This window comes from Bubalus bubalis, chromosome 12, assembly GCF_019923935.1.
Source record: "Bubalus bubalis isolate 160015118507 breed Murrah chromosome 12, NDDB_SH_1, whole genome shotgun sequence".
Classification (NCBI taxonomy): Eukaryota; Metazoa; Chordata; class Mammalia; order Artiodactyla; family Bovidae; genus Bubalus; species Bubalus bubalis.
Genome location: NC_059168.1, coordinates 60,459,031 through 60,747,388, shown reverse-complemented (window position 1 = coordinate 60,747,388; position 288,358 = coordinate 60,459,031). Strand labels below are relative to the sequence as shown.

General features: G+C 40.4%; 2 protein-coding genes and 2 long non-coding RNA genes across 16 annotated transcripts in view; 2 read left to right on the top strand and 2 right to left on the bottom strand.

Moving 5' to 3' along the window:
* The window catches only part of EHBP1 (EH domain binding protein 1), a 345,461-nt gene extending 318,653 nt beyond the window's left edge, over window positions 1-26,808 (bottom strand). For 2 of the 12 annotated variants that reach the window (XM_025261232.3, XM_044926040.2), the window contains exons 1-2: window positions 26,465-26,754; window positions 25,222-25,618 (exon numbers count right to left, since the gene is read on the bottom strand). In XM_025261232.3, the coding sequence (XP_025117017.1) occupies window positions 25,222-25,325 (104 nt within the window). In that variant the 5' untranslated portion in view covers window positions 25,326-25,618; window positions 26,465-26,754. Of the gene's footprint in view, window positions 1-18,317; window positions 18,405-18,432; window positions 19,796-20,029; window positions 21,038-25,221; window positions 25,619-26,464; window positions 26,755-26,784 lie in introns of those variants that run through there. The other 10 variants (XM_025261229.3, XM_044926044.2, XM_025261234.3 and 7 more) reach the window with 7 other exon arrangements.
* Window positions 26,809-140,354: 113,546 nt separating this feature from the next.
* On the bottom strand, window positions 140,355-264,003 carry LOC123328541. Its single transcript, XR_006639802.1, has 6 exons — window positions 263,824-264,003; window positions 210,893-210,988; window positions 191,843-191,919; window positions 185,621-185,710; window positions 156,978-157,116; window positions 140,355-141,241 (listed from the first exon to the last, which is right to left on the bottom strand). It is a non-coding gene; the product is annotated as an uncharacterized LOC123328541 (long non-coding RNA).
* TMEM17 (transmembrane protein 17) lies at window positions 203,957-212,128 on the top strand. Its single transcript, XM_006049392.3, has 4 exons — window positions 203,957-204,146; window positions 209,156-209,259; window positions 209,391-209,504; window positions 210,729-212,128. The coding sequence occupies exons 1-4, from the start codon at window positions 204,047-204,049 to the stop codon at window positions 211,005-211,007; spliced, it is 597 nt and encodes a 198-aa protein (XP_006049454.1). The 5' UTR covers window positions 203,957-204,046; the 3' UTR covers window positions 211,008-212,128.
* Window positions 245,696-251,873, top strand: LOC112578083. 2 transcript variants are annotated; one of them, XR_003102308.2, is made up of 6 exons: window positions 245,696-245,865; window positions 245,964-246,040; window positions 248,048-248,426; window positions 249,301-249,480; window positions 251,121-251,228; window positions 251,648-251,873. It is a non-coding gene; the product is annotated as an uncharacterized LOC112578083 (long non-coding RNA). The 2 variants fall into 2 exon arrangements; XR_003102307.2 differs by lacking the exon at window positions 251,648-251,873 and having other exon boundaries at window positions 251,121-251,507.
* Window positions 264,004-288,358: the final 24,355 nt, after the last annotated feature.

Genomic DNA, 288,358 nt, shown 5'->3' with positions numbered 1-288,358 from the left:
TACAGTATCTTAAACAATACTATATAAAAACACTTTTACCAAACAGTAATTAACACATTTTCTAAAGTCTGCCAAGAAAAAGAATATCTGAAATAACCAATAGATATTAAATAAACATTCATGTACACTGGAAGAAAAGAGGGAAAGGAATAAAATAAAATTTTTAAAAAATTTAAAAAAAATAAAACAAAAAAAAGAAAAGAGGGAAAGGGGTAAAAATACAAAATAAAAACTGGAAGTATTTTTATACAACTAAGAAATTACATGTATGAGAAAAATAAGATAAAGATGGTATTTAAGAAGGATGTACAAATAATATTTCCTTAAATGTGTATGCATATAATCTTATTATTATAACTGTTCTTACCTGTTACCTATATTCAATAAACTTGAAATGAGAAAAATCATTTCAAAAATAATTCTAAATTAATGAAATGGCAGATTTCTTTGATTTACAGAAATTCATATTTTCTAGACAACTTACTGAGAATCATCTAGTCAAGGGTATGGTTTTTCCAGTGGTCATATATGGATGTGAGAGTTGGACTGTGAAGAAAGCTGAGCGCCGAAGAATTGATGCTTTTAAACTGTGGTGCTGGAGAAGACTCTTGAGAATCCCTTGAACTGCAAGGAGGTTCAACCAGTCCATCCTAAAGGAGATCAGTCCTGGGTGTTCATTGGAAGGACTGATGCTGAAGCTCAAACTCCAATACTTTGGCCACCTCATGTGAAGAGTTGACTCAATGGAAAAGACCCTGATGCTCGGAGGGATTGGGGGCAGGAGGAGAAGGGGACAACAGAGGATGAGATGGCTGGATGGCGTCACCGACTCAATGGACGTGGGTTTGGGTAAACTCCGGGAGTTGGTGATCAACAGGGAGGCCTGACGTGCTGCGATTCATGGGGTCGCAAAGAGTCGGACCCGACTGAGCATCTGAACTGAACTATTGAGAATCTATTTATCAATCCTAATTTAGTAGAATTAATGTATTTTAATTATTATGGTGAACTTTTTTAATTATCTTTTTTGCAAAATGAACTATACGCCATTTTCTCTTATTATCAATAGTAAACTCCTATTGCTCTACTGGAAATACAGGACATATTATTAACCATTAAAAGTAAGCTATTGGGAATTCCCTGGCAGTTCCATGGTTAGAAGTTGGCACTTTCACTGCTGGGCTCTGGGTTCAACCCATCATGCAGGAGCTAAGATTCCGCAAGCCTTGTGTTGCTTAATATTGGACTTAATATTGGACATAATGATAAACTTAATATTATAAATAATATTAACTAAATATTATAATATAACTTAATATTACAAATAATATTAACTAAATAATAAACTTAATATTGGACTTAATAATAAACTATTAAGCCCAATACTATGTCCTTGACATTTATTAAATATTTCCTGAAAAAATTAAAATAAGACAAACCAATTCATTTAAGAACTCAGAAAACTTTAGTAAGCTCATTACACACAAACATAGCAGGCTCTAAAGTCAGGCTGCTTTATGGGTCTGAGATTTATAAATTTAAATCTCAATTCTAAGCCCCATTAATAAGCTGCATATGTTGAGAAAACTACTTAATCTTCCTATGCCTAAATTTCTTCCTCTAGAAATAATGAGAACAGTAAGTAACTGTGCCTTCCCTCATAAAGTCACTGTAAGGATTAAATGGCAAAACACACATCATAGTATCTAAGCTAATACACAGTAAGTGCTAGATACATAGAAATTATCATTAAGATAATCATCATTTGTGTTTCTTAAATACATAGTGTTTAAATATTTAGGAAATCCCAAGACAAAATTTTTTATATTCTGTCCCAAGACAGAATATTTTAAAAAAAAGGTACACAGAGGAAATTTTAGCTACAACAAACAGTAAACACAACCTCAAGTGAAAGTGACGTGAAAGTCACTCAGTTGTGTCTGACTCTGTACGGCCCCATGCACTGTAGCCTACCAGGCTCGTCTGTCCACGGAATTCTCCAGGCAAGAATACTGGAGTGGGTAGCCATCCCCTTCTCCAGGGGATCTTCCCGACCCAGGGATCAAACTCATAACTTCTGTATTGCAGGCAGATTCTTTATCATCTGAGCCACTAGGGAAGCCCACTCCTATCCAAATAAATCCTTACACTAAAGGCTTATTTACCTTGGTTCCATTCATTCAGTACATCATGTCCAGCTCTAAACAATAAAATTACAAAGCATGCTAAATCAAAAAAAGCACAATAAGAAGAGACAAAGCAAGCAGTAGAACCAGGCTCAGATAGGGCAGAAATGTTGGAATTATCAGACCAGGAATTTAAAACAATTACAACGAATATGCTAAGGTGTCTAATGGAAAAAGCAGCAATATACAACAACAGATGTGTAATAAAGCAGAAAGATGGAAGTTCTAAGAATCAAAAGGAAACACTAGACATCAAAATACTGTAACAGAGATGAAGAATGGTTTTGACAGGCTCATCAGTAGATTGGACACAGCCAAGGGAACAATCAGTGAACCTGAAGAAATGTCAGTAGAGACTTCCAAAACTAAAATGGAAATAAAAAATTTAAAAAAAGCACAAGAAAGAACAAAATATCCAAGAACTGTGGGTCAATTACAAAGGGTATAATGGAAAAGAAAAAGATAAACAGAAGGAATATTTGATGCAGTATGACAGAGAATTTCACAAAATACCAAGATAGATACCAAGCCCCAGATCCAGAAGCTCAGAGAACACCAACCAAAATGATATTTCAAAGTCTACATTTAAGCATATCATATTTCCACTGCAGATAATCAAAGACAAAGTTTTAAAGAAAGCCAGAGGAAAAAACACTTTTCTATAGAGGAAGGATAGGATTACATTGAACTTCTTTTCAGAAATCATGCAAGCAAGAGAGTGGAATAAAGTCAAGTGCTGAGTGTTTGTGTATGGTGGGGTGGAATACAACCTGGAATTCTGTATCTAATCGAATTATCCTTTAAAAGTGAAGGAGAAATAAAGACTCTCAGACTAACAAAAGCGGAGTGCATCCATCACCAGTAGATATCTCTTGAAAAGAAATGGTTAAAAAGTCTTCAGAGAGAAGGAAAATTATATAAGTCAAAAGTCAGAAACCCATATCTACATAAAGAAAGGAGACGAGGATATATATACACACACATATACACACACATACATAATTATGGCTGATTAGAATTGTTGTACAGCAGAAACGAACACAACATTGTAAAGCAAATGTCCTCCAATTAAAACAAACTTTTTTAAGAAATAAAAAAGGAAAAGCACCAGAGAAAGAAAAATGAAGGCAAAGTAAAATTTTTCATTTTTCTTAATAATTCTTAATTGATCTAGCATAGAACAGTTTATTCAAAATAATAATACCAATGATGCATTTTATGATTAGAGCCTATAGATAAGTGAAATGAATGATAGCAACATTAGAAGGACAGGAGGGAGGAACTAGGAATATTCTGTTAAAAGATACTTGTAATATCAGTGAAATAGTGTAGTGTTATTTGAAAGAGGACCTGGATTAGTTGTAAATGTATACTGCATCCTCAAGGGCAATGGCTAAAAAAAAATTTTTTTTAAATAGAACTGAGGACTTTCCTGGTGGTGCGGTGGATAAGAATCCGCCTGCCAATGTAAGGGACACACTTTTGATCGGTGGTCTGTGTAGATTCCACACAATGTGGAGCAACTAAGCCCATGAACCACATCTAATGAAGCTCAAGCACTAGAGCCTGTGATCTGCAACAAGAGAAGCCACCTCAATGAGAAGTCCGAGCACAGCAATGAAGAGTAGCCCGGGCTGGCCACTAGAGAAAGCCTGCATGCAACAACAAAGACCCAGTGCAACCAAAAATAAATAAAAAATAAGTAAAATCATTTTTAAAAAGAAATAAAATGTATATGCTAGGAGAGGACAAATAGTAGAATCATATAAAATGGTCAGTTACAACTAAAGAAGGAAAAGAAGTAAACAAACAGAGGCAGAAAAAGAGTGGAAGACAAAATGGAAACAAAGAATAGAGCATAGACTAGAAAACAGTAACAAATATGCTAAGTCAATTCAGTCGTGTCCGACTCTGTGCGACCGCATAGACGGCAGCCCACCAGGTTCCCCCGTCCCTGGGATTCTCCAGGCAAGAACACTGGAGTGGGTTGCCATTTCCTTCTCCAATGCATGAAAGTGAAAAGTGAAAGTGAAGTCGCTCAGTCATGTTCGACTCTTAGCGACCCCATGGATTGCAGCCTAACAGGCTCCTCCGTCCATGGGATTTTCCAAGCAAGAGTACTGGAGTGGGGTGCCACTGCCTTCTCCGAGTAACAAATATGGTAGATACTAATCCAACTGTATCAGTAATCATTTTCACATGGTTTAAATAAACTAATTAAACAGCCTTTTAGAATGGATTAAAAAATGATACAACTAGAGTCTACTACATAAATATTTAAAATAAACCAACTTTTAATATAAAGACACACACAGATTAAAAGTGAAGGAATGGAAAAGATATGCCACTAACACTAATCAAAAAAAGCTGGACTAGCTATAGTAATTTCAGACAAAGCAGACTTTACAGCAAGGAATATTAAGAGATAAAGATGGACATTACATAATGATAAAGAGGTCAGTTCTCTAAGAAGACATAACATTCCCTACTTCGTATGAGCCTAACAGCAGAACATCAAAATATATGAGACAAAAACTGATAGAACTGAAAAGAGAACTGGATGAATTTACTATTGTAGCTAAAGACTTCCATACCCCTCTATCAGGAATTAAAAGACCCAGCTGGCAAAAAATCCAGTAAGGACATAGTTGAATTGAAGAGCACCATCTATAGAGTACTTCATCCAACCAGAGTAGAAACACACATTCTTCTCAAACTCACATGTAACATTCACCAAGATGGAACAAATTCTGGGCCATAAAATACATCTTAACAAAGTTTTTAAAATTTAAATTACACAAAGTATGCTCTCTTACACAATGGAATGGAATTAGAAATCAATAACAGATAGCTAGAAATACTGGGAGATCTAATAATGAACTTCTAAACAACACATGGGTCAAAGGAGTCTCAAGAGAAATTTTAAAACGCTGAACAAATGAAAATGAAAATACAGCTTAGCAAAAATTGTGGGAACCAGAAAAACAGTGCTTAAAAGGAAAAAACTCAAGAAATCTTCAAAAATCTACATAAATGGAGAAATACCTTGTACATAGATAAAAAGATGCAATATTAACAAGTTATTGGTTCTTCCTTACTTGATCTATAGGTTTAATGCAATCCCAAGCAGAATATATATCTCTATGTGTGTGTATGTAACTGAATCACTGTTATATCACCTGAAACATAATATTGTAAATCAACTATACCACAATTTTAAAAAAGAAAGTGAAGACTACTCACTGAATGAGAGAAAATATTTGCAAATTACATATCTGACAAGTGTCTAATATCTAAAATATATACTCCTACATTACACTGCTAAAAAGATTTTAAAAATCCAATTAAAAATGGGCAAAGGATCAGAAGACACATTTTTCCAAACATATATATGTAAATAGCCAATAAATACATGAAAAGATCATGGTAAAACATCAGTTAAAGTTACCACATGATTTACGAGTTCCATTTCTAGGCATAAACTCTGGACAAAAATGTTCATATCAACATTACAAATAATAGCCCCAAAGTGTAAAAACCCAATGCCCACTTAGAATAAATAAAATGCAGTATACTCATACAATAGAATATGATTCAGTAATGCCATGTATTGATACACACTACACATGGGTGAATCCTGAAATCATTATGTTAACTGAAAGAAAGACCATAAAGTATGATTCTATTTACATAAATGTCTGGAGCAGGCCAATTAGGAGGAACAGAAAGTAGAGTAATGGCTGCTGAGTGCAGGGATAGGGCCTTAGCAGGTGTAAGAGGAAGAGGGGAGGGGATGAATTCCAGAGGAATAGGGAGTGATTGCTACTGAGTTCGAGTTTCTTTTGGAAGTGATGAAAAGGTTCTAAAATTAGATTGTGATGATGGCTGTACAACTCTAGGAATACACTAAACCCATTGAATTGAGTACTTCAGAAGGGTGAATTGTACAATATGTGAATTATCTCTCAATAAATCTGTTTTTAAAAATAAGAAGAAAGCCAGAAAAATGAAACTAGCTACATTCAGGGGTTGGGTGGAACAAGGGGAAAAGGACAAGGCAGTGGGAACAGAATAGATGGGACGAGGGAGAGATATACTCTTTTAAAAACAGCTCTTACTTGGGGAAACACATTTAAATTCCCTTAGTTAATACATTAATTAATTCAGTAAGAATGGGGGAAGCTTTTCTAAAGTCGGGATGCAAATAAAAACAAATACACCTGTGTTTTGAATTAAAAACATAATCACACTGAACACTAAAAATAGTGGATAAAAGTCTGATTAGGAATAGGATATTTATGCAGTCTCAAAGTATCTTCCTACAAAGAAAAAACAGTAACTTTATAATGGAGAAACTTGGCAGACAACTCTTTAAGCAAGTGATCAAAGTTAACATCACCAATAATGGGACCAATCAACATCTTGTGACTTTTTAAAAGTTCTTATTTGAGGAACCACTTAAAAATTTCATTAATTAGGGGCTTCTCTCATGGTCCAATGGTTAAGAATCTGCTTTGCAATGCAAGTGACACCAATTCAATCCCTTTTCCAGGAAGATCCCACATACTTCAGAGCAACTAAGCCTGTTTGTCACAGTTACTGAGCTCACGTACTGCAACTACTGAAGCCAGAGTTCCTAGAGCCGGTGCTTCACAACAAGGGAAGCCACCACAGTGAGAAGCCCTTGCACCGCAACGAGAGAGTAATCCCCTGATCACCGCAACTAGAGAAAGTCTGAGTGCAGCAATGAAGACCCATCACAGCCAAGAAATAAATCTTTTTTTTTTAATCTCATTAATTAATCAACTAATAACTTTAATAAGGATAGAGGGATTTTCTAAAGTGAAATACAAATAAAAACAGATGAACTTATTTGCATCTCAAACTAAAATATAATCATGTGTGTGTGTGCGTGCTAAGTCGCTTCAGTCATGTCCGACTCTTTTTTGACCTTATGGACCACAGTCCTCTAGGTTCCTCTGTCCATGGGCTTCTCCAGGCAAGAATACTGGAGTGGGTTGCTATGCCCCCCTCCAGGGGATCTTTCTGACCCAGGGATCAAACCCAAGTCTCTTACATCTCCTGCATTAGCAGGTCGGTTTTTTACCACTAGGAAGCCCCAAATGTAATCACACTGAATGCTAAAACTAAAAATTAGATAAAGAACAGAATATTTATACACACAATCACACGCTGATATGATGCAATGAGTATGCAGCATAACTTTGGTACTCTTGCCAAATATTCATAGTCGGAACCTAATCATGGGAAACAACAGACAAAACCAAATTTAGCAAAATCTTCAAAAGTATCAAGATCATGAAAAACAAAAAACTAAAGAATGCTATCAGATTAGAGGAAAGTAAAGAGATATGACAACTAAATGTAATGTACAGACCTTAAAAATTCTTCTTTCGCTGTAACAGAATTATGGAGATAATTGGAGAAAATTGAATTAGGTCCATAAATTAAGTAATAGTATTTTATCAATGTTTGATTTCCTGATTTGGTAAACTGAACCTTGGCTAGGCAAGAAAATATTCTTGTTTTTAAGAAACACACACTTCAGCACTTATAAGTAAAGTGCTATCAAGGTTAATGTTAAGGAGAATAAATGACATAGAGAGCAAGAGAGAATGATAAAGCACTATATAAAATGTTGCCATCTGGGGAATATGGGTGAAAGGCATATAGGAATTAATTCTTTGCACTATTTTTGCAACTTTACTGTTACTCTGAAATTGTTTAAAAATAAAGATTTCTTTAAAAAATAAAAAAAGCTCCAACAATATACCCCCTACCAGAACCTTAGTACCAAAGGCAGTTACAATATCAAAAGGTTATTTTATAAATATCTACAAGTCCAAACTGATATAAATACTAAACAACAGAAAAGGTCAACTCTGTTCTACAAAAGAACTCCAAATAATAAAAGAAAAATAAGGGAAATAGAAAATCATCATTAGAACACTAAATAAGTACCACAGGCAAAACCGACTAATGAACTGAAAATTAGTGACTGAAATTTTAAAGAGAAACAGGATATTTACATAACCTCAAAGTAGCTCTCTTCTAAACTTTATTAATTTGGGGGTGGTTTTAACATATGTCCTCCAAGTTTTTGACACCCCTCCTTCCAAGAACTAGAACCTAACTCTCCAGCCCATGTGTATGCTGGACTCCGTGACTGGTAGCTAGTAAGCAGAGTACGGAGAGTATGGAGTAATGAGTCTGGAGAACGGAGAGGGACAGTAACAACCATGGAGAAATCTGGCTGACCCCACCTTAACCAAGTCATCAGGGGAACATCAGCAGTCATAAGCCATGCTGACATCTATCATGTGCTCTCTGATATGATGTGATGAGGGCACTTCGCCTTGGTCACATCTTCCCCAAATCCATAGCCCCAGTCTAATCATTAGAGAAACATCAAACTCAACTTGAGAAACATTCTACAAAATCAGCAGCACTCATCAAAATCATCGAGGAAAGCTTGGTAGACTTTCAAAGACTGGAGAAAACTAAGGGCATGGGACAACAAAATGCAGTGTGGTGACCTAGAGTGTGCCCTCAAACAGAAAATGCTGTCAGCGGAAAAACCAGTGAAGTCCAAATGAGTGCAGTTTGGCCTATTAGTACTATACTAATGTTAATCTCTTAGTTTTGATAAATGGCCGTGGTAAGTTTATTTACCCTATTTTCACTCAAAGGAATCTGAGTTAAAAAGTATACAAGTACTCTTTATATTATCTTTGAAACTCTTCTGTAAACCTAAAATAATTTCAACAAAAAGTGTAAAAATGAAGTAACCAATTTTTAAAAGATTATTTTGCAAATTAGAGTACACTTCAAATTAAAGCTGAACCATTAAACTCAATTTCTAAACCCACTTATTGCATGAATAAACTCAATTTCAATTAAGTTAGTTTGTGATAAGAGTGTATTACTACTTGCTCTTTGCATTTAATGATTTTTGGAGGGGAATAGCAAAGAATGGAAGTAACATTTGAGGGAAACCATTTGCATTTGGTAAACAAGCTTGTAGAAGCTTAAGGGACATAACTGAAAAAGACTAGTAAAACAGAACGAAGATAAATTTAAAAGATTAAAGTTATCATACTAACAGTATCCTAGAAACAAAAGGGGAAATCTAGAAGATTCCTTTTAGAAGGATAACAACAGCAACAATACAAAGGACCAAAAGGGGCAAGGAAAGAGTTAAGGGCTATCACAAGAGTTAAGGGCCATCTACCTATACTAGAGGTTCCCAAGTTTTCTGGGTTTACAAAGTCCTTACTGTATCAGTAATGTTTTCACAGGCCAAAAGAAATACCTAACCATTCTGCTTAAACAGTCAGGTCCAAACAGCTTAAGAAAGATACATGTCCTAACAACTTGTGTTGAGCACAGCAAACAATATTAGAATCAGGTTGGACACTACCTTCTTCCTGTTTCACATAAATTTTCACATGGTACTTGCTTTTTGTCACAACAAAACTCAAAAACTCAGCTTCGTAAAAATATGGTAACACTGAAAGGAATATATAAATCTAATTTCCAAAATGAACTACCTCAAGCTTGTACTTTGTGTGGTTTCCAACAGCTGTTGCTGTATTTCCCTCAACATTCTTAAGCATCTCTTGGCAATACCTGTTAGTTCTCTGCTGTGCTTTCAAGGCTCCTCAATGCACAGTTTGAGAACCATGCACCCTGGTACAAGATGATAAAGGATGTTACCAAGGCAGTGGCAATAGAAAAACTGAAGTGAGAATTAAGGAATACTACAGAGGGAAAACAAAGAAAACGGCAGCAGCTCTAGGTACGGCACCTCCAAGTATAACAGTTCGAGTACTTCAGAAGCATCAAACTTTTCTTCAACAGAAAAAAAAATCATTCTGGGATTTCCCTGGTGGTCCAGTGGCTAAGACTCCAGGATCCCAATGCAGAGGGCCCAAGCTTCTATCCCACATGCCTCAACTAGAGATCCCATATGCTACAACTAAGACCCAGTGTGTCCGTGTGTTAGTCGCTCAGTTGTGTCTGACTCTTTGCGACCCCATGGACTGTAGTCCACCAGGCTCTTCTGTCCATGGGATTTCCCAGGCTAGAATACTGGAGTGGGTTGCCATTTCCTTCTCCAAAGACCCAGTACAGTCAAATAAATAAATAAATATATCCTACCTTTAGCTATCCCCAGCAGTCCTTGTTTCTACAGAAGAGAACAAACTATGCGGTCTTTTTTTTTTTTTTTAATGAATCAATGAACTTGTTCAAATGTTTATATTAATCTGAGAGCTTTGTATGTGGCACAACTAAAGTACATTGCTCTCATTATTAACACACACATGCACATATTATAAAACAGCTGAATCAAAGGATCAGATCAGTCGCTCAGTCGTGTCCGAATCTTCGCGACCCCATGAATCGCAGCACGCCAGGCCTCCCTGTCCATCACCAACTCCCGGAGTTCACTCAGACTCATGTCCATCGAGTCAGTGATGCCATCCAGCCATCTCATCTTCTGTCATCCCCTTCTCCTCCTGCCCCCAATCCCTCCCAGCATCAGAGTCTTTTCCAATGAGTCAACTCTTTGCATGAGGTGGCCAAAGCACTGGAGTTTCAAAGGAAAAAAATCCAATTCAAATTTTCAACTTAATAACTTCTGGAGTACCAGTAAGAACTGCCACCAAACATCTGCCAAATACCTGAGGAAAAATCAAATGCAATAGTTCTATAACCTGACTTGTTGATCTTAGGCAATTGAGGAACTTCTAAAATGACAGACTTGCCAGCACTCTTCCAGACCTACAGAATTAGAGGACTGTCAGGACCAGTGGTCATGTATGGATGTGAGAGTTGGACTGTGAAGAAAGCTAAGCGCCAAAGAATTGATGCTTTTGAACTGTGGTGTTGGAGAAGACTCTTGAGAGTCCCTTGGACTGCAAGGAGACCCAACCAGTCCATCCTAAAGGAGATCAGTCCTGGGTGTTCACTGGAAGGACTGATCCTAAAGCTGAAACTCCAATACTTTGGCCACTTCATGTGAAGAGTTGACTCATTAGAAAAGACCCTGATGCTGGGAGGGATTGGGGGCAGAAGGAGAAAGGGATGACAGAGGATGAGATGACTGGATGGCATCACCAAGCTGATGGACATGAGTTTGAGTGAACTCCAGGAGTTGGTTATGGACAGGAAGGCCTGGCGTGCTGCAGTTCATGGGGTAGCAAAGAGTCAGACACGACTGAGCGACTGAACTGAACTGAAGACCACAGAAATCTCTGTATTTGTAGAGTGCGCTTACTCCTTGCAAGGAAAGTTATGACCAACCTAGATAGCATATTCAAAAGCAGAGACATTACTTTGCCAACAAAGGTCCATCTAGTCAAGGCTATGGTTTTTCCTGTGGTCATGTATGGATGTAAGAGTTGGACTGTGAAGAAGGCTGAGCGCTGAAGAATTGATGCTTTTGAACTGTGGTGTTGGAGAAGACTCTTCAGAGTCCCTTGGACTGCAAGGAGATCCAACCAGTCCATTCTGAAGGAGATCAGCCCTGGGATTTCTTTGGAAGGAATGATGCTGAAGCTGAAACTCCAGTACTTTGGCCACCTCATGCGAAGAGTTGACTCATTGGAAAAGACTCGGATGCTGGGAGGGATTGGGGGCAAGAGGAGAAGGGGACGACAGAGGATAATATGGCTGGATGGCATCACTGACTCGATGGACGTGAGTCTGAGTGAACTCCAGGAGTTGGTGATGGACAGGGAGGCCTGGCGTGCTGCGATTCATGGGGTAGCAAAGAGTCAGACACGACTGAGCGACTGATCTGATCTGATCTGATCTAATCCAGTAATTCTGAAATTAGTCAATTTTGAGAGGAAACGGCTAAAACAGTCCTGTCCAACAAAACTTTTTTTGATGATGGAAATTTTCCATATTTGCACTATCCAATATAGGAGCCCATAGCCACATGTGGCCAGTGAGCACTTGAACTGTGGCTAATGTGACTGAGGAGTTGAATTTTTAATTTAAATTTAGATGGAAGTAGCCACAGGGGTTTAGCAGCTTATGAACGGCAGGGCATAGAACTTGATTATTTCTCTTAAATATTCATTCTTCTAAATTTTCTGAGGTTCATCCTTGATTTCAACTAGATGATCAGAAAACAAGGCTGCTCAGCCATACTCTCTTAAAGGGTCTTACAAAGGATCCTTATAAACATTATCCAATTTAATAGTCTGAGACTTTATATTGTAGTTTGAGACTTAATTCAATATCATACCTTTTTTTCATAATAAAAATTCTGCTTTAAGTTCTAAGAAACATCTTCACTGATCATAGAGAAAGCAAGGAAATTTTAAAAAAAATCTACTTCTGCTTCACTGACTATGCGAAACTATGGAAAATTCTTAAAGAAATGGGAATACCAGACCACTTTATCTGTGTCCTGAGAAACCTGTATGCACATCAAGAAGCAACAGTTAGAACCTTACATAGAACAACTGACTGGTTCAAAATTGGGAAAGGAATATGTCAAAGTTGTATATTGCCACCCTGTTTATTCAACTTTCATGCAGAATTCTGGGCTGGACGAACCACAAGCTGGAATCAAGATTGCTGGGAGAAATACCAACAATCTCAGATATGCAGATAATACCACTCTAAGGGCAGAAAGTGAAAGCGAACTAAACAGCTTCTTGATGAGGTTGAAAGAGGACAGTGAAAAGCTGGCTTGAATCTCAACATTCAAAAAAGGAAGATTATGGCATCTGGTCCCATACTTCATGGCAAAAAGTTGGGAAAAATTAGAAGCAATGATAGATTTTCTTGGGGCTCCAAAATCACTGCAGATGGTAACTGCAGCCATGAAATTAAAAGACACTTGCTCCTTGGAAGGAAAGCTAGGACAAACCTAGACAGCATACTAAAAAGCAGAGACGACATTTTGCTGACACAGGTCTGTATGGTCAAAGCCATGATTTTTTTTGTAGACATGTATGGATATGAGCGCTGGACCATAAAGGCTGAGCAAGGAAGAACTGATGCTTTTGAACTGTGGTGTTGGAGAAGACTCTTGAGAGTGCCTTGGACTGCAAGGAGATTAAGCCAGTCAATCCTAAAGGAAATCAACCCTGAATATTCACTGGAAGGACTGATGCTGAAGCTGAAACTCCAATATTTTGGCCACCTGATACAAAGAGCCAACTCGTTGGAAAAGACCCCAATGTTGGGAAAGACTGAAGGCAAAAGGAGAAGAGAGCAGCATAGGGTGAGATGGTTAGATAGCATCACCGACTCAATGGGCAATGTGAGCAAACTCCGGGAGACAGTGAAGGACAAGGAAGCCTGGTGTACTGCAGTCCATGGGGTTGCAAAGAGTTGGATACAATGTAGTGACTGAACAACAACAAAAACAAAAGTCTCTACAAATGATTTTGAGTATCTTCTCTAGCCAGAAGCAATACTCAGTGAGCCAATGTGCTTCCCTTTTTGCCACGGCTGACAGTAAACTCAGAACCAAGTCCAGGGTCCAGTGGTAACTCATCCTAAGTAACATGTACTCTCTGCTCCTCTAAGACTATCTCTGTTCTAACTATAACCCTAAATTACTCAACAAACTCTTTAGGATATTGTCAAGAGTATCCATTTTTAAGTGATAAAACTCTTTGTATTAAAGTCAATCTTTCTTTGTTGTTGTTATTGAGGCAATAAAGCCAATTTTTAGGAGTGTTTTTTAAGAAGCATTTCAATAATAACACCATCAGGATTAATAACATCAGAAAACTTTTTAATAGATCAAAGTTACCAAAGAAATTTTTTAGGTGTCTATTATCAAGGCTGCCTAAAAATATCACTTTAAGAGTAAAAAATAAGACACACATGTATGGCATTCTGCAGTAATTTTACTGTCCCCATTTCACAAACTCAGTTCCACTCCTTTTAAAAAATAAGCAGAATATGAACATCTCTACTGAACATTCAGTTAAAAATGCTTGTACATTTTTTCCTTTAGCACACTGGACTATTTTTACAACATGCAGTGAACTACTTCAGTGACTCTTTTGTTGAAATTTTCCACAAAATTAGAACACATTGATGCACCAATAGCACATTTCTAGAAATGCCTAATTTTAAGTTCCCTGAGCATCCAATTACAAAACTAGTGTGAAACTAAACTAAATCATAAGTGCAGAATATCTTCACATAATCCCTTAAAATTCATTTTAAAAACATACTACCAAAAGACACAATTTATTTCATGGGGTCATTATAAAAGTGATGGTAGAGAAAAAAATTTTTTTAAGAAAATTGTCATCAAGAAATATATCCTAAATATTGTGAATAGTCACTATCATGGACAGACAGACAGACACACACACACACACACACATATGCTGGCAAGTTAATTCTACTCTGAAAGAACTAAGATCCCTTAGCCATGTTCTTTAGCCAAAAATCACTTACTTTAAGTGATTATCAAAAAAAAAAAAATAAAACTATATGAACCCATTTTGCTCCAGAAGCAAAAATACATAGTTCCTTTCCCCTAAAAGCCAAATACTGTCAGCACATAGTTCATTTCAGCACAGTGCTTCTGCTCTCATGCCCCTTGGTTTACACCTCTCAGGTCACTCTAGCTTCTGTGCTAGTTCATCTTCCTCAAACACTCTTAAATCTTCAAGTCATACTTTCAGTTTTCTTCTGGATTACCCTACTCCTTTTCTCTAGATGGTTCTTTTCACCATGTATTGCTTAAATAATTGGATAAAGACAATAGGCAACATTTACTGAGTGCTTTGGAGAAGGAAATGGCAATCCACTCCAGCACTCTTGCCTGGAAAATCCCATGGACGGAGGAACCTGATAGGCTACAGTCCATGGGGTCACAAAGAGTCGGACTTCACTTAAGTGAGCAACTTCATTTTCTTTCTTTCTTTACAGTATGTCAGGCACTGTTCTAACCACTTTACAAGTATTATCTCATTTAATCATCAAAACAACTCTATGCTGGAAGCACTGTTATTACCATGTTACAGATGACTTACTAAGAGATTGAGTAATTTGTCCAAGTAATTTGTCCAGCACAGCCAGAAAACACATGTTTTTTATCCATACATAGATCTGAATGCTCCTCAAAGCTATTCTGAAGTTTCTTCCATAGGGCTGGAGAGCAGGCACAATGGGCTCTCCTCTACTGCTTATGCAGTCAAGACTATAGTAAGATTAAATTAATAGTTTAGAGGTTGGGCAGAGAGAAAATGAAAAGGTACTAGACTCTAGATTCCACAAACATTAGCTGTAACTAATGATTAGGAGTAACTCCAATGATTTAGAGCAGAAGTTAATAAGCTTTCTTAAAGGACCAGATAATAAATATTTCCAACTGCAGTGAACCAGTCTATGTAACAACTACTCAACTCTGCCATTTAGTATGACAGCAGCCATAGATAATAAACAAATGGACATGGCCATATTCTAATAAAACTTTATTTACAGAAGAGGCAACTTGGATGAGGCCAAAGTAGCCAATGACTTAGAGGCATACGAGTCTGGTGTAAAGACAACTGTGATATAAGCACTACAATATCCAACTATGGCATAAAGACAATCCACTATTTTCCTTAAACCATCACAACTGAGTTTTGTACAACTGAACTTCACATAAAATAAGCATTTAAAATCTCAATAAAATACTACACATAACGATTCCAATTAAAAAAAAAAATCAGTCCATGAAACACTAAAATAAAATTACTAACAAAGTAACAATTCAACTTATTCTCTATTAAAATTACATCTGGGTTTCCCAGGTTGCTCAGTAGTAAAGAATCCACTTGCCAATGCAGGAGAAGCGGGTTTTAATTCCTGGGTTGAGAATATCCCCTGGAGAAGGGAATGGCAACCCACTGCAGCATTCTAGCCTAGAGAATCCCTTGGACAAGGAACCTGGAGGGGCTACAGTCCATGGGGTCTCAAAAGAGTCAAACACAACTTAGTGACTAAACAAAACAAAAACTAAACAAAAAACTTAGTGACTAAACAAAATTACATCTACTGACAATTCATCAAGTGGAAAAGAAGACTTATTTTGTTTCAAAGAATAAGGTTTAAAATTCACATAAACTTGTCATAGAAAGTTTCAAAAAGTAAAACTTTTTGCTCCACCCCTCCCCTCATTCACTAAGATTTCAGCACTTGACTCCCTGTCTTAACCATTTCTCTTCCAATTATTCTCAGTGTCTCAGCAATTTCAAGAGCCACATAGATAATTTGTCCCTTAACCTTTCAATTCCCTAATTGCCCTCTTCACTGCTAAACTTCTTTTCCTCCATTCCATCTCAACTATCAACTGCTGTGGTCACACCCTAACAGCTACAAGTCTTTAAAGAGGAATGAAAGCCCCCCAAGGTATTGATACAAAAAGAAGATGACCTATTTTACTTAAATTTATTTTAAAGAAAGAAAGAGAAATTAAAGTATATTCATATTTAACATACAAAGCATATTAATTAAAAACACACAAGTTGTGTGCTTATTTTTTTAACTAATACGCAAAGGAGACCACCACCTATATATTGTCATTACTACTAACCACATCCTCCAAAATCAAGCATCTCACTCTCCTACCTCCCAGTTTTCCAGCTCATTCACTCGGGTATCCCAATCCCAACAACTACTGAATCTTTGTAACATCTCACAGTTCTTATCCTCTTCACTTTTCTACTGACCAGCCCATCTCTTATGTCCTTATTTTCCTCCTCTTCTATGCTATACTTGATGGTTCATCACTATAACCACTCCTCATGCATTCACTCCCAATTTCCTTGCCCTTCTTTTCCTCTGTTATATATTCCTGATATAACCCATCCCTGGTTAAATCCAAGTCTGCCTATTCCATGCCTGCACCCAAGTACTGGACATAACGTAACTGAATTAAAATATGCAAACTTGCTGGTGCATTCACTTTAAATTAATGACCACAATGTTAAGAACATCCTCAGCACTACCCAGTAATCCTTCAACATTTCCCTACTCAATTCATTCCTGTTTTAACAATTTCAGACCTCCTCTTCTGTTAATCCTTCAATAACTTTCTGCTACCTCCCCCTTGGATGATGACCCCTAATATTATTTTGCTAAGAAAACAGAAGCCAACAGAACATCTACATCCTCCCCCACCAAATCTACCAACCTAAATGCTTCTCATCCGTGTACTCTGCTTCCCTCCTTGTAACAATGAACTGTCCCTGATTCTATTTAAGTTCAGGGCTTCTCTGTAGCTCAGACTATAAAGGATCTGCCTGCAATGCAGGAGACCCCGGTTCAATCCCTGGGTCGGGAAGATCCCCTGGAGATGGAAATGGCAACCCTCTTGAGTATTCTTGCCTGGAGAATTCTATGGACAGAGGAGCCTGGCAGGCTACAGTCCATGGGGTCACTAAGAGTCAGACACGACTGAGCAACTGACACACACAGTACTTAAGTTCAGCCTTTCCATTTGCATGCTGGATCCTGTTCCCTTTCTCTCTTTCTCCGAAGTTACTTCCTCTTCCAGCACATCATCAGTTTTTCCTTCTTTACCAACCATTTCCATCAGCACTAAAACATGCTGCAACATCTTTCCATGTGAAAGGTACACCCTGACCTCTTGTCCCTCTCCAGGTACTCCAGTTCTCCATTTTGTAGCAAAATTTTCCAACAAAATTATCTATACTGACTCTGTATCCACCTCCTTTCCTCTAACTCAATTTAATTATGCTTTCATCCCCATCATTCCACCCAAAGTGAAGTGAAAGTCGCTCAGTTGTGTCCGATTCTTTGCAACCCCATGGACTAGACAGTCCATGGAATTCTCCAGGCCAGGGCATTGGAGTAGGTAGCCTTTCCCTTCTCCAGGGGATCTTCCCAACCCAGGGATCACACCCAGGTCTCACACATTGCAAGTGGATTCTTTACCAGCTGAACCACAAGGGAAGCCCAAGAATACTGGAATGGGTAGCCTATCCCTTCTCTAGTGGATCTTCCTGACCCAGGAATCAAACTGGGGTCTCCTGCATTGCAGGCGGATTCTTCACCAACTGAGCTACCAGGGAAGACCCAAATCGCTCCTCAATGTCATCAACTCTTTCCAACCTGCAAATCCAGTGGTAATCTTGCTCTCAGAAGTATTTGACACGGTGAACCACTCTTCTCCTGATACATTTTGCACTTCATTCCTTGGAAAGCACACACTCCTAATCTCTCCTACCTCATTACTGATTGTTTTCAGTCTCCTTTGCTGGTTCTTCCTCTTCCTCCCCTCCTCTATATGTTGAAATGTCCCAAGGCTCAGACCTCAGTTCTCTTAATCTCTATGAGCACCACAGAAAATTGCCTATAGCCTTTTAGTTATAAATTCTATCTGTAAACTATGAGACGCTGACCTCTTCTCTCCCCTGAGCTCAAGATTCTTAAATTAACTGCCTAATTAAAATCTCCAGCTGGATGTCCCAAGCTTTAAGAAAGCAAAACCAATTCTTGATTTCTCCTTCACAACAAACTTTCTCCTCCCGGGTGTTCCCCATTCCTGTAATTAGTATTACATTCACCTGGTTGCTCAGGCCAAAACCCTAGTCATTAACGATCTCTCACTTTACATATCTAATCCATCATTAACTCCTGTCAACTACACCTTCAAGAAATCTATTTCTAGTCACATGGGTTTATACTGTTGTCAAAACTTATTGCACTATATACTTTAAATGGATGCATCTTATTTATGTAAAAGTGTAAGTTATACCTCAATAAAGTGTGGTAGGAGCATGTGTATGTGTTACCAACATACAGCCAATCATTTCTCACCACCTCCACCATGACCTCTGCTACTTGGACTACTACAACAGCATCTTAGCTTCTATTTTTACTCAGAACAGTTCACATTTCACAAAGTATCCAGAATAATCTTTTAAAAATGTAAATCATATACTTTCCCACTCAAACCTCTCCAATGGCTTCCTATCACACTAAAAATCCAAAAGCCTTACCGTGACCTCAACACCATATGTGACCTAACCCCTACCTACTCAAACCTCACCTGTTACCATTTTACACCTTGTTCTACTGTGCTGCAGACACACCCACCTTCCAGATACTCTTAAAACACACCAAGCTTATTTTCAATTATTATTATTTTTTAATGTATTTCAAAAGTATGTTCTTTATATCAAGGCAGATGTTCCTCTAATTCATTCCATTAAAGCAGTAGAGAAAAGCTTGCTTAAGTCACCCAAAGAAGTGGATTTGAATAAGTACTTATTAATGTAACTTGGCCTTCATAAACTCAAGTTAATAGTCACAGTGTATGTAGCATTCTAATGTCCAACTGGAAAACTAACTTGGGATCAGTTACAAAGGGCCTGGAACATCAGATTAAGGAGTTCATATTTTATCCAACAGGCTAGCATCACACGCTTAAGCTCTGGAAAAAGCTACTTTTTCACTTTTCAAATCCTGAGGTTTCAGCTGTGCAAAAACTTGTGGAATAACAGAGAAAATGAGGGGTTACTTTCAGGGATATAAACCCCTTTTTGTACCTCTAGAATTCTGAACCATGTGACTGTGTCACCTATCTTAAAAATAAATTATAATTAAAACTACATTTAAAAATAAGAAAAAGGAATTCTTACATGACAGAAGAACCAGAAACCAATATATGTATTCCTTTTGGGGAAAAGTTTACGGTACTTTAAATACTTTTTAAAAACTCACATAGAAGAAATATAAAAAACAGATAAAACATGTTCACATATGTAGATGATACAGAGATATACACAGAAAATATAATACATGCTCATAATAGTTCTCACCATGTATTAGGGAGCTCCCATCGGAACTGAGTTCTGTGAACTAAATGATCATACCCACAACTTGCCAACTTTTGAGTAGTTTCCTTAAACAGCTGAAGAGCCATTGAGAGCTCATACAAGACTTCTCTCAGAAATCTAAAGACCTGCAGGTGATATTTTTTAAAAAGAAGAACAGGAGAAGAAACAAACCAAGAGAGGAAAAACAGCTAGTCTCTTTGTCACAGAGTCATCTCTAGTGGCCAGTCTCACCACTTGCCAACAGCTACATCAGTTAAGTGAGATTAATAATTAAATGATTTGGGGACAACAATAAGAGAAGGGGAATATAAACACTTAACATCTTCAAATTTACTGGAGCCTCTACCTGGTTATGGAGTGATGAGGAACAGGACTTAACAGTATAGTATCCTCTCAGATGAATAAAAGTCTTTCTGGTTTTTGTTCCTGACATAACTTCTAGAGCCACATCAAGAAAGAATTATAAGTTAAACAGTGCTGAGCTAAGGAAACATACTATGTTGGGCAAATGCAAAATACTATAAGACAGCAACAAAGAAAAGTGTAAGAAAGCAGAAACCCCAAACCCCTTAAATAGAATCCATCCTTTGATCAAGGGTAAAACGCTGTGAGTTTGCTCATGGCCTAGATCTTAAAGATGGCTTCCTGAAACCCCTACCTTCATCCTGTTACCTGTCACACCCAGGTTCATAACCTACAGCCATAACAAGAGAACATGGAAAACATTTCTCCTCTCCTTAATCACAGAAATAACACGTTCTTCCTAGGAAAACATATCCTGATTTCCATTAACCTCTTCCATCAACACACTATGCCCTTCTTGAATCCTGAAGTTTCATCTTCATTCCCTTGAGTTTCAAATTCATGCAGAAATCAGTATACTTTATCCTGAAGTCATGAATGGGCAGTTAGGCTGAAAACATTATTTTAAAATACTGTTTCTTAAACCTTAATATGCATGGAATAAGGAAAGTGAAAGTTGCTCAATCATGTCCGACTCTTTGCAACTAGAGAGTCCATGGAATTCTCCAGGCCAGAATACTGGAGTGGGTAGCCTTTTCCTTCTCCAGGGGATCTTCCCAACCCAGGGATCAAACCCAGGTCTCTCACATTGCAGGCGGATTCTTTACCAGCTGAACCACAAGGGAAGCCCAAGAATACTGGAGTGGATAGCCTATCCCTTCTCCAGGGGATCTTCCCAACTCAAGAATCAAATCGGGATCTCCTGCATTGCAGGCAGATTCTTTACCAACTGAGGTATCAGGGAAGCCACGGTATAGATCTCATTAAAATGCAGATCCTGATTCAGTAAGTCTAGGGCAGGGCCTGAGGGAAGTAGTTCTAACAGATTCATTCCCAGGCTTTGCAAATTCTCCTGTTGCTCAGAAAACACTTGGAGTAGCACAGTTCTAAAAGGTATGGCACATGTATACACAGTTTACTTACAAAGGCACAATCCTAATGGAATGTTGGCTGTTCTTTCTATAGTTTATTCCTTCTTCTCTAATGTATATTAAATCTATTTTCTTATCCTCTCAACACCTGCAATTATCTTCAAAGCCTCTTTCCCTGCCTGTACTCAATTGGCATCTATAAATTTCCTTCCTCTCCTTTTATTTTTCCATACCCTCAAAACAATACCTAAAATGTATATGTAACTGAAAAAAATGTATGTTCTTACTATGTGTACAAGTCTATTTTTATTATTATGTCCTTTAAATAGATTCTAAGTCAGCATACATATTCAGTCATTTAAAAATTCTTGCAAGCATGAGGCATGAAAAATTCTTGCAAAATGAGGCATGAAAAATAAAAAAATAGAGCTACAGGATTTAAGCATAGAAATTTGGCCTAACCTGTATTTATCACAAGGACCTTATGCAAAGTAAAGCAAAAAGAATATTAACTAAAACTTATTACAACAAATTTTTATATAATGAAAAGATTTTAAAGCTCTATTTAAGGATCCACTTATAAATAAAATTCCAGTACATCAAACAAATATATTATTCTTTGGGCACTGTCACCTTGTTAACTTTAAACTGTATTTTTAAATGAGATGGGGGAAAATGCAAAATATTTAGAACTACATGTCTAAAAATTCTACAGTATCCAAATGCTTCTTGTGTTAAGGCCAGACCTTATCATAAAGATCTAATTTAATAGGTATACCATAATGTCCAACCCTAAAAGTAATTGAGCCATCTATTCATCAATAATCAAGTTAAATTTCATTCTTGGCTTTTACCTTGCGACACATTAACAGTAACATACATATTTCTCAAGGAAAAATAAAATCCAGGAATGATGCCAACTATGGGGAAGAAACTCATGTTGTGAATAAAGAATCACCTGATATGTTCTATTTTCCTTAATAAAAGAGATTCAAATTTAACCATCTTATAGTTGATGCCCCCAGTATAAGACCAAGTTGAGAATAACTTGTAATCAGGAACTTCCTCATGTATTCCCTAGCTGAGTCAGTAGTACACTAGTCCTCCAAGCCCGGAGAAGGCAATGGCACCCCACTCCAGTACTCTTGCCTAGAAAATCCCATGGACGGAGGAGCCTGGTAGGCTGCAGTCCATGGGGTCGCAAAGAGTCGGACACGACTGAATGACTTCACTTTCACTTTTCACTTTCATGCACTGGAGAAGGAAATGGCAACCCACTCCAGTGTCTTGCCTGGAGAATCCCAGGGACGGGGAGCCTGGTGGGCTGCCGTCTATGGGGTCGCACAGAGTCGGACACGACTGAAGCAACTTAGCAGCAGCAGCAGCAGTCCTCCAAGCCAGAAACTTGGGTGTCAATCCAGACCTTTCCCTCTCCCTCATCCTCATCCTTTTCAGACCCATACTGAAATGACCACTAAGTATTATCCATTTTGTGTCCTAAGTGTCCCTCTACTCTATTCTCCCCACTTTTCTGCCACTGCCTTAGTCTAAGCCTCTTCTCTCACCTTACCTATTGCAATAGCTACCCTACCGTCACAGCCTCCAATTATCCTTTCCACTATGATCCTTACTTCACACTGTCATCCAAATCATTTTCCAGAATGAAAATCTAAAGTCAGGATTCCCTGGTGACTCAGATGGTAAAGAATCCACCTGCAACGCAGAGACCCGGGTTCGACCCCTGGGTTGGGAATATCCTCTGGAGAAGGGACTGGCTACCCACTCCAGTATTCTTGCCTGGAGAATTCCATGGACAGAGGAGCCTGGCGGGCTACACTCCATTGGTTCGCAAAGAGATGGACAGGACCGAGTGACTAACACTTTCACTTTTCTTCAAACCTAAAGTCTCTTCTGCTCAAAACCTTTTAGTATCTCTCCATCACCCACAGAATAAAGTCCAAGGCATGTATAACAGCACTTAACCACTGCCTGCCTCTAAAACATCATAGCCCACTGCATTCCTCCCACTTTAAGGCCCATCATAATCCAGTTACACTGCATGAACTTCCGGCATACCACTCACCTCCATGCTTTTGCATAAGCAGTTGCTTCATCTAGAATATCCTTCATTTCTTCCCCTTTAGCCTCCTGGCCAATTATTATGAACCTTTCAAAACTCAGCTCAGCTCCCAGAAAGTCATCCTATACCCTACCCTACCCTTAAAGAGTTATTTCCTTCTCTGCTAACTTTGTAAGTAAAAATGGCATTTGTTGAGCATTTACTATGTGCTTGACATTGTTCCAAGCATTTTACATGTCCTAACTCATTTAATCTTCACAATAACCCTTTCTGTGAAGTGATACCATTATTACCTTTCTCAATATGAAAATTATCTCAGAGGAGTAAATACCCTGTCCCCAAGATTATCTAACTGTTAGGGGATGGAGATAGATTAAGATCCCTACATCATACATATTTATATTATTGCACCTATCACAGAGACTTCATTTACATGACCTGTCATTGCCCTAGACTCCTTGAGGGTGGGTATTATTTCATATTCAACTCTAAAGCTACAGAGCCTGGTATAAAGTAGGTTATCAGTACATGCACTTCTTGAGTTGCACATAAAATAACATTCTAACAAGTTTAAGAGAAAAGCATTCGGAAACTAGTTTCCAAATAAATATTCAGATATGCTTTAAGAGTTCTAGAGTACAACAAGTTGTTTTTCATCTTATAAAAAGAGAGATTAATACAGACATGCAATTACAGTCTGTGTGAACAATGAAATGGACTTATTTTTGCAGTAATACTGCTTAATCACTACAATAAATCAAAACCCAAAGTACCATTTTCTTAAGATTAACTTTTTTCCTCTAATAAGAATAGTAGTAGTTTAATTGCTAAGTCGTGTCCGACTCTTGCAACCCCATGGACTATAGCCTGCCAGGCTTCTCTGTCCATGGGATTCTCCAGGCAAGAATACTGGAGTAGGTTGCCATTTCCTTCTCGAGGGGATCTTTCTGACCCAGGGATCAAACCCAGGTGTCCTGCATTGTAGGCAGATTCTTTACCAGCTGAGCTACAAGGGAAGCCCAATAAGAATTCGTCTTGCTTATCATTCAGGGCAGTGAAAAGAAAGCCCTAAATTTACTTTGCCCAAGTGAAAGCAAAAAATCATAGACCAGCACTACTAATTGCTTCCTTAAGTCTGGCCAAGAAATGTATCTCATGAGGCAATTAAAATAAAATACAGCTGCCTGACTAAGCATATAACAAAAGAATTTCTAAGGTTGTATGGACTGGCATTCTATTAATCAGATAATGAAAAATTCTTTATTTTAAGCAAAAGGAAAAAAAAACAGATCAGCACCACCCTACAAGAATAGATTTCTGTATTAAAACTCTATTGAAACATAGACATATGTGTTAAAATATATGCATATGTTTCCAATATTTCAATAGCCATTTTTACATCTCCTTAAAATTATAAAAATCAAAGTTATCCTAACACTAATGATGCAAGACCTCAAGACCAAGTCTGCTGTACTTAGTGTGCTCTCATAGTGACAGTCCTCTGAGCCACACTGAAGTGCAGTAATTAAAACCCACAGGAATGGTACCAGGAGCAACAGTGCACACCACAGTACTTGTGAGAGTCATCTGCACCCCGCCCAGCTTTCACATACTTGTGCACTGCAGAAAGGTAAATCTGCTGTCAGAAGCAGCAGAGTTTAGGCCACAGCACAGCAAACTCTACACCCAGGCACTCTTACCATTTCTTGGTACATTCAACCATCAGTTCCTGGTAGGAGGCCACAAACTGGAACTTGGATGCGTGTTTTCCCACACGCTGTAGTCTCTTCCAAACTGAAGCCATGATGATCAGTCAAAACAGTGGAGCAGTTCTGGGTTAGCAACACAGCAGCTTTAACAAAGCAGAAGGTCCAAAGCAAAGGAGCTTTGCATGTGTGTCTGTACTTTACAAAACTCAACTACAACTTGAAATGATGTTTGGGGTCCATAAAGTCTTCTCCCTGTTTCACAGGGTAAATCCCATCCTAGATGAATGGTCCAGTCAAGAAGAGGATGACACACGTGACAGGATGAGTGAGAGGAGGTTCCCTCATGGAGACATCACCATTCCACTTCGGGGGCTATGTGATATGTATTCTGGAGGACAGAAAAGCAAAACAAAGAGAAAAAATATGAGAAGAGAAGCCTAAGAAGTGACTAACCACCCACGTCAGATAACACTGCAACAGACAAGCCCAGTTCTCCAGCATGTTTTTCAAACAATGAAACAAAACACTAACCTCAAAAGCCAGTAACGTCAAGGATGCAAGACACCAAGGAAGAAATTACAACTCACACCACAGACGTGGAGCAACACGTCAGGTACTCGGCATCAACAACAACTGAGAGGCGAAAGCCGGGCCCTACCTCCTCCTCCTAGCATCACAGAAGGGCGAGCAGAGCGGGAAAGTCTAGAGATGCTTCTTAATGTCCAACGCCAGTCAGAGGAAGGAGTGGAGTATTTTAAAATAAACTTTATTTTTCAGGTGATAATTAATAGCTCTGAGTCCTAAAATAAGTGCCTGGAGCAAATTAAGGAGCGGGGAAGAATGCTGCTGCTGAGTCGGAGGGGGAAACGGATGGGAAAAGAGGAGTGGAGGGAAATCTCAAGACAGAGAGAGGGCAGTGTCCCGGCTCCAGGCCACTTGGGCTCTCATTCACCTTCGCTGCCAACCGGAGGGAAATGGTAACTCCTGCCTGGGCGTGAAGCAATGACCAAAGGGGCAAGTGCACGGTGCGGGGTGCGGTGCTTCCCTCCCCCATCCTCAGGGAATAGTCCGCCGGAGCCTCCTCTCCTCCCGCACACAGCCCAGACCCCTGCCCCCAGCGGAGGCAGGCGGTGGCTCGCCCGCAGTCCCTGTCACCCAGGCGATGCCAGAAGACCCCAGCCCGGTACCCGAGCCCCGGCCCCGCAGCACGTCCACTCCCGCCCCCTCCTCACACCTCTAATCCCGCTGTCGGGCTGAGTCTGGCCCGGTTCCCTCCTCAGCGCCGCTCCTCCGTCGCCGCCGCAGCAGAAGCCGCCGCCGCCGCCACCGAGTCCTCCATCCCCGCCGGAGCCACATGGAACAGCCGAGCCAGCCGCGGCGCTCCCGGGAGCCGGGGTCTGCAGCCCCTCAGGCGGACAGCGCGCCTCACGCCCGCCCCCTCCCGGACGCAGTAGCCCCGCGACCGTCCCCCACCCTACAAAACCCTGCCAGAGCCGCCGCTCAGCGCCCAGCACCCCCTCCCCCGCCTTTCTCCTCCGCCACCATCATCATTACCTCCCCCGCCGCACCTCTCACACTAACCCTACCCACGGCGGCTCAACCTCCGTCCGCCCCGCCGCCATTGGCTGGGCCCTGCGCTTGCCCCGCCCACCTCGGCGACCGGGCCTTTGAGGGGCAGGGGCCACTCATTGGCCGAGCCGGGTGCCCATCACAGAGCTCCACCCCCTAGTTCTGGAGGTGTTTTTCCGCCAGGCGGAACGCTGCGTACGATCTACCCTTCTTTAAAAAAAAAAAAGAAAAGAAAAAAAAATTGGAACCCTCTACGGACAATCCCTCCCATTCCTCTGATTGGCTTCAAGAGGGAAGAGCTAGGTTGGAGGAGTAAAGAGTGTTTATAGTGATCTGGAAGGTGGTTGCTGAAGGTGGATGTCGGTCAAAGGTGCTGGGCGGGGTTTATAGCTGGAGTCAGAGCAGAGCCCGGGACTGGCTTCTCTGCAGCTGTGAGCTGTGAAGCTGCTGTGGTTTTCTCTCCTGTTCTCTCCTATCCCCACCCTAGGAGTTGGGTGTGCCCTCTCTGCCACTAGTTGCTAGGGTGTTTGCGCACACAGCCTTGGTTTAACCTCCTGGGATTTTTCCTCTGACCAACTGTAATGACCTGGCCAAGCCCCTACCAAACATTCGATCTGCTGGTCCTTAATGAACCAGATCAATAACCAAAAGTGAAGTAGCTCAGTCGTGTCCGACTCTTTGCGACCCCGTAGACTGCAGCCTGCCAGGCTCCTCCGTCCATGGGATTCTCCAGGCAAGAATACTGGAGTGGGTTGCCATTTCCTTCTCCAGGGGATCTTCCCGACCCAGGGATCAAACCCGGGTCTCCCGCATTGCAGGGAGACGCTTTACCCTCTGAGCCATCAGGGACACAAAATGTTCATAATGCGATTTCTTCTTGTTATAATTCTTAAACGTTTCTATGAATCCTAGTTTCTCCTCTTCGCTATCGATCTTTTTCTCTCTGGTAGGAATTATAGATGAGTTTCGGAGGGTTAGCATATAAAAAGAGTGGTTATGGGCAAAGGAGAGGATGAAACAAACTAAGAAGAGTGTGAGGGCAGGGGCATTTAACCTTGTAAAAGGAGCCAAGGACCCTTTTGAGAACGATGATGAAAGGTATAGATATTTTACCGAGGAGAAATAGGTCCTGTCCTAAGACAAAAATTTGCTTTCAATTTTAGGTAGTCCACAGACCTCTGGTTTAGAGAAAGAAGACAAAGAATGAACTTTGGGGGGAATCTCAACATTTGACAAAGAAGTAAAGTGGGAAGGAGACAGGAGGGAATGGTCAGAGAAGTAGCAGCACCCTACAAGCAATGAGTCAATTGAGAAAAAGAGAGGGAAACTAACATGAAAAGAAAACAAGCAAGATGAGTCCTGGAAATAGAGCACATTCTTAATCTTACTAAGGATAGAGAGCAGGATGTGTGGACAAAATAACTTGAAAGGTGTTACCATCTAGGGAAGGATTCTTTAAGGTCAGGAAGGAGGGCAGTGATGGGTGAGAGCTGAGCTCATCTGTAGCCTTGGGGAGGCAAGAGAAAGCAGAAACTGAACAATCAGCATAGATTGGGAGACATAGAAGGCTTGAATCCAGTATCTAATTCCATTTCCATTTGCAATAAAGAAAGTGATCTAATAATACTACAAGAACACAGTGTACATTTTACAGAAAAGGGCATAGATATCACTTATTTCGCTATAGTCTTAATTTTAAAATATGAAAGATAACCATAATAATTATATTGATTTTGATTTTGGGTACATCTTAAAGTTCTCTCATGTCCTTCCTGAGTGGCTTACTAAATCACTGTAACCTACATCTATTATGATCTCATATAGTGATATATTCTGCATCATTAACAGACTCTAAGTGTATGGATTTTTTAATGGCTAATTTATAGAAATGGTCATAACCTATTTTAATCTGTGGTGTCCTTCAGAACAACCCACATGATAATCAAGAGGGGTTTGCATCCTATCTTTTATTATTATTCTTCAGAAATTCTCAGACTTTCTTATGTGGTTATTCTGGTTTCTTTTAATACTCTTTCCCTTCCTAAAAAGGAAGAGGGGACTTCCCTGGTGGTCCAGTGGTTAAGACTCCATGCTGCCAATGCAAGAGGCACAGGTTTGATCCGGAAGAAAAAAAAGCGCACACACAAACTATTTTTAAAAAAAGAAGGAGAAGGAGTGTGTAGGACCCTAGGGAATCTTTCTCAAGTTGTGGAAAACTTCAAGAAACTAAGAAAGAGTTTCTTGTATGATAGTTCTTCTTTTTAGGGGAAGTTTTTCTCTTGGATATAAACTCTTCTTTTTCATCCTAGCTGCAAAAGTAGCTAAGAAGAGCCCAAGTTTAGAAATGGAGGAATTAAAAACAGACCTTAACCCTGTTGCTAAGTTCAAGATAAGTTCATAGGCTCCTGGAGACCCCACGGAGTAGCTACTTCTTCCCCTCATGACTTTTTTTTTTAATAACCTGTCTGCTAACTAAATTTATTGGAGAACCTTAAATATAGAATATTTTAAGATCTTTCTATCCACTTAGCTGATAGGGAATACCAACTGAGTATTGATCACATGAAATGTTATTAATGGCACATAAAAGGTACAGTCCCTGCTCTCAAAGAATTTTCAGAAACAGATATTGAATATACATGCAGGAAATTAACACAAATCACTTCACCTCTCTGGGTCCCAGTTTCTTATTCTGTCAAACAAATCATCACGCTTCCTTTCTGGGATGTTGAGATAAGTATGTAATGGAAGATGGAAGATATGTAAAGTGCCTGACATACAGTAAACAGTCAACAAATAGCAATTAATAATGTACATCATTGTGTTTGTTAGCAAACAGTCAAAAATAATACATAATAAACATCAAAAATTGACCTTCAAGAATAACTTGGGCAATACTTAGTTGTTACCAAACATCGCTACCTCAAGGAATAACAAATCTCAAAATAAACTACTTTCAACATTATTTGTCTTCCATTAAACTCAGTGATTACCTAGAGTGGAACACCAATAACCTATGTATACTCAGAACTTTTCAATAATTACTAAGAATTCACTTAGCCCCAGTCCCCATGACCACCTTCCATGCCATATATCATGTGAGATCTTTTGGCATTCTAGAAATTACCTTTTTCTTAAGGTTCCCATTTCTCCTCCCTACCGGTATGTACCAATAAGTACAGCCTACTGACCCTTCCCCCTTCCAAACTGTGTTTCTGCTTCTTTCTAAACCCCGGTTCACTCAGGTCTTGATTTATCATCTCCTTCCATCCCAGGCTTAATCTGCATGTAATACACCTGTGGATATAAGTAACTTTAATTGTCCTGTCCATTTGACCCAGATGTTGACTGCAAAATATTATAGCTGTTTTACTTAAAAGATTCAACATTTAAACTATTAGCAAGGTGAAAAGACAGCCTTCAGAATGGGAGAAGATAATAGCAAATGAAGCAACTGACAAACAACTAATCTCGAGAATATACAAGCAACTCCTACAGCTCAACTCCAGAAAAATAAATGACCCAATCAAAAAATGGGCCAAAGAACTAAATAGACATTTCTCCAAAGAAGACATACAGATGGCTCACAAACACATGAAAAGATGCTCAACATCACTCATTATCAGAGAAATGCAAATCAAAACCACTATGAGGTACCATTTCACACCAGTCAGAATGGCTGCGATCCAAAAGTCTACAAGTAATAAATGCTGGAGAGGGTGTGGAGAAAAGGGAACCCTCTTACACTGTTGGTGGGAATGCAAACTAGTACAGCCACTATGGAGAACAGTGTGGAGATTCCTTAAAAAACTGGAAATAGAACTGCCTTATGATCCAGCAGTCCCACTGCTGGGCATACACACTGAGGAAACCAGAAGGGAAAGAGACACATGTACCCCAATGTTCATCGCAGCACTGTTTATAATAGCCAGGACATGGAAGCAACCTAGATGTCCATCAGCAGATGAATGGATAAGAAAGCTGTGGTACATATACACAATGGAGTATTACTCAGCCATTAAAAAGAATACATTTGAATCAGTTCTAATGAGGTGGATGAAACTGGAGCCTATTATACAGAGTGAAGTAAGCCAGAAAGAAAAACACCAATACAGTATACTAATGCATATATATAGAATTTAGAAAGATGGTAACAATAACCCTGTGTACGAGACAGCAAAAGAGACACTGATGTATAGAACAGTCTTATGGACTCTGTGAGAGAGGGAGAGGGTGGGGAGATTTGGGAGAATGGCATTGAAACATGTAAAATATCATGTATGAAACGAGTTGCCAGTCCAGGTTTGATGCACGATACTGGATGCTTGGGGCTGGTGCACTGGGACGACCCAGAGGGATGGAATGGGGAGGGAGGAGGGAGGAGGGTTCAGGATGGGGAACACATGTATACCTGTGGCGGATTCATTTTGATATTTGGCAAAACTAATACAATTATGTAAAGTTTAAAAATAAAATAAAATTAAAAAAAATAATTTCTATATTGCCTTTAAATGTCACCAATCTTACAGTGAAAATAGAATATAAAAAAATGGAAAATGCCACCCCAAAATTTCAAATCCTCTGTGCCATGACAGTTTTGAAATGATAGAAATTATTTTCATTGAAGCAGCTTTGCCAGTTAACCACCTAAATGGAGATTCTAGTCTATGAAGTGCAACCGTAGGCTTGAATTATCATCTCTGGTAATAAAATTCTTATCCTTGGGTTTTACAGTTTTTGCAGTAAAAAATTGTCAGAGGTATTATTGCAGGATTGAACTACTAATAGAACTTATCTGTGCCTTAGTCATAGTAATAAGATTTACCTGCAACAATAGCACTGCACTGCAGATTTTTGCATTGTGTTTTCCAGTTACCATAGCAGCTATACAATACACAACAATATTACTGCAATTTTTAACTGCTAATAAAATTACTATTTCTTTTATGCCCATAACAAACAAACTTCTGACAATCCTACAGCAATATTTATATCCTTAAAAAGCTCACTGTGGCAGGCTAATACTTTTGAAATATTAACTGAGGTTTTTGTAGTAGTTGTTTGTCCAAGTATTCCTTTTATCCCATGGCCTTTCTCCTCCCATACCCCACCCAAAGACACCTTCAGCATCATATTAATGTTAGTTGCTCAGTTGTGTCCAACTGTTGTGATCCCATGGACTATAGCCTGCCACGCTCCTCTGTCCATGGGATTCTCCAGGCAAGAATACTAGAGTGGGTAGCCATTCCTTTCTCCAGGGGGATCTTCCCAACCCAGGGATCAAACCTGGATCTCCCGCATTGCAGGCAGATTCTTTACTGTCTGAGCCGGAAGCCCCATATCCACCCTCAGATAGACTGGGTTTTGCTTATTGTTTCAGAAAAGTAATATAACAGGATGTAAAGAAAGAGGGAATTTCTCCTTGTTCTTGAGTTTCGGAACCCAAGCCCTTTAGGGGGTAACAAAATATATCCAGTTAGAGACCTGTACTGTTCAATATGTTAACCTATAGCTATATGTGACTACTGAACATTTGAAATATGGCTAGTTGAAATTGAGATGTGCTGTGGGTATAAAATACAAACCAATTTCAAAGACTTAGTATGTACAAATGAAGAGGATATATCTTATTTAAAAGTTTTCTATTGACTGCCTGTTGAAATGATAATATTTTAAATGTATTGGATTAAAAAAGACATTAAAAATTAATTTCATTCATTACTTTACTCTTTTAATGTGGCTACTGGAAAAATTTTAATTATACATGTGGCTTGCCTTATTTTCCTGTTGGACAGTGCTGGTATATACAATAGTATAACTTCCTTGCCTAGAGATAAGAAATGGATTTCCGACTGGAATGGGATTAAGAAGTTGGCTGGAAAGTAATGAGAGGCTACATGCTGGTGGGTCCCAGAGAGCAGGACTCACTGCTCTCTTCTCACCCTATTCTGGCAGAAGCGTTTGGCAGGATCTATCTACAGGAACTGAGAGCCAAGAGAGATAATTTCCATTCATTTTATTTGTTAGAGCCCAGGGGTGTGGCAAGACCCTAAGATAAGAAAAGGCTGGGTTGTGTGTCCAGTCCAGCCAAGACCAATTCAATAGCATTTTTTGTGCTGAATGAAATATTCTGTACATGGGTGTCCAATACAGTAGCTTCTAGCCACTAGGACTATTGAGGGAAACCACTAGGGCTCAGAAAGGTGGCTAGCCTAACTAAGGAGCTAAAGTTTTATTGAGTTTTAATTAATTTAGATTTCAACAGCTGCATGTGACTGGTAGCTACCATAATGGACAGTGAAATCTTGCATAGTACCATGGAGGTTCTAGAAGCCCAACATGATGAGCCCCAGATACCCAAAAGGGTGCAGAGACAGCAGAAGCAGCAGACCTAAAGGAACTTTGCTGATTGGCCGAGGTCAATCCAGCAGCCATCTGTGGGGCCAGCTGCCTTTGAGGAAAGATACAGAGTGGAAATCTTAGGGGAGCCAGCATGGCAGAGGAGGAGCAAAGATCAAATGTTTCATCCTCTTTCTCTGACATGCTAATCCTAGAGAAGTCTCCTCAGTTTAGATGCAACCTCTGCCAAATTGACTATGATTAAGTATCTGCCACCCCTCATGAAATCAGAGCTTGAACTAGAAATTGGCTTGAGTTATGGAAAAATGAAATTATATTTCTTGCAAACCTGAATTTTGTAAAACTTGAGGTCTGTACCTGATATACAACTGAAAGTAATAATTCTAACAAAATGCTTGGAAACCTATGTTTATCTTCTTAAAAGGAAGCTCTTCTTTTCTCTATCATTAAAGGACCCAAGTTCTTTGGTGGACATGAAAGCTGCATCAGAAAACCATCTTTCAACTAAAAACAGAATATCCTTTTATGAAATTGTTTCTGTTCCAATTACCCATGAATGAATCCTTGCAGTTAGCCATAATGAACCTTTGCACATTGAACCTAAGATGGCACTAAACTCCAGGACCTTGATTATGTTCTAAATGCCCAATTTTATCCAGTTCCACAATATCTAGGAAAGGCAACCTGGGCCTAGTTGGAGGAGACACAGGAGCATCCTTGGCTGCCTTGAGACTCAAATAGAGACAGAAACAAGTCTACAGATACCATCCACTGGTAATTCAGTATGCCTGATACCTGCTGTTTATGCATGCATGCATGCTAAATTGTTTTAGTCGTGTCTGACTCTTTGCAACCCCATGGATGGCAGCCCACCAGGCTCCTCTGTCTATGGAATTCTCCAGGCAAGAATACTGGAGGGGTTGCCATGTCCTCCTCCAGGGGATCTTCCCAGCTCAGGAATCAAATCCACATCTTCTGCTACTCCTGCATTGCACGAGGACTCTTTACCACTGAGCCACCTCTGTTGTACAGAGCAACATATATTCGAATGATTAGAAGGCTCAGAAATCTTCAAAATGTGGATACTCAAAATGTTAGCAACAAAGACATCAATCAGCTAGAATGGATGACAGCCATGAACCACTGGCCCAGCTCTCTTATTGAGGACCAACTAAATATCAGTTCTTGACTCTAGAGTACCTTTGCAGGTCTGATCTTTCACATTACTCAAGATAATTTAATGTTGGTAAAATCCCAGCCCAGAAATGGTGTATATGCCAAGATAAATGCAGTTATCAGAGAGAATTTACATTTTGCCAGTAAGTCAACCATTACTGGGATTATTGCAAAAAAAGTTTGAGTTGAAATTAGGTGGGCTTGAGCCCTTTCTGAGAAAATGTTAGCTAAATTTAATAAATGTACATCCTATAAAATCAGTAGGGATTCTTGGCCAAGGTTTATTGGTCATTTCCCATTAAATGTTAAGAGCTTTTGATGACTTATAAAGAGTGGACTGATCTCTGCTTTTTTTTTTTTTTTCTGTGTTTTCAATAATTGAAATAAATTGCAAGTAACCGGACATAGCATGATGCCAGTGTTTTCTTCTGAATAATTCCTGGATGACTATATTTAGTATGAACAAGATAATATAATTAACATCTTCTGAAATAATGAGGCTAGACAGGGAAGGCAAAGAAAAACCAGTAGGAATTCACAGTCTTGGAGGGCACTGAATACCCACCATGTGGTGTTGAATCAAAGCATCTCCATCTCAAACAGTGCAAAACGCAGCAAGCTGAAATCAGGCAGAACCTCACTTACCAGCGCACTGGACATGAGCCAAGGGAAACTAGCCCTGTTGCAGAAACTTGCCCCAAATGAGTAGAGCTGGAAAACAAACCCAACACTCAGTGGGTAGGATTAACTCAGGCATAGTTTGGGCAATCTGCTAGGCAGGGCAAAATGGAGAACAGTTCCAGGACAAGGGAAGTAACATGGAAGCTAGAGAGAGCTGCAATATCATCCCAGATCTCTCTTTTTAGAGTAAATCAACCAGTGATTGGGCTTCCAGAGAGTAGAACATAACCTGTTAAGTAGAGACAACTTCATGAGAGCAGCTGGTTATTTCTTCATATTTTGTTGCAACTTCTGTTGCTATTTTTAAATAGTCCCAATAACGAATCATTGATATTTTTCTCCAAGGAAATCAAGTTAACTGTTGAGCAAGAGTTGTTTTTTGTGCCATAGGTTAGTCTTCTAAGGAAATCCTGATATCCTCAACATTAAAAACCGTGATATTTTGTCCCAAAATGACAAATTTGTTCCATTTTAGATACTGAATATATAGTGCTAAGCTGCACTTGTTGAGAAGTAGTTATCTGGCATTATTGGTGTCCCATATCTTATTTCAAAAACTTACGCAAGCACCTTTCCCCTGTGAACTAGTATGTTTCAGTGGAAAAGGGGAGTATTGTACATATGCATCTTTCTTTACACAACCCATGCTAAAAAGATGTATATTTATTTGACCATATTTTAAATATTCACTCTTTCTTTGAACTTTTTCCAAATAAAAGCAGGCGGACTGTTGTTGATTGCTCATCTTCTTTCATTCTTGTAATAACACACTTCCTAGCTACTCACAAAGCTACCTCGTGCGTGCCTCTTCCCCAGCTTACCTCACAACTGACAAAATAATAATTACTAAAATCCTACAGTCAGTTCTTAGTGATAAACAGAGAAACTTGTTGAGTACTTCTTCATACGTGTCATGCTGGAAAGTGAAACCATTACACTGCTACATGATATTAACTGCCCTTCAACACTGTGCGTGCATGCTAAGTTGCTTTAGCCGTGTCCAATTCTGTGTGACCCTATGGACTGCAGCCTGCCAGGCTCTTCAGTCCATGGGATTCTCCAGGCAAGAATACTGGAGTGGGTTGCCACGTCCTCCTCCAGGGGATCTTCCTGACCCAGGGATCGAACCTGTATCTGTTACGTCTCTTGCACTGGCAGACGAATTCTTTACCACTAGCGCCACCTGGGAAGCCCTTCAACACTATGTGGTATGGCTATTTACAATGCCCAGGAATGATATTTGGTCAGTTTTGCCAATAGTTCATTCTGCTTTCTCTTATTAAAATCTTAATAATTTTTAGCTGATTTTGCAACAACATAACCTGTACCTAGTTTTGCTACAAGTATAAAAGAATAAAACTTGAGTGATAGTTTTGTGATTTTGATTTCCTTTGATGATATTTTTAGCTAAAAATCCATTCATTTGTTAACAAGTAATTTATTAACTTGTTATAAGTAGTATTTATTAATTTACTAGCTAAGTTTTTAATAATTGAATGACTACTAAGCTTAAAGCATTGAGCTAAGTATTGGAGATGCAGCACAACAAAAGGGACAAAATTCCTGCCCTTATGGGGCTCACATTCCTCATCAGTTAGAAACTATTATTTAGTGTTTGCCTTAGAAAATCTCAATTGATGAGAGACGACTGTGTGTTGTTTAACAATGACACAAAATCTAATTAAGAGAAGTGTTATAAAAGCCAATGCACTGGGGACTAATATTAACAGATTGCTCCCTCAATGAAATCCAGTTTTCAGATATTTATTGTTGTATTTATAATTTACACCTTTATTTCTTTGTGGTTGCTTGTGAAAAATCGCAAATAGACTTTGTCACACTTCACACAGGTTTATAATCTGTACTTGCACTATGCAATTGTGAAGATACTGTTTACAGTTTGCTTTTAATTCACTTGAATTGTAGTAATATTTACCTTACTTTTTTACTCTTTTTATGCTTCACTGAACCACTTTAGAGATATTGATCCATATTTTAAAAATTATGAATATAAGACACTATTGTAACTGTAAAAATGCAAAATTAACACATACCAAAACTGAAATTACATTGTCTGAGACAGATTATCTAAAATCTGTTAAATGTTAGCCAAAACAATTCGATCAATGCATTCCTTGGTGTTCCCATGAAACTTTTAAGAATGAAATGTTATTAAGAATGATAGTATTTTAAGAAACACACCCATCCTATTTAATATCCCTTTTGACTCCTTTATAAAATAATAAAAGCTTATTTTCAATGCCCTTTATTCAGAAATATTTTAACTACCTTCCTAGATGTTCTAAGGGGTAAAATAAAAGTTGGCATTTATCTTGTAAGAGTTCTATGGCCTTTTTAAATGTAAAAATAGATATATAAGAGAATACTCAGTACACAAATATATGTTAGAATGTAAAGATTATGAATGATACCATTTTCTTAAATTCTCCTTTAATGTTTTTAGATTGATTTTTACAGTAAAAATAAGGATTAAAATTGCATAACTGTAGTCTTTGATTGAAAGTATTGTATAAATCATTACGTACTCTTTAAAATGTTCTCTCACTATATAAAAGCTGCCATCTATACTTTCTGCTTATGTTAAGTTGCTTCAGTCGTGTCCAGCTCTGTGCGACCCCATAGAAGGCAGCCCACCAGGCTCCGCTGTCCCTGGGATTCTCCAGGCAAGAACACTGGAGTGGGTTGCCATTTCCTTCTCCAACGCATGAAAGTGAAAGTGAAGCCACTCAGTTGTGTCCAACTCTAAGCGACCCCATGGACTGCAGCCTACCAGGCTCCTCCATCCATGGGATTTTCCAGGCAAGAGTACTGGAGTGGGGTGCCATTGCTTTCTGCTTATAAATCATATCTAATTGATAAAAATAAAAATGCTCCCCAGAAAAAATCCATTCCTAGTACATCTAATGTGTCCTGATTCTGAATCTATTTTGCCTATCTACACACTTCAGTCTGGGAGTGAGTGAAGACTCTTCTTCCACAAAATGTTCTATTCCTACTGATATCTTCTGTATTTTATATCATAAAAAGGATAGTTTTCACTGGTACTTTTTATAGGCTTAAACTGTTTTATTCAGATTTAGAACCATGAATGTCATGGTCATGCTGGGTATTTTCCCCATGACCCTCTAATTTGGGGCTGACATTTGATTCCCTTTTTGTCATCATATTCTGTATGGAGGATTCTGTTCTCTGCTTCAGTGTCAAGTCAGGTGGGCCAAATAAGCAAATATTTACCAAGTGCCTAATATGAGCAAGTGGAGAAGGAAACGGCAACCCACTCCAGTACTCTTGCCTGGAGAATCTCATGGATGGAGGAACCTCGTAGTCTACAGTCCACGGGGTCGCAAAGAGTCGGACATGAATGAGTGATTTCGCCTTCACTAATATGGGCAAGAAAGTGTTGCTGTTAAAAAAAAAAAAAAAAAAAACACTATAGGACTTCCTTGGTAGTCCAGTGGCTGGGAATGTATCTGCCAACACAGAGGACACAGGTTCAATTCCTGGTCCAGGAAGATCCCACATGCTGTGGAGTAATAAGCCCATGGACTACAACTACTAAAGCCCATGCTCCCTACAGCCTGTGCTCCACAAGAAGAGAAGCCACCTCAATGAGAAGCCTGTGCATCACAACCCCCTCTCACTGCAACTAGAGAAGGCCCATGTGCAATGAAGACCCAGCACAGCCAAAATTAAATAAACAAATTTTTTTTTAAACTACACACATTTCTAAAATGTATGAAAATTTTACATAACTGTGTATGTCACAGTTGGAGAGCTCGAGAAATTTAAACTTATTTCAGAGGCACAAATTGTACAAAAAATAAAAATGTAAACTATAACTAATTAATAACTTATAAAATATTCAAGTAACAGCTTAAGACAAATTAAAAGAGATACAGATCAGATCAGATCAGTCGCTCAGTCGTGTCCGACTCTTTGCGACCACATGAATCGCAGCACGCCAGGCCTCCCTATTCATCACTAACTCCGGGAGTCCACTCAGACTCACGTCCATCGAATCAGTGATGCCATCCAGCCATCTCATCCTCTGTCGTCCCCTTCTCCTCTTGCCCCCAATCCCTCCCAGCATCAGTCTTTTCCAATGAGTCAACTCTTCGCATGAGGTGGCCAAAGTACTGGAGTTTCAGCTTTAGCATCATTCCTTCCAAAGAATACCCAGGGCTGATCTCCTTCAGAATGGACTGGTTGGATCTCCTTGCAGTCCAAGGGACTCTCAAGAGTCTTCTCCAACACCACAGTTCAAAGCATCAATTCTTCGGTGCTCAGCCTTCTTCACAGTCCAACTCTTACATCCATACATGACCACAGGAAAAACCATAGCCTTGACTAGACGGACCTTTGTTGGCAAAGTAATGTCTCTGCTTTTGAATATGCTATCTAGGTTGGTCATAACTTTCCTTCCAAGGAGCAAGCATCTTTTAATTTCATGGCTGCAGTCACCATCTGCAGTGATTTGGGAGCCCAGAAAAATAAAGTCTGACACTGTTTCCACTGTTTCCCCATCTATTTCCCATGAAGTGGTGGGACCAGATGCCATGATCTTCGTTTTCTGAATGTTGAGCTTTAAGCCAACTTTTTCACTCTCCACTTTCACTTTCGTCAAGAGGCTTTTTAGTAAAAGAGATACAAGAAATCCATTATTCTCTTGTAGTCTGGAGAGAATCAAGCCAGTTATGGTGAAGTGCATTGAGCATAGGATGAGGCTGAACTTGAGAGAACTGTTGTAGCTCCATCACTTATTAATCGGGTCATTCCAAGAGCTCACATGACCTCTGGATGGAGCAGGAAGAGTAGATAGAGATAGAGACACAGATACATCTCCAAGTCAAACTGTGCAGACACAATTCTGGGGAAATTGGTAGAAGTACAGTGACCAAGAAAGAGAAGCAATTTCCTCTTGAGTTGGTAGCTATAACGCTAAGTATTCTGCTGCCAGTGACCTCCACTAAAGCAAGCCCACCTGAAAAAAGGAGGAAGCCAAGAAATGAAGCAGAGAAGAGAGTTGCTTAATTTGCCTCATCTGTAAAATGATAAATGGGAAACTTTTACTTTGGGAAATGTAAATGGAAAGCTAATACTTTGTCACCAAGAGGTAAGGGTTAGAAGAGATAAATGCTTAAGACCCTTTCCAGCTCTAATTCTGTGATCTCAGAAATGCCTGCCTTTAACAAATGGGTCTCTCGTTGCAGGTGGATTCTTTACCATCTGAACCACCAGAAAAGCCCAACAAATGGGTACATGTGTGCAAAATCAAAAAGAGGCACTTAGAATTTCTCATAACAATAATCTAGGTTTTACAGTCTTAAAAAAGTTGGGGCTATTTTTTTCCCAGATGAGGCTATTTTTTTTATTATTTTTATCTAACTTTAATTTTCTGATTGACCAAAAGTTGAAAGTTTATAGTCACAATTCCCGCAGTGAACATGAAGGCATAAAGGTGTCTTTATGAAAGATACTGTTCCTAAATGTATCTGTTCCTAATTCAATTGTTTATACCCATTTCTAAAGGAAAGAGTAATCATAAGTCAATTTTTATCATCTTTAAACTATTTATGATAAACTATAAATAAAAGAAGCATTATTAGAACGTTACTTTTCTAGAGTATATTGCTTATAACTTACTTCAATAGCAATCCAGCCCCAAAAGCTCAATCTCTTACAGTATGAATTGCTAAGGTTTTTTGAACCCGCTTTAGACAGAGATACCTCTGGGTCATGATTACTTGAATATACTGTGAAGATTAAGAGAATGAATACAAAAATTAACACAAAATGGACCATCAACCTAAATGTTAACAGCTAAAAGTATGAAACTTATAACAGAAAATTGGAGTAAATACTGTGACCTTGGATTTGGCAATGGTTTATTATTATTATATTTTATGGCCACACCACACAGCATGTGGGATCTTAGTTCCCTGACCAGGAGTTGAACTTGCACCCCTTAGAGTGGAAGCACAGAATTTTATTGGATCACCAGGGAAGTTCTGGTTAATGGTGTGATCATAAAAGCATGAACAACAAAGAAAAATAGATGGTGCTTTAGCATAATTAAAACCTTTTGTACTTCAAAGACGTCATCAAGAAAGTGTATATCAGCCAATACATGGGAGAAAATATTTGCAAATCACATATCTGATAAGGGGCTTCTATCCTGAATATATAAAGAACTAATGCAACTTAACAATAGACAAATAACTCAATTTTTAAATTGACAAAGGATTAAAATAGACATTTATCCAAAAATGATATATAAATGACTAATAATCATTTGAAAAATGTTCAACATCATTTACCATCAGGGATATAGAAATCAAAACCATACTGAATTAACTACTAAATGGCTTAAAATCAAAGACAGACAATAACAAATTAAAGTCCATTGCTGGTGGGATAACTTTGGAAAACAGTTTGGCAGTTACTCAAAGTGTCAAACATAGAGTTGCTTTATGACTCAGCATAAAGACAACTTCCAGATGTACAAGCTGGGATTTGAAAAGGCAGAGGAACTGGAGATCACCAACATTCATTGGATAATAGAGAAAGCAACAGAGTTCCAGAAAAACATCTGCTTCTAATTCATTGACTACACTAAAGCCTTTGACTGTGTAGATCACAACAAACTGTGGTAAATTCTCAGAGATGGGAATACCAGACCACCTTACATGTCTCCTGAGAAACCTGTATATGGGTCAAGAAGCAACAGTTAGAACTGGACATGGAACAATGGACTGGTTCAAAATTGGGAGAGGAGTACATCAAGGCCATATGTTGTCACCCTGTTTATTTAGCTTCTATGCAGAGGACATCATGCAAAATGCCAAGCTGAGTGGATCACAAGCTGGAATCAAGATTGCCAGGAGAAGTATCAACAAGATCAGATATGCAGATAATAATGGCAGAAGTAAAAGAGGAACTAAAGAGCCTCTTAATGAAGGTGAAAGAGGAGAGTGAAAAACCTGTCTTAAAACTCAACATTCAAAAACCTAAGATCATGGCATCTGGTCCCATCACTTCATGGCAAATAGATGGGGAAAAAGTGAAAACAGTGACAGATTTTATTTTCTTGGGCTCCAAAATCACTGCAGACAGTGACTGCAACCATGAAATTCAGACACTTGCTCCTTGGAAGGAAAGCTATGACAAACCTAGACAGTGTATTAAAAAGTAGAAATACACTTTGCCAACGAAGGTCTGTATAGTCAAAGCTATGTTTCTTCCAGTAGTCATGTATGAATGTGAGAATTGAACCATAAAGAAGGCTTAGCATTGAAGAATTGGTGCTTGCAAATTGTGGTGCTGGAGAAGACTCTTGAGAGTCCCTTGGACAGCAAGGAGATCAAACCAGTTAATCTTAAGGGAAATCAACCCTAAATATTCACTGGAAGAACTGATGCTGAAGCTGAAGCTCCAAAAGTTTGGCCACCTGATGCGAAGAGAGACTCATTGGAAAAGACCCCAATGCTGGGCATGATTGAGGACACAAGGAGAAGGGGTAGGCAGAGGAAGAGATGGTTAGATAGCATCTCTGACTGAATGGATATGAGTTTGAGCAAACACCAGGAGATAGTGAAGGACAGGGGAGCCTGGCATGCTGCAGTCTATGGGCTTGCAAAGAGTCGGACATGACTTAGCAACTGAACAACAACAAATGCACGCGGTCGTCACTCCTCATCACTAAGTTGTGTTTTACATTCTTTTCTCATATAGTCATTACAGAGTATTGAGTAGAGTTTCCTTTTCTCTACAGCAGGTCCTTATTAGTTATTGATTTTATATATAGTAGTGTATATCGGTCCGGAGAAGGCAATGGCACCCCACTCCAGTACTCTTGCCTGGAAAAATCCCATGGACGGAGGAGCCTGGTAGGCTGCAGTCCATGGGGTTGCTAAGAGTCGGACATGACTGAGCGACTTCACTTTTACTTTTCACTTTCATGCACTGGAGAAGGACATGGCAACCCACTCCAGTGTTCTTACCTGGAGAATCCCAGGGACGGGGGAGCCGGGTGGGCTGCCGTCTATGGGGTCGCACAGAGTCTGACACGACTGAAGCAACTTAGCAGCGGCAGCAGCAGTGTGTATCGGTCAACCCCAATCTCCCAATTTATCCCTACCCTCCCTTTCCCCCTGGTAACCATACATCTATTTCTGTTCTATAAATAAGTTCATTTGTATCATTAAATTTTTTTTTCAATATCAACAGAGATTTTTGTTTCAGGAAGATGAGTATATAAGAACAGATTCTGAACCAGCCTACTTTTGTTTTTTCACTTCTATCGCACTTGACTTTTTCTCTGTTGAGGTTATATTGATATTTCTTATTTCCACAGCTCATGATAAGACCTTGAAACTCCTGTGTTTTAATCAGTAAGATGAGTTTATTGCATTTAAGGCTCCTTTTTTGATAAAAAAGGACTACAATCTTGAAAGTTCTTTTTAAATTATTAAATATTTGTTCTGGCTTAGTGACTATTTAAAAATAACAGATTTTAAATGATTCATACACACAATTCCGGGACTCTTGAGTATGGATGGATGAAATGGAATGCACACAACCTTACACAGTGTTGTGTGAAAACAGTCTTCTTAATAATCGTAATAGTGTCCTTCTATGAATTAAAGCCAGGGTAGTCATTCTGAAACTAGATCCCATCCTGTATCACTCCTCCACCCAAAAGTGGGATTAATGCACAGTTTCCAGGTTGTTAAGATGATAAAAACCATCCAATTTTAATTTCCATTTCAAAGGTGTTTTCTTATGATGAAGGGAGGAAAGGTGAAGTGATGAAGAAAAGAAAATAAATTGTCTGACACATGGAAAGTATTCAATAGATGCTAATTTCTTTCCTTTCATTCCCCTCTGAGGGGAGAATATAGTAACTTTGTTGATTAAATTGACAAAGTGTAAGGGAGGAGATAGTGTTGACCAGATATGCTATCTGAAATATCCAACCTATATATCCATAATAAATTACTCCCTTCAGTAGTTATCTCTCAAGCAAAAAACCAGCACTTGAAAGAGGTAACTCATTTTTTAAAAATCTGCTGCGAGATATGTCACTTCATTACTTTTGTGAGGGTAACATTCCAATGAGAAAGAATGCTGAGGAATCTTTTCCAGAATCTACCTTTCTATGAATAGCCCCATCTGCCAGTCTGTGTACTTACTTGAGCTAGAGGAACCTGGTGGGCTACCGACCACGGGGTCGCAAGAGTCAGACGTGACTTAGCAATTAAACCACCACTGCCACAAAGGGTGGACAGTTCAGCAGGGACTACTCTGAGGCTGAATCACTCTTGCTATCTTTCCTTGAATCTCCTCAACCCCAAATTTTATAAAGATATGCTCACTCTTGTCTCCTTCATCATTCCATTGCTGGTCTCTGTCAAATTCTGGAGCCCTTGAGGAGTATCTTTAAAGGAGTATCTTTTTTCTTTGTATTGGAATGTTCACAAACAGTTTCAGAGAACATAGCTGGCCTCTTGTATTTAGGTTGGCACATCAATCCATTAAAAAAACAAGCAGAAAAGTTCAATGAGAAATTACTACGCCATGTTATATTTTATCAGATGTAGGTAAGAATACCAGAAAATTAGGCAAACAATAAGTGCTTACTTAGTGCTACTGCTACTGCTAAGTCACTTCAGTTGTGTCCGACTCTGTGTGACCCCATAGACAGCAGCCCACCAGGCTTCCCCGTCCCTGGGATTCTCCAGGCAAGAACACTGGAGTGGGTTGCCATTTCCTTCTCTAATGCATGAAAGTGAAAAGTGAAAGTGAAGTCGCTCAGTCGTGTCCAACTCTTCGCAACCCCATGGACTGCAGCCTACCAGGCTCCTCCATCCATGGGATTTTCCAAGCAAGAGTACTGGAGTGGGGTGCCATTGCCTTCTCCGAAGTGCTTACTTAGAACTCCTAAATAGTCTATACTTCTACACAGAGGGGAACCCCATACATCACAACTCACCCATACATCATCTGAGAACCTCAGAAACTCTGCTCATACCATCAGAATTACCTAAGTCTATTTTGCACTACTGGAAGACTGCACATTGGTCAACAGAGAGATGGGTCCAAGGCAAAACAGTTCCTGAACTTTATTAATTCTGATTTCTGAGCCAAGAAAGATTTTCCCCCTCCCTCCATCAATAGGAGGATTGTCTTAGGATTTGAAGAAAGGCAGTATTTAAATAAAATACTTTACTTACATTTTGAAAAGTGAAGAAGGAGTAATCACAGAAAGACAGTGTTTAGAACTAGAAAAAACCCTAGAGAAAATTTAATTCAAACCCCCTTCTTAAGAATAAAGAAAAAGAGACTAAGAAATGGCTTGTGTCTGCTTAGGTCAAAACAGTTCGAAGTGAAGAAGTCACAGTGAGTAACAGGAGGAGTATTATCTTTGTGGTTGACAATGTGGATTTGAATCCAGCTCTTCTAGGAACTATTTAAATGGTTTTCTTGTATAAAAAGCAGGAATACCAGGAATACCTGTTTTCTAGAGTTATGGTGAAGAGTAAATTATATAACTTACATGAAGTGCCTAGAATGGTTGCCGGCCCTCAGTAAGTGCTTGGCAAATATTATCGTCAGACAAACGAGAATCTTTTGACTCCAACTCTTGTATACTGCACTGCACTATTAAGGCAGCTAGCCAAAAGGAGTCAAACATTTGCTTAAAATACGGGATTCCAAATAAAAGCAAATGTGTGCAACCTCATTCAAATAATGTTTTTTAAATATCTACTAATTATTAATGCCAGCAATAACACCCAGTCCTTTTCAGAGGAAATTAAACGTTCCGCTTTTCTCAGTGATTTTAGCTGTTTTCAGATACACACAGTTCAGTACAAAGAGATGACACAAGGGACTTTTTATCTGCAATGCAGAGAGCAAGATGGAGACAATTTACATCCGAACTTGCCGTTAGCCCATATGGCATGTATTCATCACTTAGTGAGTTCAGTGCCCTATCTTTAGAGCTTCAGTGATCAGGGTAGAAACTGCCCACTTATTTATGCTTGGTTTATTTATGTTTGTCTGGACTGAAAATATAGGGAGAGAAAGAGGTGAAGGAAATCACCACTCTCTGCAAGAATCAGCTCTGGAGTCAGGAATCCAGGGTTAATGCAGACTGTCCAGGAATAGTAGCCTCTGTCCTAAAGAGTAGCCAAAATGCAGATGACCTGAGGTGCATTATTTATGGGTTGCAATCTGTATGTTATTCCTGTCTGTCCCACAAAGGACTTGGCTGTGGTTAAATGTAGAGCTGTCTTCCTTTTGTTCAGTACAAAGCCTCACTCACACCGGGCAAGTGGGAATTTGCAGTTAACATGTGATCACTTGGTTTGTATCACCAACAGGACAAGTTGCTCTCAAAGGTTGAATCAGGAACTAACCAACCCTCTTCCCGTGCCCCTCCTTCAGGGAGTGGTAATGGAGACAGAAGTACTGTATTCTTCTTTCCCTATTGAGAAGTAAATTAATAAAAGGTTCCCACTGAAAGTCAAAGAATCAGTCTCTTTATACACAAAAGGAATTTTGATGTTCCTCCAATTTTTTGCTTCAAAAGATATATAAATCTTTCAAGATAGAAGAATATGGTCTTTTACCCTCCAATTATCATAATGGTCTCGGTGATAAGAAAGAGGGTATTCTGAAGTATACACCGACATCTTCCCCATTATAGTATTAAGCATATATTTAGCTCTAGAACTTGAACCCTGGAGCAAAATATAACTTCTGAAATATTGAGAAGAATTATGGATTGTTATGAGTTGAATTGTGTCGCTGCCTCTTCAAATCCATATGTTAAAATCCTAACCCCCAGTACCTCAGGATGTGACCTTGTTTGGAATTACGGTTATTGCAAAGGTTATTTAGATGAGGTCATTAGAGTGGACCCTAATCTAATATGACTGGTGTCCTTACAAAAAGGGAAATTTTCTCTCTCCTCTCATCTCTCTCCCTATCACTTTCCCTCTTCCCCTCCTTTCCCGTGCCCTCATTCCTTCTTTCCTTCCTTCATTTTCTGCTGGACTTCATGGAAAAGAGAGACTGGAAGACAGAAACAGGATTTTTCTTTTTAGCCATTGACTGACTATAATGTTTTCTGTATTATTTAAAAAATACAAATACTTGTTAAAAAGGCATATCCATATATATTTGTGATGCTGCTGCTGCTGCTAAGTCGCTTCAGTTGTGTCTGACTCTGTGAGACCCCATGGACTGCAGCCCACCAGGCTCCCCTGTCCCTGGGATTCTCCAGGCAAGAACACTGGAGTGGGTTGCCATTTCCTTCTCCAATGCATGAAAGTGAAAAGTGAAAGTGAAGTCACTCAGTCATGTCTGACCCTTAGTGACCCCATGGACTGCAGCCTACCAGGCTCCGCCATGGGATTTTCCAGGCAAGAGTACTGGAGTAGGGTGTGATAAAGTTTGGTAATAGTGGGCAAAAGGGGCTGCCCAAGGGAAACTACTTCTTTCTCCATGTGCTCAAAATCAAATCCATGGTTTGGACTTCCCTGGGGTCCAGTGGTTAAGAATCCACTTGTCAATGCAGGGGACAAGGGTTGGATCCATGGTCCAGGAAGATTCCACATGCTTTGGGGCAACTAAGCCTGTGTGCTACAACTACAGAGCCCACACGCCACGACTACTGAAGCCTATGCTCCTGGAGCCTGTGATCTGCAACAAGAGAGCAATTGCAATAAGAAACCCAGGCAATACAACTAGAGAAAAGCCCCCACTCGCCACAACTGGAGAAAGCCTACTTGCAGCAACGAAGACCCAGCACAGCCAAAACTGATAAATAAATAAAAAATTTAAAAACTCATTGGAATGGACATGTGCATACTGCTATATTTAAAGCGGATAACCAACAAGGACCTACTACATAGCACATGGAACTCTGCTCAGTGTTATGTGGCAGCCGGGATGGGAGGAGATGGATACATGCTTATGTATGGCTGAGTCCCTTTGCTGTTCATTTGAAACTATCACAAGATTGTCAATCAGCTATACCCCAATACAAAATAAAAATTTAAAAAACCCCAAAACCCTCAGTGGCTCATTTCAGGCTCTTAAAGAGAACTCCAGTCTTTCACTTGTTTCTCCCGCTGCGGCTTTTTCACTCTTTGACTGAAGAACCTATTTTTCAACTTGCTATTAATAATAGCTAATAACTTTAACTTGCTAATAATTTTCAACTTGCTAATAACTTTATTTGTCTAAACCTATCCACCCACCTCAAAAAAGCAGCAGAAGCAACTTTCTACTACTACATTTTCTTCCTCGCCAAAGAGTAATTCCGCTTGTCCATCCCCTACCTCCACGCAGAAAGAAGTTTAACCCAGGTTTTGACTAATGTCCCCTCTCTTTTCTACCCATTGCCACAAAATGAGTCTCTAGGACTATCCTTGGCAATTTCTTTCATCTGAGGGCAGTGATACAGATTGAACTCTGACAGGGATACAGCATCAAGGCCACTGACACTTCATCTGAATAGCTAGGCACACCAACACACTCTTCCAGTTTCTCTCTGTTCCCTAAGATGACACTAGCAGATAGCAATTTCCAATGTGTGTGCACTTGTGCAAGGTAAGGCCACTCTGAGATCTTCCTGTGAGGTCTTGTGCTTAGTGTGCCTGACATCTGTTCTTGGACTGAAGAGCGCCAAAACCCCAGAACTACTTGGTGTTCTTAATGCTGCTTCATCATCCATGATGGGCCTGAAGCTTTTGTTCATAAATGGCAAACTCTGGACCTCCAGGTTCTAGGGTCTATAGCTCACAGTAGTGTCCTAGTGTGATGTTACCACATCATGTAAAGCTGTTCTAGGCAAGTGGGTATCTGTCATTTCTGCCTGCCCAACAATCATTCCTCCCCTTCTCATGTTTTCCCACTTTCTGTCTTTGTAATTTAGATGCTGACCTTACTTACCCACCTCTGTGTCCCTACTATTAGTGAAAGGAAGTACACATATCCTAAGCCAAGCCAATGAAACTTGTTCTGAAACTGCCGGGAAAGAGGTGCTGTCTCTATTTGACTTAAAGTATATAAGCCTGGAGTTTCTAGGAGCCACTAGGTGAAGGGACTCTCCAGAGAAAAAAGCCAAGATGAGAGAGAGTGAGATCAAGGGAAGTAGGGTGGGGTGGGAATCTTGTCTTGATATCATCTTCATCTCTGGGGTCAACCAAGCCTGAAATTTTCAGTTATGTAAGCCAACAAACTCCCTTTGCTCAGGCCATTTTGCAATGGCATTTGCAACCAACAGTATCCTAATATATCCATTGTTTCGTTTGACCTTTCTTCTATCTTCTACTCCCTGCTTAGTCTGCATAGCTATTTTTGTTCTTGTCCACTAAATTGACATGTTTAGCACCTCCTAACTGTGTTGGGATGAATTTTACTTCAATGTTCGTAGGGTGTTAGGTGAAACCTGCAGTTGCTAAGTTTATTTTTCCACTTGTAGAATTTATAGTTGGCTGAGGATGAAAGTGTTTCCCCAAATCCAGAATGTTTTGTTCTAGAGTCAGGCAGTATAGCTGTCTAGAAGGTAAGAAAACATCATCACTCGTTATAGGCCTATGACCTATGTAAAAGCATCTGTCAGTCAAATTCCTAAATGTCAGGATGATCTTTATTTATTTCTACGCTTTGTCAATCAGTTTATCACATGCTAGCTGCTAAAACAGAATCCAGTGACATCCTCGTTCCAGACTGAGTATAGGATTTCCTTAATGTGAGCTTGTATGTTGCTTTGGTTTTGTAGCTGCTATAGAAATAATCAAAACCACTATGAGGTACCATTTCACGCCAGTCAGAATGGCTGCGATCCAAAAGTCTACAAGTAATAAATGCTGGAGAGGGTGTGGAGAAAAGGGAACCCTCTTACACTGTTGGTGGGAATGCAAACTAGTACAGCCACTATGGAGAACAGTGTGGAGATTCCTTAAAAAACTGGAAATAGAACTGCCTTATGACCCAGCAATCCCACTGCTGGGCATACACACTGAGGAAACCAGAATTGAAAGAGACATGTGTACCCCAAAGTTCATCGCAGCACTGTTTATAAAAGCCAGGATATGGAAGCAACCTAGATGTCCATCAGCAGATGAATGGATAAGAAAGCTATGGTACATATACACAATGGAGTATTACTCAGCCATTAAAAAGAATACATTTGAATCAGTTCTAATGAGGTGGATGAAACTGGAGCCTATTACACAGAGTGAAGTAAGCCAGAAAGAAAAACACCAATACAGTATACTAATGCATATATATAGAATTTAGAAAGATGGTAACAATAACCCTATAAACGAAACAGCAAAAGAGACACTGATGTATAGAACAGTCTTTTGGATTCTGTGGGAGAGGGAGAGGATGGGATGATTTGGAAGAATGGCACTGAAACATGTATAATATCATATATGAAATGAGTCTCCAGTCCAGGTTCAATGCATGATACTGGATGCTTGGGGCTGGTGCACTGGGATGACCCAGAGGGATGGTACAGGGAGGGAGGAGGGTTCAGGATGGGGAACACATGTATACCTGTGGCGGATTCATGTTGATATATGGCAAAACCAATACAATATTGTAAAGTTAAAAAAATAAAATTAAAATAAAAACAAAACAAAACAAAAAAAGAAATAACTATTCACAATGGATACATCTGGAAAAAAAAAATCCCAATAAGTATAAAATAAGGCTATTAATCCAAATGCACTGGCAAAACTTCTTCTTAGCAACTTGCAAGCAAGGGAGAAGAAGAGAATGACAACAATCACTACCTAGATAATATCTCCCACCACTGACAATGGACATACAGACTATTAATTTAGTACTTCTTATAACACATCCTACTGAAGAATCAAAATATCTTAGAGTTGGAGAGGCCATGCTGTCATGCAGTTTGATTTTACTCAGAATGTAGGTATGCCCTCCATATCCTTCCTCAACAGCAACCCAGGCTCCTTCCAAACATCAAAATATCTTCAGAAGTGGGTGTTACTGCCATTGAAGGAGAGTTCTCCTTTATGGAAAGCATTCTCTTGTGCTGATCCACAGATTTTGTCCCTATAACTTTGGAACATCAGAATTTAAGGGAACATATGGATCATTCAGACAAACAACTTCATTTTTTGCTCAGTGATCTGTCTTCTGGAACAGAGTATCTAATCATCTCCGAAATAATCCTTTCAATATTTTATGAAGCATTTGTGTTTTTCCCATCCCATTCTTTTCCTCTGGGATAAATAAACCCAGGTGCTCTACATCTTTCTTATTCTGGTCAAAATTATCTGAGATGCTCCCCTAAATTCCTGCCCTCTTTGTTTTTCAGTCACAAGTTGTGTCTGACTCTTTGTCACCCCATGGACTGCAGCACACCAGGCTCCTCTGTCTCCACTATCTCCTGGAGTTTGTTCGAATTCATGTCCATTGAGTTGGTGATGCTATCTAACCATCTCATCCTCTGCTGCCCTCTTCTCCTTTTACCTTCAATCTTTCCCAGAATTGGGGTCTTTTCCAATGAGTCAGCCCTTTGCATCAGGTGGACAAAGTATTAGAGCTTCAGCTTCAGCAATAGTCTAGTAACCCTTATGATTCCTTAACATTGCACTACTGCTCATTCAGAGACTAGGTATTTCCTTCCAGGTACAAAACTAATAGGGAAAAAAAATTTTTTTTTCAGTATTTTATGTCTTTCTAGGTATTTTATAGATTTATGTAGAACTACTAATTTACGTACTTCTCCATAATAGTTCTACCCTTTTAAGCACAATAGGTTTGGTTATAAACGGCCTGTCAACATTTCTAGTGGAGCCAGATTTTCTACACATAAATTTGTTAGACTTCAAAACTGTCAAGAGCATAGAACTGTGCTGTCCAAGAACCCTTAGCAGCTACTTAGACTACTGGTTCCTTTCAGTCACATAATCTTACATGTATTCAGGTTTTTAAGTATTAATATTCTCATACCTGGCAGCTCAGATGGTAAAGAATCTGCGTGCAATGTGCGAGGCTGGGTTTGATTCCTGTTGGGAAGATTCCCTGGAGAAGAGAATGGCAACCCACTCCAGTATTCTTGACGGGAGAATTCCATGGACTGCGGAGCCTGGCGGGCTACAGTCCATGGGGGTCACAAAGAGTCAGACAGGACTGAATGACTAACACTAACACACATTGCTGTATTTGATATTTGCTATCACTCTGGGGAGAAAGTTGGGCAATGTGTTATTCTCCCCACTTTGCAGATGAGGTGCAATGACACCCTGAGGTTAGGTAATCACAGGTTAGAGGTAGAGACAGGACTCAAGTCCCATGACTCTTGACTTTCAGACTAATGCTTTGTTTTCTCCATAGCCTTTGTCATCAAGTAATCTCACACTCCTCCCTAAGTAGCACTACTGCATATCAGCTCTCTGAAAGGGTGCAAGTTTAACACCTTTCACCTGTCAACGGCCACCCAGGGAAAAACCCAGCTCTTCTGACTACTAGAGTCCAGCCATCTCTCATTAAACTCCAGTACTTCACTCTTCTTCCTCCTGTGTTTTGCACAACCCATTCTGAAATCAGCAAACACACAGCAGTGTTGGAAGCAATAATAATTTTTAAGTGCCCACTTCCCCTTCTTCTCCATCCCCACCCCACAAATAAGCTAATAGGAAGCAGAGCTTTCATTTGCCAAACATTGCAAGAATGAGCATGATGAATTTTAGGTCATAAAATAATTGTGAGTAATGATGGAGAAGGAAAACAAAATTCTTAATCTGAAGAACTCTCCAGGGAGACCGTGAGGCTTCCCTCTTGTCTTTCACCCTTGCCTTGAACGCAGTTCACTTCTCTTTAGGTTCAATAACTTGAGGAAAGAGGGAGCGTGGAGCTGGGTGAGAACTGTAAGTGAAGCAAGGGAGCACTAAAAGTGAGAAAGGAGGAATTCTGCATTATCCTGGGCAGTACATTGTGCTAGGCAGTGTTTACAGGAGTTAATCTCCAGCTAGGAACAGAACTTTCCTTTCCCATCTGATGAACTCTCCTTAATCCAGCGAGAGCGTTCATAAAGAAGACAGAAGGCTGGAGAATGTTTTCCTTTAAAATTCTTCTTTGGTTGATAAAAACCAAAGATAAAGAGGAACAAAGCCCTCAACATTTGGAAAGAAAATTTCCTCCAATGACTTTACCTGAATTTGGATGGAGAAGGAAAACAAAGGAAAACAAGCTGGGGCAGGGGAAGGGGGTAATTTTCATAGTGGGGGTGTATGGATTAACAGTTTCAGTGTGCTCCTGACAAATGCTCAGATGAAGCATGCTGTGTCCTCTTGCTTTTGGGGTTTGCCAAGACTAAAATATAGTCCAGAACTCTGCTAAACTGTGGTTTTAGCTCCAGACCTCTAGACATTTGGCACAACGCTCTTTGTTGATGATGGTTTGGGATTTAACTTTGAAATCAAGTTGTTACATAATTTAATGATTCAAATTCCTGTGTATCCTAGTGGCCATCATTTTGTTTTTTAAAAATATGTTTATGTCAATATGACTTTTAGACTTTGTACTTAGATTCTCTGTCTTATGTCTTTTATTGCTTTTGAGAAATTTGAAAAAAAATTTTAGATATTTTCAATAGGGAAGAGGCATGAGATTTTCTAGGACCCATGCTTTGGGTGCTAGCTACCTACTAGAACCTTAGGACAAGACACTAGGATGTTAAGAGGGCTGATTGGGGTTTGGTGGGGTGGAGGAAGACATAAAAGAGATGGAAAATAAAAAACAATTAAAAGGAAAAATGTGAATGCTAGAGTAACTAAACTATCAAAGGGATGACAACTGCTCAAAGTTCATTAGGTATAGGTACCAGTGATGTAAAATTTACAGTGGATAAGGAAAAGCCTCTTGACCTAATTTCAGATTACTATCTTGGCTTTCTCAGGGAAGTTATGGTATTGTCAAGCTTTTCATACTTACATCGGTTGTGAAAACAGCAGAACCAGACAAGAGGTCTCTGGGTTCCTGAACTGACTGATAGGTGTGATATTGATTTTATCAATTTTCCATTATTTGGGGAACAATTAAACTTGTTTGAGCTGTTGTGGGGGGCCCAATAAAAAGGGGACCCCCTTTGCTTTAAGACTATACTGGTAAAATGCAAAGCATATACTTTGGGGTCAGAAGATGGAGCATGGAGTCTAGGAAGTCCCTGACTAGCCTAACTACCTTGAATGAGTCTTTTAGCCTCTCTAAGGCTCAGCATTATCTGTATTTAAAAAAGTCTAGTAATAATGGCTGTTTCTGAGCTCAAATACACTAACACATATGAATGCAGTTATGAGTGCTAAAGAGCTAGTTACTATTTTTATTGTTTTCTAATATTGAGCTTAGGTTACAAATTAAAAGAGGAACCAAAATAATAAACCATACTCTGTCTTAGGGAGAAAAAAAGATGTGCGTGAATATTGCTTTTACTGTATTTCTCCCTTTTTACTTCATTTGGATCTTTAAAAAGCTGCATTCTTCTGCTATTAGGGCTTTACCCTCTAAGGCTTCTGTATTTGATGTCTTTAGACCTTACACTCAGGTTAAGAATTAAGAAAAAACATAACTTAGAGCAAGTTATGGAACTTGACCATAGCCCTTGGGAATTTAAATTCCACTGACTACAGGTGGGACTATGTTTTCTTCCTGTTTTTCAGTTTGTTTTTTTAATTTTTAAAAGCAATGTGGTTTCTGCCTCCTCTTCTAGTAATACAATGGCTTGGGCTTTTGTGAGTTAATAAAGCACTAAAAAAACACAAAAATAATGGATCTCGTACAATTTGACAACTCCCACATAGAAATTGCCCAACCACAGAGTCCTATGGGATCATGATCGATGTGCCAGAGACATGGGCTAACCCACAGCTTTATTCATACCAAATAGTCATTCAATCACCCAGAGAAAATCAAATAAAGGTAACAATTGACACTATTATTGCCATTTTTGAATGTGCATTCTTAAAAGGAGTATGTCAACTCAGCAAAATGTCTTTGTGAAATAGCACAATATCAACTCATTTCTCTCAATAGTTACTAAGCAAGAAATCAAGATGAATACTTTTTAGGTGCCAAACTAAATTTCTTTCAATATCTGTATCTTCAATTATATAGTACTATTTACTAAAGTTTCTTCTCCAGGGGATCTTCCCAACCCAGGGATCAAACCTGGGTCTCCCACATTGCAGGCAGATTCTTTATCATCTGAGCCACTAGAGAAGCTTTACTAAAAGTTTACTTGAAGCCAATTATCACTTTATCAAATGGGACACTTAACAATGATTAATGATTGTATAAAGCTTATAATGGGCTTTCCTGGTGGCTCAGCAGTAAAGAATCCATCTGCCTATGTAGGAGACATGGGTTTGATCCCTGGTTGGGGAAGATCCCCTGGAGAAGGAAATGGTAACCCACTCCAATAGTCTTGCCTGGTAAATCCCATGGACAGAGGAGCCCCGAGGGCTATAATCCAAGAGGATTATAATCCAAGAGTTGGACACGACTTAGTGACTAAACAATAACAACAAAATCTTGTAATAAAGTATTCATAAAATTACATCACAGGATAGATTTAGAACTGCTTTTTGATGAGGATAGCTCTATTTTGGCCTGCTTCACTTAAGAAACTTTGGATTCTTAACAATAGCCAGATGATTTTCTCTTGCCTGAATTCAAACCCAAAATTCTCAGAATAATAAGATGTCTCTCCATAGTTTCTTCCTTCTAGATGGCCTTTTTGCAGTAATAGTAGTTTTTTCTTGGTGGCATTTCAAGAAATTGAAGAAAGACTATATTTTGTATCTAAGCTCTTCTCTTCCCACATTCTGACTTTGCCAAAATGAAAGCACATTATTGGATTCGTCTCTAAATTTCAAGATTATTTCAATATCATTTCAATATCCTTAGGCTATCACTCATCTCTGGTTGGGAGCAGGAGGTAGCTACCTTCAATATATCCATGAAAAAAGCAATACCCCACGACTTCCTGGAGTATCTCAAGGGCTATAATTTGCTCATGTGGGGACTTTCATTTTTTAATTTTTAATTGATGTATAGTTGATTTGTAATAATATATAAATTATGGGTGTACAACAATAATTCAGAATTTTTAAAGGTTATGCTCCATTTATGTGTGTGTGTGCTCAATCACTTCAGTCATGTCTGACTTTTTGCAACCCCATGGACTGTAGCCCACCAGGCTCCTCTGTCCATGGGATTTTCCTGGCAAGAATACTGGTGTGGGTTGCCATGGCCTCCTCCAGGATATTGTCCCAACCCAGGGATCAAACCCACATCTCCTGCAGTGCAGGTGGATTCTTTACCACTGAGCCACCAGGGATATTGGCTCTATTCCCTGTGCTACACAATATATCCTTGTAGCTTATTTATTTTATACATAGTTTATATCACTTAATCCCCAACCCCTATCTTGTCCCTCCCTCTCTTCTCTCCCCAATGGTAACCACTACCACAGCCTATTCTCTAAATCTGTGAGTCTGCATTTGCTTTGTTATCTTCACTAGTGTTATTTTTTAGATACTACATATAAGTGATAACATACAGTGTCTTGTCTTTCTCTGTCTGATTTATTTCATTAAGCATAAAACTCTTCAAGTCCATCCATGCTGCAAACAGCAAAATTTCATTCTTTTTTATGGATAAGTAGTATTCCACTGTGAATACTTCTTTATCCATCAACTATTGATGGATATTTAGGTTGGTTCTGTATCTTGGCTACTGTAAATAATGCTGCATGAGCATTAGGGTGCATGCTGCTGCTGCTGCTGCTGCTAAGTCGCTTCAGTCGTGTCCAACTCTGTGTGACCCCATAGACAGCAGCCCACCAGGCCCCTCCGTCCATGGGATTTTCCAGGCAAGGGTACTGGAGTGGGGTGCCATCGCTTTCTCCGATTAGGGTGCATATATCTTTTCAAATTAGTGTTTTCTTTTTTTGGATATATAACCAAATTCTACAGGAGTAGAATTGCTGGGTCATATGGTAGTTCTATTTTTAATTTTTTGAGAACTCTCCATACTGTTTTCCACAGTGGCTTCACCAATTTATATTCCCACCAACAGTGTACAAAGGTACCCCTTTTCCCACATTCTCACCAACACTGGTTACTATGGTCTTTCTGATGACAGCCATCCTATTGGTGTGAGGTACTATCTCATTGGTTTTGATTTCCATTTCTCTGTTGACTAGCAATGTTGAGCACTTTTCATTTGGCTATTAGTCATCTGTATTTCTTCTTTGGAAAAGTGTCTATTCAGATCTTCTGCCCATTTTTTTATGGGGTTGCTTGTTTTATGTGTGTGTGTTAGGCAGTATGAGTTGTTTACGTATTTTGGATATTAACCCCTTAGTGGTCATACCGATATGCCACATATGGGCGCTTCAAAATCATGTACTAAAGGCATTCTGTGTAGGCAGACAAGTTACAAAAAGATTTCTCTTCCCTGGCACTAGGGTTCATAGTCAGTGAAGGACAGCTGTGTCAGTCACTGTCTGCCCTGGCAGGACACCTTGGCACAATACATGAACCAGATTGCCCTATAGGGCACCCTTGGGACATGACCACTTTGAATAACTCCTTCCTCATCCATGCCCAAGGCCACAGGCGTCTGATAAGATACTGCAGGCATCATTTCCTCAGTACCAGAAATCTCTCTAATTTCTGCCTCCCAGGTTTCCTTCACATATTCACTCTCTTTTGGTCTCTGTATTTCTTTCCATCCTATTAAAAGAAGCCCAAGTTCATCCCTCTCTTCCCAGTGGTTCTCAGACTTTTTTGATTGAGGCCCATGTGGGTGGGGTAATAGGCTCTAAGACTCATGTACTCCAGTCTTTCCTGCTTCTTAAAGAATTCCCTGATAGCAAAGAACTGTTGCTGTGTAAGTATATTGTGTGCATACCGCGTGAATACCTGTTTTAGCTACATTGGTGTGGATGGTTCCCATGTGTACTACAATCCATATTTGTTTTAATGTTTTGTTATAGAAAACTTACAGGTCATAAATTGGGTTAACCTCTAGAGATACCACTATCTTACTGTAAGGGTTCATCAAATAATCTGTATCAAACAGATAATGATGGAGATAAATGAAGGGTAACATATAATTAAAAACAAGGAATAGTAACCATTGAAAAGTACTGATTGCAACAATACAGCACTGATACTAATAACAAAGCTATCTTCCTAAAAATTGAGGCTACTTCAACAATCTGTCCCTGAACCTTGATAGTAGGAGCTTTGCAAATATGGCCAAGTGTTGCCTGGCAACCAGGTGAATAGTAAGTATTCACCTCAGTAAACTATAGTAATGTGCTAAAATTTTATTTATGAATACCAAATATGACTAACTCTTAACAACTCAACAGTTATTAATAGCCTTCAGACACACAGACACACACTCACACACACACTCACACACAAAATCTAGGGCATCAAGGGCCAGTTGCTAGTAAGATCCAAAGAAAAGACTTGTATTTTGGGATCAGTATGTGGGATATCAGGAGGATGCTTGCTGCCTACAGTGGCTATGTTCCATACCTTAAAATTCATCACTGCATAGGTGGTTGACTTGGCTTTTTGACTCAGCTTCTCAAGATGTTGGATCACATTTCCTGTTTCATCCTTTGCTGCTACAGGCACATCCTGACCTTGTACCCTAGCCAGCTCCCCAATGCTCCCTGGCTGGACCTCCAAACCCCTAGTCTCTTACTGGAGTCCCTCTCTGGGAAGGAGAATCAGATCTTACCCAGTAACTGGGCAGACTCCCAGTTACCCCCTTGCAGTATCTATGATGGCATAATGGGGGGCCTTGAACATGAAAAATGGTGAAGAGGAGTCAGAAGTTCTGGGCACAGGCCCCCTCTTTCTTGGCAGTTATTTAACAGCATGTGAGTTACCTCACTTCTCAGCTTAGATCTCTCCCCTACAAAATGGAAATAATAATATCAACCTCATAGATTTCTTGTGAAGATCAAATGGAATGATGTAAGTGATAAAACATGATAAAGTATGAATGTGTTTATAAAAGTAATACCTATTATTGTTGCAGAGAGGTAATATGCATGAAAACATCTAGACTATTCCATTTATAAACTATAACTGACGTTAGGGTGCCATGATGTATAAAACAAACAACATAGCCTGTCAAAGGCAAGGGCCTCACAGATGGAAGAGATTACTGAGGAGTACTAATTCCTGATTCCACAATTCTGAAACAGGTTATGAGGAGAAGTATTTATCTCAATGGGTCTTAATCTCTCCTTCCTCCTCCCTTTATTTCCCTCTTCTCAAGGCTTGGAGAGCAGGACTTAATTCAGAGTAATTCCAAACACTAGAAATGAAGGTTTTTTCCCTCTATACCAGTTCCTGGGAGGACAGCAGGCTGAAGAATGCCAGGAATTCTTCCCCCGCCCAGTTAGGAATGTGTCCTGCTTGAGGCGCTTAGCAGGAATGTGAGGGCTGCCAGATAAGACCCAGAGTTGGTGGTTGTGGGGTTGATGGAAGGGAGGGAGTTCTCCTGCAACACCAGGCCTTCTTCAAGAACCCACAGAGACTGCTCTCTGGGTGACAGCAGAGACCAGAGACCTCTGCAGACAATGAGTGAAGAAGCAGCTTAGCCAGATGTCCAAAACAAAGACATAGCAGTGTTTTCTGTCTTTGGAGGAAGTACTTTGTGATCAACACAGACAGGGGCTTGACTGCAGACTTACCAGTTAGCTGCGTGACCTGGGTTAGATACTCTGTGAGCTTGACATTCCCCATTTACAAAACGCAAAGAATACTACTACCTACATCTTACAGTTGTGAGGATTGAATAAAATAATGTATATAAAATACTTAGCATAGCAATGAATTTGGGCTATTGAGAAATAAAATATTTCTTGCCATATCAATAAATAAGGATGTCACAGTCATCAGTGACTACAGCCTTCCAATGTGAGCTGGTGAGCCCTAAGGACACTCAGGAAGGAAAAGAACATCTGCTATCTAGCAGCATTAGGACTGCAGCCACTTCCTACTGGGAGCCCCAAGGGAGCTCAGGATGTTAAAAAAAAAAAAAAAAAACACCACAGGATACTGCCCCTGGATAGCTGAGAAGATGCTTATGAAAGGAATGGTTTCAATGAGCCCAGACTCTTAGTCTTCCCATATGTACAAAAGCACTAAATTCCTTAACTTGGGATGTCTGGCTTCCTTTAATCAATAATTTAATTATTTAATAATTTATTTAAATAATTTATTTAAATATTTTATTAAATAAATAAATAATTTATTTAAATAATTAAATAATTTAATCAATAATCTTTTGGTGTTCAGACTACCTGCCCTTTGTTGCAAAACTTCTCTTTAACCTGGTTCCTCCCCTCGCCTCCTTGGAGCAGTTACTTGAGCAGTTACTTGGAGCAGTTCTCTCAGGGTTACTTGAGATGCTGCCTCTTGGGCTGAAGTCCTAAAAATTCCCAACGAATAAAACATAACTCTCAACATTAAGGTTGTGACTATTCTTCAAGTTGACACTATAAAGCCTATTTTTAGATGACTAGCTTTTAAACAGTGTCAGTACCCTGCATTTATTCACTGTTACAATGTACAGTGCGTTTCATATTTGTTACCTCTTTGAATTGCATTAAGCCATAGTATGAACTATATTTTGGGGGGCACCAAAATCACTGCAGATGGTGACTGCAGCCATGAAGTTAAAAGACTATGACAAACCTAGACAGCATATTAAAAAGCAGAGACATTACTTTGCCAACAAAGGTCTGTCTAGTCAAAGCTATGGTTTTTCCAGTAGTCATGTATGGGTGTGAGAGAGTTGAACTATAAAGAAAGCTGAGCACCGAAGAACTGATGCTTTTGAACTGTGGTGTTGAAGAAGTCTCTTGAGCGTCCCTTGGACTGTAAGGAGATCCAACCAGTCCATCCTCAAGGAAATCAGTCCTGAATATTTATTAGAAGGACTGATGCTGAAGTGGAAATTCCAATACTTTGACCACCTGATGCAAAGAACTGACTCATTTGAAAAGACCCTGATGCTGGGAAAGATTGAAGGTGGGAGGAGAAGGGGACGACAGAGGATGAGGTGGTTGGATGGCATCACTGACTCTATGGACGTGAGTGTGAGCAAACTCCAGGAGTTGGTGAAGGACAGGGAAGCCTGGCTTGCTGCAGTCCATGGGGTGGCAAAGAGTTGGACATGACTGAGCAACTGAACTAAACTGAACTGAATAGTATGAACTTGAGTACTCTTGGGATGATTGGTAGATACATACATCTTTTAAAGCAAGTAACAGAATGTCATCTTTGGTATTTATCACAGGCCTGGTCTTAGCTTTGTCCACAGCATACCCATATCCCAGTTATTCCAGTGAGCTTCCAGTCAGGAGAAGGCTGACCCTGCCCTCCCCATCCCCCTAACTCCAGAACACACTGATCTACTGGACCAGAGTAGCTGCTGCTGTCATCCAATTTCCAATGGGAGCGTAGAAGAAGATATTGTTAGAGGTCAAAGAGAAGCTCAAAACCTTCAAGCATTCTATCAGGTAGAGCTGCCCCTGGGGCAGCCATACTGCGTACTTGATCCCCATATACCTGGGTCTCAAAGTTTAACCTGTATTGGATAAGATCTGCCCTGCCCTACAACCCTAGCAGACTTCTCTTTGCCTTTCACTTTGCTTCTGCCAGCCTTTCTGGCAGCTGTGTCAAGAAGGCAGGACTCCAGCCATCTTAGCCCTTGACTTGTTCAGAGCAGAACTCCTGTAACAGCATGGTTATGCAAACTGACCCTGACCACCTTGGTGTTCCTGGAACCATGTCTCTGCTGCACTTTCCCAGATCCCTAATCTGATGCCTACATTTACATTGGATCTGTTATGTCCTCCCATAGACTTGATCTCGGGTTTTCAGTCCCCACCTGGCACAGTGGGGGTGAGGATGACAGCTCAGACCTATCTCCTAAAGCCTCCATGAGCTTCTTGACTGTCCTTTCTTCCCCAGGCTTGGTTCGCTTTAATATCAGCCATGTACTCTGGACACAGAATTCCATGTCTGTCCATCTGTCCTAAGCCACTTCAGTCATGTCCAATTCTTTGTGATCCTATGGATCATAGCTCACCAGCCTCCCCTGCTCATGGGATTCTTCAGGAAATACTGGAGCAGTTGCCATTTCCCTCTCCATTAGTCATGTACTCTGGACATAGAATCTCATGTCGAGAGGAGAGCAAATGTAACTCTCCACTACTTGCCTTAATGCTCCCAGGCTGGTTCCCGCAAAAGTCATCCACCTCTCACTCCATGAATCTCAGAGAAATTTCAGTCTTTATTGGCAGTAAATATTTTCTGGAAAAACACAAGACTAAAAAAAAAAAAACAAAAAACACAAGACTATTGCTTTTATTGACCCTCTTGAATTTTTAAGGGCATGACCTAAGGCAAGCCGAGACCACACTTTTCTGAACTGGCAAGCAGACTAGTGAGCAATGACCAGGCAATGGCCTGTGAAAGGGACACAGGATGGGGTTTGGAGAAACTGACAAGCATGAGAGTTTGGACTTAGGGCGAGGTTCAAAGGCAGATTCTAAAGGATGTAGCCAGCTCTCTCATGGTTATGGCCTTTGTTGGTGCTAGATAGGAGATATGCCAAGGAATGATTAGATAGGTGGTAAGAGAACAGAGGGCTGCCTACGTGTGACCAGGCTCTAGAAGACTCATTTATGGGAGCAGGATCCAGGCCCAGGGAGAGATGGAAAACCAGGGCCCCAGGCTCTAGATATGGTTTGGAGCCATGTCAGGTATTCAACAACCTCTTTAAAATATCTTACAGCATCAGGCAAATGTGTGCCTGATGCTGCAAGCAGCCTTAAATACCAGCCTATATTTCTTCCCCAAACAACTTCTAGTAATTTATCTACCTTGCCTTTCACTCATGACCATATTCATTCACTGCTTCTTCTAGACTATTCAAACACTCTAACTGCCTTCAACTTTGTCCAGTACTACCTTCCACTCCACTCTTATCTTTCACTTCTTATCTCGAGATATAATGTTTACCCAGGAATGTTTTATGTGTCCCCAAACTATTATATTGTTTTTCCCTCAAATATGCTGATCTTTCAGTCTTCCCCATCTCATATACTGGCACCAGCAACTGGTTTTCTCAAATCAGAAACCTGAAGGAAATCATAAGCTGCCTTCACTTCTCCATCTAATATATGCTTATGTCACACAGTGGCCATCCCATCTTTGTTCCGCCTTTGAATGGACCCAGCTGCGGATGTGACTGGTGATAGAAGCAAGGTCCAATGCTGTAAAGACCAATATTGCATAGGAACCTGGAATGCCAGGTCCATGAATCAAGGCAAATTGGAAGTGGTCAAACAAGAGATGGCAAGAGTGAATGTCGACATTCTAGGAATCAGCGAACTCAAATGGACTGGAATGAGTGAATTTAACTCAGATGACCATTATATCTACTACTGAGGGCAGGAATCCCTCAGAAGAAATGGAGTGGCCATCATGGTCAACAAAAGAGTCCGAAATGCAGTACTTGGATGCAATCTCAAAAATGACAGAATGATCTCTGTTCGTTTCCAAGGCAAACCATTCAATATCATGGTAATCCAAGTCTATGCCCCAACCAGTAATGCTGAAGAAGCTGAAGTTGAACGGTTCTATGAAGACCTACAAGACCTTTTAGAACTAACACCCAAAAAAGATGTCCTTTTCATTATAGGGGGCTAGAATGCAAAAGTAGGAAGTCAAGAAACACCTGGAGTAAGAGGCAAATTTGGCCTTGGAATATGGAATGAAGCAGGGCAAAGACTAATAGAGTTTTGCCAAGAAAATGCACTGGTCATAACAAATACCCTCTTCCAACACAAGAGAAGACTCTATACATGGACATCACCAGGTGGTCAACACCAAAATCAGATTGATTATATTCTTTGCAGCCAAAGATGGAGAAGCTCTATACAGTCAGCAAAAACAAGACCAAGAGCTGACTGTGGCTCAGACCATGAGCTCCTTATTGCCAAATTCAGACTTAAATTGAAGAAAGTAGGGAAAAACCACTAGATCATTGAGATATGACCTAAATCAAATCCCTTATGACTATACAGTAGAAGTGAGAAATAGATTTAAGGGCCAGATCTGACAGATAGAGTGCCTGATGAACTATGGAATGAGGTTCGTGACATTGTACAGGAGACAGGGATCAAGACCATCCCCTTGGAAAAGAAATGCAAAAAAGCAAAATGGCTGTCTGGGGAGGCCTTACAAATAGCTGTGAAAAGAAAAGAAGCAAAAAGCAAAGGAGAAAAGGAAAGATATAAACATCTGAATGCAGAGTTCCAAAGAATAGCAAGAAGAGATAAGAAAGCCTTCTTCAGCGATCAATGCAAAGAAATAGAGGAAAAAAAGAGAATGGGAAAGACTAGGGATCTCTTCAAGAAAATCAGAGATACCAAAGGAACATTTCATGCAAAGATGGGCTTGATAAAGGACAGAAATGGTATGGACCTAACAGAAGCAGATATTAAGAAGAGATGGCAAGAATACACAGAAAAACTGTACAAAAAAGATCTTCACATCCCAGATAATCACGATGGTGTGATCACTCACCCAGAGCCAGACATCCTGGAATGTGAAGTCAAGTGGGCCTTAGAAAGCATCACTATGAACAAAGCTAGTGGAGGTGATGGAATTCCAGTTGAGCTATTCCAAATCCTGAAAGATGATGCTGGGAAAGTGCTGCACTCAATATGCCAGCAAATTTGGAAAACTCAGCAGTGGCCACAGGACTGGAAAAGGTCAGTTTTCATTCCAATCCCAAAGAAAAGCAATGCCAAAGAATGCTCAAACTACTGCACAATTGCACTCATCTCACACGCTAGTAAAGTCATGCTCAAAATTCTCCAAGCCAGGCTTCAGCAATATGTGAACCATGAACTTCCTGATGTTCAAGCTGGTTTTAGAAAGGGCAGAGGAACCAGAGATCAAATTGCCAACATCCGCTGGATCATCGAAAAAGCAAGAGAGTTCCAGAAAAGCATCTATTTCTGCTTTACTGACTATGCCAAAGCCTTTGACTGTGTGGATCACAATAAACTGTGGAAAATTCTGAAAGAGATGGGAATACCAGACCACCTGATCTGCCTCTTGAGAAATTTGTATGCAGGTCAGGAAGCAACAGTTAGAACTGGACATGGAACAACAGACTGGTTCCAAATAGGAAAAGGAGTTCGTCAAGGCTGTATATTGTCACCCTGTTTATTTAACTTATATGCAGAGTACATCATGAGAAACGCTGGACTGGAAGCAACACAAGCTGGAATCAAGATTGCCGGGAGAAATATCAATAATCTCAGATATGCAGATGACACCATCCTTATGGCAGAAAGTGAAGAGGAACTACAAAGCCTCTTGATGAAAGTGAAAGTGGAGAGTGAAAAAGTTGGCTTAAAGCTCAACATTCAGAAAACGAAGATCATGGCATCCGGTCCCATCACTTCATGGGAAACAGATGGGGAAACAGTGGAAACAGTGTCAGACTTTATTTTTCTGGGCTCCAAAATCACTGCAGATGGTGACTGCAGCCATGAAATTAAAAGACGTTTACTCCCTTGAAGGAAAGTTATGACCAACCTAGACAGCATATTGAAAAGCAGAGACATTACTTTGCCAACAAAGGTCCGTCTAGTCAAGGCTATGGTTTTTCCTGTGGTCATGTATGGATGTGAGAGTTGGACTGTGAAGAAGGCTGAGCACCGAAGAATTGATGCCTTTGAACTGTGGTGTTGGAGAAGACTCTTCAGAGTCCCTTGGACTGCAAGGAGATCCAACCAGTCCATTCTGAAGGAGATCAGCCTGGGATTTCTTTGGAAGGATGATGCTAAAGCTAAAACTCCAGTACTTTGGCCACCTCATGCGAAGAGTTGACTCATTGGAAAAGACTCTGATGCTGGGAGGGATTGGGGGCAGGAGGAGAAGGGGATAACAGAGGATGAGATGGCTGGATGGCATCACTGACTCGATGGACGTGAGTCTGAGTGAACTCCGGGAGTTGGTGATGGACAGGGAGGCCTGGCGTGCTGCGATTCATGGGGTCGCAAAGAGTCAGACACGACTGAGCGACTGATCTGATCTGGGCAGTGGTAACACTATGTGCTTACCAATATCAAATTCTTCTTTTCTGGGCATAGGAGAGACTACACTTTCCATCCCAATTCTAGTTAAGTTTAGCCATGAAACTAGTTTGGTCCAGTGAAATGTGAATGAAAGTTCACATATTATTTCTGGGCTAAAGTGGGTAAAAAAGTCTCTCTCAATTCTCATTGCCTGAAATAGCTCTTATCCTGTTGTGTTGAATGGAGAGGTCTTGTGTTGAGGTGGTAGAGTCACCAAATCAAAGAAACCTGTGTGCCAGAGGCATTTTGGGAAGGTGGCTGCCTTGGAGAGAAGCTTGAACCCACAGTAGATGCTGCATTATTGAGAAACAAACTTTTGCAGTAAGCCACTGAGATGTGGGGGTCATTTGTTAACTGTGGAATCATCTAGCTCAGAGGCTGGTGAGCTATGATCCATAGGATCACAAAGAGTTGGACATGACTGAAGTGGCTTAGGACACATGGACAGACATGGAATTCTGTTGTAAATCATCTAACTGTGGAATCATCTTAGCTACAATTGCTAAGGCCCGCTGATTTTACCACCTCGTGTTCCTCTCCCCTCTAGTCCCTCTGTTGCTCTAGCTCAGGACCTCAACATTGCCCACCAGAACTATTGGAACAGCTTTAAAATATTCTCTGTGCCTCCAGTTTGGCAACTCTCAGACTCATCCTCCAAACAGACACCAGTGATCTTTATGTAACTCAAATCCCACCATGTATTTTGGGTTACTCTATTTTACTGGCTTCCCATCACTGATATAACAGGTATATCATGTTATAACATGGCCTGCTCCCTGTGTGCAGGCATGATAAGTCACTTCAGTCATGTCTGATTCTTTGTACCCTATGGACTGTAGCCCGCAAGGCTCCTCTGTCCATGGGATTCTCCAGGCAAGAATACTGGAGTGGGTTGCCATGTCCTCCTCCAGAGGATCTTCCCAATCCAGGGACTGAATCCACATTCCTTATGTCTTCTGCATTGGCAGGCAGGTTCTTTACCACTTATGCCACCTGGGAAACCCTGGTCTGCTCCCTACCCAGCCTCGTTTTCCACTTCTTTTTCCTTACATTTTATTTTATTTTGCCATGCTAAAAGCTCTAATCTTTTTTTTAAATTTTTATTATTCTTTTTTAAATTAATTTATTTTAATTCGAGGCTAATTACTTTACAATATTGTAGTGGTTTTTGCCATACATTCACATGAATCAGCCATGGGTATACATGTTTCCCCCATCCTGAACCCCCCACCCACCTCCCTCCCCATTTCATCCCTCTGGGTCATCCCAGTGCACCAGCCCTGAGCACCTTGTCTCATGCATCAAACCTGGACTGGCAATCTGTTTCACATATGATAATATACATGTTTCATTGCTATTCTCTCAGATCATCCCATCCTTGCCCTCTCCCACAGAGTCCAATAGACTGTTCTATACATCTGTGTCTCTTTTGCTGACCTGCATATAGGGTTATCATTACCATCTTTCTAAATTCCATATATATGCGTTAGTATACTATATTGGTATTTTTCTTTCTGACTTACTTCACTCTATATAATACACTCCAGTTTCATCCACCTCATTAGAACTGATTCAAATGTATTCCTTTTAATGGCTGAGTAATATTCCATTGTGTATATGTACCACAGCTTTCTTAACCATTCGTCTGCTGCTTCCATGTCCTGGCTATTATAAACAGTGCTATGATGAACATTGGGGTACACGTGTCTCTTTCAATTCTGGTTTCCTTGGTGCGTATGCAGTGGGATTGCTGGGTCATATGGCAGTTCTATTTCCAGTTTTTTAAGGAATCTTCATACTGTTCTTCATAGTGACTGTACTAGTTTGCATTCCCACCAACAGTGTAAGAGGGTTCCTTTTTATCCACACCCTCTCCAGCATTTATTGTTTGTAGATTTTTGGATAGCAGCCATTCTGACCTGCGTGAGACGGTACCTCATAGTGGTTTTGATTTGCATTTCTCTGATAATGAGTGATGTTGAGCATCTTTTCATGTGTTTGTTAGCTATCTGTATGTCTTCCTTGGAGAAATGTCTGTTTAGTTCTTTGGCCCATTTTTTGATTGGGTTGTTTATTTTTCTGGAGTTGAGCTGCAGGAGTTGCTTGTATATTTTTGAGATTAACTCTTCGTCAGTTGCTTCATTTGCTATTTTCTCCCATTCTGAAGGCTGTCTTTTCACCTTGCTTATAGTTTCCTTCATCCTTACATTTTATAACCAGCAGTACTTAAACATTTGTGATTTCCAAAATAATCCATGCTTTTTCATGCTTCCATGCCCTTGCTTATGCCATTTCATTTATCAGAGGCATCTTTATACACCGTTATCCACTTTTTTGCCTGGCTAATTGCTTATTCTTAAGACTAGCTTCTCACTACCTTTTCTGGGAAGACTTCCTGTTGGATTTAACACCCCTCCTCTGTACTCCTTTCAGCATCGTCCACATCTTCAAACCACCAACTACATTATATTGTGACCCTTGATGGATCTCTCTTCCCTTGAGAGTAAAAGTTTGACTGTATGGATGCCTATCAATAAATGCTCAGTTATAAGGAAATATTGAGGTAACAAGATTAAGTGGTGATGTAAACACTCTGTTCTCATCCTCGGATACAGGATTCCAGAATGATGGGCTTTGAATTCGACATGAGTGTTCAGTCTCAGAGATCAATCACTTCAGTGGATATCCAGGTCTGGCAGGAGTAGGGGGCGGAGGTCTGACTTCATGGCAGAATTAACCAATTTTTGGCCTGTGCCAGGGATTACTGACTTTCTGCCCTAGATGAGATTGGCTCAAGAACCAGAGGGACATTGCATTGAATGGGCACCATGAAGAGACACAACTTAGAGAATCTTGGTAAGGGGGAGGAGAGGAAAGAAGATGGCATCTGACATAATCTTGTAAAATCATTACCATTCTTAGTAGATTGGGCTTAGGGAGCAAGCACACAGTTTGACTTTTTTGAATGACTACAATCATAAATGCAGTAACTCTTGCTAGTTGTGATAGCTGTATTCTACTAAGTTGCAGGAAACATGTTAGCAATCAATACATAACCTTGTTTTACCTGTTTCTGTTTAAAGACACTTTATTTACTTATTTAATAAATATTATGGATTCATTAACATTGAACTCTTGACCAGCAACACTATAACTTAAACCTGAACAAAGCTTACCTAACACACATATTTTGTCTATAAGGTGCTTCCTGTGCTTAGGAAGACTAGAAAACACTTCAGCACTACACTTGGGAATTATTTTACACAATGAAATCACCTAAAAAAGCACAAAAATTTGATAAAAGGGCACTAAGAAGACCACCAAAAGGACCAAAAAAATTTGCTTACAGTGTGAGAGCTGACAAAATAAGGCAGCATTTTCCCTTGTTTGTCCTCAACTAGGAATGTGTAAGTCAGAGGACTCAAATTTTTCACTGCTCTGCCCATATCCACAATGATGATGAAAGTGCTGGGAGTATTGATTTTGGAGTTACAAGTAAATTTCAGCAAGTAGGCAAATTTGCAAATATTGAATCTACAAATAATGAGAATCCACTACAGTTACAATTTACTGAACACCTACCACATAGCTTTGAACTAGGAGCTTCATAGATACATATATCGTCAAGTTTATCAACTCTTCACTATTCAAATGAGATGGCTCAGAGTTAACACTGGTGGATATATCCTTAGATCCAAAGACTATCACCACTAGAAAAAGTAGGACTTTATTAAGAGACTAATACCATACAATTTTCACACCAAGCCTAAGCACGCATGTATTGGGCAGGAAACTTATGGGGTTGGGCTTCTGCTCCTGTTGGAAACCTCTGACTCAATAGTCTGGGCTCTTATAGAAAACTAAGAATGTATTGCACACTCAGCAACAAGGCTACAGAGAAGCTTTCTTACAGGGAACATGCCCAGCAGTTAAGAGTACAATGATCTTTCCAAGCAATATGATGAGAAGCCAAAAATGGTCAAGTAAACACATTCAAAGAAAAAAAAATATGTCTTTCAGGATGGACTCAGTGGGGATCCAAGGAGTTAGCAAGCTTTAGAATGTACCATCGGAAACATCATGACTTGTGAAGTGATAATGCTGTCCACTCATCTGTGCATTCATAGTCTTCCCATCTGCTGCTTGCCTTCCATTCAGGTCAGTCTGGACTCTGTTCCTAACTGCATGGTGCTCATTATGCCTCTTCATCTTTACTCTTATCACTATGTCATTCTCTTCCCAAGCAAATTAACCTTGACTGGCAAGTCTCAACATGTCTGCCACTAACCTCTCTTGGATCTCCTCAGCCCTCTGGGCCTTTTTTTGCCTTGGAAGGATATGGATCACCCAAAATCTAGCTCACTTTTCACCTCAATTGTAAAAGTGAAATAATAATGGACACTGGTTAGGACTTGGCAGGATAGAATGTGAATGTGCGTAGCATAGACCTGGCACAAGGGAAATGTTCTACAACTTTTGTGTTTCTGAATCTGAATGTTTTTCACTTTGGTTCATATGAATTCACTTTTATTATCCCTTCTGAGGCAGATTTTATGAAGAAAAGGATAACATCACAAGAGAAAAGGCAACAACAAGAAAGTACATGCTAGGGGATGGATTTCCAAATATTGAATTTTATGGACCAGTGCAAATTCGCAAAACTCAGCAGTGGCCACAGGACTGGAAAAGGTCCATTTTCATTCCAATCCCAAAGAAGGGCAATGCCAAAGAATGTTCAAACTCCGCACAAATGTACTCATCTCACAAGCTAGCAAATTAATGCTCAAAATTCTCCAAGCTAGGCTTCAACAGTATGTGAACTGAGAACTTTCAGATGTTCAAGCTGGAATTAAAGGGCAGAGGAACCAGAGCTCAAAATGCCAACATCCATTGGATCACAGAAAAAGCAAGAGAATTCCAGAAACACATCTACTTCTGCCTCATGGACTACACTAAAGTCTTTGACTGTGTTGATCACAACAAACTGTGGAAAATTCTTCAAGAGGTGGGAATACCAGACCATCTTACCTTTCTTCTGAGAAACCTATATGAAGGTCAAGAAGAAACAATTAGAACTGGACATGGAACAATGGACTGGTTCCAAATTGGGAAGGAGTATGTCAAGGCTGTATATTGTCACCTTGCTTATTTAACTTATATGCAGAGTACATCATTTGAAATGCCAGGCTGGAGGAAGCGCAAGCTGGAATCAAGATTGTCAGGATAAGTATCAATAACCTCAGATATCCAGATGACACCATTCTTATGGCAGAAAGCAAAGAGGAACTAAAGAGCCTCTTAATGAAAGTGAAAGAGGAGAGTGAAAAATCTGACTTAAAACTCAGCATTCAAATAACAAAGATCATAGCATCTGGTCCCATCACTTCATGGCAAATAGATGGGGAAACAATGGAAATAGTGACAGACTTTATTTTCTTGGGCTCCAAAATCACTGCAGATGGTGACTGTAGCCATGAAATTAAAAGATGCTTGCTCCTTGGAAGAAAAGCTATGACTTTTTCTACATGGTGGGCTTCTGTGGTAAACATGACATGGAAGTTTTCTGTATTCATACAGCTCATTGTGTTTTTGTGGTTTTTTGTTGTTGTTGTTGTTGTTGTTTTAATCAGAAAACAGATCTGGGAAAACTCATGACCAACCAGTACCAATCCAGTCACTGGACCATAGGTTAGCTTTTAAGAGCTATGGCACATGAATATTTAGTCACTGGTGTAAGGTCTAGTCTGTGCTTGTAAACTCTGAAGGAGGGAATAGGAGGGCACATTTTATAGAGATTGGGAATGTAGAAGCAGAAGAACAGAAATAGTTCCCCTGAGCAAGCACCTTCTGACTATAGGGCAGTGAGTGAGCCAGTTTGAGAATTGGATCCCAGGCTGGTTATTCTTAGTGAGTATAAGCCTTTCATAAAAAATCCTTCTAGAGGTCATCATTTTTGACAATGAAGATCAATGATATTTAGCCCCAAGAGACCTGAAATACAGGGCACAAGTGATTTGAAGCAGTTGTCTAAGTGTGGAGATAAACCTTGAGACAAGAGAGGGGGATGAAAACCTGGCTATACTTGGGGAGTTTCTCTGTTTCTCATCAAGATTCAAAAGAAAAGAGCTGAGTGTTGTGAAATAGGAGCTTTCAAAAGTGCTATAGAAAACTTTTAGCACTGTTAAACACTTGGAGCACTCAGCCAACAAAAATAAAACATTTGCTCTTATTCTGAAATCCCAAATTAAACTCAGGTCAGAGTAACAGTTGTGTTTCATTTTTACCATGCCTTAGTGAGAAATTGAGTAAAATCCCCAGGGACTGATAAGTCCTCTGTAACATGTTGAATTGTTAGATTGGATATATATACACACACACACATACATATACATGTATGTGTATATATATATATATATATACACACACACACACACACACATATACACTCACATTTATATATATATATATGCACTATACAATCAAACTAGTCAATCATAAAGGAAATCAAACCTGAATATTCATTAGAAGGACTGATGCTGAAGCTGAATGAAGCTCCAATACTTTGGTCACCTGATGCGAAAAGCTGACTCATTAGAAAAGACCCTGATGCTGGGAAAGATTGAAGGCAGAGAAGGGGATGACAGAGGATGAGATGGTTGGATGGCATCACTGACTCAATGGACATGAGCTTGAGCAAGCTTCAAGAGATGGTGAAGGACATGGAAGCCTGGTGTGCTGCAGTCCATGGGGTCTCAAAGAGTCAGGCATGTCTGTGCAACTGAATAACAACATTATACTATATATGTATGTGTATACACACACACACACACATATATATGTAATATAGTATAGTCCTAAAAGTCACAATTAAGGGAATGTAGCACCTAATATAAACTATTAACTTGTTACAATACAATAGATCAAGAGTCTCACATGATAATCTCCAATGTCCTGGCCTAAAAGTGATAGAATTGAACAAAGATGCATTCTATATTCCAGAGGAACTCTTCAGAGTTCAAATAAGTGTTTTACTGAAAACAACACTGCATCTTCCAGGGCCTCTCTCTTGAGAGCTCTTTGCCCCTGCAGCATCACATTGCAAGGATGAGGGGGAGGCGTGTGAGTGTCAGCTTCCTAAACATAGTGGGAATAAGACTGAAAAGAAAATGATCAAGAAACCATAAGCAGAAGGTTCTTGTCACAGCATTTTAGGATTAAAAATACAAAGATTTACTAAAATTAGCCACAATGTAAAACCCCAAAGTAGAAAGATTTAACTAAGGCAGATGACCTCTGTGCTTTAGACAACTTTATCAACTTTGCTATAAACCATAGCAAGCAAATTAATTATTCCCAGATGCTGGGGATGAAGAATGCTTGCTGAATTGTTTTGCTTCTCAAACTCTTCAGTATAAACACACACTCACAGGATTGCATTCCCTTTTTTGGCTCCCAACATGCAAGTAATTATACACTGTGCAGGAAAATAGTGGATGGGCTCTCCTTCAAATACCAAGCAAGTTCTGGGTTCTGTCAGCCTGTTGGATACCATGACCGCAAACATTTTTCTCTGACAGTCTTTAGTAAAAACTTGTAAGCAAATCATTTCAAATTTATAAAAAAAAAATTCAACAGCAGCAGAAGACTCATTTCAAAATTATTTCAAACTCCTTAAGAGCTAGAGAGGGCAAAGTTCATGTCAAATATAGTACAGCTCTTGTCTTGCATCATGAACAGTTTTCTCTGCAATCCCTGTGAGAGGGGGTCAGAAACCACATTAGTAGTTTTTACATTTTTATATTCTTCCCATTTTGCCAATGTGTAAACAAAGGGGAAAAAACAGGTTTTGAACCAACTGTGAATTAAGAATATGTTTAGGATTAAAACATAGATTCTCTGAACATGGCCAGAATAATGTGAGCCTTCAGTCATTTTCCTATTCCAGATCCAAATTTTCATAAGGCAGATGAAATGTACTTGGTGTTGGGTGAATCATGGAGGGTTTTGGGGGCTTCCTCGGTGTTAATACTTCTTGGAGTAAATAAACGCAGGGGATTTGTTTGGGATCTTTATACAATGAGGCAAAGGGGTGTGTGTGTGTGTGTGTGTGTGTGTGTGTGTGTATACGTAAATGTTGTGGTGGGAAGATAAGGAAGACACAGGGAAAACTTCAGGAATTGTTAAAGAAAAAAACATTTTGTACAGAAGGAAAGAAAAGTTCTATAGTCCTGCCAGCTACGACACAAATGAGGGAAAGTTCAAGGAAAGTTGATATTTAAAAATAAATAAAAGGAAATTCGGTGAGAAAACAATATTCAGGTCAGGTCGGAGCCTAGAGAAAAATGCTCATTCAGATCTGGGCTATCATCCTGCTTTTTCTGAAGTGAGCAGCTGCTGGTTATTGAAACCAGCCCACATGGTTGGGTCCCTGCCGCCATGGCAACACTCCTGTGTCTGTGCTGGACTGGCTGAGGCACAATGGGGTGGTTCCAGAAACATTCTGGTTACTGTTTGGGGAGGTTCTTTTCTTTTAATTTATTGATTTTTAAATTGAAGAATAATTGCTTTACAGAATTTTGTTGTTTTTCATCAAACCTCAACATGAGTAAGCCATAGGTATACATATATCCCCTCCTTTTTGATATGGAGGTTTCTTTGTTTTTTATATACATTGGGCAATTTTGATTTGAGGGGGTTGTGGTTGGATATTGAAAACTTTTCCTACCTATAATCTGATTTAAAGGGCAAATTTTCATGCACATAGTAGCATGGAAGGAAAGCATCGAGGTGTTCAACAGGCAAATAACTCTTTTCCAGTCTCATTTAAAATTCTCTTTTTCAAGTCTCTAGTAAGCCCTGGGCATTTGTACCTTGTCCCTTGTATTGTAACCTCAGGATGTTTTTGAAATAATGCTTCAGATTGCTTTTTGTATTTGTAGTTAATAATAACACATGGTCCTAAAAGGAAAAATTGTCATAGTCTTATGAATTGAAAAAGCTAGCTAATAATTAATTGAAGGCACTGAAATTAAAGATACAGCCCATAGATTATATATCACATATGCAGAGCCTCAGTAATTGGCACATTATTGGCACAGTAAGTACTGAACTCACCATCCTAGTTTCATTAGTACCACAACTAACAAATTTATCTACCAGCTAAGTGTAAAGAAAATTGCAACACAATAACCTCATAATATAGCACAGTAACAGCATAGACATTAGAGTCCAATTATCTGAGTTCCAATCTTGTCACTTATTTGCTAGGTGGTCTTGGACAAGTTATCTAAATTCTTCATGACTATTTCCTCATCTGTAAATGAGGATAAGAGCAACCTATCTGGTAAAGATTCTTAAAGGTATTAAGTGAGTTAATATTTGTAAAGTGCTTAGAAACTGTGTTTGGTTAATGTAGAAATCCTTAGAAGATAGATAGATGGATAGATAAGAATTTTAAAGGACCTCTTTTTTTTAAGACTCTGGGAACATTGCCTTTGAAATTTAAGACAACATAGTATATTTGTGTACCTATGTTTCCTCTCAGGAAATATTAGACTTCTTATTTAGTGTCTATGGCTTATAATTAAGAGCCATGTTTAAGGCTCCTTGACCCTAACAAAGCAGCTCCTCTGTGAACTTGGTCAATTTGTGTGTGTTGGGGGAAGTGTTTTGAAAAAATACGTACTGGAGCTTCTTACTCATTTGGACCCCTTCAAGTGCTTAAATGTTTGTTAAAAGCACAAGGCACAGCTCTTGCTAAACTGAGCAAGTGTCAGATGCAGCCATCAGTGAAAAACCTATCCCAGTACCCATTCACTCTAGCAGCAGCCAAGGAGTCTCAGCCTCTTGGAGATGGAAAACCCAGTGCCTTTTCACCTACCTAACAGAGTGAGATGCATCATTTCATCTTTCACATTATTTATTTTTGACAAATAAAAATTGCATATATTTAAGGTGCATGCATATATGATTTCTTATTAACTGTGAAATTGCATTATCTTCCGCAGTGGATCCAGCCTAAGACTGGTCTTATTGTATGATCCTGTTCTTTTGTTTTTACCAATACTTCCTTCACTTCCTTTTAAGTGAAAGAGGAATATCCGTTAGGTAAAAAATGGATGCAAAGTACTTTTACAAATCTTGCTGGAATATTTGAATGCTTCTCCACAAAAGTATGCTAGTCCACCATTCAGAGGATTTATAACTTTTTGGAATCTAGTGTATCTGAGGCTAAAAGGTTAACAGTTTAGCCAGTGTTCTCAAATTAAGTCACATGTCTTCAGTTCTAAGAACAGGGTTCAAAAGTCACCCTGGGACCCCAAAAAAAGAAATCAACATCTATTTTAGTTTGCCAAATGGAAATCCTATTTTCATACAACAAAGGGTTTTTTTCCCTTTCTTTACAACTATTCAAAGTGGGGTTATGTATCTGGGGAGGTAGGTATGCTTTAGAGCAGGACTGAATGCTGAAAGGACTAAGATTGAAATATACAAAGAAAAAACTCATTAAAAAAAATCAAGGTCTCCCCGTAACACATATCCTGTTTTCTAAGAAAACAAATGTACTACCAGATCCAATAAAACTCTCTTTGGAAAATTTTTAAGAGGCCAGAAGCAAAATTAGAGAAAGGCAGTATTTCCATAGTTAAAGGAAACAGAAGATGTCACCTAGAAGAAACTCAGACTGAGCTGAAGCTCTGACAGCCTGAAAAGATACAGAATTGAGCAAACTGACTTCATTTCAAGAGGTTCAAATGGAAACTTGAAAAAAAGTGGTCTCCTTTTTCTATATTCTACTCCAAGAATTGAAGTGGTCTTATATAAGAATGTTGACACTAGCATTTAGCTGTACTTAAAAGAGAAGGGAAGTTATGAGGTCCAGGGAAAGCTGCCCTGGAATAACTGTTAGGAGACAAGGGCTCTAGTTTCACTTTGGTCACTTGTCAGTGTATGGCAGGTTACTCTCCCTCTCTGAGTTATTAATAACCATGGTGATGGTGGTAGTAGAATCAGTAGCAGCAGCAGTAGTGGTAGTATTAGCAGTAGCAATAGAGTAGCAGCAGCACAACAGTAGAAGAAGCAGTAGTAGTAACAAGTAGCAGTAGTAACAGTAGTGGCCACAGCCGTAGTAGCAGCAGTAGCAGTAATAGTAGCAGCATAGCAGCAGCAGAGGCTGCAGCAGCAGTAGCAATAGTAGCAATAGCAGCAGCAGTAACAGTTTCTATTTATTGAGGGTCTACCGTCATGTACTTGGCTAGAAACCATACAAACATTCTTTCCATTTAAACTCCATGGTGAGCTTCCACTATAGGTATCATTACCCCCATTAATTAATGAGGAAACTGAGGACCAGAGAGGTTAAGAGATTTGGTCAAAGTCACTTTGTTAATTAGTGAAAAAATCTGGATTTTGAATCTGCAAGGAGCGTATTCCAAAGGCTTGCCCTTCTCTGGGGGAAAATATGGTATGGAGCAGAGCTTCTCAAAGTTCAATGTGCTTATGAACCATTTGGAGATGGTGTAAAAATAGAGATTCCAATGCAATCAGCCTGCTGTGATGCCTGAGATCCTGCATTTTCTAACTCTCTCCCAGGTGATGCTGCTGATTCTAAGATGCACACTTTGACTTACATGCAAACGGACAGTGGAAAGAAAGTATACTTTCCAGTCTGAATGCATGGCCTTAGTTTACTCATCTGTAGCACTAATGGGTTTGATAAAATGAGTTTCAAGGTGCATTCCAGCTCTGGAATCCCAGTATTCACTGTGTACTACGGTATTAAGAAACCAGATCACACAGGAATGATTCTTAGCCACATGAATTTTTAAACTGGTTTCAGATGAGATTCTGGCTGTGATTTATGTATCTTGCTGCAGCATCTCTGACAGGTAGGATCAGACTCACTCAAATTACATTATTGTTAAGCTTTAGGCTAAGCTAAATCTTACTGCAAGAGTTCAAAGCACTTCTTTCCATAAGCATCTTTAAAGATTATAAATGTAAAAATAGTTTCTTATGAGAAGCTTAGATGGCAGGGTTTTTCTTTTTAATAACAGAAATGAGAAGTCTCCAAAACCATAATGGTAGCACAATCCATAAAAATATGTTAATGCTTCATCTTAAAGTCTTACAGAAATTGAGGTTTTCTGAGTTAACAAAATAGACTTCATCACAGATGGTATGAATGATAAAAGGAAACAGAACACTAGTGTAGAAGACTAAAAACACTGCTCTTAGCTGAAATGCTGAAAGCCTTTAAGGAAATCTTTCTACATATTGCTTTGCTAAGTGTCGAAGGACAAATGATTTTGATTGGCAAGGGCACTTCAAATGTTTTAGGCAAAGCTTGGGGCCAGAGAATGTGCAAGTTTTATGAAGAGGCCATTTCTAATTAAAACAAATGCCCTTATTAAGATGATTTTCCCCTCATCTTGTGCCTAAGACAGGACGGTGGCACCAAGGAAATTGGTTTTTGCTCTCTTCCAAGAGCTACAGTCTACATCACCAAGTAAGATGCCATGAGCTCTTTTTCCTGAATTCAAATAAGGGTAGCTGTAGGAACAGAACACAGTCTGCAGTCTTTGTGTCTCTGAGCAAAAAAGAATCTCCCAATGGTGAGGACCATTAGAAACCAGATTTGGAGTCCTTTATATCAAAGGTTTTAGAAATCAGACATAAATACACATTCGTCTGGAGGGGCCTAAGTATATTTGGGTCTAAAGGAATCTGATCAGGGGAGATTTGACGTCATGGTGTTTTTTATGGCCCTCAAGTGTGGCCTATATTTATTTAGCCAACTCTCGATTACCCATGGCAGTGAGAGTCAAGCTTTTTAAAGAGGCAGAGCCACTCTTTTCTAAATGATTTCTCATGAAGAATCCCCAAATGTGAAATAGATAAACCCAGAGCTACTCCATTTAAAGTTTGGGAAGAAGGGTTACCCTCAGACTCTGCAATAGCCACCACAGCTTAGGTTCTAGCTATCTATCACTGCTTAACAAACCATCCCAGAACTTAGTGGTTCAAATATTATTTTCTCTCATCATTCTGTGGGTTGACAAGATCATCCAGGAAGTTCTTTCTTGGGGACTGTCATGCAATTATAGTCACAAAGTCTTCTGAAGGCTCTGCTGCACTGGATGCCCAAGATAACACCTTTACTTCCATATATAGAGTTACAGTGTCCCTTGATTTTCTCTGTCTCCACATAGCATCTCATCCTCCAGGGCCTTTCAGTGGTAGCTTGGAATTCTCATTGAGTTTAGTTCAGTTCAGTTCAGTTGCTCAGTCATGTCTGACTCTTTGAGACCCCATGAACTAGAGCACGCCAAGCCTCCCTGTGCATAACCAACTCCCGGACTTGCTCAAACTCATGTCCATTGAGTCAGTGATGCCACCCAACCATCTCATCCTCTGTCATCCCATTCTCCTCCTGCCCTCAATCTTTCCCAGCATTGGGGTCTTTTCAAATGAGTCAGCTCTTGGCATCAGGTGGTCAAAGTATTGAAGTTTCAGTTTCAACATCAGTCCTTCCAATGAACAGACAGGACTGATCTCCTTTAGGATGGACTGGTTGGATCTCCTTGCAGTCCAAGGGACTCTCAAGAGTCTTCTCCAACACTACAGTTCAAAAGCATCAATTCTTCGGTGCTCAGCTTTCTTTATACTCCAACTCTCACATCCATACATGACCACTGGAAAAACAATAGCCTACCTTTGTTGGCAAAGTAATGTCTCTGCTTTTAATATGCTATCTAGGTTGGTCATAACTTTCCTTCCAAGGAGTAAGCATCTTTTAATTTCATGGCTACAGTCACCATCTGCAGTGATTGGGAGCCCCCCAAAATAAAGTCAGCCACTGTTTCCCCATCTATTTGCCATGAAGTGATGAGACCGGATGCCATGATCTTAATTTTCTGAATGTTGAGATTTAAGCCAACTTTTTCACTCTCCTCTTTCACTTTCATCAAGAGGATCTTTAGTTCTTCTTCACTTTCTGCCATAAGGGTGGTGTCATCTGCATATCTGAGGTTATTGATATTTCTCCCAGCAATCTTGATTCCAGCTTGTGCTTCATCCAGTTGGGCATTTAAAATGATATAAGTACTCTGCATAAAAGTTAAATAAGCAGGGTGACAATATACAGCCTTGATGTACTCCTTTCCCTATTTGCAACCAGTCTGTTGTTCCCTATCCAGTTCTAACTGTTGCTTCCTGACCTGTATACAGGTTTCTAAAGAGGCAGGTCAGGTGGTCTGGTATTCCCATCTCTTTCAGAATTTTCCACAGTTTATTGTGATCCACACAGTCAAAGGCTTTGGCATAGAATACACAGAAGAACTGTACAAAAAGATCTTCATGGCCCAGATAATCATGATGGTGTGATCACTCACCTAGAGCCAGACAACCTGGAATGTGAAGTCAAGTGGGCCTTAGGAAGCATCACTACGAACAAAGCTAGTGGAGGTGATGGAATTCCAGTTAAGCTATTTCAAATCATAAAAGACGATGCTGTGAAAGTTCTGCACTCAATTTTGGAAGCAAATTTGGAGAACTGCCAGCAAATTTGGAAGACTCAGTAGTGGCCACCAAAAGGTCAATTTTCATTCCAATCCCAAAGAAAAGCAATGCCAAAAAATGCTCAAACTACCACACAATTGCATTCATCTCACATACCAGTAAAGTAATGCTCAAAATTCTCCAAGCCAGGCTTCAGCAATACGTGAACTGTGAACTTCCTGATGTTCAAGCTGGTTTTAGAAAAGGCAGAGGAACCAGAGATCAAATTGCCAACATCCGCTGGATCATAGAAAAAACAAGAGAGTTCCAGAAAAACATCTATTTCTGCTTTATTGACTATGCCAAAGCCTCTGACTGTGTGGATCACAATAAACTGTGGAAAATTCTCATTGGGTGGTTTCTAGGTAATCATACTTCTTACATAGCAGCTAGTTTCTGAGAAGCAGGAATTAAACTGCCAGGCCAGTTAGTGGCTAAGCCCAGAACTGGCACATCATCACGTCCAAAGCGATTCTGTATTCTGTATTCTACTGCCAAAGCAATCAAAGGGACTCTCCAGATTCAGGAGGGTAGAGGAATAGCGACCTCTCCATGGGAAAGTAGCAATGTCACATGGTAGAAGAGCATGCGGTTTGGGAGATACTGTTGCAGTCGTCTTTGGAATATGCCATCTGCCATAGTTGAAATGCACTCTGGTAATAATCTGAGATTGTATGGAGAATCAAAATTTTAAAATAGTCTTAGGTATTCTTAAAAATCCCTGCTTCTTAGAGATTTTCATTGTGATCTTGTACAAAAATTGAAAGTAGTAAGTTTGGTTTTATTTCTGGATCTTCTTTACTGGTGGAATTATTAATGTCACACTCTACTGGAAAGTATTATGAGTCGCTACTTGGGGGAAGGATGTGGAAAAGAGAAGGTAAGGATATGAACAGCATCAAAACATTACCAACTCTCCCCTTCCCTCTTTTCCACATCACAGAAAGTGACTAGGACAGATACAACATGGCCCTAGAAGACTCAAGTTAGAGAGAGACAGACAGACAGAAACTGCAATAACAGCATTTCTGCTAACTAGTAAAGTGGTCAACCAGCATTTTGCAGAGCATTTTGAAAGCAAGTCTTCTATAGAAAACTACTGGTAAAAACTGCCCTTTGAGGAATGCATACGCAAAGCCTCTAAGCCTGCCAGTAGAAATAAGAGTCCTGAAAGAGAAAAATCCCAACCTAGGAAGCTGAGGCAAGAGGATTTCTAAAACCTAGAAGAATCAGAATAGTCCTTTGGCCACACTAATTAGGGGTTTCCTCACTTTCTTAGTGAAAAAGGCCAACAGACAGCAGAATCCACAATAAAAGATATATTAAATACAAAATACCCTTTACTGTGTATGTGTGTTAATCGCCCAGTTGTGTTTGACGCATTGCGACCCCGTGGACTGTAGCCCGCCAGGCTCCTCTGTTCATGGGATTCTCCAGGCAAGAATACTGGAGTGGTTTGCCATTCCCTTCTCCAGGGGATCTTCCCAACCCAAGGATCAAATCCAGGTCTCCCACACTGCAGGCAGATTCTTCACCATCTGAGCCAAATTCAGTTACATATGATAGCATATTTAAAGTTAAAATTCTCATTTCAGAATGAAGATTTAGTTTTCTCAGCAAATCCACTGGTTGCCTTTATAAATTCCAAAATTAAAGAGCCCTTACAGTTTAAGTTATTCATAACCTCCGTTGAAGGCATACTAACTGAGTATTATGGTCAAAATTCTTGTGTCCAGAATGGATAAAATCCTTCACAACTCTTCCTTCCAAGATTGATCTGTATCTGGATCCACCACATGGTTTAATTAACATATCCATGAGGATAATGGAGAAAGAGTCCAGCATGGTCTGATAGTCAGTTTGGGCTCTATGAATTGTCCTCTCTACCCCACTGGAATAACTAGTTTGAACATATCTGAAGGCCAAGTATGATCAGAAAGACAGGTTTAATATACTTTATTACCTACCAATAAGATCTCCTAGAAACTGCTCAATTTATTATTGGCAAAATCTGCTATTACCAGAGAAGGATCTTCAGAGAATGGTTTTCAGAAAGATGAAGTCTAGTCAGTTTTCATGAGATTACATTGTAAGGTTGCCTATATCCTAAGTGTTCAAAAACAACTCCAGTGGGCATGACATATCATGCAGATTTGTGTCTGTGTGTATGCAGGTTATGGTTGGTAGTGAGGAATTGGTGAGGAGAGAATCAGTGATTTCTAAGAGAAGACAGAAGAAAACTGTTGAGCTTTGAAAAATAATCCTATGAATACTTTTGCATTTTTTTGAGCTTCTGGTGTATAGGAGTTTTACGCATAAAACTTACTTTGGAATATGATAGTAGTTTTCTATGTTCAGTTTATTGCAACATGACTCTTCACGGCCAGTCTTCTGCCTCCTGTCCAGTTTTTTTTTTTCCCCTCTCACTAAACTCCACCTTACCAATCCCTACTCCATGTTAAAGGTAAATGGAATGATATTCACTTTCTCAAATATGTCACACTCTGTCCCAGTTCCATGTCTCTGTGTCTTAAGTGCCCTTCCTTGCTTTGACCACCAGGCAAATATCTACTCATCTTTTAAGAGTCAGTTCAAATATCACCTCCCCTGTTCAGCCTTTCCTCACCTTGAAACTTATTCCTAATCCTTGCCAGGGACAATTGACCATTCCCTCCTTGGTAATCTGTATTAATCTGAATGTATTTCTATAGTAAAGTTATGTAACTTATTGCCTCTTTTTAATTAAATGTCTATTTCCTTTCCTCCCACCAAGAAGTAAGCCTCCAGAGGGCAGCTGCATGTATTCTTTCAGAGACCTGGGACTTCAGCTTTTCAATCAACTGGGTAAAATTTCTCAGCTCCTTCCAATAAATTCCACTCTTATGTTCAAGTTAGTGGAAGTCAATTTCTATTTTGTATAACTACAGAACACTAATGGTTGCAGAAATATACTGAAACCAAACCAACTGTCTGAATAGAAAGGTCTCAAGAAGCTTAGAGCACAGAGAAAAGAAATCCAAAGAATCAGACGTTGACAGGGTCTGTCCAGTGTTCTTCAGAGAGGGGTGTGCCCTCTATGAGAACTCACTCAGTCTGGTGACTAGAAACGTGTTCTCTACTGTGGGTGGAGGACAATTCTACAAACTTCTTCATGGCCTGGAGGATATTCCTAGACTTTCTGCTACTTTTTTTTCTCTGATTCCATACTATCAGCTAACCTTAAAATCACAAATTCAATTCCCAGGGTATTATGAGATCAGGAAGGAAGTAACATTAGTCATTGGAAAAGAATATCCCCACTGTAAACATGTGCATAACATCTGTAAGTGAATTACGTTGTACAGCAGTCCCTTCACAGTTTGGACAGTCTCAATCAGTCTGACAAACATCAGAGTCCTAGCAAAGTTGTTTCTCAGCCTGTAAGACTAAGACTGGCCTGAGGTGGCCTCACCAAGGTAGTGTCACCCTCTAAGGCTCCACTGTTTCTCCAGATTATATTCCTCTTTCCTACCACTTTTTCTTATTTCACTACAATTTTCAATAATACATTAGTGGTGGGTAAATCTCTGAGGCCCACATTCTTTTCAATCTAATTAATTGATTCTAACCATCAGCTATAATTAGAAAGGCAAGTGCATCAATAGTTGAATGGATAAAGATGTATATATACACAATAGATTACTGCTGCTGCTGCTGCTAAGTCACTTCAGTCGTGTCCGACTCTGTGCGACCCCAGAGACAGCAGCCCAGCAGGCTCCCCCGTCCCTGGGATTCTCCAGGCAAGAACACTGGAGTGGGTTGCCATTTCCTTCTCCAATGCATGAAAGTGAAAAGTGAAAGTGAAGTCGCTCAGTCGTGTCTGACTCCTAGTGACCCCATGGCCCGCAGCCTACCAGGATTTTCCAGGCAAGAGTACTGGAGTGGGATGCCATTGCCTTCTCCTAATAGATTACTACTCAGCCACAAAAAATGAAATAGTGCCATTTGCAACAACATGGATGAACCTAGAGATTTTTGTACTAAGTGAAGTCAGAAAGAGAAAGACAAATACCATTTGATATCACTTATTTGTGGAATCTAAAGTATGACACAAATGAACTTATTCATGAAACAGAAACAGACTCTCAGACATAGAAAGCAAATTTATGGTTATCAAAGAGGAAAGGGGGTAGAGGAGTGATAAATTAGGACTTTGGGATTAACAGATACAAGCTCCTATATATAAAATAGATAAACAAAAAGGTCCTACTGTGTAGCAGTGGGAACCATATTCAACATCCTATAATAAACCATAATGCAAAGAATATGAAAAAGTATATATATATATACACAATTCAGTTCAGTTCAGTCTCTCAGTCGTGTCCAACTGTTTGCGACCCCATGAATTGCAGCATGCCAGGGAGGTCTGCGAGGCCTCCCTGTCCATCACCAATTCCCGGAGTTCACTCAAACTCATGTCCATCGAGTCGGTGATGCCATCCAGCCATCTCACCGTCTGTCGTGCCCTTCTCCTCCTGCCCCCAATCCCTCTGAGCATCGGGGTCTTTTCCAATGAGTCAACTCTTTGCATGAGGTGGCCAAAGTATTGGAGTTTCATAAACACACACATATATACGTGTGAATCATTTTGCTGTACACCAGAAACTAACACAACATTGCAAATCAACTATACTTCAATTAAAAAAAAAAGCCAATAAGCAAGGTTTGGTTCTATCTCTGTATAATAAAAGGGTTTGTTGAGAAAACTGACCATGGAAACCAATAGTTTCTCTGCTTTTTTTCTGTGAAATATAAGAATGGTGTTGGCATGAGCAACACAGCCCATGTGCAATGCCTGGCTTTACCTCTGAAATCCCACTCCTGCCTTTTCTCTCAAGAAAACATACTGAAATATAAATGTGTGACTATGATATTATTGTGATAACCTTAAGTCTTCCTCCAATTCAGTTCAGTTCAGTCGCTCAGTCATGTTCGAGTCTTTGCGACCCCATGGACTGCAGCCTGCCAGGCCTCCCTGTCCATCACCAACTCCCGGAGTTCCTTGGTTTATTTTTAAAAGTCAGTCATTTTCAAACTTTCATATTTTTACTATTATTGGTATTAGGTTGCTTCTGACATAACACAGTGTCCTGTTGAGACCTGCTGATTTAAATATTTAAGGGAGAATATTTCATTAACTAAGTTGTTTAGAAAACTTGTCTAGTGTTTGTAGTATTAACATGCCAACTTTACTCTTTCTTTTCAGTTCTAAGAGGAAGAACTGAACCATAATTCAGTAGTACTGAGAGCCTGGACTGAAGTAACTATATATATAGGAAACCAAGCCAAGTGAGCAAGGTTTGCTCACTTCATTACCTAGAAGTTGTTTGTCTTGTGTCCCCCTCACAAATGCAGGCTGACCTTCCTAATCTGGTCAATAAACAATATTTTACTGAATACTGAAAGTTTTGAGAAAGTTCAAGTCACTTGACACTGATGCTCTTTTCATTCCAAGACTGTTGATTTAGATCCCTCAGCTCCACAGTGCTTAATCCCTGGCTGCAGGTTACAAACTACAAATGCTGGGTAATACCTTCCTTAGGCCACTTAGGGATTTATCTAGTACTTGGCCTGCAATTTTTGCCTCTTGAATGATAGATCTATCTGATAGAATTTACAGAAGCAAGTGATACTTAATGAAAGGTCATAAGGAAATATTTTTCATGCCAATATCACACAGAATACATGGGAGTGAGGCCCTAAAGTTTAGAGTATTGTGCTGTGCTGTCTATACCTTATATTGATTGTTCTGGTACGGCAGAGTCTTTTTAAGAAAGACTTTAAGAATGTGAGCCTGCATCCTACATGTGTGGAATTGCCTGGGAACTTAGCAATGAATTAAAGATGGCACAGCTCCATTTGCTTAACGTTTCCTATTTTTTCAGGGGGTTTGTTTTGCAACTTTAATATTATTAATCTACACAACATTTTACTTTTTATTCAGAATTTATATCAGAATCAAGCTAATAAATTAAAGATGAGTTAGTTCATTGTTGGGTGGTTTAACATGGACCTCGTATGTTAATCCTGATGTGCTTGTTACTAGGATTTAAAATTTTTTTATTATTATTTTTTTTCTGCCTCGTAGCTGTGGTTAGGCAGCAGCAATAAATCAGAACAAAAAATGAAGGTATTGGGGCTTTAGGGAAAACATGTATTAGAAAAAATTGGCTTGGCACTAAGGGCTGTATTGCATTAAGATGGATTTTAGAGATACAGAGGTAAGAGAATGCAGACAAATAAATTGCATAAATAATCTGAGAAATAACAAGTCTGTACAGACCCTGAGTAACCCTGTAAGCTACCATCAACGGGACTTCCTAATTCCTGTTCAAGCAGACCAAACAGGTACACTCTACTTAAACAAATAGCCAGGAGAAATGGGTACCTGCTACTGCTAGGGAAAGTGGGAGGAACAGATAAAGCTCTTTAGAATAGCCCAAAGGATTGGAATAATAGAAGTCAGTGTAGGAGTCTGACATAGCATCTTCTGTGAATAGGGCTTTATTGCCACTCCAGGCAGTGATATTGCAAACACACACTAAGACAACCAGAAACTGGGAGCCTCACAGTGCAACTTGTGCCTGAGAATGCAGTTCTCTGCAGTAGGGGATTTGTGCTGGCAGCCTGAATACAGAGAAGACAGGAAAGAACATTTAGATAAGACAGAGCATGTGAATACAAGACATGGTGTAAAAGGTGGAGTTGATGGGAATAAGATAGGACCATACCAGGGCCCCAAGGAAGTACAAGGACACCAGAAAATACCGAAAGAACAAACAGAGCAAAAGAGACTTCTCCTAGCAGCCAGAATGGTACCTGAACTGAGAGACCCACATGTTCTGAAATAGATTATTTTCAACTGAAACATAAAAGCTCTGTAGATGTGGAGAGACAGCTTGTTTGAAGCCCTGAACTGGCTTTTGTGGTGCAGATATATCTGTTTTTTATCTGGTTCCTTCATCCAGGCATGCATCAGTATGCAGGGAACAGCCTGGTCCCCATTCTTATCTTTGATGTTCGCCTGGAGCTCTTTTGGTTGGTTCACCGACCAGCTCTTCCCTGGCCCTTAGTCCATCCCCTATGTGTGCTTCAGGTCCTGTTCCTCACTGAGCCAATCTATCTACCTTCTTGACCTTTCTTTCTCCTACCCTTTCTTACTCACCCTCCTTCAGCTTCCCCCACAGGTTGTATCTGACAGGATGTGACTGGTAAACCACTGGTGGTTATCTCCAAGATAATAGTAATCAATATTAACCACACTATCCCATGCAGCCTGGTTGAGTTCTGTTAATTGTCATTAAAATGGGCATATTTCTTTGGCTTCATGGGTTTGCAAGAGCTGAGAGCCCCAGTTCAAGTAGAGGTTAACACCTTTTTGACCCCTTTCCCTTCCCTCTTATTCAAATAAGAATAACACATGGACTACAGGTCCATATAGTCAAAGCTATGGTTTTTCCAGGAGTCATGCATGGATCTGAGAGTTGGGCCATGAAGAAGGCTGAGCATCGAAGAACTGATGCTTTTGAACTGTGGTGTTGGAAAAGCCTCTTGAGAGCCCCCTGGATTGTAAGGAGATCAAACCAGTCAATCTTAAAGGAAATCAGTCCTGAAAACTCATTGGAAGGACTGGAGCTGAAGCTTAAACTCCAATACTTTGGCCACCTGATGCAAAGAACTGACTCATTGGAAAAGATCCTGATGCTGGGAAAGATTGAAGGCAGGAGGAGAAGAGGATGACAGAGGATGAGATGGTTGGATGGCATCACCAACTTGATGGACATGAGTTTGAGCAAGCTCCAGGAAACGGTGATGGACAGAGAAGCCTGGTGTGCTGTAGTCCATGGGGTCACAAACAGTCAGACACGACTGAGTGACTGAACTGAACTGATTTCAAGGAACTTACAAACCAATATAAATGATTAAAGATAAATGTTGTAAGTTCAATAAAAGAAAAGAAGTAAATAATTGTTTAAAAAACAGTAAAGGAAAAGTCATAAGTCAGTACATGGTTATATGGCAAATGAATGGGTACGAATTGGTACAAAATTCAAAAGCAAGAAGAAAGACTCCTTTAAGCTGGCAAAGAGTGGGGAACTGCCAGTCTTATCTATCAAGGAAAGTTGAAGGCTTAGGCTAGACTCTTCTGGAATCTCTGGGGTTGTAATTGAGGCAAAGGAAAAAAAAGAAAGAGCATATTCATAGCTTGGGGACCAATGAGCAACTGACAAGAAAGGACATGGACAGATAAATCTCATCCTTTACATTAAACTTTGACTGCAACCTTTCATGTGTCTTCCCGTGAAGACATGTGTATCCCCCTGATCTTGAATCAAGATCTTAGCACATCTAAAACTTGACAATATGCTTCTTGAGAAAGCCTGTGAAGTGTGAATTGACAAGAAAATTCTGTCTGCAGGTCAGCATATGTAGCCTAAGAAGTTTGTGCTCTTCAACCAGCCTGAAGCTAAAATCAGGCTATTTTCATTCTTTGGTTAAATGCTAGCTAACTTCATTTTAATACTGCACTGTCAGTATTTTATTTATTTGTCTGGATGCCACATTTCCTCTCCCAAATCTCTCTTGCATAAATGATTTACTATTTGTTCCTAAAGCCCAAGATTTTGTGCCTTGTCTCTTTTTTTATGATAAGAGGATATTGCAGCAGCTTTCTTTTCATGCTGCTGATGGTTTTTATTTTGTTAATTCATAGTTCAGCAGAGTAACTAGTTTAGTAAGGCATAGAAAACCAAGAGGTTCAGCCCTCGAAATGACTAAGACAGTAAATCTTCACTGGCCCATTATCGCATAGAACCCTGTTGAATTTGCTTCCCGAAAAAGTAAGTTAGCAAAGAGTGGTTCTTAAAATAGCTTTTACATTTTCTTAACTCTCCTAAACTAAGCATATTTAACTACAGGACACTTAAGGTCCTTAAGATAAAATTATGAAAAAGCAGTTCTACAATGAAAACCCATAAATTTTGAAAAAAATGGGAGGAATTTTTTCTGAGTATACCCTCGATAGGTCTTCACATAGGAATGTAGACTGTGCTGCATTTAAGACAGGGATTATGTGATTTTATAAAAATTCTCTATTTCTTTTAAGGCAGCATTTGGGATGTTATAGTAAGAATGTTATATACCATAGTTCTTTATAGTAGTGGTCACTAGACTAAGCTGTAAGATGTAAAACAAAAACAAAATCAACAAACTCACGAAATTAATTCACCAATTCAGTACTGAGCTTACTTTCCAAACTCATTTTGCTATTTTACAAAACGCAAGTCAATAGAAAGTCTATTCCATTCTAAAAATTCTGCAAGTAAAGATCTGACTCCTGGAAATGCTGTGTCTCCCAACTTTCCTCCCTTGAGATCTGGGGAATAACCTGGTTATAAAGCCCCATATTGCTCTCAGAATGCTTCACCAGTTTCTTGAACTGTTTTATTCTTTCAAAATTTCTAGATTGTTGACCTTGAGAAACAAAAAATATGCTATGTTCAGGAAAATTGATGAGAAATAAAGAAGAAACTGTTTGAGAATGAGTGGGGTTGGTATAGTAAATGCAAGAAGAAGAACTGGCAAAAATTCATTAGGATGCTTTTGTGATACTATGTACACAGATTTCTTCAGTTTTAATTAGTTATATTTCTCTTCAGGATCACGGGTTATATATAACATGATTTAGGTCTACATAGTGCTTCTTCTCTCCCAGAAAAACATTGAATAATTCACAATCCAAAATAGAATGTATACTTTAGTACATCTCTCTAAAAATTTGGCAGACTAAGTTGATGAAAATAAATGAGGATACAGAGTATTAGTTTAACACAGTTACAAACTAAATCTTACTGATATATAGAACTTCATACCAAATAAACAGAAAATACATGTTTTTCTCAGATGTCTATGGAACTTTTATAAAAATTGATCATGTACTAAGTCACAAAGACAATCTCAATAAAATTCCCAAAGTTGAAACCATAAATGTTACATTCTCTTGGCATATTGCACTACACACACACACACACACACACACTAGCCCCAAGTCTGACAATTTGAACATTTTAAAACAGGTTTCTAAGTGACTCTGGGAATAAAAATAAAGAAAAATGATGAGATTATAGAACCTTTGGTAATGAGCAACTAAGGCAACTTTCCATTTGAAAAGCTATGGAAGTCAGAGAGATGTGATGTGAGAAGTTGCCTTTGTGGGCTTTGCAGAGCAATAGGCCTATGTACCAAGAAGTTCAGTGGCTTGTTAATTGGCTATACCCCAAATAACAAAATAAAAAGTTTAAAAAAAGAAGTTCAGTGGTCTGTAGAAGCTTAAAACAACCTCATATTACACCAAGAAGCAAATGGGGCCCTTAGTCCTACAAACACAAGGAATTGTTGAATTTTGCCAACAATCTGAGTGAGCAGGAAATAAATTCTCCCCTAGAGCCTCCATAAAGAAAAGCAGCCTGTAGATACCTTGATTTTATTTCAGTGAGTGTCAGACTTCTAATCTACAGAACTGCAAGATAATAAATTTGTGCTGTTTTAAGTCAATGGGTTTGTGGTTATTTGTTATGGCAACAGTAGAAAACTAATACAGATTTTGGTACCAAAAATGAGATGCTGCTGTAACATAATTAAATATATGAGAGTAGCTTTGGAATTGGGCAGTGGGCATAGGCTGGAAGATTATTAGAGAAGCATGGTAGAAAAAAGTCTAGATTGCATTGAATAGACTGTTAGTAGAAATAGGTACTTTAAGGATTTGTATTGTGTGGTTCTGTGGAAAGCAGAATTTATAAATTATAAAACTGGACATTCAGCTGGTAGATTTCCAAGCAAAGTGTTGAAGATGCAAATATTTTTCCTCTAGTTGTTTATAGTAAAATGTGAAAGAAAATAAATAAATTGAGAAAAGAACTGTTAAACAAATAGGATCCAGATTTTGATAATCTAGGAAACTCTCAACCTATCCAGATTAGAAAGGACATGAAAATCAAGAGATTCACTGTCAGCAAAGTGTGCTCTAGAGAAAGAATGAGAACTCAGGATGTGGCTGGACAAACTTTTGCTACTAGCTCAGAAAGATCTAAAAGATCAGAGTATTCAGTCACACTAAAGGTTCTTTGAAGAGGTTGTGACTCACAGATCCCCTCAATCAAGCCAGAAAGTTTTTCAGAAGCTTAAAGACTTTGTCCCTCAGCTATCTCAGTGAAATCCAAGAATGGATGGGATTATCTAGAAAAGACCTATGGATGACCTTCTTATAGAATAGAGTGAATCCTAGTGACATACATGGAAGACCCACAAAATTCTTGAGAATTTTATATCAGCAGAAACACTGTGAGCTTGGGCTAAGAAAGAAAGATGATAAAAAGAAAAAAGGCTGTAAGATTCTCACAATTCTACAGGAGGAAAACAGGCTGATAAATTTCGTAGCTGCCAACACATACTTTTTTCCATGAAAAAGAAAAGATGACCCATGTCATACACCATAGAGGATAATTCCCAGACCTTGGAACTTAATGGAGTTTCCCCTGCTGAATTTTGAAGTTCTTGGGACCAGTCACTCTTTCTTTACCTTCTGTCTTCTCCTTTTTAAGCTGGAACATCTGTAAGTGTTCCCCTACGCTTACTCCAACAATATATTTTGGGGGCAGAAAAATCTGTTATCTAGTTTCACGAGTCACCAAATAGACACAAATTGTGCCCCAGGATGGAGATAATACCTTTACTTGATTTAGATTAACAGCAACAGAAAACTAATATAATATGTAAGGAAAATGTAACATACTATACAATTTGGAATTACCTTTTTATTTAATAGGAATTCAACAGACTTTCTTGCATACTATCTTATTTCAAAACACTGTACTAAAAAATAAAGTTATGCTATTTATTTATAGGTAGTAGTTACTACTATGATTTTTAAAGATAAGCATAAATGCAAATCCCCAAATTACCATCTTTATGAAGTCTTATTTTCAGAATAAAAATGAAGATCTCAATAATCTTCTCCAATAAAAAGATTTTGCTGTAATCTCACATTCAACTAAAGTTATTCTTATCACCAATTAGTACAAAGTAATTTACATACACATAAAACATAAAGAGATGAAATCTTAGAGAGACAAGATTATTCTAAAAAATTATCCCATTTCATAGAAGGGAAAACAGATACTTGGTGGAGAAAAAAAAAGCTTGCCTTACTGCAAATTCGTGACTGACTTGGAATAGAACACAAGTTTGCTGAGTTTGAACTTTTGACTAGTGTATCAGCTATTACCATATTTTTCTCTCATGACCTTGATTAAGATTGTGACTGGCTCTCACCCTAGGGAAATTTGTGTTAATATATTGGCAGCTTTTCATTTCATTAAGTACTAAAACAAGTTTTAAGTTAAATGATGAAAAACTTTTCAGTTTCAGCTTTCGCTTTCCCTTTAAGATTAGGAACAATCTAGAATCTCGCCACTTCTATTCAACATAGTACTGAAAGTCCTAGCCAGAGAAATCAGCTAAGAAAAAAGAAATAGACATTCAAACAGGAAAGGAAAAAGTAAAATTAGCTCTGGTTGCAGATGACATGATCTTTTGTATAGAATATCCTAAACATTCTACATACAAAAAAACCTGTGGGAATTAATAAAGGAATTCAGCAAAGTTCAGGATACAAAATAAACACACAAAAATCAGTTGTAAATCAATACATGAACAATCTGAAAAAGAAATTAAGAAAACAAACTCATTTATAATAGCATCAAAATTAATAAAATCCTTAGAATAAACTTAACCAAGGAGGCAAGACTTATACACAGAAAACTATGAAACACTGCTGAAAGAAATTAAAGAAGAAACAAATAAATGGAAAGACATATCATATAAATAGATCGGAAGGCTTAATATTATTAAAATGTCTACATTACACAAATACAGATTTATGTAAGATTTACACAGATTCAATGCAATCCCTATCAAAATTCCAATGTTTTTTTTTTTTTTTTCAAAAATAGAAAAAAATCATGTTAAAATTCATATGGTATTTCAAAGGACCCATAATAGTCGATTAATCTTGAGAGGGAAAAACAAAGCTACAGGTCTCAAATTTCCTTGTTTAAAAGCATACTACAAAGCTATAGTAATCAAACCATGATACAGGCATAAAAACAGACATATAAACCAACAGAACAGTAGAAAATCCAGAAATAAGACCTAATATATCATATGGGGAAAGAATAGTTTCTTCTACAAATGGTGTCAGGAAAACTAGATAGCCACATGAAAAAGAATGAAGTTGGATGTTCAACTTATATCATATACAAAAATTAATTCAAAATGGATTAAAAACCTAAACATAAGACCTGAAGCAATAAAACTCCTAGAGAAAATACAGGGGAAATCTTCTTAGACATTTGATTTGGCAATAATTCCAAGGATGTGACAAAACAAGCAGGTAGCAAAAGCAAAAATAGACAAATGGGACCACATCAACTTTAAAACTTCTGTGCAGCAAAAGAAATAACCAACAGAGTGAAAAGACTACAGAATGGAAGAAAATATCTTCAAACCATATATCTGATAAAGGATCAATATCCAAAAGGTATAGAGGACTTGTACAACTCAACAGTAAAATTCAGAAATGGGCAGAAAACTTCAACAGAAGTTTCTCCAAAGAAGATATACAAAGAGCATACAAACATATAAAAAGATGCTCACTATCACTAATTACCAGGGAAATGCAAATCAAAACCACAGTGAAATTTCATCTGATACCTTTAGAATCAGATCAGTCGCAAAGTGTCCAACTCTTTTCGACCCCATGAATCACAGCACGCCATGCCTCGCTGTCCATCACCAACTCCTGGAGTTCACTCAGACTCACATCCATCGAGTCAGTGATGCCATCCAGCCATCTCATTCTCTGTCATCCCCTTCTCCTCTTGCCGCCAATCCCTCCCAGCATCAGAGTCTTTTCCAATGAGTCAACTCTTCGCATGAGGTGGCCAAAGTACTGGAGTTTCAGCTTTAGCATCATTCCTTCCAAAGAAATCCCAGGGCTGATCTCCTTCAGAAAGGACTGGTTGGATCTCCTTGCAGTCCAAGGGACTCTCAAGAGTCTTCTCCAACACCACAGTTCAAAAGCATCAATTCTTCAGTGCTCAGCCTTCTTCACAGTCCAACTCTCACATCCATACATGACCACAGGAAAAACCATAGCCTTGACTAGATGAACCTTTGTTGGCAAAGTAATGTCTCTGCTTTTGAATATGCTATCTAGGTTGGTCATAACTTTCCTTCCAAGGAGTAAGCATCTTTTAATTTCATGGCTGAAGTCACCATCTGCAGTGATTTTGGAGCCCAGAAAAATAAAGTCTGACACTGTTTCCACTGTTTCCCCATCTATTTCCCATGAAGTGATGGGACCGGATGCCATGATCTTCGTTTTCTGAATGTTGAGCTTTAAGCCAACTTTTTCACTCTCCACTTTCACTTTCATCAAGAGGCTTTTGAGTTCCTCTTCACTTTCTGCCATAAGGGTAGTGTCATCTGCATATCTGAGGTTATTGATATTTCTCCTGGCAATCTTGATTCCAGCTTGTCTTTCTTCCAGTCCAGCGTTTCTCATGATGTACTCTGCATAGAAGTTAAATAAACAGGGTTACAATATACAGCCTTGACGAACTCCTTTTCCTATTTGGAACCAGTCCGTTGTTCCATGTCCAGTTCTAACTGTTGCTTCCTGACCTGCATACAAATTTCTCAAGAGGCAGGTCAGGTGGTCTGGTATTCCCATCTCTTTCAGAATTTTCCACAGTTTATTGTGATCCACACAGTCAAAGGCTTTGGCATAGTCAATAAAGCAGAAATAGATGCTTTTCTGGAACTCTCTTGCTTTTCCCATGATCCAGTGGATGTTGGCAATTTGATCTCTGGTTCCTCTGCCTTTTCTGAAACCAGCTTGAACATCAGGAAGTTCACGGACAAGGGAATGGCAAACCACTTCAGTATTCTTGCCTTGAGAACCCCATGAACAGTATGAAAAGGCAAAATGAAAGGATACTGAAAGAGAAACTCCCCAGGTCAGTAGGTGCCCAATATGCTACTGGAGATCAGTGGAGAAATAACTCCAGAAAGAATGAAGGGATGGAGCCAAAGCAAAAAGAATACCCAGCTGTGGATGTGACTGGTGATAGAAGCAAGGTCTGATGCTGTAAAGAGCAATATTGCATAGGAACCTGGAATGTCAGGTCCATGAATCAAGGCAAATTGGAAGTGGTCAAACAAGAGATGGCAAGAGTGAATGTCGACATTCTAGGAATCAGCAAACTGAAATGGTCTGGAATGGGTGAATTTAACTCAGATGACCATTGTATCTACTACTGCGGGCAGGAATCCCTTAGAAGAAATGGAGTAGCCATCATGGTCAACAAAAGAGTCCGAAATGCAGTACTTGGATGCAATCTCAAAAATGACAGAATGATCTCTGTTCATTTCCAAGGCAAACCATTCAATATCACAGTAATCCAAGTCTATGCCCCAACCAGTAACGCCGAAGAAGCTGAAGTTGAATGGTTCTATGAAGACCTACAAGACCTTTTAGAACTAACACCCAAAAAAGATGTCCTTTTCATTATAGGGGACTGGAATGCAAAAGTAGGAAGTCAAGAAACACCTGGAGTAAGAGGCAAATTTGGCCTTGGAATGAAGCAGGGCAAAGACTAATAGAGTTTTGCCAAGAAAATGCACTGGTCATAACAAACACCTTTAGAATAGCCACTATTAAAAAAACAAAAAACAAAAAACAGGAAATAACGAGTGTTAGGGAAGGTGTTGAGAAGTTGGAACACTTGTGCACTGTTGGTGGGAATGTAAAATGGTATACTTGCTATAGAAAACAATAAGAAGTGTCCTCAGAAAATTAAAAACAAAATTACCATATGATCCAGCTACTCCACTTCTGTGTATATCCGAAAGAACTGAAAATAGGGTGTTAAAGTGAAATTTGCAGATCTATGTCTATTGCAGCATTATTTACAATTGCCAACAGGTAGAATCCACCTAAATGTCCATTAACAAATGAATGAGTGAAGAAAATGCTGTATACACATACAATGGAATATTATTCAATCTTAAAAGAAAGGAAATCCTATCATATGCTACAACATGGATGAACCCTGAAGACAAGATGCTAAGTGAAATAAACTACAAATAAAACACAAAAAGACAAAATCTGCATTATTTCCCCTTTAAGAGGAGAGTCCCTTGGACTGCAAGGAGATCCAACCAGTCCATTCTGAAGGAGATCAGCCCTGGGTGTTCTTTGAAAGGAATGATGCTAAAGCTGAAACTCCAGTACTTTGGCCACCTCATGCGAAGAGTTGACTCATTGGAAAAGACTCTGATGCTGGGAGGGATTGGGGGCAGGAGGAGAAGGGGACGACAGAGGATGAGATGGCTGGATGGCATCACCGACTCAATGGACATGAGTTTGAGTGAACTCTGGGAGTTGGTGGTAGACAGGGAGGCCTGGCGTGCTGCGATTCATGGGGTCACAAAGAGTCGGACACGACTGAGCGACTGAACTGAACTGAACTGAAAATAGTCAAACTCTCAAAAACAAAAAAGTAGACTGATGGTTGTCAGGGGCAAGGGGAAGTAACAGATGGGAGTTGTTGCTCAATGTGTATACTTTGAATTTTGTAAGATGAAAAAGTTCTAGAGTTCTTCAGTGTAACTATGTGCATATACTTAACACTATTGTGCACACATGCTAAGTCACTTCAGTCAGTGTCCGACTCTTTGCCACCCAATGAACTGTAGTCCGCCAGGCTCCTCTGTCCATGAGGATTCTCCATGGAAGAATACTGGAGTGGGTTGCCATGCCCTCCTCCAAGGGACCTTCCTGACCTGGGGATCAAACCCCTTGTCTCCTGTGGTTCCTGCATTGCAGGTGAATTCTTTTACTGCTGAGACCCCCGGGAAGCCAGTGTACTTGAAAATGGTACTGCATACTTAGAAATGGTTAAGATGGTAAATTTAATGTTATCCATTTTCTACTACAATAAAAAAGCTTTATAATTATTATATTGCATTGTATCCACAAATGGCAATACCTAATTTGAGAAGTCCAGAGAATTCAAATGTTTAATTGAAATGGAATATTTAAACTAAATTGCGGCAGCACAACTTCAAATTGAAAGAATAACATTAGTTCATTTTGTAATATACAGAAAATGCTGTTTCAAGCTAATTAAATCAAATGCATTTTCAGAGCAATTAACAATATGTGGTTAATTATTATTATACAGGATCTGGTATGCAGCATTAATTATGATGAACTCATTTGGCTTTTTAAAAAAGAGGAAATGTGTTATTTTGGGAAATAAAATGCTTTCAATGTTTTATTATAAGTTAGACTTTAATAAACTTTAGAATTGTAAATGAAAAACAAAGTGTTTTCTAAATAAGTTTTAAAGTTAAGTGAAAAATATATTTTAGAGAATAATCTTTGTAGATTTGACACCCTTTATAAATAAATTCTCTTCTACATTTAAAACATATATTTGAAGCATCATCTTTATGTTAATCACTGTACTTGGCATTGTGAGAAATATAAAAATGAATTGATCCAATCCCTGGACGCAAGGATCCCATGTTACCAAAGTAATTTAAAGAATTTCTGTTTCCTTAAACAGTGTTCCAATGAATTATTCAACTTTTTAACTCTCCTTGATTCCTCTCTCACCAAGCAATTAAATAGTTTCTTTTCACATCAAGGTGATTTTCAAACCTGGATCAACGTTGAATCATTGAAGATCTTTTAGAAATACACATGTGAGGACCACATCCCCAGAATTCTGACTTACATAGGAGTCTACAGTGGGACTTGGGCATTTGTGTTTTTAAAAATGACCAACTGCCTGGAATGACTACAAAAGGGTGGAAGGTTTCTTTATAGCGTGATGGAAGTATTCTAAAATTAGGTTGTAATGATAGCTTCTCAACTCTATATTTTTATTAGAAATGATTACATTCTATACTTCAACTGAATGAGTTTTATGATAAATAAATTATACCTGAATAAAATATACAAGAATAAAAAAAAGCTCTGGGATATGACCAAAATGTTACTCAGAAACATATGCAGTCTTTTTAGATCCATCTATTGGTAAGAAAAAGATTGAAAAACAAATAAATAAAATAAAGCATTCAACTTAAGAAATTGGAGAAGGAATGAGAGTTTGGGATTAGCAGAGGCAAACAACTATATATAGGATGGATAAACAACAAGGTCCTACCATACAGCACAGGGAATTATACTCAATATCCTGTGATAAACTGTGGAAAAGAGTATGAAAAAGAATATATACATATAGGTATAACTCAGTCATTTTGCTGTACAGAAAAAAAGAAATTGGAAAAGAACAAAAACAACAAAATAGAAGGGAGGAAATAAGAAAAATAAAATCAGAAATTTGATGAAAATAAAATCTGCAACCCCAAAACTGTTCCTCTAAAAAGCAATTTAATGAGCTAGCCTCTACTAAACTCTAATAAATAAAAAGAGAAAAACCACAATAGTGGTACCAATCATAATAATAGGCAAATATAACCTTATAGAATACAGATGTTTAAAAGAATAGTATATGCAGCTTAAAACAGTACATTGAGAAACTAGATAAGATGGAAGAATTTCTAGGAAAATCTAAATTTGCCAAACTGTATACAAGAAAAGGTAAAAGAAAAAAATAGGTCAATATCCTTAAAATAGTTTTTAAGTTAGTCTAAAATATTCTCCCTTCAAAAGTTCCAGACTCAGGTGATTTTGTAAGTAAATTTTCTCAAACCTCCAAGGTACAAATTACTTCTATGTCATTTAAACTGTTTCAGAGAATGTAAAGAGATGAAAATCTGTCAAAAAGAAAATAGAAAATCTGTCAAATTCCTTTTGTAAGCTTAACATTATGTTTATATCAATGACAACAAAAATTACACAAAAGAAAAATGGAAAAAATTGGAATCTGATCTCATTTATAATTATAGGTGCAAAGAACCTAAATTCAATATCAGCAAACTAAATACAGCAATATATTAAAAACAACAACAACATATCACTATAAAGTAGAATTTAGAAATGTAAGGATGATTCAACATCAGAAAATCTAGTACTTTAATTCATGACAATATATTAGAGGTTACTTACTTGTTTTGATAGATTGAGGCAAGGCAGTAACAATTCTTTTAATAAGAATTTTAATAAGCTAGGAATAGAACAAACATTTAATTTGATAAAGAGTATCTATCAGAAGTCAATAGTAAACTTGAAATCTTGAAATGCTAGAGAGATAGTCCCACTGGAATTAGAAACAGGACAAAAATGCTTGTCATAATGAATATTGTTCAACAATGTTCTGGAAACCTTAACCAATGCAGTAAGGTAAATAAACTTATTTCATTCTCTTTCTCCACAAATAGATAGACACATATACAGAAAACACACAAGAGGAGAGAAAAATATTAGAAAAGGTTAAACAAAATGCCATGTTCATATACCTCAAAATGGTACAAAATAATCTATTTTAAGAAGCTATTAAATAAGAGATTATAGTAAGGAAGACAGGTATAATATCAACATACACATTACTAATAGTTTTTGTAGATACCAATAGTAACTAATTAAAAATAATGGATAAAAGACCCCATTAATATCACTAATAAAATTATCAACTACAGGACTTCCCTATAGTCTAGTGGTTAAGAATCTGCCTGCCAATGCAGAGGACATGGGCTTCATCCCTATCTGGGAAGATTCCACATGCAAGCCTGTATACCACAACTACTGAGGCCCGCACTCTAAAGCCTGTGCTCTGCAACAAGAGGAACCATGACAATGAGAAGTCTGCCCACCACAACCAGAGTAGCCCCTGCTCGCCACTAGAGAAAGCCCGCATGCATCAATAAAGACCTAGTACAACCATAAATAAATTAATTAATTAAAAAAAACTATAAACTACAATGGAACAATCTTACCTAAAAAATACACAAGATGAAGAAACCCATAAAGCTTTCTAGAAAGTATTTGAGACTATTGAGAAAAAGAGAAGAACATAGTATGATTCTAGGTGGGAAGATGTAATGTTGTGAAGATGAATCACTTCAAATTTGAAAGTTCCAATGGAATTTTTAAATGGAATTTGGCAAAGTAATTCTAAGTTCATTTGGTTAGTAAATTAGCAACAATTATAAAGCAAATTATAAGAATAAAAATGAGAAGGAACTGAATCCTTTAAGTAACAAAGCTTACTATAAAGCTATAGTGATTAAAATAGCATAATATTAGAATAGAAATAGATTAATTGAATAAAAAGTATTCAGAACCATATCTATATAAATTTGAAATTTAGTATATAAAAATATGTCATTTCAAACCATTGTGGAAAGAATGGCCTAATCTATAACTAGTTTGGGGTCAATTGTCTATTTAGGGAAAAAACAATAAGAGTTCTCTTTATACCACATATCTTAAAAGCTAAATACCAGAGGTATTAATAAGCAAAATGTAAAAAGGCAAAACTGTGAAAGCTCTAGAATAGAATACAGGAAATACTTTATAATCTTGAGGAAATATCTTCCTAAGTAAGACACAAAACTCAGAAGGACAGATGACTGCACAAAACTGTAAAATTTCTATAAAATACATTTTTAGCAGAGAAAGTATTAATGGCACTAGTATAAAAACAACTCCTATAAATCAATAAACAAACAAAAGGCAAACACCCAATAAGGGCAAAAAATATGAACACGTAGCCCACAAAATAACAAAATGCTAATACCTAATAAGCATGAAAAGATGTTCAACTTCACTGGCAATTAGAAACATATAAATTCAAAATGAGATCCCATAAACAACCCGATTAAAAACTGAGCAGAGGATCTGAATAAACATTTTCCAAAGAGGACCTGCTGCTGCTGCTGCTAAGTCACTTTAGTCGTGTCCGACTCTGTGCGACCCCATAGACGGCAGCCCATGAGGATCCCCCGTTCCTGGGATTCTCTAGGCAAGAACACTGGAGTAGGTTGCCATTTCCTTCTCCAATGTATGAAAGTGAAAAGTGAAAGTGAAGTCGCTCAGACATGCCCGACTCTTAGCGACCCCATGGAGTGCAGCCTACCAGGCTCCTCCGTCCATGGGATTTTCCAGGCAAGAGTACTGGAGTGGGGTGCCATTGCCTTCTCTGGGAAAACAGTATAGAGAGTCCTTAAAAATTTGAGACTAGAACTACCATATGATCTATTCCACTTATAGGTATTCCCCCACACCATAAGAAAATGCTTATTTGAAAAGATATATGCACCCCTATGTTCACTGCAGCATTATTTACAATAGCCAAAATATGGAAACAACTTAAGTTGGTTGCTTTCAAGATGTATAAAGAAGATGTGGTACATATATACAATGTATACAATGAATACTATTCAGCCATTAAAAAAGAATGAGATCTTGTCATTTGTGATAACATGGATGGACCTTGAAGTTATTACGCTAAGTGAAAATAAGCAAAGAGGGGAAAGACAAGTACAGTATAATTTCATTCATATGTGGAATTTAAAAAAGCAAAATAAAACAACATAGATATAGAGAACAGACAGGTAGTTACTGGAGGGGAAGAGGGTTAAGGGCTTGATGAAGTGGATGAAGGGTGTCAATTGTCTGGCAATGAATGATCACTTGGTGGTGATCGTTTTATAGAATTATAATGCTGTATACCTGAAACTTATATAATAATAAAAAATGGGATCCCACTTTTGTTCATCAAAATTACAAAAAATTAAACATACTGATGAAGTCCAGTGTACAGGGAAAGGAAAACATCTATTTCAGGTGCAGGATGAAATGTAACAATTTATTTAGAGTGACAGATAATTCAATAATCATCAGAATGTGATAATAACTCTCAAAATTAAAAAGATTTGAAACTCATACTTTTAAATTTACATCCTGTAGGAATACTTGCACAAGTGTGCAAGGATATATGTATACAGAACATTATTTGTAATAGCTAAAAATATGAGACAACCTACTGTCAACAATAAGAGAATGTTGGATGGATGCAGAAATAGTCCTAAAATAGAAAGCCCTGAAGCCGTTTAAAAACTAGAGGTAAATTGACGAATTATGTTTTTAAACTGAAGTCTAGCTGATTTACAATGCTGTGTTAGTTGCTGCTGTACAGCAAAGTGATTCAGTTATACATATGTATACATTCTTTTTTATATTCTTTGCCATTAAGTCTGATGAATTAAGTAAAAAGTTATGTAACAATATGCAAAGTATGATTTCATTTTCATGAAAACATATGTGTTCCTGAATGTTCTTCAGAAATGTCTGGAAAGATGTCAGAAGTTTGTGTTTGCTTCTTGGGAATGGGTGTGGAAAGGGGCTGGGGGAATATGTGAGTGGTTAGTGTTTTTTACTTTCTACTTTACAAACTATTTGTATTGTATATGCGATCAACAAATAATTCTATATTAATTAAGTTACAATAAAATGATAAGAATTGAATGAACATAGGCAAAAGGATATAAAAAGACAGTCAACTGTACAAAACATATTTCATAGGAATTTACAATTTAAAGTTGGGTAGAATGAAAATAAACTGTGACTCCTCTAAATCCTAAACAAGAAGGAATTTGATCCTCAACTCCATTTTTACATTCTTGTTTGAATTGCAAAAACAATAAGAGGTAAGATACTGGTGCCTTATTTCTGGAGTTCATTCAGATTATCATCTATCCTTTCACTCCAGGAAAGCTACTCCTCACTCTCAATTTACTTGGAGGAAGAAGAGGAGAAGGAGAAGGAGAAAAAGGAAGAGGAGGAGGCGGAGGGGGAAACGAAGGGAGAAAGGGGATTGGCCTGTACAAACCTAAAGCTGAATCATCACTTAACTCCAAAAGCACACAGGCATAGGCTACAGATCTAGCCTGCAAGTAAATCTGGTCTCAGTTTGGACTCCAGATTAAAATCGAATAAAGTGACTTTTTGCCTTTATATCAGTAGTTTCTTTAAGAGAACATATACTTTTTCACAGCCAGGTAGATACAAATAAAAGCCAGAATTGAGTATACAGCCATAAAATTTAGTATAATGCCAGGGTTAATGTATTACTAGCCTCTAGAATAGCAAAGATTTGGCATTGCTTTCAGTTCAACAAGCTTTTCTTAAAATGAGCAACTTGGCTAGAGATTTATTCAGAGTCTGTAATCTAAGGGCAATTGAAGAAACTTGCAGCATGAGTCATGTTCATCAAAATTTATGAATCTCTTTTGTAGTTCTGACTTCATTTCTACTGAATAGTCATATAATGTTTCAAAATCTGTGGTTCCACTGAGTCAAAGATAGTTCTTCAATGTGAAACAAATAAGAACATCAGGTAATATCTGCAAAATCCACACGGCCAGTTTGAATCTTAACACTTGTACTTCCTTGAACAAGTAAGTGACACATTTTTTTTTTTTTCCTTCTGCTGCCTTGGGTTCAGTTTCCTCACCTTCTGACATCACATCAGTAAGAAAATACAATCTTGTGAGCCTCGATAGGGAGTCTTAGTTGCATCTCTTAGAGGCATTTAATTCCCAAAGACCAAGAGTCATGAAAACTTAAATTAAAAAAAAATCAAATGGTAAATCAACTCTACTTCAATAAAAAATAAATAATAAAATAAAAATTAAAGCCACTGCAGTAGATAAAAAAAAAAAATCAAATGTTTCCTTGACTTTAGCTATTCAACTGCTTTAAGATAAACATATGTTGCTTCAAATTCTTTCAAATGTCCCATACCTTGGCAACAGTGAAAGGTATTAACATGAACAAGATTCAGTCTTCCATCACATGAGACAACATTTCATACTTGACAAATTCACAGCATTAATTTCCAGTGACTGAAACAAAGGAAGGACTTCCTTTGGATTCAAATAAACTGATGATAGACCCTATTGTTCCTTTTCTTACAGGTGTTCCATCTGTGCCAGATAAGCCCATTTTATTTGAGGAACATATAGAACTAAGATGAAGTAACAGCAGTGGGGAGAAAATAGGACAAGAGAGTGTCCTATAAAATAATAGGCTTCATACTTGCCTATGACTGGTGATCGCCACAGGCAGTTATAAAGGAGGATATCTAAAATATTTTATCTGCAATGATCCAAAACACTTGTGTAAGTGGTCAAACTTCCAAGATGGCTACTTGAAAAGATAATACTCCTCTTGGATAATATAGTTTTTAAAAATAACAGCATCATGATCTTTGCTGGTAAATCCTATTCTTTATATCCTTTAAAATAGCTGATGAAAAAATATCAAAGCCATATAATGATTATAATTCACTTTTTAAACATTTTTTGAAATAATTATAAATTCACAGGAAGTTACAGTTGTGGTATAAAGAGCCTCATGCACCTTTCATCATAGGTATAGTATATAATATAGTATAGTATGTATAGCCATCTCATAGCTATAGTATAAAATCAAACTAGGAAACAGACAGTGGTGTATGACTGTTAATGTACCAACCACAGTTGGTGTGGTACTTAGTTGTCACCTTTTTATGGCCAGCATTCATTTGTGTGTGTGTGTGCATATAATTTTATACAGTTTAATCCCAAGTATATATTCAAGTGACCACCACTACAATCAAGATTCAGCTGTCATGTTATTGCAAAAGAACTGCCTCCTGCTACCACTTTGAATTAGCACTCACCACCTCGTCCCCCACCCTTGTCATTTGGCTACCATGAACCTCTTCTCAATCTCTACAGTTATTTTAAAAATATGGTATAAATGGAATTTTACTGCATTTAGCTTTATATGATTGGTTCTTTTTTCAGTAAACATACTGTCCTTGAGGTGCATCCAGGTTGTTTCATGTAGTTCATCAGCAGTTCCTTCCTTTTTATTGTTGAGCAGCATTCCAATGTGTGGATGTAGAGCTTGTTCAACCATTCACCCACTGAAGGGCATTTAGGATATTTCCAATATTTTGCTGGTAGAAATGAAGCTACAGTGAATATTGTTGTACAGGTTTTATGTAAACATAAGTTTTCATTTGTCTAAGATAAATGTCCAAGAGTTGATTGCTAGTGGCATGTTGAGTTTTGCAAGGACATACTAAACCGATTTCTAGATTGCCTGTACCATTTTACACTCCCCCCTGCAATGCATGACAGATCCAACTTCTCTGCATCCTTACCAGCACTTGGTATGATAACTATTTTTAAATTTTAGTCATTCTGATAGGTATGTAATAATATCTCACTGTGGTTTTAACTTGCGTTTTCCTAATGACTAATGCTAATGAACATCTTTCATACCCGCATTTCTACATTCTCGTCTATGAAACCTTTTAATGTATTTTGTCTATTTTATAATTGGATTGTTTCTTTTGTCACTGTTGAACTTTGAGATTTTTTTTTTTAAATACATATTCCAAATGTAAGTTTTTGTTAGGTGCTTTGCAAATATTTTTTCTCACCAGTTCGTTTTCATAAGACAAAAATCAGAACTGGACCATAGGTTGGAGGGTACTTTTTTAAATTAATTTATTTTTTAATTGAAGGATAATTGCTTTACAGAATTTTATTGTTTTCTGTCAAATATCAACATGAATCAGCCATAGTGGACATTTGGTTTTATAGATACAGGACTAATTCAAGGCTATGTGACTTTGATTTCAGCCATTATTTAAACTCAAACTTGGAGACTTTCTTAATACAGTGATGTCCCACTATGCTAAGTAGGATCAAAAGATGACAATTCACCACTGGTCAGGATTAGTTTATACATTTAAAATGCAGATGTATTCTATATAACATCATATTGCAAAGGGAAGCTCTTATTGCTGATGAAATGAGTAGTTCAAGAAAGCAAAAAAGAAATCTGTTTTCAAGGAAGTAGAGTGATAGGCAATCCAATTTTTAAATCTTGATTATTTTAGCTCATATTCTAAAAATATATGCTATAAATACTTACAATAAGCTGATTTCAGATCCTAGGATTATTTTTTCTACTGTACCTTGCTTACTCTGGTGACTAGAAAGCTCTAAATTTGAGAGGACAGTTCAAATCTCAAATATTCCAAACCACTGCCTCCATAAACCATTAAAATTACTTCCAAATACTAGACCATCAAAATCATACCTATTACACTACTCTTTACATCTGACAAAAATTCTTGTTTAATACATTCCAAGTATGGCTACCTTGTCATGTACCCTTCCCTGCTCATACCACTATGCTCTGGTAGTCATACTCTGTATGACATGATCCTGCCCTCTGGCTATAGCTGATCAGATGAAGGAGAGACACTTCCCCAGTGCACCCATCCAAAGGTTGTTCAGTGACCCCTGCTTTGGATTTACTGGTTCAAAAGATGAGCTGGGTCAATTATATTCTGCTTTAGGAACTTGGAATTGAAAAGCTGAAATGAGGGTAAATAACCATAAGAGCTGGACTGACAGGTCATGACATGGCCACTATAGGCCATGTGCAAGCTGGAAGCCAGCCTCTGGATGGTGGCATCAGCTGATGCACAAAGGGAAGCAGAGATACCATGAGTTTGTTGATGGAAAAACTCATGAGGCTCTTGAAAGGCAGGCAGAAGGGGTAACTACTTGGGGACCTGATGGCTTTCTGACTCTGGTTCGGGTTCCCATCTACACATAGCCTTACTCTGCTTTTGAAGTAGCTTGAGTGGGTTCTTAGCAGCCAAAAAGTTTCTAATTATGACACATACCTAGTGGTCTTATTTTTTATTTAGAAGTTATAGTAAATAGCTATAGAAAAATCAGCATAATCTAATGAGAGCAACATTCTCCCAAAAAGTTTTCAATTGATATAAAATCTCTCCAGAAAGAGACAGAACTCCCACATACAACTGGTGGGAGTACACAGTCAACATTTTTTGAAGGGCAATTAGGCAAAATGGATGTTAAAATAAAAGTATATGTTATAGTTTTTAAAAATATATGCATGAAAAAGAAAACAATACAAAAGCTCACAAATTGGGTGAAAACATTTGCAAATCATGTGACTGATACAGGATTAGTCTCCAAAATTTATAAACAGCTTATGATGCTTAACAACATCAAAACAAACTGCCCACTCAAAATATGGGCAGAAGGCCTAAATAGACATTTTTCCAAAGAGGACATGCAGATGGCCAGTAAGCACATGAAAAGATGTTCAACACTGCTAGTTACTAAAGAAATGCAAATCAAAACTACAGTGATGCCGGGGTCTAGTCCTGGCTGATCCAGGGTATTCAAAGGAGAGACGGCGTCGGCGAGGGTCAGGAAACAATTGCTTAATTAAACGTTAATTAAGGATATAAAGAGTAATAGAATGAGGATAGCTCAGTGAGGAAATTCAGTGGAGAAAAGAGGCTGAATAATTCAGCCAGAAGGTGAGAGAAAGAACGACATGGGGAGACCAAGTTTCGGTGAACAAGGCCTGCACTTTATTTTTCAAAGTAGTTTTTATACCTCAAGTTATGCATAGAGGATAATGGGGGAAGGGGTAGAGTCATGCAGTAAGCCAGGCTTTCTTCCTGCAAACTTATCATATGCAAAAGTTTAGGTGATTTGCATCATCTTCTGGCCCGGAGGCCTGTTAACATTTTAAGACCCTTTCTTCAGAAAACTTATTTTTCTCTAAAAGTGATTAGGCAGGCGCCACCCTCCAAAAGCATTAAGGTTGCATTCCTATAGGGCAAAGGTGTGGTGGGCTACAAGAAAAAGAATTAACTCAAGGGTCCAAGGTTACAAACATTAAAGCTACTACTTACACCAATTATATTAATCAATACACTGCCAGGGACACAGCAGATAAGGGATATGGAGACTTAGCAGCAAACATTGGCCCAATAAGTGTAAAACGCTTCACCAATACAATTTCTAATCAATCTTTTAACTGCTCTAAGGAATCTGTATTTAGACAGTTTAGAACATCTCATGCCTCTCACAGTTGGGAGGCTCTGAGCAATCACATGTGGCCAGAAAAACCTATTCAGGCAGGCTAGAGGACTTCCGAAGGAGTTTGTAGGTTGAAATACTATCACACCCAGAAACTTTATTAACTGGAGCTGTAAGTTAACTCTTTTTTTCAGAGAGAGGTAGTGGGGGACAGCCCCCTGTAAAGTCAGAGGTGTAGGTGAGAGCACAAAGCAGAAAGTAGGCAGACTCTGGTTTTGGGGGTAGATGCTCGAGAATTTCCAGTGGGACTCCTGAGGCTCGATCCCGCCTTTGTGTATACCGAGCCTCCTCCCTCATGACCTTTGCCATGGGCGGAGTTCCTCACGCTGGCTCCTGGTAGTGATAGACTTCCAGTTGAGCTATTCCAGATCCTGAAAGATTATGCTGTGAAAGTGCTGCACTCAATATGCAATATGCCAGGAGATGGCTCCCGGCACAGTGAGGTATCACCTCACACCGGTCAGAATGACTATCATTAAAAAATCCACAAACGACAAATGTCGGAGAGAGTGTGGAGAGAAAGGAACCCTCCTGCACTGTTGGTGGGAATGCAAATTCTCCATAGTGGTATAGCCACTATGGAGAACAGTATGGCGGTTCCTTAAAAAACTAATAACAGAGCTACCACATGACCCTGCAATCCCACTCCTGTGCAAACATCCAGAGAAAAATATGATTTGAAAAGATACATGTACCCCAGTGTTCATTGCAGCACTGCTTACGATGGCCAAGACACAGAAGCAACCTAAATGGTCATTGACAGAGGACGGGATAAAGAAGATGTGGTACATACATACAATGAAATATTACTCGGCCATTAAAAAGAGTGAAATAATGCCATTTGTAGCAACATGGATGGACCTAGAGAGAGTCATACTGAGTAAAGTAAGTCAGACAGAGAAGGAGAAATGTTGTATGACATCCTGTATATGTGGAATCTGAAAAGAAATGTTACAAATGAACTTACAAAACAGAAAGAGACTCACAGACTTAGCAAATAAACTTAAGGTTGCCAGAGCGAAGGGACAGTGAATTTGGGAAGGTCATGTACATGCTGCTATATTCAAAATGGATAACTGACAAGGAGCTACTGTGTAGCACATGGAACTCTGCTCAATGTTATGTGTCAGCCTTGATGGGAGGGAGTTTGAAGATAAATGTGTTTGTTAGTTGCTCAGCTGTGTCTGATTCTTTGCAGTCCCATGAACTATAGTTCACCAGGCTTCTCTGTCCATGGAATTCTCCAGGCAAGAATACTGGAGTGGGTAGCTGTTCCCCTATCCAGGGGATTGGATATATGTATATGTATAGCTGAGTCCCTTTGCTGTTTATCTAAAACTACCATAACATTGTTAATTGGCTATAACCAAATAAAATTAAAAAGTCTAAAGTTTGAAAAAAAATGCATAGAAAAATTTGGAAGTATTATATTAAAATAGCAATAACAGTTATATTTAGATGATAAGATTGTGGATGATTTAAAGGTTCTCCTTTTTTATGAATTTCTATTTCTTACAATTCTTTTCAAAAGCAGATGTTAAAATATAAAAGTAGGTACATGTGCTAGGTGCTTTACAGACATTACCAAGTTTAATTTTAAAAATTATGCAATAAGGTAGGTGCTATTATTTTTATTTTATGATGAGGAGGTTAAACCCTAGAGATGTTTTTAAAAATTTCTTATGTCATGGCCAGCAAGTGGTACTAAAATGTAAAGTCCATGAGACTGGGGAAGTTGTCTCTGTTGTTCAGTATGGGATCTGTGGCAACTAGAATTCAGTATTTTTAAATGAATGATAGGCAGAAGTAGGTTTTATGACCAAGTATGCCATACTCCAAAACCTCTGCTCCAAATTCTTGCTCTAAAGCAATACTCCAAAGAATCCCTTCTGCAATTTATGATCTTAATTCAGCTTTTAATTACTTTTTTTAAAATAGGAAGAAAGCTCAACGATAGAAAAACTAAACAACCCAATTTTAAAAATGAGCAGAAGATGTAAATAAACATTTTTATAAAAAAGACATATAGAAGGCCTACAGGCATATGAAATATTCAACATCACTAATTATTAGGGAAACATATATCAAAACCACAATGAGATACTACCTCATACCTGTTAGAATGGCTATTATCAAAAAGATAAGATATAATAGTGTCAGAGAGGATGTGGAGAAAAGGAAACCTTTGTGCACTGTTGGTGGGAAGGTAAATTGGTACAACCACTCTGGAAAAGAGTATGGATATCCCTCAAAAAATAAGAAGTAGAACTATTATATGACTGAGCTACTCCAATTCTGGGCATTTTTGCAAAAAAATACAAAAACAGTAACTTAAAAAGATATACTCACCCTTATGTTCTTTGTAGCATTATTTGCAATAGCCAAGATATGGAAGCGACCTAAGTGCCCACTGATGGCTGAATGGATAAAGAAGATATGTTGTGTGTATATATAGACAACAGAATCTACTCAGCCGTAAGAAAGAATGAGATCTTGCTATTTGCAAAAACATGGGTATCCAACCTTGAGGATATTAAGTGAAATAAGATGGAGAAAGACAAATATTATATGATTTCACTTTTATGTGGGATCTAAAACAAAACAAATGAACAAACAAAACATTTCTCACAGATGCAGAGATAAGATCAGTGGTTATTGGAGGGGAAGGGGTTGAGGGATGTGTGAAATGGGTGAAAGGGATCAACTGTCTGGTGAAGGATGGTAACCACCACCTTTGGTGGTGGTCACTCTGTAGGTATACAAATGTCAAATTATAATGCTGTATAACTGTAACATATAATGTTATATTCCAATTTTACTTCAATTTAAAAAATTAAATGCAATAGTAGAAATGACCAAGAAATATTTATAGAACATGATGATATTTTAGGAAATATAAAGTCACATGACAGGTAACTGAGTTGCCCTAGTCAATAAATTGTCAGTTTATAAATAAACTCAACAAAGCTTTACGTTATATGACATTTATTTAACGTGGTGTTGCTAGTTATTGCTAGGAAAATTTGGATACTTGACCCTTATTTTGAATATAATTCTGGATTTATTATACCATTATTTCTATGGAAAATAAAAACTTGGCTTCTCTAATTTTGACTTCCAGTAACCATGGGGTCACGAAGAGTCGGACACGACTGAGCGACTTCACTTTCACTTTTCATTTTCATGCATTGGAGAAGGAAATGGCAACCCACTCCAGTGTTCTTGCCTGGAGAATCCCAGGGACAGGGGAGCCTGGTGGGCTGCCGTCTATGGGGTCGCACAGAGTTGGACACGACTAAAGCGACTTAGCATCAGCAGCAGCTTTTCTAGGAGTGTAACATACTGGAGGAATGAACATTCTTGATATTATTATTCAAAATCATAATTTATTCCTTAATAGCTACATAGCCTTTTAAATCACCATGAAATACTATTTTTGGAGGAAATCTGACATTCAAACTATAATTCTGTGATAGTTATAGCAATGTCAACCCAAAGCATTAGAATAAAACTTCAACTCATAACAAACATATTTCCAGTTCTTGATTCAATTTTAATAATAGCATCACAATATCATAATTACTAGACCTTAGCTGAAAGACCAAGGAGCATAAGTCAGTCACAGCTATTAAATTTTTGAAAGGCCACGTTTTCCATACAGCAACATTTGATCTCAAACTTTCTGCCTCTTCCCCCAGTGTTGTTGTTTAGCTGAAGGTATAAGGAGAAATATTTCAGATGATATTACTAGAGATGTGCTCTCTATCATCATTTTGATTTAATATTGTTTTAGGAGTTCAGCACTATGTAAAAAGATTGAACAAACCCAAGAGAAATAAACAATGGAAGAAACAAAACATAACTATTTGAAGACAATTGATTATGCATCCGTAAACATGACCAAGATTGAGCTAAACTTTTAGACTTACTACAATAATAAATGGCCAGATAAAATCTAGGATATAGAAAAGCCATTAAGATGCTTGAACATCAACTATTACAAACTAGAAAGACCTAATTTTAAAAAAGAGATCCAATTTACAATATCAATAAAGTATATAAAGAAGAGTAGATTTAATAAGTATTTGGCTATATAAACAAAATAATAAAATTTATTGGGCAATAACATCTAGGAAGAATAAAATATTTTCAAGATGTCAATTCTTAATGTGTTCTTTTAAAATTTAATGCAATCCCAATCAAAATAAAAATGGAATATATTTTAGGATTTAAAAAGATGCCATAATATTCACTTAGAAAAGCAAAAAGGTGAGAATAACAAAATTTTGTTGAAAAAAGACAGAAGTGTAAGTCAGTGAAACAGAAGAGAAACCTCAGAAACAGGCCTCATTATACATATAAAGATTAAAAAATGGCCAAAACAATGCAAAACAATAGGGAAGATTTTAAAATACATACTTGTGGGAATCATTCATTAGAAATTTAAATTGAATTATTTTAGGTCAAATAATTCATGTGCTTGGTCATTCAGTCCTGTCTGACTCTTTGCAATCCCATGAACTGTAGCCTGCAGGCTTCTCTGTTCATGGGGATTCTCCAGGCAAGAATACTGGAGTGGATTGCCATGCCCTTCTCCAGGGAATCTTCCCAACCCAGGGATCAAGCCCAGGTCTCCTGCACTGCAGGTGGAGTCTTTACTATCTGAGCCACCAGGGAAGCCCAAATACTTCATAGTGAAAGTGAAGTCGCTCAGTTGTGTCCGACTCTTTGTGACCCCATGGACACCAGGCTCCTCCATCCATGGGATTTTCTAGGCAAGGGTACTGGAGTAGGTTGCCATTTCCTTCTCCAGGGAATCTTCCTGACCCAGGGATCGAACCCAGGTCTCCCGCATTGTAGACAGACACTTTACTGTCTGAGCCACCTTCCTGAAGTCTTATGTAACTAAATATCTTTAAACTCAAAAGAAGCAAATTAGATCACTAGAAAGATCATAATATTTTTGAGTTTGAAGCAAAGAAGAAATTACAAAGGAAGGGTTCATGGTTTCATACTTAATTGAAAAGAAACATCATTTATTTAACTTAAAAATAGGAAAACTGGATATAAATTAGTGACACACATTAATTTTTTGGTCTACTGGAATTTGTGTGGCCTGTTTTATCCTTTGCACCTTGCACAGTGCTGGGCACATAGGAAATGTTCACACTAGTTATTTGTTGATCAAATACTGCAATAATTAACTAAATAGACTTGGATTAATTATATAAGACAAAGAAGTGACCCTAGGGTCCAATTAGCTAGCTACAACTACGAATGATGAGTGAAAACTAATTTCTTTGGCCCAAATGCAAAAGAACCATGCAGGAGGCTGTCTACTCAGTGGTGGGATGGGAAGTGATGGGAACCACAGGTGGTCTGTGTAAGTGCTATCAGACCAAATCATGTCACATTATAAGCCTCAGCTGTTAGAGGGTAATAGCGGCCAACAGGCCACCCTGGGCAAGTCGAATGGCTCGACTCAATCAAGAAATCTTGTTCAACCTGGGAGGCCCAGAGATCAGAGTGCTGAATGACAGGGCTTATAAACAAGCAGTCTCAGCTGCTAAACAAAGAGCATGATTGTGTTCTGGGAGCAGAGAGATAGAGGACCACTCATTTCTTGTCTGTCTTTTTCTAGGATAAATACTCAATGAATTGAAGCATCTTTAACCACTTAGACTTGATGGTTATTGCATCTTCCATCTGAGACAATCCTCTGACTAGAGGGGTTTTAACATCAGTGTATGATTGGGTACAATGTCTAGCAAGGGATACATTCATTCCAAATCATTTAGTCATTGGGGAGTCTATGCAGTAATATGTTTCTGCATTATTTTTGGTCTATTTGGTGCTGATGGCTCACAGCATTCAGTATAGTGAATCAGTAAACAAATTGGGCAGTATTTCGATAAGTCTAAAAAATAATCATTTTGATTTGTCAACATCTTGTCTTCCAACTTGGTTTTGGGACATAGGGAACTGGTTGAATGTTTGCTAAGGATATGAATGTATGTGTTATCATCTTTTTAGCTCTGTTTTCCCAGAGTGATGAAAATAAATATATTAAGGGAAATTAGGAGCACAGAACTGTACATCTTCACTGCATGTGCATGCCTGGACCCAGTGTTTCTCTGCTATAATGATGCCCCTGTATGCCTATCTGAAACAATCGTTCCACTTGTCACCTAGACTGGAGGATAGGATCCTTCGGAACAAGTACAATTTTTTGTTGTGATTGCTATTATTACTTGACCATCAGACAGGTTACCGACCAGAATGGGTCAGATTACATTGGCAAACCATTCATTTCCTGGATATACCTATAGAAGCTTGGAAAGTACAATGAGGAAAGAACCTTTTTTTTTTAAGGTTCATTCTTTCATTCAAGGTCAAAACTACCAAATTTGGAGCTATTGGATCATGAAGTGTTTGCTGCCTTATAACCCATCCCATTAGGAGAGCAGATTAAAAAAAAAAAAAGCTATTTGTGAAGTAGTTGGTAATGATAGGCACAGTGCAAAGCTCATATAGATATTTCTACATGGTGGCAGGATGGAAGAAACTGATATGTCAAATATTTTAAAGTCCATGATCAAATTGGAATAATATCAAAAGTGATTGTAATCTGAAGCAGTAGAATTCAATTTTCCTTGCATTATGGAGATTTCTCTGAGCAGACCCAGGTTAAATGACTGCTCTGAGGTTGATGACACACCAATTCCTAGCGCCAACAATGACTTCAGCCTGATGGCAACCTTTACAAATTGCTTCCTGTAAATTCTTTGTGAGAATAACAAGCAATTCATTTTGTTTGAGAGTGACTTTTAGCTAAGGGACTCCACCCAACAATCTGGATTTAATAAAACAGAAAACACTTAGGCATTACAAACATCTTTTTTGAGATGCAAGTTCCCCACATAAGGTTTTATAAAAGCAAAGCATTTTCATTTTCTGTTCAGCGAAAGACAGTCAGCTCCTTAAGAATGGCCAATGACTATTTAGTTTTTCTGGTGAGTTGGTGGGGAAGAGTGGACAGAGAGAGAAGGCCATGGAAGAGCCATTTGTGTTTGCATATGCATATAGGATATTTAGGGTAATACTTACAAAAGACTTTAAAACTATGGCCAGTGACTTGATAATTCATCATTTATTCATTCACTTATTCAGCACTCAGTATTTACTAAGTACCAGGCACTGTTGTAAGCTGTGGGGACATCAGAGTTGAACAAAACAGACAATACTTTCGCTCTCACGGAACTCACATTCTGGTGAGAGTAGATGGATCATAAGCCAACCACTATGCAAAGAAAAATCTCTTTAAAGAGGACTCTGGATTTAAAAGGCAAGGTAGAGGAATTATCTGCTTACAGAGATTAGGTACTGGGAACATTTATGTCTGTGTGGCTGGTAGTAGATAAAATCATACTAGTAAATATTTAAGCTTGGCATTGCTCAAATATCATACATAATTTATGACCTAGTTCCTGAACTCAAAGAGCTTACAGTTCCAACGTGCAAGGTGTTCCAGCACATCATGCAGGCAGAGAGGGAAGGAAGAACAACCAAATATTTTGTATACCATGTGAATCAGAGCTGAATCATTGCCTTCAAAGTTATAATAGGGCTGGAAGAGGTTTAGAATCCTTGAACCTTTAGGAATTCAAATAGGAATAGAAGTTCTTTGACATTTTATGTCCTTTCCTAGTTTGTTAAAATAAAAAGAAAATTAAAAATGAAATCATTCACATGACAGAGAAACTGTGTGTGTGTGTTAGAAAGAATGACCAATCCACTTGGCTCATTCCAATGAACCTACTATGATTAAAGGAGGTAGAAACACAAAATCTGGCAGCTTTTAAAAAATAACTGTAAAAAAGGGCCTTGGACTTTATGAGGGTAAAGCCATAAGACTTATTTGAGATAACACCTTTGAAACTTCTCTGATTTCCATTCCCACTTACTTGTTTTTTCAACTTTTTTCTTTTCATTATTCTTTGCTAACCGCAATCATCAATCAGGGCTTAGGATTGTCTTCATCTACAGGTATACCGGCCTCAGAGTTCATGAAATCAAAATCACCTTATGCTTCTGGTACTCTTGTGGATTCCCTCACAACTATGCCACTCACCTCCTCAATCTGGGAGAATAAATAACTTTCTTAAGAATAGCCCTTCCAATATCCCCAATCACAGTTGCTTGCTCTTGTTCAAAACTGAGCCTTCCAAGTCTTTCCTCCTTCCTCTTATAAGAATACTTATTCATCTAACAAACACATATTGAACACTCACCCTATGGCATTAAATGGGGCCACTTGGGCCTACAAAGATGTTGAAAATATATGTCTGGTGCCTTTATAGAGCTTATGGTTAAGAGAGGGGCCAAGCAAACAGATAGCTATAAAACAAGGTGGAAAAAGGGCAAATACCACAAGAGAGAGATAAATGAAGTACCATGAACTCTGAGGAAGTTTCTGGTTGGGGGCCTCAGGATGGCAGCATTGAAGCAAAACTTCGAGGAACTGCTAGGATCGCAGCAGATCAGGAAGAGACAAGCAGATGTAAATTTATCTTTTTTATTTATACGTTTTCTCTTAGTACACATACCATCCTTCCATCTTTATTTATATTCTTCAAATGAGGCTTTCCCAGTAAAATCATCTTTTTTTCAATCTCACAAACCTCTCTTCCTTATTTTCTTCCATTAATATTACTTTAAATCTTTAATGTTTGCTTTTAATTGGGTATTTAATCAACTTTGCAATGAAAGTTTGGAGAAGAAAATGGCAACCCACTCCAGTATTCTTGCCTAGGGAATCCCATGGACAGAGGAGCCTGGCAGGCTATAGTCACAAAGTCACATGGAGTCACAAAGTCCATGGAGTCACAAAGTCAGACATAACTGAGCAACAGTGAAAGTTAAATAGAAATATCTAAGTACCAAAAGCAACATGAATATACTAAAAAACTCCTCAAATTTCCATGCTTTCATAAACCCTAAACTTTTCCCATTCTACTGCTTGCACAAAAACAAATGTGTGTAACTGTTAGGGCCTGTTATTTATCATTCTGAATTATATTTTATCTCATCTGCTATTGTTTTCTATAATCCTTTATCCATTTTTATATGTCTCTCATTTTTATCATTCCTTCCGACAATGTCATATTTTACTGTATGAATGTATCATATTTGCTATCTTCTACAGGTATGTATGTGAGCTTTTTCTAGTTTTTAGATATGCTAATAATTGCTTCTATACACATTTATATGCCTTTTCTTTCCTTTGTATTATCTCTCTGGTATATGTTACATTTTCCAAAGTTAAATAAATTAATATATAATGTGTGGCTCAAGGTATGAGTACTGGCAAACTGGCTGTGTTTGGATTCTGGCTCTACCACTTATCTGTGTGAACTCGGATAAACTTCTTAACCTCTCCGAGGCAGTTTCCTCATCTAAGAAACAAGCATAATAATATTATCCACCTCATATTTTTAGTATGAAAATTATATGAGATAATATATATGTTAAGCCTTAAAACTGTGATTAACACACTGTAAGTGTCCAATCACGTTACCTCTTGTTATCTATGGTTCTTAGCATATAATATGTTGTATTTTAAAACTCTGTAAGTACTAATATCCTTTTCACCTACCCAAATTACTATAACTTGGACAAAATATCTGATCATTTCTATTAATCATGGAATTATAAGCTTAGGACTGTACAGAATGTTAAAAGTTTAGTTCCTGATTCATGTCACATGTAGAGGCTTCTCAGGTGGCTCAGTGGTAAACAGTTCACAATGCAGGAAACATGGTTTTGCCCTGGAGGAGGAGATGGCAACCTACTCCAGTATTCTTGCCTGGAAAATTCCAAGGGGCATCCTTGATGGCTCAGCAGGTAAAGAATCTGCCTGCAATGCAGGAGATGCAGGAGATGTGGGTTCGATCCCTGGGTTGGGAAGATCCCCTGGAGGAGGGCATGGCAACCCACTCCAGTATTCTTGCCCAGAGAATTCCATGGACAGAGGAGTCTGGTGGGTACAGTCCATGGGTGGCAACAAGTTAGGCATGACTGAGCATGCACACATATATACATCATGTCATGTATCCAAGATGCTTTCCAGAAAAAGAGCATCAGCTTACAGAATCATCAAATGTACCCAAACTTTCATGTTCATGTAATGTTACTCTTATTTTACTGATACAAAACCCCTACTTCACATTTATTTACACTTTGTATTTTTCCATTGTAATAGATGGAGCCCTTGGTTTCAAGTGAAAATCCTCAACCTTTTACAGGAAGAAAAGGTAGGAGTATGCCTCAGTTCAATTCAGTTGCTCAGTCGTATCTGACTCTCTGTGACCCCATGGACTGCAGCACGCCAGGCTTCCCTGTCCATCACCAATTACCGGAGCTTGCTCAAACTCATGTCCATCGAGTTGTTAATGCCATCCAACCGTCTGATCCTCTGTCATCCTTCTCCTGCCTTCAATCTTTCCCAGCGTCAGGGTCTTTTCCAATGAAAAGGGAGTATGGCTAGGTGCTTATGTCCTCCCTCAGACTCTGGTCTCTGCTTTTCTCAACCTGGCTTCCTTCACATATTTGGAAATCTGGCCACCAGAAGTTCGCATGATTCATATTGATGGTGACTGCATGTGCTTACCAACTTTATATTTCTAGGGAAGGAGTCTTATTGGCCTGACTTGGGTCAGTCTGTCACTATTAAACCAATCAACTGTGGCCAGGGAGTTAGGTACTATAACTGGTGGTCCCTATCAGAGCCATTTATCTGGAGTGGAAGGAAGAGCTTTAACCCAAAGACAGGGTGGCAAAAAGAAGGGCTCTGGTCAGATAGAATGATAGATTCCACCAAATGGAGTTATTAGAGGAGCCTGATATATTTCACATCTGTTTACTGTTCTTGTGTGAATCTGCTCTTCTTGTGTGAATCTCCTCTTCTTGTGTGAACTATTCATATTTTGATCATTTGTCAAAATATAGTTTCCTTATAAATTTATGCAAGTTCTTAATACCCTTAGAAATACAACTGTGGAACTATTTTAAAGAATTAGGATGGCATCAGCAAACAAATTGAAAAACTACTCTGTTCAAGGACTTGTTCTCAATGTATGAAAAGTTCAGAGAATCCGTCATTATAGAGAATTCAGTTTCTAATGGGGTTGAACAATATAAATAAAAAATGAAACAACAAAAGGCTGTACAATAGTGACTCCTCAATTATGGAGACTACATTCTTAAGAACTCTGAAACAGAAGGACTTAGGGTTCAAGAACTTAAGTCCTTATGGTAGAAATCATATAAAAATCATTAGAAAACGTTTTCTTGTACTAAAATAAATATGACATCTTACCTTAGTAACAATGACTACTATGGATATTCAACATTCTACCATTTCATACTCATTTTCATTTTCAGCACCTTTATTTCTGCATTTTCAATAATATATTTATAAATCATTTTGCAGAATTGCTAAAAAATATCCATAGAGAGAATTCTTTCTGGAGCTGGTCCTCTGCTGAATGCCCAAGGTCTTTCTAATTTTGTGACTTGGTGGTTTCTAACAGACACACTATTGCCTTGTCCACAGCACTCACATGCCAAGAGCTTTCTACCATATCTGCGACTCTGCCTGAAGGCTTTTTCCAGTTGCAGGGCCAGACTTGGTCAGGGGCAGGCTGGAAAGACTGGGAACTTAATGTTTACTGGGGCAAAAGAGAGTTGGTTGGAAAAGCACCAGTTCCTCGGGTGGAACAACTCAGGTGGGGCTGCACAGTGTCCCAAGGTCTCGAAAGGAACTGGGCCCCCGCTAACCACAGCAGCAATATGCTCATGAACACTTTGTATTGACTTCCTAAGATAATATCTAAGCAAGCTATTTGCATTACAATCATTTTACGGCCTGTTTGGGGGAGAACCAAGCCTAACCTGAAATTTGACTTCATCTCCTAGACTCTGCCTCCTAAATACCTGGATCCCTGGAACAATACACAGCAATGTTGGAGGCTTGAGATGGAAAAACCTTTGAGAATTAATCTCCCACAATACCCAGAGTTTTGCAGCCCTGCATCTGCCTATGGTAATTTCATGCCAGTACATGCATTTCTCCCCTTGTACTCCTGAAGAAAACCACAGGAGGTACTTCCAAAGCCTGGGATTATTACTGCTTATTTTCCCTGGTCTGCCTCAGTCTTCATTTCAAAAATCGCAACTTTGTCTCTGCTTTAGTTTCTTTTCAAGTTTCAACCTCTAACTCTCTCTTTCACCAGCTACCCATGGAAGGAACAATCTGTAATTTACATATACCAGGACGAAAATTATCTATAGTCACTGATAAAATATATATCTGTATATATTGAATAAGAATTATACCAATTGAACATCAACTGCATATCAATAACTTTATTAAAAGGTCAATATAAAAAAGAATTATGTCTAAGAGAATGTTATGGTTAGGGAATTTAAATTGGTGTATCATCCTCACACCAGTCAGAATGGCCATCATTAAAAAGTCTACAAATAACAAATTCTGGAGAGGGTGCGGAGAAAAGGGAACTGTCCTACACTGTTGCTGGGAATGTAAATTGGTACAACCACTATGGAGACTAGTATGGAGTTTCCTAAAAAAACTAAGAGAGTTGCCATATGATCCAGCAATCCCACTTCTGGGCATATATCCAGAAAAAACCATACTTCAGAAAGATGCATGCATGCTATCCAGAGAAAACTATACTTCAGAAAGATGCATGCATGCACCTCAATGATCAGAGCAGCACTATTCACAACAGTTAAGACATGGAAATAATCTAAATGTCCACCAACATTTCGAATGGATATATTATCCAGGAATGGATAAAGAAGATGTGGTACACATATACAATAGAATACTACTCAGCAATAAAAAGGAATGAAATAATGCCATTTATAGCAACATGGATAAACATAGAGATTACCATACTAAGTAAAGTTAAGTCAGCAAGAGAAAGACAAATACCATATGATACCACTTAAATGTGGAATCTAAAATACGACACAAATGAACCTATCTATGAAACAGACTCACAGACAGAGAAGAGACTTGTGGTTGCCAAGGGGAAGGAGGGTGGGGAAGAAATGGATCAGGAGTGTGGGATTAACAGAGGCAAACTATTATATATAGATGGATAAACAACAAGGCCCTACTATATAGCACAGGGAACTAAATTCAGTATCTTACAATAACCTATAATGGAAAGGAATCTGAAAAAGAATCTGAACACAGCACTTTGCTACACAGAGGAAATTAACACATTATAAATCAACTACACTTCAATAAAATAAAATTTTTTTAATGGTATATTGAAAACTAACTAGAAATACAACCTGAGTAATCGTGAAAGGATTCACTGAGAAGGCTGGGACCCTGATCTAGCCCTGTCACCCATTTTATACATGAAGACACTAAGATCTGAGAGATTAAGTGATTGACTCAGGGGTTCTATAGTTTACGAGTGGTAAGATGCCCCCCACTTTCTACCTCTCAATTCGCTCTGCACTTTAACCCATGTTGTTCTCTCCTCATTCATCCAGGGGTAGCCTTACCTTTGTCTTTGCCTTTTGTTGGCTTTGAAATTTGCCATGAGGATGAACAAGTTCTGGAAAAGGATAAGAACAAATAGCATATTCTCCTAAGCACTCTCCACATCGCCTGGTGTCAGTTGTCCAAAGAGGGTTTTGATATGGGTTGAACATTTTGTTTTGTTTTAAATCTTGGAAAAAATTCTAGTTGCATGGAATTTTTTCTCCAGAATTAATCATGAGTAGCATACTCTTTAGCCTTGTTCTTTGGGGAAGCAGAAAACAAAATAGCCATTGTAGGCCCCCTTTGTTTAAAAGCAGAGACGAATGACGCTGTTCACCCCTCCCACTGTGCAGCCTTTGGGTACCGGTCTCTCTGGAGAGCGCTGAGTACCCTGGGCGCTGAGTAAGCCCTTCCTCAACCCAAACTTGACTCCAAGGAGACAATTCCTCTGACTGTTTGTTCTTGAGCTTAGTCCTATCAAATATTCTCAACAAGTTCTTCCAATCTGTTTTTAGAATGAAAAGAAAAGACCAGCACATTCCTTTTATGTTTGTGCAAATGAAGCAGAGGCAAGAAGCTGGGGAAACTCGAGCAAAAGCCTTCAGTTGTCTAACTTAAGTGATTTCCTAATGAAGTCCTGAAAGATGAATTAAAATAATAGATTTACTTTGTTTTGCATTTCAAGATTATTTTTCTGGTGTTTTCTACCAATATTCCAACAACCAGTCTGTCTTTGTCAACCTCCAGTAATAGTGACTCAGACATAATGTTGGGATCCACTAAAATACAACTTTCTCTTCACAGAGTATGCTTTGTTTTAGAGGGGTCATCATTAGCTCACTTACTGTTCACTATGGAACATGTTATTCACCACAAAATCATCTAATTAAAAAGATAATTTCCCATAATGTGAAATTTCAGGCGACTCAACATCAGCTAAGGGACACTGCGACAGTACTATTATGCACACTGCACTGCACCGATTCATGTTTGACTCAGATTTAATTGGGCATGTCTCAACTACAGAAAACACTCTGTTTCTGTCAAGATTTTTAGGACCAGGAGCTTGTGCTGCTGCAGGGTATGGATGCATGGTACCTACATAAAGCCCCTAACCTGCCTCAAAACCTGCTTTTTACCTAGTATATGGGTCCTTAACTAAAAAGTGAAAGTAATCTCTCTGCCATTTCCCTCTCCCTTAGATTGCCTCTCCACCAGGGTCCCTGCTGTTTCTCTTGCAAGAGGATCACTGTAGAAAAACATCAGGGCCTCTAGAAACTTAGGGGTTACCTAAGGGAAAAGAGGGAAGGAATTATAAGAAGCAGGAACAGTTTGGGGGAGCTGTTTTCAGGAGCAAAAGCCAGTCAGGGATGGGCCTTCACTTTGGTAAACACCCCTTGAAAACAAACAAATAACAAATATAAAAAAAAAGAAGGGAGGAAAAAAAAACTTCTAGGAAAGTACAGTGATCATCTGTTATTCTTATCTTAGTATGGTTAGGTTCAGCCAGATTGCTTTCCTGCTTATAAATCAGCTGTACCAAGAAGATGGAATTTGTTTGCTGGGGAAAGAAAAGTAGATAATTCTGGAACACGGCACTCTTCAGGAAGTGGGTCATGGGTATGTGTGGATACCATGAGGGCAAAGGACACTCCGGGAGAGGGAGAAAGAAAGGAGAGAAATACCCAGAACAAACATCACTGATTTCAGTCTGTGGCCTAAGCAGGGAGTTCATTCTTTTCCTCTCTTCTTTCTCCTTTATCTCCTTCTCTTCCTCATGTTCTCCTTTTTCCTCTCATCTGAGATTTGAGCTAGTAGCCCTTGCTCCCAGGAGCAAGAATGTAAACCAACATTATTAGTAGGAGAATTTAGCAGCACTATTCATTAAGTTGGCTTTTCTGAGAGTATGCTATGAACCTGATTGCTATAGTAACTTATTATCATAATAATATTATTAATGCCTAACAATCAATCATTATAAGAACTATTACTATCATTCTCTTCCTCCTCCTCATCATCAAGGCTTCTTTGGGGAGTTTTATGCCAAGTTCCAAATTTTAAACACTGCAGCTCCCAGGCTGGACAATGAGAAAATTCAAGGATTGTGGGCAAACAGGCAGGGTGCTGGGTATAGATATTAAGTTGGGCCCTGAACCTCAAGGTCAGGCCAAGAAGGGAGTGGAGTTGAAATCTGGTCTGTGCTCTGCTCTCCAGGCTGAACAACTTGGCTCGTAGCAGCATCTGCAAGGAAGATGGCACCTCTTTTCTCATCATACCCAGTCTATGGGCTGGGTATGGCCCTGAGCCTACGACAGGTCTAGCACTGATCACCAGAGCCAGGAAAAGCATGCACAGGAGATGCTAAGCCTCTCTAGGGAAGTTTCAAAACCATAATTTGGGGCTGTTGAGGCTAAGCATTTGGGGGAATGGTAAGAAGGAAATGCACAATGAAGTGTTTAGGTTCAGGATTGTGACTTCCTTTCTTGCTGCTCTCAGGCAATGTTCACTACCTCATCTTCATCTCTGGTGTCTTCAAGGTACTGCTCGGCTTGTGCCATTAATACTTTTCCTAAGATTTTTAGAAAGTTAAGTTCGGTCATATGCTGGGTCCTATCTGTACTGAATGGGCTTCCCAGGTAGCACTAGCGGTAAAGAACCCACCTGCCAATGCAGGAGATGTAAGTGACACAGATTTGATCCCTGGGTCGGGAAGATCCTCTGGAGGAGGGCACAGCAACCCACTCCAGTATTCTTGCCTGGAGAATCCCATGGACAGAGGAGCCTGGCGGGCTACAGTCCATGGGGTCACACAGAGACCAACACGACTGAACACATATGTATTGAATAAGCTTTTAGACTTCCTGTTTATCTCCACATACCTCTTTCATATTCTTATCTTTAATGACTAAAGTAAAATTTGGTCCTTTAACCAGTAATCGGATTTGCTTGATTCCTGTTTTGGCCTGAGACATCTTTAAGCAAAGCTTATTAGAAAGTGAGTTAGAGTGTGGCTCATGAGTCTGGAGCCTGCGAAGGATGTTACAGCTGCTGCAGAGAGACAAGCAGGCTTTGTTTGCACTGAACCACAGCAGTGTCTCATGCTCTTCCTTGCTCTCTGTTTAGCACTTCATCTTTATCTGCTTTTGAACAAAGCATGGCCTGTGCAGGCAGTCTGTGGCATGCATAGCGATTCAGCCTATCCTCCCAGAGGGTGGCAGCAGTGAAGAATGTCTAAATATTTATTTCAGATATCATCCATCCTATAGTGCTCCACATCCAAAAATTTTCCAGTTTAAAATATCTGTGACCCTAAAATTCAGAAGACTTATGCAATAAAACAGTGAGAGACTTCATTTTGGGGGGCTCCAAAATCACTGCAGATGGTAACTGCAGCCATGAAATTAAAAGATGCTTGCTCCTTGGAAGAAAAGCTATGGCCATCCTAGACAGCATATTAAAAAGCAGAGACATTACTTTGCTAACAAAGATCCGTCTAGTCAAAGCTATGGTTTTTCCAGGAGTCATATATGAATATGAATTGGAACATAAAGAAGGCTGGGTGCCAAAGAATTGATGCTTTTGAACTCTGGTTTTGGACAAGACTCTTGAGAGTCTCTTGGACTGCAAGGAGATCCAACCAGTCCATCCTAAAGGAAATCAGTCCTGTTTCATTGGAAGGACTGATGCTGAAGCAGAAACTCCAATACTTTGGCCACCTGATGCAAAGAACTGACTGCTTGGAAAAGATCCTGATGCTGGGAAAGATTGAAGGCAGGAGAAGAAGGGGCCAACAGAGGATGAGATGGTTGGATGGCATCACCGACTCAATGGATATGAATTTGAGCAAGCTTCAGGAGTTGGTGATGGACAAGGAAGCCTGGTGTGCTGCAGTCCATGTGGTCGCAAAGAGTCAGACACGACTGAGTGACTGAACTGATGCAATAAGAGACCAGGCAAATGGACTCAAGTGTTACAGTCATGGCCAGGCTGATGCAGACCACACAGCTGGCCTTCTTTGGAATAGCACTGAGAAGGAAGACTGCTTGGAGCAAGATTATCACATATGACTGTGCACAGTGGTGAGGGTCCCCTGTGGAGTAGAAGACTATGAATGGAGGTGCAGTAGACAGAAGCAGCTGATTTACCTACAGCAGCAAACAGTCCCAAAGTCTCGGTGGCTCAACCCAACAAAAGTTCTTTGCTTGTGCCAAAGTCCAGTATGGGTCAGCAGTGGGATCCAGGCTGAGCCACTCCAACTCAACATGTGCTTCTACAATGTCCTCAGCAGGAAGAAGAAAATAATGAATCATGCAACTGGCCCTTAAAGCTTCTGAGTGAAAGCGACACATGTCACTTATGCTTTTATTTCATTGGCCAAAGCAAGTCACATGTACACATCTAATTACAAAGGAAGCAAAGAAGTACAATCTACCACATATCCAGAAGGAGAATGGCATGGGAATACTTTGAACAATCTTAATGACTATGACCATGGTCCCATTCGGAAGGGCTCAGTGCCACCTTTGTGTTCAAGTAGCTCTCAACTGAGATCAAGAAAAATGATTTTCACATTTATAAGTCTGATAACCACCTCCTAGCTTAAGCACTTTGTTTCTAGACATAGGTCTTCTGGACAATTACTGGAAAAGCAGTAAATAACTCTTCCAGTAGGTTCACTATATTTTTATCTATAAAATAAAGAATAGTGGAGGTTCCCTGTGGCTCAGTGGTAAAGAATATACCTGTCAATGCAAGAGACATGGGATCAATTCCTGGTCCACATGCCATGGAGCAACTAAGCCCGTGTGCCAAAACTACTGAGCCTGTGCTCTAGAACCTGGGAGCTGCAACTGTTGAAGCCCGTGTGCGCTAGAGTCTGTGCTCCACAACAAGAGAAGCCACTGCAGAGAGAAGCCCATGCACCACAACAACACAGTGGGGCCCCACTCTTCGCAACTAGAGAAAAAAGCTGGCACAGCAACAAAGACCAAGCATAGCCAAAACTAAATCAACAAATAAATATTTAAAAATCCAGGTACATTTTAAAAAAATAATGAATTCAATAAACACAGACACCATTATTGAGAAATAACATAATGGAGAGACTGATTCTCAGACGCTTCAGAAATAAAACATGCTTCCAGGTAGTGGACACTAATTAATTGCTTCCCTGGTGGCTCAGATGGCAAAGAATCTGCCTACAATGGGGGAGACTCTGGTTTGATCCCTGGGTTGGGAAGATGCCCTGGAGAAGGAAATGGCTTCCCACGTCAGTACTCTTGCTTGGAGAATTTCATGGACAGAGGAGCCTGGCAGGCTACAGTCCATGGTTTCACAGAGTAGAACTCAACTGAGCAACTAACGCTTTCTTTCTGAGCAGACAGTAATTATCTGAAGAACCTCCTCCTTCTGAGGACTGCCCCTCCATCCCACATTCAGGTCACATACTAAAGGTGGTGGGAATCTGGCACCCACTCTGTACAACATGATCCTCCCCACAAGACAGAGCATAGTGGATCAGAGTGGACATCTGGCCAAAGCTGGGCCAGAGTCTCTTCCCTAGAAATTTGGTGTTTGGTCTAATATAATACTATCAGGAGACAAGGACTTTGACTAATTGGTCTGGGTTATCTATTGATTAGAGAGATAACTGAGTCTGTTAGTGCTAACTATCCATGTGATACTTCCCATTTTCCAATTCCCCTTGCAGTTAGATAGGGGCCATGAGACTAAGTTCTGGTTAATGGGAAATGGACGAAGCAATACAAGCCATTTTGGGAGCTTTGCTATTGAAAACAACCTTCATATCACTCCAATCCGTTTCCCCACCACAGTGACCTTGGAGGCTACATGTTCCAGATGATGCATAGAAAATCATGACATGAGTGAGGGAAAAATAAAAATCTTTGTGGCTTAGGATTTATTTATTGCTTCAGCAAGCCTAGACTATCCTGACTAACACAGAATCAACAAAGGAGTGGCCTCATTCTGACAGGAAGCAAAGAAAGGTTGATCTGTAAAGCAGGAGAAAAAGGATGTATGTATACATGCAGAGGAAGCAGAGCTGAGAAACAGTCACTTCAGTTCAGTTCAGTTGCTCAGTCATGTCCAACTCTTTGTGACCCCCATGAATCGAAGCACGCCAGTCCTCCCTGTCCATCACCAACTCCGGGAGTTCACCCAAACTCACGTCCGTTGAGTCAGTGATGCCATCCAGCCATCTCATCCTCTGTCGTCCCCTTCTCCTCCTGTCCCCAATCCCTCCCAGCATTAGAGTCTTCTCCAATGAGTCAATTCTTCGCATGAGGTGGCCAAAGTACTGGAGTTTCAGCTTTAGCATCATTTCTTCCAAAGAAATCCCAGGGCTGATCTCCTTCAGAAAGGACTGGTTGGATCTCCTTGAAGTCCAAGGGACTCTCAAGAGTCTTCTCCAACACCACAGTTCAAAGGCATCAATTCTTCGGCGCTCAGCCTTCTTCACAGTCCAACTCTCACATCCATACATGACCACAGGAAAAACCATAGCCTTGACTAGACGAACCTTTGTTGGCAAAGCAATGTCTTTGCTTTTCAATATGCTATCTAGGTTGGTCATAACTTTCCTTCCAAGGAGTAAGCGTCTTTTAATTTCATGGCTGCAATCACCATCTGTAGTGATTTTGGAGCCCTAAAAAATAAAGTCTGACACTGTTTCCACTGTTTCCCCATCTATTTCCCATGAAGTGATGGGACCGGATGCCATGATCTTCGTTTTCTGAATGTTGAGCTTTAAGCCAACTTTTTCACTCTCCACTTTCACTTTCATCAAGAGGCTTTTGAGTTCCTCTTCACTTTCTGCCATAAGGATGGTGTCATCTGCATATCTGAGGTTATTGATATTTCTCCCGGCAATCTTGATTCCAGCTTGTCTTTCTTCCAGTCCAGCGTTTCTCATGATGTACTCTGCATAGAAGTTAAATAAACAGGGTTACAATATACAGCCTTGACGAACTCCTTTTCCTATTTGGAACCAGTCTGTTGTTCCATGTCCAGTTCTAACTGTTGCTTCCTGACCTGCATACAAATTTCTCAAGAGGCAGATCAGGTGGTGTACCAGGTCTGGTATTCCCATCTCTTTCAGAATTTTCCACAGTTTATTGTGATCCACACAGTCAAAGGCTTTGGCATAGTCAATAAAGCAGAAATAGATGTTTTTCTGGAACTCTCTTGCTTTTTCCATGATCCAGCGGATATTGGCAGTTTGATCTCTGGCTCCTCTGCCTTTTCTAAAACCGGCTTGAACATCTGGAAGTTCACGGTTCACATATTGCTGAAGCCTGGCTTGGAGAATTTTGAGCATGACTTTACTAGCGTGTGAGATGAGTGCAATTGTGCGGTAGTTTGAGCATTCTTTGGCATTGCTTTTCTTTGGGATTGGAATGAAAACTGACCTTTTCCAGTCCTGTGGCCACTGCTGAGTTTTCCACATTTGCAGGCATATTGAGTGCAGCCCTTTCACAGCATCATCTTTCAGGATTTGAAATAGCTCAGCTGGAATTCCATCACCTCCACTAGCTTTGTTCGTAGTGATGCTTTCTAAGACCCACTTGACTTCACATTCCAGGATGTCTGGCTCTAGGTCAGTGATCACACCATCGTGATTATCTGGGCCGTGAAGATCTTTTTTGTATAGTTCTTCTGTGTGTTCTTGCCATCTCTTCTTAATATCTTCTGCTTCTGTTAGGTCCATACCATTTCTGTCCTTTATTGTGCCCATCTTTGCATGAAATATTCCCTTGGTATCTTGTTTTCCTCTATTTCTTTGCATTGATCGCTGAAGAAGGCTTTCTTATCTCTTCTTGCTATTCTTTGGAACTCTGCATTCAGATGCTTATATCTTTCCTTTGCTCCTTTACTTTTCGCTTCTTTTCTTTTCATAGCTATTTGTAAGGCCTCCCCAGAAAGCCGTTTTGCTTTTTTGCATTTCTTTTCCATGGGGATGGTCTTGATCCCTGTCTCCTGTACAATGTCACGAACCTCATTCCATAGTTCATCAGGCACTCTATCTATCAGATCTAGGCCCTTAAATCTATTTCTCACTTCCACTGTATAATCATAGGGGATTTGATTTAGGTCATACCTGTATGGTCTAGTGGTCTTCCCTACTTTCTTCAATTTAAGTCTGAATTTGGCAATAAGGAGTTCATGATCTGAGCCACAGTCAGCTCCTGGTCTTGTTTTTGCTGACTGTATAGAGCTTCTTCATCTTTGGCTGCAAAGAATATAATCAATCTGATTTCAGTGTTGACCATCTGGTGATGTCCATGTGTAGAGTCTTCTCTTGTGTTGTTGGAAGAGGGTGTTTGCTATGATCAGTGCATTTTCTTGGCAAAACTCTATTAGTCTTTGCCCTGCTTCATTCTGTATTCCAAGGCCAAATTTGCCTGTTACTCCAGGTGTTTCTTGACTTCCTACTTTTGCATTCCAGTCCCCTATAATGAAAAGGACATCTTTTTTGGGTGTTAGTTCTAAAAGGTCTTGTAGGTCTTCATAGAACCATTCAACTTCAGCTTCTTCAGCGTTACTGGTTGGGGCATTGAATGATTTGCGATATTGATATTGATATTGATTGAATCAATTGATATTGATTGATGTGATATTGAATGATTTGGCTTGGAAATGAACAGAGATCATTCTGTTGTTTTTGAGATTGCATCCAAGTACTGCATTTCGGACTCTTTTGTTGACCATAATGGCTACTCCATTTCTTCTAAGGGATTCCTGCCCACAGTAGTAGATATAATGGTCATCTGAGTTAAATTCACCCATTCCAGTCCATTTCAGTTTGCTGATTCCTAAAATGTCGACATTCACTCTTGCCATCTTTTGCTTGCTGCTGCTGCTAAGTCACTTCAGTGGTGTCCGACTCTGTGCGACCCCATAGACGGCAGCCCACCAGGCTCCCCCATCCCTGGGATTCTCCAGGCAAGAACACTGGAGTGGGTTGCCATTTCCTTCTCCAATGCATGAAAGTGAAAAGTGAAAGTGAAGTCACTTAGTCGTGTCCGACTCTAGCGACCCCATGGACTGCAGCCTACCAGGCTCCTCCATCCATGGGATTTTCCAGGCAAAAGTACTGGAGTGGGGTGCCATTGCTTTCTCTGCATCTCTTGTTTCACCACTTCCAATTTGCCTTGATTCATGGACCTGACGTTCCAGGTTCCTATGCAATATTGCTCTTTACAGCATCGTACCTTGCTTCTATCACCAGTCACATCCACAGCTGGGTATTTTTGCTTTGGCTCCATCCCTTCATTCTTTCTGGTTATTTCTCCACTGATCTCCAGGCGGCTGAGACGCCTAGTGCACTAAGTGTGGACGAGAGGAGCTACCCCACGTCTGAGGTCAGGGGCAGAAGCCAGGAGGACCCCATGCCCGAAGGGCGGCAGCCAAGAGGAGTTACCCCACGTCCAAGGTCAGGGGCAGTGGCCGAGAATGCCAGACTGCAACGGCGCAGGAACGGCCGAGAGGAGCTACCCCGCGTCCGAGGTCGGGGGGGGCGGCCGAGAGGAGATACCCCGCGTCCAAGGTCAGTGGGGGTGGCTGAGAGGAGCTACCCCGTGTCCAAGGTCAGGGGCGGCGATGAGAGGAGTTACCCCACATCCGAGGTCAGGGGTGGCAGCCGGGAGGAGCTACCCCACGCCCCCACACCCGAGGTCAGATGCGCGGCCTGGAGGAGCAACCCCATGCCAGAGGCCAGGGGCGGCGGCCGGGAGGACCAACCCCACGCCTGAGGTTAGGGGTGGCGGCTGGGAGGAGGACCACATGCCCCCACGCCTGAGGCCAGGGACCGAGGCCGGGAGGACCAACCCCACGTCCAAGGAGCCATGGCTGCGCGGGCGCAGGGGGGCCTAGAGGAGCTATCCCACGTTGAAGGTCAGGAAGGGCGTCAGTGAGGAGATACCCCTCGTCCAAGGTAAGGAGCAGCCACTGCACTTTGCTGGAGCAGCCGTGAAGAGATACCCCACGCCCAAGGTAAGAGAAACCCAAGTAAGACGGTAGGTGTTGCAAGAGGGCATCAGAGGGCAGACACACTGAACCATACTCACAGAAAACTAGTCAATCTAATCCCACGAGGACCACAGCCTTGTCTAACTCAATGAAACTAAGCCATGCCCGTGGGGCAACTCAAGATGGGTGGGTCATGGTGGAGAGATCTGACAGAATGTGGTCCACTGGAGAAAGGAATGGCAAACCACTTCAGTATTCTTGCCTTGAGAACCCCATGAACCGTATGAAAAGGCAAAATGATAGGATACTGAAAGAGTCACTGCTGCTGCCAAGTCGCTTCAGTCATGTCCGACTCTGTGCGACCCCATAGACAGCAGCCCACCAGGCTCCCCCGTCCCTGGGATTCTCCAGACAAGAACACTGGAGTGGGCTGCCATTTCCTTCTCCAATGCATGAAAGTGAAAAGTGAAAGTGGGGTCGCTCAGTCGTGTCCGACTTAGCGACCCCATGGACTGCAGCCCACCAGGCTCCTCCATCCATGGGATTTTCCAGGCAAGAGTACTGGAGTGGGGTGCCATTGCCTTCTCCGGAAGAGTCACTAGGTCCTTCTAATTCCTGGTTCCAATCCCTTCATGAGGGTAAATCACAGTTTTATCCTTGGCTTCTATGATCCCTTGTATCCTTATTACAGTAAATTTCCTGCTTTTACTATGCTGCTCTCAAAGAATTTCTGCCCTTTGCAACCAAAAAAGAAAGTTATAACTAACCTGTCATATCTCAGTGCTTCAGTTCATGCTTTACTCATTCCACCATGAAAATAACTAAGAAGTTAATAGGTATGGTTCTGACTTAGATTTCCAATTCTTTCATGCCAGAAATGCCAAGAACTACAGCATTTAGTCTTGTCCAGATATAATCCATAGCAGTCAATCCTTAAGACACAACTTCCAAACTATGGGTCTTGTTTATTCATCCAAAATTTAAATAATGGTGGGCAATCTCTTCAGTTTTATTGGTTACAAATGACCAGCTGACAAGTTGCTCAACTTCTGCGATTAGAGTAAAATTCTAGAGCGATCAAGAAAGGGTTGCTTGTTCAAGAAAAACAGTTAAGGAATTGACTGGCTCTTCAGAACCTGTGCCAACTTCCTTTCTGCAGGTGGGCTGGATAGTGGATACCTTTTATGAAAGGAAAACCATCATCTTAGGAAGAAAAACTCTTTCTCTGCCATGAACAAGCTGAATGCAATCACAGAAACTGCAGACAAAAGAGCTTTTGATGACAGATATTGTTGATGCCTGATGCCTTCAAAGGCATTCCAGGAAAGGTGAAGGGATAATTATGACTAACAATAGCTCATGCTTCTTCCAGGATGTTACTCACTGGACCAATGGATCACTTGAGAAATGTGTCAGTGAGTCAAGCTCAGTTTGGCCAAAAAGATCCAGGTCTCCAGGATCTTTACATTGAACTGAGTAAACTCCAAGTGAATATGTACTAGGGGAGAAGTAAAGGCGGAAGAGTTTGATGGTTAAAAAAATACAGAATATGCTCCTTCAGTCTTCCCATCCATCATCTCACCCCATACATCTAAGCAAAATGAAATTATCAAGGCCAGTGAAAAAAATCTTGAGCATACCATTCAGAAGGATAAAGGACTCAGAAGAAGGAGAGGAGGAAACACCAGTAGGAAGTCTAATAACTCACCATATATCTGAAACATGAGCCTATAATTTTATATTGCAAGTTATTCAGTAATAATGGTGACAAACAAAAAGGAGATTGGACTGAATGGTGTACGGTATAGCTCAAGGGCCAAATGCCGCATTGATTAAATTTATCCTATGATAATGGCACTAACATTCAGTTTTATTTCTTACTGTATCATGCATTCAGAAGAATCTATTAAAACACAGACACAGTTTAAAGAAGAATAAAAACTCAATACCTATATATTCATCACCTAGCCTAGTTTAGGAATAAAATACAGTAAGTGCCCTACATATGAACCTTCAAGTTGCGTACTTCCAAAGATGCAAATGTGCATTCCATCAACATCAGGTGTGAATGAAATTACAGCTTGCCTTCTGTCTCCTATTGCTGAGGAGCCTTCAGCTCTACCATCTCTCACCTCCTCTCCCTCCTCCAGTCAGTAATTCTTCTTGCCTGTTCACTTGATGCTGGCCCGTATGTCAGCTGTTATATTATACTATTGTACTTTTCAATGTACCATATTGTAAGATTTAAAACGTTTTATTTTTTTTTTGTTTTGTTTTTTTTGTGTGTGTGTGTGTGTATTATTTGTGTGAAAAGTATTATAAACCTATTACAGCACAGTACTATATAGCCGATTGTGTTAGTTGGGTACCTAGGCTAACTTTGTTGGACTTAACGAACAAACTGGACTTACGAATATGCTCTCAGAACAGAACTTGTACATATGTAGGGGACTTACTGTATACAGGAGAATTGTGCAGGTTATATGCAAATACTACACCATTTTATATAAGGAATTTGAGCATCTGAGGGTTTTGGTGTCCACAGGAGTCCAGTCCAATCCCCTGCTGATGCTCAGTATGAGTGTATATATGCATTCAATCCACCATCTAAGCTCAGAACACCACAAGCTTTCTTTAAGCAGCCTTTAAAGAACTTGCTGTCACTTGTTTTTACTGACTCAGATGTACTGATGATACAGCTGGTGCATTAGCATGGCATTGACAGCTATCTTCAAATCTAAGCATGCAACTTCCCTGGTGGTGCAGAGGATGAAAATCCACCTGCCAATGCAGGGGACATGTGTTGATCCCTGGTCCTGGAAGATTCCATATGCCACAGAGCAACTGAGCTTGTGCACTACAATTACTGAAGCCCATGTGGCTAGAGCCCGTGCTCTGCAACAAGAGAAATCACTGCAATGAGAAGCTAGAGCACTGCAAGAGCAGCCCCTGTGCTCACAACAGTTAGAGAAAACCCATGCAAAGCAACACAGTGCAGCCAAAAATAAACAAATAAAATTTTTAAAAATCTAAGCATGGCTTCTGCCGGTGGCTTGATGTGGGAAACAGCCATAGGATTTTCTGCTCAGTAATCCTTCCTCTTCTCCAGTAGCCCCCAGCTCTGCCACCTCAGGAACTGACATATTCTTACATGATCTCACATGAACACTAGAGTTAATTGACTTAAGGAAGGCCATTACCCAAGTTGGGCCAATGACTCTCTTCTCTGGGATTCTTGGATATCAGCCAAAGAAAACATCATTGGTGGCAAGTTCTAAGATATAAATTCCTCCCCTCCTGCCTCCCAGGTTTTGTCATAGGTCAGGTTTACCTGCATCATTCTTTCTTCAAGATCTGTTATCTCTTAGAGGGTTCCTCAGGATTCTCTCTTCCCACATAAGAATAGATACTCAATCCAACCTGTTCATCAGACATCTAAATTCTAGCTTTTAAGTTTAGATTAAAGCTAGGAAATCTCTTCCCACTATATCCATTGTCTCATATCCATAGACTCCTTCAGAAATACTTAACAAAAACAATTTGGCTTTTCTAGCAGTCCCTTCCAGAGACCTGATATACATCAAGGCTAAGGTGACAGAGGGGGCCTTTTATGAAGCAACTCAAGCATATACACAAAGGGACATACTAAAATGAGGTTAATCTGAGCACTGTGAGAAGTTAAATTTCTTTGCTTTCCACCAATGCAATTCAAAGCTCCTTCCTCCTGCATACCCTCACGTAACTCCATACCTCCAGCATGGAACAGGATCCCAGTGAAGAAATGAAACTCCAAAAGAGAGGGGATTAGTTAGGAGCAAGTGGGAGTTCAGAGCTCTCATCTTCTATAATGCTGATGATTTAGGAGACAGCACAGTTTTTTACCCACAAGGGAAGTAGGGTTTAAAAGTGTTTTAATATCAAAACGCAAATTTCACCAGTGATTAAAAAAATTTTCCCTTGGGAAACTCTTAGTGAAGTAGAAAAGGTATAACTTTGGATCCAAACAGTTTTGAAATCTATATTCAAATACTGTGACTTGGGCAAATTATTTTATCTCTCTTGCCTCAGTTTCTTCACATGAGAAACAAGGATTAAAGGCATGGGGAATTTAAAAGACATAGTTTAAAGGGGGCCTGGCATGTGGTTGTGCTCTATAAATGTGTTATACATTCTTTCCTGTTTTTCTCATCTGCTACCAAGGGCACTAAGATATTAGAGCTTGTTCTATATACTAAATATTCCCAAGAGTACTAAAGGAGGAAACATCAGCAAAGGAAAAAAAGATTCACCAGAGGGGAATCTTTGAGAAGGGGACTCCTTACAGATTTATATTTGAAAAGGGAAAAGTAACAAATAAGCCCTGTATTTGTCAGGCATGGTAGAGGGAGGTTTAACCTGGACTTTTTCTTTTTTTCCTCAGTGTGTTTATAATATTAACCACCAAGCCCCTGATCCCAATGCATTAAAAAAAATAATAATAAAAATACAGACATAATACCAATATTAGTTTGGTAACACTTTTTGAGTCACTTGATCCCTTTGACACTTTTCCCCAGAAAACTCACGTGTGTATTTGTACTCAACACAACTCCACATTGGGGTAGTCTCTGCACCCTCTGAAATAATGAACTCTGATCTACATAAGTACTTTGACTTCACTGTGGTCCTTCCCCTCCTCAGCACCCCACACCACCTGCTGCCAAGTAGAGTCTGGCAAGCGGCACTGGCCTGGCGGAAGGCTGGATGTTAGCAGGACACGTGGAATGGAGTCAGTGGTGGCGATAGGGTGGAGGTGCAGGGCAGCGTGCCCTCCAGCCGTTCCTGCTCCCGTGTGCCAGGAGAGTGGCAGCAGCAGAGGCAGAGAGACGGGCAAAAGCAGAGAGAGTGGCGGCAGCAGAAATCTCAGGTCTCAGGGAACCATCACGAGGTGTGGGTGGTGCCTCCTGGCAGGGCGGCTCCCACATAGGATGGGAGAGGAGAGGGCAGGGTGAACCCCGCCCTTCTGGAAAACTGAGAGAAGGCAGTCACTATAAGTCCCAAGTGCGGGGACAAGAATTTGCACTAGAATCTGGGTGATTTTCTTCCTCCTCTAGGGGTGTCTTGTCTAGGGGTAAGCAGGGACAGAAAAGTAGCTGAGACCCCTCATATTTGTCAGAGGTGATGGGGGGAAGTTTAATATGGGCTTTATTTTAAACCAGGAAGTCCCTGACCCCAGTGCATTTGAAATACAACCCCCACAAAACACCAGTATTAATTTAGTAACATTCTTGGAGTCAGTGATTTCTTTGCCAAGCTGCTCCATGGTGGACAGGACCTGCAAAGCTAGTGGACCTGCTTCAGGGGGTGGGACCATCCTTAACCAAGCGACCTGGAATTACTGCAAACTGCGCTTTCCAGGTGGTGCTAGTGGTATAGAACCAGCCAATGCAGGACACATAAGAGAAGCTGTTTGACCCCTGGATGGAGAAGATCCCTTGTAGGAGAGCATGGCAACCCACTCCAGTTATTCTTGCCTGGAGAATCTCATGGACAGAGGAGCCTGGCAGGGGCTACAATCCATAGGGTCACAAAGAATCGGATATGACTGTAGGGACTTAGTATGGGAGCACGTGCACCCGCAGGGTGGGGCAGACTGGCACCCCTCAGAAGCCTTTGAGGCTAGGTTAGAGAGCTCTGAGGGTAGGTTAAGGTAGGTTAGATGCTTCCTGGGGTCAGGAGCTGAGTTGGACTTCTGGGCAGGATGGGTGGGGAGGGTCATCTGCCCTACTCCCTGTGAGGTGGGAGTCAAAGGGGTGGAAGGGCAGGTGGTTATCATCCCTGGGCATGACCCTTGTCCCCAGATCTAAAGGGAGAACAGGCAGACCAGCTAATCATTCTGTAAACTGTTCAATGTACAAAGGCCTATAACAGATACCTCAGGCTGCTTGCACTAATAAATAACAACTTCATCCCTCAGTCCTGTGGGGGTAGGGAGGTACAAAGTGGAATACTTAAAAACAAGATTAAAAAAAAATAAAATCACACTTGGTCCTTAAAATTAACTCACCTTCCCTCATTTTACCCACCTACCCACGGAAATGGTTGTTTTACTTCCACTTTTACAGTGGAAGTAACTGGCACTGAGAGGTTGCTCAAGGTCACCCAGTTAATAATTGACAGAATCAAGATCTGAACTAGGTCTGACCCCAAACGGTGTCCTTCGTTGCGGTGGCATTCCCTCTTCAGAAATGAGGCAGGTATACTTCACCATTAGTGGGAAAAAACAACCCCTCTCCAAATAAAGATGCTGGGTACCTGTATCTTGCCAAGGTACCTGGGAAAACTATTGCCTTCCTTTTTTTTCTGACCACAAGAATGTCTTTGCTCTGAGCTATTTACACCTTCCCCCTTTTGAGACAGCTTATTTGGTTGCAATCATAGGCTGCAGTCTGTGAAGCTCAATTTTTTTCTTTTTTGAATCTAACTGGACCTATGATGTGGACCTAACTAGCCCAAGTTCAGACCAAATGATCCAACCTGGCATTACTGACAAATGATGCACAGTCCCTTCCAATAAATACAGACTTTCAAACTACCTCGGTCATTTAACTATCAATTATCCAACCACTCTACAGATACTTAATGAGTATCTCTGCCTTTCCCCGTGCCAATCTACTCTTTCCTCTGCCAGAACTTTTTTTTTTTTTTTAAACATGGTTAAGATCCAGTTTCTCCTTTGCTTAAAAGCCCTCAGTGGTTTCCCACCATGTACAGGATGAAGACAAGTCTTGTCACAAGAGCCTTCTGACTGTCCCTGTAGCTCTTAAGTTTGGAGCAAAGACAAAGTGAAACTCCAAAGTAGAGCCAAGTGTTTTAAATAGCTGCAAGAGTACCGATTCTTGTCCTCAGATCCTATGTGAGAATAATCAGAGTGTAAAGTATAAATAGTAAATCAAATCCTTCACTCCTCAGCCCTAGAGTATTTCTAACAAGGAAATGTGGGCTGCTCGGAGTGATGGATTCTGTTTTGAAAAATGAGCCGGGGAAGCTTTGGGAAATAGTTAACTGGAAATAGAAAAACAAGGCCAAAGCAAAAAGGAAATGTAAATATTCTGGGTTTAAAGGTCAATGTCATTGCTGGGTTCATGCTTCAAAGTTTACTCTGGATTTCCTGGTAGATAGAGAAAGAAGGCAAGTAGATTATATTCTTAGAAATTTTTTTTAATATAAAAGAGGAAACTTATCAACTATTGAAACAACCAGTTATTTTATGTGTTTTTATCTTTGTCTTCATTAATTTTTATCTTTGTCTTTTTTAATTGTCAAATTAGTGCATGTCTTTCGTAAACAATCCAAATAACACACACATCTATACAATAGCGAGTGTATGCCCCCTTACTTCCATTACCCTTCTCAAGAAGGAAACCCTAACCCTGAGTCTAGCCATCTATTTCTAGAGGTTTTATGGTTTTTAATTTTGCAATCAGAAGTACTTACATAGCTTTCATAGAATGTGGGGGTTTTGTTCGCTTCCTTTAACAATATATATGTATCATTTTTACTATGTTCTTTTGTAACTTGCATTTTCACTTAGTGTATGAGGTACATCCATCTTTATCCATACCTATATCTAAATCTATATATGTATCTATAATCTATCTATATATATCTATCTCTTTCATTTTAATGTCAATAATACTCCATTATATGAAAGTAGCATAATTTATTCAACCATTCCTCTACTAATTTGTTTTTATGTTCTAGTCTTATAAATAATGAGCATCCTTGTATGTAGACTTTTGTGTGGATATCTAAGTATTAGTGGAGGACAGGGAAGCATGGCTTGCTGTAGTCCACGGTGTCGCAAAAGAATCAGACATGACTTAGTGAGTGAATACTGAATAACAGAAACATGAGTATTTCTGTGGAAAGATTTACAGAAGTGGAACTGAGGGATCACATTTAAAATTTTGATCAATTTTCTTAAAAAAGACTGTACTGATCTATACTCTCAGCAACAGTGTTTGAGAGTGCCCATTTCCCTGTTCCCTTGCCAACACTAGATAATATCGACATTTTTCACTTTCTGGCACAAACTTCTAAATGGAACTTCTTCCAGCAAGGTCAATATAATTTAATCAAGAAAGGAGACCAATGATACCGTCTCATTTCTCTTGTTGTAGGGTGTTAGTTTTCAGGCTGTGCTCTGTGGAGCCCCAGGAATTCTAAAGGATAGGTGAGGCAGAGCACAGAAGGAGAAGATTGCCACCCTCTTAACCAGGTCAACTGAGTTTTTTTTCTGTTTTACACATTGCACTTTGGGATAAGATATTATTTGAAGGTAAGATTTTGTTATTAAAAACAAGTTTGTAAACCACAGGTCTGGGCCTTGTTTCTTATTGAACCATTAGCAACTTGAAGAAGAATTGAAAATGGGTTCCTTCAAAGCAAAGAAGGTTAAAATAGTGAATCTCTAGCCATAGCCAAAATATTGTCATTTATAAATTAAGTGTACGGTGTGTGTGTGTGTGTGTGCTCAGTCATGTTCGACTCTTTGCGACCTCATAGCTTGTGGCCCACCAGGCTCCTCTGGCCAAGGGATTTTCCAGGCAAGAATACTGGAGTGGGTTGTCATTTCCTTCTCCAGGGCATCTTCCCCGCTCAGGAATCGAACTGGAGACTCCTGCTTTTGCAGATGGATTCTTTACTGCTGAGCCACCAGCATGTGCACACAGCATTCCTGAGGAGTCGCCTTTACTATAGATAGCATCCTGGGAAGGAAGGTAAGAAAAAGAGGATTTTGAGTCACAAGGATTACAAACAATTTCAAAATGATGCAGTGAGCATCTTGTGTGGCCTAGTAGCAGCCCTTCTTTGTCTCACTGGCTCCTCTCTTCTCTCTTTCCATTCTTTATCTTCCTTACTCTACCCCTAAACAGAACCAAGAACCTTGAAGTATTTTCCTCTATGAAGCATTGCAGTTCAGCTTTTTCCAGCTCTCTCAAACTGCCATGGTCAATCCCTTCCTAGTGCTCGTCTCATTAAATCCACCTTCTCTAGGAGGTAGTTTTCTTAAAATACAGCAATAGAAATATGTTGCTGTTTTTTCTCTACACCTCTGCTATCTCTTCCTAACTGAAACACTGTCACTGTATTGCTTTAGCTCTGTTATTATTTTATAATATATCTGGGCCTCCAACCAAATGTTAAAGCAGCCCACAGATAAGAACTCCACTTTTTGTAGTTTTGTAGCTCAGTCTCTGGCATCTGCCTTGTAAGTGCATAATGAATAACTAATTAATAATTATAAAATTAAAAGGTGAGTAAATGATAAATGAATATAAGACCACCCCTGGATATTTTGAAAGATGTGACAGATATCTCCGTGCAAAGGCCATAAAATTAGTAATTCTTAGAAAGTTCAGTTAAAACATTTAAACTTATTTTCAAGTTGTATTTATCTTTTAGGAGATACATAATGTAAGCTTATCCTACTCAAAATGTCTACTCCTTCACATTTCTTTTTTATGTTGGCCTTTACTCTTCTAAACTTTCTTTCCTACTTCTGCTATGAGCTAGATGTTATTTTTGTTTATTCCCTTCCCGCCTGGCCAGATAGGAAGGAAGCAGAGATGATTATCTATATCAATATAATATCCCCTCTTTCTGGGATCCCAAGAATAAAGAATACTATATAAAGTAGCATGCTATGTAAACCAAAGCTTAGAATATCCTGTAGTGAACCATCGTAAAATATTACTTGAAATTCCTACAGGATCTTCTGCCTGCTATATTTAATTCCTAAATCTCATGTTATTAAAAAAAAAAGTCTGTTTGCTCTTTCATCAATACTCACATTACAGAATTCTTTTCATCAAAACTGGCTTAGTTTGGACTGAGGAAACAGGAACATATGACAAGTTAGAATTTCTTATATTTGACCCTTTGCTACAAATTTAAGCCCATTAATAGCTCAAAGCTCAGACAGCAGACCCAATTCCATTGTGAATATATATAATTGTATACAGGAAGTATAGACTCTGTCCTATTCTGTTTGCCGTGAAAAAAGTTTCATTCAACTATATGTTGCCTACAAGATACAGATTTAAGCACATACATAGGCTCAAGGGGATATAAGAAAATATTCCATTTAAGTAGAAGCCAGAAGAAAGCAGGTGAACTATATTTATATCAGACAAAATAGACTTTAAGCCAAAATGGTAACAAGGGGATCATTTGTCGAGAAGGTATAAAAATTATAAATATATACAACATTGGAGCACCTAAATATTTTAAGCAAATAATAACACATCTGAAGGGAGAAACTGACAACAGTACAATAAGAGCAAAGGATTTCAATAACCCCACTTTCAGCAATGGATAAATCATCTGGACAAAAGCAACAAGGAAATGCTGGACTTCAGTCATACAGTAGACCAAATGAACCTTACAGACATTTATAAAACATTTCACTCAACAGTAGTAGAATACACATTCTTCGCAAGTGCATGTGGGGCATTCTTTAGAATACATTATGTGATAGGCCACAAAGCAAGTCTTAGCAAATTTAAAAACACTAAAATCATACAAATTATTTTTGCCTATGACAATGGTATGAGACTAGAAATCAATAACATAAAGAAAATTCAAAAACTTGCAAGCATGTGGAAACAACCAGACTCCTGAAAATAGGTCAAAGAAGAAATTGAAAGAGAAAATTTCAAAACTTAAATAAAAATGGAAAAACAAAACACCAAATCCTCTGGATGCTGCAAAAACAGTTCTGAGAGTGAATTTACAGCAATAAATACATATAATAAGAAAATAGCAAGATCTCAAATAAAAACCTAACTTTACATCTCTAGGAACTAGAAAAAGAAGAACAAAATAAGCTCAAAGTTAGCAGAAGGAAGGAAATTACAAAGATCAAAGCAGAAATAAATGGAATAGAGATCAGAAAAACAATAGAAAATATTAATAAAACTAGGAGCTGTTTTTTTGAAAAGATAAAAAGTCTTTAGCTAGACTAAGAAATAAAAATAATTCAAATTACTAAAATTAGAAATGAAAGAGGAGACATTACAACTGACACCACAGAAATACAAGAGACCACTATGAACAAAATATGCTAACAAATTAGATGAACTAGAAGAAATGGATAAATTCTAAGAAACATACCACCTACCAAGGCTGAATCAGTAAGAAATAGAAAATCTGAGCAGACCAATAATAAGTAAGGAGGTATAATCCATAATCAAAAACCTTCTAACACAGAAAAGCCCAGTACCATATGGCTTCACAGATGAATTCTACCAAACATTTAAAGAATTAACACTGATCTGTCTAAAACTCATCCAAAAAATTGAAGAGGAGAGAACAATTACAAATTCATTTTAAGAGTCCAGCATTAGCCTGATACCAAAACTAGATAAGGATACCACAAGAAAAGAAAACTATAGACCAAAATCCCTGATGAATATAGATGCAAAACTTCTCAACAAAATATTAACAATTTAACAACACATTAAAAGGATCATACACAATGACCAAGTGAGATTTATCCCTCGGATGCAAGAATGTTTCACTATATACAAATCAATAAATGCAATATACAACATTAATAGAACAAAATATAAAAATCATGTAATTATCTCAGTAGATACAGAAAAGGCATTTAACAAAATACAACATCCTTTCATGATAAAAGCTCTCAAAAATTGGACATAGAAGGAAAATATATCAACACAATAAAGCTACATACAACAAACTCATGGTTATCATCATACTCAATAGTGAAAGATTGAAAGGTTTTTCTCTAAGATCAGGAAGAAGACAAGGTTGCCCACTCTGACCAGTCTTAATCAACATGGTACTGAAAGTCCTAGAGCAATTAGGCAAGACCAAGAAATAATGAGCATCTAAATCATAAAGGAAGCAGTAAAACTGTTATTATTTGGAGATGATATGATCTTATATATAGAAAATCCTAAAGACTCAACCAAAAATTGTTGGAACTGATCAATGAATTCATTAAATGTGCAGGATATAAAATCAACATATAGAAATCAGTTGTGTTTCTGTACACTCACAATAAAATGTCTGGAAAAAACCCTATCCCATTCACAATAGCATCAAATTAAGAAAATATTTATGAATAATTTAACCAAAAATGTGAACGAGCTATACAATGAAAACTACAAGACTTCAGTGAAAGAAATTGAAGAAGACACAAATAAATGGAAAGATATCCCTTGTTCATGGATCAGAAGAATATTGTTAAAATGTCCATACTCAAACCACTCTGTAGATTCAACACAATCTTTATCAAAATTCCAAGAACACTTTTCACATGAAAAGAAAAAATAATTCTAAAATTTCTGTAGAAGCATATAAGACCCTGAATAGTCAAAGCAATCCTGAGAAAGGACAAAAATGGAAGCATATATATCCTGGTTTCAAAATATACTACAAAGTTACTGTAATTAAAACAATATGGTACTGGCATAAAAATAGACACAAAGACCAATGAAAAAGAATGGAGAGCCCAGAAATACACTCCAGCATATATGGTCAATTAATATTTGACAAGGGAGCCAACACTCAGTGGAGAAAAGGTAGCCCTCTCAACAAATGGTCTTGTGAAAACTGGACAACCATATGCAAAACAATGAAACTGGACCCATATTTCATACCACTCAGAAAAATTAACTTGAAACGAATTAAAGAGTTAATCATAAGACATGATTCTATAAACTCCCCTAGAAGAAAGCATAGGGAAGAAAGCTCCTTGACATTGGTCTTGGCAATGATTTTTTTTACATATGACACCAAAATATCAAGCAATAAAAGCAAACTTTTATTTGCAAAAGTGAGGCTACACTGAACTAAAAAGTTTCTGCACAGCAAAACAATCAAAAAATGGAAAGGCAACTAAATGAATGGAAGAAAATACATCTAAACCATATATTGTATAAAGGGTTAATAGCCAAAATATATAAAGAACTTATACATCTCAGTAATGAAAACAAATAGTCTGATTTTAAAATGGGCATAGGAACTGAATAGACATTTTCCCAAAGAATAATGCAAACGGCCAACAGATACACAAAAGGATGTATATATACACAAAAGGATATCACTAATCATCGGTGAAACGCAAATAAAACCACAATGAAATACCACCTCAAACCTGTTAGAATGCCTGTCACCAAGAAGAAAATACCAAATGCTGGTGAGGTTATGGAGAAAAAGGAACCCTTGTGCAATGTTAATGGAAATGAAAATTGGTTCAGCCAAATTCATAGAAAACAGTATGGGGATTCCTCAAGAAATTAAAAAAACAACTACCATGTAATCTAGCAATCCCACTTCTGGGTGTATATCCAAAGGAAATGAAAACAGGATGTTGAAAAGATGTTCACTGCAGCGTTATTCGCAACAACCAAGATACAGAAACCTCCTAAGTGTTGTTCAAAAGATGAAAGGATAATGAAGATGTGATCTGTTTGTCACATATCACACAAATATACACATGCAAACACACAATGGAATACTATTCAGTCATGAGAAACACGGATGGAACTTGAGGGCGTTATGCTAAGTGAGGAAAGTCAAATAGAGAAGGACAAATACTCTATGGTATGTGGAATACTATATGGTATGTTGGAATATAAAAACCTGAACTCATTTAAACAGAGAGTAGAATGGTGTTTATCAGGAAGTGGTGGGCAGAGGAATGTTGTTTATGGGTACAAACTTAAAACTAGTATATAAATAAGTTCTGAGGGATCTAATGCACAGCATAGTGATCACAGCCAACAATAATGTATTATAAACTTCAAAGTTGCCAAGAGAATAGATCTTTAATTGTTCTCACCACAAAAAAGAAATGATAATTATGTGATTGATAGAGGTGCAAGCTAATGCTAGGATAGTAATCACATTGCTATATATGAATGTATCAAATCAACATTTTATACACCTTGAACTTACACAATGTTATATATCAATTATATCTCAATTTTTAAAAGAAAAAATTTCTATAATTCAGTACACTTACTTTGTATCAACAAAGTAAACAAGAAAGAATGATCATAACCAGAAAATATTATCCTATCACTCCTAAGTCTAGCAAAAAAGGCTGACCTGATTACTTGCTGACATTCAACCCTTATCTGCCATCATTCCAACTGTCCATGTAACACAGTTATGGCAGAAAAAAAAGTTTTATAAATCAAAACAACATACAAAAGAAAAAAAGGCAAGCTTATAATTAATATGTGTAGGCAAAATGAGTTATCACTTTAAGTACTTACCTTTTCTGTGGTTCTCACAATAAATGTGGCAAAGAGAAAAAGATTGAAGATGTAAGCAGAATGACTTAAGCTGTGGTTTAGGAGTCAGCCACACCTGAGTTTGAATCCTGGTTCTGCCTCTAAGCAACTATGACCCTGGGAAAGTTGCTTAACTTCTTTAAATGTTTGCTCAGCTCTAAATTAAGACTAGTAATATCTTTCTCATAATTGCCACTGTGAGGACAAAATGGAAAATATGTGCTTAATAAGTGGTAGCTGTTTTGTTGTAATTATCACAGAAGCTTTACTATATAGCACTTTGCCATGTAAATTAATTTTTGTATTTGTGTCTCCCTTTGAGCTTCTTCAAAACACTTTATAGACATCATTTTATCTGAATCTCCTCACAGCTTATAAGCTAGATATGACAGACATAATTAACCTCATTAGGGAACCAAAAGGAATGCCTTGCCTCAGTCATTCAGCATCTGGTAGAGCTGGGACAAGAATCCATGTCTTATCCTTATCTTTTAAGAACAATTCTCCAATCTGTTCTCACACAGCAACCAGATCAGATCAGATCAGTCGCTCAGTTGCAACCAGAGGAAGCCCTTAAAACAAACAAACAAAAAAACCCCACCATTTGATAATGTTAGCCCCTGCTTTCTTGTCCCCCTCCCCTCCTCTTTTCTCCATCTCTAGCCACTCTCCTTTTAAGTTTCTAGTTTGAGATTGGTGCAGAAAATCAAAGTCCTGACTCCAGCTTTACTGGTGAATCTCCATATAGGACAGAAAAGCCTACAGCCCTACTCAGTCTAGAGAAATATCAGAAAGAAAAAAATAAAACAGGTCAACAGTAACCTAACTAAACCACAAGGGAATACTCATGAGCTTTCTCCTTCCTCCTTCCTTCTACCTTATTCTCATTCTGCTCTGGAAAGATCAAGAACGCTTCCTTTAAAATGCCTCCCTGGTTGCTTAGACAGTTAAAATCAGCCTGCAATGCAGGAGACCCAGGTTCACTCCCTGGATCAGGAATATCCCCTGGAGAAGGAAATTGCAACCCACTCTGGTATTCTTGCCTGGAAAATCCCACAGACAGAGGAGCCTGGTGAGCTATAGTCCATGGGATCGCAGAGTCGAACACAACTGAGCGACTAAGACCAACACAACTAGAAAAAAGAAAGAAAAATATTGAGAGAATTTTTTTGTGCAAAAACATTTATATTCATCTTCTTCTCAAAAGTGCTATGGGCAGACAGTTATGAGAATAAAATACAAAAATACATGAGGCATTGCAAGTATGTACCTAATATCCTAATATCAATTTGCTGTAGGTCAATTATTCCTCAACTTTTGAAGAGTTGGAACATTATCCTGTAAAAGTTTCATAATGTTTTGAAAATTAAGAGCAGTATATCAACTTGAATAACTCTGACATGTCTTTGACTGATGTTGCAAGATCATCATTGCTCTATACTGCAATGGAAAAACTTAGATTTCAAAATTTTTCCATTTCAGTATATATTCAGAAAACATAATTGTTTGTGATTAAGGCATTATGAGGATAGCATTGATCAGATCCCTTTTATCCACAGAAGAAACAGATAGGCATTTGTATTACAAGATACATTGCTAAGTTGAGGGAGGAATTTCCCCTCAAAACCCATCTTCTCCTCTGCTCCTAACTTTGTCACTGATGCTCAAATTTCATTATTAAAGGTTAGTTCATTTAGGGAGGCAATATTGTTTGTACCAGGTTTTGTCAAAACAAAGATATAACCAATTGTAAAGTGAAAGTCACTCAGTCACGTTCAACTCTTTGCCACTCCATGGACTATATACAGTCTGTGGAACTCTCCAGGCCAAAATACTGGAGTGGGTAGCTGTTCCCTTCTCTGGGTGATCTTCCCAACCCAGGTCTCCCGCATTGCAAGAGGATTCCTTACCAGCTGAGCCACTAGAGAAGCCCAAGAATACTGGAGTCAGTAGCCTATCCCTTCTCCAGGGGATCTTCCAACCCAGGAATCAAACCGGGGTCTCCTGCATTGCAGGCAGATTCTTTACCAGCTTAGCTACCAGGGAAGTGCCAACCAATTGTAAAATGCACCGCTATTTTATGTACCACTAAGAAAGAAATACCAGTGCCAACTATGATAAGATATCTCCAATTTTAAGAGGCATCCCAATTTCAGAGACATGAAAATATGAAAAATGTGAGTCTTAAATTCTATGAAATAATTAAGAGCATAGACCTTAATATCAAACACATCTTGATGGACATCCTGACTCTGCTATTTGATAGATGTCTTGCCTTGGGAATATTAACTCCTTTGACCCTCTATCTTCTCCTCTGTAAAATTAAAATATTAATATAATCCTCTGTGGTTAGTAAGAATTACCTACAATGAGGTATAGAAATGTGCTTAGTCAGAGCCCAGCCCTTTGTTAGAACTCCAAAATAGAATTTTAATGTTATTAGGGAATAATCTCTTAAATTAATTACCACTGGGGAGAGTAGCATATTAAGTACCCACTGCTCCTGATTCCTTACTTTCAGTAAGTTTGTGATTTTTTTTTTTTTAGGTGTAGTAAAAATTCCTCGTTTTTTATTGGAGTATAATTGCTTTACAATGTTATATTAGTTTCTGCTGTAAAAAAAGTGAATCAGCTATATGTACACATATATCCCCCCTCCTTCTTGAACCTCCCTCTCACCGCCCCCATCCCACCCCTGAGTTTGTGAGATCTGAGATAAAACAGATCTTCACAGATTGAGGCATTTGACAAAACATTTGTTTGTGAGGGAGGACATAAGTCCAGAATTGGGAAACATTTAGGGAGGGAAGGCCTGGGGTTTGGGGAGCTGAATCACCACACCAAACAGTATTGTATCAACTTTGGCTCAGGATTGCTTCTGGTTACAACTTGATTCTACATTTAGAATATAGTCATACCCTTGTATGGAGAAGGCACTGGCAACGCACTCCAGTATGCTTGCCTGAAGAATCCTATGGCTGGAGGAGCCTGGTGGGCTGCAGTCCATGGGGTCGCTAAGAGTCGGACACGACTGAGCGACTTCACTTTCACTTTTCCCTTTCATGCATTGGAGAAGGAAATGGCAACCCACTCCAGTGTTCTTGCCTGGAGAATCCCAGGGATGGGGGAACCTGGTGGCTGCCGTGTATGAGGTCGCACAGAATCAGACACGACCAGTACTGGGTGTTCATTGGAAGGACTGATGTTGAAGCTGAAACTCCAATACTTTGGCCACCTGATGCAAAGAGCGGACTCATTTGAAAAGACCCTGATGCTGGGAAAGATTGAGGGCAGGAGGAGAAGGGGACAACAGAGGATGAGATGACTGGATGGCATCACCGACTGAATGGACATGGGTTTGGGTGAACTCCAGGAGTTGGTGATGGACAGGGAGGCCTGGTGAGCTGCGGTTCATTGGGTCACAAAGAGTCGGACACGACTGAGAGACTGAACTGAACTGAACTGAAGTGACTTAGCAGCAGCAGCAGTATACCCTTGTATATACATATACTCGTATGTTAAGTGAAAGAAGTCAGTTAATAAATTGAGACCACGTATTATACGATTTCATTTATATGAAATGTCTAAGAACAGGCAAATATATAGGAGACAGAAGGAAGATTAGTGGTTTCCAGTGATTAAGGGAGGGGGGTGGGGAGTGGTAGCTAAGGAGGATGGGCTTTTAGGGTGATAAAATTATATTGTAATGATGGTTCCATAACTCTTGAATATGCTACAAACCACTGAATTGTACACTTTAAATGGGTGGATTTCATCATATATAACTTAAACATCAATATAGATGTTCGAAAAATAAAAAAGAATGCATTCCTATAGTTTGCTATTTTGAAGTCTAAAACTAAACTGTAAAAAAATCCTTTTACTTTTTAAGCAATTAGAAACAACTGAACACAGAAAACAACCAAACACCTGGGGCTTCCCAGGTGGCACTAGTAGTAAAGAAGTAGCCTGCCAATGCAGGAGATGCAAGAGATGTGGGCTTGATCCCTGGGTTGGGAAGATTCCCCTGGAGAAGGAAATGGCAACCCACTCCAGCATTCTTGCCTGGAGAATCCCATGAACAGAGGAGTTTGGCGGACTACAATCCATAGGGTTGCAAAGAGTTGGACACGACTGAAGCGACTTAGCACAAACACAGAAAAAGAAATGTATCAACTTTACCTTAAATTACACAGAAGTCAATAAAACTCATGAAGTTCAGTTAAAGTTTTTGCTATATTTCCACCCACTATGTGTACAAATGGTCAATTCTAAATATAGTCTCCAATTTTGTGAACTTCAGAAGATTTAGTCACAGGGGTAATGACCTGGCCTCCCTCATGAGCTGACATGTGTTGGGCAGTGAGCATGCAAACAGCTTCTTATAACCAAGGGTAATATTCAAAATACTTAAAAACTGGATTGAGTCAGGCACTGAGTAACCATTATGGATGCCACCTGGAGACCTCTTAGTTGCTGGAATTTGAAGATGACTGAGGATCCAGGAGGAAGGGCCAGGGACATTGAAAGGGGTGGGTTTGGAGCATGAGGTTACTTGGAAGCTCCAGCAGGGTTATTTTAATGAGTGATCCAAAAGATTTCACTATGTTATCAACAGGTTAGAGCTGTTCCAGGGCATATGTATTGACATTATCTCTCGTATGCCATCAAAATATTCACCTGGCTCTCCAAATGAGAGCCTTAGAATCTCAGAAGTATAAAGATGATCCCTTCTCCTCTGGACATTTACAGATGAGAAAACCAGGGTTGAGGAAATGTGAGTGGCTTACTTACAATGCATGAATAGTAACAGAGTCAGAGAGAGGACCCATGCCTCCAAAATCTCAATCCAGATTAGATGAGGTAGGGTAAGTGGGCAAAGCATGTCACACAAATTAACTTACCCATTCATCATCTTTAACCATTTCCAAATCAGAGCTGCAATTTACTTTCTAGCTATGTGCATAGAAAAAGCATATATATTCTTCATGAGCATAAAAGACCTTGAACATGAAAAACAAAGAGGGAATGGGTCCAGACTTGTAGGTAATTATTTTTAAATTATGTTTATGTGAAGCATCATGATGCATATGTAGCATTTCTCAATAGAATCCATGCATTATTTCAAAGCAAATTTGAAGAGAATAAATCAAAGGCATTTAAAATAAAATATACTGGCACATAACTTCATTTTGTAACTTTTATATTTTCAGTTATTAGAAAGAAAAGATTAGAAAAGAAATAACAAATGATAGACAAAAATGATTCCACTCACCTTAAGTTTTATTTAGAGAATTGCCAATAGAATGATGCAGGACAACTTTTTGGAGGCATAGAGTTTTGTATATATTGGGGAAGAAATGAATACATTCATTCATTCATTTATATTTTAATAATAAGTGCTGATATATGAATGGCCTTTGACAGTTTTAAACAAGCTTTCCCGGAAATTCCCTGGCAATCTAGTGGTTAAGACTTGGGATTTTCACTGCCATGGGCCAGGGTTCAATCCCTGGTCAGGAAACTAAGATGCTGTAAGCTGAGAGGAGTGACAAAAAAAAAAAAAAGTGTTTTCCTAAACATGTAATTGAAGACAATTGACATAGGAAATATTTTTCAATATATTGCTAAGCAGAACACAGGTTACAAAAATGTATACAGTTAAAAGGTTATTTTTTGTTTAAAAGGAAAGGTGTCTGTGTGTGTATATGCGCCTGGAAGCTCTAAAAAAGATTGAAGATGCTGAAATACTGTCTGTTCTCCTTGGTTAATAAAATTATGGGTACTTCTTTAGTATTTTCCTTTGTCTTTTTCTGTTTTCAAAGTTTCTTGCACTGAACATGTATTAATGTTGTAAAAACATTTTTTAAGTGCTTCCATCTAGGCCAGTAGGCACATGAAAACATTGCTGATTACTGAAGAAAAGTAGATCAAAACCACAATGAGAATATCACCTCACACCAGTCAGAACGACTATCATCAAAAAGTCTTAAAAAAAAAAAAAGTCTACAAAAAATAAAAACTGGAGGGGGTGTGGAGAAGAGGGAACCCTCCTACACTGTTGGTGGGAATGTAAATTGATGCAGACACTGTGGAAAACAGTATGGAAGTTACTTAAAAAACTAAAAATAGAACTACCATATGATTCCCCAATCCCACTCCTGGGCATATATCCAGAGAAAATGAAAACTCTAATTTGAAAAGATACATGCAATATATAGAATGGATAAACAACAAGTCTTACTATCTGGCACAGGGAACTATATTCAATACCCTGTGATAAACTATAATGGAAACGAATATGAAAAAGAGTGTATATATATGTATAACTGAGTCTCTTCACTGTACGGCAGTAACACAACATTGTAATTCAACTACACTTCAATAAAAATAAATTTAAAAAATAAAATATAAAAACACTTTGTTAGAATAAAAAAAAGATACATGCACCCCCATATTCACAGCAGCACTATTTACAATAGCCAAGCCATGGAAGCAACCCAGGTATCCATCAACAGATTGCCGTAAGATGTAGTATACATATACAATGGTATATTACTCAGTCATAAAGAAGAATGAAATGTTTCCATTTTCAGCAGCATGGATGAACTTAGAGAATATTGTAGTAAGTGAGTTAAATCAGACAAAGACTAATATAGTATGATATCACTTACATGTGGCATCTAAAAAACAAGTGAACTTACATACAAACAGAAACAGACTCACAGACATGGAAACCAAACTTACGGTTACGAAAGGGGAAAAGTGGAGGGGATAAATTAGCAGTATGGGGATAACAAATAAAACAGGCAAACAAGATTTATTGTATAGCACAGAGAACTATGGATTTCCCCAGTGGCTCAGTGGTAAAGAATCCGCCTGCCAAGCAGGAGACTGAGGTTCAATGCCTGGGCTGGGAAGATCCCCTGGAGAAGGAAATGGCAACCCATTCCAGTATTCTTGCCTGGAGAATCCCATGGACTGGTGGGCTACAGTCCATGGGGTCGCAGAGTAGGACACGACTTATTGACTAAACAACAAATCAGAACAACAACAGGGAACTATATTCAGTATCTTGTCATACCTATAAGTGCTTCCATCTATATTTTGCATCCATCGAGTCTCATGACAATCATGTGGCATGTAACACCTCATTTGGTATAAGAGGATATTGAATCTCAGAAGAACTGAGAGACCAGCTACTTGACAGGTAGCAAATATTTAGAGCTTGGGTTTTCATCTTGGTCATTTGACTTAAATCTTAGGCTCTCTCCTCTATATCATGATGCTCAGTTCTCAGAGCTGGCTTATGCGACAGCTCAGGGTAGCATATTCAGAGCTATCTTTATGTTATCTTTGCAGCAGAACATCATCCACTCATTTGTACCTGTAAGTCATTCTGTAGAAATCAGTTTTTCAATTAAAAGAGTAACTGTTCTGGAAGTGGCACCAAAGGCTTGAAGTAATTAATCTCCCACAACAAATTCCTGCAGCTTTATTCATTCGAGTAGCCTTTGTTCCAAAGCAGTACACTACACATCACTCTCAAATCTTAAAAGCTTCCTGGATTCTTTCCTGGACTCTGTCATCTATATTATATGCAATTTCCACTCCTATCAGTTTTTATGAAGTATGTGTTTTTCTGAAACGTTTTTCTTAAAAGCTACTTCTTGCTTCCTAATAGACCCAATTTCGCTGTAAAAAAGCAAAGAAAATTATGGGGAGGTAGAGCTATGGAGCTAAATGTGACCACAAGCTCTGCTGGAAGCTTTGAAAATTATCCCATTTCCCCCGCCCGCACCCTTACCCCATTACCTAACAAGTGAACTGGGAAGGCTGCTGCTTTTGGTTTTCTGGGCATAGAACAATTTCTCAGTGAGTTGAGATTCCTTGCCATAGGATTTACTGAATACTGTTTTATTCCTTGACTTTCCACACAAATTTTACAGCATCAGGTAAATGTTCTGCATGAGTGACCTTGTCCAAATCAGAAACATTTGGAATGGAAGTTCTATAACCATGTTGTGAGGTACAAAGGAAAGCTGTAGGTTAAGCCAAAATCTTCTGGATTTGGGGTATGTTTGCCATGAACTCCCTTAATCCTTCAGAGCTTTGATGTGTGGTTCTGGGCCTAATAGGGCTTCCCTAGTGGCTCAGAGGTTAAAGCATCTGCCTGCAATGTGGGAGACCTGGGTTCGATCCCTGGGTCGGGAAGATCCCCTGGAGAAGGAAATGGCAACCCACTCCAGTATTCTTGCCTGGAGAATCCCATGGACGGAGGAGCCTGGTGGGCTACAGTCCATGGGGTCGCAAAGAGTCGGACACGACTGAACGACTTCACTTTCACTTTCACTTTTCTGGGCCTAATAATGATGGTTTCTAGGTGTTTATTTCTTTATTCTGCTTTTTTAAAACAATGCATATCTTTGGCCAGAGGAGAGGATGCTGATATCTTAAGTAATATGACCCAGATATGTCTGGACATCACAGGCAGCCTTGTCTTAGGTTCACAGATACCTTGAAGTAGAATTCAGCACTTCTACACTTCCCAACAAGAACAAATTTAACTCCCATGAGACATTATAAGAAACATAGGTTTTAATATAGATTCCATGGAGAGAGGCATGAAAGGGCCATATTAAGCATCACAAGACAAACCACAGAAATTCCTATTAAGCAACATCTCAGTTCTCCCCACAAAGTCCCCCTAAGGCTACTTCTTCACCCTTTAATCTTATCTACATATAGGCTCCAGTTTTCCCCGGCTCTGGATCTCACTGCATGGTCCCTTTGTCCTGCTCTCCCCCTTACCTCCTGCAAAAAATAAATAAATAGAAAGTTTCTAATGCAGAAAAAGTTAGTGAACTTTCTTACACTTGCATCCTCATACCCATCACTCTGTTCAGCAAAGAAATTCCTTTGGAAGCAGTTGGGTATTACCAATTGCAAGCAGTTTTTCCCTGTCACAAATAGTGTCAGCCATCACTAATTATAAGGAAAAGGCAACTCAAAACCATTATATTACCTCATACCTATAAGAATGAGTATTATCAAAAAGACAAGAAATAAAAATGTTGGTGAAAACATGGAGAAAGGGATCCTTGAGCACTGTTGGTAGAAATGTAAGTTGGTAGAGCCATTATGGAAAACATATGGAGTTTACTCAAAAAATAAAAATAGAACTACCATATGATCCAGCAATGCCACTCCTGGGTTATATCCAAAGTAAAAAAAAATCAGTATCTCAAAGAAATATCTGTACCTGATGTTCACTGCAGCATTATTTACAATAGACAAGACATGGAGACAACCTAAGTGCTCACTGACAGATGACTGAATAAGGTAACTGTGGTGTGTATATATATATGAGAGAGTACTATTCAGCCACGAGAAAGAAGGAAATCTTGCTATTGAGGGCATTATGCTAAGTGAAATAAGACAGACAGAGAAAGACAAATACTGTTTAATCTCACCTATGCTGCTGCTGCTAAGTCACTTCAGTCGTGTCCGACTCTGTGCGACCCCAAAGACGGCAGCCCACCAGGCTCCCTCGTCCCTGGGATTCTCCAGGCAAGAACACTGGAGTGGGTTGCCATTTCCTTCTCCAATGCATGAAAGTGAAAAGTGAAAATGAAGTCGCTCAGTCATGTCTGACTCTTAGCGACCCCAAGGACTGCAGCCTACCAGGCTCCTCCGTCCATGGGATTTTCCAGGCAAGAGTACTGGAGTGGGTTGCCGTTGCCTTCTCCGAATCTCACCTATAGGTGGAATCTAAGAAAACCAAACCCGTAGAAACAAAGATCAGGTTTGTAATTGTCAGAGGTAGAGGGTAAGAAGTTGGTAGGGGGTTGTACTGCGGGGGATGATGGAATTAGGTAAAGGTGGTCAACAGGTACAAACTTCCAATTATAGGATAAATGAATTCTGGGAATGTAATATATAATGCTGTATTATATATTTGAAAGTTGCTAAGAGTGGACTTTAAAAATTCTCATCACAAAGAAAAAATTATAACTATTTGGAGCTGATGGATATTAACTAATCTTATTGTGGTGATAATTTTGCAACATACACAAAAGTCAAATAATTATGTTGATACCTTAAACTTATACAATGATATATGTCAATTATATCTCAATAGAACTGGGAGGAAAAACCAACAGTGTTGACTTACCATTCTAATTCCTTCTGAAAACATAGGTCCAAGTTTCAAGGAGGTTTTCCTCAAGGGTATCTCAAGAAAAACTTGAGCCTGTCTTTAGTAGAGCCAGTTAGCTGGAACATGAAGAGAGAGGGCTTGAAATGGAAGAAAGCTAAGGAATTTAAAGTGAAGAAAAGAGAAATTAAAATTAATTATTGTTCTGGGTTCTTAACATACTTTTATTTCATTGCATCTTCACAACCAAATTTTACAGATGAAGAAAAGTAAGGGCTTCAATTCAGTTCAGTTCAGTCGCTCAGTCGTGTCCGACTCTTTGCAACCCATGGACTGCAGCATGCCAGGCTTCCCTGTCCATCACCAACTCCCAAAGCTTGCTCAAACTCATGTCCATTGAGTCAATGATGCCATCCAACCATCCCATCCTTTGTCTGTAGTCCTCTTCTCCTCCTGCCTTTAATTTTTCCCAGCATCAGGGTCTTTTCCAATGAGTCAGTTCTTCACATCAGATGGCCAAAGTATTGGAGCTTTAGCTTCAGCATCAGTCCTTCCAATGAATATTCAGGACTAATTTCCTTTACTATTGACTGGTTTGACTTCCTTGCAGCCCAAGGGACTCACAAGAGTTTTCTCCAACACCACAGTTCAAAGGCATGAATTCTTTGGTGCTCAGATTTCTTTATGGTCCAACTCTCACATCCATACATGACAACTGAGAAAACCATAGCTTTGACTAGATGGACTTTTGTCGGCAAAATAATGTCTCTGCTTTTTAATATGCTGTCTGGGTTGGTCATAGCTCTTCTTCCAAGGAGTCAGTGTTTTTTAATTTCATGGCTGCAGTCACCATCTGCAGGGATTTTGGAGTTCAAGAAAATAAAGTCTGTCACTGTTTCCATTGTTTTCCCATCTATTTGCCATGAAGTGATGGGACTGGATGCCATGATCTTGGTTTCTTGAATGTTGAGTTTTAAGCCAGCTTTTTCACTCACCTCTTTCATTTTCATCAAGAGGCTCTTTAATTCCTCCTCACTTTTTGCCATAAGGGTGGTGTCATCTGCATATCTGAGGTTATTGATATTTCTCCTGGCAATCTTGATTGCCAAGTTTTACAGATGAATAAAACTAAGGGCTTAGAGAAGTTAAAATAAATTTGTAAATTCTCATTGCTACTCAGAAGCACAGTTGGGATGCTAAGCCAAGTCCATTTACTCCATAGTCCAAGGTCTCTCCTTATACTCCATCATCTACCTTCTGTTCTGGATTTCCAAATATTTAGAGAGCTACCTCCTGTACCATCTCATCAAGGTCCTTGGCAGTTCAGGGGTGCATCTGTCCACTGGAACATTTCCTTTCTTACACTGACCTGGCCCAGGAACAATGTGATTCACTAACCTTTCCTGGCCCATTTTCTCCCTATCCCATTGTCAGTCCTATCCAAGCAGCCACATTAATCCCTGACATCTCATTGGAAGGCCAAAATTTGGTACTCTTGGCAAATGGAGGATGGATGAACTTGAGTGCTGTATTAGAAAGGACCCTGGACCAAAATGCAGGCTGTACAGACTATCACAGAATAAATCCATTCATACCTCCCCATCTTTGATCTCTTTGGAAACAAATGTTTGCATAAAGTGAAGTGAAACAGGAAATAAAAGAGAATTCATATTTGTGGACTGTTTCTCACAATTTATCTCACACATACAAAAGTAGATCTTTTTCTTTATATTTGAATGAGAAGGGAGCAACAGGGGATGAGATGATATCATCAACTCAATGGACATGAGTCTGAGCAAACTCTGGGAGACAGTGAAGGATAGGGAAGCCAGGTATGCTGAAGTCCATGGGGTCACAAAGAGTTGGACATGACTGAGTCACTGAACAACAACAAAAGCTACTTGACATAAACAGATTTAGTCTTGCAATATAGAATAGGACAGAACATAGTTTAGTTCTTTCTGTCTTCTCTAGGATGCATTATTTTTATAATCCAGGGAGGGCTATATATAAACCTACTTCAGCTGCCCTCTCAGCACCTGATGTGTCACTGCTCAATTACCTCATTTCTTTCCACCCTAATTTCATTGACTAAAAAGAGAAGAATGTAGGCTAGATAATCCCCAGGTTTCCTTCCAGCCATGTGGTTCACAGAGTTGTGAACTCTGCAAAGAATGACTTCCCTTGTGGGAAACATTACCTCCCATTCTGTGAAAAATCTCAAACTCAACATATTTACCCACAATCACAGCTCCCTTAAAGTTAAACCCAAAAGTATAGGCAGAAAGGGGAATAAGGGACAGAATGTAAGGAAAGCAGGGTGGGAGGTGAAAGTCTGAGCAAAAGATGGCTGTGGGTTAACATGACTTTTCAAAGTTTTTCAGGGTATGTGTGTAGATTCCATTTACTCTGGTCATTTATCTCCAAATTATATTTATTATATTTTATACAATGCTAACATTATACTACATTAAAGGGTAGGCCTTATGGAATTCTTGATTTGGGCTTTTGTATTTTCAGAGAAATCACATTAGAGACAGTCTTAGCTACTTGCTCACACATATGTGGGGAGGGATTTTTCAATCATTAGCTATTTGGATTTTAAACTTCTTCAGATATCTACAGAAATTACACATTGATATGGAAATCCACTGAGAATTAAAGGAGCCCTGTCTCCTGGTTATTTTTGTACTGTTATACATGAGGTTTTTTCCTGGATTAGCACAGCAAACTTGTCGACGAGACAGAGATAATCCCAGACAGCTTGTGCATATTGTCACTGACAGAAGGCAGGCCTGCATTTGCGAGACAGTTTTCAGACTGTGACCTGTGCAACATTTAATACTGAATCTCATTCATTCATCCTTGAACCATTCTCTTGATTTCTATGACACCAGATTCTCTTATTTTCCCTCTCTTTGTCCTCTTTTTCTAGCCATCTTTCTAAACCATCCTTCTTTTCACAGGCTACTCAGCCTCCCTAGAAGCTGTCATTCACTCTACTCTCAGGATGTTTGTTGATCATCATCTCAATCCTGATAAGTACCACATCTATATCGCTAGCCCAGACTGTGTCTTGACCTACATACCTAAACATCCAACTGTCTACTCAACATCTACACTTAGATGGCCCACAGGGATCTCCAACTCATGTCCAAAATGAATCTATCACTTTCTCTCTAAACTTGACCCTCTCCCCTGAGTTTCCTATCTCCACAAATACCTCTACTATCCACTCTGTTGCCTGAACTGGAGAATTGAAGAGCATCCTTGATATTCCTTCCTTCCAAACTCAACACCCATCCCATCAATCATCAGACTCAGCAGAATCTAACCCTGCATCATCTCTGGAATCTGGCCACAGCTCTCCTCTTGCACTTGTTCTCACTTAAGCCCTGGGGAGGGCTTTCCTAGTTACTCAGTGGTAAAGAATCTACCTGCCAATGCAGGAGATGTGCGTTTGATCCCTGGGTTGGGAAGATCCCCTGGAGATAGAAATGGCAACCTACTCCAGTATTCTTGCCAGGATAATCCCATGAACAGAGAAGCCTGCTGGGCTATAGTCCATGGGGTTACAAAAGAGTTGGACACAACTTAGTGACTAAACAACAACAACCCAGGGAATCCCCATTTCTCATTTGGAACACTCTAACAGCGTCTCCTCTGGTTCCCTACTCTTTTCCTCTTCATTCCGTTCTCTACTTTACAGCCAGAGTGAGCTTGTAAAAGCAGAAATCTGATCATTTTGCCCCATTGCTTCCCATGGCTCTTGAGATAAAGTCCATACACCTTAAGATAGCTTGCAAGGGCTTCTCTATTTTGAACGCCACACTCCAGAGTTAACACTTTTTTTTCCCGTTCTTCCAGGGAGCCATGATGTCCCTTACCCACAGGCTTTCACATATACAAGTCCCATCTCCTGAACTCCTACTTCCCTATTTCTGCTTCATTAACACTAAGAAGCCTTTCTTTACTCCCTCCTCCCAACACACATACCTAGTTATCAACAGTGAATGAAAATTATTTAACTGTCTATCTTTCCACTAGGCTACATGATCCATGAAGGCAGGTACCCTGTCTATTTTTAGTTATATTCCAGCACCCAGCACAGCGCCTAGCATATAGGAGAAGTTTAATAGATATTTGCAGAATAAATGAATAAAAAATAAACGTGTCACTGCTTTGTACTAACAGCAATATCAGTATCTTAAGCCTACTTATTTGCATGCAGTATAAGCCCACTACTGAATCAAAAAAAAAAAAACAAAAAAAGATTCTAGTTCTGTTTTCTTTTTTTAAACATATCTTTAAGCAGTGGAACCCTTTTTTCCCAAATGAAATATGTGTCAGAGTCCAATTTATATTAAATTGATAAAAATAGAGCTGCGTATACTGAAGCTGGGCTGCAAGGGACCCATGAGGACACTTAGAACTTAGTTTAAAAATCACTAATCTAACCAATCCTACTGCAAGTAGGCAGTAGGATTCATATCACCTGAGACTTTGGTTTTTAAAATCTTCTGAGAAGCACCAACTAGTAAGAGAAGGTGCTTGTTTACCTAAAGAAATGAGAAATCGAATATGAGACCATCAAGAAACTATTTCAGCTTTCCCAATGATCCTTTTCTAACCCAGAATGAAAATTCAAAATGCTCTTTAATAGATTTAGAGGCTCCAGGGACATAAACTGAACACACTTTACCAAGAACCGTGACATCCGGGCAGTGGTTCAGAGTGAGTGAAAGTGTTAGAGGATTTACACTGATGTCTTTGTTTTGCTTGGAGCCTGAGGTCAATCACACCTATAAGGTTCTAATCCTCATGCAGGTATGGTTTTCCTTATGCTGCTGATACTCAGCATCTAAGTCTAGGATTCTTTTCATCAGGAAATTTTTATCACAGTGTTTTCTGCCAATGGAAACCAACTTGCTCCATACAGAACAGCATTTAGAAAAGCACAAGAAGAACATTTTTCAATAGGAAATCACACAATGAAATGTCACTTGGGCGGATGAGCCGCAGTCAGAAATGGTTGAGAGGAAAGACCAGTCAAGGGACCACTCGATACACTGGGGATGGCTGCGGCCTCCTACCATCTGAGGACTAGGAACACCTAGTGTCCCAATGTGAGCTTTGGCCTCAAACCAGCGAGAGAGAATTTCCTCTAAATTTCTTGGGCTGGGGGAAAATGGGAACACTTTCATGCCTATAAATGCTGTGTACTTTGTAGGCAAAAACTGAAGTATGAATAAAAATCTGAGTAACTTAATGATCAAGAAGTGTGGAACAAACTCTATTAGACAAATCTACAATAAAAGTTTATTTTCTTTCATGGACTATAACGTTAAGAAGAAATCAAGAAAAATGCTGTATATAATAACAGATAAATTTAGGAGTAGGGGCCATCGGAAGGAAGCTACATATAACTTTGCTTATGTTTTAAAAGATTGTAGGTGCTTCCCTGGTGGTCCAGTGGCTGACTCCATGCTCCAAATGCAGGGGGGCCAGGGTTCAATCCCTGGTCAGGGAAATAGATCCCATATGCCGCAACTAAGAGTTTGCATGCTACAACTAAAAGACTGAAGATCTCGTGAGCTGCAACTAAGACCTAGCACAGCCAAATAAATCAATATTTTAAAATAATAATAATAAATAAGACACTGTTGACAGTCACTAAATTTGACACAATTGTACTAGAAAAATATATTCTTTGCTGAGTTAAATGAGGCACATACATCATCTTCTTCACAGTACAGTCAAAACATAACTACTTAATTGATGTTCATTTCAGTTCCTAACTCAAGAGCTTACAATCTAGTTTTAGTCTCACAAATGGGAAAGTAAATAAAGAATTACAGAGAGTGTGGCGAATGTTGCAGTGGCCATAGCAAAGGGAGAACACAGAAGAGGAACCCCTAACCCAGCACAGGTTCTTGGGTTGGGAGGAAGGGTGGGTGGGACTTTGACAGGAGGTGATAGCTGGACTGAGTCTTGAACAGAAATAACTTAGAAAGGAAGGAAAGGGGGAAAGGGTAGTGGAAGTGAGATGGGGAGGAGTTCTAGATGAGAAAGTGACATGTACAAACAGAAGAAAGTGTTGCTTGTTTAGTGTCACATGGTTAGAACATAACGGGTTTGTGAGGGGATGGCAAGAGATTTGGCTAGGAAAATAGACAGGACCAAAGCCATGAAGGGCATGAAAGTGTCAAGCTAGGGAGCAACATCAGCTGTTCAGGTTACACGGAGCCATTAAGGGAAATAAACAGAGAAATAACATGATCAGATAAGCAATTTGGAAAGAATTTATTAGTAGCAGCATGCTGTCAAAGTGTAATTTTCAAAACGGTTAAAAAATGAGCCTCTTGTTAATATAGAATGGACACTGGTTGACAGTTTTATTTAACTCATTAAATAATGAGAGAACCAGTAATTTAGGTAAGCTGGTTCCAAGACACTTGAAGAAAAGGGATTTACATAGGCCATCAGGAGAAGAATCAAAATGAGATGAGTTTCTTATTCTTTTAAGTTAGACACAGATTTGTTTAGTGTTACAGTAATAAAATCTTGGGATTAACTTTTCTAGGGACAAAACTGTTTGTATCTCTACCAGGCAAAAATCTACAAATCAACATGTAACTGCATAGAATGTGAACCTTTATCTTATAAATTCCAGTCATCATATCTTCATTTTAAAAAACTTCAATGGTGGTATGTTCCCTAATGAAATAATTGTTGGGTTGTTGGTGGTGGTGAGTCACTATGCTAAGTCGCTTCAGTCGTGTCTGACTCTGTGCGACCCCACAGACGGCAGCCCACCAGGCTCCCCCGTCCCTGGGATTCTCCAGGCAAGAACACTGGAGTGGGTTGCCATTTCCTTCTCCAATGCATGAAAGTGAAAAGTGAAAGTTAAGTCGCTCAGTCATGTCCGACTCTTAGCGACCCCATGGATTGCAGCCTAACAGGCTCCTCCGTCCATGGGATTTTCCAAGCAAGAGTACTGGAGTGGGGTAAGTCACTAAGTTGTATCCAACTCTTTTGTGACTCCACGGACTACAAGCGCACTAGACTCCTCTGTCCATGGGATTTCCTAGCCATGAATACTGGAGTGAGTTGCCATTTCCTTAAATATTACAACACATTGAAAGGATCTACTCGTACTGCCTTGGCCTTATTTTCAAGCATTGTTTACTTTTTCTTAATACTAGAAGGAAGAGAGGATAAGACAGAAGCTTGGAAAAAAACAAAACAGTTATAAGCTAGTGCAATAATTCTAAGAAAAGACAGAAGATGGCAAACATAAACTAAGGCAATAGCAGCGGGATGGAGAGCTAGAGCAAAGATTTGAGTGACTTTACGAGAATAGAGTGAATATGCCTTGGCTGTTAATGAAATGTGGATGCTAAGGAAAAGAAAAGATCTAGGGATAATTCTTAGGCATTTGGCTTGGGTGACTGAACAAAGGTATCATTCTTCCAGGTGGGACTAGAGAAGGGAAGTAGATGGGGGGCAGTTGTGTAAGGATGGGGGAGAAACGTTGAGTTCTGTCTGCTGCTGCTAAGTTGCTTCAGTCGTGTCTGACTCTGTGTGACCCCATAGACGGCAGCCCACCAGGCTCCCCCGTCCCTGGGATTCTCCAGGCAAGAACACTGGAGCGGGTTGCCATTTCCTTCTTCAATGGATGAAAGTGAAAAGTGAACGTGAAGTCGTTCAGTTGTGTCTGACTCTTAGCGACCCCATGGACTGCAGCCTACCAGGCTCCTCTGCCCATGGGATTTTCCAGGCAAGAGTACTGGATTGGGGTGCCATTGCCTTCTCCATCTAGAGAGTGTTAATATGAAGGGAGAATCCACCTATAAGGGGATCTTCAGCATGTGAACCTGGTCTCAGAAGACCAAACTGGAGATACAGAAGAGTTATTTGCAAACAGGTAGTAGAATGCACAAGCACATTTCACTTATGCAAATCCAACTATTGTTGTTTAGTCGTTCATGTCCAACTCTTTGTGATCCCATGGACTGTAGCCCACCAGGTTCCTCTGTCCATGGGATTTTCCCAGGCAAGAACATTGGCGTTGGTTGCCATTTCTTTCTCCAGGGGATCTTCTGAACCCAGGGGTCAAACCTGCATCTCCTGCGCTGGCAGTCAGATTCTTCACCACTGACCCACCAGGAAAGCCCAAATCCGACTACACACTTTTGGTTAAAACAAGAAAGAACAAAAGGGATAGAGAAAATCCATAGTTATAATGATACAATAATTTCCCTCTCATTCCTCTCACCATTCCTCTCATACAGCCTATATCCCCAAATGAACATGAGAAAAGATGTAATACTCTTAGCAAGTTTCCATTTTCCCAGTCTAAACATTCCCCTAGGCTGAGAGTTGGTCTTGTATTTAAAGATATTGTGCCTACTTTTTGTTTTATATTTATGGTCCTAAACCCAAGTCAAATACAGATAACCTGGTGCTCAGCTGAAATTCAATAATCTCTTCCAACACCGAAGGAAAAACTATGCTGGCTTATGACAGATGGTGCTCTAGTGTGTTCAGAGACTGTTAAAAGGATCTCTAAAGCTAAATTCGGAGAAGGCAATGGCACCCTACTCCAGTACTCTTGCCTAGAAAATCCCATGGATGGAGGAGCCTGGTGGGCTACAGTCCATTGGGTCGCTAAGAGTAGGACACAACTGAGCGACTTCACTTTCACTTTTCACTTTCATGCATTGGAGAAGGAAATGGCAACCCACTCCAGTGTTCTTGCCTTGAGAGTTCCAGGGACAGTGGAGCCTGGTGGGCTGCCGTCTATGGGGTCGCACAGAGTCGGACACAAGCAACAGCAGCAAGGCTAAATTATATGCCCCACACTTGACTTCAGAACCTTCCCTCTTCATCTCCATCCCCCAAACTCCAAGTCTTAAAATGTGATCCTACTATAGATAAGGCTGAGTATTTCAACTATGTCACCCAAGCAATCTGAAAAAAGGAGAGGAGGACAGAGTCTAGGATGTAACTAGAGATCACAGAACACTGATCTCTAAGGAAGGCCCAGACAATGAATGATCTTAAAGGAATCTGAGAGCTAGCCAGCAAGATAAGAGGAAGGAAAATCAGAAGAGGATGGATGTTAAAGAAAGTTCAAGAAAAGGATGGTCTGTAACTTCAAATAACTGCTGGGTAAGATAAAGATAGAAAAATATCCATTAGATTTGGTGGTAAGAAACTGTTGGCCTAAGTAACACATATTATAGAGAGGTAGTGGGGGCTGAAGCTAGAGGAGAAGACAAGGAAGAAGAAACAGCAAGGGTAGTCTACAGCTTTTTTTCCAGAAAGGGTAACTATAAAGGGAAGGAGACAATTTGAAGAGGGTCACTACATATAATTGCTCAGATTGTGTAACAGTCAACCCCAGGAGACCTGGTCATGTTGATTTTGTAAACGTTCCTTGCTGGGCACCTCCAATTCAGGATAGGATATAGCAGCCTATTTTGAGAAGGACTCTAGATTGAGGCCAGAACACACTGGAGTATTTAATCTTGGAAAGAATGAAGAACACTACTTACAGTGAAACAGAGGAAAGAATGAGAGAAGATAATTTGATCGTGTCACAAGTTGGGGATTTATCAGGAAGTTGAGGGGTGCGTGTATGTGTGTGAAGTAGTAGAAAAATGCATTTGCTGTTGGATAAAGGGGTGGTAGAAAGGGAATTATTTTTAGCCAAATGAAGGGGAAGGCAGCTTGAAGTTTGGACTAACCATGGAAAGCAATGAGATAGGGAGATTACTCAGCACCCAAAGAGATGGGTGAAAGGTGTCAAAAAGTACTAACTTCCAGTTAGAAAATAAATAGGTCATGGGGATATAATGTACAGAATGGTGACTACAGTTGATAATACTATATAGCATATCTGAAAGTTGCTAAGAGAGTAAAGTTTTCAACATAAGAAAAATAAAGTGTGTAACTGTGTATAGTGATGGAGGTTAACTAGACTTATTTAATGATCATTTTGCAATATAGATAAATATCAAATCATTATGCTATATACCTGAAACATAATGTATGTCAATAATATCTCAATTTAAAAAAAATTAGCAAGAATATATGCGGAATTCTATCATTTTTGCATCTATTGATGTGATCATATGATTTTTTTGCTTTTAACATATTAATTTATTTCATTAGCTGATCATCTAATGGTAATCCAACTGTGCAAATTCATCCTGGTCATGATTTATTAACTTTCCATACACTTTATGATATGATTTTCTATTATTTTGTCTGGATTTTTTGTATCACTGTTCATAAGTGAGACTGACCTCATAATCAGTTATTCTAACTTCATAAAGCAAGCTAAGGAGTGTTTTCTCTTTTTTGTCTTTGGAATAGGTTGTGAAAGATTGGAATTACTTGTCTCCTGAGTATTTGTTAGACCTCAACTGTGAAACTTGACCTGGAGGAACTATTGCAGAGGAAGAGGAGGACGAGACTCCTGATTTTATCCTGGATTAAAAAAAAAAAAAAAAAGGACATTAATGGGAAAACTTGTGATATTCAATAATAGTCTGAAGATTAGTTAATACTACTGTACCAAAGTTGACCAAGCAACTGGACACACACACACATACACATCAAAGTTGACTCAGCTTTGATTAGTTGTCTTGAGGTTATATAAAATGTTAACAACAAGAGAAGCTGAGTTAAAGCATGTCAGAACTTTTGGTACTATTTTTGGAACATTTAGTAAGGCTACAGTTATTTCAAAATAAAATAAGTTTTTAAGTGGAGAGGGAAGAGTTTGATGAAAAGTAAAGGAAGACAATCATTGAAGCTGAGTGGTGGATATAGACGACCTTGTTTTATGATTCTCTCTACTTTGTTTTGTATGATTGAAAATTATTACCAAAAAATTGTTTAAGGAAAACAACAGCAAAAAATTTATCTGGTCTTGATTTTTATTTTATGGGACAATTCTTTTTCCTTTTTTAAAAAACCTTTTTTATTTTGTATTGGGATATAGCTGATTAACAAACAATGTTGTGATCATTTCAGTTCAGTCACTCAGCCATGTCTGACTCTTTGCAGTCCCATGGACTGCAGCACACCAGGCTTTCCTGTCCATCACCAGCTCCCAGAGCTTTCTCAAACTCATGTCCATCAAAACGATGATGCCATCCAACCATCTCATCTTCTGTTGTCCCCTTCTCCTACCTTCAATCTTTCCCAGCATCAGGGTCTTGTCTTGTGAGTCAGCACTTCCCATCTGGTTGTGAAAGTTTCAGGTGAACAGCCAAGGGACTCAGCCATACGTATACATGTACCCATTCTTCCCCAAACTCCCCTTCCCATCCAGGCTGCCACAAAACAATGAACAGAGTTCCATATGCTATACAGTAGGTCCTAGTTGATTATCCATTTTAAATATAGCAGTATGTTCATGTCCATCTCAAATTCCCTAACTACCCCTTCCCTCCATTCTCCATATGGGACAATTTTAAACAACTGATTTATTTTCTTTACATTTTTTTGACTATCATTTTCTATTTGTTCTCGAAGAAGTTTTAGTAGGTTATATTTTTCTAAGAATTTATCCATTTCTCTAAATTCTCTGGTTCATAGCCTTAAAATTCGTAATCCTCCTTATTAATTATTTGTCTGCATCGACTGTAATTATCTCTTTTGTTCTAATATTTATCTGTAAGAGGCTTTTAAAAGAAAGAATCTGGGGACTTGTTAACCTTCTTTTACATTTTTTTCTATTTCATTGATTTCTGCTGTTATCTTTATTTTAACATTTTTATTTATTATTTCATTATTGTTTTTCTAACTTCTTAGCTCATTGTTAGCCTTTCATGTTTACCGCTGCTGATGATGCTGCTAAGCACTTCAGTCGTGTCCAAATCTGTGCGACCCCATAGACGGCAGCCCACCAGGCTCCCCCGTCCCTGGGATTCTCCAGGCAAGAACACTGGAGTGGGTTGCCATTTCCTTCTCCAATGCATGAAAGTGAAAAGTGAAAGTAAAGTTGCTCAGTCGTGTCAGTACTGGAGTGGGGTGCCATTGCCTTCTCATGTTTACTAATAAAAGCATTTAAGGATGTTATTTTTACTAGATCTTACTTTATCTACATTGAATACATCTTGATTATAGTATTTTTTGCCATACAGTCTAACTAAGTATTTTCTAATTTCTATCCTAATTTCCTTTTTGGCCCACAGGTTATTTAGAATAGGACATCTTAATTTTCCACATATGGGTTTTTTCTAGTTATCCTTTTGTTATTGATTTCTAACGTAATTGTATTATGGTCATAAACTGTGGTCTTTTGAAATCTTTCAAAAGATTTCAGTCTTTTGGAAATTGTTGATATATGTTTTATAAATCAGTATATGGTCAGTTTTCAAAAATGCTTCATGTTGGTGGCAAAGAATGTGAATCCTGTAGTTGTTACACGTGATATTATCAATGTTTACTCAATTAGAGATGGTTTATTAATTGTGTTTTTCTAATCTTCTCTTTACTGATTTTGTCAGCTTCATTCTAAATACTTACAAGTTTAGAGAACCCTGACATCTTCCTGGAGAATTGAACCTTTTATCCTTTTGAAATGTTTGTCCTTAAAATTTTCTGTCTTAGGAACTGTTTCGTCTGATACTAATATAGCAATACCAACTTTCTTGTGGTTATTGTCTGCATGGTATAGTTTTTTTTTTTCACACTCATTCTCAATTTTTCTAAATCCTTATGTTTTAAACATGACTTAAATGGAATATAGCCGAACTCTTTAAAATAGAATATATACATGTATATGTATACACACACACTGTGAGCCTCCCCAGTGGCTCAGCAGTAAAGAATCTGCCTGCAATGCAGGAGCTGCAAGAGACTTGGGTTCAATCCCTGTGTCAGAAAGATCCCCTGGAGAAGGCAATGGCACCCCACTGCAGTACTCTTGCCTGGAGAATCCCATGGACGGAGGAGTCTGGTGGGCTACAGTCCACATGGTCACAAAGTCCACAGGGACACAGCTGAAGCGACTTAGCACACATGCACGCATACACACGTACACACACCCCACCTGTAAATTCTTGCCTAAAACGTTGGGTACTCAGTTTATTTTTGCTTAACACCTGAAATACTTAAATTTATTTCTACCATCTTATTTACTGCTTTCTAATGTGTCTTGAATCCTCAATATTTTTTTTTCTCTGTTTTCATGTACTTTTATATTGAATTTTTTCTCTTTCCCATTTTTTTCCTTTATAATTAAAAAGTTATATACCCTTTTGGTGGTTATTCTAGAAATTTTAACTTGGAAATTTAATTTCTTTACCATTCTCCCAAACAATAAAAAGCACAGAATACTTGAAGTCTGATCATTCTTCTCCCGATTTACCTGCTATTCATGGCTGTGTATTTTATTTCTAGCTACTTTAAGAAAATCTTTTAAGAGATTATTGTTGTTGTTGTTCTTAGCCCATATTTATTTACACTTAAACACATATTTAACACTTTCCTTGCTCCTCATTCCTTCATTCATTTCTGACCTTCCATCGGTGTTCACTTTCTTCAGGAAGAATGTGAAAACAGCCTTTAGAATTTCCTTCTGAGGGTTTAAATAGTTGCAAACTCTCAGTTTTTGTTTGCTTATTTTAAGATATTTCTTACATTTTTCTTTAAAGATAATATATAAATTTAGTTTGACAATAATTTTCTTTTGGTACATTGGCTTCTGTGGTTGTCAGGTTTAATTGTTGTCCTGTTGAAAGTAATCTGTCTTTACTTTCTTTGGCTGCTTTTACATTTTTTCTTTGTTTATAGTATTCTGCATTTCTCCTGGAATGAGTCTAAGTGTAAATTTCCTCTTATTTATCCTACTTGGGATTGTTGAGGTTTTTGAATCTGTGATTTGTCATTTCTTGGAAATTCGCAGTCCTTATTTCAATTATTGCTTTCATTACCGGTTCCTTCACTGTCTGCCTGGAATTCTGATTAGGTAATTGCCATACTGTTTAACAATATCTCCATGACATATGACTACTCTTTTATGTTTCCATCTCCTTGGGCTACATTATGAATTTTTGGATCTTTCTTAATACATTCTCCAGCTTTCTGCCATTAAATCCATACATTGTGTTTTTAATTTCAAATATTATATTTTAAATTTCTAGTAGTTTTTTTGAGTCTTCTTCAAGTCTGCTGGCTCATGTTTGATGTGTTTTTTTTAACCCCTTCCCTTATTTCTGTAAATACATGTAACATACTGATTTTATATGCTGTGCCTGGTAATTTCATAGCTAATGCTTTTCAGTCTGATTCTACTGTTGATTATTTCTGCTGGCCCTTGTTCATGGTGTATTCTTTCCTTTTGTATTTTGTGATTTAAACCATTAGCTCATATTTCTTTAGCACTTACTGATGGGAATTCTTTAAGGCCTGTTTTGAAGATGGGTACCCCCAGAACAGATTTGTATTTGTTTCTGAGAGGTGTCTTGGAACTACATGTTGAGTTTTACTTTTAACTTAATTCCTGGCTTGAGGTTGTTTTCTTTTTTCCTTTTTGACTCCCAGGTATAGCATGAATTTAAGCTGCAAGCCTGTGTGAGTGTTGACTATGCTTCAAATCTTCAGGGATTTCTTTTTCCTCTCTGTCCATTTAGAGTCAATCCTCAAGACAGGCAATTTTCCTTGCCATTTTTGGGGGGTGGAGGAAAGGCAGTAGATTTATTTGTAGTTCATCCTGACACAAAAGGGGCAGTCTTTTGAGGCCCCAGCTTTAAGCAGTGGTGGCTGGGTCTAGACATAGATTTCTCATTTTGTGTACACCTTAACCAATATATTCACTCATTTGGCAAATGCCCTCAAGCAAAAGACTCTCTAGGTTTTGCTTATTTCCTAGGTTCCTACTTACATTCCATTCTTGGCCTCCAAGTGTGTGTGGTTTGTTTTTTTTTTTTTTCACTTTGCTGCAAGCATAGAATGCATTTCAAAAGATTAAAAAATACTTTGTCAACCATTTTTAGTTGCTTCAATGAGAAGATTATTCTGAATATCTAGTCCATCATATTGCCAGAAATGGAAGTCCATCTGCCTCTGCCTGAATGGTGAGAGTTGATCTGAAGGGTTCCTTCCTAGGTCCACCTCTCCCCTTATTCTACATATTCTCTTCTCCCCTAGATAATTTTATTCAGTCTTACTACTTAGTGCTCCTTACCAATCATTCCCTGAATTATACCTCTTTATTACTTTCCTATGACTGCTGAAACAACTTTACCACTGCTGCTGCTGCTGCTAAGTCACTTCAGTCGTGTCCGACTCTGTGCGACCCCATAGACGGCAGCCCACCAGGCTCCCCCGTCCCTGGGATTCTCCAGGCAAGAACACTGGAGTGGATTGCCATTTCCTTCTCCAATGCATGAAAGTGAAAAGTGAAAGTGAAGTCACTCAGTTGTGTCTGACTTTTAGCGACCCCATGGACTGTAGCCTACCAGGCTCCTCCGTCCATGGGATTTTCCAGGCAAGAGTATTTGGTGTAAAACAACACATGTTTATTTTCTTACAGTTCTGGAACCCAGAAATTTGAAATAAGTTTTACTGGGATAAAATCAAGATGTCATTGGGACTTCCCTGGTGGTCCAGTGGTCGCTCCATGCTTCCACTGCAGGGGACGTGGGTTTAATCCCTTGTTGGGGGACTAAGATCCCACATGCCACACAGTATGGTACGTCACCAAGGCTAATTTCCCTTGGAAGCTATAGGGAAGAAATCTTTCCTTGCTTCTTCCAGCTTCCAGGGGCTTCCTGCATTCCTTGGATTATGACCCTTCCTCCAGCATCTTGCTTCCATCATTACATCTCCTGTTCCTTCTGTAGACAAGTCTTCCTCAGTTTCCTTCATATAAGAACACTTGTGATTACATATAAGGTTCACCTGGATACTCCAAAATACTCTCCCTATCTGAATATTCCTAATTTTATCACATCTGCAAAGACACTTTTGCCATATAGAGTAACATTCACAGATTCCAAGGAGTAGCATCTAGATATCATTGGGGACCATTATTCAGCCTCCCCAACTTCTAATCATGATCTCCAGACTGAAATTTTCAGTTTCCTTTTGAATATCTATTAGATGTCCCCTAGGCACTTTAAATTCATTTTATCTAAAACTGAATTTAATTCACCAGCTCAGCTAGTGATATCACCATCTTCCCAAGCATTCAATTTCAAAGTCAGTGTACACTGCTTTTCTTCACTCTTTACATCCAATTGGTCACTGAACTCCTGTGTCTCCCTCTCAACATCTCTCAAATCCAGTTCTTTTTCTTATCTCAACTGTAATTTTTTTTTTCAGACCTTGTTGTCCACAGTCATTGTGACCTAACTGAACTCCTTACTTCTATTTTTCTCCCACCTAAAATTACCCTGTTGCCTTGAATTAGTTTTCTAAAACCCCAATGACTATGTTGCTCTCCTATTAAAATCTCCTTAATGGTTCTGCCTTTGTCTACTCATTCAAATCCAAATCATTCAAGGCCCTTTGTGATCTGGCCACTATGTGTAAGGCCAGCCTCACCACTGCCATGCCCTACCAAGAACCACTGTGCTCTAGCCACCCAAACTACACCCTGTTTCCTGAACAAGCCAGTCTGCTTCTGCCTCAGGGCCTTTACATATTCTGTTCCTGCTGCCTCATGAAAGAAATTAAATCTAAAACAGAAATGGAGAATCTCAGACATGGGCCCTCAGGAAAATGATACTTAAGGATTGAGGGACTGGTTTCCTGTAAATGCATGATTTACAGAAAACTGAAAGTTATCCCTCAACCAATGAACATCTGCCAAGAACCTGTCCCCATCCTCAAGCTAAAGAACTTGCTACTTGGACTTTAGTTAAATTTCTTGTTCTTTTGGATTCTTTGACCATAAATACGGCCCTAAACTCTCAATGGACACACCTATAGCTTGCTACAGTTTGTTTGTCACAAATTTCAACCTTCTACCATGTCCAAATAGTGGTGGAATTTTTGATGATTTGAGCTTGCCATGTTTTCCTCTTTTATTGAGGTTGATAGCCTGGAAAATCTTTCCCTATCCCCAACCTAAAAAAGTCTTTACAATCCTTTAAGAACCAGTTGAATTCTTAATTTTCCCAAGTATTGTAGGAGTCTACTACACAGTTAGGATTAAGGATCTATTAACACTTTAGGTGTTGATTCAATTATTTAACAGTATTTACTGAGAATCAAATATATCAAGGACACCATGGAAAGCAATAGGTCTCTAAAATGGTGAAAAAGGTGTAAATAGGTCTTTCCTTTACAGAGTCTTCCAGGCTCTTCTGTCTGTGGAACTTTCCAGGCAAGAATACTGGAGTGGGTAGTCATTCCCTTCTCCAGGGGATCTTTCTGACCCAGGGATTGAACCTGGGTCTCCCACACTGCAGACAGATTCTTTACCATCTGAGCCACCAGGGAGGCCCCCTACAGGGGGACACAGACAAGTAAACAGGCGGTTATGATACCATATAAGCACTCTGGTAGTAAAAGCATAAGATGACATAGGAATAGACTGGAGGGGAAACAAGTTCAGATGTGGAGGATTATCAAGAGACGACAACTAATGTGAAACCAAGTCATGAGTAAGAATTGATGAGGGAAAGGGCAATTAGAGAAAGTGGTCTATGATGAAGATAGCATTCTATGGTCGGGACGTTTGCACCTACCCCCTTTCCTCCAATTCATGTCTTGAAATCTTAACCCAGCAAAAGTGATAATATTAGTAGGTGGGGCCTTTAGGAGGGGATTAGGTCTTGAGGATGGAGCCCTCATGAACAGGATTAGTGATCTTATGAGAGACCCCACAGAGCTCCCTACCTTCTTCTACCTTGTGAGGATACAAGGAGAAGTCTGGGACCCTAACCTGACCATGCTGGTACAATTACCTTGGACCTTCAGTCTCCAAAACTGTGAGCAATATATTTCTGCTGTTTATAAACCAGCAGTCTGTGGGGTTTTGTTAGAGCGGCCCACATGAAGTAAGACACAGCATGTTTGAAAACACAGACATAGAGGAAAACATAGTGCACTCGCCAAACTGAGAAAAGGTCAGCAAGGCTGGATCATAGACAGAGGGGAATGTCAAAAGATGGAGGGGGTATGAGCTAGAGTCAGATCATGCAGGGCCTGAGGCAATATTTAGAACTTGGGTCTTTATTCTAAGAGTGAAGGAGAACCACTAAAGAGTTTTAACCATGCAAGTGACATAATCCAATGAATGTTTTAAGGGATTATTCTGGTTGCAGTGAAAGTAACAGATGTAAATAGGCCAAGAATGTCAATTAGGAGGTTGTTGCAGAAAGCCAAATGAGAGTTCATAAATAGCTAAGCTGCAGCAATGTAAATGAACACAGTCAGATGGATTTGAAAAAAGACATTATGAAAAAGAAAGTCAAAGATGCTGCTCAGGTGACTGGTTTGAGCTGCTGAGAAGATGATGGAGCCAGTCCCTAAGAAAAGGAGACACAAAGAGGGTCACCACTGGGCAGGTAAATTCAGTTTTAGAATGTTGTGGAGCAAGACTTTTGTGATGTGCTTTCTACCCCCTTGGGGCTTCCCTCACAGCTCAGTTGGTAAAAATTCCACCTGCAATGCAGGAGATCCTGGTTTGATTCCTGAGTCAGGAAGATCCTCTGGAGAAGGGATAGGCTACACAGTCCAGTATTCTTGGACTTCCCTTGTGGTTCAGCTGGTAAAGAAGCCACCTGCAATGCAGGAGACCTGGATTCAATTCCCGGTTGGGAAGATCCCTTGGAGAAGGGAAAGGCTACCCCCTCCAGTATTCTGGCCTGGAGAATTCCATGGACTGAATAGTCCATGGGGTCTCAAAGAGTTGGACATGAATGAGCAACTTTCCTTTCTATCCCATTGACTCACTTGATTTCCATGCAGCTGTGAGGCACAGCTCCCTGCACCCTGATAGCTTTCTATCTATGCTTTTCTGCCACAGAGCTTGCTCCAGAGCTGGGGAAGTTCATTCAATCTGGCAAAGGTATGGCCTGGAAGTGCCTCAAGTTACCATTTCCTCCAGCAGTCTTCAACCAATGTGTGCTAGGAGCTGGTAGACAATGCCCCAGCCTCCCTCCTTCAGGGAGACAAGTCTGAGTCTCAGTGCCAGTGATGGCCAGCCTGTGAACCACAATGATTACAGCTCAACAATGTATCCTTTACGGACTTTTCCTCCTTCTCTTACTATTCTTGCTCCCTCATTCCTGCTTCTCAAATAATCTTCATGCATCTAAGCCCTAGTTTGTTCTATGCTCTATCTGAAGGAGGGAAGTCCAAAACAAGATAAATTTCTGGAAGACTACAAAGTGAAGACCCATGTTAGACTTTCAGAAGAAGAAATTGGGAGTAAAAGCATAAGTTTGTGTTTTCCTTGCAAGAGAGGCTGAAAACATAGAAGTAGATGAAATCATCCAGTGAGAAGAGAAAGGGACTTATGAAGAAAACCTAAGAAATAGTAACATTTTAGGCACTGGCAGAAGAGACAGGAGACTGATGAAGAAATGACCAGGGAGAGAGGAGAAGGACCAAGAGTTAGCAGACATGGAAACCCATGGAAAAAGAAAATTCAAGGAGTGAACGAGAGTATTAAATGCTGCTGAGAAGACAACAAAAGTACAGATAAGTAGCCATCAGATTTAGCAAATAGAGTTCATTAGAGATTCAGTGAGAAAACAACTCTAAAAGCATGGTGAGGCTGAAGCTAGGTTATCAAAAGTTGAGTGTTTGTGGGAGACATGAGAATATGAAGAGAGTGAGTGAAGAGAACTATTAGGAAGTGTGATTTTAAAGAAGAGGAGAAAAAGACAATATAGCTGGTTGAATGAGGTAGGGTGTGTGTATATGTATGCATGTGTATGTGTATATGTGTGTACGTGTATGTGTTAAGATGGGAGATACTTGAGCCTGTTCAAACTGCTTAGCTCATAAGAAAACTGGCAGAGAAAAAAGGTTGAAGGTAGGGGAAAGTGAGGAACAATGAAGATAATGAGTTTCTGAAAAAGAAAAAAAAAGATGAATTCAGGTAGATAGCTTGATTAAGCCTGAGGGAGGGACTTGTCTTCCATTGAAATAATAATTAACCTAGTTCTCTGCCTATTTAAAAGATGATATAGGTGTATATTTCCAAAGCATGGTGGCACTAATTGTCTTTATCCAATAAATTTTCATTGAATTTAACCATTGATAGTACTTAATAATAAATACATATAGGTCCATCAACTAATTTATTTGATGTTACCATAATATTAAGATTGTAGTCCCTCAGATGTTACATGAATTTTTGTTTGACAACCTGTGAAAAACATATGTTCTTCAGGTAAGGAAGAGAAAGGGAAGCATCATTAAACTTTAATCTAGTGACTTCATCAGTGTTTTTTAGGGGCATTATGTGACCTCATTGGCCTTTTTTAGAGGAAGTCAGCAAGTCATTTGCTGCTTTGTGGTCTGTTCCTCATTTATAAACTGGGACTCATATAATAGGTATTTATGATCTGATTTATTCCTGGATATTTGCCACAAACTGAACTTCCAGAAGTTAAACCTTTAATATCTTTGAAGTTATAAATGAAAATGGTGTCCCTGAAGACCCAATTTATGCTCTAAAATACCAAAATGAATTGTGGAAAGACAACTACATGATTTTACAAAGATTTTCTAGGTTTGTAAAGAAAAAGTCAAAGTTTAGATCCTTTGGGGAAATTCTTTTTAATCAACTGGCTGAGGCTTCTTAAAATACCAGTCCAAAGAAATGTTATTTTTCTGATAAGTCTCTCTGAAGCAAGTAAATGCTTCAGTGCTTAAAGATATTCAAACTGTGATCAAAATTAGGGCCATCTGTCTAAAAACTATCATAGTAGATTCAGTGGGGAAGAATTCTTTGAATGTTCAAGTTTTCCTCATTGCTGTGTTCTCTTCCTTTTCTCCTCCTCCTGCAATCCTCATTCTATCTCTGCGTCTGATCTTATCATCATTAAACACCCACAACACAGAGTAGCCTTTATCTTTAGCAGACTTTGTGGGCACATTATTGGTATCAGATGCTATTCTATTGGTTCTTGTGGCTTCTTCTTTCAATAGTAAATGTTTTGCCGACTATTTTCTGAAAGTGATCCAACCAACTTTTACTTGCAGTAAAAACTCCCTTTGACATCTTGGGGTAGCTCTTTTTCAACATAAATGGATGATGCTTTTGCAATAGCATTGCCTAATTCAGATGCATATGGATTTGCTTCAAGTACACCTGCACCCATCAAATCAAAAGTTGTTCTATATACTTTACTTCTGGCACCAGTTCACATAAAAGTAGCTTCAATTTTCCTGTCACTCATGATGAGAGTCCTGGGAAGTTGCATGGTGAGATTTGACCAACACTGGGAGAGTCATGTTTATGATAATAAAGGTCGTAACAGCAGGGGTCTAAAGTGAAGGTACTGTGAGTCAAGATCCATCTGTACTCTTCTATCTGTGTTTATTGTGAGGATTAAGCATAAAATGCTTTAAAAACTGTAAAACCTTATACAAGTGGGAGGAATTATTGTAATCCAAACCTGTATAATACACACAAAACCACACAAACCAAATATCACTAATGCGTTGCTCATACAGGTCTGTGTAGTTAGAATTTGAAGCATTTCCTTTCCCTAAAAAGCACTGGGCTTCTTTTTACTGAGTTTAAGAAGGATTTGAGTCACCATAGAAAAGTAATACAATGAACAATTCACTCATGACTAGGAAAGGAGCCATTCTTCCTGCAGCCTCCTCCTGGTCTCCTCCATCCCTATACATCACCCCCAGGCTCTCTCCCTGGCTTTTTGTGGGGTTCACTGTCTGCCATTCAGGAATGATGTCTCTTGCCTTGGAGTTTTCGGCTTGAAAAATTCTGACAGACACCCATGAAAGCACAAAACAGCACTGTACCATTCAGATCTGAACCAGCCTTCCACCTCAGTGACAGACTGTTAAGTAAAAAAGTTTGTCCCTCCCCAAAGCTTTTAAAAGATCTGTGTTTCTTTTATCTAAGGACAAATGGAAGAAAAGAAAAACCCAACTAACTTGTTATAAACAAAGCAATTTGAGATTCTAGTCACATTCTGGAAAAAGTCAGGACTCCCCTCCCCCTACTCCAGCCTGGCCATCAATGCCTTATGTGACTTTCAGGAAGGCTTCAGGCAGTAGAATGCATGAGAAATTCAGTCTGGGTCTTGCTGTCCCACATAACCCCTGTAGCACTGGAGTTCCCTATTGGCTCTGAGAAACAAAGCCTCAAAGCAATTGACCAGCCATGTCTCTCTTAAATTTCTAAATATTAACACAACATGGGATGTTGGGTACCTTCATATGTATTAATTCAATAATCTTGATTAAGTCCCAAACACACCTTCACACATTTTCCTTTTCTCTTAGCTGCCCACGATTTACTTCTAGTGTTTCTTACATCACCAGAACAACAGCTATAATAACAACCACAGGAACTTTCACTAGAATAAACATGATCAGTAGTCCTTGTAATTCTCCATGAAAGCTAAAAAGAAAAAATTGAAAAGAGTTACATGAAATATGTTTCCCTGGAGTCTGAAAGTGAAATTTACTCAGTCATGTCCAACTTTTTGTGATTCCCATGGACTATACAGTCCATGGAATTTTCCAGGCCAGAATACTGGAGTGGGTAGCCGTTCCCTTCTCCAGGGGATCTTCCTAACCCAGGGATCAAACCCAGGTCTCCCACGTTGCAAGCAGATTCTTTACCAGATGAACCACCAGGGAAGCTCTGATGTCTACCATGATTCATTTCCATGCTTATTTCCAATGTTAGTCACTTGAAAGATAGTTTGTAGAACTTCTAAGTCTCCATCAAAAATTTGTTGTTGTTTAGTTGCTAAGTCATGTCTGACTCTGTGACCCCATGGACTGTGGTCCCCCAGGCTCTCTGCAAGTGAGATGTCCCAGGCAAGAATACTGGAGTGGGTTCCCATTTCCTTCTCCAGGGGATCTTCCCAAACCAGGGATGGAACCCGCATCTCCTGCATTGGCAGCAGATTCTTTACCATTAAACTACCTGGGAAGCCCCCATCAAAGATTAAGCTGGGAGAAATGGACCTTTGGACCTGACCTTGGTATGTTTCACAGTTTACAGAATACCTCTGCCTTCATAATTTCCTCTCATCTGCACAACAGCTGGGTAGGTATTACTGTAGATGAAGAATCTGAATCTCAGAGAATTCAACTGACACAGGTAGGAGGCTCAAATCCAGACCATCTGACTCTCCCTGCTGCTGCTGCTGCTGCTGCTAAGTCGCTTCAGTCATGTCCGACTCTGTGCGACCCCATGGACTGCAGCCTACCAGGCTCCTCCATCCATGGGATTTTCCACTGACTCTCCCTACTACCCCACATTTCCTTTAGGTAGATGAATACAAAGATGGTGGGACATAACAAATGACAATATGAGAAATCTCCAACTATATAGAATACAGAAAAGATTTCAAGTGAGAGGATTAGAAAAAAACACATATAAAGACAATCCTGATTTGTTTTTTGCATGCATATACAGAGATATCACTGTTTATAATGTTAAATGATAATCTACCTTTCTTCTAACAGGTCTGATTGTGTTAATAAACTGGAAAAAAATAAATTAAAATCATTTTATTAATAACTAACGTGTTTCTATTGATTTATTTGTGGTATAGATACTGGGGCAGCTCGTAGGCTATCTTCCGCACATAATAATTATTATTTGCTGATCGCAAATCCCTGTGGATGTGACTGAAGTGTCAGTGACATAGAGAAAAGCCTGTTTAAATGATCTGCAAAGCAGGGACACAGCTGTAACTTTGCCCTGGCAGAGCCTGTCAAGTAAATAGCATGAGCTTTTCAAACACAGCCATATTATTTTCTTCCTGGCATTTGTAATTTGTTGAAACTCTCAGTGTGCAGGCCTTTCTCCCTAATAACAATGGCAAATGGCCAATCTCTGTACTTATCTCTTGCACACACGTTACTTCTATTTATGTTTGATCTGGCTTCTATATTTTAAGAAATTATATATAGATATTGGAGAATGTACCTAGCTGCAAATTTTAAACAGCATTCTGTGACCAATATGATATAACCTCTAACTCAGTGATGTAACACTCAAAAATGCCGAATAAAACAATTTTGTTTTAGATGCTATCAAAGTAGCCCAAGATCAATTGCTGGATCTGCTTAGAAGAAAAAAAAAAAAAAAACCACACACAAAACACCACGATGCTTCAAAACTGCTGATATTTGGTTTTGTAAGACATATATATACATTTGATATTTATAGGCTTAGTCTTATTGCCAGAGCCCAAGAGCATCTGTCTGGGATCCCAGCCATTGTCTACCAACTTATTTGTACCTTGGTAGATATATGAATATCCAACAGCCTTCTAATTTAGAAGTGATGGGTGGATTTTCAGCAACTTTGATTTTATTCCTAACTTAAAGATTAGGTACTAAAACAGGAGCCACCTCACATCACTGCCAACAAAATTAATCTTTAATATAAATCCCTTCAGGCATGACTTTTCTCTCTGCACAATTATACAATCTCAGGATTTGATGAAATCTTGAAAGTTATGGAAGCCAACCACTCTTTCCAGACAATGTGGTACACTGGTTCAGAATTGAGACTCTGGAAACAGACTGCCCGGGTCTGTTCTCGGGCTTTCCTACTTACCATCTATGTAATGCCAGGCAGTCCTTTAGATTCTCTACACTTGTTTCATTTGTTAAATGGGAATACAATAAAATGTCCCTCATTGCGTTGCCATGATTAAATGAGATAGGGCCTGGCTCAGTACATGGACACAGTGGGTGTTCAAGAAATGTGAGCTTTTTCATCCCTATGCCTTAGGGAATCCTACAGCATTCCCAACACATGGTCACTCAGCCTTTGGTTGAAAACCTCTAATAACAAATTTCCTTCTACCTCCTAAGGCATCCCTCTAACAATTTTGAATTACAAACTCTTAAAAGTTCTGCCAGAGCTTTAGTCTCTCTTCCTCTTGCCTCTTAGCGACCCTGATTACACTTCCTTGGGCCTGTCAGAAAAAATAATCACTGTTATACATCATCACTTTTTCTTTAAATAGTTTGTGCTGTGCTTGGTCGCTTAGTCATGTCCGGTTCTTTTTGACCCCATGGACTGTTGCCTGCCAGGCTCCTTTGCCATAGGGATTCTTCTGGCAAGAAAACTGGAATGAGTTGCCATGCCCTCCTCCAGGGGATCTCCCTAACCCAGGGATTGAACCTAGGTCTCCCGCATAGCAGGTAGATTCCTTACCATCCCTTCTGTGAGTCTTTTCCCCATGTAAAATATTTTCAAATCTTTTCCTTATATGCCATGTTTTCAAAGTCCCCTCTTTGTCACCACCGTGATAATTTCCCTACAAATCTCTTTTGGCTTATGTCCACACAACAGTCTTAAAATGTGATACACACAGCTAATGAAATAGCCGAGGTGAGGACCATGAACTTAAAGGCATATTAAATTCTGATTCTGAATAATGGCAATTTTGTTTTTCCCTTTCCAATCCTTACACCTTTTGTTTCTTTTTTCTTGACTGGTTTAGTGTTGAGTGGGGAATAGACTAGGCAGTGGTAGTTATCCCTGTCTCCTTGATTTTAAAAGGAAGCCCCACAATATCAAGCAAATTTTGTCAGAATTGAAGTGTGGTTATAAGAAGCATAGAAGTTTTCTGAGTTTTAACAGAAGTTAATGCCTGTAATGCTGGTATCAGACAGTTTGAGACAAAAACAAACTATTGAAGCTGTACTTTGTATACCTTGTTTCACTATGAAAACTGTCTGCCTTATCTCAAGAATGAGGAAGTGTTTTTGATTACACAGATCCCTCAACAATTCTTAAAATATTAGCCAATAAAACAATCTCAACCACATTTAAACCAAATATGCTCTGAAGCTTTGTCAGTGTACCAGGACTATAGTTTTCCTAGTTCTGGACCTTAAGTTTTTACTAATGATGTCCAAGATCCAACAGATTTTTGGCAGCCAAAGTACACTGATGCTGGCAACCTCAAAGCTCCCCCAACCAGAAGTTATATAATTGGTATTCTGAACCCAAAAGCTGGTCTTCACTCTATTCATATTAAATATTATATGATAGAAGATATAGGTAAACAGTTATATGAGACTCTCTAGTAGGACATGAAAGAACAATTTAAATGATTATTGATTTAACTTCTTAAAAGTGAAAGTCTTTTCGTAAAAAAAATAAGCTTCATTAGAAAAGAAAGATGACAAACTTGGAAGAAATATTTGTGATATGTATTTCCAGAAAGGATTAATACGCATAATCTATAAAAGGGTTTCCCTGGTGGCTCAGATAGTAAAGAATCTGCCAGCAATGTAGGAGACCCAGGTTTGATCCCTGGGTCAGGAAGATCCCCTGGAGAAGGAAATGGCAACCCACTCCAGCATTCTTGCCTGGAGAATCCCATAAATAGAGGAGCCTGGTGGGGTCACAAAGAATCGGACACAACTGAGCAACTAACACACACATATACAATCTATAAAAAGCCCTTAAAGAAATGTTAAGATACACTCTGTAGTTAAAAAATGAACAAAAGACATGAACATAGATGGTCCAAAACGAGAAATGTAAATAGCCAGTATACATGAAACAATGTTCGGCTTCACTAGTATTCAAAGGAAATCAAAATAAAGCAAGACTGTAATTTGTGCTTATAAAATTGGCAGGAATTTTGAAAATCATAATAGCAATGGTGAAGCAACATAGAAATGAGCCAAGATTCTCATATATTGCTAGGAGTTTATCAGAAAAAAAATAACTATAACATTTAAATAATGCCTACCATAAGAATATTCATGGGAATCTTAATGACATATTCTAATTGTGTCAATAATAGTACAGTCATGCAATTGAGAGAATATTATTTAATTATTTGAAAAATTGATTTTGAAGCAAAACAAAAAAGTTCAGAAAACAGTATTACAGCATTTTTTGAGAGGAGATTGGTTAAATAAATATGATCTCTTAAAACAATATTGCAAAATAATATTTAATAGTTTGGAAATGCTTATGATTCTGAAGTGTTAAAGTATTTAGAAAGTAGTATTGTTATTGTTCTAATTACATTTTTCATAAAAAACAGAATGTAAAAAAGAGAATAATGTTCTCAATATTTGGCAATGTGCATGACTTATTTTCAAAATAAAAAAATTTTAGTATTACCTTTTTGGACTTGATCATTGTGTTCTAACTTATAGGATCTTACTAAATTTCCTTAGAAAATTTGATAAGCATGTCCTCAACAAAAAGAGTGATAAAAATGTTAGCTAAAACAAGGTCAAGGGGAGAACTTTACAGTGAAAACAAAAACAAAAGCAAAAATAAAGATAGGAACAAAAAACCTCCCTCCAGGCTGAAGCAATTTAGTTTCTAGTCCACTGATTTACACTCACATTTAGTGAAAATTTCTCAGTCTTGTCCATCAGGTATTATATGTCTTAAAGAAGTGCTTTGCTAAAGCTCAGATATACATTCAGCTATATTTCCCTAATATTTTAGTCTCTTGGTTGCAACGAAGACAGACTCATCTAGGTCACTATAAGAAATTAGGTTTTTGTAAAACTACACATCTAGTACCTAAAACTAAATAAATCCCAAGTATCAAGGCAGTTTGAAGAAAATATGCTCTTTCCATTCTCCGTTTTATGACCTACATGGTACCTCCCTCAAGTCCTGGCTTCTGTTTCACAATTTGTTCTGCTCTCCTTTTGAGTGATGCTGAAGCTTCAGTACTTTGGCCACCTGATGCAAAAAGCCAACTCATTGGAAAAGACCTTGATGATGGGAAAGATTGAAGGCAGAAGGAGAAGCAGGTGATGGTTGGATGGCATCACCGACTCAATGGACATGAGTTTGAGCAAATTCCAGGAGACAGTGAAGGACAGGGAAGGTTGGCATGCTATGGTCCATGTGGTCGCAGAGTCAGACATGACTGAGTGACTGAACAACTCCTTTTGAAACTGACTAACCAGTTTCTTCTACATTGTCCCATACTCTGCATCACGGAGAAGCTAATTTGATTAGCCATCATTGTACAAAGAGAAGTCCAACTCTGCTTAGCCGAGCAGGAGGCTATGGGTGAATTCTTTTCATCTAGAAGTTAAATACCTCTGTGGTAGGCACTGTGACTGATGTGTCTGATACTACTAATTTGCTAATTCTAGCAAAGAAGAAAAGTGAGGTTAGAATGACATGATACGTTCATAATAAACACACTCTCTAATAATCACAAATTTTACTTTTATATATACTCATAGACCAAAGCATGGGGAGAAAAGAAAAATATAGAAAATGGGAAGAAGCAATATTTAAATAAATAAGGCCCAATAATTTTCTAAAAATCCAAAATATATCAGCCACAAGGGGGGATATGAACCTGAAGAGATATGAATTTTAAAAATTAGGAATTCATATCTAAACACATCACAGTCAAGCACTAAAAACCAAATACAAAGTAAAATCTTCAAAGTATCCGGAGAAAAAGGCATAATATCTACAAGGGAACAAGACTAAGACTAATAGTTACCTTATCATCAGAAGTAATGGAAAAGGCGGCAATGGTATGTTTGTCATCTTTAAAGATTCTGCCAACCTAGAATTCTACACCCAGAATAGCCTAAAAAATGAAAGCAAAATAAAGACATTCCAGACCAACAAATTCTGAGCAGATTTATCAGTAGAAAACCAATATTGAAAGGAAGTGGAAATACAATCCCAGAGAGAAGCACAGAAGTGCAAGAAGGAATAAAGAACAATAGAATAAATGATTGGGTAGATCTACATGAAAATTAACAAAAAGCAATAATAATAACATATTGTGGGGTTTTGGTTGTGTGCAGAATTAAAATATGTGAAAACATTAATACAGAAGACAGGACAGGGGCAAGTAGTTTGTTCTAAAGTCCTTAAGTTGTCTGAGGGAGGTAAAGTATTAATTTGTATTAGATTCAGGCATGCATTTTTCTGCAGAGTAACCACAAAAGGAGTAATAAAGAATGCATACCTAACAAGCTAATAGAAGGAACGATAAAATAATTTAAAATAAATCCAAAGAAAGCAAGAAAGGAGATAAAAGGAAACACAGAAAAAGTGAGAGAAATAGAAAATCATACAGTAAAGGAAAAACATTTCTAGAGTTACAAAACACATTTCATAATGATAAAAAGGTCAGTTCACCAGGAAGGCATAACTATTCTAAATTTCTAAGTTTCTGATAACATAGTTTCAAACTATCATAAAGAATATCGAGAGAAATAAGGTGAAATGAACCAATTCACAATCAGAATGGTTTTTACCCTACCTTTTTCGGTGAATGATAGAACAGACACAAAAATAAAAATATAGAATAATTAACTAACATTTAATAAACACGACCTGACTTAGGTAGAAGGTTTTTACTAGTCAGGGTTCTCTAGAGAAACAAAACTATAATAATAGAAGATAGATAGATAGGGTTTACCCCTGAATAATGTGGGCTTGAAGTTCATGGGTCCACTTACATGTGGATTTTTTTAACTAGAAATATTACAGAGTCACATGATCTGAGGTTGGTTAAATCTGAAGATGGGGAATGAGAGATTCTAAGGAACTTCAGAGAAGGAGGGCCAACTTTAAGTTATAAGTGGATTTTTTACTTTGTGGAGAGTCAGCACCCCTAACCCTCATGTTGTTCAAGAGCCAATTGTGTGTGTGTGTATGTGTGTGTGTGTGTGTGTATACATACATGTATGTATTCATGTTTTTTAAGATAGGAATTGGCTCACTCAGAGTTATTGAGGTAGAGAAGTCCCAGTCTGGTGTCTGTAAGCAAGAAAATCAGGAAAGCCAGTGGTATAATTTAGTCTCAGCCTGAAGACTTGAAAACGAGAAGCTCTGATGTCTGAGAACAGGAAAAGAAGAATGTTCCAGCCCAAGAACAGAGAGAATGAATTCATCCTTTGTTTCCCTTTTTGTTCCATTTGTGCCCCAATGGACGGATGAGGGGGGTTTCTTCTCTCAGTCTTCTGAATCAAATGCTAGTCTCTTCAAGAAATACCCTCACAGACATACCTAGAAATAAGGTGTTACCAGAGAAGGCAATGGCACCCCACTCCAGTACTCTTGCCTGGAAAATCCCATGGATGGAGGAGCCTGGTAGGCTGCAGTCTATGGGGTCGCTAGAGTCGGACACGACTAAGCGACTTCACTTTCACTTTTCACTTTCACGCACTGGAGAAGGAGATGGCAACCCACTCCAGTGTTCTTGCCTGGAGAATCCCAGGGACGGGGGAGCCTGGTGGGCTGCCATCTATGGGGTCGCACAGAGTTGGACACGACTGAAGTGACTTAGCAAAGGTGTTACCAGCTATCCAGGTATTACCTAAGTAATATGCTGTCCGTTTGACACATAAAACTAACCATCAAAACACTGCATTCAACAACTACAGAAAACACAATCTTTTCAAGTATACCTAGATATTTATTAAAAGTACACACATGCTGGGCAATAATGCGAGTCTCAACAAATATCAAAGTATTAGAATAATACTAAATTATCTGACTATGGTGGAACAAAGCCAGAAATCAATTACAAAAAGATAGCTAGAAGTTCCCTAGTGTTTGGAAATAAAAACAATATACTTCTACGTATCTTATGGGTTGGAGAAGAGATCTCATTGGAAATTAGAACATATTTTCAATGAAATGAAAAGAAAAATACTACATATCAAAATTTGTATAGTAATAGCCAAACTTAAAGAAAATTTTTTTCATTCCAATCCCAAAGAAAGGTAATGCCAAAGAATGTTCAAATTACTGTACAACTGTACTCATTTCATACGCCAGCAAGATTATGCTCAAAATCCTTCAAGCTAGGCTTCAGCAGTATGTGAACTGAGAACTTCCAGATGTACAAGCTGAATTTAGAAAAGGTAGAGGAACCAGAGATAAAATTGCCAATATACTCTGGCAATTTGAAAAAGCAAGGGAATTTCAAAAACACATCTACTTCTGCTTCATTGACCATGCTAAAGCCCTTGATTGTGTGGATCACAACAAACTGTGGAATACTCTTAATGAGATGGGAATACCAGAACACCTTACCTGCCTCCTGAGAAACCCATATGCAGGACAAGAAGCAACAGAACTGGACATGGAATACCAGACTAATTCAAAATTGGCAAAGAAGTACATCAAGGCTGTATATTGTCACCTTGCTTATTTAACTTCTATGGAGAGTACATCATGCAAAATGCCAGACTGGATAAAGCACAAGCTGGACTCAAGATTGCAGGGAGATATCCAGATACCTCAGATATCCAGATGATACCACTTTAATAGCAGCAAGAAAAGAGGAATTAAAGAGCCTGTTGATGATGGTGAAAGAGGAGAGTGAAAGAGTTGGCTTAAAACTCAACATTCAGAAAACTAACATGATGGCATCCAGTCCTATCACTTTATGGCAAATAGATGGGGAAAATGTGGAAACCATCAGATTTCATTTTCTTGGGCTCCACAATCAATGTGGATGGTGACTGCAGCCTTGAAATTAAAAGATGCTTGCTCCTTGGAAGAATAGCTATGACAAACCTAGACAGTGTATATTACAAAGTAGAGACACTACTTTCCGACAAAGGTCCATCTAGTCAAAGCTATGGTTTTTCCAGTAGTCATGTATGGATGTGAGTTGGACCATAAAGAAGGCTGAGTGCCGAAGAACTGATGCTTTCAAACTATGGTGCTGGAGAATACTCCCTTGGACAGCAAGAAGATCAAACCAGTCAATCCTAAAGGAAATCAACCCTGAATATTCATTCGAAGGACTGATTGTGTAGCTGAAGCGCCAATCCTTTGGCCACCTGATTCGAATAGCTGTCTCATTGGAAAAGACCCTGCTGCTGGGAAAAATTGAGGGCAAGAGAAGGCGGCAAGAGAGGATGAGATGGTTGGACGGCATTACTGACTCAATGGACATGAATTTGAGCAAACTCAGGGAAATAGCGAAAGACAGACAAGCCTGGCGTGCTGCAGTTCATGGAGTCATAGTCAGACATGACTTAGCAACTGAACAACAGCAGCAGTGCACATTAAAAATAAGAAACCTGAAAACAAGTGATCTGCATGTCTATTTAAAAATCATATCCAAAGAAAATTAAACCCATAGAAAGAAGTAAGGAAATAATAAAGATTAGAAAAGAAATTAAGAAGCAAGAAAGTATGGAGAAAATCAAATGCCAGATATTGGTTCTTTGAAAACACTAATACAATTGCAAACCCTTGAAAACACTGATCAAGAAAAAAACTAATAAGTTATGTATAACCAATACCAAGAAGAAAAGTAGAGACATCAGTATAGATCCTATCAGCATCAAAAATATACAATTCATACCTGTCAGAATGGCTGTTATAAAAAAGACAAGCAATAACAAGTGTTGATGCTGCTAAGTCACTTCAGTCGTGTCCAGCTCTGTGCGACCCCAGAGACGGCAGCCCACCAGGCTCTGCCGTCCCTGGGATTCTCCAGGCAAGAACACTGGATTGGGTTGCCATCTCCTTCTCCAATGCGTGAAAGTGAAAAGTGAAAGTGAAGTCGCTCAGTCGTTTCCAACTCTTAGCGACCCCATGGATTGCAGCCTAACAGGTTCCTCCGTCCATGGGATTTTCCAAGCAAGAGTACTGGAGTGGGGTGCCATTGCCTTCTCCGAACTATTACATATAGAATGGATAAACAGCAAGACCCTACTGTATAGCACAGGGAAATATATTCAATATTTTACATAAACCATATTGAAAAGAATACAAAAAAGAACATATATATGCACACATATATATGTAAAACTGAATCATTTTGCTGTGCAACAGAAACTAACACATTGTAAATCAACTATATTTCAATTATAAAATGTTTTTTAAAATTAAATTCATAATTTTAAACCTTCCCACGAAGAAAACTTCAGTCATAGATGGCTTTTTTGGTGAATTTTTCCAAACACAATAGGAAAACCATGAATCTTACAGAAAATCATCCAGAAAACAGAAAAAGAGGGAATATTTCCCATCATTTTATGAGGTTAGTATAACTGTGATACCAAAAGCTGGCAAGAACATCACAAGAAAGGAAAATTACAGGTCAATCTCTCTCAGGAACATAGATGTGAAAGTCCTAGATAAAATACTTAGCAAGAAATTCCAGCAGCACTCTTTGTAATAGCCCCAAACTGAAGGGAAAAAAACCAATGTGCACTACCATTTAGATGAATAAAATTCTTGGTATATTCAACTAGCAAAGTATTAAGCAGCAATGAAAATGGATGCTTTCCATTTATTCTATACACAACAACATGGATAAATCTCACAAATGTGATACTGAATGAAAGAAGCAAACAGAAGGTACATAACGTAGGACTTCATTTATGTAAAAATAAAAGACAAAATTAACCTACATATATAAAAATCAAGAGAGCAGTGACTTTAGGAGGAGGAGGATAATGAGTGACAGGGGACATATGGGGGTGTTTGGGGTGTTGATAGTGTTCTATTTCCTGATTTGGTGCTGGTTACATAGATGGGTACACTTCAATTCAGGGAGCTCTACACTTAACGATTTGTATGCTTTTTTGTGTGCGTGTTATACCTCAATTAAGAGAAACGAATAAAACCACTGTAATTTCTTTACTTGAATTGCTATCATTCTCACCAGCCTGTCTTACTCAAAACTGATCAAACCACTCCCCTGTAAAAATTAATAGAACTACATTTGATTTTGTAACTACTTCCGTGAGGATTCATAGTCATTGGGTTACAAATATGAAATGGCTTCATTTTTTCCAATAATCTCCTCCACTAATTGTACTCTGCCCCTGCCATTTTTTTGCTAGGTGTCAACTCACTTCATCACACTTTGGCTTGATTCCATTTATGTCTCTTCAAGTTATTAGGATCATCTCATTCAGGCAAGTAAAGTTCAGTTCTGCTCATTTTCTATTAAGCTTCAAACTGAATTAAAACCATTTGTCCTCCCTTCCCTCCAGAGAAAGACAGGCAAGTCTATTTCTTGTGGCTCTAAGGGTGTGGGGGGTGGGAGGAGTCTGAAGGCAGGAGTGCTCTATTCTGTATACCCTCCCCTCTTCCTTCTTTCTGGTGCTTCACTTCTAAGGTCAAGGCAAGAGGAGAAGTGAGGAAGTGGCTATCTAATGTGGCTCTTCTAGGAAGATGGTAATTCCCTCTCTTTTGGATGCTGCTGCTTCTCTAGTTAACCCTGTCAGATTTTCATTGTTCTCTATGCTGGAGCGAATCCAAGTTCAGGCTCCCTCATCGGTGAGGCTCCCTGGGGTGCCTCCCTGTTACCCAGTTCCTTGAGGCATATCTTGCACCTCCTTTACCTCTGCCACAAGGGATCCAGTGAACAGCCTCTCTTGGAGGGGGCAATGTGGACCACCATGGTGCCCCTTCTCTCATCTAGCTCATCTCTCTACTACCCCCTCTCCTTGTCCTAGAACATCAAGCACTCTACTGGTCCTGGAGAGACCAGAGGTGAGAGACAATCACCAGTCTCCAACCAGGGAAAGCTGGGCATCTCTAAACTTTATACACAATTCTCCTGAACGCTCTTCTCTAGACTTTGAGAGGAAAAAGTACCTCGATCTCCTTTACTACAGTGAGAATGCAGTTAAGAGAGGGAATAGAGTATCCTTATGAATTCTGAGAGTCCCTTGGATTGTAAGGAGATCAAACCAGTCAATCCCAAAGAAAATTAACCCTGAATACTCACTGGAAGGACTGATGCTGAAGCTCCGATACTTTGGCCACTTGATGCAAAGAGCTGACTCATTGGAAAAGAACCTGATGCTGGGAAAGATTGAAGGCAAAAGAAGAAGAGGGCAACAGAGGATGAGATGGTTAGATAGTATCACTGATTAAATGGACACGAATCAGAGCAAACTAGCGAAGGACAGAGAAGCCTGGTGTGCTGCAGTCTACGGGGTCACAAAGAATCAAACACAACTTAGTAACTGAACAACAACATGAATATTCTGCTTCAGAAAAAGCTAACCTCCTCCCCACTCACCCTGTCCTTATACCTCAGGGAGTTGGGATGGGGTGATTTGGGGTATGTTTGGTGTTAGGGCTGTTTCCCTGTATCGGCATGACTTGGCAAGCTGGCCTAATGACAGGTGGTCCCTGAACTTAGAATATGTGAGCTCACCCTCCTTCTGTGCACAGCTTTGGGACCTAGCTGCGGCCCAGAGAACATCCCTGTTGACATTCTATTACACTTGTCTCCAGCCACCTGGAATTTCTGTTAATATCTACAGCATGTGTTGGAAAAAAGAACAATTCTGTATTAACTAAAAATATAATAGGAAAAAAGAATGGGATACAGGGGAAAAATCACAACGATTTTCTATTCTGCAAAATAAATTTACCCTCAAGAAAATCTGGAGAGCTGTGTTATTTATCTATATAAATACAATAAATCATTCAAATTTATTTTAACTCTTTTACCTATGTGTTTTTAATACTAAGTTGTCCATTTATAAGAGTTCTTTTCCTACAACCTTGACGCAATGGAGGATCAAAATTGAACATGACTAAGCAATGTACAGTCTGTTATTGAAGACAAAGTATCCTGCTTGTTTAAAAACAAAAAACCACAATTTAAAACAAGGAAGAGGGAGTAAGATGTATCAATACTTAGTGGAGGGGGAACAATGTTTTATTATAATCAATAAAAGTTAAGGATTCATTTCCTTTTAGAAAGGGGGATATAATGTACATTTTGCACAGTGTGGTATAAAAAGTATTATTAGCACAATAGTACTATCACACTAAAAGTGGAATTTATTACTTATTCAGTAAAGTAGCCACTTGCTTCTAATCAGTATCACAATTCATTTGACAGATCTGAGGTTTCCTTAAAGGTTTTGCTTCACTGATCTTTTCTGGGTTTGTCATTCTCATTTCCCACATAGTCTGACACATGGAACAGCTGCTTGCTATGAGGAGTGTGGTAATCTAACACAAAGAAATGCCACTGAATCAAAAAACTATAATATAAACAGTAGTTTTAAAGTGAAAGAAATTTCTAGTAAAAATGCTCAATGGGGATGTCTTTGAAGACAAAGTACTAAACTCAGCCTTAAAATGTCACTTGATACAATAAGAAAAATTCCTTTCATGAGGTTTGACTTTCTATGTAATTCACAGCCTGTTTCTTATAAACCTTTGAAAAATTCTGTGAATAGAATATATTATACTTGAGATTTCAAAAGCTTTTGATTATTCATTAACAATTTGAGGATTATAAGATTACACTTGAGGTAATTCAGAGTAAGATTTTGTAAAACTGAAATATAGTTGATTTACAATATTGTGTTAGTTTGAAATATACAGCAAAATTATTCAATTATATTTTTCAGACTCTTTTCCATTGTAGCTTATTATAAGGTATTGAATATAGTTCCCTGCATTATACACTAAATCTTTGTTGCATATCTATTTTATGTATAATAGTTTGCATCAGTTAATCACATACTCCTAATTTATCCCTTCCTTTCCCTTTTGATAACAATAATTTGTGTTCTATGTCTGTGAATCTGTTTCTGTTCTGTATATAGAATCATTACTATTTTTTCTTAGATTCTACATATAAGTGATAAATAACATTTGTCTTTCTCTGATTTACTTCACTTAGTATGATATTCTCTAGGTCCACTCATGTTGCTGCAAATGGCAATATTTCATTCTTTTTTATGGCTGATATATATATATAAACACACACACACACACATATATATATGTCCCATATCTTCTTTATCCATTCACCTGTCGATGGACACAGATTTTTCCATGTCTTTGCTACTACAAATAGTGCTTCTATGAACATTGTGGTGTATGCATCTGTTTTAATTATAGTTTTCATCTTTTCCAGATATATGCCCAGGAGTGGGATTGCTGGATAATATGGTAGCTTTATTTTTAGTTTTTTGAGGAAATTCCATCCTGTTTTCCACAGTGGCTGCACCAATTTATATTCCCACCAATAATGTAGGAGGGTTCCCTTTTCTCCACACCGTCTCCAGCATTCATTATTTGTAGACTTCTTGGTGGTGGCCATTCTGATGAGGATGAGGTGATACCTCACTGCAGCTTTCATTTGTATTTCTCTAGTAATTAGTGATGTTGAATATCTTTTCATGTGCCTGTTGACCATCTCTATGTTTTCTTTTGAAAAATGTCTATTTAGGGCTTTTGACATTATTTGATTGGATTATTTGTTTTTTGATATTGAATTGTATAAGCTGTTTGTGTAGAATAAGATTTTTTAAATGTTGATGCTGATGTGGAATCATATCTAAAGATATTGTGCCCATACATCAGTTCAGTTACTCAGTCATGTCTGACTTTTTGTGACCACATGGACTGTAACATGTCAGGCTTCCCTGCCCATCACCAACTCCCGGAGATTACTCAAACTCATTCCATCAAGTTGGTGATGCCATCCAACCATCTCATCCTCTGTCATCCTCTTCTCCTCCCACCTTCAATCTTTCCCAGCATCAGGGTCTTTTCAAATTAGTCAGCTCTTCACATGAGGTGGCCAAGGTATTGGAGCTTCAGCATCAGCATCAGTCCTTTCAATGAATATTCAGGACTGATTTCCTTTAGAATGGACTGGTTGGATCTCCTTGCAGTCCAAGGGACTCTCAAGAGTCTTCTCCAACACCACAGTTCAAAAGCATCAATTCTTCAGCACTCAGCTTTCTTTATAGTCCAATTCACATCCATACATAGCCACTGGAAAAACCATAGCTTTGACTAGACAGACCTTTGTTGGCAAAACAATGTCTCTGCTTTTTAATATGCTGTCTAGGTTGGTCATAGCTTTTCTTCCAAGGAGCAAGCATCTTTTAGTTTCATAGCTGCAGTCACCATCAGCAGTGATTTTGGAGCCCCCCAAAATAGTCTGTCACTGTTTCCATTGTTTCCCCATCTATTTGCCATGAAGTGATAGGACCAGATGCCATGACCTTAGTTTTCTGAATGTGGAGTTTTAAGCCAACTTTTCACTCTCCTCTTTCACTTTCATCAAGAGGCTCTTTAGTTCTTCTTCGCTTTCTGCCTAAGGGTGGTGTCATCTGCATATCTGCGGTTATTGATATTTCTCCCACCAATCTTGATTCCAGCTTGTGCTTCATCCAGCCCGACATTTTGCATGATGTACTCTGCATAGAAGTTAAATAAGTAGGCTGACAATATACAGCCTTGACGTACTCCTTTCCCTATTTGGAACCAGTCTGTTATTCCATGTCCAGTTCTAACTGTTACTTCTTGACCTGCATACAGATTTCTCAGGAGGCAGGTAAAGTGGTCTGGTATTCCCATCTCTTTCAGAATTTTTCACAGTTTGTTGTGATCTACACAGTCAAAGGCTTTGGGGTAGTCAATAAAGCAGAAGTAGGTGTTTTCCCTGGAACTTTCTTGCTTTTTTGATGGTCCAACGGATGTTGGCAATTTGATCTCTGGTTCTTCTGACTTTTCTAAATCAAGCTTGAACATCTGGAAGTTCAGGGTTCATGTATTGTTGAAGCTGGGTTGGATTTTGAGCATTACTTTACTAGTGTGTGAGATGAGTACAATTGTGCAGTAATTTGAACATTCTTTGGTGTTGCCTTTCTTTGGGATTGGAATGAAAACTGACCTTTACCAGTCCTGTGGCCACTGCTGAGTTCTCCAAATTTGCTGACATACTGAGTGCAGCATATTCACAGCAAAGTCAAGTGGGCCTTACTTAGGAAGCATCACTACAAACAAAGCTGGTGGAGGTGATGGAATTCCAGTTGAGTTATTTCAAATCCTAAAAGATGATGCTGTGAATGTTCCCATACATAATTTATCTTTAAATTTATCTAAATTCTTATAAATGTCTCAGAGTTCATTTTAAAGCAATAAATCGACATGTTCACTTTAATATAGTGTTTAAAATATATTTAAAATATTGTTTCTAAACTCTTTATTAGTATCAAGTAGAAATAATTTATACCTTTATTATGGTAAGGGATAATCATAAATTATTAAATGACTCCCCAAATCAGTTTCTTGTCACAGAGGATTATATGTTATTACCAGACATCTTTGCCTCTTATTAAAGAGAACTAAATCATTGCACAAGTCTCAAAAGTTTTGTGAAAATAAATATTTAGGAAAGTAAACCATAGGTATAATTAAATCCCAATGAAATACATTAATTACTGGAGAAGTAGCTATAACTCTGACCATCAACATTGGTACAAGAAGTAAACAGTTTAACTTTATAGGGCAACTTATTCATCTTGTTGGGAATGATACCTGTGATTTTGAGAATGGAGACTCCATACTTCCCTCTTTAGATCCTAAGTAACCTGGAAAACCCAAATTCTACTCGCTTTTTGATTCTACAAAAGTGGATTTCCTTCTCTGCTCTTCAGTATTTCGCCAATGCAATTATTTATGAATATTGTGAGAATCAATTAACAAAGTCATAATTGGAAAGCTTTTGTCTTTTGGACCACTTACATCACTAATGGTAGGATTTTTTCCAAACTACGTTTTTCCTCTCAAAATTCTCTATTTTTGTACCATCACTCTCTCTTCCTATATATTTTTAATAAGATCTGTTTCAAACTATGAAATACATGATTACTGTAGGAAATTTGAATAACAAATAAAATTAAAGGAAAAATACCCATAATTCCTCCAGAAGTTTTTGAAAATTTTTTGATTTTTGCTGAATTTTGATGAAATAATCTCAGTCTGAACAAGATACAGTACATCTTTTTTTCAATGTTAGGGGAAAAAATGTTTAAAAGAACTCACTCAGGCTTTTGGCAAATTTGGTTAACAATAATGGACTCTTTTATGGTTAATTGCATCCAGTGCCTTTACTAGGAAAGCAATAGAAGTATTATCTCACAGGTACAGTTGAATTCTATGAAGAAAGATGGTGGAAGTACTGGAATTCCAGCTGAATTATTTCAAATCCTGAGATGATGCTGTTAAGATGCTGCATTCAATATGCCAGCAAATTTGGAAAACTCAGCAGTGGCCACAAGACTGGAAAAGGTCAGTCTTCATTCCAATCCCAGAGAAGGGCAATGCCAAAGAATGTTCAAACTACTGCACAATTGCACTCATTTCACATGCTAGCAAAGTGATGCTCAAAATCCTTCAAGCTAGGCTTCAACAATACATGAACTAATAACTTCCATATGTACAAACTAGATTTAGAAAAGGCAGAGGAATCAGAGCTCAAATTGCCATCATTTGTTGGATCATGAAAAAAGCAAGAGAATTCCAGAAAAGCATCTACTTTTGCTTCATTGACTATGCTAAAGCCTTTGACTGTGTGGATCACAACAAACTGTGGAAAATTCTTAAAGAGATAAGAATACAAGATAAGAATACCTTACCTGACTCCTGAGAAACCTGTATGCAGGTCAAGAAGCAACAGTTAGAACTGAACATGGAACACTGGACTGGTTCAAAATTGGGAAAGGAGTATTTCAAGGCTGTGTATTGTCACTCTGCTTATTTAACTTCTATGCAGAGTACATCATGCAAAATGTCGGGCTGGATGAAGCAAAGCTGGAATCAAGATTGCTGGGAGAAATAACAATAACCTCAAATATGCAGATGACACCACCCTAATGCAGAAAGAGAAGAGGAACTAAAGAACCTCTCAATGAAGGTGAAAGAGGAAAATGAAAAAGTTGGCTTAAAGCTCCACATTCAAAAAACTAAGATCATGGCATCTGGTCCCATCCTCTCATAGCAAATAGATGGGGGAAAAATGGAAACAGTGATAGATTTTATTTTCTTGGGCTCCAAAATCACTGAGGATGGTGACTGCAGCCATGAAATTGAAAGACACTTGCTCCTTGAAAAAAAAGCTATGAAAAATCTAGACAGTGTATTAAAAAGCAGAGACATCACTTTGCTGGCAAATGCTTGTATAGTCAAAGCTATGGTTTTCCAGTAGTCAAGTATGGATGTGAGAGTTGGAGCCTAAAGACGGCTGAGTGCCAAAGAATTGATGCTTTCAAACTATGGTGCTAGAGAAGACTCTTGGGAGTCCCTTGGACAGCAAGGAGATCAAACCAGTTAATCCTAAAGGAAATCAGTCCTGAATATTCATTGGAAGGCCTGATGCTAAAGCTGAAGTTCCAATACTTTGGCCACCTGATGCAAAGAGCTGACTCATTGGAAAAGACTCTGATGCTGGGAAAGATTCAGGGCAGAAGGAGAAGGGGGCAACAGCAGATGAGATGACTGAATGGCATCATCAACTCAATGGACATGAGATTGACCAAACTCCGGGAGGTAGTGAAGGACAGGGAAGCCTGGCGTGCTGCAGTCCATGTTGTCGCAAAGAGTCGGACATGACTGAGTGGCTGAACAATTGAACAGCGGTTGGCTTCAGAAAATTAAACTCTAGAATTTTTATTTCACTCCACTGTAGGACTTACTTCTCCACAAACATATATTTTTGAAAAAAAATTTAAATATTTGACTGTACTGGTTCTTAATTGCAGCATGCAGGATCTTTAGTTGTACCATGCAGACTCTTAGTTGCAGTATGTGGGATCTAGTTCCCTGACTAGGAATTGAACCTGGGCCACTTGTGTCTTAGCCACTGGACCACCAGGGAAATCATTTTAATAGATGTGTCAATGATAACTATTTCTTATAGAAAGCCTTATTGGGAAGATTATCTGGAGAAAGAATGGCAACTCACTCCAGTATTCTTGCCTGGGAAATCCTATGGACAGAGAAGCCTGGCACGCTACAGTTCAGTGTCACAAAGAGTAGGATTTGACTGAGCAACTAAGCAACAACAACAGTAACATTTAATGATATAATCTTTACACCAACTATAGTAGTAAATTAGCACTAGTCTCACTTTACAAAACAAAGGTCCAAAGGCAGAGTTTTTAGGTGGTAATGTGAGAACCTGAGGGACTTTAACCCTGTTCTCTCTGCTTCAAAAGGCATCCTTTCCACCACAGCCAAACACCTCACAATATCAATAATAATATTGGCATTGTTATTTAATATCAATAATATTAGGCAAGAATACTGGAGTGGGTTGCCATTTCCTTCTCCAGGAGATCTTCCTGACCCAGGGATTGAACCCAGGTCTCCCACATTGTAGGCAGACGCTTTACCGTCTGAGCGACCAGGGAAGCAACCTATTTAATATCAATAATATTAAAGAGGTAATATCCTAGTGTATAAAACTTTGTTTTATGATTATCTTCCCAAAATAGAGTTTAAAATTTGGATAGGTGTTCTAAAGGAAGGAATATTTTAAGGCAATTTGTACATATTGTTGATCGCTTTCCTCAGTGAGATTATTCAAATTATAATTCAATCCATGGAGAATGAGACTTCCTGCTCCACTGTTCCCTTTATAAAAATCTTGGTTAATTTAATAGATGAAAACTGATTATTTGTGGCAAAGTTTAAAATTGTTTTGATTGCTATAATTCACTGTTTTAATACCTCTATTCTCCATTCTACAGAGTGAAACTGACATGAAAGCTGGCTAAATTTTTGAACTAGAAATGGTAAAATAGGGGAATGGTCTTTAGACTTTTCCCTTTATTCATTCAATGTTTATCTAGTTCCTGTTCTGGGTCAGGTGTTGTGCTAGTGTTCAGGACATAAAGATGAAAGTGCATCCCTGACCTCAAAGAGCTTGTGAACTAGCAAGAGAAACAGACATAAATAGACTACAGTATAGTGTGACTGGCACTGTGACCAAAGTAACACAGAGGAAAATGCTTTGAGAGACACAGAGGAGGGCACTTAAACCGGCTTCCGGGGGGTCCTGGGAGCCTTTTTGGAGATGCTGAGGGCAGAGCTCCACTTTGAAAAGAAGCAGAAGTTAGCCAGCTTTTTCCTGACCTTTCCAACCAGAATTAATCACTGTTCCTTTACTGAAGTGTAGTGTACTTATTTGTTTCCATGTCTCTCACTTGGCTGATCTTCTTGATTGGGGAGGGACTATATCCCTAATTAGCCTAGGACAGTGCCCCATAAGTAGTAGGAATGCAGTTAACATTTGTTGAGTTATTTTGAAATTCTACCCATATAGGTCTTCTCCTGTGTTGTTGGAAGAGGGTGTTTGCTATGACCAGTGCATTTTCTTGGCAAAACTCTTATTAGTCTTTGCCCTGCTTCATTCCATATTCCAAGGCCAAATTTGCCTGTTACTCCAGATGTTTCTTGACTTCCTACTTTTGCATTCCAGTCCCCTATAATGAAAAGGACATCTTTTTGGGGTGTTAGTTCTAAAGGTCTTGTAGGTCTTCATAGAACCATTCAACTTCAGCTTCTTCAGCGTTACTGGTTGGGGCATAGACTTGGATTACTGTGATATTGAATGGTTTGCCTTGGAAACGAACAGAGATCATTCTGTCGTTTTTGAGATTGCATCCAAGTACTGCATTTCAGACTCTTTTGTTGACCATGATGGCTACTCCATTTTTTCCAAGGGATTCCTGCTCACAGTAGTAGATACAATGGTCATCTGAGTTAAATTCACCCATTCCAGTCCATTTTAGTTCACTGATTCCTAGAATGTCGACGTTCACTCTTGCCATCTCCTGTTTGACCACTTCCAACTTGCCTTGATTCATGGACCTGACATTCCAGGTTCCTATGCAATATTGCTCTTTACAGCATTGGACCTTGCTTCTATCACCAGTCACATCCACAGCTGTGTATTCTTTTTGCTTTGGCTCCATCCCTTCATTCTTTCTGGAGTTATTTCTCCACTGATCTCCAGTAGCATATTGGGCACCTACTGACCTGGGGAGTTCCTCTTTCAGTATCCTATCATTTTGCCTTTTCATACTGTTCATGGGGTTCTCAAGGCAAGAATACTGAAGTGGTTTGCCATTCCCTTCTCCAGTGGACCACATTCTGTCAGACCTCTCCACCATGACCCGCCCGTCTTGGGTGGCCCCACGGGCATGGCTTAGTTTCATTGAGTTAGACAACGCTGTGGTCCTAGTGTGATTAGATTGACTAGTTTTCTGTGATTATGGTTTCAGTGTGTCTGCCCTCTGATGCCCTCCTGCAACACCTACTGTCTTACTTGGGTTTCTCTTACCTTGGATGTGGGGTATCTCTTCACGGCTGCTCCAGCAAAGCGCAGCTGGTGCTCTTCACCTTGGACGAGGGGTATCTCCTCACCACCGCCCCTGCTGACCTTGAACGTGGAGTGGCTCTTCTAGGCCCTCCTGCACCCACTCAGCCAAGCGTGCTGCGATTCATGGGGTCGCAAAGAGTCGGACACGACTGAGTGACTGAACTGAACTGAACTGAACCCATATAGGTATTTCCTCCCATACCTTCCTATTGACATTTATATAAATATGTGTGGTTTTCCTTTATATGTAAAAATAATACTGTTCACCACATACCCTTCAGAGTGGCTAAAAGAAAGCATGGAAAATGATAAGTGTTGGTGACAGATTTGGAGCAACTGAAAAGATCATACATTACTGGAGGTAGTAGAAACTGGTACAGACACTTCGGAAAACTGTTGGCAGTATCTACTAAAGCTGGGCATGTGGGGATTTCACTGGTAGTCCAGTGATCTGCCTTGCAATGCAGGGCATACCAGTTTGATCCCTGGTTGGGGAACTGGGATCTCACATGCCATGGGGCAACTAAGTGCATGCTCACCACAACTACTGAGCCCACATGCTCTAGAACCCGTGCTCCACAATGCAACAGAAGTCCACATACACTGTAACTAGAGAAATCCATGCCTCGAGTAGAGAAAGCCTACCCAGAGCAGCCAAAAAAAGAGAACAAGAGAAGAATCACTAAAAAAAAAAAAAAAAAAGATGCTGGTTCATGTATGGACCTAGAGATTGTCACACTGAGTAAAGTAAGTAATAACACAGAGAATGACAAATATCATATGGTATTGCTTATATATAGAATCTAAAAAATATTATACAAATGAACTTATTTACAAAACAGAAACAGACTCACAGACTTAGAGTATGAACTTACAGTTACCAGGGGAGAAGGGAAGGGATATTTAGGGGGGTTGAGTTTGACACGTACGTGCATGCACACATGCCTGCCTGCATGCTAAGTTGCTTCAGTCCTGTTCAGTTCTGTGTGATCCTATGAACTATAGCCCGCCATGCTCCTCTGTCCATGGGATTCTCGAGGCAAGAATACTGGGAAGTTCTCCTATTGGAGGGCATGACATGTACACATTGCTATATTTAAAATGGATAACCAACAAGGATTTACTGTATAGCACAGGGAACTCGGCTAAATATTATGTAACATCTTAAATGGGAAAAGAATTAACAAAGGATTCCACATTTAAGAGACAGAGAAATAAAGCTGGGTGGTACCTCTTAAGCCAAAAATTTCATTCTTAGGAATAAGTTCAACACAAATACATCCATATGTTCACCAAAAGGCACATTTTCACCAAAAGCAGTCCTATTCATAATGTCTCCAATCTAGAAAACACACAGATGCTCATCAGCTGTAGAAGGGGTAAACTTATTGTGGTATGGTCATATCACAAGGAAAAAGAATCTATACCTCACAATATGAAGGAATTTCATAAGAATAATTTTTAAGGCAAAGAATTTTCTAAAAAGCATTTATTGTATGATTAGTTTTATGTAAAGAATAAAAATAGGCAAAAATCTTCTATGCTCAAGAAGTCAGGAAAGGTCAGTAAGTAGTGGAGGGTTAGTAACTATGATGGAATAGGCAGGGGGAGCTCCTTGGGTGTGGGTAAGGTTCTGTTTCTTAATCTGGGTTCTGGTTACCTATATTCAGCTTATGCCCTTTTCTGTATATGTATTATACCTAAATAGTTTTTCTTAAAAAAAATACATCTTATTGAGAGAAAGCTGAAAAATACATAAATGTTTTAAAATTTTCAAATCACCCACAATCTACTACCTAGAAATTACTATTAACATTTTGATTATTTACTTCTAGTCTTTTTCTGAACCCGCAGTGCCTGTGCCATCTCCTCCCACTCTTTGTCCCCACATATTTACACACACACACACACACACACACATTTTATTAAATTAGATTCACTTCCACTTAGTTCTACATCTAATTTTTAAATTTTTACTTAAAGTTAATCTGCATAATCAAACATTTATTGCAAGCATGTTTTTAAACTGTTGCAATGTAGCGCATCAAATATAAATATATATATGGTATGTATAATGGCTCAGCTGGTAAAGAATCTGCCTGCAATGCGGGAGATCTGGGTTCGATCCCTGGGTTGGGAAGATCCCTTGGAGAAGGGAAAAGCTACCCACTCCAGTATTCTGGCCTACAGAATTCCATGGACTGTACAGTCCATGGGGTCACAAAGAGTCGGACACGACTGAGCGACTTTCACTTTCATGGTGTGTATATATAAAATATTCCTAATATATAATATATTCCTAGAAGACAGTATGTGTGAATATATAAGTGCATATATATATGTATATATATGGCATGTGTATATATAAAATATCCCTACTACATAACAACATATATTCGTAGAAAAGAGTATGTGTATACACTGGGTCACGAATATTCTGTAAGCGCTGCATTCATTCTGTATTTCCTTCCCAAAAGGTTGCACTGATAAGGCATTAGAGCTCCTATATCAAGATCCAACCCCAGGTTGCTTATTAGTATTCGTGTTAAAAGAGTGGAACTTAAAACAAGACTAAGGAATCTGCGATTTGCACTCATCTGACGCGCTCCACAGGAATGTGTCCCTCTACTCCCAGTTCGAGGAGTCCCCGCGCCTTGGTGCCACAATGCATCCGCGCGTGCGCCGGAGCCCCCAGCACCTCCCGCCGCTCGGTTGCCGTGGGAACAGCTGAGTACTGCGACTCCCGAAGACCTTAGCAGTGAGCGGTACCGAGGCCCCAGCATGGAGCTGCCGGATCCAGTCCGCCAGCGGCTGGGAAATTTCAGCCGGACCGTGTTCAGCGACTCCAACCGGACCGGGCCGGAGTATAACGAGGGTCCGGGTGAGTGGCCGAGGCCCAGCGCAGGGCGTGTGGCCCGCTGAGGACCTGGCGCGGGGCTTGGAACGGCCAGATTTTGCCCAGACCTAAGATGGCGGTTTGGTCTTCAGCTGGTTCTCCGCAGTGCGGGAAACGCCCCTGGAGGAGGGGCTGGGCCGCTGGCTGGGACTGGGACAAGATACCCGGACTCTGATACCCAGCTGGTCCCGGGCTGATCATGCTGCGGTCTAACCGGCCAGTTGCAAGAGGGGCGGCTGAGGTGGCGCTGGCAGTTCCTCAAAATATAAAAAGTATAAAGCCACCTTCGCAACCCGCGTCCGGTGCCTTGCGGCCGAGAAGGCCGACTTCTTTGCTTTTCCTCAACGACCTCCACCCTGGCTTTTCTGCCCTGAATGGTCCTCCCCACCCCCCGTGCCCCGGTAAAAGATATTTTCCTTTTCTTCTTTCCTACCAGAACAGGTACTTGCCACAAGTCCATTTTCTGGCAGAAGACATAGAAGGTTTTTTTTAATGAGTTATTTTAAACGTTCTCCAATCCAGAATAGCAGCTGCCACACTAGCATCGCCTTTAACAAAACTCGCCCTCTCCCCACTTTCTCCTTCCCCTACCCGGTATATATATAACTCTTGACCTAAATCAAGTAACACTATACCACGATGCCGCATTTGATGTGACAAGTGACAGCGCAGTTTTCTGCAAAACAGTTTAACCCTCTTAAATCATGATGATAGACAACATACTGTCAACCACACCCAGGCAGCTTTTATCACTGAACTGTGCTGGGAAATAGAAATCTTTTCCTCTTGCTTGGTTTAGGGATTTTTCAAAGGGAACAAAGAAAAGTCATTTCCCACCGTTTCAATTTTTCACTCTAATCACTTGCCTGTCCTCCCAGTTTAGGGCTGGTCATGATTTAGGATGTACAGAGAAAAACATAATGTGAAAAATTAGGTTATTACGTTTCTGATTCTAAAGCCAGGGCTTAACAGGCACTAAAATATGATGATGTAAAGTATCAGGAGTTTTCTGTAAAGGGCCGGATAGTAAATACTTAATACCATGCAGGCCATAGGTCTCTGTGGCAGTCATAGATAATGGTAATGGAATAGACATGGCAGTGTTCCAATAAAACTTTATTTATGGACACTAAAGTTGAAATTGCATGATTTTCGGTGTCACAAAATACTACTGATATTTCCCCCAACCATTTAAAAATCTGAAAAAGCCATTTTTAGCTCACTTGCTGTACTAAAACAGTTAGTTGGCTGGTAGTTTGCCTACTCCTGATTTATATTACATAGTGTTTTAATTTGAATTCCATTTACAGAACTCAGCTTGTACTTTTGCAAAATTTAATAATTTCATGTCTTGAGCTTTCAAGGTTCATTTACATATTAACTTGATTTTCAGCTGAATGATTATAAGTTTGATCTGCTGAAATATAGACATAGCATAACTCTTTAGATGCTCGTGTACAGAATTCTTAACATAAAAGCTTATTTGCAAAATTTTACTACAGTGCTTGCCCTGAAGGTATTAAAATTTTTAATTTATTATTTTTCCACCTTTTCTTCTTTGTGGATCTGAAGTATGTTTGATTATTTGTACTGTAATTACAAGGGTATATTATGAACATGTTCATAGCTGACCAAGAGTTTTACTGTTGCCATGAAAAAATCCTAGGGGAGTGAGTTTCCTTCAGATTTTAAGAATGCATTCCTTTATCAGTGGTAATTTAACAAATAGGTACAAGGAAAAGTATATCATCCTAATCAGGGATATTCTTGGAACTAAAGGAAAAACCTTGCTGTGAGAGACCATAATAATTTTATATTTTAAAATTGTTAAATGATAGATATACTCAGCTGTGGAGAAAAATAAATAATCTGTTTTGAAGAAATTTATCTCAGAGCCTTTGTAAATTCTTTCATTTCAAGCAGTGGATTTCAAAATACTTATCTACTCTTATATTGTTAGAATTTAGTCATATTTAGGATGCATTTGTAGGGGTCAGTTTTAAAAATCAAATTCTTAATTTAGAACCTTTCTCTCTTATATGAAAACAAAAGGTACTATGTAATCAGCCTTCAGTTCAGTTCAGTTGCTCAGTAGTGTCCAACTCTTTGTGACCACATGGACTGCAGTATAGCAGGCTTCCCTGTCCATCACCAACTCCTGGAGCCTACGCAAACTCATGTCCATCAAATAGGTGATGCCATCCAACCATCTCATCCTCTGTCATCCCTTTCTCCTCATGCCTTCAATCTTTCCCAGCGTCAGGGTCTTTTCCATCGAGCCAGCTCTTCATATCAAGTGGCCAAAGTATTGGAGTTTCAGCTTCAGCATCAGTCCTTCCAATGAATATTCAGGACTGATTTCCTTTAGGATTGACAGGTTGGATCTCCTTGCAGTCCAAGGGACTCTCAAGAGTCTTCTCCAATACCACAGTTCAAGAGCATCAATTCTTCGGCATTCAGCTTTCCTTATAGTCCAACTGTCACATCCATACATGACTACTGGAAAAACCATAGCTTTGACTAGACGGACCTTTGTTGGCAAAGCAATGTCTCTGCTTTTTAATATACTATCTAGGTTGGTCATAGCTTTTCTTCCAAGGAGCAGGCATCTTTTAATTTCATAGCTGCAGTACCATCAGCAGTGATTTTGGAGCCCAAAAAAATAAAGTCTGTCACCGTTTCCATTGTTTCCCCATCTATTTGCCATGAAGTGATGGGACCGGATGCCATGATCTTAGTTTTCTGAATGTTGAGCTTTAAGACAAATTTTCACTCTCCTCTTTCACTTTCATCAAGAGGCTCTTTAGTTCCTCTTCTCTTTCTGCCTTTATCGTGTATATCTTCTGCATATCTGAGATTATTGATATTCCTCCCAGCAATCTTGATTCCAGCTTGTGCTTCATCCAGCCCAGCATTTCGCATGATGTACTCTGCATAAAAGTTAAATAAGTAGAGTGACAATACACAGCCTTGACGTACTCCTTTCCCGATTGGGAGCCTATCTGTTATTCCATGTCCAATTCTAACTGTTGCTTCTTGACCTGCATACAGATTTCTCAGGAGGCAGTTCAGCCTTAGAGAAATGAAATTCATGTGTTACAAAGGGCTACACTGGCAATGTCCTTGTAAGAATATGTTTTCATTAATTCACTCTTTCTGCTTATTCATATTTGGTATTTACCATTTGTAAAGCAACATGCTAGGTTCTGTGAGGGTCTTAAATTTGGGTAGAATGTGGTCTGTGCTTACAGTCAGCCTGTGTATAAATAAAAGAGAAGGAAAGGGACTGCCAGGCATAGTGCTCAGGTGAAGTAATTTATATTACCTTTAATTCTCAAGCAATCTGTGAGGTCATTTTAATGTTACCATTTTACAGATGAATAAATTAAGGCTCAAAGAGGTTAAATAATTTATCCTAAGTCTGGCATCCAGAGTTCTGAGTGAGTTTGGGGAGCTCTGGGTTTACTTGGACTCCAAAAGTCATGATCAGACTATGTCTCAAGTGAAGGGAGTGTGGTTCTTTGCTAACACTTCTTACACACAGGTTAGTGTGAGAAGTACCTAGAGGGGAAGGAGATTTCCGCTGGAGTGGGGAATGTGATCAAGAAAGGACTTATGGAAAAAGTGGCTTTGAATTGGGTATGAATGAACAGGTGGTATTAGGGTATGCTGAAAGAGATGGGGGAGGGGTTGGTTTTGCATGATTAGTTTATACCTGAGAGATTCAGTTCAGTTCAGTTGCTCAGTTGTGTCTGACTGTTTGTGACCCCATGGACTGCAGCATGCCAGGCTTCCCTGTCCATCACCAACTTCCGGAGCTTGCTCAAATTAGGTTCATCCAGTTGGTGATGCCATCCAACCATCTCATCCTCTGTCATCCCCTTCTCCTCCTGCCTTTAATCTTTCCCAGCATCAGGGTCTTTTCCAATGAGTCAGTTCTTTGCATCAGGTGGCCAAAGTATTGGCGCTTCAGCTTCAGCATTAGTCCTTCCAATGAATATTCAGGACTGATTTCCTTTAGGATGGACTGGTTTGATCTCCTTGCTGTCCAAGGAACTCTCAAGGGTTTTCTCCAACACCACAGTTCAAAGGCATCAGTTCTTCGGCACTCAGCTTTCTTTATGGTCCAACTTTCAAATCCATATATGACTACTGGAAAAAGCATAGCTTTGACTAGATGGACCTTTGTTGGCAAAGTAATGTCTCTGCTTTTCAATATGCTGTCTAGGTTGGTCATAACTTTTCTTCCAAGGAGCAAGCATCTTTTAATTTCATGGCTGCAGTCTTGTTATATATTTTATATGTTCATTTCATAGGCTCTTTACAGGTGGCTCAGTGGTAAAAGAATCCACCTGCCAATGCAGGAAACTCAGGTTCGATCCCTGGATTGGGATGATCCCCTGGAGAAGGAAATGGCAACCCACTCCAGTATTCTTGTCTGGGAAATCCCATGGACAGAGCCTAGTGGGCTACAGTCCATGAGACCAGAAAGAATTGGACACAACTGAGCACATGCACCAGTTACATAGAACTCTTAACAAAGGAGGTAATGATTATTATTGTTATCTGTTCAATAGTATTCATATTGATGTTCTACATTTATACCAGTAGTATCCAAAAAAGTCATCGGACAGTAACCAAAGGTGGTAAAGTAATAGAAAAATATGAAACATGCCCCCAAGTAGCAAATATTGGAACGAAATATTAGTAGTATTATGGCTATTTTCTTTCACTGTCAATGATTATTGTTACTGTGTCCAACTCTTTTGTGACCCCATGGGTCCACCAGGCCTCTCTGTCCATGGGACTTCCAGGCAAGAATGCTGGAGTGTGTTGCCATTTCCTTCTCCACGGGTCAGTGATTATAAATAGGCTTACAGTTTGGAGTTTTGTTGAGCTGAAACTATAGCTATTAATTCTAAGGAACTAAAGGATGTACAGGGCATAGAGCAGGAGTAAGAGTTTGTTCCTTTTCTCTCTGTTTTCTTCTGTAGATAATGAAATGGTTTCCAGTTTGGCACTGCAGATGTCACTTTATTTTAACACTTACTTTTTCCCACTTTGGTGGGTGAGCAGCATTATAATGCTTCAGATGAAGGTAAATGTGTGCTTTACTACTTCTCCCTGGCATTGTTACCTTGTCAGTAAAATTAAAAGTTCTTCATATTTTTTAAAGTCTCAGGTCAGTCTTATTATATGTGAGATTTTTGTTTATTTTTGTTTTTTCAGTATTCCATCTTGCCTGATTACTACAAGTTCATTGTGGTCACCATTATCATCCTAATAACTTTAATTGAAGCTATCAGGTTGTATCTGGGCTACATGGGGAACCTGCAGGAGAAGGTAGGCTCTTCTTTCCTTTCTCTCAGTGCTACACATAAATGCAGTTAAGACTTTGCCAGCAAGAAAAGGCAGTGAGATGTGGAAGGAGCAAAGGCCTGTAGGTAAGGCCTAGCTCCAGCTTCACCACGGCTGCCACTGTGGTCTGTTTGCTTACTCTCTTGAGCCTTGGTTCCTTCACATATAAAATTGGGGGAATATTCACTTCACAGATTTGTTAGGATTATATTAAACAATTTATATAAAGCACCTGAACATAGTAAACTCTTAATTAGTGATCATTTTCCCTGTTCCCAGTAGTCTTGAAAATACTTGGTCATTAAACATGATGGTTTAAATTCTGAATAAGAAAATTGGGGAAAATGACACTCATCTCCTATGCGAGGCACATGTTTTCTGAGTCATCATGCTGCCTAAGCATTTACAGTTACCAGAACTGAATGATAATGCCTAAAGATTTCAGTGTTCTTCCAGGCCCTTCATAATTAAGCCCCACCCAGCCTACCCCACTGTATTTCATGCTTTTTCCTAACACAAACATCCATTCCAGGCTGATGTGTTGTTTCCCAGTCATATTCTTTCCACATTTTTGCTTACTTAAGTTCTTGCCTCTTCCTCATTCTGCTGCTGCTACTGCTGCTAAGTCACTTCAGTCATGTCCGACTCTGTGCAACCCCATAGATGGCAGGCCACCAGGCTCCCCTGTCCCTGGGATTCTCCAGGCAAGAACACTGGAGTGGGTTGCCATTTCCTCACCAATGCATGAAAATGAAAAGTGAAAGTGAAGTCGCTCAGTCGTGTTCGACCCTCAGCGACCCCATGGACTTCAGCCTTCCAGGCTCCTCCATCCATGGGATTTTCCAGGCAAGAGTACTGGAGTAGGGTGCCATTGCTTTCTCCGATTCCTCAGTCTATCTAACTTTAAAAGCCTACCTCCTTGAATTATTTCTTTTACCTACCCTGTTTACTCTGTTAGAGCATTTAGTCTATTACTCTAAGTGGTACATACATTTCATTATTCACTTAAGTGTAGTAATGTAGGACTATCACATAAGTTAGTTTTCTCTTTCAGTCTAGATTGTAAGTTCTCTGAGAATAAGGACCACACTATACTTCTTTTGAATTACAGAGCTCAAAATGTAGGTTCACAGTAGTATCACTTGCTTATCGATACAAGCAGAAGATGGTACTTAACTGATCTGATGTTTATCGTGTGTATCATTGCAGGTTCCTGAGTTGGCTGGCTTCTGGCTTTTGAGCCTTCTGTTGCAGTTGCCTTTAATTCTTTTCTTGCTCTTCAATGAGGGCCTAACAAATCTGCCCTTGGAGAAAGCAGTACATATCATCTTCACTATATTCCTTACTTTCCAAGTTGTTTCAGCATTTCTTACCTTGAGGAAAATGGTAAATCAGCTGGCAACTCGTTTCCACCTCCAAGACTTTGACCGGCTGTCTGCGAGCCGAGGAGACATGAGAAGAATGAAGTCCTGTATAGAAGAGATTTGACCCAGTGCTGTTGAATAAGGATCTGGAAGATCATTCTAGAAGACTGCAGGAAAACACCAGAGGGCTAACACACAAAAAAGGATATAGCAAGTGTTTTGAACTGTATACTCTTTGGCTCTGAAATTCCAAGGCTGGACACAACGGTAAGACTGTCTGTACAGCACATGAAAGCAGTAAATCAACCCTAAAGCCTCCATGTTGTCTCTCTGATGTCAAATATCTTAATTTTTTGTTGTTGTCAACTTTTTCAGGTGTGTAGAGATCTGTATTGGTGGCATTACATCTTTACTGTAATATCTCCAGTTAGTACCTGTAACTAGAAATGTGTATATTTCTTTCAACATTGTTGGCCTATCCATGTCTTGGGAGTACGTATCAAGTATGTAGAGATGCTGGTCAGTATTCTGATGTATTAGACTACATCTGTAAACTGAGACACCAAATTTTTATGTCTGCTAGGGTCTTAGCTATTATACTGAGGTTAAGAAGAAAGCAGGTGGATTGTGATGATATTTAGGAAATGTTTTTATCCTAAAATTGTTATTTTCATACAACCATGTTCAGTATTTATGGTGGTGGTGTGCAAAATGTCTTCACAATAAGTTATAAAATATTTATGTTAAAGTATCTTTAGAAATCACTCTTGTCTTTTACAGTTCTTTTGGGCTGTGGGTTTATTTTTATTATAAAGTTGAAAGAGAAAAGTACATTATCTGAGAGCCTTCTATGTAATTTGCCACTGTCCTGAGTACATTAACCTTTATGATCTTATCTATTAAGTCATTATTCACTGAAGAACTGCTCATACCCAGTAAATTCACATGAAGATTGATCTGAGAATCAGGGTGCCTGTTAATATATAGTTTTATATATATTGGATGGCCCAAGGGACTCATGATCATAAATGAGCATATTCCCTTGCTAATAGGAGAAACCTATTTAAAGAAATTCTGTTAAGAACAAAGCTTGCTTGGGTATATCTGAACCACATCATTTTTAAGTGATAATTGAGTTGTCTTAAGGGGTACAATATTTTCTTTCCTATAGGAAAATATGCCTCTGTAAGTATTGTATGTTACTGAAAGATAGTTGTAGCTACATTAAACATAATTTTTTCTATCCTTCCTGTTTTGTGATTCATGCTTATCTTAGGATTTCCATGTTATGCCTTATTCATTTTTATATTGCTTAATTTTGAAAATGCCTTCACTTCCCACTGTTAATCACAACTTACCAGTCTGTTTATGCTCTTTTTATTATTTCTGCTTTTTATTATTATATATAATGTTCAGTCAAAGTTTTCTTCCCCCATGCACTGACTAATTAACCTTTGCCCTATACCAAAGCTATCACTAGGTATATTCCAATACTTTGAAATTAAAAATAGAATTTTGTTTGGATAGTTTATTAAAATGTATTTGTTTACATTTGTTTCCAGATAGGTGAGTTTATAAGAAAATATAAAATAAGAACACTAAATCTACATAACAGATAAATTAAGGTGATGATCAAGAAAGACTTTTCTATTTAACAGTCATTCCAGAGTTTTATTTTAAATAGCAGAGCCTCTTGATACATTCAAACTTTAAGGTAAATCACTAAAAGTGTAAAGAATAATAATACAAAAATTTTAATGATTAAATGGGGGGAATATATATTTATAAAAATTTTTAAAGTTTTTGTTCTAATAACTATTGCTTAACATGTAGATATAATGAGGGTAAGAAAAAAGAAACTAAGAAAATCAATTGAGAACGTGACCAAGTCATTGGTTTTTCATGCAACAATAAAACCATGATTTTGTGTTAGTCTGAACCAATATTTTCTATTGGTGTATACATGGTGCTCTATGTAAGCATAGGAAAATTGAGATAGGAAAGACATTTCCATGTCAGCATATTTGGAGTTTAGGCAGTCTTTATTTTTATTTTATAAATTTGTTCATCCTTAATTTATATTGCATTTCCTCTCCAGGGTTCACAACACTGTTCTGAAGTTTTTTAGTTAGGAGATATTGAGCTTCACAAATACATTGTCTTTCACATTTTTTTTTTCTTTCAGGTGTTTTTTTCTAACTACAGACAAGGTAGATGTAAATTTTTGTACATTGGAATGATTTTTAAAAATTGGATTTGAATCAACATATGTTTGAATGCCTACTATGTACAAGGAATAGTGGAGAGTTCATAAACAAATAACTGAGCTCCCTGTTCCCAGGGGTACAGTGTTGCAGGTAAAGTCTCACTTCATCGGGGAGGTGCATGGAATGAGTTTCTGCCTAAGAAGTACCTGACAGCAAACAGCCCTGGGCATGCAGGGCATATCCGCTTTGCTCCTCGCACTTGGTGTCCAGGGTTAGCACACTGGCCTTTCATCAACATCATTCAGCATTCACTGCTCCTCTCCCTGTCAGAACAAGGGCGGGGGGCAGGGCTTGCTATGAAGTGTACACTACTCGCATGTACACACTCGCACTTGCCCATGTACACAATAACAAGATGTTTACTGTCTGGTTCAAAAAGCAGACGAGCAGGTCAGAGAGGGCACTGTAGGATTAAAGAGAAAAAAGGTGAGGAATCTGGGAAGCCCTCCAAATAAAATTAACACTTTAAGATTTGAAGACTGAGCAGATACTCAGTTTCAGTATTAAGAGACAGAAGTAATAGTGATTCCGAGTACTGTTTCAGGTATGACATGTAGTTCGATAAAACTGGTGGGAAGGCTGCGTGAAAACAAAGGCCACAGAATAAGAGAGAACCTTCCAAGGCACTAGCAAGCTAAAGACTAATACTCTGAATAGTTTAAATGGTAGAATATCACACATATTTAGGTTTCAGAAAAATTTTTCTGAAAACTGTGGAAAATGTACTGCAAATGTTGGGCTAAAGGTAGAACTTGATGAACAACTTCGGAGAGAACTGTCCTGGATAAAGTCAGTGGTGGTAAAATTAACTTGAGTAGATCCTATTAAGATTTTTTTTTTAATTATATTTTAAAATAGGTATTGAAATATTTTTCCTATTTTTCTTTCTGAGGATTACACACAGTGGTAAACAAAATGACATACTCACTGTCTTATCCACCCCGCCTCCCCTGGCCATTGTTAGAGTATTACTAGACGTAAGTAATCCTCTGTCTGAAATAGTCTTTTATAAATTTTATTTTACAAGAAATACCTAAATAATTCTTAACTTGTACTTGTGAAGATCATACTTTTCAAAAACTTAAATTTTAAATTGAATCAAGATTTTGAGAGTAAAGAGAAAAATCGTCTATAATTCCATACCCTAAAGTAGCAAGTATAAGCAAAATGTTCTCTTTCCTTGTAGTTTTCCTGTTGTAAATGCTTTTTAAAACATAGTTGTAACCACCAGCACTTGAAACTTTGCACCTTGCTTTTCTGAAAACATAAAATTTTACCCATCTTTTTACATAGTCACGCAATCATCATCTTAAATGATTGCACAATATTCCATCAAGTAGATGGAAAGTAATTTATTTAACTTCTCTCCTATTGTTGGATATTTGTGTTGTTTTCTTCTTTTGCATTTATATTGTTGAGCCTCAGAGCAGGCTCATTCAAGATATGCTACAATAACATATTGATTATTTTGAATTTACCTTACTTGAGAAACAGCCAGTGGAGAAAAACTGATACAGAAAAACACTCTGACCCCTTCTTTCCCCTTAAAAGAAGGAAATAATCTCCATGTGAAAGCATCCTCCTTATACCAAGAGGATAGAAAGCAATCTTATCACCAGAGTTAGGAAATTCAAGGCTGAGAAAACTCTGTAGACAAACTTTGTTACCTCTTCATTAGTCTGCTACCCCAAGCACAAGCCCCTTTGTTAAATCTTCACAAATAATTGTTTCTTTGTCTAAAAATGATATGTAAACAGCCTGCTTTGGTCACTTCGGAGATACCATTTCTATAGATCTCTGTTTATATGAATTAAATTGGGTTTTTCTATTAATCTGCATCAATTTAATTATTAAGCCATCCAAGAGAACTCCCCAACAATACATAACATTGTAACGAACATCTCATGTATACATCTTTTTCCATATCTTAGATGATTCTGTTTTTTAATTAGTAAGCTAGAGTCTCAGAAGTGAAACTGCTGGATCATAGGGTATGAACATTTTTGAGGATTCTTGATGCATACTGCTGAATTATATTATCCACTGTCTGTAATTCTAAAGATATTACAATGAAAATTTTGATAGGGACAGACTTAGAGACCTTAGAGACCTATTCATCTTTGTGTTTCTGAGTAGCTACCACAGGAACAGAGTCTCCTATGGAGAAAAAAAAACTAAAAGCTGTGAAAGGAGAAGTGCAAAGAATTTTTTTAAAAAGAGTTTTGAATTAAGGGAAAACTGATAAGGGGCAGGAGAGGGCTTAGGCGAGCTGGTTGCAGTCAGCAACAGACAGATGTGACACAATACAAACTGGGTCATTGAGTTGGGACAGCCCTAGGACATAAAAAGACTGAAATGAAGTAAAGCTCTGGATTACTTTGTTCTTGAATATTGAATTTTTTCAGAAGCATGGAGCATGAAATATTACAGTGATAAGCCAAGATTGGAAACATAGCCAAGAAAAAGAGGGTCTTTAAGGGATTGTTTAAAATGTGCTGAAGGAATAATTTGGTTTGGTCTTAAACGGCTCAAAAAGTAAATTGACACAAAGCTTTTGCATAACAAAATAGGCATGGAGACAGAAAACAATGAAGCTAGTAGAATGGTTTATCCTGTAAATTTGTTATGATGTGAAACATTAGCTTTTTGGTCCTAGAAAAGGTTTGTCAGCAAGCTTTAATGATGTATTTTTTAAGTGCAATTAATACTAATTTATTATGGGTATACGTTTTATTCTGGTTTGAAGACTGTTAATCTTAGGGTTTTGAGTCAATAAAAAAAACTAAATAGTTCATCATTCTAAAACTTATTCTAAGAATCATTCTAACAATCCCCCACCCACTGCATCCCCCTCACCCTCTACCCCACCACAGTGTTTAAGCATGAAGCATTTAAAAATATTCAGGCCCTAGAAAAATCTGTTTAAATTCAGGTTTGACCACAATGTTTAGATTTATCCTGGTGCTTACACAGATGTCCATCTTTCTGCAAATAAGACTAGGCATCAGGTGTGTAATCATTTTAACCAAAGTCAAGAAAGAATAAAACTCAAAAAACAAGACACAGGCCAGAAGATAGATACAACATATATTCTATGAAAAATTAAAGACACTTGGAAATTTAGCTTATCATCTAAACAAGCTCCACAGCCACACCCTTGGGTTTCCTAACCCAAAGAGGTCTCTACAATCACAGTGTATATATCACTGCTATTTATTTGTCCTTCATTGTTCCACAGGCCTAAGTGTTTAGCACTTGGGTACATTAAAAATGTAGATTTTAAAAACAATAATCAACCAAGAATGGCTTTCTCCTTTAATTTTTCAGAACTCTAATAGCACTATATTTGGCTGATAGGAAAGTGGTATAATCGATTCATCGCAAAAGGCTTTTAGTTCCTGATCTTGAGTTACTTATATTCTAATCAAAAACACATTGAAGATACTGCTCGATGTTATAGCTCAAAAGAGAAAAATGTCTCATATTCAAAAAATGTTTCATATGCACACTTAATAATTGTTTTATAAGTGCCTGACTCATTAGTACCTAAAAGTAGTAAAATGATCACTAAAGAGAGTGGAAGTTTTGGACTTTGCTTCAATAGCTTTTCTGGAAAGCATGAAAGCTAGTAAAAGTCAATGTTTTTTTGCTCTTCTGAAAACTAGAGCTCCCGATTGCCAGTAAGCCCCAGCTAAGGAAGGCAGGAGAACAGTTCACTGTTTATTGGTAATTTATGAAGCAGAACAGCAAAGGATATGTTCAGGCTTTTTCTCTGTAGTATGCTATGATTTTGTTCTGCAAAGTAAACTTAATTTACTTAGCTCCAACAATACGCCATCCACTATGTCTTGATACTCCAGGACAAAAAGATAAATTGGATTGAGTCCCTGCCCTTCCAGCCATGGTCTAGCAGAGGAGACAAATTTTAGGTGATCATCATGGCTTATGATAATGTTTGTAATAGAACTACGTAAAATATGAAGATAAATGAGGAATCCTGACTAGGGGGCAAGATAGTCTTTCAGACAGATGGAACAGCATGAGTAAAGGTATAGACATTTGAAATTATGAGGCCTGAACAAAACTAAAAGTAGTTTGATGTGACTAAAATATAAAGCATGGAGAGAAGGGCCTGAGATGAGCTGGAAAGACTGGCATCGGAATGTTCTCAGTCTTTTATATATAATAATAAAGAGTTTGAACTGTATACTGTAGGCAATGAATGGTGTATCTATATTGAAACAGAAATAGAAGACCTTGCTACCAAATTTGAAAATGATAGAAAGCTTATAGAGGTAATTTGGTAGATGATAGCAATCACATTTCAAAGGAATCTCATAATGGTTGAAATGCTGTTACAAATACATTTTATACACACACACACACACACACACACACACACACACAGATACACATCCTCCAACATAAGCCTCTCAAATCAGCTCACTAATAATTAAGGAGTTCATTATGTGCTATTTTTCAAAGGAAAATATATAGGTAGTCAATAAGAGTATAACAACTAGACTCCAGGAGTTGGTGATGGACAAGGAGACCTGGTGTGCTGTGGTCCAGGGGTCACGAAGAGTCGGACACAACTGAGCGACTGAACTGAATGACCAGATCACGGAAAGGAACAATCTCACTGTACTTTTCCATGTTGCAGTAATAAATGTCTCATTTATTGTAAACTTCCCTGCAGTTACATGTATTGAGAAATCTAAAACTACATCTAATCACACCACTACTCCCTTAAAATTCCACTAGACTCTCTACTTCCTGCAGCAGAACACCCATGAACCTTAGCCTCTTCCCCTCCATTTGGCTCATCTTGCCACCCCTCCAATGCTTCACCTGCAGCTCCTCCAGGATACCATTCTTGATTTTGCCTCCAGACCTTTTCCCTCCATTCTGCTTTCAGCCTGAAGTAAATTTATCCACATGCTGAAAGCCTGCTTATCTTATAATGCCTGGCTCAACTGTCACGTCCTCCATGGAATGTCCCCCTTTCCCCTACCCATTTCCAGGAAACACTTGGATTCTGTTCTTTGTCTCACTGCTCCTCATATTTTATGACTGCATCTACAATGATTAATTATATGTATTTTTGTATATTAGACCTCTGAAGTGAAGTGAAAGCTGCTCAGTCATGTCCGACTCTTGCAACCCCATAAACTATACAGTTCATGAAATTCTCTAGGCCAGAATACTGGGGTGAGTAGCCTTCCCCTTCTACAGGGGATCTTCCCAACCCAGGATCGAACCCAGGTCTCCTGCATTGCAGGTGGATTCTTTACCAGCTGAGCCACAAGGGAAGCCCAAGAATACTGGAATGGGAAGCCTATCCCTTCTCCAGCAGATCTTCCCGACCCAGGAATCAAACCAGGGTCTCCTGCATTGCAGGTGGATTCTTTACCAACTGAGCTATCAGGGAAGCCCATATTAGACCTCTGCTGCTGCTGCTGCTGCTGCTAAGTCACTTCAGTCGTGTCCGACTCTGTGCGACCCCATAGATGGCAGCCTACCAGGCTCCTCCATCCATGGGATTTTCCAGGCAAGAGTACTGGAGTGGGGTGCCATTGCCTTCTCTGGAATTAAGTACTGCTGCTGCTGCTAAGTCGCTTCAGTCGTGTCCGACTCTGTGCGACCCCATAGACGGCGGCCCACCAGGCTCCTCTGTCCCTGGGATTCTCCAGTCAAGAACACTGGAGTGGGTTGCCATTTCCTTCTCCAGTATGCGAAAGTGAAAAGTGAAAGTGAAGTCGCTCAGTCCTGTCCGACTCCTAGCGACCCTGTGGACTGCAGCCTACCAGGCTCCTCCATCCATGGGATTTTCCAGGCAAGAGTACTGGAGTGGGGTGCCATTGCCTTCTCCGGAATTAAGTACTAGTAGAGGTCTAATATGGGCTATATTATTTAATTCCACAGAAGGCAATAACACCCCATTCCAGTACTCTTGCCTGGAAAATCCCATGGATGGAGGAGCCTGGTAGGCTGCCATCTGTGGGGTCGCAGAGTCAGACACGACTGAAGCGGCTTCACTTTCACTTTTCACTTTCATGCATTGGAGAAGGAAATGGCAACCCACTCCAGTGTTCTTGCCTGGAGAATCCCAGGGACGGGGCAGCCTGGTGGGCTGGCGTCTATGGGGTCGCACAGAGTCGGACACGACTGAAGCAACTTAGCAGCAGCAGCAGCAGTACTTAATTCGGAGAAGGCAATGGCAACCCACTCCAGTACTCTTGCCTGGAAAATCCCATGGATGGAGGAGCCTGGGCTGCAGTCCATGGAGTCGCTGAGGGTCAGACACGACTGAGCGACTTCACTTTCACTTTTCACTTTCACGCACTGGAGAAGGAAATGGCAACCCACTCCAGTGTTCTTGCCTGGAGAATCCCAGGGACGGGGGAGCCTGGTGGGCTGCCGTCTATGGGGTTGCACAGAGTCAGACACGACTGAAGCGACTTAGCAGCAGCAGCAGTACTTAATTGGGGGTTCCCCGGTGGCTCAGCAGTAAAGAATCTGCCTGCAATGCAGGAGCTACAGGAGATACAGGTTCAATCTCTGGGTCAGGAAGATCCTCTGGAGAAGGGCATGGCAACCCACTCCAGTATTCTTGCCTGGAGAATCCCATGGACAGAGAAGCCCGCTGGGCTACAGTCCATGGGGTCTCAGAGTTGGACATGACTGAAGCGACTTAGCATGCACTAGTGGCTCAGAAGGTAAAAAAGATGCCTGCAATGCGGGAGACCTGGGTTCGATCCCTGGGTTGGGAAAATCCCCTGGAGAAGGGAATGGCAACCCACTCCAGTATTCTTGGCTGGGAAATCCCATGGACAGAGGACCCTGGTAGGCTACCATCCACGGGGTCACAAAGAGTCAGATACAACTTAGCCACTAAACAATAACAATAGTACTTAATTGTAAAGTCTAAATGGTAAGTGTCCTAGTCATCCTTGTATCTCCAGTGCTTAACATTTTGTAAGTGTTCAATAAATATATGGTGATACTGGGGAGCAAAATTTGCCACCCCAAAATGTCTCTGGCATGTAGATAATTTCAAAACTGAAAACAATCAAGGCCCCAAAGCCTCAGGAAGAAACTTTGACCTTCCCCTAAATGCCTAAAAAGAATTTAGGAGGGCCTGTTCCCAGAGTGGAACAGATATCAATGGAACAGGTAAGTATCACCCAGAGATACTTACCTGCAATGAATATGGGCTGGGTGTGGTGAGGGAAACTCTCAAGAGACCAGAGTTCACTCTGTTTGCCATTGTCTCTGCATAGCCCAGCAAACATTTACCAAACATTTGCTTTTCCATCTTCATGTTAATTGCCTTCCTCCCCTAATGAAGTCCCAAACCCCTAATTGGCAACATCTTCTTTTGTCTTTAACTGAAAATGGTATTTCAAGGTGAGGGTTCCAGCTATTTTGGCAAGTCACACAGTTTTCCTGGGTCTCTCCCATATACATGCATTATTAAACTTTTGTTTGAATTTCTCCTGTTAAACATATCTCATGTCAATTTAATTCTTAGACCCAGCCTGAAAGAAAATTTCCTCCTCATGACAGTGAATAAACGAATGAATGGACTTATTAAGGGGAGTCAGTGTTACACTGTGGTAAAAGCACAGGCTTTGGAGGCAGATAGATCTATGCACAAGTCTTTGCTCCATTTATCAGCTTGGTTGAGGTATTAACAGGTGGCTCAGATGGTAAAGAATTTGCCTGCAATGCAAGCGAACTGGGTTTGATCCCTGGGCAGGGAAGATTCCCTGGAGAAGGGAATGGTTACCCACTCCAGTACTTTTGCCTGGAGAATTCTATGGACAGAGGAGCGTGGCAGGCAAAATAGTCCATGGGATCACAAAGAGTCAGACATGACTAAGCAACTAACACTTTCATTTTCACTTTTTTTTCAACCCTTAGTTTATTCATCTTTAAAATGAGTGCTTACAGGGCTTTTGCAAGAATTAAGTGAGATAAATAGAATAAGCATTCATGGGTGCTGAATTGCTTCAGTTGTGTTCAACTCTGTTAGACCCTGTGAACCATAGCCTGCCAGGTTCCTCTGTCCATGGGATTCTCCAAGCAAGAATACTGGAGTGGGTTGCCGTGCCTGCCTCCAGGGGATCTTCCTGACCCAAGGATGGAACCCACATCTCTTATGTCTCCTGCATTTACCACTAGCGCCACTTGGGAAGCCCTATAAGCATTTATATATGGTAAATATCCTTATTATGATTTTATATTCTGAATTTCCTGGGCAATTTAAATCCTTCTTGGTCTTTAAACTCACCCTTTCACTTTATGGACCCAGAAACTTGACCCTCAGACTTGATCAGGCAGGGGTTTTGATTACCTTCATCTAAACTAATTTAGGGATTCCCTGGTGGCTCAGACAGTAATACGTCTGCCTGCAATGCGGGAGACCAAGGTTCAATTCCCGGGTCGGGAAGATCCCCTGGAGAAGAAAATGGCAACCCACTCCAGTATTCTTGCCTGGAGAATCCCATGGACGGAGGAGCCTTGTGGGCTACAGTCCATGGGGTCGCAAAGAGTCGGATACGACTGAGCAACTTCATGGATCTAAACTAATAAAAGACTTACTGATAATGTATAATAGGAGCTATATCTACTCTGAGTTCCCCACACACCAAAAACAGGCATAAGGCTTACACTCCCTGAGGGGCCAGGTCCACTTGGGAGATCAAGTTATAACTTCAGAGTTTGCTTTAAAAGAAGGAAATCAGATATTGTTACAAGGATGTTTTTAACAAGCTAATGTATATCCACTGGGGACATTTCCACTAGAATAGGTCACATCCAAGATTTTTTGTTCTTGTTGTTTTGCCTTTCTCTTGAGGGAGTATGATCTTGGAGTTGAAAAGGTCTTTAGAAGTCACTGTTGATACAGAGAGGTAAGATAGATACATTATCTCAGACAGACAGCTAATTATTTTGGTGTGGCCTATGTGGGGTTAGCAATTTGATCCTTGGCTTTTCCATCCAGAAACTCAATTTTGTTAGTATATCCCAAACTAAACAGATTCAAAAGGAGTGACTACAGTAACTAAATTCATAAAAGACTGATGTACAAACCAGGGTACAAATTCATTCATGTATAATGCAAAATACAACTTCCAGTATATTTTTTCTATAGGAAATCTATTTGAAAAGCCAAATTATAATCATTAAATTTGCTTGTTATCCATGAGATCAAAGAAATGGATGTTCATGTCATCCAGCTATAACTTGAGGCACTCATCTCACTGCAGAGATATGTCTGCCAAGGAACTGAATACTTAAATCCATGCTGATCAGGGCTCCCTCTCTCCAGGACTGGAGGATGCCACCAACAAAGTCAGGGAAGGCAGAAATTTCATTTCATGGTGTGTGCAGGGAATCCCATTCAGTATGTGTAATGTTCAAAGGGTGAGCTGAGAGGAAGAAAGCAGAGCGATCAGGCTGAAGAGGTACATGAGACCAGATCATGGGATGTAGAAAATGCCCAGGCAGGGCAAAGAATTATTAAGTGGTATTGAGAGCTCAGCTGAGTGTAGAAACCATAGATATGTGCAGCTATTTCAATCAATGCAATTGAGTTATTTCCTAGAGCTATTTGGGTACTCTTGGAGTGAAGGTAGTTGGTTAAGTTGATCCTGAGTTAGGAGTATAGGGAGCAACTGAGCAAATGCAGTGGAAAAACAACAGTAAGAAGGTTATCAGGGATTGTTTATAGTGGCAAAAGGAATGAACCCTGGGGCTTCTACTAAATGAAATCCTGAAAGACAATCAGAAAAGGGTGGGGCAGAAGTCTTTGTGAGGTAGAAGGCGAGTGTCTGTCTCCCCTATAATCAGTGAACATCTTGAGGACAGGGATCAGGTCTTATTCAATGTACTCCAAGTACCTAAAACCGTGCTCAACACATAGTAGGCATTTAAGAATGCTGACTAAAATGTGCGTGCATGCTAAGTGCGTCAGTTGTGCCCGACTCTTTGCGACCCTATGGACTGTAGCCTGCCAGTCTATTCTGTCCATGGGATTCTCCAGGCAAGAATACTGGAATAGGTTGCCAAGCCCTCCTCCAGGGCATCTTCCTGACCCAGGGATCAAACTCAAGTCTCTTATGTCTCCTGCATTGGCAGGTGGGTTCTTTACTGCTAGTGTCAACTGGTAAGCCCACATGAATAAATAAACAAGCCATGTTAGAACTCAGAGCTCCTGTTCTTAATACACAGTAATTTCTCTAATAGATAAGCTCCCTAACAGTAGAATGCCACATTTATTCAAATCTAAATCTTTTCGCCATAAAAAAAATCCTAAATTTAAAACCAATAACCACTCTTTTTTTAACTTTACCGAATGCTACTCATTCCTTTATTGTTTTTGCACATTGCTTTTGACTATTATACAATTTTCAGTTCAATCACTGTTTATGTATTACCCTGGTGATTACAAATTTCTTTAGGGCAAGGAATATGTCATTATTAATTTTTATATCCAATAGCACCTATGCCAATAACCACTCTTACACTAAGAGTAAAATTTTAAATTTGACAAGACTCCCAAAACTAATATAAGTAACAGCCACCACCATTTAATTGAAAGTCAGTCATGTATCAGATGCTGTACTAGGGCTTTACCCTTATCTCATTTGATTTACATGATAATTCTATAAGGCAGGAATTGTTCGCATTTTACAGAAATTAAAACTGGGACTTGGGAAAGGTTAAAGAACTTCTCCAGAGTCACACAAGTAAATAGAAGACAAGATTTAAACTTAAGTCTGTTTGGCCCTAAAGAACACGGTTTTTCACTTGTCCCCAAATATATGTTCCAATAATGTATTTGGGGTTGATTTAGACCTGTCCAATCTGGAAGCCAAAGCAAGAACAATGATGCTATTTCTCCTCTTTGGACCCCAGACCTCTAGAGGTCAATAAAAATAGTAAAAAGGGGGTACACAAGCTACTATCATTGCTTTTTAAAAAATAGAATATGTTTACCTATGGAAAGGCTGAGTAAGTTTTAGCAAACTAAAAATCTGAGTCTTTTGCTTTTGGTTGGAATTACACTAACTCAGAGCATTGACCTTGGTCGTTTCAGGTTCACCCAAGTTGACTGACAGTTAAAGAGATATGCATTTGATTAATTTTTTAAATGGGAAAGGCTTTTAACAAACTAATTAAAAGGACTGTTGTTTTCTGAGGCAGTTCCTTGTGAAAAGCTAAATTTTTTCATGCACTATCTTATTTACTCTTCCAAGGAATTCTAATAATTGTATTATTATTAGATTATATTAATATAACACATTACATTAACATCCTCAGCTTACAATGGGGTTATGTCCCAATAAATCCATGATAAGTTGAAAATATCATACATCGAATATGCATTTCACACAACTAACCCACCGAACATCATAGCTTAGCCTATCTTAAACATGCTCAGAACACTTCCATTAGCCTACAGTTGGGCAAAATCACCTAACACAAAGCCTCTTTTATAATAGAGTATTGACTATCTCATGAAAATGTATTGGATTCTGTACTGAAAGTGAAAAGCAGAATGGTGGTGTGGGTCCAGGGTGGTTTTAGCATATCACTTGTTTCCCCTCATGGTTGTGTGGTTGACTGGGATCCACAGCTGCCCTGCCCAGCAGCATGTGGGAGCATCATGCTGCATACTGCCAGACCAGGAGAGGGTCCAAATTCAAAATCTGAGGTATGGTTTCTACTGAATGCATGACTTTAGCACCGAAGTCCAAAAGTTGTAAGTAAAACCACTGTAACTCAGGGACATCTGTAATCATTATAATAATGCCATTTACCATTTTATAAATGAGAAAACCCAAGTAACAGAGCTCTAGTAAGTTATCAAGATCACATAGCTCAAAACTGGCAGAAACGGGATTCAAACTGAGGTACGTCCAATTCCAAAGCTTAACCACACAGTTCAGTTCTACAGATGAATGGAGGTTCTATTGTTTGGTGGGCACGTGGGATTCTATAATAAGATGAGTTAAGATACTGTTCAAAAGACCTACAGTCCAGTATACCTCAAAAACCTAGGGTGTCAGAGAGTAATAAAGGGGTGCTGGGGAGGACTCTAGGACCCACTGGCTGGCATTCTGTCCCACTTCAAATAGCCAAGGCGTTCCGAGCATCAACCCACTGTTGGAGGCAGGAAACAGCAGTGCTTTAAAGCAGCTTGGCATGCATGCAATCTTGTTTCCTTCTCCTAGAACAAAACCCAAGGCCACATTTTATAATACAAAATTTCTGCAGATACAAATTAATGAAGTACAAACTGAGAGTTCACACAGAAGCTGACAAAAGAGAACAGCACACAGTCATATGAGGTAGTCAGAAAAGGATTCTGAGAGGCTTTTTAAACCCTTAGGGGTTCCGTGCCAGTTAAGACACCATGCTTTTCTGTTTCTCTTAGTAAAGGGCCTGGTATTAAAATTTAAAAATATAAAAAGCTTTCCACAAATTCATAACTTCTTGCATCCTATTCATCTATAACTCAGAGTGTGTCTAAACTATAATGAGAAGTTGCCTGATCTTTCTCAGTATTTATACCTCAGCATTTGTTGTAAGGTTTTTGGGTTTTTTTTCATATCAGACTTAAATATTTTCTGAAATCCATTTTTGGTCCTACAGAAACAAAATGGAATGATTCTGGATTTCATAGATGTAAAGACTGTTGAGCTTAAATGTCCAAACTTACCTAATAACATTTTGATGGAAGGTTTTTTCTGTTTGTTTGTTTTGTTTTTAAAACTTAAAATAGAGTTAAAAGAGAGGCCCATGTGCAGGGTGTTATTGGGCAGCTCCATATCACATAAAATCTTAATAACACCTATGGCTTGCCAAATTTCTTTCAAAAACTTCAGTATTCTAGGTTATAAAAACAGCCCCCAGTAAGCTGCTACCTTTACTGTGTGAAATGGAATAGCCAAATACCTCTTTGCAAACAAGCCCACATCAGCACATGGATTGAAAACTGAAAAAGACACAACAAAAATACAAGAACAACCAAGCCTCTCATGAAAATGCCCACTCCAATCACAGGGCAATCACAAGGCAATGTGATCCTCACCAAAAACAAAAGCAATTCACTTACAGCAAACGCAGCTGCAGTTAACAGCATGAGCAATATCAAGAGCAGATATGAGCACACATGCCAGGTTTTCATGATTCCAGCAGAGAAAATTCCACCTTCTACTTCATTCAGGGCCAAGAGTAAAGTCAAGCAAATGAAAAATATGCTGGAAACTGTGTCAGGACTCTCCAATGAAAACATTCCTTCCCTTTTCATTTTAACTATTTTTGAGATAGCCAAGCTCCAGAGCTAGAAGAGGAAGAATCAGTCACCACTTAGCCTTCGGGCAAACCTGCCCTAGGAGTGTTTTACTATAATTGCTTTCTGAGATGCAGGTTGCTCATAATACAGTTACCCTTTCCAAGCCTCAGGCTGTCCATGCAGTGTACACTGCCAAACTCAATCACCTGGTAAAGGGGTCCATTTGAGGAAGGCATGTTGTTTTCAAGTTTAATTCCTGGCTTAATAGTAATAAGCTCCTTTATTATTGATGAAAAGATAGCCAAATACCCCAAGAGGGTTTTTTGTGTGTGTGTGCGTGTGTGTGTGTGTGTGTTATTTTTAAATCAGACCCCTGAGCAGAGATACTGTGCTAAGATTGGGGAAGTCTTTAATTCCACTCTCCAAAAAGAACAGAATAAAACAGAGCAGGAGTGTCAGCAAGCAGGAGCTCAGTATCAGCCTTTTAAATCCAACCTGTTAATAGGTTAGGGACTTCCTGTTTCTTTCTTCATTGATTTCCCTAGATTCAGGACTCCCAGCCAAATTGCAAAGGAAATGTGGCTTTTAGGAAAACTGCATAATTGAGTCCTGTATATCTGAGTGGCAATCACGGAATGGCAGGCAGAGTTGCTCCTCGCTAGTTGCTTTTCAGTTCACTTCAGTTCACTTGCTCAGTCATGTCCAGCTCTTTGCGACCCCATGAATTGCAGCACGCCAGGCCTCACTGTCCATCAACAACTCCCGGAGTTTACTCAAACTCATGTCCATAGAGTCGGTGATGCCATCCAACCATCTCATCCTCTGTTGTCTCCTTCTCCTCCTGCCCTCAATCCTTCCCAGCATCAGGGTCTTTTCCAATGAGTCAACTCTTCGTATGAGGTGGCCAAAGTATTGGAGTTTCGGCCTCAGCATGAGTCTTTCCAATGAACATCCAGAACTGATCTCCTTTAGAATGGACTGGTTGGATCTCCTTGCAGTTCAAGGGACTCTCAAGAGTCTTCTCCAACACCACAGTTCAAAAGCATCAATTCTTTGGCGCTCAGCCTTCTTCACAGTCCAACTCTCACATCCATACATGACCACTGGAAATACCATAGCCTTGACTAGACGGACCTTTGTTGGCAAAGAAATGTCTCTGCTTTTGAATATGCTATCTAGGTTGGTCATAATTTTCCTTCCAAGGAGTAAGCGTCTTTTAATTTCATGGCTGCAATCACCAACTGCAGTGATTTTGGAGCCCCCAAAAATAAAGTCAGCCCCTGTTTCCACTGTTTCTCCATCTATTTGCTATGAAGTGATGGGACCAGATGCCATGATCTTAGTTTTCTGAATGTTGAGCTTTAGGCCAAGTTTTTCACTCTCCTCTTTCACTTTCATCAAGAGGCTTTTGAGTTCCTCTTCACTTTCTGCCATAAGAGTGGTGTCATCTACATAGCTGAGGTTATTGATATTTCTCCCAGCAATCTTGATTCCAGCTTGTGCTTTGTCCAGCCCAGAGTTTCTCATGATGTACTCTGCATATAAGTTAAATAAGCAGGGTGACAATATACAGCCTTGACATACTCCTTTTCCTATTTTGAACCAGTCTGTTGTTTTTAGGATTGCCCTGACTTCCCTTTCACTTTTCCCTTTCATGCATTGGAGAAGGAAATGGCAACCCACTCCAGTATTCTTGCCTGGAGAATCCCAGGGACAGAGGAGCCTAGTGGGCTGCTGTCTATGGGGTCGCACAAAGTCAGACACAACTGAAGTGACTTAGTAGCAGCAGCAGCAAATATCATTCTAACTACTTTATGAAAAAGCTCATTTGTTATTTAAAAAAAGTTTGTCCATATCTTGATTGCTTGTTACGGATAGTCTATTCCTTCTTCATGTAATATTCAACAAGGTCAGTACCAAGGCCATGGCTTTTATTCTCCATGCAGCATCTTTTAATGGCATTCATCTTAATAAATACAAACAGCTTTGCATTTGGGTCATAACTTCCTACAGTAAGGATCTGTGTTTAAGCTATCATCTTGGTCACTTTCAAAGCTACTTGGAAAGGCAAAAACAAGGACTCACAGACTCAGGAAGAGGAAATGACAGAGCAAGCTCAAGTTCACTTGAACACAAAACTTGGATCCAGGTCTGACCATTGGTCTTACAAGGCCATACTTGCCCTACATTCCTCTTTCTGAGATTATTACCTAGAGTTATACCTAGAGTTATAGCCGGGAAATGAACTGAACATCATGACCTGTATCTTAACAATTTTCTCTTTCAAAGTAAACTCAGGGGCTTCCCTGGTGGCTCCGTGGTAAAGACTCTGCGTGCCAGTGCAGGAGACGTAGTTTTGATCCCTGATCCAGGAAGATCCCACATGCCCCAAGTGCCACAATTATTGAGCCTGTGCTCCAGAGCATGGGAGCCACAACTACTGAAGTCCACATGCCCTAGAGTCTGTGCTCTGCAACAAGAGAAGCCATCGCAATTAGAAGCCCATGCACTGCGACTAGAGAATAGCCCCCTGGTCACCACAACTAGAGAAAAGCCCAAGCAGAAAGGAAGATCCAGCACAGCCAGAAATATAAATAAATAAATAATTTTTTTAACACAAAAAAGTAAACTCAGGGTGAGATCTGTGCAAGTTTTATTTGCTTACTTTTTTTTTTAACTTTTACTTCAGCTTTCTTATTATTAAAAAACATTAATCCCGCCCACTCCCCTATCTGAGAAGCATTTTAGAGACAAATTAGGTCTATAAAAGGGCTCGGAGAAAGGCAAGGGTTTATGATTAAGGTGAGCAGAACAATGGCCCCCCAAAGACATCCACATCCTAACCCCTAGGACACGTGAACATATTAGCTTACATGGCAAAGGTGGTGGGAGGTAAGTTTGTAGATGGAATTCAGGTTGCTAGGCAGCTGGTTTCGACAGAGGGAAATAATCCTGGTTTATCCTGGTGGGTCCAGTGTGATCACAGGGTTCTTAAATGCAGAAGAGGAAAGCAGAAGAGTGTCAAAGGGACAGAATATGAGAAAGACTCACCCAGCCATTGTTGGCTTTGAAGTTGGAAGGAAGCATAAAGCAAGCAATGCAGGCAGCCTCTAGAAGATGCAAAAGGTAAGGAAACGGATTGTCTCCTAGGATTGTTCCAGAAAGGAACACAGCCCTGCGTCAGCCCAGTGAGATCCATTTGCGCTGTTTCAAGCCACTGAATTTGTGGTAATCTGATATGTAGCCATAGGAAACTAATGCAATTATTAAAACAATTGAACATCCATGGACGGAAATAAATTCTTGAAGGATTACAAGAGTTGAATGAAATCCAGTGGAATTGTGCCCTAGTGTCTGCCTTTTAGTCCCCCAAACATCTCTTAAGAGAAAGACAGCAACAAGACTGGCAGGAACACACAGTCAACAAGGGAGTGAAAAGCCCAGAGGGGAGCTGCCCCCAGGACACCCGGAGTAGGAGCCCATGCTAAAAATGATGCTGATGATGGTTGATGATGGTTGATGGTTGATCAATGATGGTTGATATCCTGCCCCACTGATAGGTGGGAACACCCTTCCCCCCACCCACCTGCTACCACCAAGGTGGGCAGGTGATCATCCCCCTGTTTGTTGTCCCTCCACTGGAGCTGCCTCCACTTTGGTCTCTCTTTAAGTTCCCCACTCTGCTTTTCAATCCCCTCCGGACTGCTCTCAGCTCACTTCCCAGGCAGCAGGGGTCAGAACCCTGTGATCTGCTTTGAGCCAAGTCCCTAGGGACACCTCTGCCATCAGGTTCCAGGTTGAGGAACAGGGCAGAAGAACTGAGCAACTTCATCTTCACTCTATTCTTGTTAGATGATCACTCCTGCTTCACATACATCTCATCAGAGGGCCTCCAGGGACAGAGGCACAGCAAAAGTCAGATTTGAAAATTATTTTCCTCCAGCTGTGCATAAATATTTTATTCCAATCTTGCCCCAAAGCCTGCTCAAAATGAAAAGCTTGAGGGGGTTCCAAGGATGGATTGGAGCCAAACCGATCTTTGTCCATGTCTCCAGCCCTCCCCTGACCCCACCCCAGCAGCTTTATCATTAAAATTACAATCCTGCCCTGGAGAGTCCTCTATTCCTACCAGATTTACACATATCCAGCACCCCAGCCAGGACTCTGAGGCTCTTTCTTGATCAATTCAGCTTCCACAGGAGTGTCCACTCTGACCCACATTCCTGGAACCGTTTCTTTTGCAAATCAGCAGGTTTTAAGCAAACAAGGGCACATTTCAGGACACTGAACTACACAATTAGCTGAGGGTAAATTTGGCAGAGCATCTGGTCTGCTCACCAAAATGGAAATACACACACACAAAAATGCAGCTTTTAAAATTAAACATTAACTGTGTAAGGCTAATCCTGTGCAAGTCTGCTTGAAGTGGCAGAGAGTAGAAGCACTGACTCCACGCAGGGAGTTGAGGGCCTGGGGCTCTTGCGGCTGCTTGGGAGAATCGTCATTTGATTCGGGCAGATGCTGAGCATGCAGACAAATATAACTCAGCAGTGCCAGAAAACAAGAGTCAATAGCTGGTCATCTTCTGTTGCCATCTCCTAAAGCCAACTTTCAGCAGGCTTAAGCCCTGTACTAACTGCAAAATAGAACTGTGCATAGGAACTGTTAAAAGGACACACTGGATTAACCAAATTAAAGATACCCACCCCGATCTCTTGGATCTTAGAACACATATCCTACATAAAAAACCTTGTACCACTCTTCCTTGAATAATGCAAGGTCAAAAGCACAGGTCAGCGAAACAATAAAAGGACAATGAAGAGGAGAAAGTGGTGCTGGCCGATACACTCACTCTCAGACCCTTAGAGCCACTTGCATTTCATGAATATTTTTCTTGAAGTTTTGTAATCTCCCCCCTCTGAGAATCAGTGAGATCAGTTTGACATAGTATTTCTAAACACTGGGGTAAAATAACACATGTAGAAAGCAAAAAGATCAAGCAAGGTTTTCAGGGGAAGAAGCAGGAAAGCATGCAATCCATATTAACTTTCCCCTGTTTTTGCAGCAATAGACAGCCCCACCAAAGAAATCATGACTCGGGAAAGTCATGGCTGTTCTTCTCTTATTGCTCATTCTTCTCATCTGAGGAATTCTTATGCAATTATCCACCAGCTGACTTTACAGTATGACCACCCTTTTTGGTCAAAGCCAAACTATTGTAAACAATATGAGAAACAGGGGTAGAAATAGAATTCTAGTAGAGATAAATACAGACTTGGTGACATGAAAAAAAATATCAAAGTACTCAAATAGAAGCTGGAAACTAAAAATGTCACACAGAGTAGAGGGTCCTAGTGGACCACTAACTGAACAAAAGTCAGCAGGTCTTTAAAGGACAAAGATAATACTTGGGAGGCCAGAAACAAGATCAAAACATGTATGTGTTATATACAATGGGAAGAGTTAGCTACATGTGGCTATTTAAATTTAAATAAATTAAAATTAAATAAAAATTCAAATTCATCAGTCAGCCCAGTCACATTTCAAGTGCTCAACAGGCATACATGGCCAGTGGCTACTGTTCTGAACAACACAGATCTAGAACATTCCCATTACTGCAGAAAGTTCTATAGGATGCTGCTTCCCTAGAGATAGAGGAGCCCTAGAAATAGTCTGGACAAGTACCACCAACATCATTGGAAAATAGAACCTTTGAAAGAGGCATTAAGACTAAATTAAGTTTCTTAAACTTTGAAAGGAAAAAGGTGAGGAGTTAATTTGGGCTTTAAAACTATGTTAACTGCTGAGCAACGACCAGATGTTTTCCACTTGTTTGAAGAGCTCTAACAGGAAGCTTGCAAGTTAGTCATAAAGAACTTCTTATTGTGAGGTGACTGGACACTGGATGAGAATAGGAAGGAACACTGTCAAATTTGCATCCGGGGAAAGATTTAAAAATAGAGTAGCAATATGACATCTGGATCGACTAGCATGAACTTTGCCTTAATCACCAATTCGATCAGTTTGAGTTCAGGACATAGAATACTCAAGTGACAGGTACAGTGGAAGTTGGCTGCATGAATCCCAAATCACGGCCTTAGATCTTTTTTTTTTTTTTTACATTTTATTTTATTTATTTTTTTTTTAATTTTATTTTATTTTTAAACTTTACATAACTGTATTAGATTTGCCAAATATCAAAATGAATCCGCCACAGGTATACATGTGTTCCCCATCCTGAACCCTCCTCCCTCCTCCCTCCCCATTCCATCCCTCTGGGTCGTCCCAGTGCACCAGCCCCAAGCATCCAGCATCGTGCATCGAACCTGGACTGGCAACTCATCTCATACATGATATTTTACATGTTTCAATGCCATTCTCCCAAATCTTCCCACCCTCTCCCTCTCCCACAGAGTCCATAAGACTGTTCTATACATCAGTGTCTCTTTTGCTGTCTCGTACACAGGGTTATTGTTACCATCTTTCTAAATTCCATATATATGCGTTAGTATACTGTATTGGTGTTTTTCTTTCTGGCTTACTTCACTCTGTATAATAGGCTCCAGTTTCATCCACCTCATTAGAACTGATTCAAATGTATTCTTTTTAATGGCTGAATAATACTCCATTGTGTATATGTACCACAGCTTTCTTATCCATTCATCTGCTGATGGACATCTAGGTTGCTTCCATGTCCTGGCTATTATAAACAGTGCTGCGATGAACATTGGGGTACTCGTGTCTCTTTCCCTTCTGGTTTTCTCAGTGTGTATGCCCAGCAGTGGGATTGCTGGATCATAAGGCATGTCTATTTCCAGTTTTTTAAGGAATCTCCACACTGTTCTCCATAGTGGCTGTACTAGCTTGCATTCCCACCAACAGTGTAAGAGGGTTCCCTTTTCTCCACACCCTCTCCAGCATTTATTACTTATAGACTTTTGGATCGCAGCCATTCTGACTGGTGTGAAATGGTACCTCATAGTGGTTTTGATTTGCATTTCTCTGATAATGAGTGATGTTGAGCATCTTTTCATGTGTTTGTTAGCCATCTGTATGTCTTCTTTGGAGAAATGTCTATTTAGTTCTTTGGCCCATTTTTTGATTGGGTCATTTATTTTTCTGGAGTTGAGTTGTAGGAGTTGCTTGTATATTCTCGAGATTAGTTGTTTGTCAGTTGCTTCATTTGCTATTATCTTCTCCCATTCTGAAGGCTGTCTTTTCACCTTGCTAATAGTTTCCTTTGATGTGCAGAAGCTTTTAAGGTTAATTAGGTCCCATTTGTTTATTTTTGCTTTTATTTCCAATATTCTGGGAGGTGGGTCATAGAGGATCCTGCTGTGATGTATGTCAGAGAGTGTTTTGCCTATGTTCTCCTCTAGGAGTTTTATAGTTTCTGGTCTTACGTTTAGATCTTTAATCCATTTTGAGTTTATTTTTGTGTATGGTGTTAGAAAGTGTTCTAGTTTCATTCTTTTACAAGTGGTTGACCAGAGTTCCCAGCACCACTTGTTAAAGAGATTGTCTTTAATCCATTGTATATTCTTGCCTCCTTTGTCGAAGATAAGGTGTCCATATGTGCGTGGATTTATCTCTGGGCTTTCTATTTTGTTCCATTGATCAATATTTCTGTCTTTGTGCCAGTACCATACTGTCTTGATAACTGTGGCTTTGTAGTAGAGCCTGAAGTCAGGTAGGTTGATTCCTCCAGTTCCATTCTTCTTTCTCAAGATTGCTTTGGCTATTCGAGGTTTTTTGTTTTTCCATACAAATTGTGAAATTATTTGTTCTAGCTCTGTGAAGAATGCTGTTGGTAGCTTGATAGGGATTGCATTGAATCTATAGATTGCTTTGGGTAGTATACTCATTTTCACTACATTGATTCTTCCAATCCATGAACATGGTATATTTCTCCATCTGTTAGTGTCCTCTTTGATTTCTTTCACCAGTGTTTTATAGTTTTCTATATATAGGTCTTTAGATTCTTTAGGTAGATATATTCCTAAGTATTTTATTCTTTCCGTTGCAATGGTGAATGGAATTGTTTCCTTAATTTCTCTTTCTGTTTTCTCATTATTAGTGTATAGGAATGCAAGGGATTTCTGTGTGTTGATTTTATATCCTGCAACTTTACTATAGTCATTGATTAGTTCTAGTAATTTTCTGGTGGAGTCTTTAGGGTTTTCTATGTAGAGGATCATGTCATCTGCAAACAGTGAGAGCTTTACTTCTTCTTTTCCAATTTGGATTCCTTTTATTTCTTTTTCTGCTCTGATTGCTGTGGCCAAAACTTCCAAAACTATGTTGAATAGTAATGGTGAAAGTGGGCACCCTTGTCTTGTTCCTGACTTTAGAGGAAATGCTTTCAGTTTTTCACCATTGAGGATAATGTTTGCTGTGGGTTTGTCATATATAGCTTTGATTATGTTGAGGTATGTTCCTTCTATTCCTGCTTTCTGGAGAGTTTTGATCATAAATGGATGTTGAATTTTGTCAAAGGCTTTCTCTGCATCTATTGAGATAATCATATGGTTTTTATTTTTCAATTTGTTAATGTGGTGTATTACATTGATTGATTTGCGGATATTGAAGAATCCTTGCATCCCTGGGATAAAGCCCACTTGGTCATGGTGTATGATCTTTTTAATGTGTTGTTGGATTCTGATTGCTAGAATTTTGTTAAGGATTTTTGCATCGATGTTCATCAGTGATATTGGCCTGTAGTTTTCTTTTTTTGTGGGGTCTTTGTCAGGTTTTGGTATTAGGGTGATGGTGGCCTCATAGAATGAGTTTGGAAGTTTACCATCCTCTGCAATTTTCTGGAAGTTTGAGCAGGATAGGTGTTAGCTCTTCTCTAAATTTTTGGTAGAATTCAGCTGTGAAGCCGTCTGGACCTGGGCTTTTGTTTGCTGGAAGATTTTTGATTACAGTTTCAATTTCCGTGCTTGTGATGGGTCTGTTAAGATTTTCTATTTCTTCCTGATCGAGTTTTGGAAAGTTGTACTTTTCTAAGAATTTGTCCATTTCTTCCTCGTTGTCCATTTTATTGGCATATAATTGTTGATAGTAGTCTCTTATGATCCTTTGTATTTCTGTGTTGTCTGTTGTGATCTCTCCATTTTCATTTCTAATTTTATTGATTTGATTTTTCTCCCTTTGTTTCTTGATGAGTCTGGCTAATGGTTTGTCAATTTTATTTATCCTTTCAAAGAACCAGCTTTTGGTTTTGTTGATTTTTGCTATGGTCTCTTTTGTTTCTTTTGCATTTATTTCTGCTCTAATTTTTAAGATTTCTTTCCTTCTACTAACCCTGGGGTTCTTCATTTCTTCCTTTTCTAGTTGCTTTAGGTGTAGAGTTAGGTTATTTATTTGACTTTTTTCTTGTTTCTTGAGGTGTGCCTGTATTGCTATGAACTTTCCCCTTAGGACTGCTTTTACCGTGTCCCACAGGTTTTGGGTTGTTGTGTTTTCATTTTCATTCATTTCTATGCAAATTTTGATTTCTTTTTTGATTTCTTCTGTGATTTGTTGGTTATTCAGCAGTGTGTTGTTCAGCCTCCATATGTTGGATTTTTTAATAGTTTTTCTCCTGTAATTGAGATCTAATCTTACTGCATTGTGGTCAGAAAAGATGCTTGGAATGATTTCTATTTTTTTGAATTTACCAAGGCTAGCTTTATGGCCCAGGATGTGATCTATCCTGGAGAAGGTTCCATGTGCACTTGAGAAGAAGGTGAAATTCATTGTTTTGGGATGAAATGTCCTATAGATATCAATTAGGTCTAACTGGTCTATTGTATCATTTAAAGTTTGTGTTTCCTTGTTAATTTTCTGTTTAGTTGATCTATCCATAGGTGTGAGTGGGGTATTAAAGTCTCCCACTATTATTGTGTTATTGTTAATTTCTTCTTTCATACTTGTTAGCATTTGTCTTACATACTGTGGTGCTCCCGTGTTGGGTGCATATATATTTATAATTGTTATATCTTCTTCTTGGATTGATCCTTTGACCATTATGTAGTGACCATCTTTGTCTCTTTTCACAGTCTTTGTTTTAAAGTCTATTTTATCTGATATGAGTATTGCTACTCCTGCTTTCTTTTGGTCCCTATTCGCATGGAAAATCTTTTTCCAGCCCTTCACTTTCAGTCTGTATGTGTCCCCTGTTTTGAGGTGGGTCTCTTGTAGACAACATATGCAGGGGTCTTGTTTTTGTATCCATTCAGCCAGTCTTTGTCTTTTGGTTGGGGCATTCAACCCATTTACGTTTAAGGTAATTACTGATAAGTATGACCCCGTTGCCATTTACTTTATTGTTTTGGGTTCGAATTTATACACCATTTTTGTGTTTCCTGTCTAGAGAATATCCTTTAGTATTTGTTGGAGAGCTGGTTTGGTGGTGCAGAATTCTCTCAGCTTTTGCTTGTCTGAAAAGCTTTTGATTTCTCCTTCATACTTGAATGAGATCCTTGCTGGGTACAATAATCTGGGCTGTAGGTTATTTTCTTTCATCATTTTAAGTATGTCTTGCCATTCCCTCCTGGCTTGAAGAGTTTCTATTGAAAGATCAGCTGTTATCCTTATGGGAATTCCCTTGTGTGTTATTTGTTGTTTTTCCCTTGCTGCTTTTAATATTTGTTCTTTGTGTTTGATCTTTGTTAATTTGATTACTATGTGTCTTGGGGTGTTTCGCCTTGGGTTTATCCTGTTTGGGACTCTCTGGGTTTCTTGGACTTGGGTGATTATTTCCTTCCCCATTTTAGGGAAGTTTTCAACTATTATCTCCTCAAGTATTTTCTCATGGTCTTTCTTTTTGTCTTCTTCTTCTGGGATCCCTATGATTCGAATGTTGTAGCGTTTAATATTGTCCTGGAGGTCTCTGAGATTGTCCTCATTTCTTTTAATTCGTTTTTCTTTTGTCCTCTCTGATTCATTTATTTCTACCATTCTATCTTCTAATTCACTAATCCTATCTTCTGCCTCTGTTATTCTACTATTTGTTGCCTCCAGAGTGTTTTTAATTTCACTTATTGCATTATTCATTATATATTGACTCTTTTTATTTCTTCTAAGTCCTTGTTAAACCTTTCTTGCATCTTCTCAATCCTTGCCTCCAGGCTATTTATCTGTGATTCCATTTTAATTTCAAGATTTTGGATCAATTTCACTATCATTATTCGGAATTCTTTATCAGGTAGATTCCCTATCTCTTCCTCTTTTGTTTGGTTTGGTGGGCATTTATCCTGTTCCTTTATCTGCTGGCTATTCCTCTGTCTCTTCATCTTGTTTAAATTGCTGAGTTTGGGGTGTCCTTTCTGTATTCTGGCAGTTTGTGGAGTTCTCTTTATTGTGGCGTTTCCTCGCTGTGTGTGGGTTTGTACAGGTGGCTTGTCAAGGTTTCCTGGTTAGGGAAGCTTGTGTCGATGTTCTGGTGGATGGAACTGTATTTCTTCTCTCTGGAGTGTAGTGAAATGTCCAGTAATGAGTTATGAGATGTCTATGGTTTTGGGGTGACTTTGGGCAGCCTGTATCTTGAAGCTCAGGGCTGTGTTCCTTTGTTGCTGGAGAATTTGCTTGTTATGTCTTTCCCTGGAACTTGTTGGCCTTTGTGTGGTGCTTGGTTTCAGTGTCGGTATGGAGGCGTTTGATGAGCTCCTGTCAATTAATGTTCCTTGGAGTCAGGAGTTCCCTGGAGTCAGGGTTTGGACTTAAGCCTCCTACTTCCAGTTATCGGTCTTAATTTTACAGTAGTTTCAAAACTTCTCCTTCTATACAGCACCACTGATAAAACATCTACGTTAAAGATGAAAAGTTTCTCTACTGTGAGGGTCACTCAGAGAGGTTCACAGCGTTACATGGAGAAGAGAAGAGGGAGGAGGGAGTTAGAGGTGACCCAAATGAGATGAGGTGGAATCAATAGTGGAGAGAGTGGGCTATCCAGTAGTCACTTCCTTATGTGCACTCCACAGCTGGACCACTCAGAGATGTTCACGGAGTTATACAGGGAAGAGAAGAAGGAGGCAGGAGACAGAGGTGGCCAGAAGGATAAAAGGGGGAAATGAAAAGGAGGGAGACAGATCCAGCCAGTAATCAGTTCCTTAAGTGTTCTCCACCGTCTGGAACACACAGAAATTCACAGAGTTGGGTAGAGTAGAGAGGGGTTAGGGAGGAGATACAGGTGACCTGGTGGAGAAAATGGAGAGTCCAAAGGGAGAGAGAGCAGTCAAGCCAGTAATCTCGTACACTAGTGAAAAATGGGTCCTGAAGATTGGGTTCTTAAAGGTACAAAATTGGTAACAAATACATAAAAACAAAAATTAGAAATCTAGAGTAGAGTTTGGAATTTCAAAAATGCGATGTTAATGAAAAGAAGAAGGAAAAGAAAGAGAGAAAAAACGAACAAAGAAAAACAAACAAGGTCGTGAAAGTAATAAAGAAACTACAGGTACAAAATTGATAACTAATACCAAAAAGCAAAAATTAAAAATCTAGAGTAGAGTTTGGAATTTCAAAAATACAACGTTAAAAAAAAAAAAAAAGAAGAAGAAGAAGAAAAATAAAGAGAGAAAATAAACAAACCAACAAAAACAATGTCGCAAAAATTATAAAGAAAATACAGGTACAAAATTGATATCAAATACCAAAAAGCATAAATTAAAAATCTTGAGTAGAGTTTGGAATTGCAGATATATGATGTTATATAAAAGAAGAAGAGAAAGAAACAGAGGAAAAAAAAAGTCACAGAAATTATGAAAAAAACTATAGGTACCAAATTGATAGCATATATCAAAAGGCTAAAATTAAAAATCTAGAGTACAGTTTGGAATTTCAAAAATACAATGTTAAAGAAAAGAAGAAAAAGAAAAAAGAAAAAAAAAAAAAAAACCACGGTCAAAAAATTATAAAATATATATATGAAGTTTGCTGAAGAAGAAAAAAAAAAATAGGGTCTTTTTTTTTTTTTTTGCAAAGTAATAGTTATAAAAGTGAAAATTAAAGGACAATAGAGGACTTAAAAAATTTTTTTCTTTTTTAATTAAAAAAAAAAAAAGAAAGAAAGATTGATCGTAAAAATAATAAAGATATATCTAGGTCTTTCTCTGGTTTTGTTGTGAGTATTGTGGGTTCAGTTCATTTTTGGCAGTTCCTTAGTCCGACTTATATTTCTCAAGATCTATAGGCCCCTTCCTATGTAATCCGTAGTAACCACAGGGTTTTAATCTATGGCCTGTAGCTTCCAAGGCGTTTCCCTCTGTTATAGCTTCTTCTGTTTGCTGGTCTCTTCAGTGTCTGGTTCCCGCCCTGACACAAAGGGGATGGTTGAGGACACTATTTTTTTTTTTTTTTTTTTTTAAATTTAGGCTCACTTGTTCAGCCGCGCTGTGGGGAGGGAGGGAGGGATGCTGCAAACAGATAACACTGGCGTGCTCTCGCAGTGCCTCAGCCACACTGGGTCTGCCCCCGCTCACGCCGTGTGTAGCCTCCGTGCCCACACTGCTCGGGCTCTAGGTTGTTCCGCCGGGAACTATCAGAGGCCGGCCCTGGGCTGAGCTCCCAGGTCCAAGCTGCTCAGGTTCAGGCACTCGGGTAGTCCTCAGAGGCGCAGACTCGGTTGGGCCTGCGTTTTGTGCTCTTCCCAGATCCGAGCAGCTCAGGTGATGTGTTTGGCGGGCGCCAATGCTGCGACTTATCGCCTCCCCGCCACTCGGTTATCTGGGTGTAAAACCGGCGCACCTTCTCAGGCAGATGTTGACCGTCCAGACCCCCAAGAAGTTTTAGTTAGCAAAGAAGCCTGCTTACAGTTTTATAGATAGTGTCTCTCTGGGGCTGCGATTGCCCCCTTCCAGCTCTGGCTGCCTGTCACCGGAGGGGGAAGGTCTGCAGCCGGATATCTCTGCTCAGTCCTTTGTTCCGTGCGCGGGCCTGGCGGTGTCTTAGGTTAGGGCTGGCTTTTCGCATGGTAGATATCCCACAGTCTGGTTTGCTAGCCCAAATTATTTCGCTCAGATAGCGCTCAGGACATTCGGGCCATTTCTTACTCTAAGGGACACAGCCCGCGCCGCGCTTCCCTGCCCAGCCCCCGCTTGCTAATGCCGTGTGCTGGCGTCTGTGCTGCTTCTCCGCTGGGGGAGTTACCGTAGGGCTCACAATCCGCGATTTTTAATTGTTTATTTTTTTTCCCCTCCCTTTTATGTTGCCCTCTGTGCTTCCAAAGCTCGGCACAGATTCGGCAGTGAGAGGGTTTCCTGGTGTTTGGAAACTTCTCTCTTTTTAAGACTCCCTTTCCGGGACGGAACTCCGTCCCTCCCTCTTTTGTCTCTTTTTTTGTCTTTTATATTTTTTCCTACCTCCTTTCGAAGAGTTGGGCTGCTTTTCTGGGTGCCTGATGTCCTCTGCCGGCATTCAGAAGTTGTTTTGTGGAATTTACTCGACGTTTAAATGCTCTTTTGATGAATTTGTGGGGGAGAAAGTGTTCTCCCCGTCCTACTCCTCCGCCATCTTGGCTCCTCCCCCCTCGGCCTTAGATCTTGACCTCAAATCTGGTTACTCTTAGGGACCTCCCTGGCAGTCCAGTGGTTAGGACTCCATGCTTCCACTGCATGAGCTGCAGGTTCCATCCCTGGCAGGGAACTAAAATTCTATATGGTACCGCCTGGCTACTTTTGCTTCACCCCTTAGTCTTGTTTGTCTCCAAAGCAAATGAGGAAAGCTCACATCAGGTGTTCCTTTAACAGACCATTGAATCTTCTTTGAGATGCTAGAGACTGAGCCTATGGTGACTGACCTCAGAGGCACTAACTAAATGAGTGTAGCTATAGTGTGGGCCAAAGGTAAGGGCCTAGGCCTTGGAACCAGACAACCCCAGATTCAAGCTCTAGCCATTTTCTCTTACTGGCTGGGCAACTCTGGGCCAGTCTTTTAACCTTTGTATTAGACATACTCTCTTCATTGCAAGCAACATTTTATTTTTTTAAATAATTGAAAATTTATTGGTTTATATACCCAGGAAACCCACGTTTGTTCCCCTTGTATAAGAAATCTACATTGTGGGACCTTTTTTCTCCAGTTTTGTTTACTAGTCTCTTCTGGTGGCAACTGACAAAACCCCAGCCCAAACTATCTAACATAAATAAGAAATGTATAGACTCAGGCAGGCTGGGTGGTTCGAGAATACAGCAAACTTTAGACATGGTTGAACCTAGAGGCCCATATGAAATCTTTCTCTCCATGCTCAGATAAGTTTGTTCTTTATGGTGAGTAACATTAGTACAAGAAACCAAGCCCCACACTTAACCTGACAGGCTCCCAAGACACAAAGATCATATTTTCCCTGATAGAAAATTCCCAGGAAAGGTTCTGATTGGCCTATTCTGGGTCAATGTCCATTTATGGGCCCGCCACTGACCAAGAGGATGGGGTGCTCTGATTGGTCAGGGCTGGGTCACGTGTTCATCCCTTTGCCCAAGGGTAGACTGTAAACCCAAACCCAAACTGCTCAGGATGAGTTCCTCACAGGAAAGAAGAGTCTGTGTACTGTATGGTCCATAACGATGTGCTCACTGCAACTTCTCAGACTTGGTTTCCTCATCTGTAAAGTGGGGATAGAATACTTTTCTCATAGGACTATCATGAGATTAAATGAAGTAACTTATGCATTTGGCATATTGCTCAAAAGATAGTAGCTAATATTTTTGCCAAACAATAATTTACTATTATTTTGTTTAGAATACTTGGTGTCTTTGTAACCTGACAACTTGGCCAGGCTGAGTTATATCCTCCAGAATTCCCTTTCCTGTGTGTCTCTGGTTAGACTGAATTGTAAAAGAGAGTCCCTTATAGGTAGAAATGAGGCAGCAGACATTTTGAGGCAGCAGCCATTTTGTAGCTCACACACATTGTCATTTAATCTGCTGGCTCACTTTGTTGGTGTGGGGATAGCAGTCAAGCCTACAACAGTTCCACCTTCCCCTAGAACCTTCTTCAGCTTCTCTGACTTCAGGTGTGTGATTAGTTCTGTGGGCTAATTAGTTCTGAGGGCACCATCTTCTCCCACAGGTCACTCATATCATCAAGTCAGAGGCAGCAAAGACTGACATGGGTTTCAATCCTTCTTGGGCTTCACCTCATTCTTGTGGGTTCCTGCTTGTCCTTGTTCTCTACTTTATACCTATCTTCACTTCCCAAATACATTCTCTGAAGACTTCAAACTCAAGCATTAGACATGAAAGAAAATAGCCTTATAGAAACTCTTTAACCAGCTCCCACAACTCGTTGTTCAGTAGCTAAGTCATGTCCAACTCTTTGCGACCCCATGGACTGCAGCATGCCAGGCCTCCCTGTCCTTCAGCTCCCGTAATTGTATAAGGTCAAATCTCTTTGTGGTTCTTTCTCTCTCTCTCTAACACACACACACACACACACACACACACACACACACACACATCTCCTAAGTCACTCTACCTCTCTCACTGGATCCTGACCAGAACTTATTTTTTCTAAACTCACCCCAACCTCCCTTTTGGGCTTAAAGGAAAGAAGACTCTTTGGAAATTGTTTCAAGAGAAGCAAAAACTGGAATAAAACTAGAGCTGACAGTTAAGGTGTAAGCTTCAAAATAATAATTTTTTTTTTTTAAAAAAGGAAAGCTAGGGTAAAAAACACAAAATAGCATGGCACTCACCACATTCTAACCACCCCCCACCCAGATGCACAGTAAATTAAATAAATGGGACCAGTACCCTTTATTATTGATCCTGCATTGGCTTGTACTTGCCCAACATTGTAGCAAAGCCCATACAAGAGCCAATTAAATACACACACACACACACACACACACACACACACCCCATGGGAATTTCATGCCCATGTTCCTTTCTGCACTTGGAGGCTTGGCTGGGTCCCCAGTGGCAGCTACCCAGGACAGTGTTCTCTGGACTTCCTCATCCCTGCCCTGTCTATTCAGGAAACAGCAAAGCAGTACATGCTGCTCCCTTCTCTGCTCTGTAGAGAACTCGAAACAGGCAACACTGGCTAAGAAAGGAAGTATTCCCATCCCGTCACATGAACCCCCAAAGTGGATTTAGGAAAAAGTGATTTCACTTTGGAGTTCCATCAGGACTTCTCTCAGGACAGGGAAGCTCACTGACTTCTTGACCCTCCCTCCCAGTTCTGTCTTCAAGTTTCTCTTGTTTAGACGTGCCTACCCGAAATTTATCATAAGTTTATTTATTGTGTACCCAAGTTACAACCATATGAATCATCTTTTTGCCTTGTAACAGTAATTTGAGACACTTCTAGTAAGGAGAGGAGGTTTAATGGCAGCTGGTGGGGCTCTAGGGGCGAGGGTCCAGGGTCCAGGCAGCAGGACAAGCAAGGGTGCTGTGAGAGAGGCAGTGATGAGTGGGAGTTTCAGGAGCCGCCATGACATGAGTGCCTTGTGTTGCTCTGGTGACGGGTGGGGCTGTCAGTCAGGTGGACCCTCAAGGTGGGAGAAGGCACATTAAGGGATACAGAAAGGCCCTGAGCTTCCCTCAGCTACAGCCTGGCCTAAGATCACATATCCTTCCTGCCTTGTCTCTCAGTCCGTTCATGGGTCACATCAGGGGCGTCCTCTGTGATGGTAGGTCAGATCCCTCTGGCTTCCTGACCCCAATCCTTGATCTCATTTCTGATTCCAACCTCAAACTATGCCAGCTAGCCTCACCCTGATAGCAACTTGTCTCAAGAGCAGGCCTGTGTCTCTTGTTTCCCCCACTTGAAAATTTCTATGATGCTGTAGACACTAGTGGGAGCCCCCTTGAATTTAAACATGCACAGCCCTGACATGCAGCAGAGTTAATGCCTCCCACAGAACCCTCAAACAATGGGCAACAGGAGCTGATGTATGTCTCTGGCTGATCATCAGGCAGACCAGCCTGGGAGCCGATCCCGGGTGGGATTAAGCTCCATTTACAGAGCTATGACCTTGATGTGTAGTGGTGTAGTGTTATCGCTCAGTTGTGTCCAACTCTTTGCAACCCCATGGACTGTAGCCAGCCAGGCTTTACTGTCCATGGAATAAGGAAGACTACTGGAGTGGGTAGCCATTCCCTTCTCCAGGGAATCTTCCCAACCCTGGGATTGAACCCAGGCCTCCTGCATTGCAGGCAGATTCTTTACCATCTGAGCCACCAAGGAAGATGTCTATATTGGCTTTCTTTCCCCTCTCTCCCCCTTTTCTCCATGCCTTGCTTCTGCTCCCTGAAGTCACCTCCCATATCAACTACCCACACACAAACACTTTTAGGTTGGGCTCAGCCTTCTAGAGGGTGGACCCAGAATAGGAAACATAATATTTCTGTGTAATCTCAATAAATCCCAGGGCCCCATGAGGCTCAGTCTTGGCAGGAAGTCCAGCAAACAATAATGGTGTCATACAAAGGAATCTGAACCTTCAGTATCTATAAAGATGCATCAAAGAGCCAACACTTTCTAAATTCCCTGTGTCTGTGTTCCAAACCATCTCCCAGCTACTTCAGACCCCTTTGCATGCCATTCTTGCTCTTCTTCTCCATCCCTTTATTGCATGAATGTAGTTAGCTTCTTAGGCTTAAATCACACACACAAGCACATGCATGCACCCTAGTCCCATCTCTCCACTGTCCTCCTGATTTCAGCTTCCCTGAAGAGCCAGCAGCAATCTTCTTCAGTGGTGGTGGCAGAATGGAGGGCTCCGGCTTCTTCCCAATGTCCTCCTCCTTTGGTTCTGGGATAAAAGTTAGACTGCAAGCTTCTAGGCCACAAACACAGAGCCTGGCTTGCATAGTCCCTACAGCAAACCTGCAGGGCGACGACCTTTTTACTGTCATGGCACACAAGGAAACAGGCATTTTTGTACCATAGACACAATAGCTAAAACTGCCATCCCAAGGGCCAAGGGGCTCCCCATCTTGCTTGGCAGAGCGTCCCCATTTGGACACACCAGTGTGCCAGACCACCCTAGTTGGGAAGGTGAGGAACCAGGGCCCCCACGCTGTGGTGGGTCCTGAGAACACGTGGAGAGCTGGCCCTCTCTTGGCTTCTAATGAACAAGAGCACGGCTTGACATTTTTCTGCACATTCTTACATTTCCCACCGCCTCCCTGCCCCCATCCATACATTCCACAACACGGCAATTAATTGTTCTCTGCTGTTCAGCGGCACTGGTGTGAGCAGCCACGCCTGCAGTCTTGCTTTGTTCCCAGTTTAATCAGTGACTGTCCCTGGCTGTCCCTCAAAAAGCAGACAAAACCAGCCAGCTGCAGACCCAGCTGTCAGCGAGCCCCTACACTGGCATTCAAGTGGCCACAAGAGAACCCACACAGTGCCCGGAGAGGGTCCATTCTTCGCCTTTCTCTTCCCTACAATTGACAGGCTCTGAGGAAGGAAACGTGAGTGCTGGGCTTGGCAGCGGGGGCAGGAGGCTCTTGTTAACAGCTTGCCTTCCTGTTTATACGGGGTCTGGCAAAACTGTTAATTTCTCTCACAGAGGTGACAAATGGAAAAACCAGAACGCCAGGGAGTGGCAGCCTGGAAAACAGCCTCAGAACAACTTCTTGAAGCAAAGTAAGAGGCTGTGGGTCAGGGGGGAGGACCATCTTGGGTTCCCAGGCCCAACAAAGAGGACCTCATGAGCTTAGCTGTCCCTCCAAAAAAGACACAGTGAGCCCCACTGTGAGGGCGTGCTTCACCCGCATTCTGTCTGTGCATGCTAAGTCACTCAGTCATGTCCGACTCTCTGCGACCCTATGGACTATAGCCCACCAGGCTCCTCTGCCCATGGGATTCTCCAGGCAAGAATACTGGAGAGGGTTGCCATGCCCTCCTCCAGGGGATCTTTCTGATCCAGGGATCAAACCACGTCTCTTTACGTCCCCTGCATTGGCAGGCAGGTTCTTTACCACTAGCACCACCTGAGAAGCCCTGCATTCTATCTACTTCCTGACAAAGTGGCCCATGACAGAAACTGTAAAGTCCCTGTGGAGTGAGCATCTGCATTATTACCTTTGGAATCTGTCCGCATCATCCATGAGTGATTTCTGATCTGAGTCTGAAGCTGAAATCACTCCAGGAAATAAACCAGGCTTTGGCTTATTTGGTTTATTTAAATAAACCCCTGTGCACTGCTTCCCCCTGGCATCCTAAACCCTGGGCAGTGTTTCTCACCCCAGCTATACAGCACCTGGGGAGAGCCTGACCTATTACTCTGGAGAGGGTCCTGCGTGATGATGTGATTTAAAAGCTGCTCAAGGGATTCTAATCAGTAGCCAAGGTTGAGAATGTCAGGGGTAGGAGACTTTTCCTTCACCCTCTTAGATTCAGTACTGAGGGACTTCAGATTTAATGACAAATACAGATCAACAGGAGAAAAGGCATACAAACTTATTAATATTTTACATGCACAGAATTCACAAAAAAGATAGGCCTTAGCAAGGGAGAGAGGGCTTCGGCTCCAAGGGACAATAAATTATGGGCAAGTGACAATGAAATATATGTGGAAAACCAGTGGAAGATAAGGATAATTTTAGTAAGGTTTGCTTATGCACACTCATCTTGGTGCTGACTCTTGGTGATAAGAGTCGCTCTCCTCTTGCTGGTGTGGGAATGGGTATGTCTTCAAAAGAGAAATTTATGCCTTGCTTTTAGATGGATAAGGGGAGGGCAGAGAACTCTTCCTGCAACTTTTGCTTCTCAATTGCCTTCAACTTAAAATAATCCATATTTCAAAATGGCATATTTGGGAGGGGGGGGCAGCGCATATTCTGACCCCCTTTAAGAACTACTAGTAAAGAATAAATTACTGTTGCTCTTTTCATTACCAATTTTTATTATTTTAAGTGCAATGTGAGCTTATTTCAAAAGGCTGTTTGTAGAGGTGAGGATGGAGGCAAGGAATGAGGTGAGAAATAAGTCAGTTCCAACAGTCACAGCCTCCTACTGGGGTGAACAACAGTCCCTACTTGACAGGGATTGGGGCGTGGGTTTGGGGAAGTGTTCCTGGGATCTAGGACTCTGGGTGCTAAAACTGGAAAAGTCAGTGCCCCCTCCACTAGCTCTGAGGGTGCCATGGGCTGTCTTTTACCATGTGGGTTCCCCGGGCCCTAAGCCTCTTGAAGAAAGGGGTGGAATTATTCATGCTTGTATTTCTCCGTATCTGCCATGCTGTAGGTGCTCATTATCCAGTTCCCAAATTTGCTGCCTCCTGTTTAATTCAACTAAGGTCCCTAGCTGCTGATATTTTATGTAGGAACGTTACCGTGCTTTCCCGGCTTCAAGAAAGACATAGCATATCTTGTTCTAGAGAGAGAAGCAGCTTTGGAGTGGGTGGGTAAGCAGCCTGAAGGCTGAGCTTTGGGAGAGTATTTGCAAGCCTGTGGACACAGAACACCATGGCTGCAAACACTGAAGAGAAATGGAGCTATTCTCACCACAGATATAGAGTTCATTTAAATATCCCTATGCGCACAATTCCTATCAAAGGAGCTGGATTGCAAAAAGTAACTATTTTAGAAGTTTCATCTCTTACAGAGTGAAAATAAAAAGCTTCTCTCTCTTTCTCCTCCTCTGCTTCAGTTTTACATGGAGAGAGTGAATGAGGATTTGTGGAGATTGCAGCTCTCTGCTTGGACTCTTGGAGGACCCTCAAAGCCCAACAGGCAGGCCACGACACTGAAGGCCTCCCCACTCCCTCACATTGGCCCCCTCCCATCCTCAGTGTGGCCATCCCAGGTCCCTGCACGAACCTGGGGACCGACCAAGGTCCTGCCCACCACCTGTCTGGGAAGCCCCTACCCTGCCACTTACTTGTACTCCTTCTGCAATGGTCAACTCAAGCCTAGGCTCCTCCAGGAAGTCCCACCTGCCTCTCTCTCTTCTGCAAGTTTCCAAAGAAAGCAGAGTCCATATCACACTGCCCAGCCCAGCCCGTGTGATCCCTCCAAGAAGTAATCAGGTAATTCATTCTGCCAACATATTCTTTGCTAATATGGTCTCTGCCCACCCATCTCAGTCTGGTATTCCTGGGACTGTGTGAAAACCTGGGTGGCTATGGTCTGCCCACCTGCTCACCATGAGGGATTGTCAGAAAAAGTTGGAGGGTGAGGGAGAGAGGAAGTGTCATGTTGGCTCTGCTGCCGTGAGGCCTGGGTGTCAGTCCTCTGTGTTGGATGTCCTTCCAGAACAGGCTGTCTGCACCTCTGCTTCAGTTCCATTTTGTTCTCAGCTCCCAAATCTTGGCCAGATCCTCAACTCAGCCCCACAGGGAGCATCGGAGAACATGATCAAGCACCTAACTCTACAGTCAGCTACCCAGGTTCTGGTTGTGTGCTAGGTCCTCCTCATACCTTAGTTTTCCCATCCATAAAATAGGGATAATAACAGTACTGATTTCACGGCATTATTGGATCAAGTAACCTACTTTTGTTAAAGAAACTAGAACAGTGTCTGAGACAAAGGGAATGCTGGCTATTATTATTTAGCATTCTTTTAATAGAAGAGAGAGAGACCACCTGATGTGTGTCAGTCCTGTGCCCTGAACTTTTCCCATCTCTGGGTCTGGTTCTTACCATTTGAGGCAGTTCTGGTCTCTCTAGGAACTTTTCTCTGTGGCCACTCCTGGGTCTCCTGCAGTGCTGCACTTTGCCTCCCTGAGAGGCCAGTCAGGGTCAGGTTCCAAAAAAGGCAGTCTTTCACTGCCACCCTGATATAGCCTGTCTGTGTTTCGAAAGTGTTCGTCTTGATCTCTCAAACCTCTGTGTGCTTCTCGAAGGAAGCACAACATTTCTGTTGTGTGCATTTTCTTTATCTCCCAACTATGCCTAACATAGTCCTAGGCACTGGCGACGTGACACTACAGCACTCGGGAGAACCAAAAGCAGTTTTCCAGCTCTCACTGCCTAACGTCCATAACAGCAGAAGTAACACTGGAGGGACCCCCCCCCCTCCGCCCCGCGTTGACCTTGGACCTCTGGTACAGGCAGATCAGCAAATACACTGCCTTGGATTTGGTGAGTTGGAATCATAGAGTGATAACCCACAGGACTTAGAGCCCTGGCCTCTGTCCACTCCCTGAAGCTTGGAGTAAGCCCAAATAGCATTACTGGGAGGCAGACAGGGGAGATGCCAGCCAGAGCCAATAAACAGACATCCTCTCTCCCTCCATTTGACTTCCTCAGCAGTGCACTGAAATAATGCTGAGCCTAAATTCTGCAGTAATAAAACAGACAGAGGCGATGAAGGGGCTATAATTCCAGGCAGGAGGGAAAGTGCCCTGGCTCTACAGCGGTTTCTCCATGGCCACCCTTATTTTACTGGAAAGGGCGCTGTTTGTGGTGTCTCTAGGGTCTTTCTGGCATTTTACGGCCTTTGTTGGAAAATGCTTTTAGATTAGCATTAAGCCTGTGTTATTCTTGAAAAGGCTGGCTGAGTAATAAGTGAGCTAACCTATCCTGTTTTCCATAAAGAACTATAAATTCCTCCTGCTTCTCTGAACAAAACATCAGTATTCCCACCCACACTCTCAGCTACCCACTGCAGAGGATGAAACCTCGCCAAGTCCTACTTTAACACTGCTGCTCCTGGGGCTACAGACCAGTTCCCCTCTTCCAGCCGGAGTCCGCCTCTCTGTGTTTGAGTTTTTGCTCTGCTCTAGTAAAGATAAAGGCGTATTCATAGGGCCAAGAGTCCCTCTGCCAGATGGGCTGAAACACCACAGCCTTACTGCAGTCAGTAGCCCTTGGAGAAGAGTCCAGACACTAAATACTTTGCTGTCCAGAAACTGTCGCGAACAGCAAGGCAGACGGGCCTCTTCTCCCCATGTGTACCACTTTCCTGCCCCAGTGGCCAGACTCAGCCTGTCCCTTGTCTGAAAGGCCCTCCATTCTCCTAGGCACCTGTCAATGCCACAGGCCACTCCACCTGTGGGTGTTTGTTCTCTAAGGGCTGCAGTAGCAGGCAGGGGAATTTGGGAAGCAGGAAGTGAGCACTTTGCATGGGAAAATTTAGATCTCAGGATTCAAGTCAGAACCTTACTGAATATTTGCTTGTTGTCTTTGTATCAATTTAAATGTCCACTTAATTCTCTCTCCAGAGCTGGCTCCAGTATCTGGTGAGTTGGGAGAGAAGCCTCAGGGCCTTGGAATGAAGTCACCAGGGGTGGAGGAACAGGGAGGGAAGTGCTCAGAACAGAGAGAGCAAAGGTGCCCCCTTACCCCATAGGCACAGGTGGTCAGTGCGGCAGGGGATGATGACTAGTGAGGCTTGATTATGCCAAAGGAAAATAAGACAACTGTAGGGCCATCTTCCTAGAGCTTGAAGACCTAGAGGAAGGCAGCTTGCTGGCCTCAGAGGTGACCTTACTTTGGGAGCCAGGGAAAAGAGAAGACAAACTCTGAAAGAGTGTTCAAGGCCAGGAGGACATCAGAATACAGAGGTGGAGATGCTGGGGCAGGGAAGGGCTTCCTCAAGGGCAGGGGGAGGGAGAGAGACTGGACAAACTGGCAGCCAGCCAGCCAGACCCAGGCCGGCCAGGCAGTGAGGGCAAGAGACAGCCCACTTCTGGGGCACCAGACATATCCTCTCCTGAAGACCACAAAGCTCCAGCCAATAGAAAAGCCACCTGGGACTCCTTATACTTTTTCCTACTCAGGAGCCAGGAACGTGCCGCCGCCTCCTGTTGCCCTGACCTCACCGGCTACATGCAGCAGAATGGCCGGATAGTCTCCAAATGCTATTTGCCTGCCATCACTGGCAACAGGTAACAAGCAGAATGAGAAACTCTTACCTTTATTTTCATTTTTGTTTTCTTGAAATAAAATTTCTTAGAATGAACTCTGAAAGTGAGGGAAAGAAATCCTAATTGGGTAACACCATTGAATGTTTCCATTTTTCAGGGCAAAGCAATCTCTGGATTTGGGGTGGTGGGGAGGGCATGCTGTGAGGCATGTGGGATCTTAGATCCCCCACCAGGGACCCATGTCCCCTGCAGTGGAAGTGCAGTTTTAACCACTGGACCAACAGGTAAATCTCTGGACTTTTCATTTAGAAAACAAACAAAACAGGGTGAGATAAAAATAATTAACTAAGGAAATCATAAAAAAAATGAAAAGACAACGTACAGAATGGGAGAAAATATTTGCAAACAACATGACCAACAAGGGCTTAATTTCCAAACAGCTCATACAACTCAACAACAAAAAAATCAAACCCAATTAAAAAATGGACAGAAGAATAAACATTTTTCCAGACAAGAAAATGGCCTATTGGCAATTTATACGAATGAAAAGATGCTCAACATTGAAAATTGTTCAGTTCAGTTACTCAGTCACATCTGACTCTTTGCGACCGCATGGAACACAGCACGCCAGGCCACCCTGTCCATCACCAACTCCCGGCGTTTACCCAAACTCATGTCCATTGAATTCGTGATGCCATCCAATGATCTCATCCTCTGTCGTCCCCTTCTCCTCCTGCTCTCAATCTTTCCCAGCATCAGGGTATTTTCAAATGAGTCAGCTCTTCGCATCAGGTGGCCAAAGTATTGGAGTTTCAGCTTCAACATCAGTCCTTCCAGTGAACACTCAGGACTGATCTCCTCTAGGATGGACTGGTTGGATCTCCTTGCAGTCCAAGGGACTCTCAAGAATCTTCTCCAATGCCACACTTCAAAATCATCAATTCTTTGGCACTCAGCTTTCTTTATGGTCCAAGTCTCACATCCATACATGACTACTGGAAAAACCATAGCCTTGACTAGATGGACCTTTGTTGGCAAAGTAATGTCTCTGCTTTTTAATATGCTATCTAGGTTGGTCATAACTTTCCTTCCAAGGAGTAAGCATCTTTTAGTTTCATGGCTGCAGTCACCATCTGCAGTGATTTTGGAGCCCAATAATTGTTAGAGAAATACAAATCAAAATTACAAGTTTCCACCTCACACCAGTCAGAATAGCCATCATTAAAAATTACAAATAACAAATGCTGGAGAGGATGTGGAGGAAAGAGAACCCCCTTACAACTGGTGGGAATATAAGTTGGCACAGCCACTATGGAAAACTAAAAAGAGAATTACCATATGGTCTAGCAATCCCATTGCTAGGCATATATCCAGACAAAACTCCAATTGAAAAAGATACATGCACCCCGGTGTTAACAGCAGCAGTATTCACAATAGTGAAGACACGGGAACAGCCTAAATGTCCATTAACAGATGAATGGATAAAAGATGTGGTTAATGTATACAATGGAATACTACTCAGCTATAAAAAAAGAATGAAATAATGCCATTTGCAGGAACATGAAAGTAACTAAAGATTATTATACTAAGTGAAGTCAGAAAGAGAAAGACAAATACCGTATGATATCACTTATATGTGGACTCTAATATATATGACACAAATAAACCTATTTATGAAACAGAAGCAGACTCACAGACATAGAGACCAGACTTGAGGTTGCCAAGGGGGAGGGTGTTGGGGGAAAGGGTCGAGTGAAAGATTGAGGTTTGCAGATGTAAGCTATTATATATATCCACAAAGAATGGATAAACAACAAGGTTCTACTGTACATCACAAAGAACTATATTCAAAATCCTATGATAAACCACAATGGAGAAGAATATTTTAAATGTATATATATGTGTAACTGAATCACTTTGCTGTACAGCAGAAATTAACACAACATTGTAAATCAACTAACTTCAATTTAAAAAAAGAATTGACTGAAAACAACCATAGCAAGAAGCTAAATTAGTCCATGCAGTTTGAAAATGAAGATAAAAGTCTTAGCAAAATATGCACGTCCCCTGTATCACACGTGAGAGGGCCAGGTGAATTCCCAGCCTTGCTTACTTCATCAATACCACCCTGGGCCCATTTAGAAGGAAGAGCTGAACCCAATCACATCCACCAGGTCTAACCTGAGGCTGGACTATGCAACTAGCCATTTTAGAAAAGTATATACATTCTTATATATTATACTAAGAGTTGCCTCTATAGCATATAAATTTACACAAAATAAACATTACATGTGTGCCTGAAATAACGAGGGCATGTGTACCTTTCTGGAAAAATAAAGGTGGTATGCAGCGTGGCCCTTTGGGGATGACCCGACAGAAGGTAAAAGAGGTGGCTGAGCCTGACATGACTTAGAACTGAGCCAACTCCACGGTGCACATTCAGAGATGGGGTGTGGTGCTCATAAGTTACGTTCTCTGTTCCAAGACGATTACTTAGCTCTGTCGCTCTCCTCCCCATCTCTAGCAAGTCTCCCGTGAACTCTGAAGGTGCCTTTACTTGGTTCCCCAACAGAGATAGTGAATATATATCCTTGAGGTCAGACCTGTTGGCATACAGAAATCTAAGCATCTTTGGGGATCTCCCATGTACCTGCTCTGCCTTTTAGCTGGATCATATGGTTCTCACAGGGAGGGATCTTACTCTGCCCCCCTCCCTCTTTTCGGAGGTGTGTCTGTGATGGAGACCCGGTTCCTACTCTGACAACCCCACTCCCTCAACACTCAAATGCACAGCAGTTCTATCCAGTGATCTGGAGATTCCACCAGCAGGTGACAAACACAGGAAGAGCTTGAGTCAGGGCCCCAGTTGTAACTCTCCTGGAAGCTACTGCTTTGAGACAATGAATATGAGTGTCCCTGGGACTTCAGGCTAAAGGTCAAGTAAGATGTGGGGTCCCTGATCCTTTCATTCTTGGGTGTGGACCTGTGAAGCAGTGTGCTGACATGCCCCCCACCTCCCTGACCCACACATAGCCCTGGCCCCCACAACAGCCTCTCTAGTAGAGCAGGTGGGAGGTGGTGTTGGCCGCCTCTGCAGGATGGCATGGAAGAACACCAGGATCAGGGCCCACCCCAGCTGGAGGGATGACACAGAAGGAAACCTGAAAAGCAGGAGAGGAAACAACTCCATCCTCTACACATTGACCAAAGCCACTCCAAGCCTGGATGCTTCCCTCAACTCTGGGGCTGCTGTAACCACCAGGGATCCCTGGCCTTGGGGAGTCAGACCCATCCGATCAGGATTCAGTTCCTCCCAAAGAGGTCCTGAGTCAATAATGGCCGTCTCACAGTGAGGACGTGTACTCTGACTAGAAAAGCAGACAGACGTGGCGTGTGAGAGGCCAACCGCAGGCACCCACATCAGGGTCTGCCACCCAATCCTCAGAGAGCAGGAACCTCTGTGAACACGTGCCTCCATGCCTCGGGAGCTTGGAGGAGCCTCTCGGGCCACCAACTCCCAGCTCTCCCAGCCCCGCATCATCACAGCCCCACCTGGTCCTGCAGTCCCCAAAACAGAAACACTGAATTTCAACCAAAGGGCTGAGAGCTTGAGAGCATTCACAAAGGGCCACCAGTGGGCAATAGTGCTATGAGGCTAAGAAGAACAAAGCTGGATGGAGCTCTGCCAGGAACCAGAAGAAAAGAAACTTCTGTTGGCACCTGGGGTAGAGGCCCACTCTACCCCAGGTAGAGGCTTGGTACCAGGGTGAGGTTTCTCAGACATGCTCTGATAAAGATTCTCTGAAAGTCTCTACGGTGCTTCCAAGTTCACAAGTTTATAGAATGTTAAAGTAGGAAGGGACATTTTGTGGCATGTTTGCAAGGCCTTTCTTCTCTCTGGGCCACAGTTTGCATATCTGTATGAAGAAGAGACTGGACCAGATCTGCAGGCCCCAACCCAGTCTGTACACGGGAACCACCTGGGATGCCCTGCTGCTTCCAAGTCAGCAGGGGCAGGTTTGGGGGGAGTTGGTGGAGGAACTGCTGCCATCAGACTGGGCTCCAAGAATTGGAAATTGTTTAAACAGGGTGATGGGCAAATGGGTCAGGGTCAGTGGGGGCGGGTGTCAAAGAGGAGAGGAAATATTGTTCTGTTCACTTTGTTTTTCAGAATAAAAAGTTAAAAAACTAAAACTACTAATAGTAATACCCTAAAACTAGCTGTGCCTGGGTCTCAACTGGAACCTATTAAATTGGAATGTCTAGAGAGGTCTTCCCTGGTGGCTCAGACTGCAAAGAATCAGCCTGCAAATTCGGGAGACCTGGGTTCGATCTCTGGGTTGGGAAGATCCCCTGGAGGAGGAGGTCAAGGCAACCCACTCCAGTATTCTTGCCTGGAGAATCCTTATGGACAAAGAAGCCTAGCTGGCTACAGTCCATGGGGTTACAAAGAGTCGGACATGACTGAGCAACTAAGAACATGGGGGCTGAGAGGGTGCTGAAGAATTGATGCTTTCCAACTGTGGTGTTGGAGAAGACTCATGAGAGTCCCTTGGACAGCAAGAAGATCAAATCAGTCAATCCTAAAGGAAAGCAACCCTGAATATTCATTGGAAGGAGTGATACTAAAGCTGAAGCTCCAATACTTTGTCCACCTGATGTGAAGAGCCAACTCATTGGTAAAGACCCTGATGCTGGGAAAGACTAAGGGCAGAAGGAGAAGAGAGCAACAAAGGATGAGATAGTTGGATGACATCACCAATTCAATGGCTATGAACTTGGAGAAATTCTGGAGATGGTGACGGACAAGGAAGTCTAGTGTGCTGCAGTCCAGGGGGTCGCAGAGAGTCAGACACGACTTGACAACTGAACAAAGGCAAAAAAAGGGGCTGGGACCCTGGCACTGAGGTTTTCAGAAAGGGGTCTCCAGGTGATTCTGCTGGGCAGCCAGGATTGAGAACACTGGGCTAGACACTGAGTGGTCCCCACGTGCAACTGAGTGGCCGAGCCACCCACACCTTCCACCCGATATAGCAAGTCACGCTCTGGTCCCATGTGCTTTAACTTCATGTTTCAGGAGCCCTTCGTCTCAGACAGAAATGATGGAGATGCACTTGGAGCAGGCAGTCCCGGCCAGGCCTTCACTCAGGTCCTCTAGTCAGTTCAGTCTGTGTCCCCTCTTCAGTGGGGCACAGTGATCCCTCAAATGGGATCCCCTCTTCAGTGATCCCTCAAATGGGCTGCTCCCCAAGGCCTCCAGGGAGGGAGCTCAGCTCCAACTCAGGGAGAGAGTGAGCTGCCCCTCCAGGTGTATCAGGAAGCTCCCAGCAGGAACACTCCTTCTCACCCACACAGCAAACCTGAACTCAAGCCTCTTTTACAGTCTCCTCACGTGGCCACGTGCTGTCGGGTCTCCCCACTCTCAGAACACAGCAAGTCACATTCCTGTTGCATTTGGGTTGACTTCCCAGCAGACACTGAATGTTTCTGGACTGCTTCCTAGGATCCTTGTTTTCTCTGTTGCCTTTCAGCATCTGGGACCAAGAAGGAGCAAACAGGCTTGGGCTTCTACACAGGATGCTCAGCGTCCCGGGGCCCCAGAGATGTTCCGCCTGCTTTCCCCACCCGCTCAGCTCAGAGCACCAACTGCAGCACCGCCCCCACCCCTAACATTTCCCAGTGGGATCCTAAACTGCATGCTGGGTTTTCCTGCTGTCTTGAAGTTGCTCAGTCGTGTCCGACTCTTTGCAACCCCATGGACTGTAGCCCACCAGGCTCCTCCGTCCATGGGATTCTCCAGGCAAGAGTACTGGAGTGGGTTGCCATTTCCTTCTCCAGGGGATCTTCCCAACCCAGGGATCAAACCCAGGTCTCCTACATTGCAGGCAGACGCTTTAACCTCTGAGCCACCAGGGAAGCCACTTACAGCCCACACTCCTGGCTAACTCCTCAGAAGGTTCCTTCCCTGTCCGATCCTTGTCCTTTGTCAATGACTAACCAGTTCCGCAAGGCAGTGGGGATCTTTCTGAAATGAAGGAACTTCTTAGGTGACATCACTCCTTTTTCACACAGGTACTTCCTACTGCCTTTCTGGAGCTGAAGTTGGAGGGGCCTTTTCAGCTCAAATGTTGGTCACTCAGTCATTTCTGATCCATTGTGATCCCACAGACTGTAGCCCACCAGGCTCCACTATCCATGGAATTCTCTAGGCAAGAATACTGGAGTGGGTTACCATTCCCTTCTCCAGGGATCGCAGATTCTTTACCATCTGCGCTACCAGGGAAGCCCTTTTCAGCTCCAGGGCTCCCCCTGATTTCTAGCATCTCTATGCCTCTACGTTTACCTTTATCTGTAATTCAACAAATACTCACTGAGTACCTTTATGTGGCAGCGGTGTGCTAACTGTGGGGAAGAAAACTGTGAGCAAAACCAGGGGTCCCTGGGACTTCCCGGTGGTCCAGCGGTTAAGAATCTGCCTTTCAATGCAGGCGGTGTCGCTTCAATCACTGGTAGGGAAACTAAGATCCCACGTGCCGAGAGGCAACTACACCCACACTGAGCGTGCACACCACAACTAAGGAGCTTGTGCATTGAAACAAAGACCCAATGCAGCAAAATCAAACAATCGGGGTCCCCGTGACACACTGAACAGGAGTTGGTTTTGTCTGCCTTGTCTTCCAGGTCATGGGTGGGGTGATCTAATCCAGAATAAGAAGGCAAAGTGATAAACACTGAGTGACATCCTCCATAGGCCAGAGAAGGGCGCTGATGGGCTCAAGGCTGCACAGGGCTGCAACTTCAGTCTTTCAATGCTGATTTCAGGGCACATTCGTCTTTGTTCACTTTCTGATGCAAGGAACACACGGTGGAGGAGCCTGAGAGCCCTGAGGTCTCAGAGTGTTGAGTGTGATGTGGGTGTTTATGAAGATGTGCACACATGTAGGGGCAGAGCTGAGGGCAGAGAGCTGGGCCATAGGGGAGGGCTGGGGGCTGGATGGAGGAGGGGATTATTCATAAGGAAATCACAGGCTGAAAACATAGAATCAGTCTTAGGGGGCCAATTTCAGGATTCAGTTTCCAGTTCCTGGCTTCTCTGCTCCTGCAGCAACCGACAGCCCACTGAGCTGGCAGCCAGGGCTGAACGCTCAGGACCTGAACTCCAGGTCTGCACAGTGACAGGAAGGTAGGCGTGAGGAACGGGTGCCAAGTGTGATGACCAGCCTTGGGCTCTCATCCTAGTCTCAGGACAGATCCCTTTGCCAATCAGACCCCAGTCCACTCACTGAATGCAGGGGGCTGACTCAGAGCGTTCTCAGTCTGAATCAGCCAGAGACCTTGTGACCTGGAAAATCCCAGGCCCACCCCAGAGATGGGGTGCTAGGGGCCTGGAATGAGAGTCAGGGACATGTCTGGCTAACCCGTGCTGTAAGGTGACCCTGGGCCATCCTCAATCCTGGGCCACACGTTGCCCAACAATGGACTTGGTCATCTCTGGAGTCCTTCACAGCATTTCCCTGAAAAAGTCAAGTTCCTGGGGCCACATAGAGGGGAGGTCGTCACCTTCAGGATGCCCCTCTTTATTGGTAGGTGTGGTCCAGCAGAAGAGGCTGCGTGACCAAGCAAGACACCTGCCCACAGGGAACCAGCACCCAGGCTTAGGGGAGCTGAACTGGAGCCACAGAACCTCCATGCTGTCTGTTCAGGTTTCAAGTCACACTGACCTCCACCTCCCATTCCCTGGGTTAGCCTGGCCACTTCAAATCCTAACCAGGCCAAAGCTCATTTGAACATATTTGTATGCCAGAGAGCAGAGTTCAGAACATAAGCCCTGGATGTACTTTGTGTTTTCCCAAATTCCAGAAGGTCAACATGTTGACGAGAACTAACAGACCCAAGGGGCTGGCCAGAGATCCTAGGACCCAGTTCCTCTGTGGGGAATCTGTACTCACCAGTTTATAGCTTTGAATCTCAATTTGTCCCACTCTATTCGCCATCAAAACTCCACCCTTCAAAACCTCCTTACTCCATAAAGCCGTCCCCATCCCCCCAACCAAAATTACATGCTTTTTTTCCCCTACAACATTGTTAACCATTTTAGTGCCCATTTCCTGCCCTACTGGAAGTAGGGATCATCCCATTTTTATTTTCCTGGGAGCTTGGTGCATGTGCAGCTGTTCATCAAATTAAAATAGAATTGAATAAGGCAAGGGGGTTAGTCTTCCAGTTCAAAAAGTGAAGCAACAATTGTGCTTTGTTATTATTTTAGAAAAATCATCGATATAATCATTTTATAGGTTGCCAGTTCATTAAAATAACCATTTTACAAATAATACCCTATAAAATTTTCTGGTAATAATAACTACTCATAATTTAGTACTGTTGCTGCTGCTGCTAAGTCACTTCAGTCGTGTCCAACTCTATGTGACCCCATAGACGGCACCCCACCAGGCTCCCCCATCCCTGGGATTCTCCAGGCAAGAACACTGGAGTGGGTTGCCATTTCCTTCTCCAGTGCATGAAAAGTGAAAAGTGAAAGTGAAGTCGCTCAGTTGTGTCCAACTCTTAGCGACCACATGGACTGCAGCCTACCAGGCTCCTCCGTCCAAGGGATTTTCCAGGCAAGAGTACTGGAGTGGGGTGCCATTGCCTTCTCCGAATTTAGTACTAGGGATACCTAAAGGAGCCCCCCAAATAAGCTGCACAAAGCAGGAATGGCCAGGGACAATACTTAGCATCTATTTTTTTTCTGAGCTTCAAATTGAGTGAATGGTGTTCTACCTTATAAAACAAAAAAAGATGGTACACAGGGAAAAAAATTTTCCCCAGGAAAACACACAGCCCCACAAGAACTGCACGCAGAGCTAGCAATTATGATGTAAGCATGGCCTAAGAATGAAGGAGTTCCTCTTGACTCTGTGGACTCACATTTATCCCACAAAAGACACGGAGACCATTGGGATCCTTGGTGCAGAAGCGCTGGTGGAAGTCAAAACATACTTCCCATCTGGGTCTAAGGTGGCCCCTGGCGGTGAGGGAGGTTTGGGACAGCAGGTTCCGCAGGAGCCAGAAAGGCTGAGGAGGAGGTATCTGCAGCCCATATGGAAAGAACTTTCAGAAAACCACTATTCAAGGAAGTAACTGGGAAAAAAAATACAACCTTCAGGACATTATTTGTTTGGGGGTCTGTCTGATAGGTTCTGAGCAGCTATGTCTGTGCAAAGTGGATGAAAATGAAAGAAGATGCTGATACTCTAAAACTCAGGTGGAAATCCCAGGCCTAATAACCAACTTCTGGGAGAGGGCATGTAAAGGTGAAATCTTTTATTTAGTAAAAGGGAGTTAGGGTTTGTGGCTAAGAATAGCCAATGGCCTCAAGACATTTATGACAAACATGTGGGGACACTGGCAGAGAGAAGCCATAAAGCTCACTGAGTCACACCGTGGGGTGTTCGGCCCACTGGCTCCATGATCAGCTCACCTGAACCACTAAATTGCAGAAAAGGGAAGAAGGACAGCTAGTCTACTTCATGGAGCCTCAATTTTGTCTCCTGGAAGGTGTGTGCAACAATCATGTTTGTTTATGAGGATTAAATAATATCACAGGAGGGCTAGTAGATGCTTTTCCTGACACCAGACCCAATCATACTTTGGCCTGGCTAAACAACGTGTAACAGTCTGCACTCTGGTGTAGAAAACAGAGGCTCTTAGCAGTTATTCCTGTAACTGAACAGACCATGAGCTCCATTCCCCTTTATTTTTAGGTTTGGTTTTTTTTTTTTTTTTTTTTTTTGGTTTTAAGATTTGTCCTTATTGCCTTGCTTATGGAAGGAAAACCACTTCATCAGGGCCTGAGAAAAATGTAGCACTCAATGTTTACAGCAAGATGATACTTTTTATAACGTTCAATGATATTTGGGCTGATTGTGAATGTCCTCTTCCCCGCCCCCCCTCTGTTTAGGAACACATGAAAAGTCAATTAAGCAGGACAGTTTGTTTTGTAAGTTAAGTTATTGCATAAGGCAGTTTTGGCACTGTTGATGGAAATTAAAAGTCTTCACCCTGTTTTGATTCTCTACAGAAGTCTCTTGCTGTGACAGGCAGGAAAATGAACTGGATAAGAAAGTGGGTGCTCCATGTAGGGACTTGGTCAAGAAACTTGGCTAGGAAGCAGAAACATGGCCCTGCATGAATGCTATGTGTCTGGGACCCAAGGCTGGCCTTCAGTAGAAGGCCTCTTAATTCTAAGTGACTTTACCTTGAATCAAGCTGACCATAAAGAAGTTCCAAAGAAACAGTCCCTAAGCCCAAGTGGATGTAGATTTCAGTGGGCCACTGAGGGGTCAGGACAAGGCCCTGCCTCTCTGCAGCCACAGCAGATGCCCTAAGAACAGGAGTGCCCTGGCCTCTCTGAGACAGCATGGAAGGCAACCCCCTCCCAACACACATGCACACAGATATGCTGCTCATTATTCACAAAAACAATCTACTCCCAGTAACACCAGCATCTCACCAGGGAGTAGATTGTTTTGGCATTCTCCCTGTCACCTCTGAGGGCAGCAATTCTTCAACTATCTCACAACTTTTGATCAGAAATTCTACAAGCATGGAAACTACATGATCCCCAAATTGTACGTCTAAACAGTCATCCAAGTGAAGTGAAGTTGTGCATGAACCTTCATAGCAGCTTTATTCATAACAGATTGTCAATCCTCTTTAAAGACTGAAGTGAATTTACTTCTAAACCAGAATTTAGTTTTTCCTTGAACTGTCTACAGGATTCCATATTGGCAGTGTCTGAAGGTGTTTCTGGGGTGTTCTGAAGGTGTTCTGTCATGCTCACAAGTATCCAGGAACCCTTAAGCACCGCCCTGGCCTGGATTTGCTGCAGATACTAGCTAATTGACCAGCTCTTTGCAAGAGCCTCTCCAGAAGGCCCAACTATCTTGGGTATTCTACTCAAAACATCTTCTGTTCTTTAGTATTAAAATCCACGTGTTCACCACCTGGGTCATCACTCCGTCCTCTTGAAGGTGAGAGGAATAAGCCATGCGGGAGATGCTGGTCCAAGAAATTAAGGTCTTAGCTCCTTTGCAGTAGAACAGCCATTTCTGGGTTCTGTGGCAAAGCAGTGGTGCGACCAGAGGCTGCTGGAGGGTGGGGGTGGGGGTGGGGGTGGGGGGGGCAAAACTTCAGGTCAGGCCACAAACAAGAGGGAGAGCAGCCAGTTGGATGAAGGCCTTAATCACAGGCTTGGCTCACACCCTATAACAAAAGCTTGTTGCTGCCCACTACTCTGCCCCAGGGCTAAAAAATTCCCACTGGGTAGCCCATCCCCACCCCCACCTTCTGGAGATGGGCACTCACCCACTTGGAACCATGGAGACTTCCCAATCAGATTCACTTTGGTCAAGAGTCCGGTTGGGAAGCTCTCATGAGCTTAGTGATGAATTCATTCCAAATCTAATACAGATCTTCCTGCACGAACGATGGGGTTAGGTCCTGATAAACCTATTGAAAACAGCCTAAGTGGAAAACGAATTTAATACACCTAACTTACCCAACATCACAGCTTAGCCTTGCTTTACACTTACAGTTGGGCAAAATCATCTACTACAAAGCTTATTTCATAACAAAGTGTGAATCATCTCATGTAATTTATTGAATATGGTATTAAAGGTGAAAAACAAATGGTATTCAGGTCCAGACTGGTTATGAGTTGTTCACCCTCGTGATGGGGCTGCAGAGGCCCCGGCCCCAGGGAAAAGGTCCAAATTCAAACTTCAAGATCCAGTTTCTACTGAATGCATATCACTACCACACCATCATAAAGTCAAAAAATTGTAAGTTGAACCATCCTACATCAGTTAAAACCGTCTGGAGGTCACTGCTACCAGGAAGTCCTCCCTTGGGCTTTTCAGGGCGCAAAGAAACCGCAGCCTCCCACCCTTGCGCCCTTCATTCCTCCCGGCACGACCACACCCAGGCACACACTCCCGCTGGCCTTGGGGACGGGGCCGTTCTTCCTCCAGGCCGGGCGGAGGAGCAAACCCCCTCCCTTCAGCCCGCCATCAGCCCACTCGCCGGCTGCTACGCCAAGAGGCGGCTATCTGCCTAGTCTAGGGTGAGATGTCAAGCGGACCGGGGAAAGACGCGTCCGGGTGAGAACTAAAAAAGACGCAAAAGGCCGGGCGCCTAAGACCGTGACGCAGCAACACAAACAAAACTGACGGGGGCTGGAAGAAAGGCCGGGAGACCCACGGCGCGCCGGCAGCCCTTTGCGCGGAGGATGCTGACCCCTGCTGGCCGCGCGCGGGAACGCAGCGTGCCTGCTGCCGAGACTGACAGTGGGTCACCTCGGAACCCCAGGATCCCGCCCGGGGGAAGAGGGCCTGGAGGGGTGGTGGGGAAAAAGCAGGGACCGGGAGTACGCGAGCATCCGAGGCCCTGAGTTCCAGTCCTGCCCACTCCCCACCCCACCCCCATACACACCATGCGGTGACAGTGTTGGCAGCCTCCCCCAGCTCTCAAATGCCCTCAGCTCCTCATGTCTTAGGAGGCGATAAGCAAGTGGGGAAAGTGAGAGAGCTGCAGTATAAATAATCCCTCCAGGGCCTACCTGTGCCTCCAAAACGCTTCCCCCATCAGGGTCTTCCTCCGGACAAGCCAACTCCAAGTGCGGAGCTAGTGAGGCCAAGCTGGTTTAAGGGATGGTTAGTGACTGGTGGGCTGCATAATGGCTCCCAGCCATATCAAGGTCCTAATTCCGGGAACCTGTGGATATTCCCTTATAAGGCAGAAGGGACGTAGCAGGTGTGGTTAAGGGAATTGAGATGGGGAGATTATCCTGGATTCCTCAGGTAGGTCTTAAATGTTATCACAAGCGTCCTTATAAGAGGGAGGGAGAGGGAGCTTTTAGTACAGGAGATTTAAAAAACCACATTACAAAGGAAGCAGAGAAAGAGATTTAAGATGCTACTCAGCTCACTTTGAAGATGGAGTCATGGGCTAAAGAAAGCAAAAAACGCAGCTCTAAAAACGGGAAAAGACAAGAAAATGGATTCTTCCACGGAGGCTCTACTGATATCCAGATTTGGCCCCACGAAACTGATGTCAGATTTCAGGTCTGTAAAAGCATGAACACATGCTATTTTTAAGCCACCAAGTCTGTGGTAATTGGTTACAGCAGCCATCAGAAACGAATACATGAATAGGACAGGCCTCTACTTCCACCTCTAGGGAAGTTTATAATCTTCCTTTCTTGAGATTTTAGAAAACAGCAATCAAAAAGTCACTTATCTTCTGTGGTGAAATATATAACCCAAAAGCACATGGGCTTCCCCATGTGCTCAGTGGCTCAGCAGTAAAGAATCCGCCAGCAACACAGAAGCCACAGGAGACGCAGGTTCAATGTCTGTGTTGGGACGATCCCCTGGAGAAGGAAATGGCAACCCACTTCAGGCAAAAAGTATTCTTACCTGGAGAATCCCATGGAGAGAGGAGCCTGGTGGGCTACAGTCCATGGGGTTGCAGAGAGTCAGACACAACTGAAGTGACTTAGCAGGCAAGCACATGGAAGATGCTGAAGATCACTCACATTAGGGAGGGAAGGGATTATTAAAACCATGGTGAGATACCACAGCACAGCTCCTTGGAGAGCTGTGATAGCAGAGACAGATAGTAATAAGCTTTGGCAAGAATATGGAAAAACTGGGAATCCTCCTATTTTACTGATGGGATTGCAAAATAGTGTAACCACTTTGGGAAAGTTTGCCAGTTTCTTTAAAAAGTTAAACATGAATTACCAGTTGACCCAGTAACTCCACTCCCAGAAATCTACCCAAGAAAAACCTAATATTCATATCCAAAGACATGGACATGAATGTTCACAGCTGTGTTACTCATAATAGCTAGAACCTGGAAATAGAAGTTCAACAGTGAATGAAAATGTGGTATGCAGGATGAAATACTATATTATTCAGTAAGGGTCAACCAACCCTGTTGACACATTCTGTTTTGTCACCACACAGCTCCAGGCCAGTTTTACACTCATTCACATCTAAAACCAGGAGAAACAGATGGTTCTGGTTAGCCTCTCTATCTTGTCCCTTTTGCCACACCAGACTATTCCAAAGGCTTTTCCTCTGTCCTTCCCTCTTTGGCTGGTCTCCATGCTGCTCCTTGAACACATCAAGCACAACCCTGCTTTGGGGCCACAATACCATCTGGAAGCTTCTTACCCCAATGGCTAAGATGCATGGCCATCTCCTATGTCTTCTCAATGAGGCTTTCCCTTACCACCTTTCACAGACCTTAATAACACCACCACCCCTTTTCTATCCTCCTTTCTCTGATTTTTCTCCATGGAATTTATCAACTAATAAACTCCATAGTTTTGTCTGTCTTCTGGCTAGACTGTAAAGTCCATAAGAAAACGGATTAGTCGTTTAGGTTCACTAATGAATCCCCAGGACTATGACTGATCTGTAGAGAGAATGCAATAAAATACGACATAAATGCATGAATTCATAGTCGACTCTTACTTGGGCTGGGTACAAGCATAACTTTTCCATGATGAAGACTGAGAGGAGGCTTGCTCTTCTACAGCACTAGGGACTTGTAGTTCACTTGATGGCTAACCTCCAAGTACAGTAACTACCAACTGCCACCAACAGCCAAAAGACCCATCCAAACCTTTGAGGAAGAGCCTTTTCTCTGCCTTATAGGTTCCTCATGAGGGTGCTTAGTTGGTAAGATAAGAAATTAGGCACACCTACCCTTTAAGACCATAAGTGTAGCCTGAAAACGTATGTGACATTCACAGCATCTCTTCTAGGAGTATTTTAGAAGGGAGAAAAAGGAAACACAACCTACATACCTCTTGGTGGAGAAGGCAATGGCACCCCACTCCAGTACTCTTGCCTGGGAAATCCCATGAACGGAGGAGCCTGGTGGGCTGCAGTCCATGGGGTCGCTGAGGGTCAGACACGACTGAGCGACTTCACTTTCACTTTTCACTTTCACGCTTTGGAGAAGGAAATGGCAACCCACTCCAGTGTTCTTGCCTGGAGAATCCCAGGGACGGGGGAGCCTGGCAGGCTGCCGTCTATGGGGTCGCACAGAGTCGGACACGACTGAAGCAACTTAGCAGCAGCAGTAGCAGAGAAATGTTAGCTTCTAAAGAACCTAAGGCTAAGCAATATAATTATGAAACTACATTGTGGGCTGTTGAATTCATTCAGCTTCTAATTTAAACTCGTGTCTTTTCCATCAAGTAAGAAGTTTTGGTTTGTGTCTGTATGAAAGTTCCTCTCTCACATGAAAATTTAGCACAGGAGGTGGTTTTTAACCACACTCCACCTGGGACATTAGTGATATCAGTTGTTGTGGCCACAGTTCATTGTGTTGTATGTGTACTAGTTACACATAACTAGTAAACGGGTTAGTCTCCCATTTACTACAAGTGAGGGGTAAGCTTTGTCAGGGTCTTGACTGACATCGATTTATAACACTTGATGGGGTTTTTTTTCCCCTTAATTTGGGTACTTGGACTATAATAGAAATGAATTAGGCTTTTTCCTTTGCAAATGGAATAACCACACATTAACGCATCTTGAATAATAAAACAGCTAAATTTCCAGAACATGTTCTTCTCCATTCCAGTCAGCCTGCCTTCATCATTTGCGGGTGGAGAGAGTCTTTTCTTCCTAAGAGCTGTAAGCCAAAGTAGAGGTTGTGTGAGAGCACCTTTGCTCTTTATTACAGCTGGTCAAGACTCAAACATCCTACCAATTGATTATGGAGGCTGCCTTCAGCCCCAGAACACAAGGGAATGGTGCCAAAAAAAAAAAGACCCAGTGCACTGCAGCATTAGGTAGATAGCTGTTGCTTATCTCTAACAGGATTGTCTTTTTCCAAACAGTCTTCAAGAATAAAAGTGAAAAGCAGGACTTCCCTCATGGTCCACTGGTTAAGGCTCCACCCTTCCAATGCAGGGGCCACAGATTCTATTCCTGGTCAGGGAAGTAATATCCCACAAGCCACACAGTGAAACAAACAAACAAACAAAAAACAGTTTAACAAAATCCCAATTAAAAAGTGAAAGGCAACTAGTTTAAGGCAAGAACTGCTAAGTGACAATTATCATTAAAGTCAAATCTTCAGAAGAAAAGTTAAAAAAAAAAAAGGATAGTCTTCTGTTCCCATTTTTGGATTTACTTGACCGTCTTTAGCCTCTGCTGCAGATCTCCTCTTTAGTTATGAAAGAAAAAGGAAAACTCATAAAGGCCCACACCCTCCAGTGTGTACATTCATTTTTCACAGAGTGTTCATCGTTGTACTAATGTGCACACAGATTTGTAGATTAAAAAAAAAAAAAAGTCTATTGCTATAGTCTTTTAGCAGCTATACAGGAGTCAGTCATGTAGAAGGTACCATGATTTTGACACATACGATTTCAACGTTCATATTTCTAACTTTTATTATAATAATCCTGTGAGAAATATGTTGGTTTAACAAGTTTAACAAGTGATATCTTTGGGGGATTTGTAGAAGTTGGGTATGTTTGAGAGCCCTTTGTTTTGGGCTTTTAATATGTGTGTTACTCTGTTTTCCAGAAGGTACATGGCAATGTACAGCCTGATAAGCAATGTCTTACAACCACTAACACTTTGTAACTCGTGTAATGTGCCAGGCACTGTTCATATGAACTCATTTAATCTTTATAACAATCTTATGAAGTAAGCACTATTGTTGTTCTCATTTTACAGAAGAGGTAGCTGAGGCGCAGAAGTTATGGCAGATCTTTTTACAGGAGGAAAAAGATTCTCTTTTGAGGACGAATGAATTTTGCCATCTGAAGGTGAAGGTTGAAGGGCCCCAGAGTTGTCATTATCACTGATGTCTGTTACAGCAAAAGAGATAAGGAGTATGACGTGGGATGGTCCCTCCCCAAAAACAGCTGAGATTTGGCAACAATGCAGGGTGTAGTTCCTTAGCCAATTAGGTCTCAACCAGTGAGAAACATTTAGAACTAGAACCTTTGTTAACTCACACATGGGACTTGCCTGGTGGCCCAGTGGTGAAGAATCCACCTGACAATGCACGAGGGGGGGATGTAGGTTTGATCCCTGGTCAGAGAACTAAGATCCCACATGCCGTGGGGCAACTAAGCCTGTGTGCCACAACTGCTGAGCCTGCGTGCTCTAGAGCGCATGCTCCACAGCAAGAGAAGCCACCGCAATGAGAAACCCAGTGAGAGAAAGCCTGCATGCAGCAGTGAAGACCCAGCGCAGCCATAAACAAATAAAAACGCACAGGTGGACTTAACAGAACTAAGAAAGCAGATCTGGAATGGAGACTTTGTTCGGAAACCTAGGAGGGGCTCACCTGGTTAGATGATCAGAGCCTAATCATCTAAACAGTCTGACACCCCCCATCAGGACTGGTGCCCCTGAGTTGTGCTCCCTCATCCCACCCAGAAGGTGGACCAGCAAGTCAGGATGTAGTGGAAAGTTCTCCACCTGGGTAAGAGCCAAAAGCCAGGAGCAGGGGGGAAGGGGGTAGGGGTGGGGGTAGTAAAGTGGGGAGGGGGAGAAAGAGAGAAAATGAGAATGTCCATTGGGTGGGGCTTCCCACCAGGGACTATTGACCTTGTCACCAGAACAAGAAATCTGATGGGTCGACATCTACTTAGTTCAATCCTCAGCTTACTTCTGGCTTAATTTCTCTCCTCATAGATTTGAACACTTTGGAAGTGTCTCCACTCAAAGGCTCTTTCAGGCAGTCTGACTTAACCATCAGCCTAAGACATCAGCAGAGGGGCAGGTGGGGGACATAGCAACAAAACATGCTGACAGTGTTTCAACCTCACAAGCCTCTCCGGGAATTGTACACCCTGAACTGAAAAACCTAAAGCTTTTCCTCGTTGCTTGCACTGATGTTTGAGTTTGTACTAGACTTGGGAATGGGTTCGGAGACAATGGCCCCGGGCTCATGTGGCTATTCAGGTTAAGACAGATAAACAAAACCTTAGACTGTATACTAAATTTATTTAAAACATATGTACTATATATATACTAGATACTAAAATATACTTTTGAAAATGTTTGTGTATTCATAACGGTTGGGGAGGCACATAGCTTGAAGTCCAGCTCAGAAAGACTGCTTTTGTCAATTTCTTGACATGACTAGTGAAGACAATTCTTTGTAGCCTGAACTTACAGGATGAGTTTAGAGGATTCAGGTCTCTAAACACAATTAATGGGTTTGGAATGTATCTAGTGCTCTCCAACGATGAAATCTTACTTCCTAGATTATGTTGAAATGCTAGAACAGAGCCATTTCCAGAAAACAAAGAAAATATTGTTACATCTACATGGGTAATAGGAGAAAGTGAAAGAGAAATTTTGTTTTCCTAGTTGTGTGAACCAAATTCCTATAGTGTTTCAAACTTAGTTCAGACATTGATAATGATTTTAATAATAGATGAACTTATTTAGCTCACATTCTGTGCCAAGGTACTGATGTTCAATATGCTGTCTATAATTAAGTTGGTCAGTCCTCACAACCGTATGATCTGCTATCATTTCCATTTTGCAGAGGATAAACCAGAGAGGTTAAATGACTTACCTAAGGTCACACAGCTAGAAAACTGCAGAACCAGGGTTCAGACACTAGCTGTCTGGCTCTAGACTCTATACTTAAAGCAAAACACCTTATAAGACTGTATGTGTGCCTGACTTCACATACATGCATCCTTCACATGCATCCTCAACCTCAGTTACCTCACCTGTAAAATGGAGTTTCTACCACCAACTTCAAGATCCTCTAGGAATTAGCAGCAGAGCATTTGTGAGCAACACTATTTTATATAGTGGAGTCTCGACTGGCATTCACTCCCTTTCCCATGAGGAAAGGATTATTTTCATTTCTGAGGAAAAAAACTGAATCAGAGAATTATCATGACAGAGTTGGAAAGGCCCCAAGAAGCTGCCTCTTACAACCACCCTTTGTTTGAAGGGTCAAACTCCCTCCTCCAGCTTTCTTTGGTAACATAGTAATAAGTAGGCTGTTTATCATTCAGTCCAATCCATCTCAATACAGGGAGGTAGGTAGCTCACCCAGTAAAGGGAAAACTTCTGACAGATCTTCGAATACAGCTGCTGCCAAGGTACCCCTTTCAATAAACTTCAAGACTCCTGAATCCCCCTGATAACCCTTCCTGGGTCCTAGCTTGACAAAGTTAGTCAAAGCTGCCTTCAAAATTGATACAGAACAGAAGAACTGTGTCAGACTGAGTATAACTACAGTAGAATAAAGGAATACTATCCCCTCCTTTCATCTGCATCTTCTACACCTGTGAATGTGACCCAAGTTTGGATTCTCCAAACAGCATCAAAATAGCCACACCTATAATACCAGATCTCTGGTCTGCTCTTCAACCTCCAAAGCTGCCTGTTCATACTGACTGACTACGAAGAGGCCTTTGAGAAAATAAACTCTGTGATAGCTCTCTAGGCCAGAGCAGGAGAACAAGGTCATGCGCCCAAGCCCTCAAGCCCACTAAATGACTAAGACAAATCTTGGGTCAAAGCCTCAGAACTTTGTGTTGTGAACCATTCTGAAGTGTGACATGCCAACTCAGTCAACTCCAGTTACTAACGTTGGGACTGCTCCCTGTTTCCAGCTCTTCCTCCCACCCAGACACTGTCAGATTGTCCTTCCTGACCCTTCTGTGTTGGGGCGTGCTCATGTGACTACTCCCAGCCAACGAGTTCACCGCTGGGTCACAGCATTTAACTGCCAGTGCAAAGACAGCCCCTCCAGAGCTCTTCCCCACTGGCAAGGCATCCAGGGACCACTAGCTGGGTACCCAGGGCCTTCTGAGAGCAGAGCCCACCTGCCAAATGGGATGGAGTATAGCCTGAGAGAGAAAAAAATCTTTAAGTCACTGGGATGGTGGTGAGTTTTGCTACCACGATATAACTTCGTGTCTCTGATAGGCTTCCCAGGAGGCTCAGTGGTAAAGAATCTGCCTGCCAATGCATGAGACATGGGTTTGATCCCTGGGCCAGGAAGATCCCCTGAAGAAGGAAATGGCAACCCACTCTAGTATTCTTGCCTGGGAAATCCCCTGGACCGAGGAGCCTGGAGGGCCACAGTCCATGGGGTCGCAAAAGAGTCCGACATGACTTAGTGACTGAACAACAAGAACTCTGACTGACACAGCTCAGTGATTAAATTCCTGAAAAGAATGGGGTTTCCACTCAATATTTCCTAGGTCCTTCTCACACCACCTGGCAGACCTAAGAGCTGACAACCATCCAACTCTTTTTCCTTCTTCCCCTGCCTTTTTTTTTTCCTGATTGGACTTAACAGCTTTCCTTGAAATGAAAATGCTTAGGAGTACAAAAGCCCAGAAGTTACTGATAAACCAGGAGAAAGGCCTCCTCCTGAGATCTTAGTCAACAGCTCTTCCAGCAGCTGCAGCAAGAACCCGGGCTATGACCACCCTCAGTGAGCTACTGCCCTCCAGCTTCAGAGGTTCCAGGGCCACCTGCCCTGTGAGCCCAGAGCAGGCAGAGAAGGGCAGTGGAAGGGAGGGAGGAAAATACCATCAAGAACAAACTGAGGTTTTGTGCAGTCTTGTGGCTAAGTTCAAGGTCTCCCTAGGAACAACTCTCTGCTTGGTGAAACTGGTTCATTCCAGGCAGAGCCAACTCAGGAATGAAATTCCGTAAACACCCTCCCAGAACAAGCACCTCTAGCTACAGATGTGCATTCACTGTTCACATACAGGTCCTGACGGGAAATGAATAATGCTGTCTTATTTTAAACATTAACAAGTTGCTTTTTGCCCCGTGAGTCATGGGGCAGTAAAAACCCTACGGAATACTTGGCAGACCCAGAATGTCCAAGACACAGGGCTGTTTGGCATCTGCCAGGCTTCCTGCCCATTTATGACACAGTCACTCCAGTGGAGGGACTCCCGCCTACACCCCAACATTCCAGGGACCCAGGGGACCCAGCACTTACTCACTTAGAGTAGAATCAGGTTCCCGGGCTCCACCAGCCCCAATAACCCACCAACTTCAGCCCATGGGCTTTGGAGAAAGAAGTTTAACTTAAATCTGATGGGATTCTAAAACCTAATGACTTTGCAGAGTTGGATGGAGGGGGTTCAAAAGCTGGAATAAATACATCTATTTTTCTGTAAGGTATTTGAGAAAGAATAACTGGTACTCATTCAACTCAGTGGATCCCTACTAATGGAAATAAAAAAGGCCCCCTAGAACTGAGAAAATACTTCTAGAGCATTTTTTAAGACCCTTCCCGTTACTCAAAGCCCTCCCTCATTAAGATTCCATAAAGTCTAAAAGTATAAGCTATTCTTCAATCTTTATCATTGTATTTCCTGCAGTTCCTACAAATGATACTCCAAGGAGAGGTAGCATTCATGCAACGGATATGAGCCATATGCCCAGAACTTGCTGGGACCTGGGGATACACGAGTGAACAAGTCAGGGGACGTGCCTTTGTGACACTTGGATTCCAGTGAGAAAGACAAGAAAACTGCTGATAGCAATAAGTGCTCTGATAGAATTGAACAGGGTGAGGTGACCATAACTGTTGGTGGCATCTGAGCTGAGACCTAGAGGATAAAAAGGAGTGGGACAGGGCTTCCCTGGTGGTCTAGTGGTTGGGAGTCTGCCTTGCAGCTTGGAGGATGCTAGTTCAATCAATCCCTAGTCTGGGAGGATCCCATGTGCAGCTGAGGAAGAAATCGCTGCAAGTTTTCTTGAATGTACAAAAAAACATGCATCCACAGATTCAAGATGCATAAATTAGTCATTAAAGGTAGCCATAGGGACTTCCCTGGTGGTCCAGTGGCTAAGACTCCACACTCCCAATGCATGGGGCCTGGGTTCAATCCCTGGTCAGGGAAGTGGATCCCACATGCTGCAACTAAGACCCAGCACAGCCAAATAATTAAATAAAATTTTAAAAAAGGTGACCATAAAAACTCTGCTACTCCACTCACTGAAAAGTAGAGTCCTATTATTCTCCCCTTGCATCTGCCTGGCTTCAGCAACCAATTTGATCAATGGGCCATGGCGGACGTCACACGGCATGACACCTGAAGCTACATCAAGACTATTCAGCTTCTATCTTGGTCTCTTGGTCTCAGGGGAAATCCAGCAACCTTGTAGAAATCTGACTAAAGAGTTCTCAGGACTATATAAACAAGGACACTTTGCATCGCCCTCCAGCTGTCCCCCTAACATTCATATTATGAATGCCTATGAGTAAAGACATCTTGCACCCTTCAGACCAGCCCAAGTTTCAGCTAAATACCACCAAGAAACTTCAGTAAATCCCACATGGAATGCAAGAATCACTCACATGAGACCTACCTAAATTTCTGACCCACAAAAATGAGATGAAAAAAATGGCTGTTTAAGTCACTAAGTTTTGGGGCACTTTGCTATGCAACAGAACTAGAAAACTATCTCAGCAGCAACAGGGCACAGAGCACCATCCAGTCTTCTTCCTTTAAGAAGTCCTGCTACTTCTGTGCTCTCTCTCCTAGGATGGTGGGAAGCAAGTTCCCACTCCTCCTCAAGTAGCAAGGACCAGCCACCACCCCACTAGAAACTGCTTCCTCAGGCTCAGGCCAGGAAGCACTTACCACACTTCTATATGGGGACTTCCTTGGTGGTCTAGTGGTTAAGAAGCCTTCTGCCAATGTAGGGGACACCGGCTCAATCCCTGGCCTGGGAAGATTCCACATGCTGTAGAGCAACTAAGGCCCTGTACCACAACAATTGAGCCTGTGCTCTAGAGCTCAGGATGCCAGCTGTTGAGCCTACACATGGTAACTACTAAAGCCCGTGTGCCTAGAGCCCATGCTCCACAAAAAGAGAAGCCACCACATGAGAAGCCTGCGCACTGCAATGACGAGTAGTCCCCACTCGCTGCAACTAGAGAAAGTTCATGCGTAGCAACGAAGACCCAACACAGCCCAAATAAATTAATTTACTTGGAAAAAAAAAAACTGCAAAGAACACTTAACATTTTTAAAAAACTAAAAAATAAACTTCTAGATGCCAGCTCTGCTCTGGCCAGACTTGGAGAGGGAGCCAGGAAAACCAGTGAGCTCTACAGAAAGAAAGTGTTAGTCGCAGAAAGCTTGAATGGCAGCTCCCAGGGAACACAGCAGCGAGGCCAGCAGCCACTATGCTCTCTCCTTGACGGGCCCAGACCTAGGGTACAGCCGGACTCAGTCTCTGTCTGAGACCTTTCCAGTCTCAAGGCATCTGAAGGCAACTGTAAACCTGACACCGGCCGTGAAGCTGGTCCAGGTGGCCTCCCTGGTGTCCCAGAACCTCTGTGGTCGGCGAGGGCAGGAACCCCATTGAGGGGCAGCGGTGGCTAGAAGAACCTGGTGGGGGCCGTGGTCAGCATCACTCTGGCCCAGCCCTCCAGTGGCTCTGTGGCCAGCCCCTCGGGACTCCAGGAAATGTATATTGGGTCTCTTTCTATAAGATGCCCATGATTCCATGAGGAGACACTCAGGGGCAGGCTGTCTGTCCTGGCTCTGAAAGGGGTGAGGTCAAGGCCATCCAAGGGACAAGCTATGACTCTGCCTCAGAGGGAGTCACTTGAAGACCACGGAGAGAGTAGGTGGTAACAATGCTTCACCACCCAGAGATGCAGCCACCTGCAAAGGTGACCCCTGCCTTGCTGGAGATGAGCCCAGCACTTAGCCAAGGCCTCAATGCAAAAGTTGGGGTGTCTGCAGGAACAGCAAGAATTCCCCAGAATCAGCCAGACAGCTCTTAGCTTGGGACAGGAAAAGAGGACTTGGCAAGGTGAGAAAGCTGTGTGATGACAGGGAGAGAGATGGCCTGCCCTCCAAAGACTGCTGGGCCTCAGCAGCCACGCCTGCCCTTTATTCCATAGGAAGCATGGTGTTTCACCAGGAAAGACTCTTGTCTGGACAGGCATTTGTTCATTTGCTGGATCCTCGAGGATTGCTCTTCACCACCTGGGAAGGGCTGGGAGAAAGTGGTTGGCTGATCCCATCCTCTGAAGTGCCTTCTAGGCTGCTCCATCCTACAGAGGAGAACCAAACTGCCCGGTGAGTGGCTGCCAGAGAGCTTCTTATAGGAACCACAGTGCTGGAAGGGCTTCACTGGCTGAGGGCCGGGCAAGGCTATTTTTTCTGGGTTCTCTGGCCACCTCGGATCAGAGATGGCTGTTTCTACTGGGGCTGGAGCAGAGGCTGTTTTTCTAAAATCCTTCACACTTGCTTCTAGTGATGTGGTGACCAGGATGTCATCTTTTGCGGGTTTGCTGAGGAACATGAAGAAGATGGTTCCGGAAACACCAAGTTTCCTCTCTACTTGAGTCTACGGCCCAGTGATGCTAGCAGTGGGTTTGGAGGAAGGTCTCTGAAAAGGGACGGGAGACTGATCGTGAGGCTTCACAATCCTTTGCCCTGAATCTGCTCTGGGATCTCGGAAGACATAACACTTCCCCTGGAAGGCCTCGTCTCCCTCCTCGAGCGCAGTGCTGAGACAGTGGGACCACGTCACAGCTTGAGTGACGTCAACATGCACCCTTTTCGTCCAACAGGCAGGAACCAGCTTGCTTTCTGCCATAGGGGAGATCCACCCAAAACACTATCTTGTAGGAATTCACCCACAGTCATCATTTCCTGTGACCATAAAGCCACTGACATGGACTTTGGGGGCCAGACGGTCCGGCTGCATCAGATGTTCTGAGGATGAACTCTGCATCATCAGGATGAGATGACTCTGCACCATCAGGATGGAGAATTCACCCATCTGGCTTTTCAGGACAATGTGGCCTTTCTGTCCAAGAAGCTCCAAGTCCTGCAAGAGAAAAACAACCACTTAGAGGCACTGGGAAGAAACCCTGTCCAAATGAGTGCTCTGAAGAGCAAAGCTCATAGTTTTCTTTTTCATACTTTTCCTGTGCCTGGCCTAGGAGACTAGCACCTTTAAGCTGTTGAGGGGAAGATGTGAGGAGAGCTTGTTTAAAAGATATGAGCAAAAAGACATCACATCCAACTTGTGGGAGATGATGCTCCCTTCAGCTGGCAGTTAGGACTGATTCCCTCGAAGGGGAGGGACATGGGGGGATTAAGGATGAAGGCACTCACAGGGGAAAAGCATCTTCATAGACGACATTGCAAGGCAGCTCTGGTACCTGCTCAGACTAGATGGGTGGGGACAGGGATGCTCAGCATGAAGACAACCTGAGAAGTTATAAGGGCTACACCAAGCTCAGCCATTTTGCCACCTGTGATATTGTAATTTATAATTGTATATTTGGTCTTCCCCGCTCATGGCACAGAGCTCCTAAAACCCTGGAGTTTAAGTGAAGAGACTCATACATGTGTCTTTTATGTTAATAACATTTAACATTTAGAAAGCACCTAAGGATGGGGGCTGGTTTCTAAGGGAAACCAACCAGGTGATTAGAGGAATGGAAATTTCAGTCCCGCCACAGGAGCTCTGGGGAAGAAAGAGGGGCTGGACATTGAGTTTAGTTACCATTGATTTAGTCACTCATGCTATGTAGTGAAGCCTCCAAGAACATCCAGAAGGGTGGGATGCAGAGAACTTCCAGGGAAAGAACGCATGGAGGCGCTGGGAGAGTGGCACCCTCAGAGCCGGAAGGTCTGTGCGCCTTGCCCATACCTTGCCCTGTGCATCTCTCCAATCCGGCTGTCCCTGAGTTACAGTAACCAGCTTACTGTAATTAGATTACAGCAACCAGTAATCTCATCAGTAGCCTTTTTCTGAGTTCTATAAGCCACTCCAGCAAATTAATCAAACCTGGAGAAGGGTCATGGGAACCTCTGGTGTACAGGCCGTAAATCAAAGGCACAAAGAACAACTTGGAGTTGTGCCCTCTAAAGTGAGGGTAGATGTGTGGGACAGAGCCCTTAACCAGCGGCATCTGATGCTGTCTCTGGGTAGATAGTGTCAGAATTGAGTTGAATTGTAGGCACCCAGCTGGTGTGGAGAATTCTTTGGTGGTGGTAAAACACACACACACACACACGCACACATGACCATCCAAAGCTCCCTAGCAGGCAGGAAGTTCTCTTAAGGGGTAGCTATTATCAGGCTAGTAGCTTCACTCCCTGAATTTCAGTTTCCGTCTTTAAGACTGCTGTTTCTGATATCCTCAGATCAGATCAGATCAGATCAGTCGCTCAGTCGTGTCCAACTCTTTGCAACCCCATGAATCGCAGCACACCAGGCCTCCCTGTCCATCACCAACTCCCGGAGTTCACTGAGACTCACGTCCATTGAGTCAGTGATGCCATTCAGCCATCTCATCCTGTGTGGTCCCCTTCTCCTCTTGCCCCCAATCCCTCCCAGCATCAGAGTCTTCTCCAATGAGTCAACTCTTCACATGAGGTGGCCAAAGTACTGGAGTTTCAGCTTTAGCATCATTCCTTCCAAAGAAATCCCAGGGCTGATCTCCTTCAGAATGGACTGGTTGGATCTCCTTGCAGTCCAAGGGACTCTCAAGAGTCTTCTCCAACACCACAGTTCAAAAGCATCAACTCTTCGGCGCTCAGCCGTCTTCACAGTCCAACTCTCACATCCATACATGACCACAGGAAAAACCATAGCCTTGACTAGATGAACCTTTGTCGGCAAAGCAATGTCTCTGCTTTTGAATATGCTATCTAGGTTGGTCATAACTTTCCTTCCAAGGAGTAAGCGTCTTTTTATTTCATGGCTGCAGTCACCATCTGCAGTGATTATGGAGCCCAGAAAAATAAAGTCTGACACTGTTTCCACTGTTTCCCCATCTATTTCCCATGAAGTGATGGGACCGGATGCCATGATCTTCATTTTCTGAATGTTGAGCTTTAAGCCAACTTTTCCACTCTCCACTTTCACTTTCATCAAGAGGCTTTTGAGTTCCTCTTCACTTTCTGCCATAAGGGTGGTGTCATCTGCATATCTGAGGATATTGATATTTCTCCCGGCAATCTTGATTCCAGCTTGTGTTTCTTCCAGCCCAGCGTTTCTCATGATGTACTCTGCATATAAGTGGAACCTAAAAATAAATGATACAAATTAACTTAAATTTACCAAAGAGAAAGAAACTCACAGACTAGAGAAGGGAGTTACACTTCCCCTGGGGAAAGGATGTGGGGGAAGGGATAGTTAGGGAGTTTGGGATGGACATGTATACACTGCTACATTTAAAACAGATAACTAATAAGGACCTACCATATAGCACATGAAACACTGCTCAATGTTATGTGACAGCCTGGATGGAGGGGCGTTTGGGAGAGAATAGATACATGTGTATGTATGGCTGAGTCCCTTCACTCTTCACCTGAAACTGTCGCAACACTGTTTGTTCATCAGCTATACCCCAATACAAAGTAAAAGTTAAAAAAAAAAAAAAACAAAACAAAACTTTAAGACTTTGCAAGAAAAGCAAAACAACAAACCAAAAAAAAGACTCCATTTGTGCTTCACAGGGTTTTAGGCAAGGTTTAATCCAATAGCATGATTTTCTATGTTCTCACAGCTGTTTTTATTCTATTGGGAGTGGATGGGGTTGGGGCACTCAGAGAAACTTAGCTATAGCCTTGAGAACACAGTTCAGTTATGGGAAAATCATGACATTTATAAGGAAAAAAGCATATGAGGCAGCCTCTTATGGCCAATGTGGAGTTGAGAGAAAGGAACCCTTCTGGGTTGTTACCATCTTTCCTGTGGGTGTGGAACTGCAGGAGGACAGAGGCCTTCAGACTAGAGAAAAGGGGGCTCCAGTCACCTAAACTCAGAAGCCACTGTTGAGCCTTCTCCACCCCAGAGGAATCCATCCACTTGGCCTCTTGCTCCCTCCTTCAAAATACCCGGAATCAAACTACTTTTTACTTCTACCTCTATACCAGATCTCTCACACGGATTATTCTAATACCTTTCTAAGTTGCCTCCCTGCTTCTCCTCTTATGGAATGGTCCATTCTTCAGAGTGATTCTTGTTCAGAGAGACACACATCATGCGAACCAACACCCTCCAGCAGGCTGCCCTTACTCCCAGTCAAGTCACCTGAACAGGATCAGTAAGGCCTTCCTTGATCCAGCCATTGCCTCCCGGTACTGCCTCTCTCCCCCTTGCACTGGCTTCCATTCTCTTCTTAGAACATTCTGTTGTTACCTCAGGGACCTCAGGGATTCGGCACTTCTGTTCCCCCTTCCTGGGGCAACCTCCCTCAAGTTCATGTAGCTTTCTCCCTTATTTCAACCAGCTTTCTGCTTGAGTATCACCTCAGATAAATCTTCTCTAATCACAGTCCAAAAAAGACCCTTCCCCATCACTTATAGTTTTCCTCCTCAAATCTAGAACTACTAGATATTTTTATGCTTAATTGGATTGTCCCTCAACTGGAGCACAAGCTTCATGGAAGTACACACCTTGATTTAGTGCACCTCGGCATTCCCAGGGCTGAGCACAGAGTGGCATCTAGGAAATGGCAGCTGCTCAATAAATGTCACCCAAGTACACGAGTAAGAGTCTTTTACTCTAAATGTCCATCAACAGAGGAATGGATAAAGAAGATGTGGTACATAAATACAATGGAATATTACTTAGCCATGAAAAAGAATAAAGTAATGCTCTTTACAGCAACATGGATGGACCTAGAGATTATCATACTGAGTGAAGTAAGTCAGAGAAAGACAAATATCACTCATATATGGAATCTAAGTTTTAAAAAAGATACACGTGAACTTATAGAAGTAGACTTACAGATATTGAAAACAAACTTATGGCTACTAAAGGGGAAAAATTGGAGGAGGGATAGAACAGAAACTTGGGATGAACACACACATGCACTACTATACGTAAGATAGATAATCAACAAGGATCTACTGGATAGCACAGGGAACTTTACCCAATATTGTGTGATAACCTCTATGAGAAAAGAATCTAAAAAAGAATGAACATACATATGTGTGTGTGTGTGTGTGTGTATAACTAAATCACTTTGCTGTTCACCTAAAACTAGCACAACATTGTTAATCAACTATACTCCAATAAAATTAAAATATTTCTTTAAAAACAAGAGTCTGTCAACTATTCGACTCTGTATCACTTGGACAGGACGAAAGGTCAGTAATCACCCAACCATAGACCACTGCAAGGGCTGTGACATATCCCGGAATAAACATGTCCCTTGTTTCTGACAATAATAACCAGAGACCACCTAGCACATAAGGGTGCAGAGTAGGACAGTGGCCTTCAAACAAGTGAGCTTCAGGAGGGCTTGGAAAGGTAGAAATTACTGGACCTCACCCCCAGAGTTTGTTTTGATTCAATAGTTTGGGGCCTGCGAGTGTGCAGGTCTAACAAGTTCTCAGGTGATGCTAATGATTCTGGTCTGGGGACCTCTATTTTGAGAACTATAAAAAATTTTTTTGTTTTCATTTCTGCTCAGAGAATCCCAGGGTGGAATTTATCGGAAGAAAGTCAAACATGCTTGCCCCTCGTTACACTACTTGGATCCTAATAGCTGATCTTTGTTCATAATTTTGTCATCTCTTCTTTCAACATCTACACCCACCTTTGCTAAAGAGTACCTTCTATTGACCCCTTTAGCTAAGTTCTTCCAACTCAAGTCTTACCTCCTCTGTGGAGCCTTCCATGACTGCACTGGTCTCCCCAATGCCCTTGCCCATGGAACTTCTCCCACAGTTCAGACACTAGATCTCTTTCTAATTGCTAGTTTTCCTAATGACTCTATACTTGTCTTACCTCATCTCAAACCAGAAGCAGAAGAGAAAGTCCAAGTTGTGAATTTCCACATTAAGAGCTCAGAACTATGGCAGGACCAAGATTCCACACAGCCTGCTGCTATGTAACCCTACCACCCAGAAATGACCCCTAGCCTCAGGAACTCACACCCACTGGGAAAGCCTAATGGGTATCTAGTGACTGTCAGGACATGATGTCATCATGGGCCATTAAGATCCCAGATAGACTGAGACAGAAGAAGGAAACAGCAGAAAATTCACTCTTCACCTGAAGCTTTTAAATCCTGGCCTGCCAGAAATACACCACCCAATGACATACCAAGAGCAGCATTCTCCTTTGTCCTGTCTCCTTGGGCCAACACAACAGATGTCAAGGCAGAGCATGTGCCAGAAACCAGGCAGATGGGGTTCAACCCTGACAGAGACACCAGGTAGCCAGCCAGGTGTTACGCGCTCTCATTGCTGATGTCTGTATATTAATGTCACCTGGCCCCATTCAGCACCAAGTCAGTCAGAATCTCTAGGGGTGACACCCAGGCAGGGCCTTGATATTTTTTTTAAGATGTGGGAGTTGGACCATAAAGAAGGCTGAGCACCAAAGAACTGATGCTTTCAAACTGTGGTGCTGGAGAAGACTCTTGGAAGTCCCTTGGACAGCAAGGAGATCCAGCCAGTCAATCCTAAAGGAAATCAATCCTGAATATTCATTGGAAGGACTGATGCTGAAGCTGAAGCTCCAATACTTTGGCCACCTGATGCAAAGAGCCAACTCATTGGAAAAGACCCTGATGCTGGGAAAGATTGAGGGCAGGAGGAGCAGGGGACTACAGAGAATGAGATGGTTGGATGGCATTACTGTCTCAATGGACATGAGTTTGAGCAAACTACAGAAGATACTGAAGGATAGGGAAGCCGGGAGTGCTGCCTTACATGGGGATCAGTCGAACACGACTTAGCAACTGAGCAACAACAACTCCGAAAGGACGCCTCAACCCTCCGTGCCTGCCCCTGCAGGGTCACTGTAAGTTAAGAAGGAGTCTGCCTTCCTTAGAAATATATCACCACTGCTTACAATTCCAAGTCAGATTACAGCCCATGGGCTCCATCACTGGATGGGGCTCTGAATTTCCCTGGCTCTCTAAATAGTGTAAACATCTTCTCCTATCTCTAGAACTTTGAGTGTCATTCTTAACATATTTCTCGAGGTTCTCAGGATCATACGTCCATATAGACACCAAAATGCTGCCCTGTTGAACCCTGGTGTCTCTCTTGGCTTTGTCTGACTTACCAGTCAGGACTTCAGAATCATTTTCTGGACAGTCTCCTAACTGGTGCCCTGATACCAGCTCTAATCCCTCCACACAGCTTCAAGAAGATCATCCCAAGATGCAAGAGCAGGACACACCCTGCTGAGCCCTCCCCTGGCCTGGCACAGAAGGCCTGGCTCATACCTGTCCCTGAGTCTATCTCAGACCACTCCTACCCCACAGAATCACCTCCCCCCCCGTTCCCCTCCCACCACACACACACACACACAGCTCTCCAAAGGGCCTGCTCAGTGCCACACCCTGGACCAAGCAACTTCCATGCTTGGGAATAATATATTGGGTCAGCCAAAAAGTTCGGGTTTTTCCATAACCTTTCCATAACCAAATGAATTTTTTGGCTGACCCAATATGTGTGTGTGTGTGTGTGTGTGTGTATGCTTAGCCACTCAGTCATGTCCAACTCTTTGTGACCCCATGAACTGAAACCTGACAGGCTCCTCTGTCCATGGACTTTTTCAGGCAAGAATAGTGGAGTGGGTTGCCATTTCCTACTCCACGGGATCTTCCCAAACCAGGAATTGAACCCATGTCTCCAGCATTGGCAGGTGGATTCTTTACCACTGTGCCACCTGGGAAGCCCAATCCTATATCCTATATATATATATATATTTGGTGACTCAGACAGTTAAGAATCTGCCTGCAATGCAGGAGACTGGGCTCAACCCCTGGGTTGGGAAGATCCCCTGGAGAAGGGAATGGTTACCTATTCCTGTATTCTTGCCTAGAGAATCCCATGGACAGGGGAGCCTGGTGGGTTACAGTCCATGGAGTTGCAAAGTCAGACACGACTCAGCGACTTTCACTTTTCACATATATATATTCCATCTTAACCATTTTTAAATGGTGCACTCTTCATCCAGTGGCATTAAGAACATTTATAATGGAGTGCAACCATCACCCAGAGAAGGCAATGGCAACCCACTCTAGTACTTTTGCCTGGAACATCCCATGGATGTAGGAGCCTGGTAGGCTGCAGTCCATGGGGTGGCTAGGAGTTGGACATGACTGAGCGACTTCATTTTCACTTTTCATCTTCATGCATTGGCGTAGGAACTGGCAACCCACTCCAGTATTCTTGCCTGGAGAATCCCAGGGATAGGGGAGCCTGGTGGGCTGCCGTCTATGGGGTCAGATAGAGTTGGACACGACTGAAGCAACTTAGCAGCAGCAGCAACCATCACCACCATCAATCCACATAACTATTCATCTTGCAAAACTGTGACTATACCCATTAAACACTAACTCCCCATCCCCCTCCTCAGACCCTGATAACCACCCTTCTGCTTCCTGTCTTTTTGAATTTGTCAACTCCAGGTGGTTTGTGTGAGCGGATCCTCTGCAGCCTGCAGAACCCTCGGTACCGTACATTTCCTCTGCCTGCAATGCCCTCTCCTGACTTTCAGATTCCCTTTCACCCTGTAAGACCCGGTGTTTCTCTTTCTCTGAAGCATCCCTTAACAACTCAGTCAGGCTCATCCCACATGCCCTCACTAGGCATTTTCGGCTGATCTAGCAAAGCCTTCAGTTTGTACACACCAGCAGTCATTTACAAACTCCAAGCTCTGGGAGGCAGGGGCCCTGGGCCTTTATTTTCTCACCAAAGCCTCTGTTGGTGCTGGAGAAGACTTGAGAGTCCCTTGGACACCAAGGAGATCAAATCAGTGAATCCTAAAGGAAATCAACCCTGAATATTCACTGGAAGAACTGATGCTGAAGCGCCAATACTTTGGCCACCTGATGTGAAAAGCTGACTCATTGGAAAAGACTCTGATGCTGGGAAAGATTGAAGGCAAAAGGAGAAGTGGGTGACAGAGGATGAGATAGTCAGATAGCATCATTGACTCAGTGGACATGAGTTTGAGCAAACTCTGGGAGATGGTGAAGGACAGGGAAGCTTAGCGTGCTGCAGTCCATGGGGTCGCAAAGAGTCAGACACAGCCTAGGGACTGAACGACATTATTGTTCAGTCTGCCTGTGCAGTTTGCACACAGGTGCACTGTGCGGAGCCAGGCTCATTCATGGTCCGATGCCCCCTCCCTCTGTCCCTCAGCCCCATCAATCCAAGACAAGCATGTCCCAGGCTCCACCCAGCTCTCCAAGTGTCTGTTTTTCATTTCATTACATTGGCAAAAGGCAGTTTAGCCACTTCTTAGGAAACCTGCCACATATCCCAGTAGCTTAGATGGCTTCTTCTCTAATAAGTGTGACTGGTGGCCCGAATGTGTCTACTAGCCTGGGTCCTGGCCCCACCAGGGAAGTGCAGACAGGTGCCCGTGATCAGCTGACCCTGCCAGGACCAGTACGACATCTCTGCTTAGCACAGCTCAGTGGAGAGCAAGCAAAGAAGAGTCACAGTCGTTAACCCTCTCCAAGTAATCATTATGGTTGTGCCTTTGTCTCCAAACACCCTGTGCATGGATGCACCAGTGTGGGTGTGTGGGTGGGAATGGTGGGGGTGGTCTTTGCACTTGAAGGAGGTTATAGTGGAAGATGCAGAGAAGGAAGCAAGAGGAGGGTAAGGAGAAAGAAAGGGGGTCTCCAGCAGGATGGTTGGACAGAGGCAAACCCCAAGCCCATGGCCCTTCAGCCTTCAGGGGTCACAGGAATTATGAAGGCTGAGGAGGGGCCTGCCTGAGATGTAAGATGACATGCCACAGCAGGGCTGGGTATCAAAAACATAATACTGAGGGAAAAGAAAGAATCACAGAAGAGGAATACATTCTATTTATACACATTTTTAAAAACCGGCAAAAGTAGATGGCATATTGTATTGGAATGCATACGAAGGTGGTAACGCTGTGAAGGAAAACAAAAGAATGATGTGCTGAAATTCAAGTCTCAGGGAAGATTTATTTCTACTCAAGCCCAGTGTGGAAAGCTCAGGGGGACAGGTCTTCATTAAATACCTAGCTAAGAGAAATGCTTGGAGGTTGAAAATACTTCTGGTCACACGCCCCTGATTCTTGCTGGCACGGTGGCCAGTGTTGGCCAACAGGGTGGCCAGAGATAGTCTACATCAGAATTTCTGGCCCAGTGATTCCCAGGTTATCTCTCTGAGAGAGGGGACCACAGGGAACTTCAAAGGTAGCAGTAAGTATCCTAAGAGGTGGGGGGTACTCAAGCATGGTTCTAGGTACATAATACGTATTACTTTGCATGTATGCTATATTGAGGTTTTTAAACACACATAGGCAATAATGAACAGCATGAATAAAACAAACCACTTGGTCATCAAAATTTGAAAAGGAAAAGGTGTCACCTTCTGGAATTTGTGGCACGTACAGCTTGAGCAAATGAAATGAAGCCTCTCTGACCAAGTAATTATGAATGTTCAGCACTTGTGTGGACTGACTGAGCCTCCAGGATAGCAATAGGCAGGTGAATGCCTGGGGACCTGACCAGGAGAGGAAGTACCCTGTCTCGTGTCCAGGGCTGAGAGCCACACAGTCGAGGTGGTGGCCTGTGGAGTGGGCCCAGCTCAGCACCCACCTCCACAGAGTCGTCTCTGTTCCAGAAAGGGAAGTGGTTTTGGAGCCACTAACAAAGTAAAAAAATGCTATTTCCATTTATAGATGCCTTATTCATTATAGCCTTTGCTAAGGGTCTGGCATTTTCTTAAAAGTTCCTTCAGAGACTTCCCTAGTGGCCCAGTGGCTAAGACGCCACGCTCCCAATGCAGGGGGCCCAGGTTCGACCCCTGGTCAGGGAACTAGATGCCACATGTCGCAACTAAGACCCAGCACAGCCAAAAAGATAAATAAAAATTTCCTTCAAAGTAAACAGGAAAGGATTTTATCTAAGAAAGGATCCTCTGAACTCTCCGACGTGAGAGTGCTTCAGTGAACAGTTCAGAATGGGCAAGACAGCAAACACGCTCAGCTCCTGCCTGGGTGGGGCTGGAAAACCTCCCCATGGGCTGTGCCCATCACACCGCTTCTGTTCCTTGGTGCCAGGATGGATTTGCCAGCACAAGCCAGCACAACAACCCATCAGTTTCCACTCACTTGTCACTTGACAAGGGTTTCCTTCCAAGTCTGATTTCCTTTCCTAACCCCAGAGTTCACAGAAGCAGCAGCTCCCTGGTTCGCCCCCTCTGGGAGAACCAAGTTCTCATTGCTTTTGCCCCATTTTGCGCAATTCACTGTGCCCTGCTGTAGGGCAGTTCTCAAGCTACTGGCCCCTCAAGTTATTCACTTCTCCCTTGCATTATTATTTTCTACTAATAAGAAACCAATAGCCAGCTGTGCCTATGGGCACTTCCTGCAGATTTTTTGTAGGAAAAAGATTGCTCCAGGCCTCCTCCTTCGCTCCTCCACCACCTCCTCCTCCTCAGATGGCTGTTGGTTTAAATTATAAAGAGTGATTTCTAAACATTTCTTCTAAAATGACTTTTATTATCATCTTTTTTCTGACTTTTCGAAAAAGAAATTTGTTGTATAAGTTTCCTATTGCTGCTGTAACCAACTTCCACAGACCTAGAAGATTAAAACAACACAAGTTTACCATCTTAAAGTTTTAGATGTCAGAAGTCCAGAACAGATCTCCCTGGGGTGAATTCCTTTTCCAGAGGCTCTAGGAGAGAACTCGTTCTCTTCGCCTTTTCCAAATTCCAGGAGTCACTGGCATTTCTGGGCTCCATGCTCCCTTCCATCTTCGATAGATGATGGAGCCTTTCTCCCAAGGCATGTCTCTTCTGCCTCCCTCTCCCACATTTAGAGACCCCTGTGATGACATTGAGCTTCCCAGGTAGTTTAGCGGTAACAAATTCACCTGCCAATGCAGGAGATACAGTAGACACAGGTTTGATCCCTGGGTCAGGAAGATCCCCTGGAAGAGGAAATGGCAACCCATTCCAGTATTCTGTCTGGGAAATCCTGTGGACAGAGGTGCCTGGTGGGCTACAGTCCATGTGGTTGCAAATAGTTAGGCATGACTGAGGCAACTGAGCACGCCCGTGATGACATTGGGCCCACTTGGATTATTCCATCAGCTCTCTGCTTCTCCAGGTCAGCTGATTATCAGTGATGACTTCATCTGCAAACTTAATTCCCTTTTGCCACGTAAGCTAACACACTCACAGACTAAGGATTAGGATGCGAATATCTCTGGCCACTAATCTTCCACATGTTCATTGTAGAAAATTTAGAAACACAAAAAAGGCATAAAGGAGAATATAGGAACCACTTCTAACCCTACTTCCCAGCGTGCGTGGGGATCCATTGCTTCAGTTGTGTCTGACTCTTTGTGACCCTATGGATTGTAGCCCACCAGGCTCCTGTGTCCATGGGATTCTCCAGGCAAGAATACTGGAGTGGGTTGCCATGTCCTCCTGCAGGGGATCTTCCCGACTCAGGGATCAAACCTGAGTCTCTTGCATGGCAGGTGAATTCTTTACCACTGAGCCACCAGGGAAGCCCCCACTTCCCAGAGATAACCACAAACAATTTAGTATATATTCATTCAATCCTTTGTTAAATGCGTATGTTTCTTTTTCTTTTTAAACTAGGTTTGATTAATACCATAACTCTATAGATACCTACCTATCTGTATATATATAACATGGTGTTTAGTAATCTTCCTTAATAATACGTAAGTATTCTTATGTTATTTACTATTTTGCTACATTTCATTTTTAATGGCTACCTAGCTTTCCACTATGTGGAATGTACTTAACTAATTTAATTATTTGTTTATTGTAGGACACATAATTTATCTCTAACTTTTCTTGGTGCCTTGTAGCCCTGTGCTAAACATCTCTGAAGCTACATCTTTGTAAACATTCTTAGGATACATTTCCCAAAGGTACCCCAAATACTGGGTGGTCACATCACTGATCCCCCAAAGCAGGACATTTTTAAGAATGAAAAAGGGTAATCTTAAAACTTAACAGTAACTGATAACTCACAATAAGCCCGCAGGGACCTGGGCATGATACATATCACCAAACCGCCTTCATGACATGTTGCCGTGGTTTACAGACAACCTGTGGGCAGCGCCCCAAG

Coding starts and splice junctions, on each gene's coding strand:
- TMEM17 (XM_006049392.3), top strand. CDS start 204,047: ATGGAGCTGCCGGATCCAGTCCGCCAGCGGCTGGGAAATTTCAGCCGG. Junction 204,147..209,155: donor GGAGTATAACGAGGGTCCGG/GTGAGTGGCCGA, acceptor TTTCTTCTGTAG/ATAATGAAATGGTTTCCAGT. Junction 209,505..210,728: donor TGGGGAACCTGCAGGAGAAG/GTAGGCTCTTCT, acceptor GTATCATTGCAG/GTTCCTGAGTTGGCTGGCTT.